Raw genomic sequence first — 285,143 nt, 5'->3', positions numbered from 1 at the left:
GAAAATTTGATTTATTTTTTTTAAATTTTATCTTGGGTTTTTTTTTATTTTATCTTTGGTTTTTTTTTTGTTTTATTTGAATTATAGTGAGATGAATTCGATCTAAAATCTTTAATTGGTGGACTCCATTACCCTCTCCACCTCACACAAAGTCACAAATCTTAAACTCACATAGACACAAAAGGGGTATTCATCCAATCCAATATTATGGAACAAGGATGGGGAACCCCTGAAGTTTCACCTCACTGACATATGAGACAGGAGAAGCATCGATTGAGGTTGCAATCCACCCATCGCCCCGTTATTCTTTCATTCTCTTCGATCTCTCTGGTAGGTATGCACGATGTTCGCGCATCGGTTTAAGGAGACGTGAAATTTTGTGTAATGACACGTGATCCCCCCCCTAAATCTGAACGTAGAAGGATCTCACTCAGTGCATGTTTGGGCGTCCACAGTTCCCATCGTCTCACAAAATTTCGTATCAATCGGTATAGCCGTTTCTGAGAAAAGTGCGTGTGACAGACAGACAGACATAGGGACAGACGGACAGGCAGACAGACAAACATTGAACCGATTTTAATAAGGTTTTGTTTTGCAAACAAAACCTTAGAAAAACTACCAAATGAATCGCAATCATCCTAGTTTGTGGACCGTAGAAATATGTTCTGAATAAGTTGTGAAAATTTCAACGAATGTCGTTAGATAAATTTTTGGCTATGATGGCAGCAGATGTTCAACATGCAGTTTCAAGAAAAACCCATTTAAAAACTAGAATGCGATTTTTACCCATAAAATCTTAACTGACGTTTAATATGATATACCTAGTCTATAAACCTTAGGTTTCTTGAAGAAGCACATGTAAGGCCTTGGCTTCAATTCTTATGATTTTAGCGAAGTCATTCGAACGTCATTCAAACATATAAATACTCGCTTTACAGCGGCGATCGACATAAACCTGGCATGTGACACCTGCTTAACACTGCAATTTCCCAACGTCTTCGAATATCAAAAAATCACTTTGTCCATATATTCTACACTACATCTAGATACAATTGATACCAAAAAAATCGATTCCTCAGACACACGGGATGAGTCGAATAAAATTCGCACAATTGTCATGCTTAGAATTATATAAAAAGAAGCGACTTTCATCTATTGCCACTTTCGGTCACACTGGTCCCAGGACAGAGGTGAGGCAGCGTCTGATGAGTTGCCTCTGCCCTGGACGAAACTGTTAGTCAACTTTCTTTCTACTTTTTTAGAACCCGTATCTTTACTTTGTCTATGTTACTAGTAATGTTTACTCCTTTGGCTCTATATAGATTCATCTGTGGTTTGTATTCTTGTTTCAAATGTATCGCTATTGTGTATGCTTTACGAAAGTCATTCTTTTTCCTACATTCAGTCAATTCGTCGTCTATTGGCAAATACAATGGGCTCCGCCGCTATGGTCAGAGTACAGAATAATTTCATCTGCGCCCCCAATGTTCCACTGATATGTCTGCCTCGGTCAAGGGGATATTTTGAAAGTGTGTTCAAGTTGTTTTTTAATATTCGGGAAGAGGACTTTTCCCTAGTATACCAGTAAAGGAAGTACTGGCATATTTAGAGGAAAAACTAATTAATATTGACGAATCATCGTGGGAATGGAGAAGGAAAGTACGACAATATATGAAGTCAGCTACCCTTTATATGCGTGAAAGCTACTTCATGTTCAGGAATCGATACTTCAACATCCACGCAGAGAACCATCCCAGCAAAATCACAACACTCCTTCTCACAAAAAATGGCACCGTACAACGCAATGCTCCATCGCATGCTAACGCCACATTATTGAAAAAGAACGGGTTCAACAGGAAGACCATAGAAGGAATAATCAATAAAAAAATGACGAAAATGGAAAGGAATAGCCTGATTTTTTACATTTTTTGCACACGCGGGACCATCTAAAAAACGTCGAGTTCCTATCATCCATTCCCAAATTAGCTACCAGGTGAAAAATATTCTAAGTGACATCGTGGTGATATCTACCAGCAGACCACTCAACTGAAGACACGATTAGAAAGCATCAAGGACCCCAAGGAAGATAGCGAGAAAAGTGGAATCTACCAGATACCCTGCGCCGACTGTGAAAAATCATATATAGGACAAAATAGAAGATTAAGAACAACGAGGTTCAACTAACATATAAGGGAAGCAAATCTGGCGAAAGCAAAAAGCAGACCAACACATGCCCTTACATTATTGGTAGCCAGACACATCATCGAAGAGAAACATACAATAACGGAGGATAATCTAAGGGTAATTAAGGAGGTTAATGACTTCCGCAAATTGGACGCATTAGAGAGTTTCATCATCCACAACATCATCATCAACGGCGCAACAACCGGTATCCGGTCTAGACCTGCCTTAATAAGGAACTCCGGACATCCCGGTTTTGTGCCGAGGTCCACCAATTCGATATCCCTAAAAGCTGTCTGGCGTCCTGACCAACGCTATCGCTACATCTCAGGCAGGGTCTGCCTCGTCTTATTTTTCTACCATAGATGTTGCCCTTATAGGCTTTCCGGGCAGGATCATCCTCATCCATACGGATTCAGTGACCCGCGCACCGTAACATATTGAGCCGGATTTTATCCAAAACCAAACGGTCATGGTATCGGTCATAGAGTTCGTCGTTATGTAGGCTACGGAATCGTCCATCCTCATGTAGGGGGCCAAATATTCTTAGGAAGATTCTTCTCTCGAACGCGGTCAAGAGTTCGCAATTTTTCTTGCTAAGGACCCAAGTCTCCGAGGAATACATGAGGCTGGCAAGATCATTGTCTTGTACAGAAGAGCTTTGACCCTATGGTGAGACGTTTCGAGCGAAACAGTTTTTATAAGCCGAAATAAGCTCTGTTGGCAGCCAGCAACTGTGCGCAGATTTCATCATTGTAGCTGTTATCGGTTGTGATTTTTCACCCTAGATAGGAGAAATTTTCAAACGTCTCAAAATTGTAGTCTTCAACCAGTGCGATTCGATGTTGTTCGTTCTTTTGGTTTTGGCGCTATCTTTGCCACCATGTACTTCGTCTTGCCTTCATTAATGTGCAGCCCAAGATCTCGCGCCAATAGCTGCCTACTCGATCTGGATGAAGGTAGACTGTACATCTCGGGTTGTTCTTCCCATGATGTCGATATCGTCAGCGTAAGCCAGTAGGTGGACTTCAAGAGGATGGTGCCTCCCGTATTAACATCGGTATTGCGAATCATTGTCTCCGGACCAGGTTTAGGAAGACGCATGATGGGGTATCCCCTTGTCGTAGACCGTTGTTGATGTTGAATGATCTCGAGAGTGATCCTGCTGCTTTTATCTGGCCTCATACATTGGTCAGGGTCAGCCTAGTCAGTCTTATCAATTTCAATTCTCAATTTTCTCATGGCCGTGTACAGTTTTACCCTGGCTATGCTGTCATAGCCGGCTTTCAAGTCGACGAAAAGATGGTGCAACTGATGTCCATATTCGAACAGTTTTTCCATCGCTTGCCGAAAAGAGAAAATATGATATGTTGCTGATTTGGCTGGAGTGAAGCCTCTTTGATGTGGGCCAATGATGTTCTGGGCCTATGGAGCTATCCACCCTAGCAAGATAAAGGAAAATATCTTATAGATGGTACTCAGCAACGTGATACCTCTATAATTGCTGCACTGCGTGATGTCGTTGCTAGTCGTCAGGCATTTATTCGCTGTCCCATACTTTGAGCATCAGTTGATGGACCGCTTGGTGTAATTGGTCGCCTCCATATTTAACTAATTCGGCTGTAATTCCATCGGCTCCTGGCGACTTATGATTTTTAAGCCGATGAATTGCATGGACTGTTTCTTCTATGCTCGGTGGCAGCAGCATTTGACCGTCGTCTTCAATTGGCGGGACCTCCAACTCGCCGATATTTTGGTTGTTGAGCAGTTCATCAAAATACTGGACCCATCGCTTCAATATGCCCGTTCTGCTGGAGATTAGAGTTCCCTCTTTGTCTCGGCAGGATGAGCATCGAGGTGTATAAGGCTTCATCCTGCTGACTTGTTGGTAAAACTTGCACACCTGGTGCGGTTACTCCCTCTACTTTTCTAGTTCACAGATTTGTGGGTTCTCCCAGGCTTCCTTTTACCGTCTGTGAAGTCGTCTCCGCTCGATGGAGTTCGTGATAAGACTCTGTCCGTGCCCGCGTAGGGGCTGGGGCCCAGTATTTTTGTGGCCGTATCCATGATAACGTTCTTCAGGTGATTGTGAAGATCATTTGTTGATGCTTCATCTCCAGGTCCTCTGTTGACTGCGGTTATTGCGGCATCCATTTCGCCGTCATAGGTATTGCGGAGGGCTGTGTGTAAATGGCTTCGGTATTCACTCTTACCTGATTGTCAGAGGTGATTGTACGTAGTATCGTAATTCGAGCCCAGAGCTCTATGCCAAAGAGATAGTGTTCCGAGTCTATATTGGCCCCCCTATATGTTCTGACATTCATCAAGGTTGAGAAGTGGCGGCGTTCAATCAGCACATGGTCAATTTGGCTGAAAGTGATCCCATCTGGAGGGGCTCACGTATATTTGTGGACCGCTTTCCGTGCAAACCAGGTACTTCCGACAACCATTTCGTGCGATACTGCTAAGTGAATAATGCGCAATTCGGTATCGTTGGTATCCCTATGTAAGCTATGGGAACCGACGTATCGCCTGAATACGGGCTCCGTCTCTACTTGACTGTTGAAATCTCCAAGTATAATTTTGATATCATATTTGGGACAGGCTTCGAGGGTTCGCTCAACTGCCTCGTAGAAGGTATCTATCTCCGACTCTGCAGTCTTCTCTGTAAAGGCGTGAACGTTTATGAGTCTTATATTTCTAAACTTGCCTCGCAAACCCAGATTGCATAGCCTTTCGCTTAGAATTTTAAAGCCGATAAAAGCAGGTTTAATTTTTTGGCTGACTAAGATGGTCGCTATAATATATGGTGTAGCGGCTCTTCTACAGGAAACCGGTCCCTGTCTATCGCATCTCTTCCAACGCTGTTACATCAGCTTCATATTGGGACAGGGTATCGGCTAGCTGCTCAGCAGTACAGGGAGCGCACGTTGCATAAGAAAATGCGCAAATCGTTAATCCGTTGTCGTTGCGGGGTTCGTCGTTGTAAAATCCATCCTGTCCGAGGCTCCTTCCGTGGCTCCGTAACATCGGTTTTCCGTGTAGAGTTGTCAGCCCTACAGAACCCCCAACATGGAGGAGTTGGTACATCGCCCTGGGATCTATACTTCTCTTTGAACGCTCATGATTCACAAGATACAGGAGGAAAAAGAATGAACAATGATTTAGGAAACGTCAACAGTTGGCTTTTTGGATTAATTAGGTAATAAAATTAAATAGCAATTAAGGTCTGGATTCAGGTATTTAAGGACAAGCTGGACCATGGGCAAATTAGACAAAAACACTCAGGAAGAGGACAAGAAGTCCTCGAAATACCTGTATGTGAGGAATAAAAAAGTTCACTATTCGGCATTAAAAAATAAAATTTGTCTTTTTTTTATTATAAAATAAGCCGGAAAAACGTAACACACAACCGAAGAAATTTCCTCCAATGTTAATCCTGTCGAAAAGAAGAAAGATACGAAGGAGTATTGGACGCAGTCTGACTATTGAGTGCCCCGCTTATGAGCGCATTAGATATCAGATTGTAGCACCACATCCGTTCATGGAAATCCTTCGATATATGAACGAATCTGAAATATTCCATTCAACGGTGGCGGAAAATACTATGCACCATTAAGGTCTGAGTGCTCAGGAGCCTCTCTCGCACTCTACATTCGTAAAAGTTAATGTCTGTTATCATATATGTACCCTAATATTATACTATTGCATCTAGAATGAAACTTTGAGATCTTCACATAATGTGCATTATGGGGTTGTGGGGCAAGTACCGGAGGTGACTACTGCTGGGGATCCTAAGCTGTAGAAACTAATTTTCCAGGAAGCTGGTCGCCTGGGTTGATTCAGATTTACGAACCACGACACACTTGGAAAGGAGTTGCAGTTTGTAGCTAATAGGATAGACGAGAATAGATTGGGATGGGACAGGAGCGAGATTTATGCTTTCAGTGCACATATATACATATGCATACAATATAAAGTTTTCTAATCCTATTTGCATTCATAAATCTGAACCAACTCCGTTCTGTTTAACCAACACATGTTTCATTTCATCCTGTTAACTTTCGAGTGTTCCCCACGGTGTCTGCCTAAATGATATGAATGGAGACAGCAAGCATTAAAATCATTTGAATGACTTACCACGAATCCTTTTTGCCTTGCATCCTGCTCCCGTTCACCCAATCTTTAAACTATTGTCTATTTCCGTTGGTTTTTCATTGATTGCTTAGGAAATAGTCCCTCAGAATTTTCCAATTTTCTCCTTAATTAGCAAATTTTCTATTAATTCATTGCCATGACATCGTCTATTGTATGATTTGTGGAAAAGACGGAAAGTGATTTTCAATACTCAGCGTCGGTGTTGAGTGCAACATTTCCATTATTGCCTCATTTAAGGCCCGACTACGATTCATAACTTCACTTTGATATGACGTGATTTCGATCAATATATCCATCTATGTATGTTTCAGTGTACTGTGCAACATAATTGATTTTATTGCAGCCGACCTAGAAAAAAACTCAATTATTATTTTCATTTTCTTCTTGCCAGAGTTCAGTGCACTGGCAGGTTCGCGAAGAATAGAATTGCAGCCGACATAATAGTCGTGATCCAAAAGTAAAATAGACAAGTTTGCATTAAATGCAGGAAGGATTGGGGAAAAGTTTGGAAACCAATTTCAATCTTGAACAGTTCCATCTTCATAATTATCCAAATTTCCACTGCGGTTTGAACACTTCTGCAGCAAATGCTATCCAAATTTTCGATGGTAAACTTTCTTCATATTGGAGTCTTACTCTTCAGTTTGAGGCTTCTGCTAGGCAGTTCCACGCGAGGTGAGGTTTTCACTTCCCTTGTTGAAATGGAGGAACTTTTAAATGCTGAAGCCGTTCTGATCAGAAATCTCGATGGGTATTTAGTCGAGCAAGGACGTAAAATGGAGTATTTGAAGAGGTAAGTAAACTTATCTATTTGAAGACGGCGACGATTTCTAAGATATTTGGTAAAAGTTTATTGGAAGTGTTTATCACGGGACGACAGCTTAGATTTTGGTAGAATTGAAGCGACAAAACAGTTGGGCTCACAGCAAAATCCATCGGGCTAGTAGCGCATATTTTCTCAGGCGAATTAAAGGGACATGGAATACCGCGCTTTTCCATGAGACTGATTCCATTCAAAAGGTGAGAGAAATGGTATCGTATGTCATCGACACTGACTGCTATTGCAACAGCTGAGCCGTCCTGCGATCTGCGAATGAATCCTCAAACGGGACTGCTCGTTTTTCCTTATAACTGTGCCGACATGATCAGGATCTTATGAATCGCAAACGTGGACCAAGATACCGCACGAGTGTTCTAATGACTTGATCGGAAGTGCATCAAGGTGTCCCTTGTTCTGCATTAGTTTTAAGCAAAGGTGCGGAATACGTTTCAGTATTTTGGTGCCGCCAAACTACAACCACGCAATTACGAGTACTTGATTTCGCGTACAGTTATTGGCAGCAAATGCAGGCGATTTATGAGATAAGGCCTTTTTGCCAGAATCGCCAAGCTATTGAATACCAGTAAGATGTGATTGTTGATTTGGAGCCTAAGGCCTCATACAGAGTGGATAGAGTATAAACAAAGGATTTCGTTGGAGTACGCGGAAGGATGTTACGATCTTTTGACCGTCGTCATCCAGAAAGGATCTCTACCAGTTGTCACCAAATGCTGCTATCCCACTAGGCCTTTCAATTTCGAACGTTCTCCTCTTCCGTACAAAGTAACAATACTGGGCCAAAGACAAGCGTGCAACAGTCGCAACATGAGAATGGGTAGAAAACAATTGTAGAGAGGTTAAATCACTTAGCCAAGATCTTCGGGATGCAGACAAACTAGTTTTTCTCAGTGAACTTGCTGCCGACTTCATAAGGCCTGCGTGTGCCACCTGTGTCCTGCGATATACAAGTGAAGTACTGATGAAATAAATATATTCATGAAAGAAGATGACAAACTCCCACAAAGCACCGGTTGTATCATCATCATCATCAACGCTGCAATAACCGTCATCAACGGCGCAACAACCGGTATCCGGTCTAAGCCTGCCTTAATAAGGAACTCCAGACATTCCGGTTTTGCGCCGAGGTCCACCAATTCGATATCCCTAAAAGCTGTCTGGCATCCTGAATTACGCCATTGCTCCATCTCAGGCAGGGTCTGCCTCGTTTTCTTTTTCTACCATAGATATTGCCCTTATAGACTTTCCGGGCTGGATCATCCTCATTCATACGGATTAAGTGACCCGCCCACCGCAACCTATTGAGCCGTACTTTAACCACAACCAAACGGTCATGGTATTGCTTATAGATTTTGTCGTTATGTAGGCTGCGGAATCGTCCATCCTCATGTAGAGGGTCAAAAATTCTTCGGAGGATTCTTCTCTCGAACGCGGCCAAGAGTTCGCAATTTTTCTTCCTAACAACCCAAGTCTCCGAAGAATACATCAGGACTGGCAAGATCATAGTCTTGTACAATAAGAGCTTTGACCTTATTGTGAGGCATTTCGTACGAAACAGTTTTTGTAAACTGAAGTAGGCTCTATTGGCTGCCAACAACCATGCGCGGATTTCATTCGATTTAACGGTTGTGATTTTCGACCCTAGATAGGAGAAATTATCAACGGTCTGAAAGTTGTGGTTTCGTATCTTTATTCTTCCCGTTTGACCAGTGCGGTTTAATGTTGTTGGTTGGTTGGTTTTTGGTGCTGACGATGCCACCATATATTTTGTCTTCTCTTCATTATTGTGCAGCCCAAGATCTTGCGCCAATCGCCGCCAGCTCGATCTGGATGAAGGAAGTTTGTACGTCTCGGGTCGTTCTTCCTATGATGTCGATATCATCAGTATAGGTCAGTAAGATCGTACCTCTTGTATTTACCTCAGCATCACGGATCACTTTCTCGAGGGCCAGGTTAAAGAGGACGCATGATAGGGCATCCCCTTGTCGTAGACTGTTGTTGATGTCAAATGGTCTTGAGATTGATCCTGTTGCTTTTATCTGGCCTCGCACATTGGTCAGGATCAGCCTAGTCAGTCTTATCAATTTCGTCGGGATACCAAATTCTCTCATGACCGTGTACAGTTTTACCCTGGCTATGCTATCATAGGCGGCTTTAAAGTTGATGAAGAAATGGTGCAACTGGTGTCCATATTCCAACAGTTTTTCCATCGCTTCGTGTAACTGGTTGCCTCCATATTTAACCAATTCGGCTGTAATTCCATCGGCCCCTGGCGACTTATGATTTTTTAGCCGTTGAATTGCACGGACTGTTTCTCCTAAACTTGGTGGTGGCAGTATTTGTCCGTCGTCTTGAGTTAGCGGGACCTCCAACTTGCCGATGTTCTGGTTGTTCAGTAGGTCATCAAACTACTCAACCCATCGCTCCAATATGCCCATTCTGTCGGAAATCAGATTTCCCCCTTTGTCTCGCAGGATGAGCATCGAGGTATATAAGGCTTAATCCTGCTGGCTTGTTGGTACAACTTGCACACCTATTCTGGATGCTCCTTCTAATTATCGAGTTCACAGAATTGTTGGTTCTCCTAGGCTTCCTTTTTCTGTCACTAAAGTCGCTTGTCCACTCGACAGAGTTTGTAATAGGCCTCTTCGCGTCCCCGCGTTGTTTGTGAGTGCAGCATTGCCTGGTATGTAGCATTCCCCCGTTCCGTTGCAAGTTTACATTCACCGTGAACCAATCGTTCCGACTTTTTGTGCGACTAGGGCCAAGTATGTTTGTAGCTGTATGAGTGCATGGCTCAGTTTAGTCATACTGGTGGATGCGTGACCTACCTAAATCTCTACCGAACTATGGAGTATGGCACCACGTTCGAGGCCCGTAGGTCTCTGTTCGCTTGAAAATAACCACAACCCCGTGCAACTCCCATTAAGGGGGCCCAACCGAGCTGAATGCGTATGAAATACGAATTTTCCTGGAACATATAAATTCAAGGGCCATTCCGGTTCCAATGGTACCTGTATATTCCAGGTATGGTTTCGTCACCCACTGTCACTTCAGATGAGTCCTCTTGCAGGCTCGGGTCTGATCGCCTTAATAGGTGTGTTCGCCTACTGCATAATGGTCAGCAAATCAAAGTGAAAGTTCTCCTCGGTCACTTGGTTTTGGTTTGGTCGGCATGGTTGTTGCCCCATCTTCCTCACCGCCACCTCTGAGCACCAATGGCGTAGGCGATTTTTGAGTGAGAATCACGAAGTTGTTGAACACCATTTAGAAGTCATTGTTGATCGGGAGGGAGCCGCATACGGAATGGATAGGGTATAAACAAAGGAGTTTTTTGGAGTGTTACGATCTATCGACCGTCGCCATCCAGAAAGATTCCCCGGTTAAGCCTTTAGATTTTGAACGTTCTCCTCTTCCTTACAAAGTAACAATACTGGGACAAAGATGAGTGTGCAATAGCCGCAACATGATCATGGGTACAAGAAAAATTAAGGAGCGGTTGAATCAGTAAGCCAAAATCCTCGGGATACATTCAAACTAGTATCCTTCTTTCTTGCCAGTCAGATGGGGTTCTGCCTTTCTTGCTTCCTCGACTTCAGTGGAAAGTGGAGGATGACCAAATTTCTCAGTTGAAATCTGCTCGAAGTATTCTTGCCATCTATACGTTGCGGCTCGACGGTTGGTAAGCAAAGCACCGTTCTTGTCATTAACGCAACAAAAGTGTTTGATAGCCTGTGTGCCTTCGTGTTGACAAGTCGATACAGATATCTCTCTCTATCCCGAGTGTTCAGCTTATCGTAAAGAACTATGTAATGGTCCGCTCGGGTGACAGCTTTCCGGTTTAAATTCTTATAAATTGTTCAATTGGCCAGCGTTTTATTGTTGAGAAACTTGTGATAGAGGCATTTCCTTTCACGGACCTTCCTTTCAACATCGCCGTTCCAACGTCAAGTCGGTGATGAACCGCTTACCTTGCTTGGTGACCACATTCAATCTGAGGCTTCTTTCGTTGTTTCGTACCATGGGGCTTTCTGTTTGAGGTACGCAACCCCGATCTTGACGACCATTTGGTGCAATTTTCAGTTTGCAGTTTTTCATTAAGGAAGAATTCCCAGCGATAACGGCGCTGAGGTGTCGATAGGGTTTGGTAGTGGAGCTGGTTTGCTGCTCCATGCTTTATAATCCCCGTTGTTGCCCTGGAACCTATAGTACCCTTTGATAAATGGTCACAATTTTTTCGGTGTAGTTAATTTGAAGATGAAGCGTGTGGTTTCCTGAGGAGGCTTCCACTAGACTTTCTTTACAAAGAACAGATGCAAAGAAAGATGGGAACCTTATTGATCGCATCTTGATAGCAATTGATTTAAAAGTGGTACCAAAGGAGGATGGAATCCTTCGTGTATTTTCGTACCCCCTAATTCAATTATATGTCCTTCAACTCCCCCAGGATTTCCTCAGATGCTTACACTCCTTCTCTACTGTTCTACCCCAAGTACCCTTGGGGAACTAATGGATATCAGTTATTCTGGAAGAGTAGATTCCACTGCGTGGTGTAGCCAGCAGTGCAATTGTCGACCCCCTTTAATATGTGACACATCCGATGCCACTTCCGTCTTCCAATCACAATGCAGCAGGTTTGTGTGGCAAACAAATTTTTCATTTGAGATAGTGCCAGCCCAGGGTTCTCCGTTGATGCGATGCAGACAGGTAATGACGAAAACGTGGAGCTTTTGGGTAACAGTTGAGTTCGCAGCACAAAAATAACACAATCACAGAACAGTCTCAACTTGATCTTGGTGTTGATATAACTGTGTTTCCCGATTTTAGACAGGGCAGGAAAAGCGGATCGAGTGCTGTTAATGCGTTGGGAAACATCTATTTCGATGCTGCCGTCGGCAGAAATCACGTTTCCTAAATAAACAAATTAATCGACGCCTTCGGTGCTTTATCCGTTAATGTAGACAGGGAAAGTGCGATGGACCGTTACACTGAGATCCTTGGTTTTATTGATGTTTATCTTCAGCTTAAACAAAAACAAGTAGAGGTTTTAGTTTCCAAATACAAAACCGTTTGGCCAAGGTCTATGCCCCCGTTTGAAAAAGGATGTCGCAGTGCATTAAATTCCTCCCTGTTCTCCGAGCAGAGCATGAAAAACATCACCGATAACAAGAAGAAATAGTAACGATGACAGGATGCAATCCTGGTGGACCCCGCTCTCGACCTCAAAGTCTTTCGAGATTTTACTTCGGTGCAGCACGTTACATTTTGCGCCACATCGATAAAAAGCAGGTGTGGCGAAAATTTAAACTTCGCGCACTGTTGCGGAGGATCCGCAGTACGTGACATTTTGCGCCATTATATGTTGCCCTGAGAATAGCTATTAGTCACTCCGGAATGATTAAATTTTCGAGATGGTTTTTGATGCGTTCCAGGATTATTTTAGCTATTATTTTTGTGACTTACAGGGAGCACGCAGATACCCAATTGACACATTCAAAATGTGTGCACTTTTTGGAATCTTAACGAGCATCCTCTTCTTCCACTTTCTGAGAACTGGAGGCTAGTCATATCATCCACAAGAGGTTAAGGACCCTGGTGAAGTGGTGGGTCGAAAGATTTGCGACCACATGCAAGCTCTTTGGTCATGTGGTATACAGTTCTAACTTTATTGCGATCTGCTACATCTTCCGTTTCCCTGAGCAGCGCAATAGGAAATTTTTTTTTGTCACAACGTGCACTATGCTGAACTTTTTGAGTTTCGCTCGGTATCGGAATTCGAGCACGTCACGCCCGTCATCATTCGTCGTGTTCAGTAGAGCCTTCAACTATTTCGTCCAGCGATCCGCTTCTACGACCCCGCAATCAACCAGATCTGTTGACGCTTTTTCTGGATATGGCCGACGACCTATGTAGTACCCGAGAAAAGAATATTTTTGATGGCGGCCCAATGCTCAATGGTATTCTCATCGCGTTACTCACTTCCAGAAGTCAACTCCTAAATCTACTGTCGATCGCGAAGAGCTAATTGCTCGAACGGCGTCTGTCTGTTGAAACCCAACTGACCTTACCTCTGTGCTCGAACAGTATGCCATCAATGACGAGGCAGTGGAAGTTACAGACATCCGTTACGGTTGTCAAAACCGTGTTTCTGCATCACATGTGCGAGGAAGGTGTTGTCGAATCCCATCTTGATATTCAGATCACCCATCACGATCACATCACCTTTAGGAAGCTTCCCGTGAACCGCGTTTAATTGCTCATAGAAAGCATCTTTCTCCACTATATCGGAAGTCTTCGTTGGTGTGTAGCATTGTACAACTGTGATGATCCTTAACTAACCGCTCAAGTTGGATAAAGCGACCATGCTGAGCACCGACGCTACCGTTGTCGAGGTGCGCATATTCCAGAAGCCTATCATAGTCCAAAGTCGTTGCCGTGAGGTCAGTTCCTATCCGAGGCGTTGTTGACGTTTCGGTAGCAGTAGAGTTTTAAAATTTGCAGGTTACTGGCCCAACAATTTTTAACCCTTTTAGTAGCCATTTACGAAAAGCAGGGAGCATTTTGAGTGTATTCTTAAGCCCCAGCTCACAGAGCACAGTTCCATTAGCTTGAAATTATTTACAGATATAAAGGCTTTCTTTCAGCCAAGTTTCTGTTTTTGCTTTTTTGTAGAAAATTGGATGAATACCAAAGGCAACACAAAACAGCATCAGCCAACATTTCATGGTATTTGTCAAATCCAGTGAATGCTTTTCTAATCACAAAACGTCTGACATCAGAGTGGAAAAGGATAAAATATATTATGATTTTCGATGTCGCAACAGGTAAGTTAAATCTTCATCAAGCTATTAGGTTTGCTATTTAACTTGAACTTTAGTATTTCCGATATACCGCGTAAAGGTAAATTTTGAGTTCGCTTCCATAATTCTCCCTAGAATTCCTGGAAAACATTACAAATTCCAGTAAATTTCTAAAATTTCCAACCGATGAAGATCTGACAGGAGCGGTTGCAGCTCTAATCCGAATACAAGACACCTACAAACTGAATGTATCCAGCTTTGCTCGGGGAATACTTAACAAGGTCAAATACAAGTGCGTTAATGGTAGTCCTGATTGAGACAATAATGGCATGGCTAATGTAAACCATTTCAATCCTTTTCCAGCACTCAAATGACAGCCAACGATTGTTTCGAGGTTGGCCTTCACACTTACAATAATGGAGATTATTACCACACGGTATTATGGATGGAAGAGGCTTTAGAGCGCTGGGACGAGAGGAGCCAAACATATTACCGAGATATCAACAAAGTAGACATTTTGGACTTTTTAGCATATTCGCTCTATAGCCTGGGTGAGTGGTTGTTAGATGCCTTGTGTCTTGGAAACGGTATTCATTAAATGGGTTTTTAGCATTGCCCGTCCTTATCTAAATGGTGGAAATTCCAAGTAGCGTTTGCCTTATTCTGTCTTACCCCTCTATCTGCTCTTAAGAGTCCATTCACCCCAATCCTTTTTATTGATTCATTTAGTCTATTAACTTTTTTCTGTTTTGACATCCACCGAGTTGGCGTCATTAAGGCTATTTGTTTATCTTTTATTCATAATTTATTTGTAATTGACAGGTGATATTGTTGCTGCATTAAATAAAACCAACGAACTTTTACAACTCATGCCAGATCATCAAGGAGCTTTAGAAAACAGAGAAATCTTTGAAACGGAGATTGGCAATCTCCAACGAGACTGGGAATCTGTAAGCTGAACTTAAGTTGATCAAATCCTCAGTACGCTCAAGGAGTATTACTCTTTATTCAGGACATTCCTTTGGTAAACAAACCCGTGGTTTATGAAGACAGTCCGAAAGAAGTCTATGAAATGCTGTGTCGTGGAGAACTCGAGAAAACACCTGCCCAACAACGTCCTTTACGTTGTCGGTATATTTCGTATAGCAACCTATACCTGAAAATAGGTCCATTCAAACTAGAGGAGGCTAACTTGGATCCTTACATTGTTATGTTCCATGAGGTACTTTTCGATGACGAAATCCAACATATTAAGATATCGGCAAAACCACGACTCAGTCGTGCGAAAGTTATAGGGAATCAAGAGGGTGGTGATGAATCGTCTTACCGAATTAGCAAGGTTGCATGGTTAGGTGAAACTGAGCATCGGATTCTTGGGAGGGTCGTCAGACGAGCAGCCGATTTGACGAACTTGGATATGGAAACATCGGAAGAGTTACAAGTTTTGAACTACGGAATCGGAGGACAATATGAACCTCATTGCGACTATTTTGATGTACGTACGATGCATGAACTGCCATCTAAATTTGTTATTAGCATTCGATGTATACTTCCCTAGAGATTTCCTGATTTTAATTATAGGATTCCTACAATAATGGGCCCGCAGGCAATCGCATTGCAACACTCCTTTTCTATGTAAGTTTATTTGAAAAAGTCTTAATGATCGAGTAGGCTTCAATTTAAAGCTACTGTTGTAGATGAATGACGTTGAACAAGGTGGTGCTACCGTATTCCCTATAGCCCGAACTGCGGTGTGGCCTCAGAAGGGATCGGCGGTATTCTGGTATAATCTGCATTCTTCAGGCGAAACAGATTACCGAACAAGGCATGCATCTTGTCCGGTGCTTACAGGAACCAAATGGGGTGAGCAACTGCTTCCTTATCTATGCAAATCATTAACGTACTGTCTAGCTTTTGTCTGGATAAGGATACTAGACTTCCTCCTTTGGCGAAACTGTCATTAAAGATACATCAAATTGATATTCCTGAACTTAAAATTTTAATTTAATTTTAACATACGAAATACTTTCGGCCATAATATTAGGAAAATTTGACGAAGTTCCTATAAAATAGTGAACTAAGTGCAGCAAGTCAAAACCCAGTTTTGAAAATAATAGAAAAGTAATATATATGTCATACTATATTTAAGGGACACTACTCAAAGTAACCACATTCATGAAGGTACTCATTTGTAATTCTTTTCAATCGTGACAGTTTCGAATAAATGGGTTCGGGAACGGGGACAGGAATTCCGCAGACCATGTGGTTTGCAACCAGATGACTGAGAGTGGAATGAACGTGATGTGGATGTGATATGAATTGGAGAGCGACCTACGTGAACTACAGAAAGCCATTATAAAAGGATGATTATATTAAAAATTTAATTTTACGTCCAATTGACTAAATGGATAAAAGTTAATAAATTTTATTTTGTAATTAATTTCTCTAAAGTAAATTTCAAGTATCCATTCGTATGGAATGAATATTTTAGAAAGGATTATTGCATCACATTTGAGTTTGGAATAAAAAACATGCGCCCTATGAGTTAAGGTTTCAAAATACACAAGTATCCCCTGGTTATTGCAAGAGGTTTTGGACTACGGGCTGATCTTGCGGCTACAGCTTTTGACTATCGAGAGCCCTGGGAATATCCCAGTAATGTAAGTTTAAGTGAAGTGAAATGGTTGGACTCTGGAGAGTATTTTTTTTTTGGTCCGATGTGGTACTGCTGCTGACGACCACAGCAAAGTGCACCCTCTTCACCCGAGAGTTTCAGGTAGGATCTTGACTTCGTTATTTCAGTTCAGGTTAGGGAGATCCGGTGGGCCTAACATGAGTACCCGCGGTACAGACATAATCCCACGGTCTTCTTCGGACACGGATTGGTTTAAAGATTACAATGAGTGCTCCGCCTTGACTGGCACAGCTATACTGATTTCTACTGAGTTCAGGCTCATAACACATCTATCGCAACTAAGGGAGGTCCGAGTTCTATAGCATAACTCCACGTTTTAGTGCGCGCAGAGTCGTAGTCCTGATATGGGCCAACAACAAACCACCATAAAACTCCCACAAGGCGCCAACCTCAAATAATCGGGCCGAAAACAGACCCCCGGGAATTCTCAGGAATGTATATTCCCAGAGATCCTTCCGGTTCCCTTTTCCGATTTAGTGAAGAAGGATACTACTTCCTATGTCCAACTACACGTAGTTCAGGAGAGGCCTTTTTAAGGTCCCATTGAGATCATTATGGGTGATCTGAATGGCAAGGTGAGCTCTGACAACCCTTTGCTAGGAGAATTTGGTGGATTTGATGAGGAGACATACTCTGGATATCTATACAACAGCGGATAAAAGTTTGTAATTTCTGCAATTTTCATCGCCTTGTCATCGACCGCACCATACTATTCGAGTAGAGGATCTGCCACAAAGACAATTGGATTTCGATTGACCGCGATCAGCCATAGTTTGAGATGTTTTCTGAATGTGCTGACTTTGCCTCAAAAGGTTTCATCATCTGATGGTCGGCTACCTTCACTTGAGTGTGACTACTGTATTTGATTCCAGGTGATGAGAGCATCGGCCTCCCGAAATTCAACAGATACCGTCTCTCTCAGCTGCCCTGTAATTTCCTTGGCGCATAGCGACATAAACTATGAACAATTAACATTAATGAAGATCTGGCTCAGAGAAAGTTATCAGCAGATCCCCTCCAAAGGACGTTACTAGACTTGGCTGTTTTCGCAAAAAGTACCGATTTCGCCACCGTAAACGCATCACAAAAGAGGTTATACAGTGTGGAGACGTTCAGGATAGGCTTTTCATCCACGATGACGAGTAGTTGAAGAGATGGTAGAAGCATTCCACTACGATTCTGAATCGTATAACATCGTTTCCACTTCTTACGGATGATATGATAAACTAGCGTTACGTGTGAGCACGGACGTGATCAAATGGACTAAAGCCGTTTGCTTTGACCGTTCCTTCGCAGAACTTATGCTGAGAATCTGAGATCCTAGAAGGGTAGTAGATTCTGAAAGGGGTGTCCGTTTTGAGTGTGATAATTGCTGGGCTAGCTAAAGACGTCAAAGACTATCTGAAAGGATTGGTTATTGGACAGCTGGCTGGTTTCTGCTCTGTGTCGATCACTTGTAAATCATTACTGCGTCTCCTCTTGATTAATTGCGAGAAAGGGAGGCAAATGAGCTAGACTGGAAATAAGTACCAACCAAATCAAGGTTTCCTGTCTGGCTTAGATAGTCGCCTTTGTAGGTTCCACGGCTGATTATTATCTCTTTTGATGTTTGTAAGAGTACCGGTAGCTTCGTGCCCCGATTCTTCATCACAGTTCTCAGGAGAAGAACGGCATTCCAGTTGATTTTGTACAAGTATAATATTAGTAGTAACCAGAAATGTTATGGAGTCAAAGACTGATTCATAATCGATCCAGGCTGCCAAAATATTTCCTTTCAGATAGACGGACTGCCTACGGCTACTTTAACGATTATCAACTGTTTTTAACAGTCCTTGGAGCTTCTTGCGCATCCCCTTTGCTCCTCAACTATCAGTTTGCGAGCATCAAAGTGTTTTCAGAGAGAAAACTAAAGTAAGAACTTTGTAGATGGTTGGAGGGCGAAGGGCGTCCTGTTCCTTCGTTTTGAGATTGATTATCCACCTGGTGAGAAATGGTAGAGCTAATTTTTGATCTGTAATCATCGGATTGAGAGGATTTGCCAATAAGCTATAAATGTTCTTGAACCGCTTTAATCAGGAGTTGTGAATCTTATCAACTACCACCGTCTTCCTATTATATCAGTTATGATTACTTCGGGAAGAGCCTTGCGTGAACCCATAAGGTGTAGGAACTACGGTGCTTTTTAATTGCAACAGGTGAGTTCGCTCCATAGACTTCTCCAGAAGTCTGCTGCTTCATCCAGGTGGGTTTTGAAAGAAAACAAGTTGGCGGTTCTTCGCTGAAAGCTTTTTGATATCAGCGGATAGGATTGGAACATAACTCAAGTTGTTACTTTCGCACTTCGAGGATTTTAGTGACTGGCATATCAATGGAGAAACAGTAGTTTCCAATTATACTCACAACACATGATGATGGGTAAGTAGGTAGATATCAGTGGCCACTCCGGGAAGCCAAATTAGCCCGGTGGAGCGCCGTTTTGATGCCACAAACTCCTAAGACCGTGACTGCTGTTATGAGAGCAGTGAGGCAGAGTCCAGCCGGCTTGGATCTTCAGAGCCAACCCATAGCATTCAGCAGTTCTCGCATCCTGCAGCTAGAAATCTCTCTGAGGTCCCCGAAGAATGGTTTGCGCAGTGTTCGTAGCCTGACTGTAGCTAGAACTGGGCAATCGCAGAGGAAGTGTTTGTGGGTTTCTCCCCTTCTTCTCAACTTCGGTAATGAGAATTGTTGAGAATTATGGGCCATTGCTCCGTCATAATCTTGAATGCATTTGCACGCGTCTGGCACAGGAGCACTTGTAATGGGGCTATATTATGAGCGGGCCAAATTCTCCTTTACTTGGCACGGGTGGTAAGTCTTCGCCGTCTAAGGCCAGCGGCTACTAAATAGCGTGAGTAGATTTCGCCCTTGACAGCTGCCAGCGAGACACGGACTGTACCCGCCGAAGGGCTGCCAAGAGCAGAGCAACACATGATGATACGCACTTGCTACCTTTGCTATTCCTTCCAAGATATCGCTCTAACCTCGCTAGTCAAATGATTAGAAAAAAATTTGTCAACGGCAACAATGATGTTATTAGTTGCAGAAGTAAACTTGGATTTTGGGATCTTTGGTTTGCATCTGGGAGAAATATACCACAGCACAGTGACTTGGAATGCGGTCACGACCTCATCTCGACCACATCCAAATATACCAGCCTTCTTCTGACTACTGGGCTTATGGAATGCTTGCTCCTTTGGTCAGTACGTCAAATTGACGGCTCCACACTGAGCTCTAGTAAAACCTCGTTAGGGCCTTCCATTATTATTCACTATCACCCAGTATTGACTGGTAACGTCCTGTTCCGAAAAGCCAAAGCCACTAAGCCACCTCAATGCTGAGGTACTATCAATCATGTGGGGTACTGCCTTCATGCCCCTGGGGTCTCATCAAAAAAATAATTTTCCAAATTTTATTCCGATGAGTAATAGGGAATCGACCTGCTTGGCAGGTTAGTGATTTGACCATTTACTCAACCTTTTGAAGCTTAAGGTCACTTTGTTCTTGACTAGATAAGCATTGCGTTGTTTACTGAAATTGTCAGAAACAATTCGAAAGCTGGATACTTCAAGTAAGAAAGGTTTACTGGACTTCTTATGTAACAATATTTGGGAATTCGACTCATCATAACTTTGTAAAAATTTTCTAGCACTACGCTTCGTATTATGACTTACATTTCTATATCTGTGTTTATGATTGCGGGGAGAACTTAAGGGTGGTTTCAAGTAAACTTACAAAATATAGTTACATGATATTATTAACTTCATTTTAGCAGATATCAGTAGTTGATTTTGAAAATATTTTAACGATTTGGGTCTGCATTCGAACCACCTAGACTTCCCTAATTTACAATTGACATCAAAAGGAGGAGCTGCTTCAGAAAAATCGTAACTAACTAAACTATACATAGACCAAAATGGAAAGGATAAACTTACGGCGAGAGGAAGAAAAAACTTACAATGCGGGAGCTCGAAATGTAGTTCTGAAGTACTACTTTGGTGGTGGGTAGGTTGGTTTAGAAAAGGAGGTGTCTAAGTGAAATGCAACACTACTAAGAATGTCAAAAATGAAATCGAGGAATCGAGTTAAAGCGAGATTGAAGGCAGATGAAGACTCTTTCGGAAGCTACCAAATCTACCCAAGAGAGGTGACAGAGGACGTATTCCGGCAAAATAAAATGCGCTTTCATTAAGGAGTAGCTCGTCAATTTTAAGATCCTTCACGATACCCAAAATGACAAAATGCAGACCTCGTAGAAGCACAATGAATACACTGAAAAATAAATGAAATTGCAAAGAAGCTGTAATCCCGAGCGAATTACCCTTCATGGAGCTGAGAGTCCGAGTTTATCAAAGAAGGTACACCCAGCCATAAGAAACTGGTGAGAGCCATTAGGGTCCATGATTACAAGTTGTAAGCGGAGGAAAGGGCAAAATCTGCTACTCTAATAATACCAAAGGTGATCCAAGTAAAGGCCACAGCACGGCCAACGACCTACGGCTAAACAAAGGAGTGCGAAAAAGAGAGAGGATCCTTTAGGGTAGCAGGCGTCTAAAAGACAGACATACTGGCAGTTTTGAGAGACGGAACTGAAGATACGAAACAGGAAAATCTGCTGTGTCATGTGCGAATGTCGGCAAGCGAAGTAAAGCTCAAAGCAAGGTTATATGCAAAAACGCGAAGAAAAAACAATTAGCCCTAAAGTAACTGTCACCTTTAATAAGGTCAATGTGAACGTGAAGATACTCAAAAAGGCCAAAGATGTTCCCGCCCTTAAAAAACTGGGAAGAAATCTTAACATGATCCAAAGAAGCCAGAAAAGGGATCCTATGTTCGAGATTATCAATATTGCAGTATCTGCTTAGGATCTATATACAGTCCAAAGATTGATCCATTCGTTCGTTGTTTAGGGTTTGGCGACATGATGTGGGACCGGACCTAATAAAGAGCAATTTACTCGTACTCTTTTGGTCCAGGGATTCCTATTTTTAGGCTTACCACCTAAGGTTCAAAAATCAAAAGGGGACGAAGACAGGTTATCGTTTCGCACCTGAGCAGAGACCTGCCTCACCTCTGCCCCGGGAGCAGCGTAGCCGAAGGGGAGCGATCTTCCATAACTGACTCGCCAGTGAAGATTATTAAATTATGAGAAACTCATGGTCATTTGTAGACCATTCTTCTCTTGTGGTGGTTACGACAGTGAATTTCTTTACAAAGACAACTGGAAACCATTTGATCGGTAGGTATCAAAGCCACTTGATATTAGCCATGATTGGTCGATAGCAGTAGCTTATCGCTGTTCCACCTGGTGATTATAGTGAAAATAACTAGTCCTGCTTGTACAAATACCTTGGTGTCCTCCAGAACCCATAGCTATGTTTTCATTACCAGGAGCCACAGCAGAGGAGAGGAGACCCCTGCTGACTAATAAACCTGTCTCCATTTCGACAATGAAGAAGCCAACCGCAGACCAATTCTATGCTGTCTTGCAATATTGCAAATCACTACGAATAAGACCTTCTGAAGTCCATAAATATGCTTAAGGCATCATCACTCTCCGTGTAAAATCTACAGACAGTATCTCCACCTTCACCAAGTGGTGGTTTAGTTTACGCGTTATTGATAGCTCTATTCATTATAGTTCGCCAAGTCTAGTTCCTTCGATAAGCGTTTTGGTGTGTGAATGAAGAGAAACCGCTGTCTAGTAGTAAGTTGATTATCGTATCATTTTGTCTCATGTAGCCTTAAGTTGGAGGAAAGCGCTACATGCCTTATGTAACGCATATAAACTGAATGCCACATACAGAAGGACAATGGCGGCTTTTACCTTCAGGACCGTCTTATATGGTGCAACAATCAGCCAATGGAGAACTGCGTTAAGAAATTGCTTTACGTATTAATACAATCTGGATGAAGTGGCGTTCCACAACTGGTGTTCTTTGCGATCGACATATCAACGAACATCTCAAATCGAAAATTTACTGCAATGTCGTCTGCCTTTTTGCTCTCTATGGTTCTGAGTGTTGGCTGACTATAAAAGACAATGAATGGCGTCTTGCGGTAATGCAGAGGAAGATGTTGCGTTGGACTGGTGGCGTGACACTTTTTGATGACATCCGAAATGAGTATATCCGCGATCGATATGGAGTTGCACCAATCGTGGAAAAACTGCGTGAGAGGCGTCTTCGATGGTATGGTCACGTAATTCGGGCTAACGAAATTTCACTTGCCGAGGTTGGTTGGAACACCGAGGTCGATGATAAGCCGGCCGAAACAACGGTGGCTTGATACGCTGGATGAGGATTGAAGAGCCTCGTGATTGTATCCAGATGAAGCATTTGATACAAACAAATGGCAAATCCAATCACGACGGACCGGCCCTGCTAAATAGAAGAAAAAGAAGAAGGTGCTGGCATTCTGGGAAATAAGATGACGAACATAAAATATAAGGAAAACTCTTATCAGAGACGAACGACTACGAGGAGGGTTCAAAAAGGGGTTGGTGCGCACATAGACTCCTACCGGGGAGTGGCTAGATTCAAAACATGAGAAGAACAATTATAACACTGTGTGGCACTGTAAGGTTCCGCTAGTATCTCTGCTGGTTTAAATAGGACACTTAACTTTCCAAACTAAAGACAGATGCGATGAAATGCTGATACCAAAAAATGAAGTGCAGAGAATTATCTCATACTAGGGTGATTACGATGTAATCAACTCTATTATCGAATCTATCCTGAAAACTCAGAAGACCGGAGAAGACCAAAAACGCACAGAACGGAGCGAGGTGGAGGAAGGCAATCTATCTAGAGTGAGCTGACTGAACTTCATGGTGTAATACCCACGCGACAAATGGGATTCTGGGATGATTCTAATAAAAAAAAATCCTACTTTAGAACTCTAACTCTGTGCATAAATTTTGAACTTTGGATAGAAATTGTGTCACTGCCTGCTAAGAATACGTAGAGATGATAAAACAAGCTAACTCAGAGTTAAGTCATATCTTCTTTGGATCCCATCGGATTTACATCAATGTTATACTACCACCAAAATTATTCTTCGAAATTCCAGAGATTTTCGTCCTATTCCAACTTCTGGAACCAACTTCTGCTATTCCCTTCAGCCTATTATAATTTCGGCTTGTTTCCTCGCTGTCTGCCCACATCAACCACCTTCTCAAGGATCAAAATTTCATTCATTCTTTAAAATAAATTCCCAAAAGATTTCGCAAGGAATGGAATAAAAGGTATTCGAAATCCAACCGCTTTAATGGATTTCGCTGAGTCCGTCTTAAATCAAAGATAAATGTAAAAGTAAGAAAAGAACGTAGTAAAATTTAATTGATTCACTATGAATCGTATAATATTTTGAGGATACAAAATCATTCCAGAGACATCTGCTCTGAATAATCTTCTTTCCGAGGACTCACAGCCGAGAGCCTTTTTCAAATCTTGTACAACATGACAACGTTGAATTTATTTCTCAAAACCCCTCGAAAATTAAACAAGCTTTTGAGCGTGAATGGAAGATGGACAATGGAGGACCCACTTTATATTTTTCCGCTGGCCAGGATAAAAGGCAGCGTGTTTGAGGGCGAAGTTTTTATCCCTGTTAATATGAAGGATTCAGTGTGAAATTGCGACATATGTGCGAAACTTTAAGGTAAATCTGAACAACAAGATAGCTTTCAGCAGAGACATTCAAGGACCCTTTTAGGACGATTCGTTTCCGTCCGACAGTTGTCCTATTTTCCTCGTATATTTCATGGAAGCTAAATCCGTTGCCGTCACTGTTTACGATGGATGAAATCGCAAGGCCAATTAGGATGCTGCCCTTCATTTCGAATCAGATAGCATTTTTCGATTGGCGTATCCGATTAAGCAAAAGGAAAGCGTTGAGAGCTTTTATCGACTTTTATACATCACCTGACCCAAATGTAACAGATTTCCATCATGTAAAACGCGATAAAGCGGTTCAGTAAGCAATGGATGTGATTTCATTGGATTGAATTGAATTCAGCGATGCTTGTAAATTTGAGTGGGATCCAATCTTAATTATTCCCCGTAACAAGGCGTGCAGATACCACCTAGCATACAGCTCGCTATCATCATTATTTGATTTCATTTCAAAACCCTCCCAATTGATATTATCATAAAGAGGGGTTGCTACGGTAAAAGGGAAGTATGTACTCACTTTTTTACTTTTTTGATTGAAAATCTTTTAGGAGGAAATGTGATATAATTGCACCTCAGGAGTATTGATTTTTCCTTTGAAATTGTGTTAACATGCTGAGAAGTGACTATCGAAGAGGGACTCTAAAGTTGGGAAGGATAGAAACTTGAGGATAATTACGGATACGTAGATAGTCCTTGGTGGTAAAATTTATATACATTGAAGCCATGGCATGAAAAAAAAAATTGAAAACGGAACATAGTCTTATGCTATGAGATACCATTTTCGTGAGGGTTCCTGATTTGGCTCAAAAAACTTCTTATCAGATCGTGCAATAAAGATTGTTGGGCAAGGAAGTGCTCTTTGACGAAACTTGCTTTTGGCTGCAGAGGGATTGTATCAAATGGTATCGAGGGAGGCAGCACTGCGTGTTATAATAACTGTTGTACCCCCATGAAGTTTCCTTAAAGGTTAAAGCAAGTGCGACTGGTTCAAAGGACGTTTTTTTTTAAACCAATGTCCCCTGCACCAGATTCTTTTGCTGTGAGGGCCCTGTCAGTGGACTAGGTAATCAGTTGATAGTTTTGGCCGTAGACCACTGCCTTGCCCTAACAGTCCACCCTATCACTACATCCATTCATCTTATCGAAATGGCAATGTTGTCATGCCTCGGTTTGATGTCAGTAATTTGCGATACCGCATAAAACAAGCTTAAACAGTTCTCTGCCTTACTCATATCGCCGGCCGGTACCAGTGGTTAATAATAATCATTGGCGTTGGCGTTGAAGGATGTTAAAGCACTTCATTCAAAACGCTGCCGGTTGACTATAGGGTTAAAGTACCTTGTAGGAGGCAATATGTTCCGAATTATACTCGTTTGAGATTATTACCCTGATTTGACTCCGGTACTCATTCTCAGTTGAGTCGACTGGTATCAGATACCAGCCACCATACAAAACCGCTCTGACAGCAGTGAGATTAGAGCCCCGGCATTCCGATACGACAGTCCAGCCCTCTAACCACTGAGATATCGGAACATCTCCACTGAACTTTTTCACATAAAGTGTCTTCATATGTACTTACCCTTATTGATTAATATCATATGATATAGGTGATCAACGGGTAGTATAGGTCCCAGAACGATACGTGGATTGGTACTCACGATGGTGCATAAAACCTGGAAAATGTCTGGTAAACCAACAGCAACAATTTTACTACCAAACCCTATCTCCGTCTCCACGAGATGACCGCTGGGAACTCTTCCTTAACGAAAAATTGCAGACGGAGAAGGATGAACGCGAGTCCCCCGCGCCTAAAAACTGATAACCTTACATGGGAAACAACAACAGAAGAAGCCTCGGACTGGACTGACAACACAACGACGAACCCGGCAACGAAAACGGAATAGCGATTTGAGCATTTTCTCATGGAACATGCGCTCCCTCTGCGAAGAAGCTTCCCAGCCGCTAGCCGATACCGAGTCTCAATATAGGGCTGATTTAACAGAGTTGCAGGAGTGGTTGTGTGGTTTGCGCGGAAAGCGGTCCAAAAGCAAACGTGGCCCTCTCCAGACGGGATCACTTTCAACCAAATTGACCGAGTTGATCGAGCGCCACCACCTCTTTACCTTCGTGAATGTCACAATATCTAGCGGGCCAATATAGACTCGGATCTCTTTGGCACGGTGCTCCGAGCTTGAATAACAACACCGCCTAGAAGTCCCTCTAACATCAGGTGATAGTTAACACTGAAGCCATCCACACCACAGCCCTCTGTAACAACTATAAGGGGAAATGGTTACCGCAATAACCGAAATAAACCGAGATCCTGGAGATGAAGCTTTAACAAATGATCTTCACAACTGAAGAACGTTATCATTGACACGCCACAAAAATACTTGGTCCCCGTGGCAAAAAAATTCGGAAAAATTGGTTCGACGATGAAGGTAAGCTAGCGACGGACCGCGTAGAGAAGCGACTTTGCAAACGGAAAAACGAAGCCTGGGAGAACCAACAGATCTGTGAACTCCCCACTCCCTACTCCAACAACCCCACCAGACGCGGAATAAGTCAGCAAATAAAGCCTTATACACCTCGATGCTCATCCTGCCGAGACACCTCGATGTTCATCCTGTGGAAGCGAAGGGGAAAATCTGACTTCCGACCGAATGGACATGCTAGAGCGATGGGTTGAGCACTTTAATGAACTGCTCAACAAGTTGGAGGTCCCGCCTACTATAGACCACGGGTAAATGCTGCCACCACCAAGCATAGAAGAAGCGTCCGTGCAATCCATTGAATTAAAACTCATAAGTCGTTAGGAGCCGAGATGGAATAATAGCCGAACTCGTTAAGTATGGAGGTGACCAACTATACCAAGCGGTTTATCAATTAATGCACAAGGTGTGGAGCAGCGAATCACTGCCTGACGACTGGCAACGAGGCGTTATCAGTGCAATACATAAAAAGGGGGATAGCACGCAGTGCAGCAATTATGGAGCTACCACGTTCCTCAGTACCATCTATAAGATATTCTCCTCTATCTTGCTAGGTCGGATAGACCTATACCCTCACTACATCATTGGCCCATATCTAGGCAAATCAGCAATAGATCGGGTTTTCGCTCGGCGGCAAGCGATGAGAAAACTGTTGGAATATGGACATCAGTTGTACCATCTTTTTATCGACTTTAAGGTCGCCTATTATACCATAGCTAGGGTAGGTTTACGACAATGAAAGAACTCGGTATCCCAACGAAATTTATAAGACTGGCTAGGCTGACCCTGACCAATGTGCGAGGCCAGATAAAAGCGACAGGATCACTCTCGAGACCATTCAATATCAACAACGGTTTAGGGAAAGGCTCTGGTGAAAGTGATTCGCAGTGCAGATGTAAACGCGTAAATGTAAATGAGACACCATCCTCTTCAAGTCCACCCAACTCTGAGCTATGCTAACGATGAGGACATCATGGGAAGAACGACCCGAGACGTACGAACTGTCTTCATCCAGATCGAGCAGACGGTACGAGATCTTGGGCTGGACATGATGAGGATAATCCACCCCGAAAAGTCTATAAGGGCAATATCTATGGTAAAAAAGGAGACGAAGCAGACATTGTGTGAGATGGAGCGATGCCGTAGGCTAGGACGCCAGATAGCTTTTAGGGATATCGAATTGGTGGACCTCGGCGCCAAACCGGGATGTCTGGAGTTCCTTATTAAGGCAGGCCTAAACCGGATATCAATTGTTGCGCCGTTGACGATGATGATGATGATGATTAATATCATATCGGCAGAGGAAAGTAGACCCATTTTCGAGCACTTGGTAATTCTCTCAAGAGGTTGTGAATTACAAATTCGCGTGTACTATTTGATAAACAAGGTAGTTTGCCTACCGTCGGACGACGGTAACCGAATGCCCTTGAACTTCGGGGAGCTGAAGTTCTCCACACTTGCGAGAAGATGCGGAAGCGATATGTTCGATGTGAAGGCAGCGGACCATCAGGTGATGTTTTCGTAACAGAGGAGTCGGAGGGGATCACGACATTCTTCTGCAAATGATGCGTTGTTGAAAGTGCTTTCGACATTCAAAAAACAGAAAGAGCTGTTAACTATTTTATCGCGTAACATGTCAGCTGATGGGCCAGTTTCGTTTGATCATTCCGCCTTATAAGCATATTACTTCCATATCGATGGGAATTGCACAATGATCCTTCTAAGTCAGGTATTCAAGACGTTCTCCAATTCTTTGATAATCCTATATTTGAATGAGCTGAGGATACTAAGAAAAGATGGGAATCTCAATGGGCGCCTCTCATCAAGATCTGAGGTGAGAGAAGCATCGGCTGAAGATATGCTCCGCTCTGGATATTCACCTTCGATTGCGGCACTTGGGTCCCGAGACCGACGCGCGCGGTTGAGCCGGTATTGACGGATTCACGCGATATACAGATGTTTGTCAGGTTTCACACATTTAAGATCACATGAAGCCTCGGTATATGACGTGTAAAGGACTGGAGTGTCCAAAAAGAACCCGCAACATTTCTGAGCCTAGCTAAGACTGAGGCGGGCAAGGACGTGTTGATGGGACGCTTCAATATAGCGTCAGTATTAGCGGGCAGACCTTTACGAACAACTTTTTAGGTTTTTTTTGGTAGAACTCTCCTCTTCAGGCCGACTCCGCCAACTCTGATGGTCTTTTGGCCGTCGCTTGATCACAGTAGTTATTGCTGTTCTTAAAATTTCGTGGTAATCCGAAGGGCGTTGATTTGATCAGCTCAGAAAGATGTATTGCGCAAACCATCTGACCCTTTTCGATGTGTTTTTTGATGCGTTTCAGGAAAATTTTATCTGTTGTCTTTGTGGCGGTAGAGGCGAGCAAATGTGACGAATTGTTCTACGGGGAGATTGTCACACCAAGCGGCTTTACTCCGACTGAATGCATTGATAGTGGATGTGATTTCACCAATATTTGAGGAAGCAATCCATATCTAATGGTGGCTTCCCATTTCAGCCACAAGAGATGGGACTCCAACGAATGTCACATGACCCAGAATTATATGCTAATGTGGCTACCAACTCGTCACATTTTGGCTGCCTTGGATTTGAAAAGAGAGACACTGAAGGTATATCATTGCCATTTACCGCGTGGTGGGGTATAGTGCGTCAACCACACTTACGCGCCATTGCCAGTGGTTATTTGAACTACGCTTCAGTTCCCCTCTCGACTTCTCAAGAAACCTGGATCCCTTCTCTACTGTTTTGCGTCCAGTGCCCCTGGGGCGACCCACTTGCTGGCTATCTTGGAAGAGTGGGCTCCACTGTATGCATAATTAAAAATGCAATTTTCGCCCCTCCGCAATGTGTGACCTATCCACTGCTACCTTCGTCTTCCAATAACATCGCATATGCATGACTGGCTTGTGCGCCGACCAAGTTCTTCATTTGAGTTAGTACTGATACAACGCAGGAAGGTGTTCACGAAGATTTGGAGCTTTTTATTAGCGGTAATGGACACTTTCCATCTGTTACTCTCGTATAGCAACACAGAAAGGACATTAGCACAGAACAGACTCAACTTAGTATTCAGAAAACTGCCTTTCCAAATTTTATACAGGCAACGAAAGCGAATCTAGCGCTGTTAATGGGTTCGATGACATTCAGTTTGGACAGCACGCTTCCTCGATATATTATGCGAATGGATCCTGGTTCAGTGTCGGTAATTTGACACTCAACTGGCTTTATGCCAGGCTTTGTGCTATGCAAGCTGCAGGAATCCACAAACTGCCCACCATTATCGTTACGCTTGCAAATACATGCTTCCATATCACATGTCCAAGCAAGGTGTAGTCAGAGCCCATCTTGGCATCACAATATCACCTTTAGAAGCCTTCCTTGAACTGCATGTAATTGTTCGTAGAAAGAGTCTCCGTTGGTACATAGCAGTGCACAATTATGGTGCTTCTTAACCCGGAGTCTTGCAATCAGAAGACAGTTAGAAATCAGCCCCCAGGTGCAAAAAAGTGCGCCTTGCAGTAGCCGTCCGAAACAACCCGACATCGGATTCGCCACTTAGCATTGTAGAGAACAAAACACATTGCCGTGCCATTAGTGTGGTAAGAGGGAGAGGAGTACTCTTCAGAATCGCATCAACTTACTTTGCTTAGGCCCAGAATGTCGGGCTTATATCGTTGGAATTTCCATTCGAGTTGGAAAAAACGAGCATTCTGATGATCCTTGATTCCATTGTCGAGTTGTGTGCGCACATACTGGCAACTAATCGGAATATGATTAGTTTTTTGATAGTAAAAGTTTTAAAAATTTCACAATTTTAAACGATGAACAACGTCGGTAAATAGGGCGGGCACCTTATTGCTGTAGAACCAACTCTGCCAAAATGGCCGATGAGTTGGCGGTCCCAGGAGCACATGGCGGAGAGGAGTGGAGGAGGAGTGCAAGTGCCTTAGGAAGTCCTCGAGGCAATTGAAACACATTTCAGCGAAATTGTTGGTTCTCTCAGACTTCCTTTTTCTGCATATGCATGAATTCGCTTCTCCGCTCGACAAAGTTCACGGTAATTCCCTGCGTGTGCCCGCGTTCTTCGAGATTGCTGAACTGCCCAATAAGCAGCATCCTTTCCTTGCGTTGTTAGCTTGCGACTGGGGCCATATGGTTGAAAAGATCATTTGTCGACACTTCATGTCCATGACCCGTATTAGCTGCCGTTATTGCGGCATCCATTTTTCCCTCATAGGTATTAAGGAGAGCTTTGTTGCGGATGGGTTCATTGTTTTCTCTTGCCTGATCATCACATGGGAGTCGAAGTAGTGTTGCTATTCGAACTCGGAGCACCATGTCAACGGGATACTAATCCGAGCCCTTCTGATATTCCATCAAGGCTGAGAGGTGGTGGTGTTCGATTGACACGCAGTCAGTCCGGTTGAAAGTAGGTCCGTCCGGTCAACATTTTCTTGTGGATCATTTTCCGTGCAAACTAGTTACTTTGAAGGAGCATTTCAAGTTACAAGGCTATCTGAATAATCCGTAGTCCATTGTCATAGGTATTTTCATGTAAACTATGGGAACCGACGTATCGCCTGAAAAGAGGTTTCGTGCCTACTTGACTGTTGAAATCTGAATTTGATATCACACCTAGGATAGACTTCGAAGGTTTGTTCCACTTCATTGTAGAAGATATCATTTGCCGACCCTGCAGTATCTTCTTTAGCGATGCGAACGTTAATGAGGCTTGTATTTCCAAATATCCTTCGCTAGCACAGAGGGTGTCGTTCCATCGCTCGTATTTTGCATTTTCAAATACGATAATAGCTGGCTTCTTTGGGTTGACTAGGATACCCACTTCGAGCACATGGTTTACTAGATGGTCGCAATATCTGGTGTAGCGGCTTTCCCCCAGAAGATGGGTCCCTGCCCAGCAAATCTCTTGTAACGCAGTAATGTTAGTTTTATATTGGAACAGGGTACCAGGACGCTGCTTAGTAGTTCCCATTCTGTAGGGAGAGCGCAGTTACATGAGGAAAAGTCCGTTTTCGTTGCCGGGTCCGTCGTTTGCTTGTTTGTTTCGTTTTTAGTACCGCCAGACTCGCCTTCATCCTCCTCCGTCTGAAGTTTTTCATTGAGAGTGGTAGGAGGCAAAGTTTGGTGGTAAATTTGGTGTTGGTTTAGCAAACGCTTCGCAGGTTGTGTCTTCCATCCTGGATTTCAACCCTCGTTTTCGCCCCCCACCATCCCTATCTCTTTTAGTCGCCCGTTATCAAGCGAGGGATATTCGGATTGAATTTTCAACCTCCAACTTTGAGAGGAGGTACTCAGCGCTGAATAGTAAATACTGTTTCTTCAGGGTAGTTTAGCCCACCAATAACCTCAGATTCCTTGAAACCACATGGCCATTGGGCGCGGCCATGGTGGACGTTAACGCAGGAACAGATTCAGCATGGGCTGCATCTGACTTTTGGTCACCCATATTTCATTGCCCTTATTCGTGCAGTTATGTGAATTCATCTTGACTTGGCTGATTTTTTACTTTTCAGATCTTCATTATGGATAAATACCTGAAATGATTCTAAAAGTATGTACTGCGTCGTCCGGTAATAATGATGTTTGGTATGGAATAGTTTTTGCAGTTTATCACCGCAAAGAATCTTATTTAGGATCCATACAACTTCTAGATAGTTTGTATATCCAGGCAATTTGCAAAATCAATTTCCTAAAAGTTACTCAAAAGTTATCAAAATTTAATTTCCTTGACACAGAATTGGTGGTTGAATGTATTGTAAAGCTTGTTTTACACTTATCAACTATCATGTCTAGACGTTAACAACCTTATTTAGGCATTTGTTGATAGTGGGAATGCCACACTATAAATATTGCTTTCTCAGTTCCAAGAATCAATCAAAGTTTTATCTGAACCATGAAAGGTAATCATAGTTTTTAAATATTTCCAGAAGATCCTATTAAAGTTTATGCTCTTTATTTTTTATTTTTATAGTTTTACCTTTTCTAGGACTCTAATTTATTATCTTTTCTTAGTGATTTTAGTTACGCTTATTATTTGCTTGGCCCGATGCAGGGCGTTTGATGTGGCGAATTGTTCTCCAGGAGACCAGGGGGCTACTTCCAATCCGTTATACTATTATCAGTGTTTGGCCCCAGGGGTGGCAGTTCAGCTGAAATGCCCTCCAGGGCAATATTTCGACGACACTGAAGGATCATGTATTGCAGGAGTCCCTCCAAGTACCAATTCGCCTTCTACTCCAACTTCTACCACAACACCATCTAATACAACAGCTTCTTCTCCGACAACGCCGACCGAAACCAACTCTACGGTAACAGTCCCTACAGAGAAACCAACCAGCACTGAGAGCACGAATGAAACTGAATCCTCGACGGTGTCTACTGATAGTCCAACTGAGTCTTCAACTGAATCTTCAACTGAACCTTCGACTGAAAGTTCAACTGAATCTGAAATATCAACTGAATCTTCAACCAGTTCTTCATCAAGTGGTGGTGCACCGACTCCTGCTACTCAACCTCCTACTCCTGGAAATGGAGGCTCCGGATCTGATACGACATCTGCATCTGGTGCTCCTACTCCTGCAACACAACCACCAACACCTCCGCCTGGTGCATAAGGCTCTACATGCTGCGGCAATAACGAATACTTAAAATATAATGAACGTTGAATAAATTATAGTCTAATAGTGTCGGTTTGACTTTTGAATCTTTACTGGGGTAGACCCCACCCAGACTCCAGAAAGAAATAGATCCTGGAAATAGCGCCATAAACAGGTCTCACATTTTTTGAGCACCAGCTCCATGTCAATGCTCTGGCACCCAGGCTCGGTGGAAAGCATTCTCCATATAATCTTTGTGTCGGAATCGCTGGTACTATCGGTGGAGGGGTGGCGAGTTCTGGCAGACTTCTCGGCAGTCGACCATCAATATATCACACTATCTTGGGGGATACTCCAGACTAGTACCCTGCGCATGGAAAATGAAGCGAGTGAACATTTTAAAATTCGTTGAAGCTTTCTGGGTGGAGAGGGGGAACTGTGACTTATATTCAGATATGAATCTGATATCGGCGTCTGTGCGACTTGTATACTCCAGTGGACACCCAACCCTGACATATTTTCTGAGGATTGGTGAGCGGTGAAAATTCTGGAACTGCAGAAGGGACCCATAAACCCCGCTGTTTGGCGTTCCGTTCAAACAGCCAGGGGTGAGGTGTGTCCAGGGCAGCAGAGTACAGATCAGCTAAAATGAGTTTCCGCAGCGTAATAAACAAAACGAAAACGTGTTGCTGCTATTCGATGAAGTTGCTAAGGACCCATGGGGACTTGGTTATTATCTGGGTACAAAAAACCAGGTTATGCGGAAACTCTGTTCCAAACAGATGGATCGCATTGTACAGCCATTATTCCTTGCGTATCCTGGAGAGGGTTATCCTTTCTTGGATTGAGCGATCATTTGAGAGATCGGTTCCGGCTATACAAAAGGGTGGTGGAATTAGAGAGGGCGAAGATCACATCGAGATTTGGATAGAGATTTATTCTAGGCATGAATACCTGGAAAGCTTCCTATGAAAGTACGTTAAGATTCAACATGGCAAAAGAGTCGCGGTTGGTCGAAACTTGTTGTAACAACCGCAAAACCTACCTGGCATATTGAACGCTCATAGTTTCTGCCTTTCGCTGAAATAAAAGCTAAACTACTCACCTGAACTAAAAGGAGAATCCCTACTTTTCATCATGGGGTGATCAGCGAAATAATTATAATATCAAAGCTAGTGGTTAGATACCATAGGTGGAGGCTCGACAAGAAGTTAAAGCAGCAAATTAAAGCTACAGTAGAAGTTTGCGACTTAAAACGACTAATGGCAAACGTTGGTGGCTATAGCTCCAGTTGGGATCAACTTCTCCTACTCTATTTCGCTCTATGGCGGGGAGGTATTGGCAGTTGTTTTAAGCAAGGACGTGTATTGTAAATGCCGTGCACAAGTGTTGAGCAGGTGAATCGTCCAGCATATGTCTGCCTATCTCTCAGAGCAGGCTGTAATGATGATCGCGGGGATGACTTTTGTCAACCCACTTGCCAAGGAATACAAGACCATTTATAAGTCCAAGGAAGAGAGACCAAGAGAGGTGGTCATTCATCAGGAAAGGCGGAATGCACTGGATGAGTGGCAACTGTTTGAAAAATGAGTCAAGAAGCAATTGGACTAGGTTGAATTCGAAGTCGTAGCCGTTTTATGCATCAGGAATTTTTGTTTAAGAACTCTTGGTACTAGCTACGTGCCTCTATAAAGTCAGTCAGTGATAAAAAGGTCTAGTTGGAAATGCATCGCAGCTGAGGTGCAGCCGTTTGAAAGAATGCCCTGCGTATCGTCACAGTCTTTTAGGACGAAGATGATCGCTCTAAATTAACGCTTACTGAAATATTAGCTTATAAAAATGTAATTCATACAATATTGTTGTTACAATCGAATTAACCTAAAGTTCAAACTACGTTTAGAATAGACATCTTATCTGTATATCTGAATCATGTGCTGTAGCGAATCAGGAATATGAGGACGTCATTTTCCACACCTACGCTAGTAATAGGGCAAAATAAGCCAAGCAGAGTTAGCTTCATTTGAATATCAACAGTACTTTCTTGTAGTGGCTACTGGGAAGTATCTTCTCACAGATCAAGAACATGCTGACGCGCGCTGAGAGAAGGCTCTTCTAGTCGGAGAGGATTCAATTGGCTGATGGTCACAATTTATGGGCCAGTCGAATTGGCGGACAGATAAACTACAACAACAGCTGGGCAGGGCTATCCTCCTTGCAACGTGGGGGTATGCCGTAAGGTCCCCAAACCACCATCTGCTGAAGCTTAAATAGTAAAGGAGAAGTTTGTCTGACTATTCGGATTCCAGATATCCTGAGCGCCTTTGGGCCTTTACTTTGGTCACCCAGTTAGCTTGGCGGAACCATAGATTCTACTCTATAAAAGATAAAAAAAAGAAAAACACGCAGAGGACGTGATGCCCAGTACCAGTTCTTTAAAGAAAAGACAGCGGCTGTTGATCACGATACTGTCGGCACCAGCTTGAGCACACTTGTGCTAAATCAGTGAGAGCTGGGGCTCCGATAGTGAAATGGAAAGACTACTGCCGGCTTGGAGCTTAAAAACCTCTGTAGTCGAAATGCACATAGTGAATACCAGGTGCAGTCAATCTAATCCGAAACGTTGGGGATTCCAAGTGGAACAAATGTAGGAAAGGACGCTAGTTTTCATGAGGGGAGAAAGTGTAGGTCTATATTCTGCGCATGATTGCCAAAAATGTGGAGGGCCATCAATAAATGAGACGAAAAAAAACATAAGTGGCCAAATACTGGTACCGCAGGTGGATAGTAACCCCGTTAATGGCAGACTGACGCTTGACCCAAAGTAAAATGTAAACTATATTCTACAGTACCTGTGTTTTTCTAGAAGGTGCTTGCATGTCTTTCTGTGCTCTGAGCTAGGTTCAGGCATTCCGAGGTCATAGGTAGCAGAAGGCTTTGTACATCCTATCAGTTTATATGGCTTACCACCTGCCGGCTTTGCTGGAAGAACTACAGAGACTAAAACCGCCGACCTGTTAATTGGCTGCGGTGCTAATGCCGAGCATACACTTTGGAGTAACTCAGAAATGAGCAAATGAGATGAATCTCTTTTTAATTTTGTTTTTAGTCTTAACTAATTGGGGCATAAGAGCAATGTGCTTTTGTACTTTGAGAAGGCGAGTGGTAGCAGATGCGAATCCGGTATCGGTGTCTTTGACGTTTACAGAAAGGCGCATTCTTTTGACCTGAGAGCCATTTTCTGACAGATTTCTGACTGTAAGATTTCAGTCCAGTTTAAAGAGAATCACAATTGTGAAGTGCTACGCCCCAACAGAAAAGATATAGTGGAGAAGGAAGGCAATTACATGCCGTTCAGAGGAGGCTTTCTTAAGTCTGCCCTCTGACTGGGTTATGGACCATCGCTAAATGGTTTTGTATCTAGCAAGAGATACAGGTAGTGTTGGACTGAAGATATCGTCACGAAAACCAAGGTTATCTGACGGGTCATCGCATTCTCCCTATCCACATTAATGGACAGAGCATCCAAGGCATCCAATAATTTGTATACCTAGGAAACAATAACAGCACCACTTTCGCCGTCTTACAGGTATTCTCATACCAACATTTCGTGACATGTGTCGTGATTCGTCGTTGGACATCGTCTCAGCTGTGAATGAGTACATGGGTCAAATCAGGGTAATAATCTCGGGCGAGCACAATGTTGACCATATTGCCTCCTATAATGTACTGTATTCCTGTAGTGTACCGTTACGGTCTTAAATGAAGTTTTCTAACACACTTCAAGGCCCCGATCCCCGATTATTATTATTATATTCGCACCATACTCCCAACCTATATATCAGTTTGGAGGTCAATAAGCGCAGTCAACCCTGTACTTCTTTTATTGTCGCCATTGTCAACTTGGTGTTTGTTTCATTTCTGCTTTGCATGATATCCTTTTTTGCGGTTCAAGTTGAGTCAATCCAGTTAACCTTGAGGCAGGCTTTGCTTACGAACGATGCCCTTGCAATGGCGTGCCGATGAAGGTTTTTCAAATTTCTCGCTATTATAGTTGTGGTTACCATTGCTGTGTTTCCCCAGCACATGTCCGAAACAAAGTGTTGACAGAGCACACTTTGGCATTAAGGTTACTATGCCACCTCATCTGCATTCCCTTCAGTCAGAAAGCTTCGTTCTCTATATCAGAAATCCTGGTTGCTACATAGCACTGCACTATCGAAATGCTCCTTATTTTCAACCGGAGTTAATAAAGGCGGATTCACGTTTACTTCCGTCAGGCTTTGTGGAGTATAATAGTGCAGTGTCGTTCTGCTGTTCAGAGTTTGATAATTTAGCCCTGTTTAGCTCTAGAATGGCAGTTCTTAGCGGTGCAACTCTCCTCTCATTGAAAAAAGTTTGAATTCTGGAGGCTATCCATGCCGTTATCAAGGACCGTACTTTCCGAATACTTATTCTTGTCCGCGTACAATAGCGATTATCACAATGGATAAGCCCGCCCTTATCCGAAGAGTGAATAACATTTTATGCTACGGGACATATTTCGAAATTTGCAGGTTGCTGCCACACAAATTTCTCCTTTAGTCGCCTTTAGCAATAAGCAGAGAGTACTTTCAGCGAATTATTAATCCTTGACAGGAAAGTTACTATCTCAGGGAGGTTTAAGATGCATGAAATTAAGAGTAGATATTATCGGCATGACGCTTGGCTCATGCATTGCCATTCAGTCTATAGAGCCTCATCCCTTTCCTCCTTTCAAGTCTTGTAGCACTGGTAAAGAGAACAAGTGGTTCCCGAAATATCGGTATTTGCAGGTCTTGTAGCACTCATGAAGGGAACAAGTGGTTCCCGAAATATAGGAATTTGCAAAGTTAATAAATATTACTGGCGAAAAGAAAAGGCAAGTCCTAATTATATCAAAAAAATTTAATCACTAGAAACACCACGAGATTATATTTAGATACATACACTGATTCCACTGCAGGTGTGTTTCTGAATTTCGAAGTCAATTTCGCATCTAATTAACTTTGGTTTACAGGAGATAAGTTCGTCTTTAGCTTTTTATTTGTCACTCTTATCACAAGATGACGGGGCGCAATTTAAATCTAAACTGAGTACTGAATACCCATCATTTACAAAGAGAATGAGTCCCTCCCAAGCTGTGAGTATTTAGACAAAAATTTCGTTTTTACTTTTGTTTTTATCGGCAGCTACTCTACAATATACTTCACAACATACTTTATGTGAATCGTGTTCTACGGGCTTGTACCCAGTTCTAATTTTAGCGTTATTCACTACGACTGATTAGGTACTGTAATTCCAATTTCAACAGGTAAGGGCTTATCTATTATAATTTTTTCGACTACATCTCATACGAATAATTAAAGGTGAAATGTGTGTTTCGATTCAACTCTAAGTGTACATATAATACATCTACTAAGAAGGAGGGGAAGAACTCCCTCTTCAAACCCTTTAAAAATTATGGTTTAAATTTTCAACCTTGCCACGTGAGGGGAAGAGGGTGGGAAGGATATGTTGAAGAAAGAGCCTTTCTCCCCCTTTCTAATCCCGTTAAAAAATTGCGACGGTCGCTCCTTCTTAAAACGCCATGGTTCCTCCATGGGGTTCCTTTCCTGTCAAAACGTTAGGATTTAATTTCGAATCCTATCTCCGCAGGGAGTTTGTAGTGACCGCGGCTTTACGACGGGAGCGGAATCTCATTTGTCTCTTTTTGAATTAATTTGCTCAAATAATGCATTTCATAATGTGCAATCTCCTTAATTACCGGGCGAATTAATCTCGAAAGAGGGATTTGCAGCATCCGTAGGCGCACGCGCTTGTTGCTGCAATATGAACTCAACAGAGTTCAAGGCGGCGTGGGGAGCGGTTTTCTTAGGGAACAGCTGGACTGGCGGGTGACAAGAGCAGAAGTTTGGATTGAGACGAAAAAACAGCTGGACTGGCGGGTGGAGAAGAAGGAGATCGTTCTTGCCTTGGAAGAAAGCGATGCATCTGGCGGTAAGGAGCAGCCCCTGTCTGGACTCTGGAAGAGGTTCTTTTTCCGGCATCGACGGAGACAGGAGGGTAAAAAGGCGCCGATGGAGTTGTTACCCCAGCGGGCGTGCCACGTAAACCTGGAAGGACTTGAAGTGATTGGTTCACCACCAATGCTGTTATCGTTCGCGTTCACCTTGTAATGTTTAAAATTTTTTTTTTAGCCGCTAACAGCATCAGCATCATCATATCTAAACACAAAACCTTATTAAAATCGGTTTATCGTCTGTCTGTCTCTCTGCCTGTTTTTTTTTTCCGATGGAAGGTGAAAAGCTTCAAAAGCTACCGCAGGCTCCTGCAACATGGTTATTTGGGACTTTTACCCGCTAAAACCACCTCCTTCTCCTTCCACTCTCCCCGCGGGACTCCCATTTGGTATTACGTCGCGGGGCTGGATCAGAATTTATTCTGCGCTCATGTGAACATTCGTGTTCCTCTCGCGTTCATTCTTTCGGATGACTTCCTCCTGCCTAAGCTTCTTTCCGGTGGCTGTATTCACTTTTTCAACTTCGGTCCATATCCTCTTGGTTTTCACCATAAGCTCCATGATATTTTCGGGTGTAAAGTGCTCCCCGGTTGTAGCTTCTAATGTAGCCCTTTGGGCCACAAATCTGGGGCAATGAAAAAAGACGTGTTCTGCGTCCTCTGGAATGTTTGCACACTGTGGGCAATATGGCGAATCATCACGCCCAAATCGATACAGATATGCTCGATAGTCTCCGTGTCCGCTCAAGAATTGAGTTAGGTCGAAACCTACTTCGCCCTGAGGTCGCTCGATCTATTTCCAGATATCCCATATGATTTTGTGAGTCCAACGGCCTTTTTCTGACTCGTCCCTTGCCATTCCGCGACAGTTTCAGTTCGTGCGAACTGTTGTATTTCTTTCGCCAGAATCTCAACCGGGATCATTCCTACTATCACGCAAGCTGCTTCATTAGAAATTGTTCTGTAAGCGCAACATGTTCGGAGTACACTTATGCGATACGCAGCTCCAATCTTTTTCTTATTTATTATATTTTCCAGTGCATCTGCCCATACTGGGACCGCATACAGTAGGATCGAACTGACCACCCTTGAAATAAGGAGTCGACGGCTCGGCCTTGGGCCACCTATATTTGGTAGCATTCTCGCAACCAGCGCTCCGATGTTATATGCCTTGGTTGCTGCACCCTCCACATGCAATCTGAAATTCAACCTCTAGTCAATCATTACACCTAAGTACTTAAGTGCAGGCTTGGAATAAATTTTTTGCGTTCCAACTTTGATCTTCATGGAAGTGCACTTTCTCCGCTTGGTCTGTCTGTCCGTCACAAGCATTTTTCTCGGAGACGGTTTTAGCGACTGACACCAAATTTGGTAGAAAGGTGGGAACTCTGAACGTCCTTTTACAATGAATTTAAGGGGGGGTCCAGATACATGCAAAAGGGGGGTGAACATTTTTTTTCATCAAATGTAGTTATGTGGGGTATCAAATTAAAAGTCTCGGTTAGTACTTTTTGAAGCCGGTCTTAGTTTTGACATTTGTTGAAAAGGTGGGGAGTGCGGGGGGTTGAAAGTGGAAATTTTTTTAACGAACCCATTCTCAGGAACTACCAAACCGAAAAATCTGGAAAAAATCAAAGGGTTGCCACTATATGGTGCCTAGGCTCCGAAATACCCTCCATATCGACACCTGTTCCAATAAAGTTAATAATAGTATATTACTATAATTTTTAGTAATTGACAAGAAAACCCCCCTTAAGTTCACCCTAGAATCGCAAAATCGCAATGTAGGCTACAGTATGGAGCATGATCCTGCCAAATTTGGTGAAAATCTCACTATTACTAACAAAGTTATACTAGGTCAAATGTGTCGCTCCTCTGCAAATTCAAGACTATGAATCCCAATATCACTTGAAAGTGTCTATTTTCACATAATATATGCATATTTTACGTGCTACATGCTAATGGGACAAATGCACACCCAAATCTCTTTATAAAAGAAATACACGAAAACTTTCATACCTGAAGCGTCTTTTCTATTTCTTTGATTTCATTTGGTTTCTTTTCATTAGTATATATTATTATTTTCAATTTTTCTTCTATTTTTTTATATTTGTCTTTTTTTTCTGTATATATTATACAATATACAATGAATTTTTTAAAATAATTTTGACTGATTTGAGGATTTCCTACCTCTATCTTCCTCCTTGATCCCGCAAAACCTTTAATAGGGACATCTTCTGAAATAATGGCCTGAGGATGTCAATAAAGGGAGGGAATCTCAGGGGGCGCGCCTCAATCATGATCTGAGGCAGAAGAAACGATGATCGAGATAGTCACGGCGGTCAGGCGGTGATTCCCTTTAAAAAGTTGTGGCAAATGAGGGTTATTTTGATATCATCTCCAGAAAGGGAGAGGGTAAAGAGAATATATAGGAGAAAGAAAAAGGTCCTGTCTTTCTATTACTGCAAAAAGCTAATAGCGGGCACCACTCGCTTAAAAGTCACGGTGCCATGAAAAGGGGTTATTTTCGTATCACTGATAACCATACTGGTATGGTAATCATCGTAGCAATGCGGAGGAGTATAGGAGTAAGAAGGCAGCTGTAACTCCCTTGGAACAATGCGATTATTACCTTACTCATATGCTTATTGTTGTCCGGATAGCAGAGTGGTTAGAGCGCAAGGCTGTCGTACGGAAGGTCGCGGTTCAAATCTCGCTGGTGGCAGTGGGATTTGTATCGTGATTTGGCGTCGGATACCAGTCGACTCAGCTGTGAATGAGTACCTGAGTCAAATCAGGGTAATAATCTCGGTCGAGCGCAATGCTGACCACATTGCCTCCTAGTGTACCGTTACGGTCTTGAATGAAGTGCTCTAACACACTTCAAGGCCCTGATCCAACATGGATTGTTGCGCCAACGATTATTATTATATGCTTATTAATTATATGGAAATATCTCCTTTTCGGGGCGACAAAAAAGCATGTTTTTAAAGGGGTTAGAAATGAGGGACCTTTCTCTCTCTTCTACATATCCTCCTAACCGTGTCTCACGAAGAAGGGTTTAAAACTGTGAGGAGCCATTAATTTTTCAAGGGGGCAGCGTGATCGGCACGAGTTTTCACAGGGTTTGAAGAAGGGGTACCTCCCTCCCCCCTTCGGAGATGGTGTTGAAAATTCAACTTTTACCGAAATATCTTTTGCAACAGAAAATAGTAACCATGCAATCCAGCCTTTTTCGTATATTAAACACAAAAACAATCTTATCTTCCCTAAATGAACTGAAATCGTCGTTATGTCTGGTATCCTAAAAATGATATTCAGCTCGTCTTCGCCGCTAGAACTGCGTATTAGGACAATTACATGCAAACAATATGTAAAACTAGTTGTCTCGTAACTGCAAGAAAGTCAACCAAATTTCATTCGCTCAGTATAACGTTTGTCGTCAAATATTTTTTTTTAGGCGCGATAACATCCATGTTGAACACTTATCAAATACCATGTAATCAGTGTTAACGGCGTAATTAGACACCTTTCTATAGCGGAGTTTATGGCGCTATAAATATTGCATTCCCAACTCCGTGAATCAGTTGCCATTTTTTCTGTATCATGGAAGGTAATGAACGTAATTAGCATTTTTATTTTTGAAAGTATTTTTGAGTCCTTTGTATTTTGAAATCCATTTAGGATGACTCCATCAATTTAAGTTTTGACCTACAATCTCATGTTGTTTTGCCATTTTTCGTTAGCGATCCTACTTGCACTTATTATTTGTTTCGCGCAAAGCGGAGCAGTTAATGTCGCCACCTGTGCAGCGGGAGAAGTGTGGGCTACCACAGATCCATTGTACTATTATCAATGTTTGGCTCCAGGAGTGGCAGTTCAACTGAAATGTCCTGAAGATACATACTTCGATGGCGATGGATGCGTGGATGGAGTTCCTCCAGGTTCGTCCGAAGAGGATACTACAACAACCACTTCCACAACAACAACCCCCACAGCCCCTTCTACCACAACAACTTCTAGCACAACGACTTCTACTACAACATCTACCACTACAACTACCACAACACCTCCTCCTACAACGACGACTACCACTGAAACCACCACTACAACTAAAGTTCCGATTCCTCCTACTGAACCTCCTACCTCTGCAAGTGGAGCGGATTCAACATCTTCCTCTGCTGCTACCAATGCTGCAACAGAACCGCCAACACCCCCTAGCACATAAGCCTTTGGTTGCAGAAAAAATAATGATAAATAGGTACCTCCTGGAATGGCTTTTCCATGAATCTAAGTAAAGGTGAAATTTATCAGTGTGAACGGGATATCTTTATTCTTTTCTCCTTAGACCAGTCTGGAACTTCAGATCAGGTTATCCTTCTCTTGGCTATGCACAACTCTTTGGCAAGAACCCAACATTACAAAGGTGAGGGGTGGGGCATCCATAAGGTGGGAGATAGAGTAACCTCTGAGCACGCAAACTGGAGTAGTTCATTTTTCAAATGTCGCACTAACAGAAGTCCTTTGTTAGTTAATATATTGTTGCTTCAGAACCTTGCTCGGTTTTTGAGTTATCGGTAGAGAAGACCCCAGTACAACCTAATATGCGCCATTTGATTTAATCCCAGAAGCTTTTACGATTGGGTCTTATTATAGGAAGACCAAACCCTCATCGAATCAGCGCAAGTGGTGAACATTGCCATCTGTAGTCAGCGGTGTTAAGTAGTATGGTAGGTTTCATTTCTGATAGTCGACCACCGACGTTTACCGTTTATCCACTCAGGTCTCAGGAGGGTGACTGTAAGCGTGTCAGCTCAGATTACTGAGCGCATCCCTGCACTGCACCACCAGTTAGCAAGACATCTACACTGAATACAATACTTTAATGGCCACTTGGGTATCGATCACACTTGGAGCTCCATTAAGTGTATATTGAGACGTTCCACCAGGTAGAACTGCAGAACCCCATTATCATTTGCACACATGCATGATTTGAACTCTATTAACCTTGCTTCTATACTTCTTACTCAGGACCTGTTAAGAAGGACCGTATGTTAGAATAGGGTTTCGCAGACTTCTTGTTAATAGATGGAAGTAGAAATCTTAAAAAGACGCTGCTACGCCTGCATTGTGTGGGATTCTTATCCACTAAAAGCACCCTACTTTCCTGTCAATATCCCCGCAAGTCCACCGTGAAGGGCTACTTAGCGGAGAGAGCTCTGGTATACACTAGGATGATCAAATTACTTGTTCATTGCGCTTTGCGGGTTCGATCCAGTTCCTTGAGCTTTCCATGTATCGCTATTATTGTTGCCTATACTGCGCTCTCTTTTGCTTTGAACCTCGGCATCTCCTCCACGGGATGATATCTACATTGAAGGCGTCGTTTAACCTCCCTCTTTAATCTGGGAATCTCAGACAGGGAGCTCTCGAGTGTACCGGTGTATTCGAGACAGTTCGGGGGCCCATCCACTCGCAAGTACTTTCTCTATCCACCTCATCCTGTAAGGAATTGTATAAGGTGGTAATTCTCAATACACAGGATCAATGTGAGTGCAGCGGCTGAAATTATCCCACCCTTGTTGCCATCTCCTTCCCTGTTTTTTCCCAGTAGTTTTTCGCAAGTTCGGAGTCATATTGGCCCCCCTACTTGGTTCATTGACTAGAAAATTCAGGGTTTTCATTACAGCCTCTGTCTTATCAGTCGCTAGCTGTTTGTAACTATGCTTCGATTGTATGAATGGTTTCACTTTCGTGAAGTTCGTCTGCAAAACCAATTAACATCGCTGCGGCGTAAAGACCAATCACTTCATCATAGATTATGTTCCGCAGTAGAGACCTAAATACGGAAAAAAAACCTCTGCGAGAGGTACATTTTAACTCATCCGAGGTCAGTAAACAGGGTAGTCGAAGCGTAGTATAGGTCCCAGGGCGAAACGTGGATTGGTACCCAGGATGGAGCATAAAACCTGGGAAACGCCTGCTGAATCAACTCCAACAGCTCTACTACCAAACCCTATCTCCACCTCCACTTGGTGACCACTGCGAACTCCTTCTTAACGAAAAGCTGCAGACGGAGAAGGATGAAGGCGAGTCTCCCGCGCTTAAAAACGGGACAAATTTTACCAACCGGTCCTCCAGGTGGTGGGGTTCGGTAGGGCTGACAACCCAACACGCCAAATCGATATTGCGAAGTCACAGAAAGAGCCTCAGGCATTATGGTCTTTAAAACGATAAAACCGGCAACGAAAACGGAATAATGATTTGCGCATATGTGCAGACCGAATGCTGTTCAGCAGCTAGCCGATACCCTACCCCACGATAAGGCTGATTTAATAGCGTTGCGAAAGATGCATTGGATATGGTCCGGTTGCCTGGAGAAGAGCCAAGACATCATATATTAAAGCGGCCATCTAGTAAATCATGTACTCGGAGTAGGTTTCTTAGTTAGCCAAAAAATGAAACCTGCTATTATCGGTTTTGATAATAAAGCGAACGGCTATGCATTCTGCGCTTGCGAGCCAAATTTACAAATATAAGCCTCATAAACGTTCACGCCCTTACAGAGGAGACTGCGGAGTCGGAGAAGATACTTTCTACGAGGCAGTTGAGCGGACCCTCGAAACCTGTCCCAAGTATGATATCAAAATCGTACTTTTTAACAGTTAATTATGTAAGGAGCCCGTATTCTGTCGATACGTTGGCTCCCATAGCTTACATAGTGATACCAATGATAACGGACTGCGGATGATTCAGTTAGCAGGTAGCCCGAAATGGTTGTTGGAAGTATCTGCTTTGCGCGGAAAGCGGTTCACAAGCATACATGGGGCTTTCCAGACGGATCACTTTCAAACAAATTGACCAGGTGTTGATCAAACGCCACCACCTCTCATCCTTGATTAATGTCAGAACATATAGGGGGGTCAATATAGACTCGGATCACTACCTCGTTGGCCTACAATCCCCTCTGACAATCAGGTGAGAGTGCATACTGAAGCCATTTACAACACGGCCCTCCGTAACACCTATAAAGGCTAAGCTAACAGAAGTTCTGGAGATGAAGAATCAATAAATTATGTTCACAACAACAACCAACTAGTCAGCAGAATGAAGCCCTACATATCTCGATGCTCATCCTACCGCGACAAAAAGGGAAACGGACAAAAACTGCCACCACCAGATAAAGAAGAAACAGCCCGTGCAATCCACCTGCTAAAAAACCATGAGTCGCCAGGAGCCGATGAAATTACAGCCGAATTGGCTAAATATGGAGGCGACCAACTGCACGGGTTCATCAACTAATGCTCAAGGTGTGGGACAGTGAAGCAATGCTTGATGAGTGGCAACGAGGCATTATCTGTCTCAAACATAAAAAGGGGCATATCCCGCAGTGCAGCAATTATAGAGATATCACGTTGCTGAGTACTATCTATAAAATATTCTCCGTTATCTTGTTAGGCCGGACAGCCCCGTATGCCCAGGACATCATTGGCCCATACCAAAGAAGCTTCGCTCCAGGAAAAATCAGCAAGAGATCAGATTTTCTTTCTGCGGCAAGCGATGGAAAACTGTTCGAATATGAACATCAGTTGCACCATCTCTTCATCGACTTTAAAGCCGCCTATGGTAGCATAGCCAGGGTAAAACTGTACACGGCCATGAGAGAATTCGGTATTACGACGAAATTGATAAGACTGACTAGGTTGATCCTGACGAATGGGCGATACCAGATAAAAGCACAAAGATCAATCTCGAGACCATTCGACATCAACAACGTTCTGAGACAAGAGGATGTCATGTATCGTCTTTAACATGGCCCCGGAGAAAATAATTCACGATTCCGGTGTCAATGCAAGAGGCATCATCCTATTCAAGTCTACCCAACTACTGGCCTATACTGACGATATTAACATTATGGGAAGAACAACCCGAGATGCCCTGAGCCGCAAAGGAGTAGGAAACACCCTGGCATTCTGGATGAGCAAAATGCTAGAAAGCAGGCAAATAGAAGTACTGATAGGTACAAATTCTATTGTCATGAATACCACTCAAGGCTGTCCACAGGGTGGGGTACTATCACCGCTGATGCGGAGTATGGTAGTGGACGAACTCCTAGACGTGCTAACAAATACTGGAATACAAGTCCAGCTTTACGCGGACGACTGCGGATCAACCCAGCCAAAACCACCATAGTACCATTCACTAGGAGGCGTAAGCTTGATCACCTGAAAGACATTACATGATATGGAGGTGAAACGAGAAACGTCAAATATTTGGGAATTATGCTAGACCAAAAATTACTCTGGAAGACACATATGGGAAGCACTTGTCGGAAAGCCATGAGGGCTCTGATGACTTGCAGATTCATAGCAGGAAAAAATTACTTTGTATATATACTGCAATAGTAGGGCCAATAATTACCTATGGAGCGGTAATCTGGGCAGAAAGAACCTACTCAGCACACATGCCAGGGAATTACATGAGCTCCAAAGGCTGGCTTGCGTGTGTATCAGTGGGGCAATGAGGACATTCCCAACTGCAAACCTGGAGGTCCTTCTGGGATTAACCTCTCTCCATCTGCACATACAGATGCAGGCAAGGAGGGCAATATTCAGGTTGGCCGGTAGTATGAGTGAAGCGGAGAGCTGCCTAAATCGAAGGAAGATTGGTATTCTTTGTAGGCGGTATCCCGAATTACTGATACCAGGAAATAACATGACAACGAGGTTTCACTTCAATAAGAAGTTTGAAACACGTTGGACTAACAAGGCAAACTGGGAGAGCTGCGACATACGACTTAAACCAGCAACTGATTACTTGGTACACTGGCGGATCCCTCACAGCAAAGGGAGCGGGTGCCGGTGTCATTGGTCCAAGGAAAATTTACTTTGAGCCAATGGGCAGGTACACTAGCATATTCCAGGTGGAAATATACTCCATAGACAAATGTGCCTCCTTTAGTCTGCAAAGGAACTATAAGGGGCAGAGCATAGCTATTCTCACCGATAGCCAAGCAGCGATCAAGGCACTTCAGTCCAACCAGGTGAACTCTAAACTGGTATGGGAACGCCTTGAGAGACTGAATGCACTCGGCTCGTCCAACAAGGTCTGGATAATTTGGGTTCCAGGCCATGCTGGGTTGAAAGGCAACGAAGCAGCGGATGAATTAGCCAAGAAGGGAGCAGGGACGCCTTTACACGGGCCAGAACCTTTCTGTGGAATTGGAAACGGTTTCATGGCTATGAATCTAAGAAATGAAGAGGAACAATTGAGGGAACTATACTGGACGGGCCTACCAGGGATGGGGCAGTCCAACGTTCTTATTGGGGGATACGGACCCATACGCACAAAGTATTGCTTAAACCTCACCAAAAAGAACCTCCGAATCATAGGGAAGCTAGGGATATCTACGGACACTGCCTGCAGGTTTTGTGGGGAGGATGACGAACCCTCAATACACGTCCTGGGGCAGTGTCCGGCACTTGTGCAAAGTAGGTCGAGGCATCTGGGAGAACATTTAATAACAGATGCAAAGCTGAAAGATCTGGAAGTAGGGAACATACTAGAGTTCCTAACGGTTGTAGGCCTGCTTGAGATAGGTACACTATAACCAGTAAAAAGGGCGTAATGGTTCTGCAAGGACGCGGTGCGACTTTCCCTTAACAGAATAATAATAATAAGGAGTACTTTCAGCTAATTTTTGGTTAATAAATATTACTAGTGAAAAGAAAAGTCTTAATTATTTCAAATAATTTAATCGCTAGTTCCCATGCGGAAGTGTTTCTGTATCGACAGTAACTCCACAATAGACACCACAACATACATTACCTGGACCGTCTTCAATTTTGTACCCAATTCTAATTCTAGCGCTATTCACTGCGACTAATTAGGAACTGTAATTCAAATTTCAACAGGTGATAACTTATCCATTAAGATTTTTTAAATTACATTTCATACCAATAATTACCTTCAAATCCGATGAAAACTGAACCCTTAAAAGTTATGGCCCCTCAAAGCATTTTTTTATCATTGCAGTGAAGTTTGAATTTTCAACCGTGCTCTATGATGGGGAGAGAGAAGGATCCCGTTAAAAAATTGCAGCGGTGACTTCTCCATGGCTCCTCTAAATGGGATTTAATTTTGAACCCTATCACCGCAGGAGAGAAGGAGACTATGGAAGGAGAAGCGGGAGGCCCTCTCTCTCAAATTCTGCTGAAAACTCATGGCAGTTAGGCGGTCATCCCTTTAAAGCGTCGCGGCGCTTCAAATGAGGGTTATGTTGATATCACCCCCAGGGAGAGAGAGGGCGAAAAGGATATATAGGTGAAAGAAAAAGGTCCTGTCTTTCCATTTCTGCAAAAAACTAATGCGGTCACTACTCGCTCAAAAGGTACGGCGCCCTGAAAAGGGGCGATTTTCATAATATTAATAAAAGTACTGGTATGGTAACCATCGTCGCGATGTGCACGCCCATATGGCACGCACGCGGGTGAGGAGGAGTGGAGGGACAAGGGGGGGGGGCGCCCTCCTGCAATACCCTTTGGATATCCCGTTTGTTTATCTCGGTTATTCCCCTACAAATAAGCTTATGATGATATGGAAGCATAAAACTTCAGGGTTAGAAAAGGGCGACCTTTACCTCCCTTCTATTCGGTTGTTGCAAATGAAATGACCGTTTTGGTACTAACATTTGAAACGAATGTAAAGCTTACAAAAATTTATTTATTTAATCAAAATAGGTGCCAGTCGAATCAAAACACTTCAAGAGCATGTACGCCAGTTTCGTAGAAGTCCAACTGTCGGGTGTTGATAAATTCGTCAAAGGTAATTTTGACAGCCTCTTCTTTCCTAAATTGTTTTTCCGCCATAAAATGATCCAAATGCTGTGGTAGTGTCGGTTGGCGAAAGGTCCGGTAAATATGGTGGATGACGCAGAGTCTCATACTGCAATTCCTTCATCTTTTGAACCTTTGTTCTGGATACATGAGGCCGTGCATTGTCGTGAACGAGTATCACACATCTCCATTGACCAATCTCGATCGTTGAATACTCAATTTTTGGAGCATTTCCTTGAGTGGGGGCACAGAATTTCTGTGTATTTATCGTTTCTCCAGGTGCCAAAAAGAATAGTGGATAACTCCAGCTGTAGAACACCAAACAGTCACCATTACCTTCTTCGGATGGAGGCTTGATTTTGGCATATGCTTCGGTGTCTCATCAGCATCTAGCCATTGTGCTGATCGACAACGACGCGACGGTCCTATAATATCCACTTTTCATCACATGTCACTATTCTGTGCAAAAAGGGATCGCTTCTGTTGCGGGAGAGTAAAGAACCGCAAATTTCTACTCGAAGTGTCATGTTTTGCTCCGTTAGGGCATGCGGAACCCATTTGTCGAGCTTTTCCACCTTGCGAAGTTGTTGCAATGTCCCTCACAGACTGACGTGTGTCGGATTCGACTTACAAACGCAGCTCGTCGTTATTAATCGATGGTCCTGGATGTCCACGCGGCTCATTTTGAAGGTTTACGTTGCCTGACTGGAATTTTTCGAACCACCGACGTGTGGTTCGTTCGCTTGCCGTATCAGTGCCAAATGCGCTGCTAAAGTTCCTGGTCGCCTCCGCTGGTTTATGACCGAGTTTGAACTCATACAGAAAAAGTATACGTTCTTGACTGTTTTCCATCCTTTTTATCTTTCTGAACTGAAACTGAGATGACTCCTTTTTTTCTTAACACATTCAATTTATTTCTTATTGTTTGGATTACAAATAGCTTTTGACTAAAATTAATACTAGGCTTATCTCTAACAGCTTAACTTTACCTAGAAATTAACATTTTGCTTAATACTAGACTTAATTTACGGTAGTTCTAATTTGTCCTAGGACTAATGCTATAGAGGGGAAAGTCAGAAAAAACCCCTCTTGTATTGTTGTTTAATCGTCGGGATAGCTGTGGTACATGGGTGGATGGGGGAAGGATACATATAGGGGATGGCGGTGTTATTGGACGAGGGAGTAGACGAGGCCAGGGCGATGTCTATCATGTGGGCGGTTGAATAAGATCAGCTTACCGTCGCGATAACTGCTATTTTGGGAGGAGAGGGTTAGGAGGTCAGAAGGGAGGGGATGGTGGCAGTATGATGGGTCCGTGGTGTGGCTGCGTGTGTGGGAGTAGAATTGGATGAGGTTATTTTCGTGGGTTAGGCATTTGGTGAGGAATTTGGTCAGCGAGGTAAGGAGGATCTGGTCTATGCGGGAGCACTTTATCTCGTCATAGACGGCTTGGTTTGGGTCGAGCCTGGATTGGGACAGGGACAGGCGGAAGAACCCCCTTTCCCGTACCCTAGACGTTCCATCTGGGCTGAGGAGATGTCACACCATGCGACGAATCCATACGTGATTATCGGTCGGATCAACAGCTTATAGCAGAAGAGTTTGACTTTTGGGAGGATGGCGGAGTCTCTCTTGACAGGGCCATAGGGTTTTTAGGCTTGTTAGGGTCTTTGAAAGGATGGAGTTTACCTGGGGCACGGGTGACAGGCGAGAGTTCATGGTTATTCCCAGGTATTTAGTAGATTGGACGGCGGGAATGGTGGATGGTCCGATCTTGATCGTAAGGTTGCGGGTGTCGGCCAGCATCTTGCGGGTAAAGGTGGCTCTATCGCGGAAGACGATGGCTTTGCATTTGCAGGGGTTAAGTAGGAGTTTCCAGGATTGGAGGAATTTGTTGAGGGTTCGGATTGTGTTATTGATGCGGTTTTGGGCGGATTGTATGCTCCGGGAAGAGGTGTAGAGGATCAAATCGTCGGCGTATTGAATGGTTTTGACTGCTTGGGGGGAGTTGGTACGGTGTTGGAGTGGGATATCGGCGGTGTATATGGAGAAGAGGGTTGCTAACAGAACTGAGCCTTGGGGGATGCCTGCGGGAGGACTGTAAAGGTCGGATAGGGTATCGTGGATACGGACTAAGGATTGGCGATCAGACAGGTAGTTAAGGATGAGTTTGCATAATTATGGGTGGAATTTGAAAGTGTGGGAGAGTTTGTAGGTGAGGCCTTCGTGCCAGACCGCGTCGTAGGCTTTCTGGATATCGAGGAGGCAAGCTGTGGTGGGGATGTTGTTATTTAGTTGGGATAGGATGTCAGTTTTGAGGACTAGGAGGGCATGTGAGGTGCCGTGGCCGCTCCTGTTGGAAAACTGGAAGGGCGGGATAATGTCGTGGTCGGTGATGTGTTGGAGCATGATATCGTGGATGACGTGTTCCAAAATTTTCGATGTCACGTTGAGGAGGGAGATGGGGCGGTAGCTGCCCGGAGAAGCTGAAGGCTGGTCCTTTTTTAGGATTGGGATGATGTGGGATCGTTTCCATGGGGTGGGAAAGTGTGCAGAGAGGAGGCATAGATTGAAGAGTTGGGCGAGGAAGGGGCTTAGAGTTTTGGCCCATTTTTTTAGGATGATGATGGGGATGGGGTCGGGCCCGGTTGATTTTTTATTATTTCTGGAGAGGATGATGGATTCAACTGTTTGGGGTGTGAGGGCTTGTATTGGTAAGCAGTGGGGTGTTGTAGGTTCGGGTGGCGGGATCGGGAATTGGGTGTGGATGCTGGCGTGGTAGTGAGGTTGTGGATGTGTTGGCGTACCGCAGTTTCTGTGGGTGGGTCGGATAAATGTGGGGTGGCGTGATGGGCGGCCAGAAAGCTGTTAGAAATCAGGTCGGCGTGAGCTTTGGGTGAGGTGTTGTGTGGGAGGACGCCGGCTGAGCGGGGTTTGGCTAGTCGGGGGCAGGTACCCCGGAGTTTATTGGATGTTTGCTGATTAAGCGAGATGTTTGCATGCTTTACCGCATAGTGATCAGCGTATAGCGTCAGGATCTGGGATTGGATGCGCTGTGTGAGGGAGTGGATTTGTGACTTGAGGAAGTTAAATTGAGGAGCGTATCTGTGTCTGTGGAGTTGGCGTCGTATGGTTGCTTTCTGTTTGATAAGGTCTAGGATGTGCGGTGGCAGGGTGTGAAATGACTCCTTGATTAAATGTAGGAGTATTTATATTTCCTTATCCAACACCAACAGCGCCAACTGGTGGTGGTTTGCTGTATCAAAATCGTAACTGACTTCACTTGATTGCCAAATCGGCCATTTCATGTGCAACAACCTAATACAGTCAGGAAGTATGGTTTAACATTCAACTTAACCCGGATGATACACAAAAACCCTCACTGGGAGGGACTATAACTTTTTAAGGGGAGAGAGTAATCGATACAAGTTTTCACTGAGTTTGCAGAGGCTGTACTTCCCTCTAGGGTTTAGAATTCAACTTTTACCGAAACATCTTTTGCAAGAATAGAAAATAATAACCTTGAAATCCAGCCTTTTTCGTTCATTAAAAATAAAAACAATCTTATCTTCCCTGAATGAACTGAAATCGTCGTTATGTCTGGTATCCTAAAAATCATATCAGCTCATTTTCGCCGCAAGAACTGCGTATTAGTACAATTACATGCAAATACTATGTAAAACTAGTTGTCTCGTAAATGCAAGAAAGCCAAGCAAATTTCATTTCCTCAACATATCATTTTGTTGTCAGATATTTTTTTTAGGCACGAGAACATCCATGTTGAACACTTATCAAATACCATGTAATCAGCGTTAACAGCGTCATTAGACACCTTTTTACAGTAGAGAATATGGCACTATAAATATTGCATCCCCAATTCCGTGAATCAGTCACCATTTTCTCTGTACCATGGAAGGTAATGAACGTAATTAGCATTTTTATTTTTGAACGAGTTTTCGACTCCTTTGTATTTAGGATGACTGGATCAGTACTGACCGTTTTAACCTTTGACCTATGATCTCATGCTTTTTGTCATTTTCCGTTAGCGATCCTACTTGCACTAATTGTTTGTTTCGCGCAAAGCGGAGCGGTTGATGTCGACACCTGTACAGCAGGAGAAGTGTGGGCTACCACAGATGCATTGTACTATTATGAATGTTTGGCTCCAGGAGTGGCAGTTCAACTGAAATGTCCTGAAGATACATACTTCGATGGCGATGGATGCGTGGATGGAGTTCCTCCAGATTCGTCCGAAGAGGATACTACAACAACCACTTCCACAACAACAACCACCACAACCCCTTCTACCACAACAACTTCTAGCACAACGACTTCTACTACCACGACTACTACAACTACAACACCTTCCACAACAACGACAACTACCACGGAATCCACCACTACAACTGAAGCGACTCCTGCTACTGAAGCTCCTACCCCTGCAAGTGGAAGCTCAACGAATTCAACAACTACTTCTGCTGCTACCAATGCTGCAACGGAATCGCCAACACCCCCTAGCACATGAGGCTTTGGTTGCAGAGAAAATAATGATAAATAGGTACCTCCTGGAATGGTTTTCCACGAATCTAAGTAAAGGTGATGTTTATCAGTGTCAATGGGATATTTTTATTGTTTTCCCCTTAGACTAGCCCGAACTTCAGATCAGGTTATCCATTTCTTGGTTATGCATAACTCTCTGGTAAGAAACTAAAATTTCCAACATTCCAATTCTGAGTAGTAGTTTATGGAAGGTAGAGTCTGAGATATAGGGCATCAATAAACACACGCATGATCATAGGCGTGTCAAAAGGGCGGGAGATAGACTAACCTCTGAGCACGCAGACTGGAGTAGTCCATTGTCCCGCACACAAAATTAGGAAGTGTTCGTCAGACGTATTATCCTTTAAAATTTCTATTTTGAGCATATGTCCAACTGGTGAGTTGCAGCCAATCAGACGTCCACAATATTTTTCCATGTCTTCCTACTTTTTGGCCGGAACAACTTCTCAGTGTATTTGTTTGGTTCCGATTGGAAAAGTTTGGTACAATTATCGCTTTTAGTCAAGAGCGTAACCCATCTGGACAGCCAGTCGACCGGTTCAGGACTTAGTAGGGTGACGTAGAACGTGTCGACCCAAATGATTGAGTGCATTCCTGCACTGCACCATCTGTAGCTACTGAGTGCACTGTCTTAATGCCGCTTGGCTTTCGGTTAAGGTTGGAGCTCGAATCATATCCCAGTCAGCTAGAGGCTTCTAGTATAGCCAGCACCTCCGCCTAGAATATACTGGTCATTCCTGCCCGGCGACACTATATGCATCTATAAAAAAACCCGAGCAAACTATCTTTGTTCCTTCTGTGGATATTAATGTCACATAACCTTGTAACACATCGTCTTTCACTCCCGCTTCGTTTGGAAAACCTACATCGAAAGACCCCTTGAAGCTTTCCTAAGATTTCCCGAGGTATTTGGTCTAAGATGATTCTGTGGCCGTAAGGTTTTGCAGTCCGACATGTAGTCTGACAGCACCGCGCAATAAAGCGTATTTAATGTGGTGGTCCTTGGGAAGGGGGGCAGAGTAGGAGTATATTGAGATGTTCTGCCAGGCAGAACCCCAGTAGCATCTGCACGCATGGTTCTTTCAATCCCGTTGAGGTTGCTTCTATACTTCTTATCCAACGCCTGCCTCGACGCCACTGGGTCGTATATAAGAATGGGGCGAAGGATTTTCGGCTGAAGGCAATATACAATTTTTATTAATGGATGGAGGTAGAAATCTTAAAAGACCAGGTTGCACACTGTGTAAGATTCTCATCCACCCATATCCCCGCGGGTTCACCGTGAAGTTTTACTTAGCTGGGAGGGCTCTGGTATACAGTAGGACCAACAAATTAAGCGTACGTTGCACTTTCCGGACTCGATCCAGTTTCATGTATTGCAGTTATTGTTGCCTACACTGCGGTCTAAGTGATTTTCGACCTGAGCATCTCCTCCATGAGATGATATCTGCGCTGAGGGTGTGGTTTAACTTCCTTCTTTCATATGCGAATCTCAGGCAACAGAACATAACATAATATGCTCTGATTTCTCGAGTGCAGCGGTGCATTGGAGACAGTTCGGGTGGGTCGTCCATTTCGAAGAGACGCAAGTACTTTCTCGATCCATCCATTAAAGCATTTCTGACAATTAGCGTCAGCATCGCGCACTACTTGTCCCGGGACCCTTTCTATTACATCAATAGTAGAAAGGGTTTGCCAAAACTGATACTGCCGCTCTGACAGACCACCCGTTAGCTTGACGAAAGGACGAAGTTTGTTGTATATCACCTTCTGCAATATCTTCTCCATATCTGAGCATAATTAGGCAGCATTTCTAGCCATTAAATTATTTGAAATAATTAAAACTTCCGTTTTCTATTCCCTAGTGTTTATTGGTCTTGCAAATACCGGTATTCCGGGAACCTCTTCATCAGTGCTAACAAGTCCACATTGATGATATGTTGGTATTCGCAAGACCAATAAATAACACTAGGGAATAGAAAAAAGCAAGTTTTAATTATTTAATTTTCTCCACAGTGCTTGAAAAACAGATAGGGCAATATAAACGGGGGGACCCAGGTGGTATTTGTAGTTTCGGTAGCAGAGTCAATCTTTACCCCTTCCACTGGGCAGGAAACACAGTCGACATCAGGGCCTTGTTCTGAATCTCGTCCAATTCCGGAACCTTATCATTTCCAATCCATCCACGTTTTTTGTAGTTCTGGTACTTTTTGATACTCTTGTAGTTCTTGTGGTTCTGGTAGTTTTTGTAATCCTTGTAGTCCTTGAAGTCCTTGTAGTCCTTGTAGTCTTTGAAGTTTTTGTAGTTCTCGCAGTTCTTATAGTTCGTGTAGTTATTGTAGTTATTATTGCTCCTCCTCAGCCAGTCCGGGGATCGAGAGGACGTCCTTTTGAACCCTTGGCTGAGTTGTACTTTCTTCGTGTTGTGGAAACAGGAGTCGCCAGCACGCCACTAGCTGTGATTTTTTCCCACGAATCCTGTTCATTACAACTTTGTAGGTAATGCTCCACGGGTTCATACTTGCCTTAAGGCGCAGTTGCCAGTATCAATTTTGTGTACTTTCCGGCATTTGGCTCGCTCGTAGGCTGATAAGCCAATAGTTTGGTTTCTTTCAGTGGTGAAAACAATGTTGCGGGATTATAGAGTCGCCTGCCTCAGTTACCCACTAGCATAGCTGACCCACCATTTCCATCCCCACTTCTTTTGGGTCGTAATCTCTTTTTAAAGCCATCAAAAATGTCTCCTACTCAAAAGCTCCAGTAGACCAGGCAACTATCTGGGTTTTCTCACTTTCCTTGCATATTCGGCTGTCGCCTTCTCCGTTTTTAAAATTGAGGAAGATGACCTGGTGGTCACTGTGAAGTGTAGCAGATGGTGATAACCGTTAAGATTCCAATGAAGGCCACCCGTTTAGAGTTTGACAATTGGAGGAGTATCTGCATACTCACTCCGTCGGTCGCAAAGAGAGTAGCTCAAATTATCCTGGAACTTACCAAAGAACATTTTCAAATCTCGACCGACAGAGAACAGGATACCTTCCACTCCGGATCCTCCTGCACCGACCACATCTACACCCTACGGATTATTTTGGAACAGCACAATTTAGATCTTTTCATTAGTTTTCCCTTCATCGATTTGGACAAAGCGTTCGATAGCGTGAATAGAGAGTACATCTGGAGTGCTTCACGCAGGAGGGGCATTCCGAAAAAACTAATAGCTATTATCAGGAGGTGCCAAGTTATGCACTGAACTAAAATCTGGGAGGATTTTGAGAGCCAAAGCAGAGTCTGTCCAGTTTGCATCTTGTCACCGATATTATTTCTGCTTGTCAGTGGGCAGGATCTTTGTGCTGCCTTGTCAGGATTGCTTGGAGGAGTTTAATAGACGATGACATTTCTTCTCAAATACCTCGACTGCGGTAATGACACCTGTTTGCTGCCTCACCGGGCCATGAACCTTGGTCGGCCCACAGGTTTGACACCCGTACGCATCATGATCGGAGGGAGGAAGTGGCAGTGGGTAGGCAACACACTGAGGAGGGCTATAATTGCATTGTTGGCTACGACATACAGTGGAATCCACTCTCTCAGTGGCCGACAGGTGACAGTAGAGAAAGACTGCAGGTTTCTCAGGCAATCGTGGGGGAGCTGAATCACAATTCAGGTAACGGCCAACAATGGCGCGTATGTGTTGTTGACGCGCTATACCCCAGCGAAGGGTGAACACCAACCACACATATATTCCTCACTCCAAGGCCTCTTGTATGGGTTTCTTTCCGCATAGCTGTTGCGTCCACATTCTACTATCGAATGGTTTGCGAGAGTAGGGCGGAGGTGGTTGATTTGTATGCTCTACGACGCATCTCTCTTCTATATGCCGAACACTTGTCACCACCTGCAACATGCCGGTCGTCTACTCTCTCTTTCGGTTTACATAACATGGATCGTGGATCATTGAATCACAGATTGTATTCAATGGTTCTCTTTTCCACGCTACCTGCATCTTTTCGACCGTCGTGCTGACTAGTGCCGCTTGATTCTGCCACATGATGTTTGTTTTCTTTACTGTCGTAATATAGACCAATATAATGCATCGTATCAGAGCCTTGGTATATGGTAGATCCTCCTCGCAGAGCTCATTTGAGTGTTCTCTTAGTGAAAGAAATGCTGTTGATTTCTGGGTGTCATTTTCATAATAGTAGTTATTGTAGACGCAACAATCCAATTGGATCTGGGCCTTCAAGTGTGTTAGAGCACATTATTCAATACCGTAACTGTACATTACAGTACAGTAGGAGATAATGTGTTCAGTATTGCGCTCATCGTTATCATTAACGGCGCAACAACCGATATCCGGTCTAGGCCTGCCCTAATAAGGAACTCCAGACACCCTGGTTTTGCGCCGAGGTCCACTAATTCAATATCCCTAAAAGCTGTCTGACGTGCTGACCTACGCTATCGCTCCATCTCAGGGAGGGTCTGCCTCGGATGAATCCCTTCAGCCGGATTTTATACACAACCTGACGGTCATGGTATCGCTCACAGCTTTCGTCGTTATGTAGGCTACGGAATCGTCCATCCTTATGTAGGAGGTCAAAAATTCTTCGGAGGGTTATTATCTGGAACGCGGCCAAGAGTTCGCAATTTTTTCAATAAAAACCCAGGTCTCCGAGGAATACATGAGGACTGGCAAGATCATAGTCTTGTACAGTAAGAGCTTTGACCCTATGGTGAGACGTTTCGAGCGGAACAGTTTTTGTAGGCTGAACTAGTCTTTGTTGGCAGCCAAAAACCGTGCGCTGATTTCATCGTCATTGCTGTTATCGGTTGTGATTTTCGGCCCTAAATAGGAGAAATTTCCAACGGTCTTAAAGTTGTATTCTCCTATTTTTATTGTTTTGGATTGACCAGTGAGATTCGATGCTATTCGTGCTTTGGTTTTTATCGCTGACATTGCCACCATGTACTTCGTCTCGCCTTCATTAATATGCAGCCCTAGATCTCGGGCCGCCTGCTCGATCTGGATGAAGGTCTGGATGTCACTATCGTCAGTGTAGGCCAGTAGTTGGGTGGACTAGGATGGTGCCTCTTGCATTGACATCTGAATCGTGAATTATTTTCTCCAGGGCCATGTTAAAGAAGATGCATGACAGGGCATCCCTTTGTCGTAGACCGTTGTTGATGTCAAATGGTCTCGACAGTGATTCTGTTGCTTTTGCCTGGCCTCGCACATTCGTCAAGGTTAACCTAGTTAGTCTTATCAATTTCGTCTTCATACTGAATTCTCTCATGGCCGTCTACAGTTTTACCCTGGCTATGCTATCATAGATGGCTTTGAAGTGGATGAAAAGATGGTGCAACTGATATCCATATTCCAGCGGGTTTTCCATCGCTTGCAACAGGGAGAAAAATCTGACCTGCTACTGATTTGCCTAGATTGAGGCTTCTTTGGTATGGGCCGATGATATTCTAGGCGTATGGGGCTATCCGACCTAGCAAGATAGCGGAGAATATCATATAGATGGTACTCACCAACGTGATACCTTTATAATTGCTGCATTGCGTGATATTTCCCCTTTTATGGGACAGATAATGCCTCGTTGTCAGTCGTCAGACATTGGTTTGCTGTCTCGCACTTTCAGCATCAGTTGATGAACCTTTTGGAGTAATTTTTTTATTTAACCAATTCGGCTATAATTCGATCAGCCCTTGGCGATTTATGGTTTTTAAGCCGGTGGATTGCACGGACTGTTTCTTCTATGCTTGGTGGTGGCAGTATTTGTCCGTCAGTTGGCGAGACGTCCAACTTACCGCTATTTTGGTATTGGGCTCGCCTGTGATTATTACCTATATTTGACTTAGGTACTGATCCACAGCTGAGTCGACTGGTACTCGACAACCGTACGACAGTCTAATGCTCTAACCATTGAGCCATTCGGATACTATTCCAATAGCCAAATTTTATCCGTAGGTGGTCATTTACTCCCACCTACCAGGCCTATGGATGGGCCTTTCCAGTAGCGCATATCTCCTGATACGTACATGTACATGTCTATAACGAATCTGGCGAGCGCTCCCTTATCCGGAGGGAGGGACTCATTGATGTAAACCTTAGTTCTATGTTCAGTCTCAAAATTTAACTTAGAATTGAAGATCACACCCAAATGCTTTACATTGAAGAAGTGAACCAATCTTTGTTCATTTAACGGCAGAAGATTGCATTGCCCTTGGCTTGGTGATTAATATCACTAGGTCTGTTTCGGTTGGATTTGTGCGGAGTTCGCTTTATGTAGCCCAGACGGATACATTTTTCAACTTCCATAACGGTATCCTTGGCTTTGATCTTTGTCAAAATGCCTCTTTCGGGGTTCTGTTAATTTCAAGACTTTTTCAGCTCCACCATGAGATGGTTCTTCCGGATCCTACTGACCTTTCCCTCCAGATCAGGATCCGCCCTCACATTTCTTAGTACGTTTGTATAGTGCATACCAGCAGTGCTAGAGATGATGATCGCCTCGGTGGATTCTCATTTTCTTCTCCCTCCTTTTTATCATTTTTGGTCTCTGGTGGCAGTGATAACATATTAGGCACTGTCTTATTAGTTACCAACATGTTAGCCGGTTCTTAAAAGTGGGAGATATGCCGTTTTGTTTCTTGGGAACCGACTGTTTGCTTAGATGTTCTTCCAGCTTTTCTTAAAACATCTTTTCAGCTAGATATCACCTGCGTTAACTGCGTTACTGATGAAGGAGAATTTTAGGGCTTTCTTTGATTGTTTCGCATTTTTCCACGATTTATTATACAGGGCCCTGATTAGCGCTTTTACTATGGGTGTCCTAGGGAGCAACGGACTGGGTTTACAGACCTTCTTTTAAAATCTTATTAAAATCGGTTTACTGTCTGTCATTCTGCCTGTCTGTCACACCTGTTACCTCAGAAAGGGGTGTGGGGTGTGTAATTTTTTTTCACCCAGTATAGTCGTGTAGGGTATCAAATGATTAGTTTATATTAGTTTTGACATTAGTTGCAAAGGGGAGTAATGTGGTGTTCCGAAAAGGGTCAGCTACTGGTCCACGCACGTAGTATCTAGGCCTCAAAATACCCTCCATACTGGTACTTGTTTAAATTAACTTAATAATAGTATATTACCATATTCACTATAAATATATTTTCTTAGAAATTGACCGGGAACCAGCCTTAAGTTTATCCCAGAATCAGCAAGTTTTGAAGTGGTAAAGGCTTATACTATAGAGCATGATAATAGTCTACTAAGTTTGGTATGAAACGCACTATTACGAAGAGAGTTATAATAGGTGAATAGTTCGACAAACTAAATGCATCTTTAAGCCTCTTGTAGTATTACATGCCACGGCGGTAAAGTTATCCAACACCGAAGCACTGCAGTCGAGGGATATCGGGAGCCTGCTTGCCTACTTCCAAAAACCGCCAGTACTTGGTTCCAAAGTCCCTGCACTGTAAATTGGCACTTTCTATCTTCGTCCATGTTGGTTTATTGTTTTGGGTGTCTTTCTCATAGCCATTTGTATCCACGGGTGGGTGTTTTACTCCCACCTACCCGACCTGCGCTTAACTGTACCCATTGGCGTCCCTGCAGTGGTTATCACTGACCAGGGAATGCAATTTGAGTCCACCCTTTTCTCGGAGTTAGGCAAACTCCTGGGTTTTAAACGCCAGCGGACTACGGCATACCACCCGCAATCCAATGGGATGCTGGAACGTTGGCACCGGACGCTGAAAGCCGCCATTATGGCACGCGACGACCCGTCCTGGACTCAAGTCTTGCCTCTCGTCCTACTCGGCCTTCGTACAACCCGCCGAGAGGAATTTGCTGCCAGCCCCGCGGAGTTGGTATACGGGGAGAACCCAAGACTCCCAAGCGATCTGGTCTTCGACAAGAGATCGGGTCTCACGGAGTCGGGGTTGGTGCGTCTGCTGAGGGACAATCTCCGACGCATCAAAGCGCCACCACCCACTCGACACTCGTCCATACCTGCTTGTTCGCCCAAGGAACTGGACACATGCACGCACGTGCTGATCAGGACGGATGCCGTCCGGAAGCCGCTGCAGCCTCCATATGAAGGCCCGTACCGCGTTCTCGAGAGGGGAGATCATTTCTTCCAGCTCGAGATCGGTGGACGCAAAAAGGCGGTCTCTTTGTCCAGGCTGAAACCCGTGTGCGCCCCGAAGCAGCGTCGTGTCCGCTTTGTAGATTAACGGCGAACGAAGTTCCGGGATCCGTCGCCGAAACCCCTAGGTTTCGTCTGGGGGCGGAGTGATGTGGCGCGGCAGGATCTGCGGCATTCGAAATTTATTTCGAATGTTGCGGATGCGGACGGGTAGATGGCGCGGAACTCTCCACTCACTCATTTTCTGAACGCACCAGGGGAGTGGAGAGTTAACGGTGGAAAAATGCCGTTGGCTGGGACAGTAAGGACCGCATGGAAATAAGTCGGTCTCTTCTGTTCCCAACCGCGAACTGATCGTTGTCTATTTCGCTTTCAATTTGATCGTTGTCTATTTCGCTATTAAATAAATTTAATTTAAAAATTATCTTCAGAATATAATTCCAAAATATAATTGCAGTCAAAGATTCCAACGACAATTAGCACAACCCCATCAAATGCTTATAAGCGCATGTTCATAAACATCCGCCGAGCATATACTTATTTGCAGTAGGGGCTGTGGTTGGTGGGAGATCAGGCAACTAGCACAGGAGACAACTTACACCTGTCTGTCCGTCATACGCACTTCTATTAGAAACCTATTGACGCGGAAACAGCTGGAAATATGAACCGCCAGGCATTCGGTGAATTATATTGTTCTAGATTGAATTTAGGGGAGAGACAACCATAGGTGCGAAGGGTGTGTAAATTGTTTCCTTAAATATAGCCATGTGAGGTATGAAATAATAGGTCTTGATAAATGCTTGCCGAAGTAGGAGGTAAATATGCGAGTGTAGAAAGGGTTTAGAAAATGGTTGCTAATTTTGAAAACTCATTTCCAAAAGTTTTCCAACCGAAAAAACTGAAATAATTTATGCACTTTATTGTTTCTTACCATTTTAAGTCCTTGACTCCTCCGAGTGTAGGTAGGGGGCAGGTGCATCTGCTTCTCTGGTGCACGGAGATGGTTTCGGCGTTGAAATATTTGATCCATCGATTTTTTGCCAGCTCTATATCTCCAGTGAGGTTTTTCACTGCGTTTCTGTAAAATATAGTTTTAGATTGGGCCCTCCATGTCATTCTTTTCCTCAAGTTGTATCTGAAATTATGCCTTGCTTAATCTAATGGTGTCGCCATTATCGAAGCTGTAAACCTGCAAATCTGGAGTTGCCAAATCTTCTATCAGGCACGTCCGTTTCGTGCGGATAAAGGAATACTCGGCGGATGGGCAAGAGCATATATATACACGCACCCGGAGATGCGCGACTATGGGCATGGTCATGCGCAGGCCAAGAAGGCGACAACAAAAAGCACACCCAAGGATAAAAATTGGCTATGGGAAAGATACCTATAAATAAAATCAAACATGGAGGACTAGAAAGGGAATAAAGTTACGGTACAGGGCTTCGGAGACGCAGTACCAGCAGGTTTTAGCCGTCGATATCCAACAACCGCAATGCCTTAGTAGTGGGAACCCCAGTTACTGTGTCATCATCATGTGTTACAAGCGCACAGGGGGGACTACCACTGGCTCCATCGACGGACCCGTTCAGAAAAAACTCGATTCTTCGCAGATTCCCACCCAATTCTCCTGGAGCATATGCTCTCAGAGGGCCATCCCGGTTCCCATGGTACCAGATAACCTCCGGTGAGGCTTCGTCGCAGAGCCACTTCATATGAGTGCCTTGCAGACTCGGGTTTGATCGCCCTCCTCGAGTACGTGGGGACGGTACTCCTCAACGGGTTACCCATAAGGGCACAGGCCTTCGCGATCCAAAACATTACCGCTAGTGGGAAGTGTGTAGCGAGAGTATACGATGAGAAAGAAACCTTAACGCCAAATTGTCAGAGCGATGTTGGAGGCTTCAACCAATCCGAAGCTGCCTTTATCGCATTGGGTAAATAAATCATGAAACTTTGTGAATTCATCCAGAAGTGCCGCAATATTCACCACAATATAAGAGAAGATGAATCAGGCGATTCAAGTAACCCCTGTTCAAAACACAAACAAGTCGGAATACCGGAAGCTCGCGCTTCGGATATAAAGGTTTTGTGTTCATCTTATCTAAGAAATTTCAACTAACATTTTTCTATCCGTATAGAGCTACAAAACTACGAGACATACGTACATATTACAGCCGTAGATGTTACGTTCACCCTAAACAAACCAACTGTCTATTTTCGAATACCGTACACATATAGGCACGTATATAGATTGATCGTACCCATATTTCCGATTTACTTCTTATATCTATCTGAATTAGGCACTACCCGCGAAGTCCATTAGCACGCATATATTATATACCTACACGTCACGTTGGAATAATTGATATTCACATACAAATGACTTAAAATCTAAAACAAAATAATCCTTTTCCACCCAATTCATTCGTGGTGGTATTGACGAATTGATATATGATGATGACGTCATGCAGGTTGTAGAGTGCACGAAATTCACAAAAAATTGTAAAGTTTTACCCCCTATAACTTTGTTAACAATTGTTTGATTTTCTTCAAACTTCACCAAATTGTGCATTATGTTCTTCTTTATACGCATGCCAAATTTTATACTTCTGGGATGAAGATAAGGGGGGTGTCGGGTAAATTTCTAAAATGTGGAAATATACTATTATTAACTTTATTTGTGCAGATATCGGAACCGGATATATTTTGAGGCCTAGATTTCGTAGAGATGCACTACTGCGATTTTTTTCAGATTTTTCGGTTGGATAGGTTCTGAGAACGAGACCTGTTACACTTTTTGGGGGTCATATTTTGAGCCGTCACTCCCCTATGTTTCACCCAACATCAAATATTGAACCAGTTTCGAAAAGTACTAATTAAGACCTTTCATTTGATACCCCACATGGCTACATTCTGTGAAAAAAAATTTTGCACCCTCCTTTCACATGTATGAGAAGCCCCCCCTTAAACTTAACACAAAATGGCGTCAGTTACTGCATGTAAAGGGAACGGCAGATTACATACTCCTACCAATTTTCGTGACGATTGGTCCAGCCGTTTCCGAATAAATCGGCTGTGACAGACAGACAGACAGACAGACAGACGGACAGACAGACATCGAATCGATTCTAATAAGGTTTTGTTTCACACAAAACCTTAAAAAGGAGAAATTGGGAAAAGGGCTGCGGGAACGGTTCAACAACGTAGAGCACGTGATGAGGGTGGCTGAAGTTGCCGGTGAATCTCACGTAGCTGCCACTTCGGTAAAAGAATCTTTTATGGCCGGCCTGGAAGGCTGGCGATAAAACAAAGCACCTTGAAAAAGATCAGAGAAAGATTAGATCGGAAGTGATCAACATTTCCAATCGTAAATCGTGATTTCCAAGTGAAGGATCGTACCTTGAGATTCTTAGGAGAGTGAAGAAAAGCCCGAACTCACCAATTTGAGAGACAATTTCATTCGTATTAGACGGTCCCAGTAATCGCGGACAAAGTGTTAGGTCAAATCGGAAAGTCGTTCGGGCAGGAAGCCAACATGAGGGCTAGCAAGCCATGGATCGCTATCATTTGCATAGATATGGAGGAAATAACCACGAAGGAGCAGTTTCGCAATGCCATGGATGAGCAATTCAATCTTATCGGACTACAAACCGTCATTATCAGTCTGCCAGTTAAGGAAGACTCAAACTGTTTGTAGCAGGGAGAGTAAGACAGGCTGGGTTGTGTGTCGATTTAGGGAGCAGGTGCCCCTAAAGCGATGTTTGCCTTGCTTTTGGCCATATTGCAAAAGCATGCACCGGTTCGAATGGTAGGTTGAAGCAATGCAGGGGATGCAGAACAAAGGGCCCTATTTGCAAGGATTGTGAAGTCGCCATAAATTGCTTACTCTGCAAAGGAAAGGAAGGCGTGCACAACCAGCACATTGTACACAGCAGTTGCCTGGGATACAGGAGAGTATTCAACACAAATCGCAAATGAGGTTGATACAAATCAACCTCTGCCAAGCGACGCAAAATTTACTCTCATAAACAAGAAAAAAAAAACCAGAAGAGGAAAACCTCGATGTGGCTATAATTAGTGAACCATATTGAAATCGCCGTTTTTTAGCATTTGAATAAAAGACTAAAGGGGCCAAACAGTGCGATGGGCTTCCGGAGAACAAGCCTTCCAAGAAATAATGGAGCACCCAGAAGAAGTAGTTTTCAACAGAGCAAAGGTGAAAGGAGTTCACATGTACAGCTGTTATGCCCCACCGAGTGCTACACGAGTATGAGTAGATACTGAGCGCTCTGATTTTAGACGTAAGAGGACGTTGGCCGACAATAATATTTGAAATAATTTAATCGTGAGAAACATCGCAAGATTGCATCCAGGCTTGCAGGGCTGAAGGGCTAAAGCTTTCGAGGGGAACGTGTTTTCTATGGTTTTCAAGGCCGACACATCTCTGGATGGTACGACTAGAGAAAAAGCCATCCCAATTGCTCGATGGGTGACGGAAGCATGCGATGCTACTAAGACCAGAACCAAACTACTGGTGGAATAACGAAGTCGCAAGTACGCCAGCCGCATGTTTGGACAAGGGTGATTTACTAGAACCTTAGGGGAAAACTTGGTAGCGACGACCAACGGGAGATGCACAGACAACTGTGTGGTCGCTTGAAAAAAGTGATTTGGAGGAGTAAAAAGAACTGCCCCAAACAATTCTGTGACCATGCCGATATAAACCCTTGGGGTAAGTAACTGCGGAGACGCTTCGAAAAATATGTGGTAGGATCAGCGACAACAAAGCAGATTTGGATGGCATTTCTAACCACTGATAATGAAGACCAGGCCCAATCTTTTCGCTAACACCTTCGAGGCGTAACTTAAAGGAGCAAAAATTGGCATTGGATTCAACTCCGGGAACTGGAATTGGATTAAAGGGGCAGTGGCCGACATAGATGCTCGCGGGTAGTCTGGTTGAAAATTACACCACAGAAAGGATCCTCTCCTACGGGGCGTATGACGACCCCAAAGAGTACTATCATGGCCGGGGTACCACAGGACTCAGTGCTGGGTCCCCTCTTGTGGAATGTCGTGTGTAATAGGATGTTTGCTGTTCCCGTCCCAGAGGGGACTACGATTGTCGACTTTGTGGCGAATCCAACTGTGTTTGTTACAACAAAGCACCCAAGGGATATGGAGGTCTACGTGATGGAAATGGTGAGAGCAGCAAACTCCTGGCTAGAAAGAGCCGAACTGAAATTAGCAGACGAGAAAACGGAAGCGGTCTTAATAACAAACCGTAGAAAGGAAAACACTGTGAAAGTATATTATCGGGGGATATACGGTTGTTTCAGAGGCGGCTATCAAATCTTTTGGGGTTATAAATGACGCCAAAATGAGCTTCAGGGAACATCTACAGGACGCAAGAAGGTTACTTCTAGTCGGAGTGCTGTGATCCATTCTACTTAATTCGTCGCTTGTGTAGGCAGAGGCGCTGGCAAGTTCTCAAAGACGGAAATAGGTAAATTTTGTTGACAGGCTAATGGCTTTGAGGGTTTGCAGTACTTTTAGAACCACATCACTGATGTAGTGTTGGTAGTGGCGGGCATAATCCCTGTCAAAATTCTGGCGAAAGAAATGAGTATACTGTATCATGCAAGACATGCGGAAGGGCATACAGAACACAAAAATGCGGCAACGCCAAAGTCAAAAGATCTCTAGTAACGCTGATGAGATGAGTCAATGACGGTGGACAGTTGGATGATTCACCGAATTGTCATACTGGAGGGTCCAAAAGATGTTATGTTTCACTGCGCAAGGCTTACAGTTTCCTCTGCAATCGTAAAATACAGTAGGAGTTGCTGAAGGAGGAGGAGGAGAAGAGCAGAAACGAGCAAAGGATGTATATCCAAAGGCAAACTAACCCCAATACCTAATGGGTGATCCCGTGTGACTGGACAAACTGGAAGTGGGGTTTAATGGGTGCTAATCCGACTTGCGGCCGCTCGACTTTCGACGTCTGTGAGGCAGAGCTGAAGCGGACTTGTTTTTTAAGATTTTTCACCTTCGCGGACGAACGAACAAAGACCATGTTACGCGGTGGTTGTATGTCATTCTAATTCAACCGTGATTCAATAGGCATATTTCAGGACTGTTCCTCCATTTTTAAGAGGTGATGGCAAATCTGTTAAAAATTGAAAATTGCATTTTATTAATTATTGGTAGAACACCAGAAAGTATTATGGTTTTCCCAGTTTTAAGTTTGTCTATTTTTGTGTATTAATAGGTACAAACATTCTTATCTTCTTTCGAATGAATTGAACTAATCGTGAAGCCTGATATCCTCGAAAACACTAGACAGTCTGCTTTCATACATAATAAGAGTCTATAAAACCAGTTTTTTCTGACTGCAATTCAGTCGAGCAAATTTCATTTCCTCAACACAGCATTTGTCGTTAATTATTTTTTTTAAGCCCAAGAACATCCATGTTGCACACTTATCGAATATCATGTAAATAGCGTTAACAGCTTCATTAGACACCTTTCTATCCCACTATAAATATTGCACTTGCAACTGGGAGGATCAGTCAAAACTTTCTCTGCATCATGGAAGGTAGTCAATATAAGTACCATTTTTATTTCTGATTATATTCTCTGTTCATTCGTGATTTTTCAATTTAATTTTTGATCCACGATTACTTTTTTTTCATTTATTTGTTAGTGATCCTACTTGCACTATTTGTTTGCTTGGCACAAACCGGGGCGGAAAATGCTGCGTCCTGTAAAGCAGGAGATGTATGGGCTACTTCAAATCCATTGTACTATTATAAATGTTTGGCTCCAGGAGTGGCAGTTCAGCTGAAGTGTCCTGAAGGGACATACTTCGGTGGCGCTGGATGCGTTGAAGGGGTTCCTCCTGGTACCACTTCACCCTCTAGTACAGAGGATACTACGACGACAACCTCTTCCACAACGACGACGACGACCACCACCACATCACCTGCTACCATACCAACTTGTCCTACAGTTGAGTCTACGACACCATCTACTACTAAAAGTACCACAACCCCTTCAACTACAACGACAACTTCCACTGAAAGCACGACTACATCTTCAACCACAACCACAACTACGGCTTCAACTCCCGGCGTACCATCTCCTGGTACTGAACCTCCTACTCCTGGAAGTGGAGATTCAGCAGCGGATACTTCTTCATCTGGTGCTGTCACCCCTGCAACAGAGCCGCCAACACCACCCAACCTATAATGTTTTGTTTGCAAAGAGAATAATGAACGATTTAACGCACTTACCGGAGTAATTATCCGATGAATCCAAGGCGAATAAATCAATGTTTGTCCCTATAAAACGGATGTTTCAATCCTCTCCCTCTTTGGGTAGGCTGGTTAAGGTGAGTCAATTGGCTATGGTTTTTCGGCGATTAGCATGGATTCATGTCTTACTTATGCATCATCCTCAAATTAAGGGAGGTACAGGCGGTCAAAGGGTATTATGGATCCACACAACGTAAATTGCCTGGGAAGCGTCTGCTGAGCTAACACCAAAGGCTCTACTACCAAACCCCATCTCTACCTCAACGTGGTGATCGCTAGGATTTCTTTCTTAATGAAAACTTACAGACGGAGAAGGATGAAGGCAAGTCTCCCGTGCCTAAAAACGGGACAAATTGTATCAACTGGTCCTCCAAGTTAGGTGTTGGGTAGGGCTGACAACCCTACTTGGAAAACCGATGTTACTTAGCCACGAAGGGAGCCTCGGGAAAGCTGGATTTTACAACGACGAACCAGGCAACGAAAATGAAATAACGATTTACGCATTTTCTCATGGAACGTACGCTTCCTGTACAGAGCGAATACTGCTCAGCAGTTAGACGATACCTGAGTAGGTTTCCTAGTCAGCCAGAAAATGAAAACTGTTATTATCGGCTTTGAAAGCATCCGCGAAAGGCTACGCACTCTGCGCTTGCAAGGCAAATTAAGAAATATATGCCTCGTTAACATTCACGCCTCTACAGAGGAAACTGAAGAGTTGGAGAATGATACTTTCCACGAGGCAGTTGAGCGAACCCCCGAAGCCTGTCCCAAAATCATACTTCGACGACAAGCACCTCGATTGATACAGATTTATGTTCGCTACTCTTGGCATGATCTGCGTGACTGGTGGGGTTCGTTAGTCTCCGTCGGGTCGTCGATGCTCATCTCCCCCAACACCTCGTTGACGGGGTTGACTGGATCTACGTCCTATCCTGTCGTTCATGGGAATCCTGAGGTTTATAAGGCGCAGGTATTGGACGAGCTTGTCCTTATCCATGCGGATCTTCAGCAGCCAGATGGGAGCGATCGGTTTCCGGGGAATCTCATCATAACTTTTGTTGACGTTAGCCACGCACAGCTTAACGTGGAACCTACGGACCACCTGAGGGATAAATGGCAAAAATATATTTTAAAAATTCGAAAATATTTTCGACACCGTGGGGAACACATTCCTTGAAGCTATGGTCTGTAATAGTGCACTAACTCGGAGTCTTGGAAAGAAAGTAATTCTAGGCTACTGATAAGGCTGATTGTCTACTATATCAACCGAATTTTCCTGCTGAAAATTATTAAAAAGATGAAGAGACCCGTTCATTACGAATCGACTTTAAGATTAGCAGACAACTAGCTAACAAATGGTACCGTCAAAGCGGTGTTATTTGGAAAGGGAATACCTCCCTCATTAACGAAATATGCAAATAAGAACTCCAAAAGTATCTACCAAAGAGGGGTCCCTCGACGATTACCTACCTTGTCGTGGTGAGGGAGCTCAGTAAGGAAGATCCTCCAGGAAACGGGAGGTGACACCTGAAGCCAAGCGGTAATGAAAATCCCAAGCCAAGGTGTGACTACCGTGCCGAGGGCTGAATGGTCACAGGGGTTAAGATGTGGCCGTAAACGGTGAACTCTGGGTACCAGGCGACCCCCAGTTTCAACTAGCCTTGTCTCGGCAAAAAGGGGCTCTGCCGAGATCGACTTATTTTCCCCGGAAAAATTGAGGCCATGGCAGCCGACTATGAAAAAAAAAAAACAAAAACATAAATCTATTAAACAAACACAGTTAAACTTCGATCGTGACGATCCAACCCCGAGTGAAGGGGCAACCCTGAGCTCATCGATGGAGAACCTGAGTCTAGACTCAGATTCCCCACTTATTCAAGTGGGAACCAATTTAATTGGGACTCAGTCCTTAACGGACGAGCCGAAGCAGGCCCCTTCTGCCAGTACTCCTGACCCCAGGCTCCAATCGGCGCCACCTGCTGAGGCTAAAGTCTTGCCCATGGGTAAGCACCTGTCCATAGCAAACTGCCTTCGGCAAACAGCCTCCGGGCAAACTGCCTTCGGGCAAACCGCTAAGGGGAAACCGAAGCGGCAGCGGTCCTCGGACAATCCCAACTCTTCGACACAAAAGGCAGCAAAGAGGGCTTGGCCGGCAACGGCTAGGCCTTCATTTGCAGTCAAGGCTATCGAAGCCGATGGGTGGGTCCTGTATGACGACTCTAATCCATCCGGCTACGATACTGAGCAGTGCGAACAACTTAGGAGGAAACTCCTCCTAGCTATAAGGACTGCGTCCGCGCAAGACATTAAGCTTTGCTTTGAGTCGGTAGGTGTATACCGTAAAATGTTACGGCTGAACTTTGCCGACGAAGACACGAACGAGTGGCTCAGGCAGTGCTGCTCCTCCCTTAACGATGTGTGGGAGGGTGCGCGACTAGCCTTGAAAAGTGTCTCTGAGATTCCATCGATCAAAATTGCTTTCTCTGGTTTCCAGAAGAAGAGCGAAATGGTGTTGGGGTTCTGGAAAAACTTGGTGTACAGAACAACCTTAACACTTCCACCTGGTTGCTGCTAGGCAGCAAAACAGGAGAGAGAACCGATAGGCCGGGAACTTTTCTCACTATCGGCGTTCCCGAACCCGATGTTAAGAAGGTTCGGGAAAAATCGGGTTGCCGGCTCTACTATGGGCTGGGGACCGTCACGTTACAAGTGTCGGCTCCTAAAACCATTGATAGGGAAATGCAGCCCCCGGCATCTACATCTGAAACGTAGATGAGGTGTCACATTTCCCAAGTAAATTTGCAGCATTGTAAAGCTGCAAGACATTTATATACATTTATATACCTCATACAAGAACCGTGGGTTATTGGTGGTGCAGCCAGGGGCCTAAACTTCCAACATACTGACCTATTGTATGCCAACGGAAGCGATCGACCTCGCACCTGCATGGTAGTCTCCAAAGACTTCCAGGCTAACCTGGTTAACGACCTATGTGATGGCGACACCACATCGGCTAAGCTAACCATAAAAAGTCAACAGGGAGATAATGGGATACTATCGTGCTCTGCATATTTGCCCTACGACGCAGAAGACGTTCCCAGCGGAACATTCATCAGAGCTATCCAATATGCCAAAAGTAGAGGCATGGGGGTAATACCAGGATGTGATGTCAACCCTCACCACATATGCTGGGGAAGTTTGAACATCAATGCAAGAGGATCGAGACTACTGGAGTATCTAGTAGGAACCGATTTGCAGATCCTAAAAGTGGGTAGAAGACGTTCCCAGCGGAACATTCATCAGAGCTATCCAATATGCCAAAAGTAGAGGCATGGGGGTAATACCAGGATGTGATGTCAACCCTCACCACATATGCTGGGGAAGTTTGAACATCAATGCAAGAGGATCGAGACTACTGGAGTATCTAGTAGGAACCGATTTGCAGATCCTAAAAGTGGGTAATGAACCCACTTTCTTCAACGTGGTCAGGCGAGAGGTTATCGACATCACGGTGGCATCTTCTGACATCGCGACTCTGATCGGAAAGTGGAGAGTAACAAACGATATCACACTCTCGGATCACAGACGCATTGATTTCGTTATGGGCATGGATCCACCTCCACCCACTCCATTTCGGAATCCGAGGAAGACAGATTGGGTGATGTATCAAATAGAATTGAGCGCCCGAGTCACGATCCCTGGGAAGCGCATCAAATCCATCGCTAGAATTGAGAAGACAACCCAGATGATCACAACTAGCATGAGAGAAGCTTTCGAAGAAAGCTGTCCACTCAAGATGCCAAAGAAGGGTAAAACACCGTGGTGGAACTCGAATTTGCAAAACAGAGGAGAGCGACAAGGATGCTCCTTAATCGTGCTCTGAAGGGCGAATCAAGCACTAGCTGGAATCGCTATAAAGATGCACAGAAGGCTGTAAAGAAGTACATAAGATCGGCTAAACGATCATCTTGGAGATGCTTTTGCAAAGAGACTAACTCTCTTGAGGCAACCTCAAAGCTGAAGCGGATTCTGGTCAAAGAACGTAGCCAGAAAGTGGGTTATTTATGTTTACAGAATGGGAAGTACACAGAAAGCGATGAAGAAACGGCAAATCATTTGCTTGAAGTACACTTCCCAGCCAGCATCCAAAATCTAATCTCGGGGCCAACAGGTGCATACAGCCCTCAACCGAGAGACTGGAATCTGGCATGCAAAGTAGTATCACTGGAGCGCGTGAAATGGGCATTTAACTCGTTCCATAGATACAAGTCTGCAGGTCCGGATGGCATCATCCCTGCGCTAGTAATAGAGGGAATGGATGCCCGGGGTCTACACATTCGGAATATATATCGTGCATGCCTAGCACACGCTTATATTACAATTAAATGGCGGAATGTGAAGGTGTTGTTCATTCCCAAACCAGGAAAACCCACCTACACAGACGTAAAAAGCTTTCGACCGATTAGCCTAACGTCCTCTCTGCTAAAAGGACTAGAAAGACTAGTAGATCGGTTCATAAGGGATACACACATTCCTAAGTGGCCAATTCACCATAGGCAACACGCCTACCAGAAAGGCAAATCCTTAGGCGCATTCATGGACAGCGAAGGTGCCTTCAATTATGCCTCATTCGCGGCAATTTGTGATGCGGCAAGACAGCATGGAATCGAACCGCTGCTAATCAGGTGGATCCTTCACATGCTAGAGTGGAGAAAAATCCACATATCGGTCGGCTAGAAGTCTATTGAAGCAGGATGTCTAAGGGGCTGCCGACAGGGAGGGGTTCTCTTTCCACTGTTATGGCTCTTGGTGATGGATACCCTGCTGTGGCTCCTGGAGGACAAAAAAGTCTTCGCGCAAACATTTGCGGACGACCTAGCCGTAGTAATTACCGGCAAGTTTGCGGGCACAGTATGTGACCGCTTGAATGCAACTCTGCCTGTAATCCACAGCTGGTGCCTCCGCAATGGACTCACGGTGAACGCTAGAAAGACTGAACTAGTTATGTTCACTAGGAACGTCAGGTGGGGCAACTTTACGCTACCCACCTTAGCAGGTGCGGAAATCCAGCTGGCACAAACAGTCAAGTACTTAGGAGTGCATTTGGACTCCAGGTTAACGTGGAAGCATCATATCCAGGAACAATATCAGACATCCTGCAGATTGCTCTGGTGCTGTAGGAATGCGATAGGTAAGACCTGGGACTTTCACCTAAACGGATATATTGGATGTATACATCCATAATAAAACCCATTTTGATGTATGCATGCATCGTCTGGTGGCCAAGACTGAACTTTGCTAACAGCAGGAAGCTGCTAACGCAGTTTCAGAAGCTTGGTTGCCTAAGTATTACTGGAGCAATGAGTACTACGCCGACTGCGGCACTTGAAGCTATCCTAAATTTACCCCCCCATTCACTTGGAGGTGAAACGGAAAGCGGCCAACGACGCATATAGGCTCGATACTATTGAGGCGTGGAAAGGCGGCCAATCAAACGGTCATGCGTCTATCTGGAAATTCCTTGAAAAACATCCGGTAGCCCTGATGCCGACCGACCATATGGTTTCCAGATTCGTCTTTGAAAAGACATACACTGTCGTAATCACCGAAAGAGAAGAATGTCGACAAGTGGCCATGAGTCTTTTCAGATTACAGACCTATTAACCTTCACCGATGGGTCAGCCGCGGAAGATGGATCGGGCGCAGGGGTGTTCTCGGGAATCCGATTATAGAACTGGCCCGATCCCTCGGAAAAATTACGACCATATTCCAGGCGGAGATATATGCCATTCGAATCTGTTCCGGCAGTCGGGCGGCATTATCAGCACTAAACGTCAACAACATATCAAGCCAGTTGGTGTGGAGTTGTCATCAGGTGCTGCTGAAACTTGGCCGACTGAACGAAACATTCCTGATGTGCGTGCCGGGGCACTCTAACATCGTCGGTAATGAGGAGGCTGACAGACTGGCTCGCCGAGGGTCCGGATCCACAATGTTGGGGCCAGAACTAGCTCTTGGAATCCGACCATCTACTGTCAAGTCTACTCTTAAGGGTGAAATTGCAAAGATTCACGCAGCCGGGTGGAGAAATTTGGACTCTTGCCGGCAAACAAAAATCCTTGTGAAAGAGCCTAGGGCCACTAGAGCGGCATTTTTGATGTCCCTTAAGAAGTGGGACATGAAAACCCTAGTAGGGCTTTTGACGGGACACTGCCCTTTAAACTACCATATGGAAAAGATTGGGGTAGTGGTTTCGGCCGTGTGCAGCCAACGTGAGGAGGAGGAGGAGACGGCCCTGCACTTTTTATGCAGCTGCCCGGCATCCTCAGATCTCAGACGAAGACACCTTGGCAAGGTTTTCTTCAATGAAGAATCTGCACACTCTCTGCCTCTGGAGAATGTTCTAAGATTCGCTAAAGCCTGCGAACACCATTGAATAGGCAACTTACGGGGATAGTACAATGGGCCTAACAATGGCTGCGGCTCCCCCCAGTTAACTAAACTAAACTAAATCTACCAAGGAAATGGACTGCAAATGTTTTAGGGCACTAGAACGTCAGCACGCAAAATATTGAAGGATTTTTCCAGAATCACTGTAATTCACGTGACTCACATATTCAACGCAATTCTATGACTAAGGCTTGAAAGATTTTAGAGATTACAATGATTCCTAAATATAAGAAGGATCTGATCCAGATTGCATCTTACGGCTCACAATTCTGCTACCCCTTTTTCGTCAAAGGCTTTCGATACACTATTAACTTTGAAAGCCACATCATATATCTAGTGGAATAGAAGTGATTTCTCTGCAAAAGGTTAACTTGAAAGATCTCGTCCGGGAAGGAGATAAGGTTACTGAAGTTGTGGAAGCGTGTTGGTACGAATTCGTCACATACTATCCGAATTGCCTCACTGCACTATCAATGGGCTTATTAGAAGCTTTCTGATTCATAGGGGGTTGGTTTATGAGCCGGCAGTTGGCATTCCTGAAGTTCGGAGCTGTTAGCCGCGGTGGGCGAGTGGCCCGATCGGAGAGTTGGATCTCATGGATGATAGCATCGTGGTCACTGATGCCAGGAACTGTTTAAAGGAAAGGAACAATGTTTGGGTTGGACTTATGCTGATATTGCTGCTTATCAGTAAGTGGTTGAGGTATGAGTGGCTGTTCCTTACATTGTATGTAAGGAGTGCCAGACAGGAGATATTTAGAACCGCGATACGGTTTGTGACCATTTTTATTGGTGTTGAAGTCCGACTACGAGATGTGTCTGACGTTTAAGTCGCCTCCTAAAATCAGAGACCATGATTTGCAAGTTTGGCGGCAAAAGGGTTTGATAGTGGATAGATCGTTCGGATCGAAGAGTTGATTGGGACTGTAGAAAGAAACGACGTATACAAAGCCGAAGTTTCTTTCAATTGAGGTGACGGTAACTTCTAGAGGTTTAAGGGCATCGGAATTTGGCGGAGACGGGTATTGCGGTACCTCTGGCAAAGTATGAGGGGATTTAACTAGGCTGATGACTGTCTTTTGCTGCCTTTTTTGGTGTACAGTCCAAGTGATTCTTGAAGCTCAACTTGGTATCTATCATTATCCCCCAGTATCTAATGATCGATTTTAAAACGACCTCATGATTGCTACAATTAGTAATAAATATCGCCTCCGCCTTTTCATCCACCAGATCCTGTTTAATCATTTGTAACCATGCTCTGGTGGCATGACTGGTTTCATTTCCACAAAGCTCTTCGCACGCGTGGTGATTCGTCACTAAGACCACCAGGTCGTCTGCAAGACCAATCAGCGTTGTCTTCGTTAATACTTCGTCATATATTATGTTCCGCAGCAGGCCTTTAATGCAGAGCCTTCCGGACCTGATTTCAGCAGCCACATTCGGGACTCATTATACACAATTCATCTACAGATCTCCTGTAGTTCCTTCTTGTTTGCACCCAATATCAAGAAGACATGCTGTGGAACCGTAGCCTGAGGTTACTTTCTTTTCTTTTGTGGGAAAACAATCGCGATAATTTTGAACGAGGGGCACGGCACTTGGGAAGATTTTTGCTCACAAATCTTGTTCATTAAAACCTTCCAAGCAGTGTCCCAGCGGTTCAAATTTGACACAGTTGCTTAGTAGCAATTACGCTTACTTTCTTCAATGGCATTTTTAGAGCTACTTTGAAGATCGCGGTGCTCTTTCTTCACCTGCCGATGTTTTGGCTTCTCTCTTTTCCTTTAGCATAGCCCCCTCTTTTGCAGACAAACTGATCTCAACAGCGAGAGTTCCTGGTTCCACCAGTAGTTTGGTTTCCTACTGTGGTGGAAATGGCGTCGAAGCATCGTAGAGTCGTATACATCGGTTATTCGCTAACATCGCTGCCTCAACTTTTCCAGCGCCGTTTCCACCGGGTTGTGAAATCTTTCTAGTACCGCTAGGAATGGCTCCCTCTCAAAAATTCCACGGGACCAGTCAGACACTGGGTTCTTCCACGTTTGCTGCGCTTTTTTTTCTAATATCGAGAAAGATGACCTGGTGCTGAAGTTTTTACTCCTTCGCTAAATCATTCTTCTCGCCAACGAGGCACTAAGGTAAGGCAGATCCACGATCGAGTTTAGCCCTCTGCCTCGGAAGGGCACCTGTGCAACGTTATCTATCACGATGTTCAGCTCCGCGAAGGTTTCAAGCAGGATTTGGTTTCTGGTGTTCGTCACTTGGCTTCTCCATTCTAAAGCCTATGCGTTGAAATTGCCGGAAATAATTTTCTCATATTGCGCTAATGCTGCACTTGGAGGGGAGTGCAGCTGTAGATATGGACGCAGTTACCTTTGGGAGGGAATCTGAAGCATATCTGGAGAGATACTTCCTTCCGCGTTAATCAGTTTAATCCTTGATTTCACCGGCAAGCCATCTTCTTTATTGTACTCTTTTATATTCCACTAAATTTAAATTGTTCCCTTAGCGCAACGCAGATATCCTCCGCAATGTAACTTCATTTAAGTCTTTACAGTCGATTACTATCTCTTAGTTTCGAGCTTTCAATTCTGCTTGCGCACGTAGCACCTTTTTCACCCAGCCGCGAAAACTATAACCTTTCATCGTAAGCCTGATACGATTCACACTTCCGCCTAGGTCTGCCAATTCCGGATCGTCTTTGACGTTGCGAAGGATATCAGCATAAGACATATTTCCTTCCTTGGAAATAATGATTATTTCCGGGCGAATCTTTTTAAGGTTCTGTGTAAAACAAAACTTTATTAAAATCTGTTTACTGTCTGTCTGTCCTTTTTTTTGTTTTTTTTTAAAGGAGGTGGAAATCTTCAAAATACTCTGGCCTGGGCATGCCCGATTGTGGGATTTTTACCCACTAAAGCAACCCCCCTCCCCCCATATTCCCCAGCTACCCCGTGCAACCACCCTTAGATATTAAATCACGGGGTGGAGTTAGCTTACTTTAACTAGGTCTCCTTCCATCTACCCGCGGGGTTCATAACCGCGCCTTCCTCACTTGTTCTGCTTTTCGCAGTTTATCTTGGATTATTGCAATCATGGAATTGATCGCATCCCAATCCTCCTAACAAGCTACCATTCTCCGGACAAAATTTTCTGAGTTTCCTGCACGTTCCTCTTTTCTTCCACAAACCTAGGACATTTGAAGAATACGTGCGGTTGGTCTTCTGGGACCCCGTCGCAGTTTGAACAATTAGGTGAGTTGTCCAATTTAAACCTGTACAGGTATTGACGGTGGCCTCCATGGCAACTTGGTTAGATTATAATTGATCTCGCCATGCTTTCTCTCCAGCCACTCCTCGGTGGAAGGCATCAACCTGTAAGTCCAACGACCCTTTTGGAACCGGTCCTGTCGCTGCTGCGATTCACTTATCGATCTCCCTTTCGGCTTTTATCATTATTATCAACGGGGCAACAACCGGTATCCGCTAACCCGGTTTTGCGCTGAGGTCCACCAATTCGATATCCCTAAAAGCGGCCTGCCGTCCTGACCTACGCCATCGCTCCATCTCAGGCAGGGTCTGGCTCGTCAAATTTTTCTACCATAGATATTGCCTTTATAAACTTTCCGGCCTGGATCATCCTCATCCATACGGATTAAGTGATCCGCCCACCGTAACCTATTGAGCCGGATTTTATCCACAAATTGACGGTCATGGTATCGCTCATAGATTTCGTCATTTTGTAGGCTACGGAATCGTCCATCCTCATATAGGGGGCCAAAAATTCTTCGGAGGATTCTTCTCTCGAACGCGGCCAAGAGTTCGCAATTTTTCTTGCTAAGACCCCAAGTTTCCGAGGAATACATGAGGACTGGCAAGATCATAGTCTTATACAGTAAGAGCTTTGACCCTATGGTGAGACGTTTCCGGCGGAACAGTTTTTGTAAGCTGAAATAGGCTGACAACAACCGTGAGGTTGTGATTTTCGACCCTAGGTAGGAGAAATTATCAACGGTCTCAAAGTTGTATTCTCTTATCCTTATTCTTCTTCGTGTTTGCCCAGTGTGGTTTCATGTTGTTGGTTGGTTCGTCTTCCGTGCTAACGTTGCCACCATATACTTTGTCTTGCCTTCATTGATGTACAGCCCAAGATCTCGCGCCAATCGCCGCCTGCTCGATCTGGATGAAGGCAGTTTGTATGTCTTGGGTGGTTCTTCCCATGATGTCGATATCGTCAGTATAGGCTAGTAGTTAGGTGGACTTAAAGAGGAGCGTTCCTCTTGCATTTACATCATCATCACGGATCACTTTCGCGAGAGCCAGGTGAAAGAGGACGCATGATAGAGCATCCGCTTGTCGTAGACCGTTGTTAATGTCGAATGGTCTTGAGAGTGATCCTGCTGCTTTTATCTGGCCTCGCACATTGGCCAGGATCACACTGGTCAGTCTTATTAATTCCGTCGGGATACCGAATTTTCTCATGGCCGTGTACAGTTTCACCCTGGCTATGCTATCATAGGAGGCTTTAAAGTCGATGAAAAGATGGTGCAACTGGTGTCCATATTCCAACAGTCTTTCCATCGTTTGCCGCAGAGAGAAAATCTGATCTGTTGCTGATTTGGCTGGAGTGAAGCCTTTTTGGTATGGGTCAATGATGTTCTGGGCGTATGGGGCTATCCGGCCTAGCAAGATAGAGGAGAATATCTTATAGATGGTACTCAGCAACGTGATACCTCTATAATTGCTGCACTGTGTGATATCTCCATTTTTATGTATGAGACAGATAAGAACTCGTTACCAATCGTCAGGCATTGTCGCTGTCCCATACCTTGAGCACAAGTTGATGAACCACTTGGCGTAACTGGTCGCCTCCATATTTAACCAATTCGGCTGTAGTTCCGTCGGCTCCTGGCGACTTATGTGATGAATTGCACTGACTGTTTCTCCTAAACTTTGTCGGTCGCCTTCAGTTACCGGGACCTCCAACTCGCCGATGTTCTGGCTGTTCAGTAGTTCATCAAAGTACTCAACCCATCGCTCCAATATGCCCATTCTGTCGGAAATCAGATTTCCCTCTTTGTCTCGGCAGGATGAGCATCGAGGTGTATAAGGCTTCTTCCTCCTGACTTGTTGGTAAAACTTCCGCGCCTGGTACGGTTGCTCCCTGTACCTTTCGAGTTCACAGACTTGTTGGTTCTCCCAGGCTTCCTTTTTCCGTCTGTGACGTCGCTGATAAAGTGATAAGTCTCTGCGCGTGCCAGCATTCTTTGAGAATGCAACATTACTCGGTATGCGGCATTCTTCCGTTCCATTGCTAGCTTACATTCATAGTCAAACCAGTCGTTCCGATTCCTTTTGCTGCTGGGGCCAAGTATCTTTGTGGCCATATCCATGATAACGGTCTTCAGGTTGTTGTGAAAATCATTTGTTGATGCTTCATCTCCAGGACCTCTGTTGACTGCGGTTATTGCGGCATCAATTTCCCTCTTATAGGTGTCGCGGAGTGCTGTGTTATGGATGGCTTCAGTGTTAACTCCCACCTGATTGTCAGAGGGGACTCTAAAATTATAAAAGGTCAAATTTGTCGCTTCACTGCAAATTCAAGATTTTAAATGTCAATATCAAGCGATGAGACAGATGCACACTCAAATGTCTGCATAAAAGAACTGCACAAAACCTTTCATACCTTGTGCAGTTTGTGGTTGCTCGACTTGTTTCTTCTTGGCCGCTTGCTGGGTATCAATGGATTTACTAGTTCTGTCCCTATTTCTTGCTTTAATTGATATTCCGCCTCTCTCTCACATGGAAAGAAATGCTGTTCCAGTTTGCTGCCTTCTACCCCCTCTTTTATAACCACAACATACATGTGGATTCGGAAAATATCCGTATTCCTTTTCAAGTCGCATAGCGAATATGGACAGAGGTGGGGTAACGACGGCTTCGGTGGTGAAGTTGGAGGCTCTTACGAAAGGGATCCGGTGTGGACATTCCTACTCCACTATTATCTTTTATGCTACAAAATGATGATGATGAAGAAGCCAAGTTTCCCACCACTAAAATCCGTTTGCCTACTCCCAAAAACCTCCGGTACTGGGTTTCCGAAGCCCTGTACCATTAAAAAAAACATCCTCTCTCGTCCCTTATATGGTATTTAATTTTATTTCTAGCCAATTTTTATCCACCTATCCGGTTAGCGCATATGCATGCCCATAACGCATCTGCCAAGCATTCTCTTATCCGCACGAAGGGACGTAATTGATGAGAGATTAGGCGACTGCACACAAGAAGTTCAAGCATTCTAGCCTTTATTGGGGAAATATGGCCATAATAGGCGTATCTCAAAGGATTCAAAGTACAAGGCATCACATTGCTTGTATCCAATGCAACGGGATTCATCTTTCGCTGCTCGCTCTTTAACGTAATACTAAAAGTACTACCACGAAAGGCATAACAGATAGCAGATGTGGACCTTGTAGTGGCCGTTTCCACTCTGTCTAGGTATTCATTTGACATAAATAACATCTTTCTAAATTTAGCGCTGAAACGCATAATATTAGTGAAATGAGTGCCATAAAAATTGATTTGATTTTTCTAACAATGTAGGCAAATGTCGCTACTAGAATCTGTAATTAACTTATCTTTTCTCCCCTGAAAATTCCATTTCTTACAACATCTTTTCAAAGTGCTTACAATTCTCTGAAACATCGTTGATCAGAACTTATCAAAAAATATCGATTGTAATATTTATAAGATAGAAGGAAATACAAACAAATTTGACATGTAACCTTACTGCCAGATAGGACTGCATGCGCATCCGGGAATTTTGTATAAATAACGCGTCTAGACAATACGGTAGTCAGTGAAAGTGTCAATTGAAGGCAGCAACATGGCAGGTGAAGAACATTTCTGACCTCATTATTTTAATATTTTCTGGTGTTAAGGAGATTCAGTGGATTGACTGGTTCTTTGCATTTATAATCTTTCCAGTGATCCTTGTTGCTTTAGTAGTTTGCCTAGTGCAAAGCAGTGTTGCGGACGAACCATGTGAAACAGGAACGATGTGGCCTCACCCATCGAATCCAATATATTATTACAAATGCTTAGCTCCGGGTGTGGAAGTTCAACTAAAATGCCCGCCAGGAGAATACTTTGGTGTAACGGATAAAAAATGTATCCCTGGAACCCCACCGGTAACTCCGCCTGAAGGCACTACCGAGACACCAACTGTACCAGGTGGGGAAACAGAATCAACTACAACAGCAACTGAGGAAACTGTCCCACCTGAAACAACTGCAACAACAGTTGAACCACCTGAGTCCAGTAAGCCACCTGAGGCGACTGAATCGACTAAGCCGACTGAATCGACTGAGAAGACCGAATCGGCTGAGTCGACACCAAGTTCTACTATTACAGAAACTGAATCGACTGTTAAACCTGGTGGTCCGGGAGTTCCTACGGAGCCACCTACTCCGCCAACTGATGACTCGGGCTCAGGAGGTGGATCAGGTGGTGGATCAGGTGGTGGATCAGGTGGTGGATCAGGAGGTGGAACTGAACCACCTACTCCACCAACTGATGACTCGGGATCAGGGAGTGGATCAGGAGGTGGATCAGGAGTTGCAACGGAGCCACCAGCACCTCTAAGTCCATAAAGTTCCGATGGAAGACGCAGGATTAATAACAGCCGCGAATGGAAATAATAATTATGAGAAACTGGTGGAAATAATTATAAGTGCACATTGCTTCCTTCTGCGTCAATAAATTTGTTCAACAACTTAACTCCTGAGTTTTAACTAATGGAATGCATGGCCGCCGATTGAATCACCATGTGTCGAATGATCATCAGCTTCATTCTAGGACGTACTTTCTTAAACCTTTGGATAATACTAACTAATATGGCTTCAGCCTTCATCAACATTGAACAGGGCGGTCTTGTTCGCGATAGATTACACAGGAGTAGAATGCATCATTGAAGTTGATGCGTGTTTATATGGTTGCCATTTACCCCCCATTGACAGCCGAAGTCTTCCCTGTTTGCCGTAAAAGCGGACTAAAAGGGGTAAAAATTTGTCGATTAGTAACCTGCAAACCTCGAAACTTTACTGCTCCCCAAACGTCAACAACGCTTCGTATAGGGACTGACTTCTTTCTGGAATGTACGCACGCTGCTTAACAACAGCGTCGACGCTCCTCAGAATGCTCGCTTTTTCCAATTCGAACGAGATTTCCAACGATATAAGCTGGACATCCTGGGCCTAAGCGAAGTAAAATGGTGGGACTCTTCAAAGTACACCCTTCGCTGCTCCCACATTAATGGTAATGTGCTTTTGTAGTCTGGAAAGCCAAGTGGTAACAGACGTCAAGGCAAGGCGCCCCGATTTCTAGTAGACTTCTGACTGTAACATTCCGGTCCAGTTTAGCGGGCGTCATAATTGTACAGTGCTATGCACAAATGGAGATTTCCGATATGCTTTCTATGAGTAATTAAATGCAGATTAGTAGAGCCCTCCCCCGTAACGGGTGACTTGAATGCGAAGGTGAACCACCACCTGATCATTGGTGCCATTGGTTTATGATAAGTAGTAGAGGTAGTAGTTGTCACCGGAATACGCGTAACAAAACATAGATAAGGATCGCCATCTTTTGATCGCTTACGTTCGCTTGCGTGTTGTGTCTGCTACTTCTTGCAGGGTATCCGAGCTATGACCTCCCAACCTCAACATCGAACTTTTCTATCATCCAACCGTCGCTCAACAGTGGGAGAGTTATCTTGCTCATCGGACGGCAGCCACCCTGAACAGGTCGTCTGAGAATATAGATGAGCATGGGGCCACCGTGAAAAATGTTTTCTTCTCCAGTTCTACACAGGTTGTCTGCCACATCCCAAAGGGGCGTCATAAGAACTGCTTAACTGCATAATCGTGCAAACGGGTCAATGAATGGTAGGGTTTGAAAGCTCTGATGACCGCTGCGAGTGATGGGGGGTGTGATGTCCTCGAACTGCGATCACAAGAGGGAATTCGTTATTGCGTTGGTCAGGAAAACGGAAGATGCCGCTGAAGACAATGATTTCAGAAGTATATACCACATCACGAAACGTCTTGCATATGGTTGCAAACTTTTGGATGGTTTTATGGGGAATTTTGGGGAACCACGAAGATGAGCAGCTGAAAAGGTGTAAGTAACACTTCACCACGGTTCTTAAATATATCGCATATGGTGAAGTTCCGCCTGTTATGGATCAGCTGGCTAGTCACCATAATATGCGGATACTTGCTGTTCCTCCAAACAGGGGAGAAATTATGTCGGCTATCAATGCACTCAAATGGAGGAAAGTCGCTTGGCTTGACTGCATCACGGTAGAGGTATATATCGCTGTACGTGCTGTTTATGCAGATCGACATCTTCCACTCGTGTGAAAATCTTAGGAATTCGAGACCTTTCACAGAGCCTAGAAGGGACCGTTTGAACAATTGAAGGAATATCTGCGTGCTCTTTACCGACGCAAAGATAGCAGCTAAAATTATCCTGGAAAGAGCACCGTTTGGTCGATAGAGACCGGGCTGATTTCTGTTCTGAATCCTCCTGCATTGACCACACCATCATTCTATGGATCATTTTGAAATAGTGTGTGCAGTTTAGAGCTCTCGACAGCATGAACAGGAAATGTACCTGGCGTGCTCTAATCAGAAGGGGCATTTCGCGGAAATTATAGTTATTATCAGAGTAACATATTATGGCGCAAAATGTCATGTGCTGCACCGAGGTAAAATCTGGGAAGAATTTGAGGTCCAACCCAGTCGCAACGTCAGTGATATCTGTTCCTTTTGTTATCACTGAATATTATTTTTTATGCTGCCTTGTCCAGAGGACGATGGCATCTTTCCTCAAAGACCTCGATTAGGCTGACAACTATCTGCTCTCCCACGGGGTCACAGAACTTAGTCAAATGGCTCTGGGTTAGGAAAGAGGGGGCAAGTAGAGCCAGACTGAAGATAAAGAACAACCAAACCGAGATTCTCAGTCTGGCGAGTTATCGTACTCTCACTATCTGGATTAATAGGCAGAGCATTGAAGACGTGCGTGGTTGCTGCCGATAGTGGCTCCGAATTGGATGTCGCCCGGCGCATTAACAGCACTAGATTCGCTACCGCGGCCTTGTCTCAAAATGTAGTTATCTCAACAACAACATCAGATCGAGATTGTTCTGTGCTAGTGTTCTTTCTGCCTTTTTGTTTGGGAGTAGCACATGGAAAGTGACCGCTACCGCCAATCAATAGCTCCAAATCTTCGTCAACACCTTTGTGTGAGGTATCATCGAAGTACGCCGAAATATTTCAAACGAAGAACTAGCTCTGCGCGCAGGCCAGTCACCCATATGCAATGTTATTGGAAGGCGGACTTAAAAGTGCCAGCTATGTCAGTCAGTGGAAAGCACTTTCCCAAGGTAGCCGACGAGTGGTTCACCAAAAGCGTGCTTGCCGCAGAACCGTAGAGGGATAGTGAGGGCATCTTCGTAGTTACTCAGGGGAGGTGAAGCGAACGATAGCGCGTAGGTGTGATTGACACCCTATATCCCACCAAGAGTGAACGGCAACCGTATATTGGTGGTTTTAAGTTAGGCACGAGTTAAGTTTGAGTTTAGATTTATTCGCTGGTATTGATTGTTATCATGGGAGAAGAACTGAGGGCCTTTTTGATTTTTGCGTGTACGCGTCGTGTTGAAGCTCCACTACCGTCACAAAGTATGAGAAATACAACCCAACATGTGGCACGGCAAAAGGAATTCCATCGCTGAGTTTGGCAGGGAAACCGGAGTTTCTACAAATAATAATGGTTACAGAGCCGTATAATGCATCACGAAAGAACTTGCAGTTGGTCATAAACCCTTCAATGGTCAGTACTATAGCTATGCTAGTTCTACGTCAAAAACCCATATATTTTCAAATAAGATTTCAATTTTACGTTTTCCGCCATTTTGGATTTTTGAATAGCGTCAAAAGCTTACCGAGTACCGAATTGCATAACATGTGGAGCGGTGGTGTAAGTGAATAAACAGTTCACGGCAGAATGTTGCGTTAACTGCGAAATATTTTTGTTAGATCACTGTTCAGTATAAGCATTCTTAATGATTTGATATGTCACTGGATGGCTACCTAACGTCCAAAAATCAATAAAAAGTTTTTAATTTACACCGTTTTTGGGGACTTATTTTTGAGAATTTATTACAAAGACCCTGAGTTCAAAGGGGGGGAGGAATCCACATGCATGGAAAAAGGTGGATGTACATTTTTTTAAAACGAACATAGCCAAAGTGAGTATCAAATGAAACGTCTCGTTTAGTACTTTTCAAGTTCCATTTGATGCAAAAGGAGGAAATGCGAAAAAAAGACACTAAGCTGCCCCATATGGGGTCTAGACTGCGAAATACCCTCCTGTTAAAATTGTTATCTCCTGTTCAGCCCTTTGCGGTATATAGAGGGCCCCATAGTCAAATTACGCTTCAATTTAATGATCATCGCATTTATTGCTCTGCTAGTGATAAGGGCACAGTAAGACAAAATGAACGTTCACGACGACTGTGGTTCGAACCCAAGGCGACGAGATCGAGAGGCCAGGGCTCTAATCCCCCAATGGAGGTCATACAGTTATTTGCAGTGAGGTTCGTTTATGGTGGAATTCCTTTTGTTCCTTAAGCCACTACATTACGGATGTATAGGCGGACATTGGCCTATATATTTACATTACTACATGACTCCTAAGACCATATATCGCAGCAAGAGCCCGCCTTCACCGCCCATAAACTCTGGAATCTTGTTTCATTTCCATCTCCGCTCTAAAGACAGTTCTTATCGAGGGTAGCTCCCAGATATTTCACTTCTGTGGAGAATTCAAAGTGATCGCCTGCAGGACCAACAATCGACAACTCATTAAATGATCATTAACTACAAATTTCAAGTATTATCATAGTGTCACCGCCGTTAAAAATTTCATCGATACCATGCTCTCTGGCAGCATCACAAAAGTCCACGAACACCTCAGTCATGTGCTCGCCTTTCAGAGTTGAAATTAAAGAATGAAGAGACTATTAGGATTTCCACACTCGTCAGAGCGAATGTGACGCTTGGCTAATCTTACAAAACATTTCAGAGAGAATAATGTTGAGCTAGTCAGCTCCGCCATGCTATTAACATAGCATGCTGGTCCTGAGCCAAGGTAAAGGACAAGGGTTTGTGGCAACGTACTTTGTACTATCCTCAGCAAAACAAAAATAAAATGCTGAGATCAGGGAAAGAGATAAATAAAGTTTAGTTGGAGTTATTCCACTATGCTAAATCCTACCTAATCTCTCTCTACCCGGCAGGTCGAAAAATGGTTCTTGACGGATGGACGGCGTTAGGACGTAAGTAAGTTAGCCCAAGCAAAACAAATTCGCCTTCAAGCAACTTCTAGATGAAAAGGCTTATAAGATGTCGGCTGATGACTATATCATCATTGCCGGCGACCTTAATGGTCATGTGGAGGAAAGGGGTTTCGAGCGTATAATGAGGGGGCGAGCGTATAATCGATTTTGCGGGCACTCTTGACCTCCACAAAGCGGCTTTTTCCGTCGGGATCACCTAGTCACGTAAGCGACATATCGACCGAGGTGCTTGCCTTTGAAATAACGATGTCAAAATGAAGGTCCGTCAAAAGGAACGCCTCTATCACAAGTATCGCGACAATAAAACCTTCGCCAATTGGCAAATTTATAAGAATGCCAACCGGGAAGCAAAGAAAACGATCGTTGTCATCAGAGTGGCTCATTACAAAGATCTTTACGATAAACTGGACATTCGGAATGGCGAGAAAGGTCTTTATCAACTTGCCAAAAGCCGACACGAACGCACACAGAATATCGAACACTTCTGACAAGAACGGCATTTTTTTTACCGACCTTCGAACCGCGAAGGTAGATCGCGAAATCGTTGAAATAACCGTGAATCAAGCCGGATGTCCCACGAAATGCGAAACTGCTTGCGTAATACACGCTGAGGGGTCGCTCATAGAGAAACACTGTGAGAAGCATCGCCCTCTTTGCATTGCATTTTTGAATCTAGAGAAAACGTTTGACCATGTGCCACACGAACCCACCTGGTATGCTCTACGGAAACACTTAGTGCCAGAGGAACTCATGCGCTGGGTTTAATTGGCCTATCACGATCTGAAAGGTAACATTCGAAGTGCGGCGGGTTTATAAAACCGCTTCGTCTCTGTTGATGTTCGTCGACCCCAATGAAACAGGCACAATCACTGCCAGCGGCAGTGATCTGTTCAGAACTGAGCGATTTAAATATCTCGGATCAATACTATCAGCCAATGGAGAACTGCGTTATGAAATTGATTCACGCCTTAACCCAAGCTGGATAAAGTGGCGTTCTACAAGAGGTGTTCTTTATGATCGACGTATCAACGAACGTCTCAAATCTAAAATTAACCGCAATGTCCAGTCGCTCTCTGTGGCTCTGAGTGTTGGCCGGCTATAAAAGACAATGAACGCCGCCTCGCGGTAAATGAGACAAATATGTTACTTTAGACCAGTGGCGTAACACGACGATATGGTGTGCATTCATTGTGAAAAAATTGCGTGAGAAGCGTCCTCAATGGTATGGACATGAGGCATGCGTTGACGAAAAATCACTTGCCAAGACTGATGTAAACATCAAAGTCGACGGGAAACTATCAAACAACGATGGCTTAGTTCTCTATGTGGTCATTAGAAAGCGTTGCGACTCCACTCAGGTCAGGCCTATGACTGGGGAAATTGGTGTAACGGACCCATTTGAGCCGACCAGGATTCAAAGACGGACTAACGCTGAAGAAGAAGAATCGCGATGCGGAAGTGATCTAGCTGTTTCCGTTCAACTTTGTAATTATCGTTTAGCGCGTTTGACCAAGGCAACAGGTCAAGACTCTTCAAAGCCGCAGGACTATTTATCTATCGGTAGACGAGTCTTAGTCGACAAAGGAGCTACAATTTACTACCAACAAGTCTTTTTAACATCAATTAATCTATGTTTGTTGTATGTTACATACAAGGTAGATTTTGGATACAGGAGAGAAGGAGACTTTCTATAAGCAAGTCAATATAGTCCAGGAAAGGCTTCCTCAATATGAAAATGTAATCATTATGCGTGAATGGGCTCCGATAACATCGTGCTCTGGCATTTAATAGAGAAACACAAATGTGATGATCGCAACGATAATGGTTTGTAAATTTTTGCAGTTTCCCCTACCTCGCCATCAAGGGGACACTAACCGAGTACAAAGGCTGCCAAATGGTCAATTTCCTTCGGCAGTAAATTTAGGAATTCTCTTCTCTTTTGGATTCACGTAACGAGAAGGGCCCTGACATTGACCTCAAAAGGATCATCACGTTATGGTTGCTTGCCGTCTTTTGGGTATTGCATCCCCTGCTCGCAAGGGGTTGGAGAGTTTGCATTCCCAAGTTCACCATTCGCATGATCATGAACAATAATGGCTGCCATTGTTCTTTTTTCAGGGTACTGCTCAGTATATAGGGCAGTGCCACTGGGGCGTTGATTGACTGAGGAATCATAGAAACGGATCGAAGCACATGATCCCTGCAAGTCGTTACGAACGTGACGTGCTCGGGCTTTGATACCGTGGATAAATCTTCGGAAGCTCATTGTGGAACGCATCAAAACATGCCTCGAAAGTTGTGAATCATTCTGTACTGGCCATGTGAATCCCGCGGTTTCATGGTGAGGCAGGGCACAGAGTTCAGATCTACACTACCCCTAATTTCCATCGGTTTCGAGAGGACTTTCGAAAGTATGAGCAGAATATAGATAACGAATTCTATAGGTAGGAAACATTTCTTAAAAACTAATAGCTAGTACCAGAACGAGGTTCAAATTATGAGGCATTTCAAATACAAAATGCAGTGGGCAGGACTCTATTTGGCCACGGATACTATTCCCTTCCGTCGTTGATCACGGTACTAAAACATGGAGGACCTTAATGAACCATGATATATTTCCTTAATCACTTGGACTACCCTGATGACATCTGTTTACTTTACCACCGATTGCTTGACCTTGGCCAAATGGCTCTGGATTGAGGAAATGGTCCTCTGTTCATCATCGGTCATCACTCTTTCTATCCCACTTATTTGTTTTGTCCAAAATTTCGAAATGCTTGAAAGGTTTCTCGAAAGCTCCAGACATTCGTTAACACCTGCCTCCGCAGTATCATCGTGCTACTCTGGCCCGACACATTTTCGAAAGAAGAACTATTTCCCCCTACGAGTAGATGCGTTGATTAAAAGGGACAAATGACCGTGCAAAGGACTTATTTAAAGAGAATTCGGCTGCTCCATTGCTAGCTATGCTATGCAATAGAATCCACTATTCAAGGGATAACGACGATTGGATCATCCTAGAAACACGCAGCGTCAAATAATAGACCCCACCCAATAGAACCCATGTCTTCATTGCTTAAATTTGTTGGCGCATTTGGAGGGCTTTAATTTCTTAGCATTTAGTTAGATAATTTTATTGTAAAGAGCCGCAATTCAGAGCACTCAGGCGTGTTGTTAGGTCAATGATACTGTTCCCTAAAACAGCCTATGTATTCATTAGTTTCTGGAGACAGAGAGTTCGTAGATTCTTCATTCAAGGGACCCTTTGCGATCTGAGGAGACAGAGTCAATTTGAGAAAAACAAGTGACATAAAAAATGACGCTCTAGTGGCAGAATTTGAAATTTTTCTCTTTAGAGTAGACTTGATAGTGGAGGGTCTTAGGTCCATCATTGTCAACCCAGACCATTGGCGAACCAGTCTGTCAACTTTAACATTTCAAGCTATGTTCGAGTGCTCTTGAGAAGTGTTTGGTTCGGACGACAAAGTTTGTTGCAGCAATGGGTGGCAACTCTACACCAACTGTCGTGAAACGTTGTTGCTCTTCAGTACTGATGACGTTGACCGACTGTTAGAAGAGATTCGAATGGGGCGACCCTGCCATTTTTGAATGAAACGTTCTTCTAGCTGCAATAAAATGATATATATCTCCACGAGGGATTTTTTTTTTTCGAGAGGTTAGGATTCCCGAAAACACTCCTCCAGCCTATCCGTCTTTTCTGATTGACACGTCGGTGAAGATTATTACTGTTCGCCTTTCCAAGTGCTAATAGTATTGATGGGTCCGGTGGTCGAGATGATGGAGCACCAGTCTCTCGTTCTCGTTACCCACGGTTTGAATTGTGGTTGTTGTGGATGTTGTGGTCGTCTGCGTGCTCTCCTGTGACTGCAGGCCAATCACTTGCACAGGATTAAATGTGATGATAATGAAACTCAAACAGTTTCATTGAAAACTGATACTGTGCGAATACTCTATACTCCCAGAGCAACGGAAGGGAGACAACAATGGTTTCAAACCAATATGGGTCGTTTCACCTCCAAATGAATGGAGCTATGTTTAGAATAGCCTCGGGTAAGGCAATGACCTTCAGTAATATTAAGCCACATGAGTCTTTGAGTCTGCACAAGCAACTTCCCGTTGTTAACAGAGTGCAGTCTCGGCCACCATATTCTTCCTGGATGCTTCCCTGCTAGCTTGTAGTCAAACTGTACTCGTGCTACTGCTAGATATCCGCTCCTGATGAAGTGGGTAGCGTGTAGATGACCCACTTAACGTTCATAGTGAACATCACTTGTCCAGTCTTCCTGGCGTTCACCGTGAGTCCGTTACGGAGGCCTCAATTGGAGGCTACTTGCAGAGTTGCATTCAACCGATCACATACTGTGCCCGCAAGTTTTTCGGTAAGATTGTGCGCGAATGCTTGTGTGACGACTTTTGTGTCCTCCAGAACCTATTGCATTGTCCTTTTCAAAAAACCATAACAGGGGGTAGAGAACCCCCACTCCCTTGTGGGCGGTCACTAGGATATCCTGCCTCAGAAAGCTTCTTTCTCCACTCGAGCATGTGAAAGATCCAACCGATTAACAGCGGGTCGTTTCCGTGCTGTCTTGAGAATCCATGCGCAGTGCGAAACAAATGCGTCCGTGATTCAAGCGCGCGATACTGTTTAGTATTTTTCATATTCCGGCAGGAGTCGCCATTTTAGGGGATGCCACCGTGATGTCGATTACCTCTCGCGTGAGAACATTGCAGAAAGTGGGTTCTTCGTCAAGTTGAGGATCTGCAGTTTGGTTCCTATCAGATGCTGTAATAATTTCGATCCTCACGCGTTAATGTTGGAGGATAGCTCAAATGAATGTTCCATTGGCAGCTTCGTCCACGTCGAAGGGACAATAAGCAGATCCCCTAAGGATGTGCCTGTTGGTTAGTGAGGCTGTTCTGGTGTGCTATCACATAGATCTTCGATTTTGGTTTGGTATACCCAAAGATGTTTTGCTTCGAGGCGGCTTACCCGGTCGCCGTTTACCTCAAATCGGATTGCCCGGAGGCGTGGTTTGATATGATTCTGTTTCTCTGCTCTACTGCTACCTACCTACTTTAGCTTCAGCGGGAGCCAATTAAATGAGTGGACACTCTGACCCTAGACTCATATTCTCCATCGATGAGCTCAGAGTTGTTTCCTCCCGAGTCATGGTACCGAGATTCACTGTTCTTGGCCAAGCAATACCTTTGTGACCATTCAGCCTTCGGCAAGCTAATCACACCTTGTCTTAGGGTTTTGTTTACCGTTTAGCTTCAGATGACCCTGCTGGTTCCCTAAAGGAACTTCCTTGGTGAATTCTCCCACCACGAGAAGGTAGGCAACCAACGAGGAAGTTCTCTCCATTAGAGTCCATATTTTTAGTTTCGATACTTATATTTTGGATACTGAACTAACGAACTATAGACTACCCCACCAGGACAAGGTGGGGTCCGAGGGGAAGGACACAACTTGCTGGTTAATTATTCTGCTTTACGTATTACTCAGGATACTGTATCGAAGAGTGCCAGGATACCTTACAATTTGTAATTTTTTTGTGAACTTAATGCTCAAATCTGGACAGGATGTCACGACAAATGTATTTTTTTTCAGTGTAAGCAAGTTTCTTCATTTATCTTATCTTCTTATTAATCGCAATTCCAAAGAATTCTATTTTCTCCCAACATCTGTTCTATTTTGTTCGAAATGCTTTCAATACATCGAAAATTGACAACGCAATGTTTCATTGGTTGGCGCATTCAGAAATTTGGTATAAATAATGTATTTTACCAATTCAGGAGGCAGTCAAGGTGTGAACTTAAGGACGCATCATGGCAGGTAAAGAACTAAATCGATTTCTGGTTCGAAGGAAATCCAGAGTGACGATTGCCTCTTTGCTTTTGTTGTCTTTCTAGTAATCTTCGCTGTTATAGCAATTTGCTTAGTGCAAAGCAGTGTTGCGGACGAACTATGTAAAACAGGAACGATGTGGCCTCACCCAACGAATCCAATATATTATTACAAATGCTTAGCTCCAGGTGTTGAAGTTCAATTGAAATGTCCACCAGGGGAATATTTCGCTAATGACCAAGAAAAATGTATGGTTGGAACCCCACCGGTTACTCCGCCTGTAATAACTACCGAGAAACCGTCTTCCGGAGAAAGTGGAGAATCTGGGCAGATCGATCCAAATGCATCCGGGTCTGACGAAGAAAGCAAAGAGAAACCAGGAAGTAATGAATCAGGTGAAGGGGAACCTGAGTCAGGTGACTCAAGTGAAGAAAAATCTGAGGGGTCAGGAAGTGGTGAAACAGGTGGAGAAGGATCTGAGCCAGGTAAATCTAGTGAAGAAAAACCTGGGGAGTCAGGAAGTAGTGAACAAGGTGGAGAAGGAACTGCGCCGGGTGAATCAAGTGAAGAAAAACCTGGGCCATCAGGTAGTGGCGAAACAGGTGGAGGAGGTGGTATCCCTACAGAGCCACCTAGACCACCAACTGACGAATCGGGAAATGGATCAGGCAGTGGATCAGGAGGCGAAGGAGGTGGTATCCCTACGGAACCACCAAAACCACCAATTGACGATTGACCCTTAATTAAATCCTAACAAGGACTCCTTTATTACTTTTAAAAATTGATATGATTTACTTTATCACAATCATCAATAAATTTCTCGAAAATCATTGAAGTGCTAAATTTTATGTAGTTTCTGCCGTGGTCCACGGAATACTTAAGAGACAATCGTATGAATTATTACTATTAGTTATATTCCAGAAACTTTTTAATTAATTAGTTTCGACTCCGCAATAGGCTTGCGTTCACACTCAAATATTTTTAGTGATCGCAATGGTTAATACAAAAGTGGGGAATGTTTGGAAACTGATCCCACTACCCATCCTAAATATAATACCCAAATGCGTACTGGATTTTTTTGACTTCCCACGGGAATCTTGACAAAAAATTACATCCCCGTGATGGCTCATTTACTATTAGGTCTTCTGTAATGATTAGGCTATCATTATTCCCGCAGCAGCAGAGCATCGCGCCTTAACCCCAACAGCATGCCCCCCTCCATACTCCATGTCTACCCAAGGAGGTTGCATTCATACTAAAGTGTATTGTGCTATGCCTTGCTAGGGTGAACTACTCACTTAGTTACTCTGGCATAATGGATATGGCGTGGCATGAAAAAGAATGAAGCTGCCGCGCCTTCCTAAAGTGTGATCTATTTACTGCCACATCTGCTTTCTACAAAAGTTTGGACCCTCCGGATAAAGTACATTAGCAGCACAGAATGTTCATGTAGAAGAAACTCAACTTCATGTTGATATTGAAGCATCTGTACTTCTAAATTTTAGACAAAGCAGCGAAGCTGGATCTAACGCTGCTAATGCGTCCAGCGATATCTACTTTATTGTAACTCTTCACAGAAAGAAGGCTACCAAGATGGATATGAATCGTTTTGAACGCTGGCTGCGATTATTTGAAATACGGAGAAGTATGGTTTTGTTGGTATTTATTTTCAGCGCGACTTTCCATGGTCAAGATGGCTTCATTTCCGTTTTGGGAAGCAGTCCGTTTCCGTATACACCGGTGACCAGCCATTTGATCTACGAGAGGTAGAATTTCATCATACCAACGGCGCAACAACCGGTATCCGGTCTAGGCCTGCCTTAATAAGGAACTCCAGATATCCTGGTTTTGCGCCGAAGCCCACCAAGTTGATATCCCTCGAAGCTGCCTGGCGTCCTGGCCTACGCCATCGCTCCATCTCAGGCAGGTTTTGCCACGCCTTCTTTTCCTACTATAGCTATTGTCCTCATAGACTAGATCATCCCCATCCATCCGGAATAAGTAACCTGCCCACGGCAACCTATTGAGCCGGATTTTATCTACAACCAGACAGTCATCGTATCACTCATCTTCGTTACGTAGGCTACGCAATTGTCCATACTCCTGTAGATGGCCAAATATTTCTCGGAGGATTCTTCTCCCAAACGCGGCTGATAGTTCGAAATTTTTCTTGCTAAGAACCCAAGTCTCCGAGGAGTCCATGAGGACTGACCGGGGCCCTAAGGTGATGTTTCGAGTGAAACAGTTTTAGTAAGCTGTAGTAGAGTCTTTTGACAGTCAAAAACCAACAGTTGTTATTTTCGACCCTAAATAGGAGAAAGTTGCAACGGTCTCAGAGTTGTAGTCTCCTATCTTAATTGTTCTGTCTGGTGCTGACGTTCCCACCAAATTTTTCGTCTTGCGTTCATTAATCTGCAGCCTAAGATCTCACGTCGCCTTTGCATCTGGATGAAGGCAGTTTCTACATCTTGTTGTTCATCCGATGATGTAGACATCGAAAGCAAAAGCCAGTAGTTAGGCGGACTTAAAAAGGATGGTGCCTTTTCATTTACCTCAGCATCCGAGGTCAATTTTTTAGGACCAGTTTAAAAAGGGTGCGCGATAGTGCATCTCCTTTTCTTGGACCGTTATTGATGTTTTATGGGCACGGAAGTGACCCTGTTAAAATATCTGGACCTGCATATTGGCCAGGATTATCCTAGTCCGCCTTATCAGTTTCGTTGTGATACCGAATTTTCTCACGACCGCCTACAGTTTTGCACTGGCTATGTTGTCATAGCCGACCTTGGCGTCGATGCAAATATGGTTCAACTTACGTCCATATTCCAACAGTTTTCCCATCGATTGCAGCAGAGAGAAAACCTGATCTGTTGTTAATGGGCCAGTGATAGCGGAAAATATCTTATAGATGGTACTGAGTAACGTGATACCTCTATAATTGCTGCACTGCTATATGTGGGGCAGATAATACCTCGTTGCTGTTCCACACCTTAAGCATCAATTAATGAACCATTTGGTGTAATTGGTCACCTTCATATTTAACCCATTCGGCTGTAATTCCGCCGATATTCTGGTTGTTAAGAAGTTGATCAAAATACTCAACCCATCGTTCCACTAGATGGCGAAAGTGGGATTTCATCAGATGTTGTATGGTTAAACATTTCTTCTTCTACTTCCGCCTTTTAAGTTTTTTGTCCGCGTAGATGAGCTTCATTAAGACACCACATTGACCGGTGGGGTACCTCGGCGACTTAAGGTGTAGATAAGGGCCAACCCAAACCCGCTGAGGTAGTGAAGCTGCAGGATGGTAGAATTCACTGGAAGTGTTCCCCGCGTGCCGAAAAAGAGGACTAAGAGCTTTGTGAGGTAACAATTTACAAATCCCGAAATCAATTAGCATTGAAAACGGCTGCGACCTGGATTATGATCGGATTTTCGAATGTGTGGTGTGGTATCAAGGTTTATCAGAATGCTTGTATGCTCCAACAATTTCAGAGATACTGTCTGCGCAATCTGCACTTATGCAAAGTAAAGCTGTGGAACTCTGAACAACACTCCTCTCCCTCCTGCGACGCTGTGCTGTTGCATTCTGGGAAACCTCCGGAAAGTTTGCGGAGATCCAGTATCATCTGCCCTAAAATCAGTTGAGAGTTATCTGACCGGCAACATAGCTCTTATCAGATTGACCACATTGCGCTCAGTATTTAATTTAGGAGATTTCTTCTGGACTTGCGAAATAAAAGAAGCGCGGGCATCGGCCTGGAGCGAGACCATCATTTGATAATGGGCTACCTTTGTTAGCGTCTGCATTTTCTCACTAGAGCGGGGAGCTTCGACCCTCGAAGCTCAATATGGTTCGCTTAAGAGAGCCGGCTGTTGTTTGATAGTAAGAAAACTATTCTGCTGTCCAACTGACAGTATTACTTCGGTGCCTCTAAACTTTAATTAAATGTAAATAAGGAGATGTCCGCCATTAACTGGATGCAGACTCAGGACTCCCCGCATCTTCAAAAAAGAAAACCACTTCGACCTAGTTTAGGTCTGAACATACGACGGATTTCACTTCAGTATAATTCGCACTCATGCCGTATTTGCGATTATATACGGCCGAAGTGAGGCAGCGTCTGATGAGTTGCCCCTGCCCTAGGCGAAACCGTCAGTTAACTTTTTTTTTGAAAAACTTGAGTGTTTAACCCAAAAAGGAGGGGTCCGTGGACCACAAGAAAGGAAGTAGGTTGTCATCAACTGGATGCCTTGAACATCTCACCCAAGAATATTGATGAGTATTGCCCGGCGTTTCTCCCCGACGCTCACGAGATTGTTGGTCACGTCTCGAAGGGGCTCTGTAAGATCTGGCTGACTGCTGGGACATGCAGATTGATCGAACAACATAGAGAATTGAAAAGTCTTATTGCCGTTGCGAGTAAGTGCGAACGTGATGCATTTGAGCTGTGGTCCTTCGAAAACTCCCGGAAAGTGAACCGTAGCGTGCTCTATGAGAAAAGAGAATTCATTAATGTGCTGATCAGGGAAGGAGAAGTTGCCGCAAACAACTATGATTTCGCTATAGTATACCGCAACACATAACAGTTTGCTCTCAGTCACAAATGTTTTCATAGTCCTGTGAGGGATGTCAACAGTAACCTCCACACACATGACGACGCCCACATCAAGAGATAAAGGTAGCATTTCACCAAGCTTCTCAATCGCATGACCTCGCTAGTCATCGCAAACAAGAATGGAACCTTTCTTGAGTGGAATGTATTAAAAAACATCTCGAAAGATTAACCTCGCCAGTGTCTTGCTCCCCTAATGGCCAATTTCTCTGAGTGTTGCCGCATTTGGAAGTGCATGTGAACTCCTACACCTTCAAATCCATAAAGGGCCTCGTCTCTTCACGTAAAGCATTTTTCTGTTTTCTATGTGATACCTTGACTGGTTCACGGTGCCCGGTTTGTAAAGATCCGATTCCACGAACTGGCATCGAACCAGTTTCGTTAACATCTCCACCTTCCCTTTCTCCGGCTTATTCCGTTAATGACCTAGGATAAGTAGCTAACAGGTAGCAGTACCCTAGAGTCCCTTCACCAGTACAAGCCCCATGCTGCGACTGCGGCCACTGGATACGCACTCTGCGCCTGCGAATCCATTGAGGAAAGGTGCCTTGATGACGCTAAAGTTGGATCTACATATTTTTTATGAGTCGGAGAAAATCATTGTTTTTCACTCTCAAAATAAACATGATATTCTGCGGTTGCCCAATATGATTGAATGAAATAGGCGCATGTGCTCTTACGCTTCTGGTGCTCATTACCGGCGACTGCATAGCCTCCTGGAACTAATCTGGGTATCACCGGGGTTACCACTTTGTCCCTTACGCCAAAGATCACGCTTACTTGCGTCTGATTTCTGGGGCCATTATCACACCTAGTTGTGCAGCCGCGTCCTCGTTTCCAAGGAGCTTCACCTTCTTCTGCAGCATGCATCTCTCCCGTCGACCAGGAGAATTTCTAAGTTCGCAGAGTCCGCTTGGCGCCATTTTCGCATACAGGCGTTCAACCTGTAGCATCCGCATGAATGTGGTGACACCTTCAAAATCCTTGCCTCAGCCCCGAGATTGCTCGCAATTGCGAGTCGATTCACAGTGTGTGACTTCTTACCAGTTCGAAAGTTCAAATCCACGGATTCCATTTTCCTATTTTGGACCACAGGCTCCTCCATGACAAGCACCTGCCCACATATTAGTATTCCTATTGGCGAAATTAGATTGAGATTTTTGTAGCTAATTTGGTCATCCTTATACACAAGGCTAACCTCTGCAGAAACCGCGGAAGCAGACCCTAGTGGTTTCGCTTGTCATTACGTCTTTTGCGTAGAGCTGACCGAAGAATATTCTGCATTTAGAGTGGGTTTCCCCTGTCGCTACCTTCGATGAAAGTTCTGCTTCCTTGGGTCCGACTTCACTGTCTATTGCGACACTTAGTTGTCTAACAACACCCGTCCAGTGATTCCCAAGGAACTTCGCCTTTTTTTGCAGTGTTTTCTTTCGCCGTCGCTTTGAGCCCTCCCAGTATCCAGTCCGTAAAATACGTTCGGATTCAGACCATCAGTGTCACATCACCAGCTTTCCTTTGTTGCGCTTTGATTGTTAAAAGAGGAGGTGTAGATTATGACAGGCAGGGTGAGCCTGAAGTTCTCCTTTTCCCCTAGTGGGTGAAGTTCCATTCAGTGGTGCCATCCTATACCGTTTCCGGGCTACTTAGAGCAAGGTACCAGATTTGATTAAGGGTCGTTTGACGTGTTACCTAGGATATTGTTTGGAAGGGTACCCTTTTCACAGCGGTTTATTTTTTTTTGTGAATTTGATGTTTAAACCAGGAAAGGATGTTTAAACCTTTCTCTGTAAGCAAAATTCTCCGTTTATCTTATCTTCTTATCAATCGCGATTCCAAAGAATTCTATTTTCATACAACATCTGTTTTTTCAAAATGTATTCCATGCTTTACAATATCATTGGCATAATATCGAAAATTAATTGTGAGGTTTTCATTGCACATGCAGAAATTCAGTATAAATATTGCATTTTACCAACTCAGGAAGCAGCCAAGGTGTGAACTTAAGGAAGCATCATGGCAGGTAAAGAACTAAATCTATTTTCAATAGCTTTTGGTTCGAAGAACATCCAGTGTGACGATTGATTCTTTGCATTTGTTGTCTTTCCAGTAATCCTGGCTGTTCTAGTAGTTTGCTTAGTGCAAAGCATTGTTGCGGGAGATGATTGTGTACCAGGAACCATGTGGGCGGACCCAAACAATCCAATATATTACTACAGATGCTTTGCTCCAGGCGTAGAAGTTCAACTTAAATGTCCACCGGGGGAATATTTCAGTAATGACTAACAAAAGTGTATCGCTGGAACAGCACCGCCAGTAGGATCTGAAGAAAGTGGAGAATCTGGGGAGACCGATCCGAATGAATCCGAGTCTAGCGAGGGGAGTGGAGGTGGTGAATCAGGTGGAGAAAACCCTGGGCCGGGAGGAAGTGGCGAATCAGGTGGAGAAAACCCTGGGCCGGGAGGAGGTGGTGAATCAAACGGAGAAAACCCTGGGCCAGGAGGAAGTGCTGAATCAGGTGGAGAAAACCCTGGGCCGGGAGGAAGTGGTGAATCAAGCGGAGAAAACCCTGAGCCAGGAGGAAGTGGTGAATCAAGTGGAGAAAACCCTGGGCCGGGAGGAAGTGGTGAATCAAGCGGAGAAAACCCTGGGCCAGGAGGAAGTGGTGAATCAAGTGGAGAAAACCCTGGGCCATCAGGAAGTAATGAATCAGGCGAAGGAGGCGGTCCCCTGACCCCTCCTACAGAGCCACCTAAACCACCAACTGGCCCCTCAGGAAGTGGTTCCGGTGAATCAGGCGGTGGAGAAGGTGTTCCAACTCCGGGTACGGAGCCACCTAAACCACCAACTAGCCCCCCAGGAAGTGGTACCGGTGAAACAGGCGGTGGGGAAGAAGTTCCAACTCCAGGAACGGAGCCACCAAAACCCCCCGTAAAGCCTTAGCAAGGGGTATTTTAGTACTCTTTTAATTTGATATGATTTACTTCGTTACAATCATCAATAAATTTGCTGAGAGTCAACAAAATTCTGCATTTGATGTTATTTCTGCCGCAGTCAAGGAAGTGTAAGATCTTATGCATTTTCACTGAATTTGATTCAAACCACCATAATTTCTATTCCAGAATTTATTAGATGAGTTAGCTTCAATTCTACAATGAGGATTTGCTTTAGAATATTTCATTGGTCTTTAATACGGGCGCGGTGGTCTAAATTTTTGAGCGTCAGCCTGTCAATTTCTCACCCCGTATTTGAAACCCGTTCACCTTGGATGTTTCTATTGACATTCGTATTGTCCATTAAGTGCGATGATAATAAAACCTGAGAGTGTGTCAATACGTGTGATGTTGGGTAGGTTCAGCTGCTCATTTAAAACATAAAACCGAAATGTTTGCCAGTGTTTTCTTGCTTTTCTTTGGAAATCATAGCAGAAAATTTTTGGGCTATCATATGGCTGTCACTCTTTAAATGGAGCATCGCGCATTAACCACAACAATATGGCATGGCCCCTTTTTCCAAATCCACCCTAAGAGCTGGTACTTGTCTTCAGTTGTTTTGCGCCATGTGTTATCACTCTTCGGTCACTCTGAGGTTGTGGATATGGCACGGTATGGACAACAATGATAGTGTCGGACCTTTTTAAGGTGTGATCTATCTACTTCCATTTCCATGTTCGAATCAACCCTGGCACGCCAGCTCATGGTTCAAAGTTGAGTGGGGCCAAAGTACCCAGATGATGTGGCAGAGATTGGTGTTGATGCAGGCTTGGGTCTTCCGTGTAACATACCATATAAAAGCAGCACAGAAATAACACAAACACAGTGCCACTTGGCGAATATCTTAGACTAGGGTGAGAACAAGTAAACGTTACCAACGTAGCCGAATTGTTAGAAGAGAGATAAAAAGTATCCTACTGCCGAAAAATTCCGCTTCTCTTTAGAATCCGTATCAACATACTACGGTAACGGTCCATTTCATCCACGAGAGGTGGGACTTAAGCCGTCCACCCACGTGGATAAGTTGAGCAAATCATTGAAGGATTCGATCAATTCATCTATTCTGGTGGCGTTGTTTCTGTTGGTGATGGTGCTTAAGTTGACGTTATCTGAGGTACTAACAACGCCAAGTACCTGCAGGCATGTTGGTTGAAAGGTACGAGTAGCATCATAAGAAGGAGAGACAGCTCCATTGCTGGCTATGTCAAGCAATGGAATTGACTACAGTAAAGACATTTAGAAATACATGCTGCAGAACAGTAGAGAAGTTCTGGCTTCTCGAAAACTCCAGGAGAAAGAAGCGCGCCATTGCTCCAACCATTTAATTTGACTGTTGTAACCTCAGGACCGTAACAGTAGAAAATGAAGATCCTTTAATTGCTGCCACTTTCGAGTTCTTGTGAGTATATATGTATTTTGTTTTTTTTCGCTGTAACTTATGCTTATGTAACTATTTTTATTTTATTTTTAATTAACAAACTATTCCTCAGACTCTTTTACTTCGAATCTCAACTTCAACTAAATTGACCTTAAAACACAAATTTTCAAGTGGCTTTCGAAAAATTCCTTTTCAAAGTTATGGTCGACTCTTTCCAAAACGTTAACAATGACGTGCGTTTATCACCCAAATTGCTCGCTCCGTCATATCCTCCTTACTGGTGGCATATTGTTCCAATACAGAACATTCTAGAAAGCCAACGGGATTTCTATTGATTTTCAAATATTTTTCGAACGGGACTACCATTAACGATTGATTAAAGAGTCCTTTCGTATATGTGCAATGAAACCGGCTGTCGCACTACTGAAGTTATCTGTAATGTGCTAGTACGGTAACCTTATCTATAAGAACAGACGTAAGTTGTCCAAGGTCCGAGTGGCGAAATTCCGGCCCCTATAGCTCCTTTCGAGATTGAAGGATGCATATCTATTTGTGACGTATATTTCCGCCTGATATATAGTACGATGGTGTGTTTACTCGTTAGTTCATAGTACGTTTCAGCCAATGACGGCTACGCCCGCTCACTCAGCCCTCCCGTCAATATACTAGATAATTTGCTCCTGGTAGCAACCATAGGTCGCTGACGCGCTCTCCCAGTTTGGCCTATTACGCCATCGTGTATCAAATTTCTTGCTGAAATGGGACCTCATTGTCATACTATCCCTTGCTATGAACAATTCGCGATATAATATAATTGTTCTTTCGATTTAAGCAGCTGGCACCCTCTCACGTTTTGAAAATTACCCTCGTTGTGAAGATGAAGACGAATAATCTCAGAAGGACCTTCAGGGATGCAGTTTGGCACTTCAGAATTGCTCAGCTAGACACACAAAAAACCAGTCTTTGGAATTTGTGTTAGTCCCTCGCTGTTGTGTTGAATTTGTTTCTATCTTCTCAAATTGCGGCCCCATAGGGAATCGTTGGCCTTCCAATTGCAGTGTGTATCCAAGATAGTATTTTCTTTTGCTTCTCGTTTAATCTCCATATTATGTAGTCTAATGGGGTTCTCAGGTGATCAAACTCGCGCTTCCTAGTGAATAGATCCATAGTGGCCTTGGTTGGATTAACGTGCAGCACTGCTCTACTAAACCAGGTACTATTATTTCTCAATTCGATTTGGATTCTTTCACATACGTTGTTCTTACATAGATTAATACAATGTCGTCAGCGTAAACATGTACCTGTAGTTCACTATTTGTTACTGCTATCAAAGGGTAGTATAGGTCCCAGGGCGAACAATGGATTGGTACACGCGATGAAGCATAAAACCTGGGAATGGGTTGCTGAACCAACACCAACAGCTCTACTACAAAACATTATCTCCACCTCTACGTGGTGATCGCAGGGAGTTCTTTCTTAAAGAAAATTTGCAGACGGAGAAGGATGAAGGCGAGTCTCCTGCGCCAGGTTGGGGTTTGTGTAGGGCTGACAACCGGAACACGGAAAACCGCTGTTACGAAGCCACAGAAGGACCCTCGGATAGGATGAAATTTAAAACGACGACCTGGCCAACAACGGAATAACGATTTGCACATTTTCTCATGAAACGTGCACTCCCTATACAGACCGAATGCTGCTCAGTAGCTAGCCGATACCCTGTCCCAATATAAGGCTGATGTCGCAGCGCTACAAGAGATGCGTTGGACAGGGACCGGGTAATGTTACATTCTCAAAGAACGCAAGCACGCGTAGAGACTTATCAAGAACTCGAGCGGAGAAGCGATTTCAGAGAACCGCTCAACAACGAAAATATCGGCGAGCTGGAGGTCCCGCCAATTGAAGACGAGGGGCAAATGCTGCCACAACCAAGCATAGAAGAAACAGTCTGTGCAATTCATCGGCTTAAAAACCATAAGTCGCGAGAAACCCATGGAATTACAGCCGAATAGGTTAAATATGGAGGCGATCAATTACACCAAGCGGTTCATCAACTGATGCTCAAAGTGTGGGGCAGTGAATCAATGCCTGATGACTGCCAAAGAGGCATTATCTGTCCCATACATAAAAAGGGAGATATCACGCAGTGCAACAATTATAGAGGTATCACGTTGCTGAGTGCTAATTATAAGATCTTCTCCTCTATCTTGCTAGGCCGAATAACCTCACACGATCAGAACATCATTGGTTCATACTAAAGAGGGTTCACTGCAGGCAAATCAGCAGCAGATCAAATTTTCTCTCTGCTACAAGCGATGGAAAAACTCTTAGAATATGGACATCAATTGCACCAACTTCTCATCGACTTTAAAGCCGCCTATGACAGGTAAGGTAAAATAAGGGTAAAACTGTACACGGCCATGAGAGAATTCGGTATCCCGACGAGATCGATAAGAGTGACTAAGCTGATCCTGACCAATGTGCGGGACCATATAAAAGCAGCAGGATCACTCTTGAGACCATTTAATATCAACAACGGTCTAAGACATTTAATATCAACAACGGTCTAAGATGCCCGTTCGTGCATCCTCCTTAACCTGATGTGCAGATGTAAATGCGAGAAATACCATCCTCTTCAAGTCCACCCAACTACTGGCCTACACTGACAATATTGACATTAGGTGAAGAAGAACCCGAGATGTACAGTCTATCTTCAGTCAGATCGAGCAGATGGCACGAGATCTTGGGCTGCACATTAATGAAAGTTTAGCGACATGGAAAATCCGACATTCCAGTTAAAGGCGATTTCGCTAAAACACACGAAAATCGTTAAATCAACCCACATTGAATAGGAATCCTAATTTGAAACGGAAGACGGAAAAATATGTTTATTCAATTTCTATTACAATATTCTCTAGAAGAAAAATTTAAGCTTTATAATGGCAAACGATTACAGCAAAATTTATGGCAAAAACATAAATTAAGATACATTTCATTGAAGCGCAAAAACTGTTGGCGAAATTTAAACACTTTTCGTTGTTCACTGAAAACTGTCATTTTTATTCGCCCCAGTCTCATGTCAGACCGTCAGCTGTTTCTGCGGCCATGGAATGCAGCGGTGGAGGCGAATTCATCCGATGTGCCGCCACAAAGGCACGACGAAGTACATAGTGGTAACGTCAACGCTAAAAACTAAAGAACGAACAATATCGAATAGCACTGGTCAAAAGAAAACAATAAAGATAGAAGACTACTACTTTGAGACCGTTGAAAATTTCTCCTATCTAGAGTCGAAAATCAAAGCAATGACGATGAAATCCGCGCAAGGTTGTTGGCAGCCAATAGAGCCTATTTCAGCTTACAAAAACTGTTTCACTCGAAAGGTTTCACCCTATTGTCACAGCTCTTGCTGTACAAGACAATAACCTTGCCAGTCCTCATGTATTCCTTGGAGACCTGGGTTGCGAACTTTTGGCGCGTTCGAGAGAAGAATCGGCGTGGGAGACTCTACCTGAGATGGAGCTATGGCGTAGGTCATGACGTTAGACAGCTTTTTGGGATATCGAATTGGTGGCACCTCGGGGCACAACCGGGGTGTCTGGAGTTCCTTATTTAAGCAGGCCTAGACCAGATACCGGTTGTTGCACCGTTTATGATAATGATGACTATTATGCTATATCTATTATTATACTATCATACAAATACTTTTATACTGCATTCCATCTTAGCGTGAAAGTATCCCACCCTGTGGAAAAACTTAAATGATATCCATTGTGTAAAGCAAAATCTTACACCATTTTAGTCAGTCTGTCCTTTTTTTTTTGTTTTTTAAGGAGGTGAAAATCCTGAAAACTCTCTGGCCTCGACATGCCAGAGTGTGGAATTTTTACCGACTAAAACGGGCTCTGAATTATCCTCCCTTGCGTTAGTCTCATTGCTGCACCACTCGATGGGCCGCGCATTAAAGTCACCGGCTATCACGTTTATACCTAGCGTCGTGACAGGTAACAGGTTTCATTCTTCTTTGCCCAGAGAAAACCACTAGGCGTCTGACCTATGGTATATTGTATGACGTGACTGCAGGTAACAAATTTACCACTTCCGGCAATATACTGGCTATCCCGTCCCTCCTTTCCCTCGCACAAAATGCATTTGTGGTCACTATTGCACTCCTTGGCAATATGCCCTTTCTCCCCACACCTTCTACGTTGCCTCCACTGGCAGTCGCATTGTGGCTGTTTAAGTGCCGAGCTCTAGCTTTTCTTGGGCTTACGATAGATTCTTCGCCGAATTTGTCGAACTTGAATTGTTGTTTCAAGACAGTGCAGATGTCTTCTCTGGTTGTTACCTCGAAATCCTTGCACTGTATGTAGATCCTATGTTTTTGGGAAAGTACCACGCCATTCTCCCCAAGTGAATTTTTAGCTTGCTTATGAAAGCCGTCAGTTTTCCCCGTGCTGAATTTTTCAGCTCAAACATCTGGTCCCCTTTTTGAGCCGTCCGGATTTGGCTGACATTTCCTCCTAGGTTTCTCAGGTCGGGGTTAGATTTACTTTTTCTGTATCTCCGCATACGAAAGATTTGCTTTGCTGGAAATTGCAATTGCCTCTGGGCGAATTCGCACGTTCGGTTTCTTGTTCTTTCATCTGTTGACGACCTTAGTCCATCCACCGTTTTTATTTTCCATTGCTCCTTTTGGCACATGTTTTCTCCCTTCTGAACTTTTACTCCTGTTTGTTGCACTCGCTACCTATTTCCTTGGGAATAAATCCTGTTGTAGCACTTTCCCTGCTATGTCAAGCATACACAGCTGTTTCCTTTCTCTTAGCTCATCACTTTCCAAAGACAAAGAAAAAATATGTTCTCCTTCTGGAAAGCGTTGAAAGCGCAAAGCAATAATTTTGTTCGCTGGGGAACACCAATTTGTATACATATTTCTATTGAGATATCACCTGGATCTGACGCCTTCGTATTTTTCATCTGGTCGGTAGTAGGTCCTGACCAAATTAATAAGGCTGACTACGCTGACCCTGACCAATGTGCAAGATCAGCTAAAAGCACCAGGATCACTTTCAAGACCATTCAACATCAACAACGGCTTAAAACAAGGGGATTTCTTCTCATGCATCCTTTTTAACCTAATTCCGAAAAAAAGTGGCTCATGATGTTGATATAAATACGAGAGGCATCATCCTCTTCAAGTTCACCCATTGGAGTGAACAACCCGAGATACACAAACTGCCTTCATCCAAATCAAGCAGGAGGCGTGAGATCTTGGACTTCATATCAATGAAGGCAAAAGGAAATGTATGGTGGCGACTTCAAAAACATGGCAAATGGCACTGGTCAACTAAGAATGGCAACGTGAGGGAAACCTAGCGTGGGTCTTACCAAGGTTCCCACCTTCCACCGTAGATTCCGCTTCCTAGCATACGATTTCTTTGGATGTTATTGCAGCTGCTGATGCAGGCCCTCATCTCCAAGCAGCTTCACCTTTTCGCCGCAGTGCCCTCCTCTGCCGTTGGTCTGATGCCTTTCCAGGTTTACAGAGTTTGTTTGATGCCATTTTCACATATCAGCGACGTGCCTGTAACATCCATAGTACCAACTTCCTTTTCTTCGGTATTTTTTTATGGTAAAGGTAATGGGAGTAGTATGGGGAAAATATGCCTTCCGCAGATTTGAAATCGCCTGTGATTTCTTACCACTTAGAGAGTTCAAATCCATGGGTTCGATCCGCATGTTTTGGACCCTCTTAAAGTAGTGGTGATGCATGCCTTCATTCCCAAGCAGCTCCACCGTTTCGGCGCAATGCCCTCCGCTGCCGCTAGTTTGATGCCTTCCCAGGTTTACAGAGTTTGTTTGACGCCATTTTCACATACCAGCGACGTGCCTGTAACATCTATAGTGCCAACTTCCTTTTCTTCGGTTTTTTTTATGGTAAAGCTGATAGGAGTAGTATGGGGAAAGTATACCTTCCGCCCGCAGATTTGAAATCGCCTGTGACTTCTTACCACTTAGAGAGTTCAAATCCATGGGTTCGATTTTCATGTTTTGGACCCCCTTACCACCGGTAGTGTCTAAGAAATCGAGGCTACGTGCCACTTGCGCTCCCTTCACTTTAGCGTTCCTCACGAAAAGCAAAGCTCCTAAGAAATCCTTCGCCAGGTTTATCAATTTGTTCCCCCTTTCGAGCGAAGTTCTGTTTGCTTGCGTCCGATCTCTCTGTCTACTGCAACACCTAGTAGTGTAGCAATAACCATGTTCTGATTACCAAAAAACTTCACCTTCTTTCGCAGTGCTTTCTTCTACCGCCGTTTAGGGGCTTCCCAGATTCTCAGTACCTGGTTCGTAAGGTACTGCGCCCACCTCACATCACCATCTTTCCTATGTTTCACTTTTCCTATTACAGGAGGAAAAGCAGATTATGACAGGCAGGTTGAGCCTGTAGCTATCCTCCTCCCTTAGTGGCTGAAGTTGCGTTCTCCCGTCCCTTCCTCTTCCGTTTCCAAGCTAGTTAGGGTGATGGCATCACTCACCCATTGGCCATACATAGTCAGGGTGAGAATTTCCTCACTTATATGCGTCTACCGGGTTTACTTAAATTTGCTGGTAGAGTCTTACAGAGTTCTTATCACTTAGAGGGTTTATATCTGTAGCCTCCATATTCATGTTTTGCGCACTCTTAATAAAGTAATGAACTACAGACAGCCCCACCAAGATGATGTTATGTTCGAGGGGAAGTATATACGATTGGTGGCACTTTTTGCAGTGACATCGAAATAAAAGACTCTCCTCCTACTTCGAAATTGTTTGGTACCTATGCCCCATAAATCAGATAGTTCTGCGCATGTATGATCATTTCTCAGTTCAATCAAATGTGGTACCTCCATTTGATTAGTGGCCGCTTGACGTATTATCCGAGGTATTGCATCCACAGGTATCAAAGTATCCCTTTGAGGGCAGTAATTTTTTTTGCTTCAATCCGAAATGGGTGTCACGAAAAAAGTAATTTTTCTTTCCGTGTAAGAAAGCAAGTTTTTCGGTTTATCTTATCTTCTTATTACCGTAATTACAATTCCGAACAATTCCATTTCCTCGGAACATCTGTTTTGTTTTTTTTTTAAAATGCTTTTAATACTTTAGAACATAGTTAAGAAAAGCTTATCGAAAATTAAGAATGTAATGTTTTCATTGGTTTGCGCATCCAGAAATTTAGTATAAATAATGCATTTCACCAACTCAGGAAGCAGTCAAGGCGTGAACTGAAGGAGGCATCATGGCAGGTAAAGAACTAAATCTATTTTCAATATTTTTTGGCTTGGAGAACATCCTGTGTGACGATTGATTCTTTCCAGTAATTCTGGCTGTTCTAGTAGTTTGCTTAGTGCAAAGCAGTCTGGCAGATGATTGTATACCGGGGACCATGTGGGCCGACCCAGACAATCCAATATACTATTACAGATGCTTTGCTCCAGGCGTGGAAGTTCAACTTAAATGTCCACCAGAGGAATATTTTTCTAATGCCCAACAAAAATGTGTCAGTGGAACCCCCCTGCCAGAAACGACGACGACTGAGGAGCCAACGACTGAGGAGCCAACGACTGAGGTGTCGACTACTGAGGAGCCGGAAACTGAGGAGCCGTCGACTGAGAAGACGACAACGGTGACGACTGAGGTGACGGAAACTGAGTCGACGACAATTGAGGGAAGTGGTGGATCTGGTGGAGAGGCGACGGAACCTGGAGGATCTGAGACGACCACGACTGAAAAAGAACCTGATGAACCTGAAACAACTACTGTGGGCGGTGGTCCCCCCACTCCTGGGACAGAGCCACCTAAGCCACCAACTGAAGACCCGGGAACTGGATCGGGTGGTGAAACAGGAGGTGGAGAAGGTATTCCCTCTCCTGGGACGGAGCCACCTAAACCATCAACTGAATCTCCTGGAAGTGGATCAGGTAGTGGATCAGAAGGTGGAGAAGGAATTCCAACTCCGGGAACGGAGCCACCAAAACCACCAACTGGTGCATCGGGATCGGAAAGTGGATCAGAAAGTGGTGCAGGAATTCCAACTCCAGGAACGGAGCCACCAAAACCGTCAGTAAAGCCTTAACAATGGCTCTTTTAACACTCTTATGCTGATTGATATGATTCAGTTTGTCACAAATATCAATAAATTCCTTCAAAATCAAGAATATCTGCATTTGTTTGCCTTGGTCATAGCATGCTTAAGAGACAATCTTGTGAATTATTAACATTAGTTACCATTCGTTATATTCCGGAACCTTTCTCATGAATTAGTTTCAATTCCACAATTGGCTTTCGTTTTAAAATTTTCAGTGATCGCAATGGCTAATACACTGATTTTCCATGGAAATCATAGCTTTTGCTATGTCGCTCCATCTTGAACTGTGATCTATCTGCTGCCATTTCCGCCATTTAATCAAGAGCTACGTATCTGATATTGCAAAGGCCGGTGTTGAGCAAGACTAGAATCGTTCGAGTCACGCACATCAACAGCACAGAAAGAATGTTGATGCAGAAGAAACTCAACTTTATGTTGGTGTTGAAGTATCTGAAGCGCTGCTAACGCGTCTAGTAAAATCTAGTCCGTTCTTACCGTTGGGAAAACAACGCTTAGAAAATGGATTGCACTGGCCATTAATTCAGAAACGACGACTGCGACTGAGAAACACTGTTTTGCTGGCATTTGTCTTTATTTTCTCAAGTCTATGACTCGAAGCCGACGCCATCGACATAGTGAAGTTGGGAGATGCCATGATCCAGGAGTACAATTGGTGGTCACGACGGCTCCACTTTAGTTTTAGGGAGCAATCCATATACGCATACTACGGTAACTAGTCATTTCATCCACGAGAAATGGGACTTGAAGTTACACGGTTGAAAATCGCGGCAAAGTTCTTCTTCCTCTTCTTCTGCTGTTCTTCCATGAGGATGAGCTTCATTAGGATAGCTAGTTCGTTACTACAATAAAAGTATCTAAAACATGAATATAAGATATAAAAGTATAGACTGTCTAAATGGTAAAATGTTAGCGACTTCGAATCCACCCACGAATTTGAGCATTCAAATCAGGGCCAAGTTGCCAATCTTAGAAGGCCTAGTCAATTCACTCAATTCTCCCATAGACTACAGTCTGAACCAGTATCGCTTTGACGCCTCAAGAAAAAAATGTATCGCGGCTTCCCATAATTCTCTCTCTCCCCAACTGAATGCGTTCAAGCGGGTTAGGGACGGTGAGCTCGACAGTCTCCTTCGACGCTGTTCTTCGCAGCTCCGTTTGCCTCCGCAGAGATGCTTCTTCCATTCAGCCGAAAATCCTGGGAGATGTTAGGATCTTTCCCACCGAGTGTGAAAAGGAGATAATCTTCATGAATCCGAACTGACTGACTGGAACATACTAAAGAAAGCTGACTTCCGCTCACATTGCACATCAACACCATTCGGATCAGTTTAGAGCAATATTCAGATTTTTACTTTACCTGATCTTCGGCAGCATAAACAGGGAGTGTATCCGGAACACTTTAAGTAGGAAGAGTACTCTGAAGAAGGTAACAGCTATTAGATCTAATGGTTGCATTGAGACAACGTTACGATATATTGCGACGCTTGATGCGTTTTGCTATTATGTCTAAAATTGGTAGCGCAGATTCCTCAACGCCAACATCAACTTGAGGTTGTTCTAAGCTATGGTCTGTTCTATTATATGGGAGCAGTACGTGGTAAGTGCTGGTCAAAAGGAAGTATAGGTCCCAGGACGAAACGTGGATTGGTATTCACGATGCAGCATAAAACCTGGAAACGTCTGCTGAACCAACACCAACAGTTCCACTACCAAACCCTATCTCCAACTCCCCGTGGCGACCGCTGGGAGTTTTTTCTTAACGAAAACCTGCAGACGGAGAAGGATGAAGCCGAGTCTTCCGCGCCAAGAAACGAGACAAATTTTACGAACTAGAGCCTCGGGCTGGGTGGAGTTTAGAACGACGAATCGGGAGATGAAAACGGAATAACGATTTGCGCATTTTCTCGTCGAACGTGCGTTCCCTACACAGACCAAATGCTGCAGCAACTAGCCGATACCCTATTCCAATATAAGGCTAATGTAACGGCGTTACGAGAGACCCGGTGAGCAGGGACTGGTTTCCTGGAGAAGAGCCACTACACCATATAATATGGTGGCTATCCAGATAACTTGTGCCCCGCATAGGTTTCTTACTAGGACAAAAAATGAAGCTGACATTATCGGTTTTGAAAACATAAGCGAAAGGCTGTACACTCTGCGCTTGCAAGGCAAATTTAGAAATATAAGACTCATAAACGTTCATCCCCCTACAGAGGAGACTGCAGAGTCGGAGAAGGATATCTTCTGCGAGGCAGTTGAGCGGACCCTCGAAACCTGTCCCAAGTATGATATCAAAATCATACTTGGAGATTTCAACAGTCAAGTAGGGACGGAGCCCTTATTCAGGCGATACGTCGGCTCCTATAGCTTACATAGGGATACCAATGATAACGGATTGCGCATTATACAGTTAGCAGTATCACACGAAATTGATGTTGGAAGTACCTGGTTTGCACAGAAAGCGGTTCGTGGGACTCTCCGGACGGGATCACTTTCAACCAAATTGACAACGTGCTGATTGAACGTCGCCACCTCTCAGCCTTGATGAATATCAAAACGTACAGGCGGGCCAATATAAACTCGGACCACTATCTCGTTGGCATGGTACTCCGAGCTAGAATTACGACACCACCTACAATCCCTCCTGACAATCAGGTGAGAGTGAATACTGAAGCCTTCCACAACATAGCCCTCTGCAACACCTATAAGTGAGAAATGATTGCCACAATAACCGCAGTCAACAGAGGTCCTGGAGATGAAGCATCAACAAATGATCTTCACAACCACCTGAACAACGTTATCATTGATACGGCCAAAAAGATACTTGGCCCCAACCCAAAAAAGGTCGGAACGGCTGGTTTGACGATGAATGTAAGCTTGTAACGGAACGGAAAAATGCTGCATACCGAGTAATGTTGCATTCTCAAAGAATGCGGGCACGCGCAGAGACTTATCACGAACTCCGTTGAGCGGAGAAGCGACTTCACAGACGGTAAAAGGAAGCCAGGGAGAACCAACAGATCTGTGAACTCGAAAAGGTAGGGAGTAACAGCACCAGGCGCGGAAGTTTTACCAACAAGTCAGCAGGATGAAGCCTTATAAACCTCGACGCTCATCCTGCCCAGACAAAGACGGAAATCTGATTTTCGACAGAATGGACATATTGCAGCGATAGGTTGAGTACTTTGACGAACTACTGAATAACCAGAACATCGGCGAGCTGGAGGTCCCGCCAACTGAAGACGACGGACAAATACTGCCACCACCCTGTATAGGAGAAACAGTCCATGCTATTCATCGGCTTAAAAATCATAAGTCGACAGGAGCCGTTGGAATTACAGCCGAATTAGTTAAATATGGAGGCGACCAGTTACTTCAAGTGGTTCATCAACTGTGCTCAAGGTATAGGACAGTGAATCAATGCCTGAAGATTGGCAACGAGGCATTATCTGTGTCACACATAAAAAGGGAGCAATTATAGAGGTATCACGTTGCTGAGTACCATCTGTAAGATATTCTCCTCTATCTTGCTAGGCCGGATAGCCCCATACGCCCAGAACGTCATTGGCCCATACCAAAGAGGCTACACTCCAGGCAAATCAGCAACAGATCAGATTTTCTCTCCGCGGCAAACGATGGAAAAACTGGAGGGATATGGACAACAGTTGTACCATCTATTCATCGACTTCAATCTGCCTATGATAGCATAGCCAGGGTAAAACTGTACACGGCCATGAGAGAATTCAGTCTCCTGACGAACTTGATAAGACTGACTAGGCTGACCCTGACCAATGTGCGAGGCCAGATAAAAGCAGCAGGATCACTCTCAAGACCATTCGACATCAACAACGGTATACGACAAAGGGATGCCCTATCATGCGTCCTCTTTAACCTGGCCCTCGAGAAAGTGATCCGTGATGCTCACGTAAATGCAAGACAAACTGCCTTCATTCAGATCGAGCAGGCGGCGCGAGATCTTGGGCTGCACATCAATGAAGGCAAGACAAAGTATATGGTCCCGACGTCAGCACCGACAACATCAAACCGCACTGGTCAGACAGGAAGAATAACGATAGGAGAATACAACTTTGAGACCATTTATAATTTCTCCTATCTAGGGTCAAAAATCACAACCGATAACAGCTACGATGATGGAATCCGCGCACGGTTGTTGACAGCCAACAGAGCCTATTTCAGCTTATAGAAACTATTCTTCTCGAAACGTCTCACCATAGGGTCAAAGCTCTTAGTGTACACGACTATGATCTTGCCAGTCCTCATGCATTCCTCAGAGATTTGGGTTCTTAGCAAGAAGAATTGCGAACTCTTGGCCGCGTTCGAGAGAAGAATCCTCCAAAGAATTTTTGGTCCCCTACATGAGGATGGACGATTCCGTAGCCTACATAACGATGAAATCTATAAGCGATACCATGACCGTCCGGTTGTGGATAAAATCCGGCGCACTAGATTACGGTGGGCGGGTCACTTAATCCGTAGGGATGAGGATGATCCCACCCGGAAAGTCTATAAGGGCAATATCTATGGTAGAAAAAGAGGACTAGGCAGACCCTGCCTAAGATGGAGCGATGGCGTAGGCCAGAACGCCAGACAGCTTTTAGGGATATCGAATTGGTGCACCTCGGCGCAAAACCGGGATGTCTGGAGTTTCTTATTAAGCAGGCCTAGACTGGATATCGGTTATTGCGCCGTTGATGATGATGATGATTATGCCAAACCTCAGGGGATGCTCTTTGATGCTATAAAGCTATAGCACAGTTTTGGCAAGGAGGAAGGATGGTAGGGATTGGAGTGAGGAGGGGGTTGCGCGTGCCTTAACGTTTGTATGATGTAGTCAGACAGGTAGGCATTCGTATAGTTCGAGATAAGAAGAGTTCGTGATATTTCACGGTGTGACAAGCACTCGGCCTTAGAGTATGGGGATGGGAGCGGCTAATTAGTCGGGTGTTGGGAGTGCCTCTTGCCAATCGTCAGGCATTGATTCGCTGTCCCACACTTTGAACACAAGTAGATGAACCACTTGGTGTAAGTGGTCGCCTCCATATTTAAGCAATTCAGCTGTAATTCTATTGATGGTGCAACTGTTGTCCATATTCCACCAGTTTTTCCATCGCTTGCCGCAAAGAGAAAATCTGATCTGTTACTGATTCGCCTGGAGTGAAGCCTCTTTGGTATGGGCCAATGATGTTCTGGGTGTATGGAGCTATCCGGCCTAGCAAGATAGCGGAGAATATCTTATAGATGGTACTCAGCAACGTGATACCTCTATAATTGCTGCACTGTGTGATATCTCCCTTTTTATGTATGAGACAGATAATGCCTCGTTGCCAATCGACAGGCATTGACTCGCTGTCCCATACCTTCAGCACAAGTTGATGAACCACTTGGTGTAACTGGTCGCCTCTATATATAACCAAATCGGCTGTAATTCCATCGGCGCCTGGTGACTTATGGTTTCCAAGTCGATGAATTGCACGGACTATTTCTTCAATGCTTGGTGATAGCAGCATTTGTCCGTCGTCTTCAGTTGACGGGACCTCCAACTCGCCGATGTTTTGGCTGTTGAGCAGTTCATCAAAATACTCAATCCACCGCTCCAATATGCCAATTCTGTTGGAAATCAGATTTCCCTCTTTATCTCGGCAGAATGAGCATCGAGATGTTTAAGGCTTCATCCTGCTGGCTTGTTGGTAAAACTTCCGCGGCTGGTGCGGTTTCTCCTTGTACTTTTCTACTTAACAGACTTGTTGGCGAGGTGGCGGCGTTCAATCAGTACGCGGTCAATTTAGTTGAAGATGGTTCCATCTGGAGAGGCCCACGTATGTTTGTGGACCGCTTTCCGCGCAAACCAGATATCACCGAATAACCATTTCGTCGATTCTGCAAACTGCTATCATTGGTATTCCTATGTAAGCTATGGGAGCCGACGTATCGCCTGAATACGGGCTTCGTCCCTACTTGACTGTTGAAATCTCCAAGTATGATTTTGATATCATACTTGGGACAGGTTTCAAAGGTCCGCTCAACTGCCTCGTAGAAGGTATCCTTCTCCGACGGGGCGTGAACGTTTATGTGGCTTATATTTTTAAACTTGCATCACAAACGCAGAGCGCACGGCCTTTCACTTATATTTTCAAAGCCTATAACAGCAGGTTTCTGCCTCTGCCGTCCGCTTGTGAACCTCGCAGGTGGGAAACCGTTGAATAATCGATTTACGAGGATAGTGCGATACCCCTCCCCACTAGACTAAACTATCCCTTGATAAGGTATAACACGTCAACCATACCTACGCTAACGGCTCGCTGAAATGCGTTTCGGTTCCCATCACAAGTTACCGAGTTGTCCGCATTCCTCCTCTGCTATTCTGCATCAAGTGCTCTTGGGGCATCTCGCAAGTCGGCCATCTTGCGACTGGAGGCTCCACTGAAAGGCGTAGTCAGGAACGAAATGTTCATCCCTCGTTAATGTGTGACGTATCCACTACCATTTCCGCCGTTTGATCACATCGCTCATGGGAGGCTGGCCTGTGTGGCGACCCTGCCTCAGATAGATCGTTGGAATAAACCAGGACCCCAGACGGCGGTTAGGAATATCAAATTGGTGGACTTCGACGCGAAGTCGCGATATCTTTTACTAAGGTAGACCTAGTACTGATACTGATCGTTGGGGCGATGATGATGATCCCTTGCCTTGGACATTTTTGTTTCTTATCAGTAACAGAAAATAGACAATCAGCAGTAATATATCTTCTAAGCCGCAGACATGCGCAGATGGTAGATGGCTTACTCACACCAAATCACAAAACTCATCAAAATAGCACCTGAACTGAATAACAATGGACACATGGCAGAAGGACCTAGAGAATTACTGACTCCGAGAATTTAGCTACGGATTGAGCCTTTCCATTCTTCTTTTTCTTTCCTTTTCTCATCAAGCATTTTCCTGTATTTAATTTCTCACGGACATTATCGGTTAATTGCAAGCTGATAAGGCTTCATTCCAACTATCCACATGGGAAGATCTAAATAATAAATGAAACCAAAATTAGTTTGTCTGCAGAGAATTACATTTAAGACCGATGAGACGATCATGGAATGGAATTTGATTTAAATTACATCCATCTATGTTCACAAAGACCCTTTGTTTTCATCATGGGACCGATGGGGGCGTTGGAGGCTCTGTTCCAATTCCTAATCCAGATCCACCTCCTACTGCAGATCCACCTCCAACTGCAGATTCACTTCCTGTTCCAGATCCTCCTTCCATTGTAGGTGCATCTCCAATTCCTGCTTCAGGAATGTCAGGAATTCCAGGAACCGTATCAGGCTTAACAGTCGTAGTTTGAGGATAGGGTGCTGTTCCTGGAACACAAGCCTTTTTGTCGTTATTAAAATATTCTCCTCGAGGACATTTTAGCTGAACTTGAACTCCATCGGCCAAGCAATTGTAGTAATATAATGGATTCGATTCAACGGCCCATAATTGACCATGTTCGCATGGTTTACCATCGACATTGATTTGCACTAAAGAAACTACTAAAGCGACGGTGATCACTAAAATCGAACGAATACAGAAAAACGATTATCAGACTGTGTTTTCCAGGGCACAAAATATTCAAAGATGTTGACTTACATAATCCTCTAGCCGCCATGATGCTACGTCCGAAATGAAACTTTCACTGACTCTTGGGGTCCGTTTATTCGTTATTTATACTCACCTTCTGCACACCCCTGCATGTGATCCATCCAGGCGATAATACCCTCTGTCAATTTGCAATTCCTTCTATCTTAAAAGAAATTCATTTGCTATAATCGTAATTTTTAGTATAGAAATTATAGCAACATTCTGTTTGATAGAACTGGAATTATGAAAAGACATTTTCCTTAGAAAATAGATAAGATTATCTAGAATTGGAGATTTTACCATCGTCGTGGCTCTGCTAGTGACACTATCAATCTTGCCGAGAAGTAATGTATTGGCATATTAGGAATTTAATTCAGATTTATCATTGACAAGAAGAACAGAGGTATGAGGTTTATCAAAATGGTGGGGGACTACTAACACAAACAAATGAAAGCCGTAATTTTTTAGTTTTTCAAAAAGATAAAGATCTATTTAAATTGATTGATCACGTCTCGTGTTTTACTGGGAAAAAGCTGGGAAGACACAGGCATATCTATTGAAGATAAGGGTCGAAGAACTCTTGGTAGAGCAAGTAAGTAAGCAAAGCAATGCAGACTTAACCCGAGTCCTTGGCATCATGCAGTACCTAATGGGAAACTGGCGACTAAACAAAGCTTTCTCCGTTTCCAACATAAACTCTTTTCTCTCAACCCGTCAGGCCTGTCATTTGTGCACACCTTAAATGTGCGGGGAGCCCACGACGTCGTCAGTAGCTCTCTGCCGACGTCGATGGGGTGATGTGACCCTAGCTCTGTGAAGGTGGAAGTTTCGACGTGTGCCAGTTCCTTCTGGACCCAGGTCGGGTAATGTGCATTGAACAGGTGTTAGTAGACTGCGTTGCCACGATCGAGTGCTAATTCGGTCGTGAATTCCGGGATCAGCTAAGCGTAGGTCAGGTCCCAGAAAACTGGGGCAGGGGCAATGTTCCCACGGGTACACCCGCTCCTAACTGTTGTGGTCCGCGCCCTTGCACACAATGTGCTGACAAAATTCCCATGAAAAAAAAGACAAAAAAAAAAGTAAAAAAAAAATGACAAAACAGCAGGGAAGAGCGAAGATCTGACTGCGTTTGAACGCAGCACAAAAATGCGTCGCTCATTGCATTGCCTAATAAAGGAGACAGCGAGGACTAAAACATCGGACGGTACCCTGGGACACCTAATTAAGGACGAGGCATTGCAAAGTGAAGCTAGGGACGGCAACTAAAATATCCCCAAAGTTCCTGTTCCAAAGAAAAGGCTGGACAAAATCAATAAATCTGAGCAGGTGGATTCAGACACCAACCGAGCGTAAACGCAGTCAATTGTCCTTACTAGAGCCGAAACGAAAGGCTTATCAGGAAATGGACCACAGTGGTGAAACGCATGCAGTCAACAACGTAATTCTTGAAGAATATCAGAAAAGGCGTGAAAAATCGGCTGATGGAACTGGAAGAACTACTGGATCGCATTTCGTTCTACAGGCAAACATGGAGAGTAGCAGAAGACACACGGAAAACAAAAACATTCATGCTTCCGGCTGACAACACTGTAAGCACTACAAGGATCGCAGACAGTCCACAGCAAAGCAAACTGGGGGGAAAGTGGAAAGAGAAAGGAGCCTCTTAAGGGAACTCTATCCAGATAGTCTCCAGACCCCAAAAAAAGAAGGCAAAGAAGGGCAAAAGGAAACAACATGCAGTCAGAAAATCATCTGCCCAAAACCAAGAAAGTTACGAATGGTCAATCACTAACGGAATGGTAAATCACTAGCAGAAAAGACCTCCACTTGGACACCACCTCGCTGTGGTGGGGGCGCTCACTACTACACTAATGGGGTCCAAAAACACATGAACACGGAAGCAATGAATTGTATCTCTACAAATGGTAAGAAGTCACAGAGTTTGAATTCACCCGCGGCTGAGAAAAATTAGATTGCGCTCAAGGTACGGATTCTGGCGGTTTCACCAAATTCATGCTTCCCACGGACAAATCTGTGAAAGCCAGATTTCCATTTCAGTGGAAAATCTGCACCCAGTGTCTACGGCGCGGTCAGCCAGAAAGGAGAGTACTACAACTCCCTTAATGAGGGATACTGGAAACCTGACTATGTCTTACCTAACATTATTACCTAACATTTCCAAAAAAAAAAAAAACGGGAGAGGAAAGCTCAGCAAAACGAAACTTCAGTCGCAAAGGAGAAGGGATTACAGTCTTGCCTGTCAGAAACTCCTCTTCGACTTCTCCCAGGAATGTGGAATGTGTACCCAACTGGTCTAATTCCTGTATGTGGAACCAGCTCGGACACAGTGGACCTGGGAAGGCATCCAGAAAACGACAACGGATAGCACTGCGAAGCTTCTTGAGGTCATGGATATTGCTACATCACAAAGTGCGGCGACAGAAGGACAAACTGGTAATCCCGGTGAGATTCACACTGGACGCAGCCGACTTTTCAGTTAATGGTGGCTACATATGTTTACAAAATTAAAAGGTTTGTCAAGTTAACCTGCATCAAGCCGAGCCTCTTCCTATCCACTGGCAGCAAAGCTGACAAAATTGCAGTGTAGCGGTGCTAATTACTTAGAGACACTTATCTGGAATTATAATTGTTCATTACCTTTCTTTTCTACCGAAGTGATCGACTCCTCCAAAGTTAACTGACTGCTACAGGGTTAAGTAGAACACTCACTCGATATAACAACCGGTATCCGGCGCAAAACCGGTATCCGGCCTAGGCCTGCCTTAATAAGGAACTCCAGACATCCCGGTTTTGCGCCGAGATCCACCAATTCGATATCCCTAAAAGCTGTCTGGCGTCCTGACCTACGCCATCGCTTCATCTCAGGCAGGTTCTGCCTCGTCTTCTTTTTCTACCATAGATACTGCCATTATAGACTTTCCGGGCTGGATCATCCTCATCCATACGGATTAAGTAACCCACCCACCGTAACCTCATTCACACGGATTAAGTGACCCGCCGAGCGTAACCTATTGAGCCGGATTTTATTCACAACGAGACGATCGTGGTATCGCTCATAGATTTTGTCATTATGTTATGTAGGCTCCGGAATCATCCATCCTCATGTAGGGGGCCAAAACTTCTTCGGAGGAAGGAGGACTCTTCTCTCGGCTAAGAGTTCGCAGTTTTTCTGCTAAGAACCCAAGTCTGCGTGGAATACATGAGGACTGGCAAGATCATTGTCTTGTACAGTAAGAGCTTTGACCCTATGGTGGGATCTTTCGAGTGAAATAGGTTTTGTAAGTTGAAATAGGCTCTGTTGGCTGCCAAGAACCGTGCACCGATTTCATCGTCGTAGCTGTTATTAGTTGTGATTTTCGACCCTAGATAGGAGAAATTATCAACGGTCTCAAAGTTGTAGTCTATCTTTTTTTCTTCCCGTTTGACCAGTGCGAGTCGATGTGGTTCATGCTTTGGTTTTTTTGGTTTTTTGCCTTCATAAATGTGCAGCCCGAAATCTCGCCCCATCTGTTCGAGCTGGATGAAGATAGACTGTAAATCTCGGGTTGTTCATCCCATAATATGAATATCGCCAATCAATATCGTAGGTCAGTAGTTGGGTGGACTTGAAGATAATGGAGCCTCTCGCATTTACGTCAGCATCACGAACCACTTTCCCCAGGGCCGGGTTAACTAGGACGCATGATAGGGTATCCCCTTGTCTTAGACCGTTGTTGATGTTGTTGGTCTTGAGAGTGATCCTGCTGCTTTTCTCTGGCCTCGCATAGTGGCCAGGGTTTGCCTAGTAAGTTTTATTAATTTCGTCGGGATACCGAATTCTCTCATGGCCGTGTACAGTTTAAACCTGGTTATGCTGTCATAGGCGGCTTTAAAGTCGATGATGTCCATATTCCAAAAGTTTTTCCATCGCTTGCTGCAGAGAAGAATGAAGCCTCTTTGGTGTGGACCAATGATGTTCTGAGTGTATGGAGCTATCCGACCTAGCAAAATAGCGGAGAATATCTTATAGATTGTACTCAGCAAGTGATATCTCTACAATTGCTGCAGTACATGACATCTTCCTTTTTATGTATGAGACAAATAATGCTTTTTTGCCAGTCGTCAGGCATTGATTCGCTGTCAGTAGATGAATCACTTTGGGTAGTTGACCGCCTCCATATTTAACCAATTCGGTTGTAATTCCATGGGTTTCTGGCGACTTATGGTTTTCAAGCCGGTGGACTGCACGGACTGTTTTTCGGCTTTTCATCACGGGGCAGTATCAGTTACAAACTGCGGCCTTTATTGGTACTTATTATCTTTCTTCGAAGTTCCACTTTCCTTAACGTGAACGCCGGCGCACTTTCCACATCCTCCCTCTATGCGGTAAATCACGGACAGTTAAAAACTGTGTGTCCCAATCCTCCTGATTCAAACCACATCTCGGGCAATATGGAGAGTCGTCACGCCAAAAGCGGTAAAGTTATCTCTGCCCTTTCTTTTCTCTTGAGGAAGTGAAAACCTTCAAAAGACACTGTCTCGACACGCGAAAATGTAGGATTTATACCCACTAAAACCACTCTCGGCTTCCCCATGCTCCGTGGTATCACCATCAAGTATTTTATCACAAGGCAGGGTCAGATTCCTCTAGCTTTGTCACCTTTGTTCTCTACGTGGCATTTTTAACCCCACTTTTCTCGTCTCCTCTTTGGTTCGCAGTTTGTCCTGAAAAAATGTGATCATGTGTCAATCCTTCAGCATTTTCTGGTACCAGTACATATCATGGAGTCTGCTCTAGGTTTTTCATTTCTACCACAAACCCTTAACAGTAGAAAAATACGTGCTCTGGCTCCTCTGGGACTCCATAGCAGTTTCGACAACCGAATAAGGCATCCAGTTTTATAGGTACTAGCGATATCCTCCGTACCTCGTGAGAAACTGGGTAAGACTATAATTAATCTCAACGATCCCCAGGAAAAAGGCACAATCACTGTCAATGGCAGCGACTTGGCCTAGAACTGAGCCGTTTAAGTATTTCGAGTCAATTCTATTAGCCAATGGAGAATTGCATTGGGAAATTGCTTGACGCAGAAGCGTAACCTGGATGAAGTGGTTTTCCACATGCAACTGGTATTCTTTGTGATTAACGGATCAACGAACGTCTCAAATTGAAAATTTAGCCGTCCACCCTAGCGTCCTTTATGGTTCTGAATGTTGGCCGACTATAAAAGACAATTAACGGCGTCTTGCGAAAAAGGAGACGAAAATGTTGCGTTGCATTTACGCGTGACACGTTTTGATCACATCCGAAATGAGGATATCTGCGATCGATTGTGGAAAAATTGCGAGAGAGGCGTCTTCGATGGTATGGTCAGGTAATTCGCGCTAACGAGAATTCACTGGCGAAGATTGGTCCGACCATCGAAGCCAATGTAAACAACTAAAAGACCGACCGAAACAACGGTCGCTTGGCACACTAAATGGGGATTTCAAAGCATCGCGATTGCACCCGGGTTAGGCTTTTTATAAAACAAATTGGTGAAACCGATCATGACGAATCGACCCCACTTGTGAACGGGACAAAAGCTGATGAGAAAGAAGAAGAGAAATCTCTCCGTTACGTCTTTCCAACTGCTCCTTGATGGGCTGTGCCTCCACCTTTTGTCTTCTATTTACAGATCACTTTCCCATCCGTCTGCGATAGCGATAAAGCAGAGAAAGATTTCTCATTGCACATGTTCGTTATCTTATCTGCCAAGATGCCAATCCACATGACTCTCGACATGACGAATGGTTTATCATCTAAGACAGTCCTAAAGGCAGAGCACACCCTAATGGCTGTTCTTCTGTAGACTGCAATGCCTTTCGCCAAACTAGGGTTTCATAGAGTAAGATTGAACTCGCCACACTGGCTGTAAGCAACTTAGGAGTATACCATGTCCCTCTTAGGTTTAGCAGGGTTGTTGCAAATATTGCTTATAACTGAGCTTCGCGTACGAGTGATGGTAAATATTTGACGGTTGGTTTGGAATTGAAAATATAATTCATCTTTCTACAGCAGCACTCTGGTGGCTATCACACTCGAACGTGGGGTTATTGGTAATATTTAAAAATAGGGAAGTGCAATGCATCTGAACCACTCTGTAACGACCGCCCTCCACGGGCTTAAGCCTGCCTTCAAACAGTGGTTTTGAAAAGATTCCCTTTTGCTTCGCTGGATGGCCAATTTGAAGTTTTTGCCGGTTTCCTTACAGGCATCCGGTTTTTGCCCTCGATCGATTATGCCTACCGCCCGCTGAGCTGTTCATCTGGCTCGGTGACAAGTCGATCGGTGGCTGCCCAATTCATTATTCCCCCAGTAGCTAGGTCTTCTACTGAGAAATGGGCATCTTCTAGGCATAGATGCGCCTCATGCTTTGGCGAAGCCGTGAAGGTACTTGCATATTAGCCAGGCTTAGTTACATCTCCATGAACATTTAGTCATCGACCATCCTGACGTTGCTTTAGATTTTGGCTTTGGATGTGCGTATCTCATACCCTGTGGCTCCCTCCGTAGTTCGAAAGTGATTGTCTGGCGGTCGCTCTACGTAAAGTACTTGCTAACTTGACAACGAAAAGCTGACCTCAATTGAAGCATACCACCCTTTGCGTTAGGTGTTTAAATCAGTTTCGTTGGTTAGTATAGTCAATGACACCTATTGGAAAAGGAACAAACGTTTTGAATAAACTTCGCCTCCTTGCGTTTGTCCCCTTGCTTTCCTTCTTGAGGGCCCAAAGATGTGAGACTTGGTGAGTTACCTTCACCGAAATGGACACTTCTATAGATTTGAAATTCGATGGAAAAGTGGGAACTGTGCCGGTGAGTTTAAAGGAGTCCCCATATATTGGACAAGAGTGTGCACACTTTTTTTCAACGAATACAGTCATGTAGGATATAAAGTGAAAGGTTGCCGCTAGTACGCTCCAGAGCTGGCCTCAGGTTCCATCTTCGATGCACAACTGAGAAAATTTTAATAAGTGACTGTCAGTATCAGGCTCAAGCTTATTACGAAATGTAGAAAGACTAAATAAACAATAATTGGAAACTCGTTCGTTTTGCTTTATATAGTGGCGAAATCGTTCCTATTTGCAGGAGCCTCTGTTTCTTCACTAACATATTTGTGGAGTTCCTTTTTCAGAGCGCATGCTTTGCTATGCTTCTTGTACATTTTCATGCTAATCAGTGTCCAGAGTGTCGGGTTCACCGCCGGTCGGACCCAACAACAAAGCTCTCAGCTCATTACCTTGATCCCTCCGCATTCAACTTTCCATAATTAGCCAGGCCTTGTAACGTCCTTTTGGGGCATGACCGACAGCTTCATCCGCACCGGAGACAAAGATATTCCCGGTGGTGGCTCAGTGCTCGTCAAAATTAAGGAATAGGTGGGTGTAATATGGAAAATTCTTTCACTATTGAACGACAGTTGGATCGCGGAGATTGTCCCTATTAAATTTGGGACCCAACGCCCATTCCACAAACCAATCTCAACGTCTCAGATAACCAAAGGTCGTACCCGTGTCTTCACTCCCTATCCGAAGCGTTGCCTTTTAATCGCCCACAACAAACACCAGCACTATGAGATGAGGGAGGCCGTTATTAAAAAGATAAACAATAGAGGACCTAGAATAGAGCCCTGAGGAACACCTGAGGCGAGATGAGGTACCATTAAAAGGTACCCTGCAGGATCGGCTAGTTAAATTGTGGGTAACCATGTGGTAATTGATGGCAGAGGGAGAAATGGGAATAAGTCCATTGGCACTAGGTCAAATATTGGTTCAAGTTTATTAATGGCGGATTCTACTAGGGAAGGAATAAGTGGAGCGACTTAGAACAGTTTATATCTAGAAAAGGAATTGAAGAAGCATCGAGAGTGGAGGTAAACACAGAAGAGTAATAAGAACAAAGTACATAAGTTAGGAGTCCTGCAACTTGGGTGATAGTAAAATAGTGGTTCGAAATCTAAAGGACTCTTGAAACAGACATGAGCAAATTGAGTTCAGCACCCCAATGTACAGTGAATACAAGACTGTCGCAAACAAATGATGGAAGATATTGAACCAAAGCTTCCAACGCCAGAAAAGAGTAAATGCTCCTAAGAGGCAACATCGTGGCAGTACGATATTTGAAACTTAATCGCAAATGAGGTCCTAGAAAATGGAATCAAAAACAAGCAATTTTGAGGCGAAAGAAACAAGTCAGATCAAAGAACTCCCGCCTACTCGCGATTACCACTAATATCATGGATGATTCTATTGCATTTAGATTGTTTGGAAGGTCAAAGTATATTTGGTGGCAGGACACAGGGCAAAAGGAGACTGAACTATTAGAACCGGTAACTTGATCCTTAAAAAGCGCTGTTATGTGAAGTCAATCTTGGGCTGCTGTATGACCAAATAAATTGTTGGTAGCTGGCAAAGGCAAGATCGGGTGGTTCCTTTATAGAATTCGAGAGTGTCTTCAAGTATCTTCAGGTATCTGCATTATATTTGGAGTTCTATAAGGACGATGTGACGCAAATAACTAACAAGAAACTAAGAAGAAGATCCCAAAAGCATACTCTACAATGATAGAGGATTTGATCAGACCCTTGCTTTGTAATAAAGATGTAAAAGGCAAAGAGCAAGTGAGCTTTCATCAATTAAGCTGCAGCCACTGTGAGGCTATACATGTCCTCATGGGTCAGTTACACAGTCAAGAGCTTGATGTAGACGTGAGAATTATTACCAAGCTATACAGAGAGGCGGAGTGAGTCGAGGGTGCCCAATTCGGACCACTGAGGGACACCTAGTTGAAGAAATAACTTCAACGCCTGGGAATGAATTTGTAAGAACCAAACAATACTAAGGTTCACGTCCATAGTTGCTAGGCTCCACCATGCGCAAGAAGGGTGGAATATGAGTGATTGTTGTTTCCATTCGTGTTAGATGGAAGCTTACGATTTCCTGTTATCATTGCAGAAGAGTTTCACCCATGATGTAACGAGTTGGTAAATAGATATTGCAAGAAACGTGTTCCTCGCTGAACATTGTGCTTGTTTATATCGGAAGTACCTTTAATTTTCGCAAGGCTTGTGTATTGATGAGGCAAATCAGCTGATGAATTATTAAACCCTGACGGTGACAATCACACTGTTGAGTGTAATGGAGTGCAGGAGTATGGTATATCCAGGAACAATAAGGTCGTTTCGAACCAAGCAGTTGAATTCAACTCTGCTTGTACGTACAAATGTTCAGTGACATTGTGTCTCTAGGGACGACGAGAGAAAAGGGAAGAAGCTCCGCCAGACGATCCTTAAGAAGGAAATTAGCTTCAGGATAACACAGCAGCATCTGGGCTGGATGGTGTATCTTACATTCTTTTAATACTAACCTTCAGGAATCATTGGAATAAACATCTATTGCTCCTGCTGGCAAAAATGCTAAATTACCTGGTGTATTATTCGCGTGCTGCTTCCATGACGACCAGGATTCAAACCGGGAACAACGAGAACGAGAGGCTAACGCGCCACTCACTCAACTATCGTGCCGTCAGTTCGATGTACCCACGTATATTCTCCAAATTATCTAGGACTATTTGGCGGACAGTCAGCTCCTCTATAATACTGATGTAGGCGCATTTGAATATTTGTTAATTGGTAGAGTTCCTCAAGGATCGTTACTGGGTCCATCATTCGAAAATGTGATTTACGACAAAACTCTCATGCCAAGTTTCACTCATCTGCGAGGTCAATGACGTCGACATTGTAGCAGTAGACAAATCTATTATTGATACAGTTTGATTCCTAATATTCAGTTTATGATTATACCCCACAAAAAAAGCCCATTATTATCAGCTTGAACTATTCTTGAAAAGACCCTTACGAGTAAAGACGGTAAATTATCAAATGCTTGACTCCCAAGGAGTATGGACTGTCAACACAAGCGATATTCAAGAAATACACACAGATAGAGAGGCAGACAAAGATGCAGGCAGACAAAGGTGGACGAGTAGGCAGAAAGATATTGAATTAATTGGTTGTTTTACTTAAAACTAACCCAAATCTTCTCTTCAAATCATGAACTATCGCCACCGGGTTTCGAACCCGGGGCCACGAAATCGCGTGGCTAACGCTCAACCGCCTTGTCTGCCATACCGTTCAAAAGTTAAGAAAAGCAAAAATTAAGCTAAGAAAGTAATTTATCGGCCATGATACTAGACTCATTTAAGGGGAGAGACAAAAGGAAATAAAGATCTGAAATTAGTAATAATAAGTTTAATAGCGAGTTTTACAATGAACAATCTGTCATTTTAAGGTTAGAACCATCATTATTAAGGATTGCTATAAGTCACGTTTCATGCGGAGGGGTGGGACGCTGCGTTGCGGGAGTCGGCACCGCTGATCCCGATCCTGATCCTGATTCAGATCCGGTTGATGGAGTTGGTAGTGCAGTAGAAGGAGTGAGTGGCCCGGGGGGTTTAGTTGCTGATCCAGATTCAGCTCCAGAACCACTTGGTGGAGTAGGTGGTGCATTGGGAGGAGTAGGTGGCCCTCCGTTGGTTGAATTTGAGGATTCAGGAGGTTTATCTACTGAACCAGATTCTGATCCGGAGTCATTTGGTGAAGTAGGTGATGGATCCGTTTCCGGTGAGCCCGCAGTTTTGTTTGCAGATTCAGTTTCTGATCCAGAGCTGACTGGTGCAGTAGGTGGTACAATAGGAGCAGTAGGTGGGCCGTCTTCAGGTAAACTGGTGGAGTTGGTAGATTCAGGGGAACCGGCGGAATTAGTTTCATTCCCGGAAGGTTTTGTAGGTTGAGTAGTAACAGTTCCAGAAGCATTTGCCGGGTTTCCTGTAACACATGCCCCGGCCACGTTATTAAAATATTGTCCTGGAGGACATTTCAGTTGAACTTGAACCCCGTCGACTAAGCAGTTGTAATAATAAATGGGATTTCCCTCGTTCGCCCACTTATCCCCCCCTTTACATTCTTTCGCCGCAACAGCATTTTGAACTGAGCAAACTTCGAAAGCAACAAAGATAACTAAAAGCAAAAGTAAGATATTTAGGAAATAAGTTATTTAAATAAATGCTTTATTAAGCAAAATAGGAACGATTGGCTTACTCAATATTTTACCAACCATGATATTGCTTTCGAACTAAAACTTTCACTGACTTTGGGATCTCGTGAGTGCAATATTTATACTGGTCCCTCGCACCCATAACCGCTTTCCAATCAGGTGATAAAACTCATTGCCACCTCTCAATTCCCTCTTTATTATCTTAAAGGCTCCCCTTTTGATGTTATTGTGATAGACTTCCAATCAAGAAAATTTCATTTCGTATGAAAAGAGATAAGACTTTTACAAATGGATACAAATTCTGCTACAACACTTGCCAATCCGACAAAGGAATTATATTTTGGAATTGTTCTGTTTCTTGGCCCTTGGTTTTTAGAATAGTTTACCTCCAGCCTTTTTGGTGCAACGAGAGGGTTCTTCAGCTGGATATTTCGCAGACATGGAGGGTACTTTTTGGAAATGGATCTTTAAGGCAAGCGATCCTTCCTGCTTCAAATAGAGGGTTCTTAATGGTGGCGAAAAGAGTTCTCAAGAACCATCCATGACCTCGAGCACATTTACAGAATGGTGTACTGTTGCGAGGAAGTGTGAGGGCGTCTAGGGAAGCCGTAAGGATTTTTTTTTTGGGTGGTGATGGAAATCTTAAAAAGACGCTACTGCGCCCGGTTGTGGCAGTGTGTGGGATTCTCACCCCACTTCTGCGCCCACACTCTCGCGGGACCACCGCGAAGTATTGCTTCACGGGGATTGCTCTGGTTTACACCAGCGCAAGTAAGTCACGTGCCCGTAGCGCTTTTTGAGCTCGTTCCAGTTCCTTCAGTTTCTCCTGTATCGCAGTTACTGTTCCGCTTATCACACTCCAGTTTGCTGCGGACCTCAGCATCTCCTCCACGAAATTATGGGGTCCGATAACTGAGGGCATCCTTTAACCTCCTTCTTTCATTCGCAAATTTCGGACAGTCCGAAGCGATGCACTGGATAACAACCAACCAGAATCGCCTCCGCCCTGTCTTCCGCCAGGTCCAATTCCACTATTTGGAGCCATGCTTCAATAGCATGAGTGGTTTCACTTGCATACAGTTCCACGTCCTGGTGGTCTTTCGCAACTACCGCCACTGCTAAGTCGTCTGCAAAAACAATCCATGTTGCCTTCCTTGGCACGCGAACGCCGAGCACTCCGTCATACATTACGTTCCATAGCAGAGGCCCCAGTACGGAGCCTTGGGGAACACCCGCTGTCACAAACTATTCCTTGAATCCATCGTCCGTCTCGTACCAAAGAAGTCTCTCCGAAAGGTAACTCTCGATTATCCGCGCTAAGTAACCAGAAACAACGAGTTTAGCCAGGATGCCCTTAATCCAACCCCAGTTGGCTGAGTTAAAGGCATTCCTGACATCCAGTGTTACTACCGCGCAGAACTTATCAGCGGCCGATACCTCCCGGGCCAGATTCGCGAATGTTGCAATGGCATCAACCGTGGGCCGCGCTCTACGAAACCCATACTGCCGCTCCGATAGCCCACCCGCTAGCTCGACGAACGGAAGCAGCCTGTTGTATATCACCCTCTCCAATATCTTTCCGATAGTATCTGACAGCCAGATAGGCTATTTAGATTTAGATGAATACCAAGTAAGTAGATAGCAATAGATATTTTCTGCTAGATCCTTCAAACGGCGAGAACTCCCGTCTGGGACTTTTCATGTTTGCATCCATTCTCTCCAAAAACCTTTCGTCGAAACTTTTTCGAGTGCCACCTAACTCTTGAGTCTATGTGTTAGCCCTCCATGACCTTGTTCGATAGAAAGGGTCTGCGTGTTTCGCTACGGTAATTAAGCAACCATATGAGGTACAAATGGAGACTCTCGATTAGTATTTTTTGAAATAGGTATTACTTCTGTGGTTAGTTGTAAAGGAAACGAGAGGCAGATAAGTGGGGTTTAACACTAAGCGCAAAACCCTATCATTGACCTAGGAAGATGTCATCTACTATTCATTCTAGCAACGTGGTGAACCTATATTAGAAGAGCGTAGACTACCACAGGAAGTTTTTGAATATTCATGAGAAATAGAGTCCCTTACAGACCAGGCATAAAGCCTTTGCATGATAAGGCGAAGTCCAGTTATTCGCAAAAGTACTAACATAATAATAGGACTTTGCGCTTATTAAATAAGGTTAATAGCTCAAAGAGCTAGGCAAACCAGGATGTCATAAAGTTGGAAAAATAACTCAGTACATCATCCGGGGCCCGCCCGTTTTAGGCTACAACTGAGGTAAATGCCACTCTTACTAACCGTAATTACTATTAAGCCGGGAAGCCCATACTCTACTGAGATAGTGACTTACGACCTCGGGATTACTTTTGATGGCACGTTGCTTGAACATACTATGGCCAGGACGGTTTTAGTGACCGTTATGGAAGGCCTATGGCTTTGACCGCTTCTTTATTGGCATATTGTATTGCTATAATGTAAACTAAGCTTCCACTGCTAATCACATTGATACTTGGGGATCCGGAGTAGATTTACTAGCAGTCTCCTGGGCATATACAATAAAGCGGAAAACTCGACCCAAAAGAGTTCGACATCGTTCTCAGCCTCCTCTTGTGTAATAATATGAATCTTTTCACTGGGGGAGGAGCTTTGTCATTCAAAGTTAAACATCCTCTGTTCTTGTAATCCGGTTGTAGGTGAGCAGTGGGACATTTACCTTTTCTACAGGCCGACTGATATTTTCAACAGCTTGCCAGAAGTTCCACTACTTGAAGATGAAATGCCTAATGGTGATAAAATGCAGGTATTGTCTGCTCCTCAAAAAGAGGTGAATTAATCGCAATCTTTGATGCGTTCCAGGCTTCCTTTAGCAGTTATCATTGCAACGGCAAGAACCATACAAACACCCTTTCACTTGTCGCACTTCTATGGAATCTTAGCAATTATCAAAAACTTCAGATTCCTAGAATTTACTTATAAATGGAAACAGCAGATCTGTGGAGACATCAGACAGGAGCAACGATCAACAGCCTTGTGGGGGGACCGTCAAACCCAATCGCTTTACTCCGTTTGAGTGGATTCATGGCAGAGATGATTTCTCTTCTTTCTGGATGCTCAGTTCGTGTCCGCATGCTACTGTGACTAGCCATTTCATCCGCAGTTCTGAAATAATTTATCATAGCATATTTGCGCAGGCTTCCGCTCCCTTGAGCAGCTCAACAATAAATTCCCTTTTGTCATATTGCCCACAACGTTAAACTTTCTGGGATTTTACATGGTCAATAAAGCCTTGAATCTCCTCTTATTATCGATCCGCCTCCATGATTCGGCAATCAGCTTGATCTTATGACGTCGATTAGCATAGCACTCGAAAAAAAAGCATTTCGAATGGCACCCCAATGTTCATCAATAATGTCGAGCAGGTTACCGAAGGTACCTGCCGTCCGATCAGCAACATAGCTCTTCCAGTGATGAGTGTAAGCTGAATTCATTATATAACTGGTCAATGTTGAACTTGAGTAGTCGCAACCCTCTAACCCTGCGAAAACCCTTTCTAGGCCGTGCCAGAGCCTCTCTCTGGTTACGTACATCCATAAAACAACTCCTAAATTTACTGCTGATTAGATAGTGGTCAATATGATTGCTAGTGCGGTATCGGCCAGTTGAAACTCAACTGATTCTATGGCAAGCTCTACGCTCGAACCTATCAATGGCTAGGCTACAAAAATGCATGAAGTAACACCATCATCGATACAGTAGCCAAAACCGTCTTTCTCCATCACTTGCCCAGGGAAGTGTTTTTAGAGTCCCTTTTGTTTTCTGGTCATTTATCAGGAACACTTTGCCACCCTTAGGAAGCTTTTTGTAAATTGAGTTTAATTGCGGATAGAATTAACCTTTCTGCACTATACCAAAAATCTCCGTTAGTGCAGAGGACTGTATAACTGTGATGCTCCTTACCCTAAACAGAAAGCGGTTCCCAGGTCAGGAAAGCGGGCCTTATGGTAGCCATCAGTAACAATCCGACATTAGATTTGAGTCTGCTATCACTTGGCTTTCCAGAGTGGAAAAGCATAGTGCGACAAGAGGAACCTGTTCTCGTTGTTATAATTGCCAAAGGACTTCGGCGTCAGATCAGTTCTTAAACCAGGTGCGGTTCATGTTTTGATAGTATTAAAGTTTGATAAATGTCAAGTTGCTAGCCCACATATTTCATGCCTTTTGTTCGCCTCTTACCGCAACCAGGGCATCGTATATTCTCAAACCCCTGTTCTAAAATTGGAGTAAAGAATTCACTCAAAATATTCGCTACTTAGCGTCAACTAGAAAGGGAAGCGATTGGTGACGAGTAATCTGGCTGAGGAAAACTTCTGAAAGGTGACATTGCAATCGAGGTAGTCAATCTGAACGCTAGGGTTGGCTATGATTAGACCTCACTTGGAAATATGGTTGGAAAATATGGCCTTGGGGGCTGTAATGCAATGGTCAAGGTTTTTGGCTTTCTGAAGCTCGCATCGCTCATCATTGCGCATACTCCGAGCACAGAGTCTGCCACAAGGTCAGTTCGATTTAGACTAGCCAGTAACGTACATCTAATCATATGTACTACATTCCAATATAGATCATCAGTTCATGGTTTCCTGCTTTCCCGGTTACGTATGTGTCTGGTAGCAGGAGCATAGGCGCTTGATCGCATATATTCAACACCGTCTGCTTTCGAATCTTACAATCGAATCAAATCCTTTCGACAGGGAGAGCATCACCTTCATGACTGGACGACGAAAATTGTATTTACTCTTCCGTGAGTCAGGTTATCGTTTACGTCCTGGAGGTCACCATAAAATCTGGCTGATTGCTGAAACTTAGAAATGAATTGGTGTCCTTAAAGAAACGAAGCCCCTTAGCGCTGCCACGAATTGGAGCGGCTGACAGAGCTGAGGAAGTGGAGTGTAGCGTGTGCCGTGACAAAAGGCGCTTTTTCATTGCTTGCGTTGGTCAAGGAAGCATAAACAATAATTTCGTTACTGCATAATCACATCACTTGAAAACACGCAGATATTTGTAAAACCTTGGATGGTCAACGAAGTTAATGGTAGATTTATCATCCACTTCGACGAGCAGAATAAGGAGGATGAAGTAACACTTGACTACGGCTCTCATTTGTATAACATCAGGTGAAGTTCTACCCTCTGCATATGAAATGGCTGCCTCAAATATCTTCTGCATCTGGAGCTTCTGATAGCTCGCTTTGATAATCAAAACTACTTATGATAGCACAAAATTTCACAGGCTACATAAAGGCAAAATTTCAGAGGTACTTGTAGTCAAACGTGAGGTCCGCCAGAATGTATCCGATAATTGATATTATTTCTTCATATTCATGTGTTCGTGGCCAGAGGACGTGTCCAGCGAACCTCAAAGACTTCAACTACGCTGGAGATACCTGCATGCTTGCATGCCGAATCTTGGCCCGCAAGTTTTACTCAAATGTTCCAGTAAAGTCCAGTAGAGGTGGAATGTGGACTTCTCAGAAAAACCTTGATGGAGCTAAGCCACCTCTCCAGTGACGGGCAACAATGAGGCGTAAATTTAGTTAACGCACTTTACAGGATAAAAGTAGCATTATTAATAATTAAAAGTTCGAGCATTTGATACATGACAACTTAATGTTCATGTCCTATTCTAATGCTGCACTATATTTGATATACATATGTAGATACTATGTATGAGTAGTTCAATAACAACAAAATGTTTAGTACAGTGAAACAGTGATGAGGATAGGTTTCGAACGGCGAACCAGCTTCTGTGGAGATCAGAGTGCCAATATCATTAACTACACGACTCAAAAAAAAGCAAGATGGGTTCAATATTTGCATAACCTCTTGAATCCAACGACAACACATTTCCGTACCTCTGTCATTCCGGATGACCTTCACCCCCGACTTTGTACGAAGTAGAGGCAGCATTGTTTAAATTCAAATCACATAAAGCTCCCAAAATCGATGATCTCCTAGCCGAGCTCACCAGTCGAATCTACAAACTAATCAGCAGAATCTGGACAACCGAACAAATGCCTAACGACTGGAGGAAAAAGTGTAATTTGTCAAGTGGATCTCATTGCTGTGCACGTGCTATAAGGTGCTAACGAATATTATCAAACGACGACTGAGAGAATATACAGACAGATATCATCGGGGAATAACAAGGTAGCTTTAACTATACAAACGCAAGGGAGAAGCCAACGAGGTGGTCGCTCAGGAAGAACGGCAACGTACACGACATGAGTGGCAACTCTCTTGGCAAAATGATACTAGAGATACTGGACTGCGCGGCTCATTGACAAATTTGGTGCGTGGCTCAATGGGAAGCATGGTGAGGCTGACTATTTCCTTACCCAACTCCTAAGTGGGCAAGGAAGTTTTCAATTTTACGTGCACAAGATTGGAAAGACACGAACTCCTAATTATGTGTTTTTACAAAAGAGTTGTGGATGACGTCCATCACACCTTGGAAAGTGGGATGGGTTTCGGTAGCAGCTTTATTTAAATACCTCTCTACAGACAGCATTGCCGAGGAGATGCTGAGGAGCGCTCACAGGTGGAGCCGTGTTACGCATTACGTCCTGGTTCTCCTCATTGCAACCGGCGGGGAGGCCGAATGGGAGGGGGTTCCTTGAACTAACAATTCCCTTCCTCCTCTCCCTACGAATTGGTGAAAGGAATTCCCTGATTTGAAGGTCCGTAAAGCGGGAGAGTTCGGGAGTTAGCCCAAAGTAATGTGACAAACAGTTCCAGGCTAACTTTCGGACGATGGTGTTTAGTTGTTAGTCCGACTTCATAATCTTGCAAGAATCCAACACTCTGTGCTTAAAGGCATTCACCAACCCTCCCCTAAAAAAATGCTCTGTACAGAATAATGATCGAGCTAAAAATCTCACCCAAGCTAGTCCCACTAGTGAAAGCCACAAAGATCAACAATGGGGGCCAGGTAAAAATCCAAAATGAACTGACACAAAGCTTTCCTATAGTGTCAGGACTTGAGGGTATGGTCTCGCCCCCACTCTCTTTAACTTGGTGCTCGAATACGTCGTCAGGAGGGTAGTCTCTGTTGATACCAGAGGTACGTTACTGGTAAACCCCGCGCAACTGGTAGCATACGCAGCCGATGTGGATATCCTTGCCCGATCGAGAATCGTGCGGAGAAAGTGTTTGAGCAGTTCAAGTCAGCGAGTGAAGTGGGGCTCAGGATCAATGAATCCAAACGAAATACAAGACCTAAACTCGAAAGGCGGTTGCTAGTACTCAGAACATCGCAATGGGGGACCCTAATTTGGAACAGGTGAACCAATTCGTCTATAGGAGCCGAAGGACGGAAACGAAAAACACGAAATCCAAAGGCGGATTACTACTGCTCATAAAGCATTTTATGTAGCCCTGCCCATAATGATATCGAGAAAAGTGCACAGACGCAATAAAATGCGCATCTACAAGACATAAATTGGAGGCGATACATCCGGGAGACCAAGGCTCGATTCGGGCTGTATAAAATCGCTATATGCTGGTCCCTTAGGGTAAGAATCTTCCTGATGCAATGCCGATGCGTTACTATTCCTGCTATGAGGCATTAAAATTATTGCAGTGAGTCCAAGGACCTTTCGCTCCTTATTTCAGAAAAGAAACGAATCTTATTAATTGAAGTCGATACGTTGGCGTTATTTGCTGTGACTGGCTTATCACATCAACCATGTTCTGTTAAAAGCTGACAATTCTTACCAGTCAAGTCTACTAACTCACCTTGCACCATCCAGGTTGTTTTGGATTTTTCCAAAATTCCCATCACTTTCCCCAAAACACTAGTAATCTGTGCACATGCCTTATTTTTCCCGGTAATCACTGCGGAACAGTGATTTCGCTACAATTTCTTGGAAATGCTCATCGATTCTTGTCGACTTTTCCCCCAATGTACGGCAAATTGAAAAACGCTTTCGGTTGTAAAACATTCAGATAACGTCTTATCGGAAATTTCGTTAAGCTTGTAAGACAGCAATTAGCGCATTCCGACAACGATTCCAATTCCTATCGCTCATTGTAATCTCAATTCCAAACCGGAGGGTTCGTTATAAATAAGTTTGAAAAAACCTAGCGCCACCATTGTGCTTATTTGGGAGCGGAGGCAACACAGATGGGAGGTAATAGGAGACAGGTGATTTGAATAGTCATTTCTTCCTATTATAATAGGATGTTGTTGACGACGAAATAGGTTAGATAGTATTTTAATCTGAATTTTAAATAGTCAAACATTTTTTCTATTATTTCAAGTTAAGGGAAAATGGCGTTCCCGATTGATTCTGATTCCTACATACAGCTAGGGTGCAAGAGAACCCACATTGAATGCAAACTGGCCAAAGGATTCTTGACGCTGATGATCCAAGGTATTATTACAAAAATTCACATCCTGAAACTTCAAATTATGAGTTCAGGAAGATACAATCTGTATATGAATCGTTGTATAATTGCGGTGTCGCCTAGGGTAGAGGCAGCTCATCAGACGCTCCAACTTATGCGTTGGGAGCAGCGTGACTAAAGTGGCCACTGAGTGTTCATTTATTTTTTTTTCGTTTATGTATCTATTTACGACAAAAAGAAAACAAGTCGGGAAACCGGAAGCTGGACGCTTCAGTTACGAAAGGTTTTGTGCATTTCTTTGTACGTAGCATGTAATATATGCATATACAATATTATGTGAGAATATCCACTTTCGGATGATATTGACATTTATAGCCTTGAATTTGCAAAGAAGCGACAACTTTGACGTATTATAACTTTGTTAGCAATAGTGCGATTTCCACCAAACTTGGTAACATCATGCCCTATGTTACACCCTATATTGTTGCGAAATTTCGTCGTCCTAGCATGAACTTAAGGCGGGTTTTGCAGCGAATTACTAAAAATTATAGTAATATACTATTATTAACTTTATTTGTGCAGATATCAGTGTGGAAGGTATTTCGGAGCCTAGGCACCATATAGTGGCAGCCTCTTGATTTTTTTCAGATTTTTCGGTTGGGTAGTTTCTGAGAATGGCCCCCGTAAAGGAATGGTCACTTTCAACCCCCCGCACTCCCCACCTTTCTAACAAATGTCAAAACTAAGCCTGTTTTCGAAAAGTACTAACCGAGACCTTTAATTTGATACCCCACACGACTATATTTGATGAAAAAAAAAATTACACCCCCCTTTTGCATGTATGGGGACCCCCCCCTTAAATTCAACGTAAAAGGATATAACTCACTGTATGCGTGAGTGTTCACAGTTCCCACCTTTCTACCAAATTTGGTGTCAATCGCTGTAACCGTTTCCGAGAAAAATGCGTGTGACGGACAGACAGACAGACAGACAGACAGACAGACAGACGGACAGACAGAGGAGTGGCCAGATCTCCCATCAGGCGCGAACCCAGGTGGCGGATAGGGGCATACCTATTGATGTGTAAATATGTGTTCATGCACTTTTCTTTTCTGACTGTGCATGGGCTAGTGTTTGCTCATCTCTGGTGCGTGGACCAAAATGGCTATGGGAAGGACACCCAGAAAATAAAACCAACATGGACGAATTGAGAAGGAGTAAAGTTACGGTGCAGGGGCTCGGAACCCCAGTACCGGCGGCTTTTGGGAGTGAGCAAGCGGGCTCCCGGCCGTCGATATCCCTCGACCGCAGTGCTTCGGTGGTGGACAACTTGGCCACCGTTGCATCTAATACTACAAGTGTTTTAGATTTGGAGAAGGAGGTGTTCAAACGAAGCACAACTCTGCCAAGAACACCAATTGCGAAGGCAAAGAATGATGGGCTAAAAGGAGATAGCTGGCCAAAAAAGGCGATTTCGACACCCATCGGATCTGATCAAGAGGTACTCCAGCAGCAGCAAATAGATCCATTCAGGAGAAGCTCATCAATTTTACGATCTCCTCCAATATCAAAGCCGGCAAAAGAGAATGCTCATGGGAGCTCAGCAACTGAAAAAGGTGAAGGAGTCAGTAAAAGGAGTAGTCTGGCCAGGACTCACCGAGAACAGAGCCCTGACCCAGAAGAACTACCTTTTATGCAGCTTGGGACTAAAATAGTTGAGCTGTCCGAATTCATCAAGGACAAGCACAACGTGCACCAAGCCATTAAGAACATGGTGAGAGCCATCAGGGTGCTTTATAATAGGTCACAGGAAGAAATAAGAAAGCCTAAGGAAAAGCCGGACATCCCAGCCTCAACAGTGTCACAGGCGACCCAAGTGACACCCACGCACAAAGTCGCCGACCTTCGCTCAAGTAAAAGAGTGAGAGACAAGGAGGGGGAAGCTTTGGCGAATCAACAGGCCCCAAAAAGGAAAAAAGGGTTCTTGACCAGTCCAGCAAAGGGAACTAAAAGTTCAGAAGGGCCCAAAGTACCAAAAGTAGGAAAGTCGGCTAGCGAACCGAAACCGAAAGAAAATAAGAACGATGGTTGGACTAAGGTCGTGAAGAAAAAAAGAAATAAGAAACCAAAGGTGCGAATTCGCCCGGAGGCAATTGTAATCTCCAGCAGAGGACATCTAACATATGCGGAGATACTGAAGAAGGTGAAATCTGACCCCGACCTAAAAGACCTAGGCGGAAATGTTAGCAAAATCCGGAGGACCCAGAAAGGTGATCTCATGTTTGAGCTGAAAAAATCCAGCGTGGGTAAAACTGACGACTTTCGTAACCAAGTTTTAAACTCACTTGGGGAGAATGTCGCGGTTCGTTCCCAAAAACATGAGATCTATATTCAGTGCAAGGATCTCGATGAGGTAACATCCAGAGAAGAGATCTGCACTGCCTTGAAGGAACAATTCAAGTTGGAGGATTTCAGGGAAGAATCCATCGTGAGCCTAAGAAAGGCTTATGGCGGTACTCAAACGGCCACAATGCGACTGCCAGTGGAGTCAGCGCAGAAGTTGTTGGCCGTGGGGAAGGTTCGGATTGGATGGGTTGTTTGCCGACTAAGGGAACAGATCTCCTTAAAAAGGTGCTTCAAATGCCTAATGTTTGGACACTTCGCGAAGGCATGCACTAGCGGCATCGATCGGTCCGATCGATGTCGAAGATGTGGGGAAAAAGGACATATTGCCAAGGAGTGCAATAGAGACCCCAAATGCATTTTGTGCGAAGAAAAGGAGGGACGGGATAACCGGCATATTGCCGGAAGTGGGAAATGCCCAGAATTTAGGAAGGCGTTAACTGCAGTGAAAAAATGAGGTTAATACAAATAAACCTTAATCATTGCAGGGTCGCACAGGATTTGCTTGCGCAGACCACTTACGAATCCGCAATGGAGATTGCTATCATTAGTGAACCGTACAGAAATCTTGACGGTGCTGTATGGGTCACAGATTCGACTGGTGGAGCGGCGATATGGGCGTGCGGTCGTCAAGCCATACAGTATAGCATGGGTCAGGCGGCTAGAGGCTTTGTGTGGGCAAAAATAAGCGGCATATTCATATATAGCTGTTACGCCCCACCGAGCCTCACACTGCCCGAGTTTGAAGAACTGTTAGACGATCTTGTTCACGATGCAAAGGGACGGAGTCCAAAGGTGATAGCCGGTGACTTTAATGCGTGGGCTATCGAGTGGGGCAGCAAAGAGACTAACGCAAGGGGGCGGTGCTTATTAGAAGCATTCGCCCAGTTGGATGTGGTTCTGGCCAACGAAGGCGATATAAACACTTATCGGAAAGGGGGAACTGGGTCAATTGTAGATCTGACTTTTATCAGCCCTGCGTTAGCACGTGACATGTCCTGGCAAGTTAGTGAGGACTTCACGTACAGCGACCACCAGGCAATCACCTTTGAACTAAGGATGGAGCCACAAGGGAGGAGACCCGCACCCCGGAAGCCGAAATCCAGAGGAATACCAGGATGGTCTGCCAAAGCGATGGATGAGCAGACATTCATGGAGGTGTGGCTAGACTTGCCTAGCAAAGCAGGCACCTCCACGGATAGAGCTCTCCATGTCACACAGAGCATCTCTAAAGCATGTGACGCGTCGATGCCTAGGAGATGTTCATTCCCCACTAGAAGACCCAATTATTGGTGGAATAGTGAACTTGCCAATCTTCGATCGATTTGCCACAGAGTCAGACGAACGGCTCAGAGGGCAATAGGTAGGATCGATCAGGGGCAAAAGGAGCATGCTTATAGGGAAGCTCGCAAGAACCTGAAGCTCGCCATCCAGCGGAGTAAGAGGGAATGTTTTAAGGGGCTCTGTTCGGAAGCGGACATAAATCCGTGGGGTAGCGCCTATAAAATCGTGACAGGACGATTCAAAGGCCGATCGTCTCCGCAGATCACGTGCCCTATGCTCTTGTTGAAAATAATCCAGGGGTTATTTCCCCAGCAAGAGGGGGGTGCTGACACCTTCCAGCGCCCCCTGAATGTGACGCCGATTCTACCAGTCACCAGGGACGAGCTGCTAGAGATCTGCAGTCGAATAGGCGACAGTAAAGCCCCGGGTCTTGACGGCATACCGAATAAGGCTCTCAAACTTGCCGTCAAAAGTAGACCGGATATGTTCGCGGAGCTGTTTGAAACGTGCATGTCGGAGGGTATTTTTCCTGCACCATGGAAGCGGCAGAAGCTAGTACTGCTGCCTAAGGCTGGCAAACCTCCAGGTGAACCGTCCTCCTATAGACCCATATGTCTTCTAGACACTATGGGGAAAATGTTGGAGCGGGCCATTTATAATAGATTACTTCCAGTCGTCGAGAGCCAAGGGGGCCTTTCAGATAGGCAGTATGGGTTCCGTAAAGCCAGATCAACCATCGATGCCATCAAAATGGTTACTGGCTTGGCCGAAAATGCAATTCACGGAAGGGGTTGTACCAGCAAATATTGCGTGGTGGTGACCCTAGATGTGAGGAATGCATTTAACTCGGCCAATTGGAACCTTATACGAAAGTCTCTGGCGACGATTGGTGTTCCCACCTACCTCGCCGCTATTATCGATAGCTACTTGAAAGAGCGGACACTCTGGTATGATACCGATGACGGATCCAAAGAGTACGTTGTCTCCGCGGGTGTCCCCCAGGGCTCTGTACTGGGCCCACTACTGTGGAACATCATGTATAATGATGTGCTCAACCTTCCGGTTCCGGAGGAGGCTACGGTGGTGGGTTACGCCGATGATATAGCACTGGTTGTGGTTGCAAAGCATCTCGAGGATGCTGAGTTGTACTCAAGCGAAGCAATCAGTGTTATTAAGGCTTGGTTAGAGAGTGCTGGACTGGCACTCGCGGAGGAAAAGACGGAAGCGGTCCTCATCACTAAGCGCCGCAAAAGAAATTACGCCTGCATTAGAATCGGGAATCGTATCATCACTTCCAAGCCGGCCATCAAATACTTGGGGGTGATGATAGACGGAGGACTTAATTTTAAGCAGCACATTGAGCATACTTGTAAACGAGCATCCACCACGAGTATTTCTCTGGCAAGGATGATGCCGAACGTAGGAGGCCCGCGGCATACTTGCAGGCTGCTCATAGCCAGGGTGGTGAGCTCTATCATGATGTATGCAGTCCCAGTTTGGGGAAAAGCACTGCAGGTTTTAGGCAATACACATAAACTGAGTGCGGTCTACAGAAGAACATCCTTAAGGGTGTGTTCTGCCTTCAGAACCGTCTCAGACGATGCAACGTTCGTCATCTCGGGAATGATGCCGATTGACATCCTGGCAACCGAAATGATGAACATTTATAACACCAGGTCCATCTCTCCCTTATCTCAGGTGAAAAAAGCTGAAAGGGAGAGATCCATAAGCAGGTGGCAACAGCGATGGGACCAGTCAGAAAAGGGTCGTTGGACTTACAGGTTGATCCCTTCCATCGGGGAGTGGCTGGAGAGAAAGCATGGGGAGATCAATTATAATCTCACCCAGTTTCTCACCGGCCATGGAGGATACCGTCAATACCTGTACAGGTTTAAATTGGACACCTCGCCTAATTGTCCAAATTGCGGGGTCCCAGAGGACCCGGCGCACGTTTTCTTCCAGTGTCCTAGGTTCGTGGAAGAAAGGAGGAACCTGGAGGAAACTCTAGGTGAAGTGCTATCACCGGAAAATTTTGTCCGAAGAATGGTAGCCTGTCAGGAAGACTGGAATGCGATCAATTCCATGATCGCTGTAATCCAGGAAAAACTGCAAAAAACAGAAGAAGAGAGGAAGACGCGGTTACGAACCCCGCGGGTGGACGAAAGGAGACCTAGCTAAAGTAAGCTAACTCCGCCCCGTGATGTAATACCTAAAGGTGGTCCCACGGGGTAGGGGGGGAGTCGGGGGTGGTTTTAGTGGGTAAAAATCCCACACTCTGGCGTGCCCAGGCCAGAGTCTTTTGAAGATTTCCACCTCCTCAAAAAAAAAAAAAAAAAAAAAAGACGGACAGACAGACAGACAGACAGACGGTAAACCGATTTTAATAAGGTTTTGTGTTTACACAAAACCTTAAAAAACAGAGTAAACTCTAGTTACTTGTTGCCCTCAGAAGGGAGGGAAAGCAAGAACCTTAACTTATGCTTAAATGTACTGAAAGAAGAAAAAAATAAAGTCTAGGAATCGGGGAACGTTCAAAATATCTGCGTTGCATGTATTGACGTAAGAGAAGAATCCAGATACATAGGTTCTACGATGATATACGAAGGGAAGGTTCAGAGAACGGAGGCGAGAGGGGTAATCCAAACGAGGAAAGTTGTTTAAAGACCTTTTGAAGCCCAAGACGATGACTGCAATGAATATGCGATCAGATCACGGAGGAGTACCCGAGGATACTCCTCACGAGGGAGTTGAAGAGACGAAGGTTAAATGGAGTCAAAATCAGAGGAGGGGTGAAGCATAAAGCCTGCAATTTGTCTGTTCGATTGGTGACTTCGAGGCAGCGACACTTTCTATCGTTTATCACTAAACCATTAACAGAGCACCATCGAACCTGAGTGTCTAGGTTTGCTTGAAGGGAAACCCAGTCCATAAGCGACGATATAGCGGAAAACAGCTTAAGGTCGTTGGCATAGAGCAAACAAGGACAAATAAGGAGAAGGGAAAGGTCTTTGATTAAGATTAAAAATAATAAAGCGATCAGGATAGAGTCCTGTGAGACACCAGAGGAGGAGAAAAAGAACATATATGCAGTCATTAAACGAGACGCGACAGAATCGGTTGGAAAGGTAGGAGACATGCAGTGGTGCAAGTGATATGCGAACCCTAAGAACCCGCGAAGCAGTGGACCTACGCTGAAAAAGCCATGTTGCTCTTCCACTATGAGGGGGCCAAATGAATCAGTCGCTGATATATCTTTTCGCGATTTTAGAACAGAAGCTGGGCAAGAGTGTGATTGCCACTTTTATGAATCGGAATGATGAGAACCTTTTACCACAGGCTAGAAAAAAGGTTCTCTTCAAGGCCCTTGCTAAAAATAATGGAGACGAAAAGGTAAATAGACTGATCAGTTTTAAGCAAAATAAGTCAGGAAACCGGAAGCTGAATGCTTCAGGTATAAAAGGTTTTATGCATAATAATTTCAAATTCAACTGCGTCAACAGCTATTTACACAAATAATTTGCTTTGCAAAGTACTCTAACGAGTATAGCTAATTCCATGCGCTTCACACTAGGAGTCGAATATTATTATCAAATGTGAAGAAGTTCCCCAAAAACAGAAATCGGAAACTGGACGCTTCAAATATGAAAGGTTTTCTTTTATCAAAACATTTCAGTGTCCATTCCGTTCCATTTGTACTTAGCAGATAATATATGCATATATTATGTGAGAATATCCACTTTCGGGTGATATTGACATTCCAAGCCTTGAATTTGAGAAAAAGCGACAACTTTGACCTTTTATAACTTTATTAGTAATAGTGTGATTTGCACCAAATTTAGTAGAATCATGCTCTAGCCTATATTGCTTCGTAATGCAATGATAAACGTAAGGGGGATTTTGCAGTCAATTACTAAAAACTATAGTTATATACCATTACTAACTTTATTTGAGCAGATATCGGTATGGAGGGTATTTCAGAGGCTAGGCACCATATAGTGGCAGCCCCCTGATTTTTGTCAGATTTTTCGGTTGCTTAGTTTCTGAGAATGGGTCCGTTAAAGAAGTGATCACTTTCGACCCCTCGCACTCCTCAGCAGAAAAGCACTAATTGAAACCTTTCATTTGATACCAAACATAACTATATTTGGTGAAGAAAAATTCACACACTATTCCACCAAATTTGGTGACAGTCGCTATAACTGTCTCCGAGAAAAATGCGTGTGACAGACGGAGACAAAACCTTAAAAATCGTTCACCAGCAGAAAGTGGTAAAAGGGTTAAAGAGAAATAACTTTTTCGTTATATGCGACTTTAATATTTCACTCGAATGTCAATTATTCTCGTTAATAAAAAGGTCAGTATCTTATTTGCATGGCTTCAGATGCAGTAAATTCGTGAGAAATCGATAAGTTTTATCTTTTATAACATTGGCGTTAATGGCCGGTTTTTCCATAAAACTTGGCATGCGTATGCGAGACAGTGTCCTCTATGGTACTACTGAAGGATAGACTTAAGGGATATTTTCAGTGAACTACTAAAATTTGCTAATACCGGCATGGGACATATTTTGAGGCCTAGATTTCGTATAAGGGCACCATCCTGATTTTTTTCAGATTTTTGATTTGAATAGTTTCCGAAAATGAGTCCTGTCTCAATTTAAGTGTGCACTTTACAATCCATGTCAAAACTAATAACAGATTCATCATCATCAGCGGCGTAGCAACCGGTATCGGGCCTAGGCTTGCCTTAGTAAGGAGCACCAGATTCCCCGGTTTTGCGCCGAGGTCCATAAATTGGAAGCTGACCTACGCCATTGCTCCATCTCAGGCTAGGTCTTCCTTGTCTTCTTTTCTACCATAGATATTGCCCTTTCCGGGCTGGATCATCCTCATCCATACGAATTAGGTGACCCTTTAACACTGGCCACGTATTTCTTTCTGTATTAAAATATTAAGCTTTGACCGGGCAACGCAGAACTTTGAAAAAAAACGACAGCATATGTGAACTTTTCCCTAGGAGTAAATGTCGGATAAAGTTGTTTGTTGACTTCAGTGGTGACCTAGACAGGGTAAGAGTGCAGTGACCTAGGATAGGAGGACCAGTAACAGGGAAGAAGATCTGAAAAGTGTAAAGAAGGTGCTGAATTCTTGGTCGTACGTTAATGGGGAGAGAGAAGGAGCCCAGCTTATTGTCATCAGGACTGAGTTCACATGCTCGAAATTTTGGCAGGCGACAGGGAAGTGTAGCCGAGTGATTTAAACATCGAACTCAAGAGCAGGATGATGTTCGTTCAGCAGCAAAATAAGAAGGAGCACGTTAAATTGGAGAGTGGCGCAAGGTATCATGAAAGTGGATAAAAGGAGGGAAAGGAGGGATCAGCCATTGGAAGGGAAGAAAAGCTGGTTAAAGGTTAAAGCCACCACAGAGGATGAAAAAAAACTCCCCTCGGTTAGGTAATCTATCAAATAAATCGTCGTACAGAAAAAAGAGGCTGAGGCAGGAAAAATATACACAGAATATGACAAAGAGGCATAGGTTAGGCGGAATGACTCGCACGGTGACAGAATCGTAGGTGGAAAATAAGGAGCTTGGTTGTTTGAGGTAGTTTGGCTTGGAGTCACCGTCGGGCTGTTGCGATCTTTTAACGCTGCATTGGAATAATGCATGTTAGATAAAGGCTGCGGATTTGCCGACCGGGATGGCTTAGGTGTGGCACCAGTATTGTTCCCCGCAGTCGCTGGCAGACTATATGCAGAGCGTGGTAAGGACTTTTCGGAAGCCGAGACTACGCTGGTGCTCGATGAAACAGCAACTTGAGGCAGCAGATTGGATAGCAACGTTGGGACTGCATATTGAATCGAAGCTAAAGTAGCCGTGTGTTGCGGCAGCAGTTGAATCACATTAGAGAACGTGGTATCACAACATCAACAACATCATAACAAGAGAAAATTTTACTTGCATGTGTAGGAACGCCCAGATATTTGGTTTGGAAAGTCATTCCGCAGTACTCACCGCAGTGTGCCATAGATCGGCAAGGATTTTCCAATAATAAATATGATGACAAATAAGATTACACCTAGCCACGGGAGGCTAATGATGGAAAATGTTACACAGTCATAGTCATAGTTTAGTCACTATAGCCAATGGTCGGCAGAAGAAAATGAAATGGCGCCGAAACAGATGTGTCACGATCGAAGTCAGTACCTAAAGAACACTGCGCAAATTCAAAGTCCAGAAACCACGGGAATTTACAATAATTTCACTCATTCACTTTGGGATTATGGAAAAGGAATACGGTAACCATACAGTTGAATGAAAATATTGCTGACCGCACTAAAGTTGATGAATCTGGTTAAGGAAAATTAAGGCACACAAGAAGCGTAAAAATTAATAGTTTTACTTGCGTCAAAGCATCGCCTTTATCGATAAAAGTCTCGAAGACCAAGATGAAAAGAAATTAAAGAAAAATTGGGATAAAAGTGCTCTTACACGCTAATAAATTCAGACATAGGTCGGCCAAAGCAAAACTTAATTTTTTGTTTGAGAGCTGGGGTAGTCCTAAGCCCCCTTCCACTTGATGGCGAACCGCACCAATGGGGGAGGAACTTACTCCCACTGTTATGCAGTCTATTGATTTCACTGATTTGAGCTAGTAAACAATTTTTCAAATGAGACGCCTTGCGAAACCGGGGCACTGCAAAATTACCGTATTAGTATTCATGCTATCAAATGAGCCTCCAACTCCACTGAAATAATTTCTAATTTCTACGGCCACTAGGCTACTGGCACCGCAAATGTGGATTACCAACTGAAGCGCCAATTACACACTCTCTTCGAAACGCGGAACTGAATTATCCATATGCACTGAAGAAAATACTCTAATTCCACCAACTACTCTATCGATATCTCCAGCAGGAACTAGTAATAAAACTGGAGAAGATTTTCGTCTTGACCATGTGTAAACCTACTAATAGCTGCAGGAAACACAACTTTAACTACAATACACCTTGCTGTTCCACCTAATGAATCACCAATCTACTATCTACGATACTCTTTCTGAATGGGGTCGGGATCAAAGTTGATACGAGCTCCACTTCCCATCACTACAGTGAAAGTCAACAGAACCGCTTAATGGGTAGTAGAAGGTAGTGAGGATTCCCTAATGAAACCACCACCTTTAAAGCGAATTCGGCGATCTGGACCAAAAAACTTCCTGCCTCGAAAGTCATCAGATGGTTATTCCCAAATATTTAAGTGACTTTTGGGAGTAAGTTGTTTGTTCACCAACTTAAATTTTCACGGTTGTGTTCTTCCTTCTTTTGGTGATTAGCGCTAGTTCCATTTTATGTTCAGCAAGTGATAGACCGGACTTTCTCAATCAGAAATTGATTACCCATATCGCTTCATTTTCGTAGATTTCGATCTCGTCTAAGCGTTTTACAACTACTGTTACCACGATATCGTCCGCAAAGCTAATGGTTGTCACGCCGTTAGGAAGGCATAGCATCAATACTCCATCGTACATAGTTAACCACAGTAAGGGACCTAAGACAGACCCATGTGGTACGCCGTACATCATCGGGAATAATTTCCATCGTCCAACGTCCGAGTCGCAATATAATTTTCTTCCTAGAAGAAATACAACAACGATGCGTGCAATGTACTTCGAAGCCTGTAGTTTGGTTAGAGCCTCTACGATTTTCGTCCACTTTGCAGTGTTAAATGCATTTTTTACATCGAGTGTCACGACTGCGCAGCATTTGTCATCTTGTATTGCAACGCGAGCTAGGTCAATCACCATGTTGATTGCATCGACGGTTGATCTCCCCTTACGATGCTCGAATTGCTTGCCGGATAGGCCTTTTCTGCAACAGCGAGCAGCCTGTTGTATAAAACACATTCAAATAGTTAACCAACGGTATTGACCAAACATATCGGTCGATATGAGGAGTGGTCACCCAATGGTTTACCTGGCTTCGGAATAAGTACCAGCTCCAGTTCCTTCTCTAAGGCATGCCATAAAAACTTGGGCAAACAAGCTGCCAATTGCAGGGCGATATTCGGTATTCCATCTAGCTGTGGGGTCTTATTTTCAGGCAATTTCCTTGCTGCATCTAAAATTTCCTCTTCCACCATTGGAGGAATTTCGTCGGGGTTTACATGGACTTTGTCCGTCTGTCCGTCCGTCACACCCATTTTCCGGATACCGTTATAGCGCTTGTCACCAAATTTGGTGGAAAGGTAGGAATTGTGAACGCTCGCGCATACAATGAGTTACATCCTTTTATGTCGAATTTAAGGGGGTTCTCCATTTATGCAAAAGGGGATTGTAAATTTTTGTTCATCAAATACAGTCAGGTGGGGTATCAAATGACCGGTCTCGGTTAGTACTTTCCGAAGCCGGTGTTAGTTTTGACATTTGCTGGAAAGGGGGGCATTGCGCAGGGTTTAAAGTTGTCATTTCTTTAACAGAACCATTCTCCGAAATTATATAACCGAAAAATCTGAAAAAAAAAAATCAAGAGGCTGCCACTATATAGTGCCTAGGCTCCGAAATGATACATACAGATATCTGTTCAAATAAAATTAATAATAGTACATTTCTATAATTTTTAGTAATTCGCAGGAAACCCCCCCTAAAATTCATTCTGGCTAGCACAGAGGCATGCAAAAGGGCGTCAACCGAGCACTTTGATGAAGCTTCAGTATCTGCGGCCAAACCTTCACGATCAATTTTGCCAACATTTTAGGTTTCTGGGATAGCTCTTCTCTCTTGGTCGTCTTCGGCCACTCATGGTCGTTTGATCATTCTATATTCCTTAAGTTCATTACAACACCTCGGATTGTCATTGACAGAATGGTTGGAGCTGGTACACTGCGAATGGCGATGTTCAGCTCTTCCTCTCTACTGCAGATGTTATTCTGATCTTCAACTGACTCTAAGAGTCTTATCTGCTCTCATGTCATGTCAAGATACGTTAAGGCCCTTACCGTGGTGGGTTTCAAAAATGTGTAATAACTAAATGTGATTTGCCGATGGAATTACAGCTGAATTGGTTAAATATGGAGGTGACCAATTACACCAAGTGGTTCATCGACTTGCGCTCAAAGTATGGGACAGCGAATCAATGCCTGACGGTTGGAAACGAGGCATTATCTGTCCCATACATAAAAAGGGAGATATCACACAGTGCAGCAATTATAGAGGTATCACATTGCTGAGCACCATTTATAAGATATTCTCCGCTATCTTCCTAGGCCGGATAGCCCCATACGCCCAGAACATCATTGGCCCATACCAAAGAGGCTTCACTTCATCGACTTTAAAGCCGCCTATGACAGCATAGCCTGGGTAAAACTGTACACAGCCATGAGAGAATTCGCTATCCCGACGAAATTGATAAGATTGACTAGGCTGACCCCGACCAATGTGCGAGGTCAGATAAATGCGGCAGGATCACTCTCAAGACCATTTGACATCAACAACGCTCTACGAGAAGGCGATGCCCTATCATGCGTCCTCTTTAACCTGCAAATGGTTGGGGTACGATCCTTTTTAAGTCCACCCAACTACCGACCTATGCTGACGATATCGACATCATGAGAAGAACAATCCGAGATGTACAAATTACCTTTACCCAGATCGAGCAGGCAGCGCTAAACGCGAGATCTTGGGCTGAGATCAATGAAGGCAAGACAAAGTATATGGTGGCAACGTCAGCACCGAAAACCATCCAACCAACAACACCAAACTGCACTGATCAAACGGAAAGAATAAGGATAGGAGAATACAACTTTGAGACCGTTGATAATTTCTCCTGTCTCAACCGATAACAGCTACGATTATGAAATCCGCGCACGGTTGTTGTTAGCCAACAGAGCCTATTTCAGGTTACAAAAACTGTTCCGTTCGAAACGTCTCACCATAGGGTCAAAGCTCTTACTGTACAAGACTATGATCTTGCCAGTCCTCATGTATTCCTCGGAAATGGGTTCTTAGCAAGAAGAATTGCGAACTCTTGGTCGCTTTCGAGAGTAGAATCATCCGAAGAATTTTTGGCCCCCTACATGAGGATGGACGATTCCGTAGCCTACATAACGAGGAAATCTATGAGCGATACCATGACCATCAAGTTGTGGATAAAATCCGGCTCAATAGGTTACGGTGGGCGGATCCGTATGGATGAGGATGATCCAGCCCGGAAATTCTATAAGGGCAATATCTATGGTAGAAAAAGAAGACGAGGCAGACCCTGCCTAAGATGGAGCGGTGACGTAAGTCAGGACGCCAGACAGGTTTTAGGGATATCGAATTGGTAGACCTCGTTCCTTATTAAGGCAGACCTAAACCGGATACCGGTTGTTGCGCCGTTGATGACGGTGATGATTTGCCTTGAGATTGCAGGAATTCCCATCTTTTTAAGCTTACTTGGGTTGGGTTTTGAAGAGCGAACTTGTACCACCTCTGGGGTATTCACAGCTTTTGCACCAAACTTGTTCTTTCTAGGTAATTAAAAGAAATTGATGCATTGCGTGTACTACGTGTCCTTCGGTATCTTCCAGCGCAAAGATAGTATGCCATTAGATAGGAGTCCTATGCAGTATGGTACACTAATGAGATATTACACCCTGTTAAAACCCAACCGGCAAACATGAGAACATAACATGAATACGTAGTTCGAGCCGACAAAATTTTAAAAGTGGGGAGTTTCCATTCCAGTAATAGTAAATAACTTTTGTAAAAGCTTTCTGAGCCAGCCTATAGTATTTTGAATGATTCCTTTTCGAATTTAATCACTACATCGTACCAAAAGTCTGTGAAATAAATTTAATAATTTCTCCATAAGTCCTTGAAAAAGCTGAAGTAATAACAAAGAAGCGACTTTGATGGCATGTTGATGGGTTTGATACGCTATGCATTCTTAATGAATGGACTGAATGGGTTTAATTTCAAAGGGACTTAAAAATAAGGAGAATTTTATTGGTGAGTGATCTTTCCCAATTGAAACCTTTTTGAGGTCTTTTTCCCCATATTAACTATGGAAGTGTCTGCAACCTTTTAAACTGCTTTCAGGTTGCTACCTTCAGTAGATTTACTTTATATCACATCTGGTGATCCTTTTGTTTAATTTCCTTTTAATAATGGAGCTTTCACAATTTGCGGACTTCATTTATCCGCAAAACTGCGAACAAAGGACATGATAATATTCTCTGTATCATTTTATTAAATGCCAATACCAATCCAGCCTTGGTTCTTCTCTGAGATATATCATTAGCTTGATATGTACCAGTTGTAGGTCTTCAACATTCTCCTGTTGCAAGGAAATACATTGTGTTTCATAAACAAGCTTCATTCCAGTCATTCTACATATGATGCCTTCAATATTTTGCTGGGTGGAAGCATTTAAGGACTTCAAAACTTGACGAGATCTCAATGAGGATATGTGAATCCCTGGCAGTGACGATAGAACGGAAGATATCGAATAACAATACAAATCGATATTGCTTTGTAACGCAAGAGCGCTCTTGTGCCATGTAACCTCCATCCACATACATATATACTTGTGGAACGCTCCAGACTAGTTTGTCTTTTGGTTCGAAATGGCGAAGGATATTCGTTTGGAAAACATTGTAGTGTTTGAATCCTTAATTGGATCGTAGTATACTTCGGAAGTAATTGATGTCAAGAGAGGGTCGAAATGTAAACATAACACCACCGTGGTGTGTTGCATAATATAACTGTACACATAGGTAGACATGGCCAACGCCACCAGTTGGGTTTTAATGGTAATATGAATAGTCGGCGCTAGAACTCGATGACCGAAGGGCGGTTTAGCCCCATTCGTTGGAGATACAAAGGAAAATGCAAAGGTGGACAAGTGATACTCAGTAATTTTGTTTGCTGATGACTTTTTTATCAACATGTTTGTATCATATGAAACCGGGTCAAATGAAAATGGTTAGACACTCTGGGAGCTTACAGAACCGGCCCACCACCCCATGGATGTTATATTATCCACAAGGACACATGCATGTGGTGCAAATGTGTGATTATCTGCAGATGTGTACATGGCTTCCAAGCAATCAATCAATTCAATTTAGACTTAGTGGTTTGAATAAAATGACATAGAATGGTAAACGAAATTATAAATAGATACGAAAATTGATATTTATAAACCGAAGCGGACATTATTTGATGAAATTTATAACTCCAACAGAATGAGGGGAACCGTTCTTAGGTGCTGAAGTGGCCTCTGCTCCCACGACTCACGGGGAATTCTCCTGTTCAGGGGTTTGCCCCGGAATGGAACCCAAAATTTATCTATCCTCAACATGGAATTTTTTACCATTACTGTATTCCAAATTTCGGTTTTCTCTTCTCCTTTACCGAATTCCTTTTTATAACAAGTCGGAATAGTGGATGCTGGACGCTTCGAGTATTAAGGTTTTGTGTTCATCTTGTGTGAGAACTTTCCTAAGCACGTTTTTCAATTCGTACATACCTAAAACTTCAAAATATTCCTTCATATTTCCGAATTCAATATTCATATGAAATCACTTTATATGATGACGACGTCATACACGTCTTAATTTTCGATAAATTCACACAAATTTTGAGCCTTCACTCCCCAACATTTCACCCAACAGGAAATAAGATCAACTTTGGAAAGTATTAATCAACCCTTTCATTTCATACCCCACACGACTCTATTCTGTAAAAAAAAAGTACATTCCCCTGTCACATGTATGGGGGGCTTCCCTTAAACAGAACAATGGCACCAGTTGCTATATGTAAAGCGATTTACAATCCAAATTTCATGACAATAGACTCAACCCGAATTTCGCTTCCCTTGGCTAAATGAACAAATACTTGTTCTTTCTTTCAATGTAAAGTAGTGTTTGTTGTGAACCTCCCAACCAGGGTAGAGTGGAAGGCCGACAACGTTTTTCAAGGTTCTTATTCTTCTCCGACCGACGGCCCGTGGGTAGCTGTAGCATAATCCGAGCCCTATATTTAACACAGTTATTCTGACCGCAGTCAAATTCCCATTGAAATTATGTACTCAGTAGTTATATTCTCCAGGCTGGTGGGGAAGTACCGAAGTTACCCTTCTCTGGGTTTCCGGTCAGGTGAACATAGAGGCGAATGAGCATGCTGACGAACTGGCTAGGCAAGGTTCTGCTCTTTGTCGTCCTTCGACGGTCACAGTAGGCGTCTCATTGGTTAAAATCACGCTACTTGACAATTGTCGACTTTAAACGGTAAAGGCTCACCACCTGGGCTACATCGAGGACGATCTGGTACTGCCATTACAGAATCTCATTCATCATCATCATCAACGGCGCAACAACCGGTATCCGGTCTAGGCCTGTCTTAATAAGGAACTCCGGACATCCCGGTTTTGCGCCGAGATCCGCCAATTCGATATCTCTAAAAGCTGTCTGGCATCCGACCTACGCCATCGTTCCAACTCAGGCAGGGTCTGCCTCGTTTTCTTTTTCTACCATAGATATTGCCTTTATAGACTTTCCTGGTTGGATCATCCTCATCCATACGGATTAAGTAACACCCACCGTAACTTATTGAGCCGGATTTTATCCACACCACTCATAAATTTCGTCGTTATGTAGGTTACGGAATTGTCCATCCTCATATATGGGGCGCCAAAAATTCTTCAGTGGTTTCTTCTTTCAAACACGGCCAAGAGTTCGCAATTTTTCTTGCTGAGAACCCAACTCTCCGCGGAATACATAGGGATTGGCAAGATCATTGCCTTGTAGAGTAAGAGCTTTGACCCTATGGTGAGCAGTTTTTCTAAGCTGAAATAGGCTCTGTTGGCTGCCAACAACCGTGCGCGGATTTCATCATCGTAGCTGTTATCGGTTATGATTTTCGACCCTAGATAGGAGAAATTATCAACGGTCTCAAAGTTGTAGTCTCCTATCTTTATTCTTTCCGTTTGACCAATGCAGTTTGATGTCGTTGGTCGGTTGGTTTTTGGGGCTAACATTACCCTTATGTGTTTTGTCTTATCTTCATTGATGTGTAGCCGCCTGCTCGATCTGGATGAGGGTACTTTGCGCGCCAGGTAAAAGAGGACGCATGATAGGGTATCCGCTTGTCGTAGACCGTTGTTGATGTCGAATGGTCTTGACAGTGATCCTGGTGCTTTTATCTAGCCTCGCATATTGGTCAGGGTCAGCCTGGTTTGTGTTATTAATTTCGTCCGGATACTGGATAAGCTATGCTATCATAGGCGGCTTTAAAGTCGATGAAAAGATGGTGCGACTGATGCCCATATTCCAACAGTTTTTCCATCGCTTGCCGCCGACAAAAAATTTGATCTGTTGCTAATTTGCCTGTAGGGAAGCCTGTTTGGTATAGGTCAATTATGTTGTGGGCGTACGGGGCTATCCGACCTAGAAGATATAGGAGAACATCCTATAGAGGGTACTCAGGAATGTTATACCTCTATAATTGCTGCACTGTGTGATATCCCCCGTTTTATATATGGGGCAGATAATGCCTCTTTGACAGTCATCAGGCATTGATTCGCTGTCCCACAACTTGAGCATTAGTTGATGAGCCACTTGGTGTAGTCAATCGCCTCCATATGTAACCAATTCGGCTGTAATTCCATCGGCTCCTGGCGACTTATGATTTTTAAGCCGATGAATTGCACGGACTGTTTCTTCTACACTTGGTGGTGGCAGTATTTAGCCGTCGTCTTCAGTTGGCGGGACCTTCAACTCGTCGATGTTCTGGTTGTACCCAACCCATCGCTCCAATATACCTATTCTGTCGGAAATCAGATTACCCTCTTTGTCTCGGCAGGATGAGCATCGAGGTATGTATATTCATCCTGCTGACTTGTTGGTGAAACTTGCGCGCCTGGTGCGGTTGCTGCCTGTACTTTTCGAGTTCACAGACCTGTTTGTTCTCCCAGGCTTCCTTTTTCCGCCTGCGAAGTCGTTTCTCCGCTCGACGGAGTTAGTGAGAAGTCTCCGCGCGTGCCCGTGTCCTTTGAGAATGCAACATTACTCGGTATGTGGGACTCTTCCGTTCCGGTGCAAGCTTACATTCATTGTCAAACTAGTCGTTCTGGCTCTTTTTTGGCGGCTGGGGCCAAGTATTTTTGTGGCCGTATTTATGATAACGTTCTTCGGGTGATTGTGGAGATCATTTGTTGATGGATAATCTGCAGGATTTCTGTTGCCTATGATTATTGCGGCATCCATTGCCCTCTTATAGGTGTTACGGAGGGCTCTGTTGTGGATGGCTTCAGTGTCAGCTCTCACCTGATTGTCAGAGATGATTCTCGGTGGTGTTGTTAATCGAGCTCGGAGCACCATGCCAACCACATAGTGATCTGAGTCTATATTGACCCTCTATATGTTCTGACATTCATCATGGCTGAGAAGTGGCGGCGTTCGATCAACATGTGGTCAATTTGATTGAAAGTGCTCCCGTCTGGAGATGCCCACGTTTGTTTGTGGACTGCTTTCCGCACAAACCAAGTACTTTCAACAACCATTCCGTGCGATACTGCTAATTGATAACAGCATGTTTCATTTTTTGGCGGAATAAGAAACCTATTCCGAGCACAAACCCGTCCCTGTCCAACGAATCTCCTGAAATGCTGTTACATCAGCCCCATATTGGGACAGGGTATAGACTAGCTGCTTTGCAGTTCCATCTCTATACAGGGAGCGCACGTTCCATAAGAAAATGCGCAAATCGTTATTCCGTTGTCGTTGCCAGGTTCGTCGTTGAGTAGTAAATCCAGCCCGAGGTTCCTTTTGTGGTTTCGTAACAAGTTGTTTTGCATGTAGGGTTGTCAGCCCTACGCAACCCCTAACCTGGAGGACCAGTTGATACAATTTGTTCCGTTTTCAGGGGCGGCAGACTCGCGTTCATCCTTGTCCGTCTGCAGCTTTTTGTTAACAAAGAGCTCCCAGCAGTCACCAAGTGGAGGTGGCGATAAAGTTTGGTAGTAAAGCAGTTGGTGTTGGTTCAGCAGGCGTTTCCCCGGTTTTATGTTGGTGGGTCCAATCCATGTTCCGCCCTAGGACCTATACTACGCTCCGACCACCGTTTATTGAATGCCCGCTATAATATATGGTATTGTCACTTTTCTCCAAGAAACCATTCTCGAAACAGCGCCACTCTTTGAACACAATGGCGTCAGACTCTTATTGTATCAGGGTATCGACTAACTAATCTTAAACTTTGAGTCTGTACAAAGAAAGCATGTTCCATGAGAAAACCTTGCCCCGTGTTATCAATACAGGTCGAGGTTGCTTCCGCGGCCTCCTTCCAGGTTGTTTTTCGTGCAGGACTATAATCCCTGCTAACCCCCAACTTGGAAGATTAATTACTAGAATTTGGCCAGTTTAACAAAAATATTGAAATAATTCTGGATTTTAAATGGAAAATTTAGATTTTGAAAAAAAACCAGAGCGGGTTCATAAAATTCTCAACCAGCTTTCGAAATCGAAAATTCTAAAGTTGGTTTTGAATAATTCAGGAAAATGATGTTGGAATTCAATATTAGTTTGGAAAATCCTGAATTTGGCTTGCAAAACTTACATAATTTGTGTACTAATTCGTGGTATGTTAGTATCCAAATATGCGAAATGATGCCTGGATTATCATCGAGTGCGAAGAAGAAAATAAAACGCACATTTAGACGGTTGGATAGAAATAGAGATCTCTTTATTTTATATAATCATCTTCACCCAACATTGTACGATAGTTTGGTACATTGATAATAATTGTATTGTTTATCACACAAAAATATTTCACATCAACGATATTTATTTTACTCTAATTCATGTTAATCATCAACATATTGACTAAGTTTTTACTTGTCCTATTTTGATGCTTTCAATGTTGATTATAAACTCATAAAAATTGTGCATTATCCACAAAATTCTTTTTTCCTTAAATACATCTTCAATTTTTTTTTAATTATTTTACTTTAAAATATCGTTTATTTATGCATATATATTGACTTTTTTGGAACAACAACATTAAAACAGCGATTTTTATGGTTACCATAATATAAATGAATATATAATATTTTCTCCATCAACTTTCATTGTTTCATGATCGTTTGTCTAAAAGTTTTTTTTCTAATTTTTTTTTTCAAGGCGTATTTACGAATTGGTTGTTTCTCCGCCGTTAAAATACGCTTTATTTAATGCAAAAGGTGTGTTAAACGCTGTTAGAAGCGGGTTCGTGTCTTGCTCCAAATTTGTTTTTATGTTTTTTTTTTGTTTTTGCGTGAAAGTGTATTATTTGTGTGATTTTAATTATTCACGAAATAAAGATTTGCTGCAGAATAGATTTTCATAGATGATATATCGTAGCTTCGCATACACATGGGGAAACAGGGGATTGTCTTGGTCTCTATATTTTCTTATTTAATTTCATAAAATCCAATATGCTTGTAAATGTATTTTATATAAATCACATTAAAAAATATTTTATTTTTTCAAATCCATTCATCTCTTAACAATAAATACTTATCGCCTACTTATAGGTAACAATTAATAGTTTCTTTTTAAAAATAAAACTCTCGTTTCGATCTCAGCTGAAATTACAGTTTCTTAATTTTTCTTTTTTGCACGTAATATTAGAATACACATATTTAGTTTTTAAAGATATTGACACATGAATTTAACGACAATCTATACGATTTTCATCTGTTTATTTTTGAATATTTATTTATTTCAAATAACTTTGTAAACGTAACACTCAATACTTACATTTATAATGAATAAAGTTCCACACAGAAGTAATACAGTTTATAATTGTAGATTTGAGTTTTATATATTATATTTTTAATATTTCTCCAGTATTTTTTCCCATAAAATAAGTCTTGCAGACGTTTTCTCGCACTTTTCCATCTCGTATATGATGTATAGATTACAATAAATATTTCTAGTAAATTCTTCATGGTTCCATCTTCTCGAAAAATTGGTTCAGTTTGTGTGGTAAAGTAACAATCACAAAAATATTAAATTCATAGAAAGATATAGCTTCATGATTCCTTTTCTCCAAAGAAGTTCAATATTTTCAGTGCTTTCAGGTATACAATATAAATTCCAGCAAATCCTGTTCCAAAGCTCACTTCGTTTCCAAAGGGACACATAATTATATATGTATATTCGAGTATATTAGAAAACAGTTAAGAAGAAAACGCTTCTAAAGATACATTGACTAAAACAGAAACTAATATTGGTAACAATTTCCAAAAATAAAATGTGATCTGGAAGTATGAGCGTCATATTTTGACACTTGAATTTATTTTATTTTTGTTTTAGATTTCATAATTACGGAATTTATTAGCAACGTCGGAATTCTCGGTGCCCCATTCTCCCTTGCGGCTGCCGTAGTAGAGAGCCGCACCTCCTTCTGAAGCCCGACGAAGTGATGGGTTGGGTGGTCCAGCGGAGAGACCACTTGGAGCTCCAGTCTCCGGGAGCATCCGATCTTTGGTTTTCGGGGTGGCCCAGTGCATAGACTGTAAGGAAAGAAAATATTCAAACCGAAAGATTAGAAAAGAATGAAAGATAGCATCTAGGTTGTGAAATAAAATCTTAACATTTCACCACTTTTCCGGAGATCTGATTGATTTCAGCAGGATTGCTTGTACAATCGTAATAGGATTAGACTTCAGTTCACCCACCCCTTATTGTAATAAAAGTCCAACGAATCTTCTATCCATTCCACTCGCTCTACTTCCAAGTGATAAATTTCCAAAAGGTATACTTTAATATTGAACAATATTCTAGGAACGTCCGGTTTATACCCCTACATTTTTCCGCTTGTAATAAAATATCCTTTCCTTGCGTTGAATAAAAGATAACAAAAGAAACTGTGAGAATAAACGTTTGAAATATAAGTACACATACGAGTATAGCCGGGACAGCTATTCAATTAGGAGTCCCCTTATAGAATTAATATCCTCATAATCCATTCATATCCTTTTGTGAAGTGTCTTCCGCATAGAAAGGCTATATTTTATAGAAAGGTCATTAAATTTATTATGGAACAAAGACAAATGATTGGCTATAAACGAAGCTTTCAATTTACTCTCCTGTTATCTAGACTTTTATTGAGCTAAGATTTATCTGTTGCTCTTCTATGGATGAAACGTATTGCGAAATGTAATATGTCCTGAACCAGAGAACCAGGGACATATTGCTAAGAAGTAAGAATGTTCGCAACTTCAAAGCTAACTGTAAAGGGCTTTTAAGATCTTCCGGAATTGAATTTAATGTTAGTGACTGGTACATAATTAAATATTATGTACTCTGTTCAATTTGAAGCATAGAAAGGATGTCAAATAAAAGTATCTTTATATGTCCGACCAAACAAACAGATTCCTTTTTGTCAATTATTTTCGTCTATTTTCCGAATACGTGCCTATTTGTGGTATCACTGAATACAGATATGAAGGCGTGTTACCCATATCTGTATTTATCCGGTACCCCTGGAGGCTCTTTTCCAATGAAGAAACTCTTTCAGCACCGTTACCCCCTCCATTTTATGATCATGTTCTACAATATGCCATGACACTGTAGAATTGATATGTGCCTTTCCATCATCATCATCATCAACGGCGCAACAACCCGTATCCGGTCTAGGCCTGCCTTAATAAGCAACTCCAGATATTCCGGTTTTGTGTCGAGGTCCACCAATTCGATATCCCCAAAAGCTGTCTGGCGTCCTGGCCTACGCCATCGCCCCATCTCAGGCTGGGTTTGCCTCGTCTTCTTTTCCCACCATAGATAGACTTTCCGGGCTGGATCATCCTCATCCATACGGATTAACTGACCCGCCCACCGTAACCTATTGAGCCGGATTTTATCTACAACCTGACGGTCATGGTATCGCCTATAGATTTTGTCGTTAGGTAGGCTACGGAATCGTCCATCCTCATGTAGGAGAGCAAAAATTCTTCGGAGGATTCTTCTCTTGAACGCGGCCAAGAATTCGCAATTCTTCTTGCTAAGAACCCAAGTTTCCGAGGAATACATGGGGACTGGCAAGATCATAGTCTTGTACAGTAAGAGCTTTGACCTTATACTGAGACGTTTCGAACGGAACAGTCTTTGTAAGCTGAAATAGGCTCTGTAGGCTGACAACAACCATGCGCGGATTTCAACATCGTAGTTGCTATTGGTTGTGATTTTCGACCCTAGATAGGAGAAATTATCAACGGTCCCGCTTGACCAGTGCGGTTTGATGTTGTTGGTTGGATGGTTGCTGACGTTGCCATCATATACTTTGTCTTGCCTTCATTGATGGGTAGCCCAAGATCTCGCGGCAGTTTGTACGTATCGGGTCGTTCTTCCCATGATGTCAATATCGTCAGCATAGGCCAGTAGTTGGGTGGACTTAAAGAGGATCGTACCTCTTGCATTTATCTCAGCATCACGGATCACTTTCTCGAGGGCCAGGTTAAAGAGGACGCCTGATAGGGCATCCCCTTGTCGTAGACCGTTGTTGATGTCGAATTGTCTTGAGAGTGATCCTGCTGCTTTTATCTGGCCTCGCTTATTGGTCAGGGTCAGCTTAGTCAGTCTTATCAATTTCGTCGGGATACCGAATTCTCTCATGGCCGTGTACAGCTTTACCCTGGCTACGCTATCATAGGCGGCTTTAAAGTCGATGAATAGATGGTGCAACTGGTGTCCAAATTCCAACAGTTTTGCCATCGCTTGCTGCAAAGAGAAAGTCTGATCTGTAGCTGATTTGGCTGGAGTGACGCCTCTTTGGTATGGGCAATGATCTTCTGGGCGTATGGGACTATTCGGCCTAGCAAGATAGCGGAGAAAATCTTATGGATGGTACTCAGCAACGTGATACCTCTATAATTGCTGCACTGTGTGATATCTCCCTTTTTATATATGAGACAGATAGTGCCTCTTTGCCAGTCCCACCCCTTGAGCACAAGTTGATGAACCACTTGGTGTAATTGGTCGCCTCCATATTTAACCAATTCCATCGGCTGATTGTCAGAGGGTATTCTGGGTGGTGTTGTTATTCGAGCTCGGAGCACCATGCTAACGAGATAGTGATCGGAGACTATATTGGTCCCCTATATGTTCTGACATTTATCAAGGCTGAGAGATGGCGGCGTTCATGTTTGTGGACCGCTTTTAGCGCAAACCAGGTACTTCCAACAACCATTTGCAGCAATACTGCTAACTGAATAATCCGCAGTCCGTTACCATTGGTATCCCCTACTTGACTGTTGAAATCTCCAAGTATGATTTTGATATCATACTTGGGACAGGCTTGGAGGGTCCGCTCAACGACCTCGTAGAAGGTATCCTTCTCCAACTCTGCAGTCTCCTCTGTAGGGGCGTGAACGTTTATGAGGTCTATATTTCTAAACTTGCCTCGCAAACGCAGAGTGCATAGCCATATCCCGCTTATATTTTCAAAGCCGAGAACAGCAGGTTTCATTTTTTGGCTGACCTGCTCCGAGCACAGCGTTTACTGGATGGCCGCTATAATATATGGAAACCGGTCCCTGTCCATCGCATCTCTTGCAACTCTGTTACATCAGCCTTATATTGGGACAGGGTATCGGTTAGCTGCTCAGCAGCAGTTGGTCTGTACAGGGAACGCACGTTCCATGAGAAAATACCCTGGGACCTATACTACCCTTTGACCTTTTGCGCAAGATATCTCATAGATGTCGCTTTTTTTCTCATCCTTTTTCAAGTCTTTTTCATTGCCTAATTGCGCTTTGAACGTGTGAATCCTGCTTGATCCTACTGCTTTGATGCTTTCTTTGGCCAATATTCGTCGCAAAGCTGGGAACATTTCCGTTGAGTATGTTATGCTGGCTCGTTGTGACTCCATCTTCCTCCTCTCTTGTTCCAACAAAGTTGTTAGGCGATTTCGTTCCTCCATACCTTTCATCTTCTTAATTATCCTATGGATTCGAGTTGGCCGAAATCCATTTTTCGTTGCTCTATGCACAATGTATGAGTTTTGTCTTTCAAACTGTTCATTAGTAAGAGATATAGACAAAAGTCAGGCGGTGGACCGGTAGGCGGCCACTTTATGCGGGTGTGAGCGGTTTGACGTTATATACTCGATGGCTTCCTATATATGTCGAATTCGAAGCCGTTATTCCTCTTTAGTATTTTGATGCCGAGGAAGGGAAAACCACCGTTTGATTCCTCTTCCATCGTGAATTATATATTAGGGTGCCACTTGTTGATTTGGTCAAGTATATCATGCTTATCGCCCTCTTTTACAATGGCCAGAATGTCATCCATATACCGTAACCAAGCTCAAGGTTTGATCATCTGTCGCTCCATTTTCTTTTCTAGGTCTGCCATGAAAATTTCACTTAATAGTGGAGATAATGGGTTATTTTTTCAGTCAAAAACAAAAAAAAATTTCTATTGATTTACATAAACGCACCGCTGCGAGTGGGTGTGACGCGCTCGAATTCTGGTACCAAGCGAAATCCCGGTGATTTAAGTGTAGTTTGTGCCCTGACAAAAAGGGAATTTGTTATTGCGCTGGTCAGGAAAGCGGAAGATGCCAGTTTCAGAAGTGTATACCGCATCATGAAAGAGCTTTTACGAGGTCGTAAATTTTTTCGATGGTGCTGTGAAGGAAGGAAGACTGGCCACCTCATCCACAGGAGGCGGAACCCGGATGAGGTGGCCAGTCACCGTAACATTCGGATACGGGCTGTTCCAACGAATAAAAGAGAAATCTTTTCGGACATCATTGCACCCAGACAGAGTGAAACCGTTAGGCATGCCTGCAAAATTATTTATCGCTGCACCTTCAGTTAATGCAGATCTGTACTCGAAAGGAAATCATGGGAATACGAGACATTTCCCAAAGAGTGGAAGAAGGGGATGAACGCTAAAATTCCAAAGAAAGGCACTCGTCCTGAGGGTGACAATTGGAGGGGTTTCTACGTCCTCCGTGCCTCAATAAAATATAATAAATAAAATAACCCTGAAATGCATGAAGGAACACCTCGAAAGCTTGAACGTTTTCCGCTCGGGAATCCTCTGTATTGATCACATCAGCATCCTGCAGATCTGGTACTTTCACCTGTACGTAATCCTGCAAGACGTCAAAGAATATCTCCAGGATTCTCCTGCATTAACCGGATCAAGTACCTTCGGATCGCGTTGGGACAATGCGTGGAATTTAGATATCCGTTTCACCTGCTCTTTGTCGATTTCAAAAGAACTTTCGATAGCGTGAAGAGGAAGTGTACTTGGCGTGGTCTATCCAGGACGGGCATTCCGGAGAAATTTATAGCTATTACCAGAGCAATATATGATGTCACTTGCTGCATCGAGGTAAAATCCCAGATGATTTTGAGGTACAAAGCGGTCCGCTAGGACTGCATATTACCAACAATATTATTTCTTCTTGTCATCTGCGACGTCTTTCCCTCGGGCACCACCTTTTCGTGGTGGGGGAGCCTGTAATAGTTTGCTACTATACTAAGGGTGTCCAAAACATGAATATGGAAACAATGGATTTAAACTCTCCAAGTGGTAAGAAATTACAGACTTCGAATCCACCCGCGGACATAAGCAATCACGTCGCGGCCGAGGGGCGAATTTTGGAGGCCTCACCACATTCAAACTTTCACGCTTCCCGACTCAGTAGAAAGCCTGCACCTAGTGCTGTACCATTAGGTGTGGTAATGTTGAGAGAAATCGGATCCAGGGAAGTGGAATCTTCGGCGGAAGGTGGGGATAAACTGGTAACCCTGTGAGATCCACACCAGACACACCCGACTCTTCTCTCAGCGGTAACTGTGCTCCGCACCAGGAATACGGACACAGAGGCAGGAGGGAAGAGGGCGTATATGCAAGCAGCAGCCTCAGTTCTGACCGTTGCCGTGGGAGAGTCCTCCCTGAGCTGAGAGCTGAGCTGAGATTTTACACAGAGGATAATAACGAAACCTGATATCGACGATTAGGAGGAGATATACAGGCAATCTTAAGGCAGCACAAAAGAAACTGCTTAAAACAACTCGAGAATGTCAACATAAACTTTTAGAGTGAGGGCTAAGTGAAGAAGGCTAAACGTGCAAAGATCATCGCAGGTGAGCTGACCACACCTTCCCAAACAAATTTTTCTCACTCTATTCCCTCTTCAGGCCTTTATTTTTAACCCACTATTCGCCAACACCTTTAAGACATGCCTAAAAGAGAGATATAGCCTACTGAATAGGAAAAAGTAAAAAGTGGGGTTGCGATCTACTTGTTGGATATGATGGGAGCTGAAGTGTCGGTATGGGTCTCGGGGCGTCCACTATGGATACAATAAACATGATGGTGAATCTAACAAAAGACGCGATGAATTTGCGCGGGCTCTGTGACATGTTCGCTCCGCGCGTCAAGTCCATATTGACCATCGTCAACTGAAACCCAAAGGCGCGTTGGCTAAAATCAATGTTTCTAAAAAAAATAGGGGAATTCAGAATTATCTCGTGGAGAAAGTTCTGCCTGTGCTTCCCGATTGCATGCTTCGCGATTGCCTTAGCTATGATTATTATAGCAGAGTATTCACACGATCTGAGAACGATGTAGTCCTGGCAGGAAAGGGCCAGATTGGCCTTAGTTGATGCGAAAATGGAAAGCTTCTTGATAACTTACCGGAGAGAGAAAAATATTGTCAAAATAGAACTCAGTGGACACAAGGTCAACTTTACACCGGCGCCGCTTACAAAGTCTCAGAGAAGAAGGGGACCCGACCTGAGTGCGGCAGTTGGAGAGGTATCTGCATGGTTCCTGCCGTCGCAAAAACAGTAACTAAAATAAACCTGGAACGAACGAAAGAGCATCTTGAACGCTTGATCGACAGAGAGCAAGCAGGTTTCCACTCCGGATCCTCCGAAAGTAGAGTCCATCAGGATTGCATCTTGTCACTGATATTCATGGGGGCTTGCCCGAAGGACATGCAAGAATTTATTGGACGATGATATCTTTCCTCGAACACCTCGACTACACTGTTTACTCTCTCATCGGAAAGAAAAGGCGTGCTTTCTGCCGTCGGTCACACCGGACTGGATGTTTCTGCCATGTCTAAAATCTGGAAATATAGTTATCTCAGCACCAAGATAAAGTTGAGACTGTCTTCGGTCTGTGTTGCTATATGGGAGTAGCATAGGTAAAGTGAACTTCATTGCTACCCAAAAGCTCCATGCTTTCGTCAATACCTGTCTGCGTTATCTGATTACGCTGGTCTGACATAATCTCAAATAAAAAATTTGGTCAGCACATAAGGCTGGTACTCGTACGCATTGTGATCGGAAGACGAAAGTGGCAGTGGATAGGTCACAAATTAAGGCGGCGAAATTCACGAGCTAAGTGACGAGACGCTGAAGACGAACGTGAGACCGGAGAGTAAAATTGGTAATATACTTAAATCGAAGGAGAACTACATTGCAATTCCCTCCGCAGTACTAAAAATACAAACTGAACTGTTGAGTAAGACAAGGGGGAGGAAACTCTGAATAATCAAAATATGAGGGCCTGAGGGGAAGCCCACCCATAGAATGATATTTAAATAGTAGTCCTGTGTGATAAGACTCGGAGGAATAGGGTGGCTTTTCGTAAGTGGGAATTTAGTTTCGTTGTCCCCACACTGCTTTTTGATGGCTGATATCAGATCCTAAGGTAATATTATCGCAAGCCCCTGCTATGTCTATTAGGGCTACTAAAATAATTAAGGGTCTGATCTAGAACTTGAGAGAGTTACCACTAACCAAGGTTCAACACAATTACCAAGTTCAAACAAAGATTTAGCCGGAGTTATTCAAATTCATCTTATAATTAGCTTCTGAAGTAAATATTTTGAAGGAATATTCAAAATAATTAACTACGCAGCGGAGGCCACAGCAACCCAATCTGACTTCATTTAAGCTCCAACTAAGCAGAGATACTCCCACATAAATGCGGTTAACAGGACAAATTTTGCAAGTCAAATGGTCATCATGAAAGCAGAAGAGTCTTTCATTCTCTCAGGTAGCAGAATAAACGGGACCTTTTTCGTAATTTATCACGCTCCCTTAAAGATAAATAAATGTCCTTAACATTATTTCACCAAAGTCGGGCTGTAATGTAATCCATTAACAAAGTTGAATGGCAGGATGGGAAATACTACACATTTCACCTTTTACAACTCCATGTGGACTATAGAAACTTGTATCTTGTTATCATTCTCCCTCTCGCATACTGAGCCGGTTACGGTTATCCATCGTGGCTTCCAGAACATACATTATAGATTAATATGGATAGGGACGTTGGAAAAGAAGCTCAAAATAGAATGGGTGAAGCACTCCTCCAGGACATCCACGTCTCCTACAAGATGGACGCAATGAGCAAGAAAATCGAGCGTAGGCTGATAATCAATATTGAACATTTCGTAACGAGTGTCCAGGGACACTTCACTAGTTTTCTGTAAAGTTTTACGTTCCTGATGATTTTTCGTGTCAACACATCTTGGATGCAAGGATACATATCGGTACACAGGAAGAGAAGTCATTAATTTTCTGAACGTGAGAGAATATATCGATAACATATATGGGTCTTTCACAGGATAGACACTAGTTATTGATGAAGGGTTGGGAATCGTTGTCTACTCACCTGGTGCACGTGCTCTTTCATTCCAACCCAGTTCTTGTAGCTGATGCTGATTCCACTGTGGCGCCATTTATCATAATTAGCGCGCTTTTCAGGATCGCAGAGAATCTCCTTGGCTTCCTGGAATAGAATACGAAAAAATAAATTCTTCTAAATGTTCTCACTGGGTCGCTATTTTTAATCAATCGATTTAACCAGGGACATGTATTTTCAGAGTAAGCTTCTGATAAGGGTATTTTTACTTCAACCTATTCAGACTTGACATTTTCTTATAGATGAGCTTGACATAATGTTAATGGCGATGTTATGTGTCGAGAAAAGAATTCCCTTCTCATACATGGGCAATTAATGAGAGGGAAGCAGAAAGTCCAAGAACATCTTGTGTGATCGAGGGGGGGGGGGCGCTGTATAGCAGACATATAGCTGGAAGAAGCAAGTGTCCCAAATTTAAAAAGGTTTTACCAGCAGTAGGAAAATAGTGTGGATTCAAATCAAGTTTACTTTGAGCCGGCCATAACCCGGCTACTAGAGGGAATATCTTTACGTCTACAGTTACTACATTCCTCCAAGCTCCACACCGGCCCCGAGCTTTATTTTGCTGTATTCTTGCATTCTACTTTCTAATGCATAGTCTTGTTTATATATGGTTGCGATTTACTACTTAGTGGGGTATAGCGTCAACCACACCTACACGCCACGTTTGTAGTAAAGTGTCCTTCAGCTTCCCCCACGGTTTCTCGAGACGCTCACACTCATTCTCTACTGTTCTGCACCAAGTGCCCTTGGGGCGACCCACCCGTTCGCGATCTTGGGATGGCATAGCCCGAAATGCAGTTGTCGCTCTACCTTAATGTGTGACCTATTCACTGCGAATTTCGGCGACATACGGAACAGGCTCGCAAGGTATCCTGGAATATCTGCGAATACTACACATGCGATATAGGTAATCGTTTTTGATGTAAGAAGTCAAATTGTTCAAAGTCTGTACTCCTAAAAACTGGGAAAACGTCAGTCTATTCTACGAAATCAATGGACCAAAAAACTTTTTAGCTATGAAGAAAACTCAAATATCTGGTAGAGAATTCCGCTTGAATACATCACCTAAACGATAGATTGGAGGTAAACATTTTCAAGTGGGAAATTAACTAAAAATCTTCCCGCACGGAAAAAACGAGGATTGATTACCGGCAGCTGACGGTATCCTTATAGGCTACGTTTCTTTTAGGAACGAAGCGCTCAAGGAGGCAGACCTGCAAGCGTGATATTGCTTAGTACTGAGTGGGTATTGTACTCCCCTCGATATTCCAGATCTTGAGAGTACGTACGTTGTTTGCTCATCACATGCACTACAAGGCTGCTGGCTAGTTGTAATTCAACGAAAAAAACTGCAACAAACGTGTGTTGCCTGTGACCCTACTTCCTCCAATTTTCTTATCGTTGATCTTCAGGCGACAGCTAACGAACGTAGAGAACTGTTTTACCTTCTTACCATACCCGCGATATCTCTGCTGCCATAAGGAAGACATCCAACATTTCTATCTCGAAGAGCATTTTATCCTCTCTAACCCTCCCGAATAGTGCTCGGAAGGGAACTGGTATTCTAAGATCTCAAGTCTTATTCCCCTCATCCAGAATTACGATGAGTTCAACCTTTAAATTTATCCCGATAAGCCAGTAGGATTATATATTCGATGCTAATTAACAATCCTTCGATTTTCATATAAAACTCCGCGAAGTTCTGTTGAGCAATAACTCCTCTTATTACTTCATTATCCTTTTGATCTGCCCTCGAATATTATAAGATCGGTGAGGTTAAAGGCTAAGGTAAGAATTTTTGACCAATGACCCTTGACATTGCTTCTAAATCTCTCGGCAGCACAGGTACCATATTGCGCCTTTTATCGAAATACTTTGAAGATTCACAAGAAACTGCGGCCAGTCCAAATAGGACCCTTTGAAGCCGCTAAAATTTGTATAATACTGTGAACTCACTGATAACACCAGTGGTTTACGTATCAACCGGCGTTTTCAAATAATCAGAATAAGCTTGAATTTCTATTTTAATTTGGAGCATACAAATCTTGGTAAATATTTCCAATTGTCAGGAAACGAGCTCCAGATCCAATGTGAAATTCACAAAGGTAGATGTGGTGATAAAATACTTTTATTTAGGAGGACCCAATATCGACTGCTTTTAGTTTTAAAACTTGATCCACTGACACAGCATCCAACCAGGTGAAAAGCAGGTAGATCTATAACGACATTTCAAAATGAGTCAACGCCGCATTGTGGCTCTACTTCGCATTCGAGGCAGAGAAGTTTGCTTCTTATTTTGAAAGAGAAGAAAAACCAGCTGATGCGTGGCCTGATGGACGGATGTTTTCACCTTTACTTGAAGAACAGGGTTGGTGCTCGCATGATACCCCAACTCAAAGGACTACCTTTCTTTATGCTCGTAAAGTCCTTGAATTCTTCCATTTGTAACGTATTTTTAAACACGATTCCAGGCATGCCATCAAAAATAGCCCTTCCTATAACAAAGTGCATTGCAACGGCATGCAACTTACTAATGCTTCTTCTCTTGAAGATTGTCCAGGAGTTATTCCCTTTGAAAAGGTATAGGGGTGGGTACGTATGGGGACTTCCTAAAGAAACACTTGGATGCGGCATTAAGACCTTCAGTAACTAGGGAAAAACTTGTGGGGACCTGCGGCAGAATTGGAGACGAAGGATGGAAATCCCAAAGGGCACCCATCCTGAAAATGTCAGGTATCTCTTGATGGCAGCACTTGGGTCCATGCCGGTATTTCTTTATTTTCACTTTTCAGCTTCACTTTCGCATTACTGCTGTCACATTTTGTATTTCATGAGCTGATGCTGTCACATGCACCGGATTAAAGGGCACGAGAAATTTCTGTCGATAACGACGGGACAGGGACTGAAGTGCCCAAAAAGGATACTCAGAACATAAAATCAACACGCAAGACGTCAAGAGAAGCAAGATTACGAAGCAAGATTTCGAAATACCTGTTACCAGCGGTTTGTTTTTAGTGAGCAAACAGGCTGACATAGCATCCAATGCTGCAAGGTTTGGAGAAGGAGGACCAAGGACACTAATAACAAAAGCGGAGAAAGATGAGCTGGAAGCAGATTGCTGAACCGCAAAAACAGTAACAACCCCCACCACAGTTATTCAAGAGGGCGAAGAGAAGGAGGATTCAATTCTGAGATACCGCCAATGCCAAAAATTGTAACAGATGAAGCACAGGGAAGATCAATGAATGCCAAAACTGAAGGAATATATAAAAGGAGAAATTCGGTCGGGACTCAGGAACAGGGCCCAAATCCGGAGGAATTATCCTCCACACAACTTGGTGCAAAAATAATGAAATTGTTCGAGTTTATCATGCAGGTCAAGGAGAAGGAGAAACATTTCGCGGCCAATGCTACAGGAAACCTTTTCATATTGTCATAAACCTACCGCCAAACAAAAGAGTGCGGGGGGGATAGGGATCCTCTCCTCTAGAAATCATCTGGCACCTAAGAGGAAAAATAGAAACCCCGAAAAACAGAATTGAAAGTATGAAATAGAGAAAGCGTATTTCTACAGCAAAATCTAAGTGGAATGAAAATAATGAATGGACCAAAGGCATAAACAACAAAAAGGTTAAAAAGGAGGCCAGGTGAGAATTCGATCATAGCCGTTTATAATCTCCAGCAAATTCAATCTGCCATGCGCGGAGATATTGAAAAAGGTCAAACCTGATCCCAACTTAAAAGATCTAGACGAAAATGCCGGTAAAAATTGAAGGACCCAGAAGAAGTGCTGACTTGCATAACGAAGTCATAAACTCGCCCGGGGAGTACAAAAATCTCGATGAGGTGACATCCAAAGAAGAAACCTGCACTGCCTTGAAACAACAATTTAAGTTGGAGTATCAAGAAGGATCCATCGCGAACCCCACAATGCAACTGCTAGTGGTGGCAACGCAGAAGTTGTTGACTGTAGGACAAGTTTCAACTGGATAGGCTGTTTGCCACCAAAGAGTACATTAAAAAGTTGTTTCAAATGCTTCATATTTGAGCGATCCGATCAATGCAGGTGAAAAAGGACAGATTACCAACAACTCCAATCATCATCAAAGGCATAACAACCGGTGTCCGGTCTAGGTTAATAAGGAACTGCAGACACCCCGGCTTTGCGTCGAGGTCCACCAATATGCCCATTCTGTCGGAAATCAGATTTGCCTCTGTGTCTTGGCAGGATGAACATCGAGATGTGTAAGGTTTCATCCTGCTGACTTGTTGGTAAAACTTGCTCCCTGTACTTTTCTAGTTCACAGACTTGTTGGTTCTCCCGTCTGCAGAGGCCCATGTATGTTTGTGGACCGCTTTCCGCGCAAACCAGGTACTTCCAGCAACCATTTCGTGCGACCCTGCTAATTGAATGATCCGCAGTCCGTTATCATTTGTATTTTCGTGTAAGCTATGGGAGCCAACGTATCGCCTGAATACGGACTCCTTCCCTACTTGGCTGTTAAAGTCCCCAAGTATGATTTGGATATCGTATCTTGGACAGGCTTCGAGGGTTCGTTCTACTGCCTCGTAGAAGGTATCCTTCTCCGACTCTGCAGTCTCCTCTGTAGGAGCGTGAACGTTAATGAGGCTTATATTTCTAAACTTGCCTCGCAAGCGCAGAGTGCATAGCCGTTTGCTTATGTTTTCAAAGCCGATAGCAGCAAGTTTCATTTTTTGGCTGACTAAGAAACCTACCGACGATTCCGTAGCCTACACAATGACGAAATCTATGAGCGATACCATGACCGTCCGGTTGTGGATAAAATCCGGCTCAATAGGTTACGGTGGGCGGGTCACTTAATCCGTATGGATGAGGATGATCCCACCCGGTAAGTCTATAAGGGCAATATCAATGGTAGAAAAAAAAAAAGACGAGGCAGACCCTGCCTAAGATGGAGTGATGGCGTAGGTCAGGACGCCAGACAGCTTTTAGGGATATCGAATTTGTGGACCTCGGCGCAAAACCGGGATGTCTGGAGTTCCTTATTAAGGCAGGCCTAGACTGGATACCGGTTGTTGCGCCGTTGATGATGATGAAGAAACCTACTCCGGGCACATGATTTACTGGATGGCCACCATAATATATGGTGTAGCGGCTCTTCTCCAGAAAACCGGTTGCTGTCCGACGCAACTCCTGTAACGCTGTTACATCAGCCCTATATTGGGACAGGGTATCGGCTAGCCGCTCAGAAGCTTCATCTCTGTACAGGGAGCGCACGTTCTATGAGAAAATGCGCAAATCGTTATTCCGTTGTCGTTGACGGGTTCTTCGTTGTATAATCCGTCCAGTCCGAGGCTCCTGTTGTGGCGTCGTAACAAGTTGTTTTCCGTGTAGGGTTGTCAGCCCTACCCAACCCCCAACCGGGAGGACCAGTTGGTACAATTTGTCCTGTTTTTAGAACTCGCCTTCATCCTTCTCCGTCTGCAGCTTTTCGTTAAGAAAAAGCTCCTAGCGTACACTACGTGGAGGTGGAGATAGGGTTTGGTAGAGCAGTTGGTGTTGGTTCAGCAGGCGTTTCCCATGTTTTATGCTCCATCGTGGGTATCAATTCCAGTTTCGCCCTGGGACCTGTACTACCCTTTGACCACCCATAGATATTATCCTCACCCTAAGCAAACAAACTGCCTATTACCGAATACTGTACATACACAGGATGATGCCGAACGTGGGAGGGCCACGGCATACCTCTAGGTTGCTTATGGCCAGGGTGGTGACCAGAATCATGCTCTATGCGACCCCAGGCTGGAGGGAGGCGTTGCGGATGTTAGTTAACACTAACAAACTGGGTGAAGTTTACAGGAGGACAGCCCTGAGCGTATGTTTTGCCGTCAGGACTATCTCAGATGATGCAGTATTCGTCATCTCTGGAATGATGCTGATTGGCATCTTGGCAGATTAGATGACGAATATATACAATGCGAAGCAAATCTCTCCCTTATCGCACACGAGGAACACTGAGAGGGAGAGATCCATAAAAAAATGGCAAGAGCGGTGGAAGACTCGGGAAAGGGTCGGTGGACTCACAGATTCATTCCTGCCATCAAGGAGTGGTTGGAGAAACGACACGGTGAGATTAATTATAATCCTACTCAGTTTCTCACGGGACTTGGAGGATATCTCCAATACCTTCACAGGTTTAAATTAGAGACCTCACCCGACTGTCCCAATTGTGAGGGAGTCCCAGAGGACCCAGAGCATGTATTCTTCCACTGTCCGAGATTTGTGGAAGAAAGAAGAAATCTAGAGGAGACTCTAGAAGAGGTGCTGGTACCAGAAATTCTGGTGCCGAAAATGCTAGCACATCAAGAGAATTGGGATGCGGTAAACTCCATGATCGCATCTATTCAAGATAAATTGCAGAAGGCAGAGGAAAGGAGAAAAGCGCGGTCACGTGCGCCGCGTATAGAAGAAATGCGATTAAGCTAGAGTGAGCTGACTCTGCCCCGTGATGTAATACCTTATGGTGGTTCCGCGGGGCAGGGAGGGACTCGGGGGTGGTTTTAGTGGGTAAAAATCCCACACGCTGGTCTGTCCAGACCAGTGTCTTTTGAAGATTTTCACCTCCTCAAAAAAAAAAAAAAGACAGACAGACATTGAACGGATGTTAATAAGGTTTTGTTTGTTTTACAAACAAAACCTTAAAAAAACACCCATTTTTTCTCACAATTTAATTTTCCAATTTAATATAAATTAACTAAAAAAATAATGTCAAAAAAGAAAAAATAGCGTGGGATTATATATTTATATTTTTCTTTAGTTTTAAGAGTTCGCATTTGTTTAAAGTTTTTATCTATGATTGGAATCAAATAAAAAATGCTAATTAAAAAAGAATGCCTTCTCTGGTAGCAAACACATGTCTGCAAAGTTTTAGCAAAGTGTACTTAAAAATCTCACAAATGAGACTTTAATCTGTGAATCTGTGATTACTGTGGACTTTTTATTTTAAGAAGTTCTCCATTTAAAATAACATTTTCATAATCAACACTTCTATATCTTCATTTAAAATTAATTTAATGTAGAACGAAATAAATACAGGAAAATAGTCAAACCATAGTAAATCCCGTTCTTTCTGAGCTATTTCTACTGAATCAGAATAAATGAATATAATTGCACATTAATCCTCAAAAAAAAATCGATATTCTCTTGCTCTGCGTTTCACCAGATTGTAATCTGCCATTGAATAAGGCATGATTATACTCATTGCACCCCTACATGGACCTGGAGGGATGATGAAAGATGACTCAATATGGATACATGATTTGTATAGTTTCTGGCTCGTTGGGTTGGAATATTTTTCACTGAATGCAAATGCAAAAGTTTTAATTAATGCACTTGGTCGTAACTCGGCTTCCGTGTACTTAGCATGGAAAATATCCAGCTAACAAGGAAAACAATTAAACCACTGAAACTACTATTTTCATTAGTTCACTAGTTGGGGGTTGAAATCTAATAAACTACGTAGAATTTTGTATGGAATATTTACGAAGTGATGGAGGAGCTGACGCTAATTTGCTGTTCAGGTTAACTCCAGGTTCATGTTTGAATGAGCAAATGAACAGGTAGCAGGAAAAAGGCAAGAGAAAATCAATAAATCCCTAGATAAAGTTTTGAGCTCAAATTCGAAATGATATCAAGTAATAAAAGCAGTTTTTTATGCCGTATACAGCCCAGATGCTGCTTGTTAGTTGAATTTAGTTGTGCTTAGTAGCTTCCATGTGATGCATAGAATATTTTTTATTCTCTTTTCATCGGGGTCGACTTGTCTAGATCGGGTTCACCACTCCTACCGGTTTCATGCTTTATATTAGCGAAATCAAAAGCTTTTTTTAAATCTTTGTTTAACGAGTTATCATCAGCGCGAATGAAATAACTGCAACTCGTAGCTCCCTGGCGAGGAAGACGGGTCAGCAACCCTATCCGCTGGACCAAAACCGAGAGGCTGAGGAGAACCCATGTGGTAGCACCGGGACACGGTGCACCAAGGCTTAAAAAGGGCCATCAGACCCGAGTCTGCCCGGGGACTCATCTTAAATGGCAATAGGTCACGAAACCTTACCAGGGGTATGCTGATACCATAGGAACCGGGATAGCCACTGAATTCACATATCTCAGGAGAATTCCTGGTTCATGTGCGTTCAGCTTGGTTATAGCGGTTGGCCCCCTAGTCGGAGGTTGTGATTACGTTCTGACATCGGGCCTCAAACGTGGTGTTGCATTTCAACACGGGTGCCGTATTCCTTAGTTCGGTAGAGATTGGGCAGATCATGCATCCACTAGTATGAATGCTGAACCGTGCACTCAGTATAGATTGGTATCGTTGTACTTGTCCTAGCTGGACTCTGATTGTGGCCATAAAATCAATCTGTCTCTTAAGAAGAACGTGGGGTAAAGCCAACTTGACAGGTACTCACGCTAAATCTCCCAAGGACGTAACTCGTGCCTTCTTGATGATATACGCGACGCCACATGTTATTTATTTATTTAACGGACAATAAATAGAAAAAATTCCAATTGCAAAAAAATCGTAGTTTACACCTAAAACTAAAGTGCGAAAAAAAGCCCATGGGACCAAGCTGTAGTGCATTATAGCTCTGACATAGTCTCGGAATCGGGAAATGAAAATAAACTTCGAGCTTCGCAAAGGGCACACCGACAATGTCAGCGTTATGTGTACACTGCGATATCAGCAGAGGCGGAGCAGTTCATTAGGGTGATAGAGGGTTTGAAGAGGGTGCAAAAATTGAGGAAGATTTTACGTTCTTGGAGGTAAGGGTGACGAAAGGTACGGAAGCGGGCGGGATAGTCAACACGGGGAGGTTCATCTAGAAGAAGAACGAGTTCTCCATGACAATCATAATACCAAAAGGGGGACCATATCACGGAACAATACTCAAGGGTACTTCTCAAGAGAGACTTAAAAAGCATTATGGAGGGTTGGACCGAGATGAAATCAGCACAGGAATGCAGTATGAAACCTGACATTTTTGATAGCGTTCAGATAGGACAGAAAGCAACCATGAAGAGAGTAGGAGAAAGGGGTAGGAATGGTTTTGGCGAGTAACACATCGAGTAACTGATATTAGGAACCAACTTATTAACTGTGCACCAATGGGCCAAAGTATCCAGGTTTGCCTGGAGGGTACCATCGGGGACGAAACAGAGGAGAACATCGTGAGGTCATCAGCGTATAACAAGTAAGGACAAGTGAGGATAAAGGGGAGGTCGTTAATAAAAAAATGAAAAAAAAAGATTCCTATGGCACGCCAGAGGAGGGGAAAAAGGACTAAAAGAGCAACCATCAAAGGAAATGCTACAGGATCGGAAGGATAGGTAGCAGGCAAGCCATGTAATAAGTGATGGAGGGATGTTGAGAGAGGCAAGTTTGGATAATCGTACCCTACCTAAGAAAAGTCCGTGTAAATGATGTGGACTTCCTGCCGAGAGTTGAAGCATTTAGCCGCAAAGTCCAAAGGATTGGTAGCAGTGAATCGGTGCTTAATGAAGCCGTGCTGCTCCTTAGCTGGCCTCTTGAGGATCTTGGAGCTGAATTAGAGGATAGAAATAGGGCGGTAATTCTCAGCAAGAGTATGGTCACGGCGGGAGATTTAATCAGGAGCAGGTTGGGAGGACCATGAGGGCCGGGTCCGTCGTTGGCATCAAGGTTGTCAATGAGGTAATCCACCAAAGAGGGAGTAAGGAGGGGACCGTGAGGGGATTTGGAGGAAGCTGTATTCAGAAGGGAGAGAGGAGTTATACATCGAGGAAAAGTAATTGCACACATCACAGGATAGCTGAGGAGAAGAAGCAGTGGAGCCAGAGAATTTGGTGAAAGTGGGAGGGAACTGGGAGGCATTAAGCGCGTTACGGATATGAGACCAGAAAGGCTTCAAGTTACCACGCGCCCATTCGACTTCAACACTGCCCACATAATCCTTCCTAGACTTAACTAACAACGACTTAACTGAAGAACGCAGAACGCTGAAATGAACAAAGCCTGCACGGACGAAGTTTTTTATGGATTTCAGTGGTGAACCATAATGAGTAGGAGCTCAGTGAATTGGGGGGAAAATAAATCCTTGAATTCATTCAGAAAATTTAAAAATCCAAGAATACTCATGAAAACCGATATTATCCCCTTCAAAGTAATCCCCACCAATCGCAACGTAATCCCCACCGTCGATGTTTGGTGTGATCATCAGAGCGATCTTTTTTTCATTGCTCCTATGCTGCTCAAATTTTTTTGACTCGATTGAACAGGACAAAATTGCGGTAGCTATTGGATAGTATGTGTTGTGTCATGCAAAATACGCGAGTTTTTCTCCTACAAATCCTTTCGTTCTTGACTAATTGCCTAACACAAATGTCTCTTGGCGCCCAATTAATAGTTTACACTCAATCCCGAGAATACGTGATGCATGACACCATTGGAATCGATTAAAACCATGAGCATTGCATTTTTTTACGACTGGCTCTCGGTCTGGCGGTCTCGGCTCATCCGTAACACGTAACACATTCACCTGAATAAGCCAACGTTTTGCCCCAGCAAGGACTCAATTGATGCTAGTTAACCATCAGACAGAATGGAATAACAGGAGAGGAGAGCTTGGTCGCAGGTTAATGGTGAGAGAATGGGAGCTCAGTTGATTGGCGCCAGGGTCAAGTTCAAACCCTCAAAGTTGCCCTTACGAAAGTTGAACTTAGAGGGCTTGCGCATAGTATGAGAATTGAGACGTGGCAATTGTACCTCGAACTCAAAAGCAGGATGATGGGCATCAGCAGCAAGATAGGGAAAAGCCGGTCTGGCATGTTGGGGGAGGACTGAATCGAGAGTGCAATTTAGATGATTTGTGGTGTAGTTGAATTGAAGAGTACCACAGGTGCTCATGAAAGTGAATAGAAGGAGAGACGGATGAGAGGAACAATTTGGAAGTTTTGGCGGGCCGGAAATATTATGCCAGGAGAACAAAGGGAAGTTAGTTACAGTAAGGACTTCTGAAAGATTGTCGAAGAATTCATCGTACAGATAGAAGGGACTGAGGCAAGAGAAGTATACGCAGCATATAATAAAAGGGCTGGCGTTGGGAGGGAAAACACGTAAGGTAATACAATCATAGGGGGTAGAAGATGAAGAAAAGATGGATTCGGCCCGTAGGGGAGGCTTAACCGCAATCACGGCACCTCCACCAGCTGACTTACCTGAAGCTATATGATCTCTGTCGCAGCGAAAGACAGAGAACCCCTCAAGGAGCTCAGAGCTTAAAATCCTATCATCCAACCACGTTTCAGTGATACAGATGAGATGGTGTTGGAAAGCCAGGGCAGCAAGATTGAAGCATGAAAGCTTGGTACGTAGGCCTCTCATATTTTGATAATAAAGACTTATGCTACTTGAGAAGTTTTTTAAGCCGGTCGGCGAGGCAGGCGGGCGACACGAAAATTTGTTCATAAATTATTCCGCCGGTAAAGCTTAATGAATACTCCTTGCGACCAATAGGAGGGTTGGACAACTATGCGTTGAATGTCATTTCGGGCATGTTTGTGTCCCACCTACCTAGCGCAACATTTTCGTCGTCCTTGCCGGCAGGAGACTTTTGTCATTCAGCACTCCGAACTAGTCTGCACTTCCTCTTGGATTGAAAACTTTTATGCTTGGAGCGGTCCATAATCCACACGCAGTGTTACTCGAAATCAACCTTGTTGTGAGGTTGCACTAAAACCTGCTTGGGGCGGTGTGATAGGGTGCCGAACGAGGAGGGTTTTTGAGGGGCACAGATAGGTTTTGATGTACCTGCCATATTTTGAAATTTTTCCGTAGAATCGTTTCATCTAGTGAAGGAGATCCTGTGGAACTAAATATTTTCGCAGTCTATCTGGTTAATGGTTTCTCTAGATTGGGAGAGAAAATGTTGAGTAGGCAATATCTTCTCATGAACAGTTGCAGGTCGCGTATCGTGCGGTAAGTAGCATAGCTCTTGACCAAATTGGCATCTTCGACCAATTGTGCATGAGAAAATTCGCTTAAAGTACTTCATCAAGACGTAAACACGTTTCCAATATTGTTACTAACAAAGGGAAAATGCTTGACATACTGGCCATGCTGGTATTGACTCTGATATATACGTCCCTCTACAGCTTAATCCATGGCTTCTAATATAATATTTTATAATTGGACAACGTTATATTGTCAGGACGCTTTTGACAAAGGCAACTTATGGGGCGTGATTACCGTTCTAGAGGGAAGTACATCGGTCGATGAAACGCTTCTCAGGTTGGACGTTTCCAACACGCAACCTTTTCGGTTCGATTCCATATTTTTGGTGGCTTTCGGTGTCTGTAGGCATGTCAGCAAAATAATCTCAATTGCTTTCTTAGCAAATCTCTCCCGTTGCCAAATTAGTCCAGTTACCTAACATTTTGTGCTTCTGAGCCCGCCATCTACGGGCCATACTAATTTTTATAAGTAACTAACCCCTTTCTTAGTAACCGTCCAAGACCCCCTCAGACAACACCTTTCCGTGTTGGGGTAGCCTATAGTACACTAAGGAAATACATCAAGGTAGAAGTAGTGGATTGTAACTCTCCAAGTTATAAGGAGTCACAGACTTCTAATCCACCTGTGAATTTGATAAATTAGGACGTCCCCGAAGCACGAATTTCGGAGGATTCACCAGATTTATGTACCCCCATAGAGAAATTCCCATGGAAAGGCTACACCAACTGTCTACACCACGATCAACCAAAAAGGATAGTACAGCAACTTCCTTAATGGAAGGAACTGGAGACTCGATAACGGCCGGCCTGCCGGTGGCACTATAGCCTAGTTCATCCAGAAAACGGTAGAGAAGGCTCGGCAGAAGGAAACTTTAGCCGAAAAGGAGAGGGGCTACAGGCTTGCATATCAGAGCTTTGCTTTCTGCCTCTACCAGGCGAACCGGAAGAAAGGGAAGCTGGAGATTTGGACGCAACTGGTCTAATTCCGGTATGTGGAGACAGATCGATGCAGCCTGGACACCGTGAACCTGGGTTTCTAGTTGACAACAACGGAAGGCACTGCAAAACAAGGCAAAGTTTCTTAACAACAATGATATGGGTGTTAGTTGATATCCAGAGACTGGCGAGTGATAGATGAAGTCTCACTCTCAGATCATCGTTACTTAGGATTTAGTTTGACTATTGCAGACGTACAGTTTGTAATACAAGGACGGAATCCTAAAAAAACGGCGATAGAAAATCAATTCTGGAGTACTTTGAAGGAGCTTGCCCGGATGCCAACGCGTTAAAATGGTTACATGATGGAACCGAGAACTGCAAAGGCTCAGGAAATCAACCAGATAACTTCCAGATCATGCTTGCAAAAGCAATAAAAACGAAGGGTGGTTAAACTTCCGAAACTAACAACGTGCACACAGGAGGCTCGTAAACCGTTCGAAACGCGACTCCTTTAGAGCACACTGTGAGGAACCGTAAGGTTGAAGGGAGACTTCCAGGCAACGTAAAGCCCTTAATAAGGATGAGTCGCCAAGTTGGACTCTCTTTGAAAATTTGATGGTACTTTCACGAACTCCAGAGTTGAGTCTATACAGACTCTCTTGGAAGTACATCACCCGGGAGAACAGGTCTCAGAAGCGGAAGGGAGAATATTGGCTGATTTGTGGAAAGACGAAGGTGTTGCAAGCGGAGTTGGGATATTGCGAAAGCGGTTGTTGCCAATGAAAAAACGAGAGCTGCTGTACTATCCTTTCAATACTTCAAAGCACCTGGCATGGGTGGCATCTATCCAGCGATACTAAAGAAAGGTATAAAGCATTTAGAACGACTTCTAAGAAGTAATTCTGGTGGATGTACGTGGATGGCTACGTGCCTTCCTTTTGACAGAAGGTTAATGTCGTCTTCATCTAAGCCTGGGAAACATGACTATTCAAATCCAAAGAACTTCAGGGAAATCAGCTTAACATCATTTTCGCTGAAATGGCTGGGGGGACTGGTTGAGCATCACATTCGGAAGAAGGCACTAAGGTCGCTCCCACTAAATGAAAACCAACATGCCTACCAACGTGGCAAGTCCTGTGAGTGTACTCTTCGTTCTTTGGTTTCAAAGATAGAGGATGCAACTCTAAAGGGTGAGTACGCAATGGAGGCGTTCGTGGACATTGAAGCGGCTTTCGACTGTGCGCCCTTCCAAAAACTCTGTGTTACCGCCAGAGAGCATGGTGTTGACGAAACTCTAATAAAGTGAATCTACGCTATGGGAACCCAGAGATTGTTTTGTGCTGAAGTGGGTGTGGATCGCTACTTAACAACGGAAGCGACGAAAGGCTGCCTTCAAGGAGGTGTGCTATCACCACTTTTGTGGAATATATTGATCGACCCACTACTATGCGAACTGAAAAGTCTAACATACTCGCTCAAGCTTGTGCAGATGACCTGAATGTGCCCATTGTTGGTCGGGATTTCCGAACGGTGTGTAGAAATACATTACGCGCCATTGATTTGAGTGACAGTTGGTGCCTCTGGCATGGACTTTCAGTAAATTCAAATGAAACCATAATGGCATTATTTACAAAACGGAGAAAACTGAATTGTCTTTGGCTTCCAGAAATGAAGGGTACAACCCTTCAACTCTCTGAAGAACTGAAATATCTGGGAGTTATTCAAGACAAGAAGCTTCCTTGGAACAAACATATAGAAGTAAAGATGAATCGAGCTCGCGCAGCTTATGGACTATGTAGGCGGACCTTTGCCTCCACATGAGGGCTTAGGCCTCAGATAGTAATGTAGATATATGTTGCTATCATTAGGCTTATGTTCGCTTATGGATCCGTAGTGTGGTGGGTTAACGTTAAACGAAAGAGAGTCTGCGTATCACCGGTGTCATGAGCACGAGATACAGTGCAGCTCTGAATGCATTACTCAATTTGCAGCCCTTGCATTTGTTTATTCAGGACACTGCAATGAGAGCAGTTCACAGATCGAATCGAACTATGGGAAAACAATGGACATGGGGGCACAGAGCATTGGAAGAATTATTCTGATATCTGAATCCAGTTTACGCAATGCCTTTTGTTTTCGGATCCCCATACATTTGTTTGGTAGAAGATATGAAGTTATCTTGAAACGAACAGAAAACTAGGACGTACCAAAAAAATTGCGTGTCAGGATGTACTGATGTCTTCTACACCGATGGGTTAAGAACAGAGTTCTGGCGCAGGAGTCCGCCTCTCGATAAATACAAGAAGTGGGCTTTTCTCTTCGGACAATATGCAACGATCTTTCAAGCAATCTGGATGATTGACGAACGGTCGAAGGGCAGGCGCATCGCAATCTTCAGCGATAGTCGAGCTGCATCGAGTTAGCAGTCCTTTGATTGCTTCAAAAATCGTTCAGGAATGTAGAAATCGATTGAACTCGGTTTATAGATTGAATACAATGAAACTACCCTGGGTACCCGGTCATTTTGATGTAGAGGGAAATGAAATTTCGGATGCTTTAGCAAAATCAGCTTCAACTTTCACCCAATCCCGGCCCTGAAGCAGAAATTGGGGTGTCAGTAGCATTGACTAATGCTGCTATCAAAGACTAGGAACTAGCTTCTCATAATGATAGGGGGCTGAGCCTTAATGCTGCTAAACAAACCAAACTTTTCTTGTCAGAACCTAACAAACATACTGGAAAGTTTATCCTGCCAAAAAGCAGGGAGACTTGCAGAAGCATTGGGGGCATTCATAATAATTCACTAGCTGAACATATATTCAGAATAAGAATTCTCCAAGATGATACGTGTCCATCCTGTAATGAGGAAGCGAAATCCACGGAACATTTTCTATGTGAGAGCCCCGCCTATGGACGCATCAGACATCAGATTTTTGATGCTGATCTGCTGCAACTGCAACCCGGTAGCATCATATCCACAAACGGAAGTCCTGCGATACATAAACGAACCGACGGGGGAAGGTCTACGTGCTCAGAGACTTTGCCTCTTCCCAACCTCAAACACACACACCCGCTGCGCTGGTGGAATTGCCTCGTTGCTAAATGAAGAAAAGGAGGAGACGGCTCCACACTTTAGAAATCCATCTCGCGAGACGCGCCATTAGGAGACCCCCTTAGAATCACAAAACCCTACGACCGTCGTAAGTGGCAAACTATCTGAATAGATAATGGGTTCGGGAAAAAGAAATGTCGTATTTTGTCAATAGATGGCGACACTTCAAGATATCTTGCGTTGTCGGGTCATACTATACGGCGATTTAAAGACGACAATCGGTGCTACAAGTCTTTCTTTGACAGTGTTGTGATCGTACGTTTCAGTCTCAAGTTATAGCGCGTCAAAGATGGAGTCCACCAAGCAAGAAATTCGTCATATTTCACATTTTTACTACCTGAGAGGTAAAAATCCAACGAAAGCGGCCGAAAAAATTTGTGAAGTTTATGGGCCCGATATTGTAACGATTCGAATAGCATAGCGTTGGTTCAATTGATTTCGTTCTGATGTACTGGATGTCGAAGATACACCCAGTACTGGTAGTCCAATTGTCGTAGAAACCGATAAAATCGTTGAAATCATGCAAGTAGACCGGCATGTGAGCATTTGCTCGATTAACCAAGAACTGGGTAAGGACCATAAAACCGTTTGGAACCATTTGCAGATTCCAAAAAAAGCTGGATGTTTGGGTGCCACACGAGTTGACACAAAAAAAATCTCTTGGACCGAATCAACGCCTGCGATGCACTGCTGAAACCGAACGAATTCGACCCATTTTTGTAGCGGATGGTGACTGGTGATGAAAAGTGGATCACGTAGGACAACCTCAAGCGAAAAAGATCGTGGTCGAAGCGAGGCGAGCCAGCCCAGATCATCGCCAAGGCCGTATTGATGGCCAGGAAGGTTTTGCTGTGTGTTTGGTGGGATTGGAAAGGAATCATCCACTATAAGCTGCTCAACTATGGCCAGACCCTTAATTCGGTCCCCTACTATGAGTAACTCGACCGTTTGAAGCAGGCGATTGACCAGAAGCGGTCAATAAGGATGGTGTTGTGTTCCATCAGAACAACGCTCGGCCTCACACACCTTTGATGCCCCGCCAGAAGCTACGGGTGCTCGGATGAGATGTCCCATCGCACCCACCGTATAGTCCGGACCTGACACCAAGTGATTACCATCTCTTCCGGTCCATGCAGAACGCTCTTGGTGGTACTAAGTGGGCCTCAAAAGAGGATTGCGAAAACTGGTTGTCTGAGTTTTTTGCAAATAAGGACGGGGGGAGAGGGTTTATAAGGGGAGGGGGGGAGTAATGAAATTGCCTCCTAAATGGCAACAAGTTTGGTTGCTTCAAGCTATGGCTCTCCCATTTCCCCATCCCAATATAATCTAAGATACAAGTACAGACCGCTTTGTTTTTGAAAATTAGCATTTCTTGGTGGCTGCTATTTACGACAATATTCATTTTCCCTGTACTCAGTATTTATTCTCATTTTGAAATTGTTCGTTTACTTCCAGGCAAACGAGGATATTCAATGATTAAAATTATTTCAGAAATGTTGTTTCGTTTTAATGTATCATCTTCGAATTATACTCGAATTCATTTTGCAGACATTCATTATGCATTCCACGATATTTTTTGCAGAGGAAGGAACCCACCTCTGATACTCTATTTAATAGGTTTTTCATGTAATTCCTAGAATATTTCTGGTCTTATCGTCTTTGAATCCGGCCAGAGTGATTTCAGGAATCAGAAACATTTCTCATTTCCCATACACTTCCCACTTAAGAAATTCAACCCAATTATGTGAAATATGAAAACGTCTTACATGTATTAGATCCGCGCGTGTTCCAGAACGAGTTCTGGTACGAAGTGGTCTTTCATCTAAGGATACAATAAATAGCACATCATCTTGCCATTCTTACCTTTTAAATCCGCCGTACCAATTGTTTGCGGCTCCTCCAGTAAAAAGCCATAAGAGTAATGGAAAAGTGAAGCGATAAGGATTCGTGGGCATTCTCGAAATTTTCCAACCCAAGTGGTATTAGAAAAAGGATACAATGCATTACGTATTGTGAATATTGGAACGGTACATTTTAATCGCGACCTTTTGATATTGTACTAAACAATTCATTTGGGTGCAATATAAAGGACGAAAAAGGGTAAATGACTGTTTCTCGATACAATGAACGTTCCTAGAATATTGAAGCCACTCTCTGGAAGCTCGGTCCTGATTCAAAAGCTGGAAGTAGTGAAATGAATTGATTTTTGACAGGATTATGTCTAGGTTGTGAACATTGAGAAAAGGATTGTGCAAAAAGGGTCATATTAGGACGAAAAGGCAAAAAATTGGATATTGATTTCATTAAATAAATGAAGGCTTAACGAAAGGAGATTTTCTTTTCAAAAGGTATTTTTGTATAGACCGGAAAGAATCTCTAATTTCTCCTACGAGAAAATATGTGAACAACTGCACGTAGCCCATAACCCGTAGTGGAGTTATACCCTGAATAGAAATTTCAGTGGATTTCAAGTAGCGTATCCTTGAGCATCATTCAACTGCTCCATTCAATTAGACAAAAGCTCTTTCTAATTGACATGATGTCACGCCAATTCCATCGATTGAGAGTAGAATTGAGCACTTCATTCCATCGATAAATTTCCCCTAACATATCAAACGATGTCCCTGGGCAAATCACCAAAATTTAGGACCAATAACTGTGTTATTGTCAGTTTAATTTCTGTTACTTCTGTTGATCTACTTTTCTAATCCGGCATTGTTTCAGTCACCGTCATTCGCGACCTTTGCCATGTCCTTACTGTTTATTATCTTTATACTTATTTCTTGTGCTTCTCGTCTACTAATTTAATTAAAAATAAGGGCAAACAATAAACCACTCGCGATACTCCCTTGTTCGCCTTTTTTGCCGCAAACGAACCAGTTTTAATTAAGTTAAATTAAGCTCGCAATGGGGACAGAGACGAAACGAGAACGAACTGCCAGGCAAATATAATTTTTATCCTAAGGGATTGTTCCCCCACCACTCTGCCCCGAATTCTTCAACCGTTTCATCTCTGTCAGAGTATTTTACGTTATTTTGCGTAATTTAAGAAGAAATTGAGTAAAACTTGTTCAAATTACACGTTGGGTGCCTGCAAACCCTTTGCTTACCTTGGCTTATGAGGACCCAAGTTAAAGGGTATGTCAAATACTATGTAAGTCAAGTTATGAAATGGACCATGATTATTTTTTCTCCCGTCAACCTTTGGAAGATTGATATAAAATTTCCTTCAAAAGAAGTTGGAAAGGACCAATTCTGAATACCCGGGATATCGAATTTAATCTTTTCAGTTCAAGACACAGAATGGCGATTTAAGCCCTACCAATGTTCATATCGATTATTATACTTAAAAAAGTGATTAAACTTTCGGTCGCGGGGAAGTTCGTGATTGGAGTTTCAATGGACTTTCCCGTCTACGCTCTTATTTAGAGCTTCCATTTGCCCTTTTATATCTAATTGCTGTCAATATGCCTAATTTTTATTTTTCGTTCCCGAAAGAAGATACTTTCGACGATACTACCGTTGGGCTTAAAAGAATTCCAGGTCTTTGCTTTCTGACGGTGGAATCTTTATACGTGACTTATATTCATGTAATCTCGTTTGTGTCCGCATAGCTCAGTGATAAGAGCACAAGGCGTTCGTACGGAAGGTCGCCGTTGAAATCTCACTGATGGCAGTGGAATTTGTATTGTGATTTGACGTCGGATACCAGTCGACCTGAGTCAAATCAAGGTAATAATCTCGGGCGAGCGCAGTGCTGACCACATTGCCTCCTACAGTGTACTGTAGTGTACCGTTACGGTCTTGAATGAAGTGCTCTTACACACTTCAAGGTCCTGATCCAGTATGGATTGTTACGCCAACGATTATTATTTCCGAGTTGTCACAATCTTGGCAGATGTCGGATTTTACCTAATACTAGCACTAAGTGCCAAGCATTTAAACTCGGACGATCCTATCTACCCCAAAAAATTAAGGGGCGCTGGTCGTAGTGGCCGGTGGTAAGTCAATGGGAGAATCCGTCGAGAACTCGCCGCAGCATCAAGCACATATGCAGAATTGTATATTTCTCCATGGTTTGAACCAAACTATGCGGAAGTCCCAGGACATCAAGGGAAGCCGTGAGGGATTTAGGTACAATACCTGTAGCGGACAATATTATGGAACTACAAGCACCGGCTCGAGATGCCAATTTCTTTGATTTCCCGAGCCAGTGGCTCATAGTTCACCTTCTTCTCCACGTATTTCCGTTCGACGTTGCTATTATGGAGGATAGCAACATCAATAATAGCGACCCGTCTTGTCAACTAACGATACGTCAGGCTTGCTGTGTGGAATGTCCGATCAGTTAGAACTTGCCGGTCCCAATACATGCTGTAAGCAGAACTATCAAGTACTGCTTGTGGTTCACATCGGTAAACCGGACATCAGCCGATGGTTTTATGCAAGGTTTTGATGGATCACCTTACGCACAACTTTATCCCTGGTGATGTATTGCACTGGTGCCATAGCCGTGCAGCCAGAAATGAGATGATCCAAAATCTCTAACGCCAAACCACCATTCTGCACTGGTCGTTCTCCACCCACTCCTTCAAGATGAGTTTTTTATTACCTCGTGTGGCAACCACGCCGCCGTTCTGAAAGGCACAAATGAAACCCTCCGTTTCAACAAAGAGCTCTGCAGCACACAGCCATCTGCTCGACAAATGCAAATCAGCAAATGGCTGCCAAAGACAGTTCACGTGTTTACCGTGAATTGCCTTCGATTTCCATGAATAGATCCGCTCTTGCTCCGACTTCACCCAACTCAGAGGATTGAAAGACCAATCCTTCAAGTTAAGTGGAGTCAGCCCACAGTCTGCCTTACAGGCAGCCGCTTGCAGGGGACTCGCCTGCTCTTTGCAGTAAAAATAAGTCCACAGCGAGTCGGCTTGCCGATGATGTTGTGCCGTCACGCCAACCACAACCCTAACTCCGATGTCACGAGGCAGGTTCATCCGTTCACCGACAGAGTTTGGGTGATGCATTCGGAATTCGGACATAGTTGTCCGTATCCGCCGCTGGACGTTTGCCAGATTGATCTTCGTCCGCGGAAATATTCCGAATGCAAAAGCCACTGAACGGATAGGGAATATATTCAATGCGCTTACTTTATTCTTCTCCGAGAAATGCGATTTCAGTACCGGGAAAAGTTCGGCTTTGCCTCGATACACGTAAAGTAAACAGTGTAACCGTGAAGGACGCTCATCCGTTACCTCTCATCGAAGGGATTTTTAGTCGTCTCTCGAAGGCTAGATTCATCACGAGTCTAATCTGAAAGTTGCATTCTTGAAAATTCAACTGAATGAGAAGTCCAAGGAGAATACTGCCTACACAATTCCAGGGCGAGCACTCAATCAGTCCGTGACCATATCGTTTCGGCGATGCAATGCATCTCAAACCATGCAACGACTGATAGATAAAGTCATCCATACTAGCTTGTGCTATCAAGTATTTGTACACTTAGATGACTTGCTGCTGAGTACAGAGATCTTCGACCAGTACTTGCTGCTCTTGAGCGAAGTGACTCTCTGTATGAGATGCGCTATCTGAAATTGAACATCCAGAAGAGTAAATTTGTTATGAAGAAGGTTGGATACTTGGGACGACAAGGCGCGCGCAATCAACAACTTTCCGCCGGCGGAAAACGTCAAACAAACGTGGAATATACGGATGCTATCAGCGGTTTGTCCCAAATTACGTTTCGCTAACTGCGCCGTTGACAGACATGCTTCAGAAGAAGCGCCAGTTTTGGTGGGCTGAGGAAGCCATCTCGCCCTTCGACGCTCTGAAAACGAGTCTCTCTTTTACTCCGGTCTTGCACAGCCCCGACTTCTTAAAACATTGTGACGTAAGCCAACATGGCATAGGTGCGGTGGTGATGCAGAAGGCAGAGGAAGGAGATGAAGTTCCGATAGCGTGTACGTTAAAGAAGCTTAGTCAGTCTCAACGAAATTACACCGTCACTGAGCAGGAATGTCTGGTAGCGGTGGAGGCAGTGCGCAAATTCGGGGCATATATTTAGGGTACAACATTCGAAGTGGTTACTGACCACGCTTCGCTTAAACGGCTGATGAATCAGTCAAGCCTTCAGACTGTCCAGATGGACATTGAAGCTTTAAGGATTTTCGTTCATCATTAAACACAGGAAGGGATCACAACATCTGGTTCCAGATTCTATATTTCGCATGTATTCACCAGCGGAGGTGGATTCTTTGGAGAGATATGGGAATGACGCAGATTTGGATTTAAATTTCCCACATTTTCGGTCTGCGGAATATTTGCGACTGACCGAGCGTGTTAGGGAGATTTCCAACAAACTCCCTCATTTGCAGTTATGCGATGGATTGGTTTACAAGTGAACTAATAATGCTACAGGAGGTGAACTGCAAGAACAACAGGCTTGGAAACTTTGGATTCCGGAGGAGCTGACAACTGAGGTGATCACCCGTGCCCATGATCATTTTTTGAGTGTACATAGGGGAATCCGCAAAACCTTAGGTAGGCTGTGGTTGTGGTTTTATTGGCCTAAAATGATTTCCCAGGTCGAGGACTATATCCGCAATTGTAAAATTTGCCAGACGTCAAAAGCGTCCAACCAAACGCTCCGGCCTCTAATGGGAAAAGTACTCATCTCCGATCGGATGTTTCAACGCTTGTATATCGATTTTACCGGCCCATACTCCAGATCTCGCGCCGGAAATATAGTCGTTCTCGATTCTCTCTCGAAGTTTTCATTTGTGGAGCCGATTAAACGGTTTACCGCGAACGTGCTCACTTGTACACTAACAAGTATTTGGAGAAGAAAATCTTTCATGAGCTTGGAATCCCTAAGTCGATCACGTCTGATAATGGAGTACAGTTCAAATCCGTGGCTTGCAACGATGTTTTCAACCAGTATGCCATTCAGCACAATTTACAATGCTTTATACTTCCCGCAGGTAAATGCTTCGGAGAAAGGAAATCGTTCACTCTTGGCTGCTATACGCGCTTATATTGGTTCTTATCAAAAATTTTGAGATAACAAGCTGTCATCCATCAACTGTGCCTTGCGTTCAGCAAAACACCTCTCGATAGGGACTTCCCCCTATCACATGGTTTTTGGGGAGAGCATGGTCACACATGGGAGTACCTATGTCCTTTTCCGATGACTGAACGCCTTGCATGATCCGACCTTGGCGGCCTGTTCTCAGTATAAACTTACTATTCTGAGAGCAGAGGTGCAGAGGTTCCTAGCAAGAGTGACACAGGAAAGGGAACTTGCGATCCCGAGTTCGTGAATTTCAGGTTGGAGATATCTTGTATAAGCGACTCTTCAACTTAGCCGTGCAGCAAAGCAAAGATCATCGGTAGAGTCGGAAGAGTTCAATACGAGTTGGAGTACATGGAGGGTCGTAATCTGGGCGACCACAAGGCCTAACTCACTGTCTGGATCTTTGGCTGCCTTTCCTCGTGGGTCACGCAGATACTCAGCCGCTTACCAGCAGTAATTGTCTCACTGATCTTCAGCTGCCTATCCTCGAGCGGGTCTCGGAAACCCGCAGCTTCGCGACGGAAGCGGAATCTCATTCGCCTTTTTCTGACTTATTTTGCTTAAATAATGCATTCCATAATGTGCAATTACTTTAATTTTCGCCTCAGATTGCACATTATTGAATACGGAATTCGAGCGAATTGATCTTGACAGAAGGGAATGATTTGCCGCATCCGTAGGCTGCAACATGAACTCTCGGAGTTCAATCGAATTCAAGGCAAGTGTAGCGGCATAGGGATAACAAGCTGTCAACCATGAATTCTGTACATCGGTCGACGAAACTGGTCTCAATAGGGACATCCTCCAAGATAATGGCCGGTGGGTGTCAAGAAAGGAAGGGAACCTCAGAGGCCGAGGCAAAAGATAGAAGGATTGAGGCTGTGATCCGTCGTGGATCTTCCTCCTCGATCGAGGCACTCCGATGTCATTACAATGGCATACCAAAAACTCACTCTCACCAATTCGAAATTTGAGTTACTTTTCGGATGACATTCTCCAGATCAAATACCTGAGTAAAATTCAAACGGTTCATTATAGGAGGGGCCAACAACAGAACGTAAGCAACCCACAAGGTTATTTCAAGGCTCTACTCTTTGCATAGCTGCTGAGTCTCGAAACAATGACAACTTTGTACTAGCTCAATCAGTTGGTGTAGACAATTCTTTCACAGTAAGTTACCTTCGTAACAACGAACTCCTTTTCAAACATTTTAGTTCGTTACCCTCCTCCCTTTTCTACTACAGACACAGAAGATCTCTTGTTGTTTTATTTACCTTTTGGACTCTACTTTTAAAACTGACAATAAACCCCAAGGTTTGGGTTGTAATACTGCATCCCTGTATGCCTGAAGACACAGACAGTCATATATAGGAGCAAATTTGATATAATTTCATTACAGCAAAAACAAATCATGTTGCGGCCATTTATATTCCAGTCCTTTTTATGTTCGAACTGCTAAATATAGTCCGTTCTCCACATAATAAACGTTTAATCCTGTTCTTGTGTATCTCATCTCATTTTCCCAGAATGCTTGTGTAAAATAATTTCATTAAGTTTTTTCTTTCTCAATCAGAACTAGTGAATCTTTTCTTGTTAAAAATTCTGCTTAGCCAGATGTATTGTTTCCTAAAATAGAAAGTCCTTACGGTTGTTAAATGCGATGCTCCCTCTCTTCACTGTTTAATATATTCCTTGGTTCAACCGTATACGTTCCCTATGTTTTGACTGCAAACCCACACAAAAAGTTGGTTTCTCCTCCGTCCAAAGTATCCTTGCGAATAATTTGCATTACAAAAGAGAAAAGGAAACAACTTTGTGCTGAAGTGAAGCAGACAAGAGAGCAGGGAAAACTTTTTTTTCATCTAACTTGCAAAAAATGTGGTGAAAATGATTTTAGATAAACGAAGCAGAGGTGGAATCTCCGCAACTTCTACCGTGTTCCGTCGAAAGCAAGGGGACCAAAATGTCAATATAAGTGAGTGTCAGGCGATGATGATGACACGAGAAACGATAATCGATTTCAGATTGTTCGATGAAACAAAAAACACAGCTCACCTTCAATCAAGATCCTTATTTTGTCACTGTCCCTGAACACACTCTTCACTTCCACGGAGAGAAAGAACATTTGGTCTGACAAAATCAGAACAAAGTGAATTTTTGGTTAAGCTAAGCGGAAAAAGGGAAATTATGGCTGAAGGGATGCCGGCACCGAGTGAAGCGTTTGTGCTTTTGGATCCTTTTTTGAAGAACCCTCCTTTCCTTCGTCTCCAGGATAATTCACATTCGGAAGTGAGTGTTTATTGTGTAGTCTGTGCGTGTGACTGTTGCGAAAGGCGGAAGGTAGGACCAGGTGGGTGGATGTATGTAGGTCGAGGATGTATTATATATGTCATTGATGAAGTTGTGCCTGATGTGATGCTTATGAAATTCTGAAAGAAAAGTCAAGGAAACATGTTTGCAGCCCATTCCACAAGGAAAATTGGATGGAAAAGTGACAAAGACAATTATAATGAGAGATTAATTGGACACTTGGGGAAACGTTAATTGTTTGAGGGATGAACTGATGCGTGTGTTGATATGTTTAAGGTCAAGGAGGTTGGGTTCAGTTTGAGTTGTGGAAAAGTACACCTTCACGGATGAAATGACTTGAATTATTGGATGAGCATTAGCACCGAAATTAGGTAATAGTGGAAAGCGGTGTACCCCTATTAATCTTGGTAATTCAGGGCACTTACCCCAATATCAAGCCACCTCGTTTTATCACGTGTGTCCACATGTCGTTATACATAATAAAATCCTCAATAAAATTTATTGCTATCGCAGGTGGTCTAATAAATCACCACAGACCACTTCGATTGATAGGAATGCTTTGAAACAGAATTCACTAGGACATTAATATTATATTGACCATTTCCTTGCACCCTTTCAAGCAAATTGTGTGGTATTCATGAATAGATTGGTAGTACCTATCGCATAATGTGGTTCCACACAGCCAACTACTGAATCGATAACAACTAATTAAATGCAGGCTCTGATTCTAGGATAATGAAAATGCGTTCCACCTTGATTATCCTCTGCATCATGAATGTGGCACGCCATTCATTTGGAAACCAATAAACCATATTCGTACTGAATTACTAATAGAAACCGCTCTGTAGCTAATTTATTAGGTTTGAGAGCTGAATTGACTCCGATGTCCTGCACACGAATTGAAATATTCATTACTAATTTGATGACCAATGGACCGTGCAACTATTAACAGGACCACGTATTCTGTGGTTTTATTATCTACTGTGTGTATCATGACTACCTTTAATTTCTGGAACTTGGCTTCAGCTTCCTTGTCGCCGCTGTTTTTATCAGGATGGTGCTGCAGAGCCAAGACCTTATACTCGGCCTGGATTTGCTCAATCTGGAAAATAATATAACAAAACAAAAATTAATTCTTGTTTAACATTTTTAGATTTGAGTATAGAATTTATGCAAAACTAATTCCGACAAAACTTTTTATTATTTTATTTAAATTATTTTGAGATACTTAAAAAAATATATATATATGGCCGTTGTGCCCACTTTCTTCTTTTAAAACTCAAAGCCAACTAGGCTAAAAAATTAACAACTCGGAAAACCGGAGCCGGGCGCTTCAGATATTTTATTTATTTATTTATTTTATTTATTTTATAAAAAACATACTCCCAACCCTAGCAGGTAATGTATACGCATATATTATATTAAAATATCCACTTTTTTCAAAGTTTAGAATTTACAGTGAAACGGAACGAACTTTGACGTATAATAACTTTGTTAGTAATAGTGCGATCTCCACCAAACTTTGTAGGATCACGCTCTATATCATAGCCTCTATTGGCAAAGGATCGACTTAAGGGAGGGAGGGGCTGTGCAGTCATTTACTAAAATATTATAGTAATATACTATGTATTATTAAATTTATTTGGAAAGATATCACTATATAGGCACCATAAAGTGGCAAAGAAATTGCCCCGCACTCCCCCCATGTGAATTGTCAGTTACTGTCAAGTACTAATCCAGACCTTTCATTTGATACCCCACATGACTATATTTGGTGAAAAAAAATTATACACCATCTTATATCTTTTCCATGTATGGGGACCCTCCCCCTTAAATTCCACATTAACAATGTAATTCATTGTATGTGTGAGCGTTTACAGTTCCCCCCTCACCACCAAATTTGGCGTCAATAGGTGTAACCGTTTCCGAGAAAAATGCATGTGACAAACAGACAGACAGATGTATAAACAGACAGATTCGAAATCAATCAACTTACTAAAATAAATTGATTCCGGAAGACAGTGTAAACTGAGTAGTCAGCAGGTTTGACGAGGAAACTTTCAAAGAGATCCGGCCGCAAAACACAACGCTAGAAGGAAACGCAAATAATAAGCCTTCTCAGATTAGCTAAAAGTCACGAAGAGCATGCAATATGTCCATGCCAAGGAGTACTGGTTCCCAGAAACGAGCACCGAACTTCTGGTGGAACTCTGAAATCGAGGAATGTCGCAAGGTCTGCCTCAAAGCCAAAAGACGCAGTCAACGAAACAGAAACCCTCCCAATGGTAAGCACAGAAGAAGTCTTCGAAGCTGAAAAAAAATGCATAAAAAAAGGCTCCTGCCTTGGATAGTATCCTCAACAAAACTCTTAAGACAGCAGTGAATATGGTGCCAAATATGTTTGCCGAAGTATTCACCGCCAAGGAAGGGCCATTACCGACAGAGTGGAAAACATAGAGGCCGATTCTCATACTCTTTCCCGACAAACCGATGAGTGAATCTTCATCATACAGACCGAACGTATTATCTGTGATAGAATGCTTCCAACAGCCGAAAAGGGAGGCGGGCTCTTTGTGAATCAGTTTGGTTTTCGAAAGGGGAGGTCTACGACGGATGCAGTTAGCCTGGTTGCTAACAGAGCTATGACCGCACTTCACGAGAACAAATGCTGTGCAGTGATCACTCCCGATGTGAAGAACGCCTTCAATTCCCCGAGATGGAGCAAAATTTATGAGTCCCTAATCAAATTAGGCGGGTCAAGGTACCTGCTGGGTATCCGCGCTGACTTCTGTGCCGCGAATCAGACGAAGGAATCAAATTATATCAAACGACATGTGGAGTTCCACAAGGGTCCGTCCTGGGACCACTCTTGTGAATTATTATGTATAACGGAGTACTGACGCTAGACCTTTCTATTGATGTGGCCTCCATTGGTTCGCAGACAACATTGATGTGACGTTTGTTGTACGCCTCATAGAAGTCGAACTTTATGCTAATGAAGCAGTCTATGCCATTAAGTCCTGGCTAGAGAACAAAAACCATTCATTCCAAGCCTGCGATCAAATACTTAGGCATAATGATGGGGAGGCTAAACTTCAAATCATGTGGAGTATGCAGCAACCAAGGCATATGCCATTGGAGCACTGGTTGCGACAATGCTGCCACATATATGTACCCCAACACCAAGTCGTCAACTCATTATTTCGAGGGTGGTCAGTTCGATTCTACTGTATGCAGCCCCTGTATAGGAAGATGCAGTGAAAAATACAAGAAATAAGATTAAGATTGGAGTTGCATATCGCATAAGTGCACTCCGAACATGCTGGGCTTATAGAACAATATCCGATGAAGCAGCCTGCGTGATAGCAGGAATGATCCCCATTAAGATTCTGGCGAAAGAAAGAAAACGACTTTACTATCGAGCACATCCCACCGGAGACTCTCCTGCCCGTCGGTGGCAGTTCGTACGAAGTGAAGCTATCACGGAATGGTAGGAGAAGTTGGACGCATCAAAAAAAGGCCGCAGGACCCACAGAATCATATGGGAAATGGATCGAGCGACCCCACGGCGACTTAGGTTTCGACATTACCCTGTTCTTGAGCGCACACTGAGTTTGTCGAGCATATCTCTATTGGTTTGGGCATGATGATTCGCCATATTGCCCAAAGTGCCCAAATATTGAAACGGACGCCTTGTCCGAGATTCGCAGTCCATAGGGCTGCATTAGAAGCTAAAACCGGGCAGTACTTTAAACCCGAAAATCAAATGGAACGTATATTTAAATCGAGGAAATATGAACCGAAAGGTGCTGCCAGCCACCCATAAGAAGTTTCGCGGGAAAGTGGAAGGACAAGGAGAAGGTTTTAGTGGGTAAGAGTCCCACATAACCGTCCGGCAGGGCAGCGGTAGCTTTTGAAGCTTCCCACCTTCCATTGACAAAAAAAAAGACATGCAGATAGACAGACAGTAAGCCGATTTGAATAAGGTTTTGCTTTACAGAAAACCTTAAAAATTTAAAAATAACAGACCTGCAGTCGAAGCTAAGCATCCAACTGAAAACAAAGCGTTTCCCCGAAAAACGCGTGTCGTGTATACTCAGCCGTAGAGGTTAACCGACGGACGTCAAAACGGATGCGGTGCTCACTCTTCCTTCTAGTAGCATCTGCCTTATGAAAAGAAGGTCTGTCTTCCCAACACTCGAGGACCATATAGGAGCCACTGTATGGTGGCTGTAGCGGCCCCCGGCTGGTATCAGTCCTCACCAAAATGTAAGTGCGGACTTCGGAGCCTCTAAGGATGTTGGAAGGTGGAAGCGGCTTCAATTTGTCAACGGACTCTCTTTTCAGGCGCAACAATCCAGTGTCTTCGAAACCCTCTCTCTTGTCGAGGGCCATCCCGTCAAGGAGTTGTAGGTTCTCAGGCTAACAGGGCTGGCAGAAAACTCTTAACAGGCAGCTATACGAAAACCTATCAAAATGAAAAGCATAACCAGAACGGACCGTCAAGTGTCACAAAAACGACTTTTACCGTCCAATGCCAACGTTCCAGCATCCCATTGGAGGATGGTATGTAGTTCTCCGAAAATATTTAAAATCGAGAAGCTTTCCGAGCTCCAAAAACGGAGCAGATTCGTACTCCCTCGCCTGGTCCGTTATTATTACGGCTAGAACACCAAAGCGGAGAATCCGTAAAGGATCCACAATGTCGAGATGTATGATGTGGAAATGTTTTTTGACCTAAGAAATAAATCTACCTCCTTTTTGGCATGCCTAGTGAAACTATACTTCTGGCACTGGAGACCGTTGTTGTCCCGTTGAAGTCCACTTTTCTTTTTTGTTTGAGAGGTGGCTCCTCCGAAACCCTGTTCTGTTTTCGAACCATCTGTGTAAAAGACATCAGTATATCCTGACACGCATTCTTGTTATTCGTCCCGGTCTTCTCTTTGTTTCAAGATAACTTCATATCATCTGCCAAGCAGATGTAGAGGACATTGCGGAAACTGGATTTAATTCTCACAGCCACTTTACCAATGCTCTATGTTGGAACATCAATCCTACATACCATATACCCTACTTAAGCAGTTGGTGAAGCTCCTTCCGTGAAAAAGCAAGCTTTTAGGGTGGTAAAGGCCGGATCTTAGAAAAGATTGGAGAGCCAATAGCGTTGATGTGGTGCTCAACATTATGCTTAACTGGGTAACTAATATCAGCTGCTGTGGAAATAATTTGTTGGATGTGATGAGTGGAAGGACCGAGACTTCCGCGCACGTAGCTAGTAGAAAATTGTGCCTGCTAAGGGAGTCGTACACAGTCAGTTGACGTATTGCTGCACTTCGGGCAGATATCGCCGTGCATGGGCAGATACATTTTGCGACTCTGTCTGCAAATCTGTGATGGTATCACAACACACCAGAGTACGATGCGGATCGCGGCGCGCAACTATTCAGCCACCTATTCCGTGAGGTGGATGTCGAGCGTAGTCTAGTCCGCCCTCTCACAGCCATAGCATTCAACGACACTGTCGGAGTGACATACTGACAAGCGCCGAGTTACGTGACACACACTTGTCGAGAAAAAACATTGATGAACTCGGCAACCAGACGGAATCGTAAGTAGTCTCACCAGAGAGGACAGACAGGGGGAACAAACAGGTGACGAGGGGAAAACTACGTGGATCTACTACCAAGGTCGAAGCAAGAAGAATTATGGGGGGCAAGCTGCATCTAAAAAGGCGAAAAATTAACAACAGCAACATAAGTTGAATAGCAACGACAGTGACTCCACGTAGGTCAACTACGATGACAACATCGACGCCAAAGAAAAAGACAATTGCAACCGGAAGTAAAAGGAAAAGTAACTGGCCCGGTTGTCAAGAGAATGGAGTAATGCAAGAATGATCTAAAGTTATGTTATCAGACTTGAGATGACCAACTTTTTGTCGGAATCGACATTCACCAATGTGGTGAGGAAAATGTATTATAGAACGCAAGCTGTTTATATAGCACTTGTTACGCGAAAGGCAGGTTTATTCTGACACTCCCTTGCAGAACCTTGCTTCCAACATTGCTTCTAATGTTGTACTCAGTGAGCCAATGCTACTTTGGCGAATTCTGTGATGACGGATGACATTTCTGTCAACCACCAAAAGACTGCCAAAGTTGTTATTACTAATCCTTGTGAAATCTCTGTACTTCCCTCTCCACTTTCGAAATCTGTTCTCCAAACTTGGCTCCCCAAAATTCGGTGGACTAGGTTCCTACTAGTTGAAAGAAATAAGACTGCAGAAACTACTCCTCTTAACTTAAACTTACTGCAGCTACATCATGAAATCAAACTGCTTAATATTCAGAATCGGTTTCACTCTGCACAGGCCAGTTGGAGGAGCGTGAAACTCCCTTTCAAGGCTCCTGTTAGTGGTGATAAACTGGTCCGGGATGGTCGTTTGACCTTCTCCCTGGGCTTCAGAGCCTTTATTCCTTTCAGATGTGCCTACAGATATGGGTTGACCAGAAACATCTCCCTCCGTTATCGCATGCAGACGATAAATGATAAATGGTGAATTTTCGGCAAAAAATGTTAATGCTGAGAGACTTACTTGTAGAAGTCGTGAGTCGGGTGGTGATAGAGTGCCTTCGACAACTGTGAGGGTAAAATTCCTGTGAAACGACTCACCTGATCATATATTTTTCGCATACACGAAAATGGAGGTCCCCTACTTCGTCACAGTGTTTTAAACGGGATAGACTGAGCCACGTCAACAAATTTTGCAAGGCCCGTATCTCTATAAGTCTTGATTGTTCTCCAGAAAATCGTTCAGCGACCTGTGAGGTGGGAAGGAACTTTAGGGATAGGAGATGAATGGGTAGAATATATCAAAAATGTCGAAATCGCTTCGATTAGAAACATAACTGTTACAGGAGCTTCTCGTGAGTGAAACAATTATTATAGCCCGCTGCAAGGTTTGGATAGCTATGATAGCTCTTTCCCCTCTCATGCCAGTAAAGGGATCTCCAGTGCCAAAGGTACCACTCTGGACTCTAATAGAAAGAAAGGGTCAGCCAAGTTTAGTAATATTGTAAAGAAGAGAAGTCCGGGCTTGACGCAACAGAAAGTCCCAGCAACAACACTTTCCAATGTTTTCAAACCGACGCCCTGTCTATGAGAATTCTTTGTACGTTGTAGTAACGAAGTACCAGAGAGAAATTAGCACATTATTGCAAATGCTCAATGGAACTGTTATAAGGTCAAATGATCAGGAACTTAAGAGTAAGCTCTATGACATTGTGAAGACACTTAATCAAACTGACTTGGAAAGTGATCACCTAATTTCCCTTCGTAGCATTAGTGAACATAACAACAGTATAATATTCAAAGCCTAAGGGCAAAAAAATCAAATACAGAATATTATGCTAATGGAAGCAGCTTCAGGTATTCTTGCCCTGCAAGAGACTTATGCTATTAACCATTCTCCCCTCTCAAAGTTTATTTCGGGTTTTAACCTGTAGCAAAGTTTAGGGATGACAGCTGTGGCGTTATTTTCGCATTCCGCAAGTCCAAGTCATCTATGTTTCAGATTATGATATTGCCATAGCTGAAACACTCCACCTCACTGTCAGTCTACCTCCCTTCCAATATCTCTAACCAGGAGTTAAACACGGCCTTTGGTAGGCTCCTTACTTTTGTCGGAAATAAAACAATGTACTCGTCACTGAGAATCTTAACGCTGGATCCAAAAATCTGGGCACCTCAGTAATAATAAAGGGATGGGATTTTAGGCTGCTGTCCTCAACTCCTCATTTAATTTTCTTAATAATGGGGTGCCCACTTTCTTCAACCCATCGTCTAGGCCTAATCTACTGGGCTCGCTTCTAGACATAGTTCTTGCTCATTCTGCTAGTCATTGTTGGAAGTGGAATCCAATTATGGATAAAACATCTAATGGTTACCACACTCCCGTTTGCATCTCGATGCAGGTGCTAAATATTTAGTCTAAATTCAAGATTGATTCAAATAGGTTAAATGCACAGATCAGCAAATTATCGCTTCAAATAGATATTTTTACTCTTACTAGCACTTTGAAAAGGGAAATTGCTGATGCAACTAGACCTTGCACTAACCACATGGGCCAACCGAAGACGTGGTGGGCCCCGGAGCTTAAATTGTACTTTAAAAGGAAACAAATTACGTATAGGCGATTCAGGAGTAGATTAGGACCGCAAATTTTCCCCTATTTAAGGGAGCCAAACGTCTGCGGAGGATTGTTGTTGCTGACGTGAAGCGTAAGCATTGTGCCTGAAATTTGGTGTGACTGACTAACAAGATATGTCGATCCATAAAGAGTTTTGGTGGTTACCTTAGTGACAAGTCCTCATGTTGGGATCCTAAGAACAATCTTGAATCTTGAATCTTGAATATCTTGATTTTGTGGCTGGATATCCTTAGGTATCCCACTGTTTCTCAACCCTTCTCTCTAAAAGAGCTGACTGCTACTTTGACTAGGCACAAACACGCCTCCGCCCCTGGTATGCATAATATCACTTAACAACATGTATGCTGGTTGACGCTAGAAACATTTTCTCCGAGGCTTAACCTCATCTGGTGCAAGCTGAGTTCTTCTGAGGACAGGTCTACTATTCGGGTGGTATCCATCCCAAAAACACTTAAGGACCCAGAACTTTTGACCAGATACCGTCCTATTGCTGTCATTAATGTGTTTGCCAAACTGCTTAATTCTATAATCAAGGTTCGTATCAACAATTTCATTGATGAATACAAAGTGCTGCCTGCTAACTGTTATGCCTATTCAGCAGGCAACTCTAAGTCTGCTTGCATCAATGATATCATTTTTTTTACATTTCGATAGCAAAAGGTAAAGGTCAGCAGTTGGCTGTGGTGCGTGGGTAGTATCAGGTCCCAGGGGAAAAAAGGAGCAACAACAACAACGTTGTGCGATATCAGGTAAATAATTCGGACGTCTGGTAGTCTATTATCCGTTTCATTTCCGCAAGATTTCGGAAGATATTCGCTCATGTTAGGAATACCCCAAGCTGTACATTTGAAAATCACACATTATCCTTCGTTAGGCAAAATCCTTCTTTAACGAACACTTCGCAACACCCTGACAAGGAATTGATGCCGTCTTCTCACATTACGTGTAAAAAATTGATTGCTTCAGCTCAAGCATCCTCAATGTAGGTTGCACCACACATTATTGCGTGCAACATTTAGTGCTTTCTGTGTACGAAGAGCTTGACCTAGTTTGTGAAAATTGAAACTTTGCTCTAACGCTTCCCGTAATTATGCCTTATGTCCTTATAGCTATCGTTTCGGCTGTTTCCATTCAATAACAGTGGCATGCCATGCATGTGCACATACATGCGGGTCCTGCAGGCGGACCACAGCCTTTGGCAAGCACTTATGCATTCTACAAATCTTCGCCTGCATATTGCACTGAAATTTGAAAATGCCACATGCATACCAAGTACTACATACAAGCGGCGGTTTCACGCAAAATTTTTCCATTTAGTCCTCAAAAGGATTGCAATTCGGAGAAGTGAAATATTTAATTAAAGTTGGATGAAATTGTAATATTTCGAACGGATAAGGTCAAGTGGTGGCTAGGATATGGCGGAAAGGGTACTGTTTGTGAGTAATTGAGGCAGTTTCGCGGAATGTCCTGTTTGAAATGGGTTTCAAACATGCATGTACGGCAATTTACATATACAGCTTATTGAGTGAATATCAACATCAATCATTTTTGAGAAAATACTGCAAGGTTTCCAGTTCATCTCGATTGAATTCAATTTGAAATACACGAGTGGGCATCCTAGATTTATTTGAGCCATCGAGAAAATTTATGAAGTATTGAAGAGCAAATCGTGCTGTCATCTTAAGACTGCATGAAAGTATTCTGCCGAAGAGCTCGACGAAATCTTAAAATCTAAGAATACTGACACCATAAACATAAAAAGTTAAATAGTCATCCCCAAACAATCCTAGATTAATAATAAAATTCAGCGAACAAAATGAGATCCTTTGGAAGGATACCATTGTCAAGCGTCTAATCTTTCTTATTGTTTTCCCCTAGTTGTGCTCCATTTTCATTATCATCATAATTAATATTGTGCAAATAACTAACCTACAGCAGCGAGACAACTATAAAGACTAATATAAACATCAATGACAACTGGAATTGGAGTCCGAGGCAACGATGTCAAGAAGCTCAATTAACTCAGCCATCGCGCCTTTGTGGGAATTATACCTGAGGTGAAATGAAATCGATTCGATTTTAAAAGACATGATACAAAGTGGTCAGCCTTGGGAGAGAGAAAAAATGAGTTAAAGTTAAACGACAATAATAGAAGAGAATCCCATCGTAGTTAGTGATAAAGGATTGACGCTTCTACTATCGATATATAAAACGGTTGAAAACAGTTACTAAAATAAGGATTGATAAACAGAATCGAGTAACAAAATATGTAAGTGGTATACCCGATTATGACACTACTAGACAAAACCTATTCGAATTACCTAGGCAGACCCCCAAGCTTTGCCTAAAAACTGTGATGCAGCACAACATTTTAAATCATTTTCGACTGAGAACTGGCGGCCCGGTCAGATTAAGGTCGCATAATTCAGCAAGCCCCCCCCTTAACCGCTGAAAACCCTTTTCGGATGGCCAAGGGTGTTGGTTATTTTTTTTTTTTGGAGCAAGTGGACCTGGCGGAGGAAAAACTAAAGCAACAGCCTGCAAAAGGTGTCATCGGGACCGCAAACCGCGGTGGAACAGTATAGACCGAAAGCTGCGTGGCCAGTGAGGAACTAGAAACTAGAACTAGAGAGAATGCCTGAGACACTTTGAGTTTCAAGTAAAGCCCTTACCTTGACGACCGGGTCAGCCTGGGTAGACATTCTTCCCGGATTACTTGTGCCCCAAGACATGCAGTCAAACCTTATAAAATAAAAAGCATAAGGATTGGGTAAATACAAAGCGATTGCCGGGGAATACAACAACAAACGCCTAGGAATCCAACAGAGGACGAAATTTAGCGCAATCAATCACAGAATGAGATCGAACAACAAAACAAGAGCACAGTGTTCAAGGGCTCGGACGCCAAGCAACCTTTGCAAGCAGCAAAGCAAGTTCCAGCTGACGAAGCACTCACTGCGAAACCTTTCAGCGATGTGGCTAGGAATCACTTGCGGGTGTCGCTATGGTAGCTAATTTCCCTAGCGGCAAACTGGCACAGAAATTTGAACCAGCGTTGGGGCCAAGCTGTTGGAGATGGTCATTGATCATCTGCCGGATAATAATGGGGAACAGGAGGATCCTCTGCCTTGATTCCTCCTATGTGGGACTTTCTCGGTTCGTATGAGACTTAAACAAACAACACCTTAAGATTGACTCCAACGGCTCCCAGGAGCGCATTAGCCCGTATCAGGTTGCCAAAGGTCCGCATGGGTGAAGACAAGCTCGTCTAATTCCACCTTTTTCCAAACCCCAGAACCTCCATGCCTGGCTGGGTAGTATTCAAGGAAGAGGAATCCCAAGTGAGCAGCCAACCTTTCCTGTTTCACATAAATGCAGTACCAGGAGGCACTGGAAAGACGAACTTCAAAGTTGAAAAACCGGACGGCGACCTGAATGCAATCGACGCCGCCAAGGAGTTGCTGGTGGATATTAAAGTCTGCACGCCTGCCACCAGAAAAACTACAGCATCCATCGTTCATCATCGCAGAAAAGAAGGCCATCCTGTTGCTTGGCTGCGACGGTAATAAGGCACCGAACAACCGTGGGTACAAATTAATTCGGTCCGGTTTTAAGAGATGGCTCTAGTGGCCATTAATGTTTGTAATATAATGTATTGGCAGCTCGTTGCAATTATGCAGAGAGAGTAGATATCCGTCAATAATATACAGTGGATATTGCTTTAAGTTTTATGCAAAATACCGGGTTTTTTATGTGAAGAACGTCGAATTTTTTGGTAACTAGCCAGCATTTACTTTTCTACTTCAATTGGAAAAAAAGTGCAGCTGAAATTTATAGAATTGTGGTGCAGCGGGGTTAACAACATTCGAAATTTATTTCGAATTTTATTTCGAATGTTGTTAATACGATTGACAGTTGCCACCACCGGTGTTCTCTGTGGCAGAGTAGGCCTAGATTTGGTCACAAAAAAAATTATGGAAGTTAGGAAATTAATATTGACATTTTGACATTCAAAGAAGAGAGCAGATGATAAAAAGTTGTGAAGTTTTTCGTTAACTTTATATTAATAAAATTACTTAAGCTGTGCTTTCTACGTTTATTTTAAAATGACCACCGTGACTTCAAAAGGTTCAGTTATCTTGAGAGTAAAATTTGACGATATTGGAAAACATTTCTTCGAAACAGTCTAGGCTCAGTATTTCTCGACCCGTAGTCTTAGCCCAGTAAATCGTCAAGAAAGTTTCTTTGCTGGCGTCCAGGGTCAGTGACTAAATGCCCAAAACGGATTACATAAAAGCGGATCAACAAGAAGCCCCCATGCGGTAGTGCTGCCCTCAAGCATTGAGTGATAGAAGTCCCTAGGTTCCGAATAGAAAGAATCTTACAATCAAGTCATATCAAGACTAAAGAATGATTGTAGAAGTGTATGGTGACAATGATACACGTGATAAATCATGTCGGGAATGGTTTCGATGATTCAAGGATGGTGATTTTAGCGTTGATGACAAGCCTCGTCCTGGACAACCAAAAAAATTCGAAGACGAGGGAATTAGATGCATTACTCGATGAAAATGTGATTCAAACGCAGGATGAGCTTGAAAAGTCACTAGGAATAACACAGAAAGCAATTTCAGTACGATTAAAATCCATGGGATTGTACCACATGCAGGGACACAGGGTACCTTATCAACTTAAACCGAAAGATGTGGAAAGGCGATTAGGTATTTGCGAGCAGCTGCTTTAAAGGCAAAAAAGAACTGGATATTTTATGATAATTCCAAGAATAAAAATACTACGCTAAGCCCAGTTAACGGTTACCATCGACCTCAACATCAACAAAAAGCCCAACATCCATGGTTCGAAGATCATGTTGTAATCTGGTGGGACCAAAAGGTAATTGTGTATTATGAACTCCTGAAACCTGGACATTATTCCATTACGGACAATCGGTATAGACTACAACTGATTCGTTTGAGTCGAGCGTTACGAGAAAAAAGGCCAAAATATGAGGAAAAGCACGAAAAAATCATTCCTTTGCATGATAACGCTCGGCCTCATGTCGCAAACGTCGTGAAAAGTTATTTGCAAACACTCAAAAGGGATATTTTAACGCACCCACCGTATTCACCAGATATTGCTTCCTCCGATTACTGGCTGTTCCGATAGAAGCAGCACTATTCAATTCTTTCGAAGAAGTTGAAAATTGGCTTCAAATTTGAATCGCCCCCCAAACCCTTAAATTATTTTTGCGATGGATTTTGAAAACTACTTGAGAGATGGGAAAATGTTGCAGCCAACGATAGGCAATATTTAGATTAATCCGTTGGTTTATCTTGTTTCGAAATAAATGCATTGTTAACACTAAACAAGTCGGGAAACCGGAAGCTGGACGCTTCAGGTACGAAAGGTTTTGTGTATTTCTTAGTATGTAGCACGTAATATATGCATATATTATGTGAGAATGAGATTCATAGTCTTGAATTTGCAAAGAAGCAACAACTTTGACGTATTATAACTTTGTTAGTAATAGTGCGGTTTCCACCAAACTTGGTGAGATCCTGCTCTATGTTATACCCTATATTGTCGTGGTGCTAGGATGAACTTAAGGGGGGTTTTGCAGTCAATTACTAAAAATTATAGTAATATACTATTATTAACTTTATTTGTACAGATATCAGTATGTAAGGTATTTCGGAGCCCAGGCACCATATAGTGGCAGCCTCCTGTTTTTTTTTCAGATTTTTCGGTTTGGTAGTTTCTGAGAATGGCCCCCTTAAAGGAATGATCAATTTCAACCCCCCGCACTCCCCACCTTTCCAACAAATGTCAAAACTAAGACCGGCTTCGAAAAGTACTAACGGAGACCTGTAATTTGATACCCCACACGACTATATTTGATGAAAAAAAATTACACCCCTCTTTTGCATGTATGGGGACCACCCCCCCTTAAATTCATCACAAAAGGATGTAACTCGCTGTATGCGTGAGCGTTCACAGTTCCCACCCTTCTACCGAATTTGGTGTCAATCGCTGCAACCATTTCCGAGAAAAATGCGTGTGACGGACAAACAGACAGACAGACCGACAGACAGACAGACAGTAAACCGATTTTAATAAGGTTTTGTGTTTACACAAAACCTTAAAAATGGACCAAACGGACACACTTATCGGTGTATAACAGAGGCAGTACGCTGACATTTCATTTGCCCAGCTCGGAGGATTGTGGTGGTTGGATGGAGGTCGTTGATATCACACGACTCGCCAACCATGGGGCTTCCAGGGTGGACACTTGGAGAGTCTCTGAAATGAGATCTTTCTCAGATCACAGTTGGACACTTCTATGTCTAAATTTCACTTTAGAAGTCTCTTTCAAAGACCTCAGGAGCATCGACTGGAGCAAGTTTGGTCAAGTTGCAAAAACAAACTTTCCGATGCACGCAATGATAACATTTTCATGACAAGCGTACTACTGAAACAGCAAGAAAGGGTTGTGTCTTGGCTTTATTACCGGAACAGTATTTCGTTTGGATATGTACCGTACCCATGGAGACACGTGCATCTAGGTTTTATACCGAAAGTGCGGGCATGATTCCGTAAAGGAGTTTCGGCGAATCAGCTCCACCTCAATCGGGTTGAAGATCCTAGAGCGTATTCTGAACATTCCCATAAGAGAATTCATAGAGAGGCCGACCTCCTCCATTCCTCAAAGATAAACCCACAGAAACCACTCCCCACGAGGTAATCAGCATGGTTGAGCGGGCCTTACACTACAAGCAATATACCTTAGCTAGCTTACTAGATATAGAGGGAACATTGACTAAAGTTAGTACCAAGGCCATCGAAGAAGTTCTGACCAGAATAGAATTGGACGGGTGCGTAATACGTAAGACACGCATTGGATAGCATTCGCACGAGGAACCAGGATAATCCAATCTGGTTTAGAAGGTCACCACTTGACCAGAGCTATGAACAGAGGGACACCCCAGAACGGCGCCATTTCGCCGTTGCTCCAGTTGATACCCAAACCCAAACGCAGCTCATGCTATGTACCACGAAGACGAAGATACTCGAAGATTTCCCGCAGCTAAATGGACAAAGATTAGCACTATTCTACCATGAGAAGCATCTCGGTGTGGTTCTGGATCCTAAGTTAAATTTGGGGCTGAAAGGGGCCCTACAAGAGGGCCTTTATAAGGAAATAGGATCTTCGGCCGAGGATAATTATTAAGATGTAATCAGTCATGGTTTATTTCTTCCGAACGCGCGGTCATATTGTGTGAAGGTAGGGGCTGCGCAAGACGACAATCGAACAAAGTGTGAAACCAATGCTAATAGTGGTTGGTGTTATGAAAATAATAGGATGTGGCAGACACCGCTATCATCAAGATACCAGTTGAGATAGTACTCAGACTGTTGAGAGCAATGAAAGTATGAGTATACTGGGCTATAAGTCGGCTTAAGAAGCAACTGACATTGAAGCGTTACTTCAGATGCCTCGGCTTCGGCCTTATAGTGGAGGAATATACTTGCGTAAGTAGAATATCCAGGCAAGGTGGAATAAGCAAAGCTATATCCGTCAGAATTGTAGGATCGACCCCAATTTCACGGAATAGAAGGCCATATCAGTGAAGATTGCACAATCGACAAAATTTTCACGTTATGCAAAAACAAAGGGGGTGGACCATCAACACATTGCAAGCCGCAGGTAATACCCAGAATACAGGAGAGCCCTTAAAGCCAATCGCAGGTCAAGCAGATATAAATCAACCTCAATAACTGGACGACGCCCCAGGACCTCGTTTTGAAAACCATCTGCGGGAAGGCCAACTATGTGGCTGTGACTACTGGAATAGATTGAAACCGTAGTTACGGGTAAGAGACAAACAGACCAACCAGCAGTATGAAATTGAGAGGCTAAATCTTGCAGGAAATAATGGAATCCCAAGATTGATTTATGAAGGCGGAAGTGAAAAAATCCGTACATAGAACTGCTATGCTTCACCTCGCGCCAGACTTGCTAAATACAAGCAAATACATCTAAGTTTGCACGCGATAGGACGTGGCGCGAAAATCGTGAAAATCATAGTCCACGATTATAAGGCATGAGTGGTGTAGTATAATATTGAATATTCGGGAAAATGTCCTGTTTGAAGCACTCACGAAGCTGGACATGGTGCTTGAGAATTATGGGAGGTCATATTCTTTCAGCGGACTATAGGGAACCTGCCGTTAACCAAAAAAGGCGCTTAGCAGTATAGTGAGAACTATATTCACTGTGACCAACAGTTGGGCAAGCAGGGGAAGGGTTACTCGAATGGGCGGTGAGGGCTTTTGAGGAGGACCCCCCTCTTTCCCTGGCGCTTAAAATGTATCTATTAACGCTACAGCAGAAATGATAATCCAAATTAACAATTGGATTGCAAAAAAAATCAATACTATTTTGCGAAAGAGGCGACTACTTCCTAGTAGGCAATTCATCTGCTGGGGTAAGAAATAGATCGCATCATTTCTAGCTCCATATTTTCAAACAAGCAAATTTGCTAGAATCTCGGCCCACCCCATCTCCATTGGTGATCCTTTCTTTGGGCGTCAGCTTCTCAATCTCGTTGCACGGGTTTAAGTCTGCTCGTCGTAGATCTTTGTGTTCATCTATTGTGTTGTCTCGCTGTTGTAGGCTTATCACTTTGACAGCATTAAATAAGACGATAAGCATTAAGCGGACGAAGCACAGTCGCGTTGAAAATAAATGGAAAAGAAAATAATAATAAGAAGGAAGAGAGACTGCACTTCCTAAAGGGTGCCGGGAAACCTGCATCGATGGTCAAGAGGTGATTTACAGGAGATGCGAGGTAGCCTAAAAGAGGCCGTTCAAAAGAACAAACGGAATAATTCAAGCATCCGTACCCCGCACCCTTCCACAACACAGATCATCATAGGCCTGCCGCTTCTTAGAAAACAATATTATCGACCTGTTTTCTTTTCACAAAAACATTGCGAGACAAACGACGATCCAATTTTCCAAGTACGTGGTACCTTCAGCTACCGACGATGAACAGAGAAAAATATGCGTGCATGGGCAACACTAAGATCTCTAGTTTTAATGGAATTCTCAACAAAGTTTTGCAGACAGTAGTGAGTAGCAGTCCGACGTATTTGTCAACACCTTCAAGGGGAGCCAAAAGAAAGAATAGTCCCTGTCCAGTGGAAAATCAACAGCAGAAATTGCTGGTTTCTGAATATTTAGTCGTTGTGCCGATAATTAATTAGACTGATTAGTCTGGAGAGGATAAGGACCCCTGAGAAAACATCGCTAAAGTGAGAGTATTATAAAGCTCGGTACTGGGCTCTCTGCCATAAAATATGGTGCATAATTGAGTGCTTAGCCTTTGCCTCTAAGGGAAGACCATGGCTATTGGGTGTCAATGAAGTGGTTGCGATTATTACAGCAAAGTCTCCAAAGGATGTGGATGTCTACGCAACGATGAACTCCTGGCTGGAAGGGCCAGACTAACCCTAGCTGATGAGAAAACAGTGACCATTTCAATAACGAACATCAGCAACAGTTGAGAGAGCCTGAAAGACGAAAACGTAAAAATACCGCGAAGTAACACCTGAATGGCAGTTCCATGAGTTCAGGGTTGGAAACACCAAATGCGATTTTTAGTGGGTGGAAATCCCACACGCGTCGATTCTGGTTCCGGTGCTCACGTGTCTGAGTTGGGGTGGACGTGCTGTTTTATGAATACGGGACAGCTGACGAATATATGTAAATCCTTTTTTGGTCGTAATTGGTCTAGATTTGCAAGACGTGCAAGCATTGAGCATCCTGGTGAGAATGACTACGTTCCTGGGAATGCAGGTAAATCTTTATATATAACGGTTTGGCCATCGGTGGCAGGGTCGGAAAACCAGATTATGAGTCTGACCTGGCCAAATGGTAATCATATTTCAGGCTACAAATACCATTTTATTAGTAGCAGAAATGTGATTGTGGCAGAAAGTCAAAGCCAGGTAACCTGATCAGCACTAAATTAAGGCAGTCGTTTAAGATGCAGGTGGCTGCATGGCTGTTCATTAGGAAACTCTACAACGGTGGTGCTATGGCGTTAAGTCCCAACTGTTCAATCTACTCTAAGGGGGGAAGTTTCAAGGGTTCATTCTCAAAATTGAGAACTAGGATGCAATCTTTGATGTGAAAAGGATCGACGACACAAGAGTATGGGTTTATCACTTGCTTCCGTTACTGAATATAATGCTATAATCATCAATAAATCTTAAAAATGGTAGCGTTCTGAGACCCTTCATTGCCCTCATCAACCAGCAATAGAAATCTTTTCCGTCCGCTGTACAACCCCCACTTCGCACCATTTCATTTGATTTAGGTTAAAACTTCACGAACTTGTCAGTTAACTTAATATATGTACATATTCCGTGTAAATGGCCTTAGAGCGGTAATTTTAAATTTGCAAATTGTTCACTTAGGTCTCACTCGTTCGTCATATGCAAACAATGTATTCGTATTTCACTCATCCACGGTAAAAGTGCGCTGGGTCGTGAAAAGCTCACAAAAGTAAACTCTCCTTGGAACACTCCGTCAAGTAGTAGTCCATGAATTATTTACCATTGCCTACCTTTTTCATATACGGCGTGTCCTTTATCATCCTATCAAGCAAAAAGCAGATCTTTGCGCAAGAATTCATGTGAATATTCTCTCGTTTTATTTTTTAATGTTCATCAGTTTTCCCATTGCAAGTCTGTCTGTGAAAATGAAATTTGGAGAAATTTCACGATCTCCATCCTCTTGGGTAAGTTGTGAACAATTGTTGAATTATGTGTGAAAAAAATATGAGGGTTGGTTTATGAGACGAGACTGTGCCTATTTATATTGCATCCCCATCAAGGCATTTGTGTTCCCTACTTCTTTCTTTGAGCTTTAAAGGAAAAAGTTTTTACTGTGCCGTGTTTGCCTGTGTCCCCGGGGAATAACTAGGAATAGGGAACGAAATAGAACCCAGAAGTAGATACTATTTAAACGGTTTGATATTACTAACAAGATTAGTACAGGCATGAGATAGAGATAAACGTGATTCCGAAAAATACCTTCGGATTATTAAAAAAAATCGTGCGTGGAAGATCTTCATCTAAATATATCTTTAATTTGCATTTGCTACGAAGCTTTTAGATGATAATAATAATAATAATAATCGTTGGCGCAACAATCCATATTGGATCTAGGCCTTGAAGTGTGTTAGAGCACTTCATTCAAGACCGTAACGGTACACCACAGTACACTGTGGGAGGCAATGTGGTCAGCATTGCGCTCGCCCGAGATTATTACCCTGATTTGACTCAGGTACTCATTCACAGCTGAGTCGACTGGTGTCCGACATCCAATCACGATAACAAATTCCTCTGCCCCCAGCGAGATTTGAACCGCGCCCTTCCGCTACGATAGCCCAGCGCTCTAACCACTTGAGCCATCCGGACACTTTTTAAGGTTTTGTGTGAAACAAAACCTTATTAGAATCGAGACGGTGTCTGTCTGTCCGTCTGTCCGTCTGTCTGTCTGTCTGTCTGTCTGTCTGTCTGTCTGTCTGTCTGTCTGTCTGTCACACCCGATTTATTCGGAAACGGCTAGACCGATTGTCACGAAAATTGGTGAGAGTATGTAATCTGGTGATCCCTTTACATGCAGTAAGTGGCGCCATCTTGTGTTAAGTTTAAGGGGGGGCTCCCCGTACATGTGAATGGAGGGTGCAAATTTTTTTTTCACAGAATGTAGCCATGTAGGGTATTAAATGAAAGGTCTCAATTAGTACTTTTCGAATCTGGTTCAATATTTGAAATTAGATGAAACGTAGGGGAGTGAGGGTTCAAAATATGACTCACAAAAAGTGTAACAGGTCTCGTTCTCAGAACCTATCCAACCGAAAAATCTGAAAAAAATCACGGTGGTGCATCTCTGCGAAATCTAGGCCTCAAAATATATCCGGTTCCGATATCTGCACAAATAAAGTTAATAATAGTATATTTCCACATTTTAGAAATTCACCCGGCACCCCCCTTATGTTCATCCCAGAAGTACAAAATTTGGCATGCGTGTAATGAAGAATACAATGCACAGTTTGGTCAAGTTTGAAGAAAATCCAACTATTATTAACAAAGTTGTAGGGGGTGAAACTTTACAATTTTTTGTGAATTTCGTGCACTCTACAACCTGCATGACATCATCATCACATATCAATTCGTCAATACCACAACGAAATGAATTCTTATGAATTGGGTCCCAGACAATTATTTTGTTTTAGTTTTTTAGTTATTTGTCAACCAGACATGTGTGTATGTAGGTATATAATATATGCGTGCTAATGAACTTTGCGGGTAGTGCCCAATTCAGATAGATATAAGGCGTAAATCGGAAATATGGGTACGATAAATGTAGATACTTGCATATAAGTATGTGTACACTAGGTAATAGGCAGTTTGTTTGTTTAGGGTGAGCGTGATATCTATGGCTCTAATATGTACGTATGTCTCGTAGTTTGGAAAAATATGAAGGATTATGTTGGATTTGTAGCTATATACGGACAGAAAAATGTGCGTCTCTTACATAAGATGAACACAAAACCTTTATACCCGAAGCGCGAGCTTCCGGTATTCCGACTTGTTTTTAGATGATATCGCTATCAAAGTCTTTCTTCAATAAAACCTGCCTATGTACTATCGAGGACAACGTAATTACATAGTTTAAGCAACAAATTCTGGGATTTATTTTATAACGACATTTTCAAGAATTCCTATTATTTTTTCATCCCTGAGTAATAGGGTGGAATGCGATTTAAGGATTCTTTTCATTTTATGGGAAGACACGCCGTGATAAGTACCTAGAGTGCAAAAAGGGAACGAATTTTTCCCGGATATTTATATCCAATAAAAAGTTCGTTGGAAAGAATGGCTCATATAGAATATAAGTATGTAAGACATGAGATATATTCGAGTGTAAGCAGGTGGACAGTGACAAATGTTGGTTATACATTTTATCACACGGAAACTTCGTTCGTTTTGAATGCGAGTCCCAATTGTAATTCATAACATTGAGAAACGAATTTCTATTAATAATATAAGGAAAGCACTGACTGTCGTCCTCTATGGTTCCGAATTCTTGCTGACCATCAAAGACAATGAACGCTGCCGCGCAATTTCGGATACGGTGTTTTTGCTGTGCACCAACGGCGTAACGCGCCATGATCACACTTGCTGACCTACTAAGATTAATCTAAGCACTGAAGTCGATGGAAAAAGATCAAATGCCCGACTCAAACCAAAATGGCCTGATACGCTAGAGGGCGATTTGAGAGCCTCTCGAACCCATTAAGATCAGACCTAAAAACTATAGAAGAAGATAGAAAAAAATAGAAAGCTACAAAAAGCAAAAAAAAAAAACAAGGTAGAGAAATAAGTGCTAGCGTAACTGGAAATAGCGTTAAGCGGCATATTCGTAATGATCTGGCTGACACAAAATTGTAGAAAGGAATGAGGCGAAAAGGACATAAATCAAGTGCGAAAAAATAGAAAGCTACCGTCCCGTGAAGAGTTTTGAATAAAGCCCAGACTAATTACTTTAGGTACGCTCTAAAAAGTGAAAAAGCGCAAACTTTCCTGCTCAAGGAATTGAATGCAGAGAAAGGGCCGGAGAAGATGCTGCAGATAACGAGAGCATTTGCCATCACAGTGACCTTTTCAAAGGTTATACTACTTAGCACCAAGAAATCAGTGCTTGGAAAAAGAGCACTGCCGAACTTGTTGTTGCGTTTAATACCAGAAAGTCGAGCTAGAGATCTGAGGGGCATCAACTCCACAAAGAGGGAAAATCCAAGCACGGGGAAAAATTATGTGGAAAAACCGGGACCGGGTTGACAATTATGACGATTCCTTTGCTTTCTCTACTTTTCCTTGAAATTTCTATTCGGGCCCTAGAAATAACGCGTTCGGTATCCGTTGGTTTCCTATCTGCAGATATTATGTCTTCCGTTTCCCTTTCAATAACAGGCGTAAGAATGGTAGTTGTCCTTGGTTTTGCATCTCGAAGTAGACGAAGTAGATATTTGGATGTAGTTTGTTAAGAAAGGTGAGATATTGTCTACATCGTCTCCGCATACCTCCTAGCATAAGACCATATTCTTTTTCTTCAGCTTTTGTCCCATTCACAAGCAGGGTCGGCTCCTTGTGATCGGTTTCGCTATTTGGTTCTATCAAATGCCTGATCTGGATACAATCACGAGGCTTTCAAATCCCGATCCAGCGTATCAAGCCACCGTTGTTTCAGTCAGCCTTTTGGTCGCTTACCATCGACTTTGATATTCAATCTTATCGAGTGAATTCTCGTTAGCGCGAACTACGTGACCATACCATCGAAGACGCCTCTCTCGCAATGTTCCACGATCGATATAGCCCCATATTGATCGCGGATATCCTCACTTCGGATCTGACCAAAACGTGTCACACAAGACGCCGTTCATTGGTATAAGACTGGCTGAAGTTAACTCCATTTCGCCAAAAATAGACGACTTTGGTCCCAAGGCATAGGTGAGATACCGTCTGATGAGTTTCTTCTGCCCTGGGTGAAATCGCAAAGGAACTACAGGGGGCAGAACATCGATATTCTGATTGACAGCCAAGCGGTGATCAAGGCACTTAGGTCTAGCCAAGTGAACTCTAAACTGGTATGAGAATCCCTTGAGAGACTGAATACTCTCATCCAACAATGTCTGGATACTCTGAGTTCCAGGCCATGTTGGGTTGGAAGGCAATGAGGCAGCGGACGAACTAGTCAAGAAGAGAGCAGGAACGCCTTTACACAAGCCAACGGTTTCATGGCTATGACATTGAAAAATGAAGAGGAACGGTCAAGGGAACTATACTGGGCGGGCGGACCTACCAGGAATGGAACAGTGCAGGGTGCTTATTGGGGGATATGAACCCATGCGCACAAAGGATTGCTTAAACCCCACCAGAAACAACCTCCGAATCATAGTGGGAATTCTCACTGGGATATCTACGGCCACTGCCTGCAGGTTTTGTGCATTTATAGACTTGCTTGAGATACTATGGTTAATAGGAACACTATAATCGGCAAAAGGGGCACAATAGTTCTTTCACGGTACGACTTTCCCTTAACAGAATAATAATAACCCTTTTTATTTTGTGGATAATTATAAAATAGACTCACATATAGTGAGTAACAAACATTCTGATTAAGGCCGATAGTGCGTATAACAAACAAATAGGAGATGATCTCAATTGCTATTGTAGTGAGAGGAGGACAACGCCTTTATGATCAAGCCGTTGGCGACATTTCACACAGAATGAGACTATCACCGAGTGGCAAGAAAAGTGAAACGAGTCGGACAAAGGCCGATGGGCCCAAAGTATCATATGGGATATTCGGAGGTGAATCCAGCGACCTCACCGCGAACCTAACAAAAGTTTTGAGCGGACAAGGAGGTTATCGAGCATACCGCTATCGATTTAGGTATGATAATTCGTCATATTGTCGAAAGTGCTCGAACATTTTAGAGAGTGCTCTACATACTCTTGAAATGTTTGCTTATTTCAAAGCCCTAGGTTCAAAGTGCCGTAATAGCAGCTACAACTGGACAGAATATGATGAAGCATATGGTATGGTTAAATCGAAGGGGATATGGGCTGTAGTCGAAAAAGTGATCATAGTTACCCATAACAAGCTTAGACAGGCATAAATTCACCCGGAAGACGTAAACACGACTTCTGATCGAATTTCGCAGGGAGAGCGGAAAGAAAATGAGGTGGTTCTATCGGGTGTGTATTTCGAGAAAAATGCGTGTGGCGGACAGATAGTAAACCAATTTTAATAAGGTTTTATTTTACACAAAATCTTAAGAAGGAGCGAGAGTTGCATTAAATCGAGAGTCTGAAACTTTCAAGCTAAGCTAGCTCATAGCTTCTCGTTATCGCACGGAAATTCATAGAAGCAATTGAAGCCCATTACCAGGAATCAATCCATGGTGTGATTGAGGCATTGTGCTCCTCATAGCAGTTTATAGCCTAAATTTGGTTCCTTTTTTATTTTTAGTCCCTTTTTTGTTGATTTCTTCTTCCGTCGAAGCCTTTGACGACGCTGTATCGTACCAAGGAGCTTTAGAGCTGAGTGGATGGCTCCAGGTTTACTGAATCTAACTCAGGAATATATAATAAGGAAACTACCTATTGACAAAAAAGATGCGTTGCAACACAAGTCTAAACATAGACGACATTACTCTCATCACTCCATTCGCTCGTATCTGCTAAGAAGTGGTAGGGTTACAAATCAGCGGGAATGCGCAGCATTGGCAAAAGATGGCAACAGAACTGCAGAAATATGACGAATACATAGTTTGCTTATAAGACTTTTTACTAAGTTCTAACTATCCAGAAGAGCAAAGCTGTAGTGTGCGGACATCAGATGGGGCTTCTCACCTAAGCAGCCGCAAACGTTTTGAATCCTTCTCAAACGCGGGCTCTTAGAGGAATTATTGAATCCAGATACGAATAATTGCAGTATAACCAGGATCGGATATCCGATTTGTCTCGATGATTGTTCAACCGCGAAGGCTACAATGGACAAACCATGTACTATACAAACTACAAAGATGTTCATTAGAATGACTGAGAGATGAAGGCCACTGGAAAAACGCTGGAAGTTCTGGGTTAATTCCAACAATGAAAATGGTATATCACTCCTTGGATATCACAAATAGAGCAGATTGGACTTAGACACCTTGAATCCATGCCTACAGGAAACCAAACCCCCCCGGCTGCAACAAAGACAACAAGCTAGGTGACAATGAATCTAGATAATTATTCCTAGCCAACTTTTCCATTTAATTTTCAAGAGACTTCTCAATAGTTAGATTCATTATATTATATTATACTTTGTCTTTCGCCAACCCCAAATCCGACTTCGAGACTAATTTAAGGTTCATTTTCCACTACTCTAATCAACAGCAAATCAAAAACCATTTATGCAATGGGATCGTTCTCAGTTAGTCTAGGGCACAAAATACCACTCTGGAAAGTTTGGTGGAAATCCCATTATTTTCAATAAAGTGATAATGAGCCAAAGTTGCCAGTTTCATGTAAAGTTATTGCCATAAGATGTCAGTAAAACATGAAGTGAATAGCCGGATATACTCAATGCATATCCACTACAAGTTGTGTAAAGATGGATTCGTAAATATTCGTAAATATTCGTACATTTGAAATATACAAAACTTTTATACCTGAAAACTCGAAGATCCGATTTTCAATTTCTTTTTAGGTCCGCTCATAATTTATTCATTTAACCTACAAGTTTAGCAGTCCTTACTAGAAGGACTAGACAGGTGAAGTCTTATTGTAAACAACAGTCAACCATGAATCCTTTTCTGGGAGCTACGATTCAAGGTATGCAAACCTTGAAAATCACTCGAGGTATTTATATTACCTTTTCCTAGAAAATATTTCACTACTCCTACTTTCAGATGTCTGCTCTTTCATTTTCTATTGAAAAGGATGCTGCTTGACAAGGAACTTGTGTACCTTTGTGTTCCTATGTACACACATCAGAGATTTTCCAAGTTGGGAAGGATCTGCTGTTCATGATATGCATATTCATATTCCTCCATGATAATGGACGTGTGCTATATACACTTCAGATTTTTGCCAGAGTATTTGTACTAGTCTGGGAATAGTTCAATCCCTAACGTGAATATTCCACATTTGCAAGACTAGGAAAGAACATAATATCCCTACTGCATGTAACTCCTTCATTAATCCCTATCTTTCCATATGAAGCGAAAATATGAAGATAAACTTCACAGTCGAGGCGTGTGTTTGAAGGATAATTTAGTCGAACGTATTCATCTAAGCAGATTCACCTGAGACATTGTCAACGTCCAATTTCAAGTTTTCGAATGACAAATTTCAAGCCGTTCCATCCCAACAGGAAGGTAGAATATTGTCTCCCTGTATCTGTGTGTAAGGACTCAGATATTCTTCACAGGTGTACTTTGATCCTCCTTCTGTTCACTTTCAGGGACTGTTCATAATCTCCCCGAACTTGTTATACCATATTCCCTTACGTTACGTTATAAATTGTCTTTACCCCGGAAATGTGTTTTGAACAATATCGAGGGTAAGTAAGCTTTGTTCACTGAATAATGAAGATTAAATTACGCATCTTGAACATGTTCATACCTCGGAGCTAGCGACTATGTACATAAGTGGGTAGTGGTAAAGATGACGAGTTTAGTAATTTCTGGAAAATGTGATATAGCCTCCAGCCTTGAAGGGCTTTTAATTCATGGCAAGTTCACATGAAATTTATAATCCAACCCTTTTACTAATGATTGAGGGTTAAATGTTGAAGATGGCTCAGATTATTTGTTAGGGCTAACGAGCTTAAGATATTTCATAGGGAGAATTACATTTACATTCAAGGAGCTTTTAGTTAACAAAGCCATCAGAATCACAACTATTAAAATGGAGGAACTAATTTAATGGCCAGGCAAACAAGGTGGAAGAACAGCAAAATAGAATTAGTATCGGTTTGAAACTGCCTTGCCCCCTAGAAATACAAACTAGCTAAATTCGCAAAAATATTTACTCTTAAAAAACTGGACGTAGCCAGTTCTGCAAAAGTCCTATCTGAAATCCTGATTCATACAGCTGCCCTTACTTTTCCACCACCAGCTTGAAAGAGAAGAAGTGAGGAACAAAGAAAAACTGGGAAAATTCACGTTCTGATGCCAGGAAGGAGCGTGGTAAGAAGTATCTCTCGTGGTTTGATCAGAAAGCATGGACCCAGTTGGTCAACAATTAAACGAAGATACGAACGGCTTTAAAGTTTTGTTGAAAGAAAACCTTAATACGACTATACCGAAGCTAAACGCACAAATACGATGAATTACTTTTTTAAGGTTTTGTATAAAACAAAACCTTATCAAAATCGGTTTATCTGTCTGTCTGTCCGTCACACGCATTTTTCTCGGAGAAGTTTTGCAGCAATGTTATAGCATAGAGCATGATCCTACCAAATTTGGTGAAAATTGCACTATTAATAACAAAGTTATACTAGGTCAAAGCTGCTGCATCTTTGCAAATTTAAGACTTGTCAATATCAATTGAAAGTGGATATTTTCACATAACCTATGCGTATATTACGTGCTACATACTAGCGGGACAAATACACACTCAAATCTCTTTATAAAAGAAATACACAAAACCTTTCATACCTGAAGCATCTAGCTTCCGGTTTCCCGACTTGTTGCACGTTCAACTTAAGGGAGAAAGATAAGAGAGGAGTTCAAAATTATCTTTTCCTCGAACATAGCAACGTAGGATATTAAATAAAAGGCCTCAATTAGTACCTTTCGATGCAGATATCAATTTAGACATTGGTTCCAAAAGGAAGGAGGACGGGAAGAAGAAGAAGTAAATTACTTCCCAAAAACCACTTAAACGAAATATCTGAAAAAAACGAAAAATCTGAAAAAAATATGGTGATCCATGTGCATGGTTTCTAGGCTCTGAAATACTCTCTGCTCGATACCAAACAAAGTGGTTAATAAGATGTTATCATATTAGTTGATAGTTAAGTTCATCCAGGATCCATAAAAATGCAGCAGTACATGCTCTAACACGAGACAGCATTCTAGAAAGTAAATTCTACTATTATTGACAAAATTATGGAGCGTCAAGCTCCGGGTTTACGATTTTTTATTCAATTGCCTACACGTTATCGTTCGTGGTTACCTGAAATGCCCTTCAGTTCCCTCCACACTTTGTAGAGACTCATGCACCTCTCCTCTACTGTTTTGCCCCAAGTGCTCTTGGAACGGCCCACCCGTCTGTCATCTTGGGAGAATGGATTCCACTGCATTGCGTTGCTAGCGAGAGCGAATCTAGCGCTGAAAATGCGTCGGGCATGATCCAGTTCGGTGCTACAGTCAGCAGAACCCTTGCTTCGATGTTCAAATTTGATGCAGATATTGAGAGTACCATGATCCGTTAGATTGAGAACCTTGGTTTTGCTGGTGTTTATCTTCAGTTCAAATTTACTTGCCTGTCTTTCCAAATCCAGAGTCATTTAGCCAAGGTCCATGATCCGGGGCGAGAGCAACCAGATCAACCATTGACTCCGAACAAGACAGCATTAAGAACATCACCGATGACAAGTAGAAGTAATATCTGTGAGAGGATACATCCCTGACGACTCCGCTTTAGGCCTTAAAATCCTCCGAGGTTTTGCCTCGGTGCAGCACGTAACATTTTGCGCCATCATATGGCGCCCCGAAGTATACCAGATACACTCCCTGCTCACGTTATCGAAAGCTTTCTCCAAATCGAAGGAAAGCAAGTGCAACCCTCCAATTGTCACCCTCAAAACTGATCCCCGTGTTTGGAATTCACGGCCATACCCTTTTTCCAGCCTCTGGGAGAGGTCTCGGATTCCCAAGATTTCCGTATGCGTGGAAATACCAGATCTACAGCAGGTTTAAGTGCAGCAATGAAAAACTCTGCGGGGAGATTACCAAGCCGCGTATCCGCATTTCACGGTGACTGATCATTTCATCCACAAGAGGAGGAACTTCATCGGATATGATACGGTTAACAAACGCGATGAAGTGTTCTTTTCGCCTCTTCAATTGTTCGTCATCCTTGATGGGAAGTCGACCGGTAACGTCCACCACAGGACCATCTAAAGATTTGCTACTATATGCAAGTTCTTTCGTAATGTGATATACACTTCTGAAATCATTGCATCATACGGTATCATCCGCTTCCCTGACCAGCGCAATAGGAAATTCCTTCTCACTATATTCAATTGCATATTACATTTTGTTAGGTATAGACTTTGGACTAATATTTGTCGCATCAGAGCGTACCGTGAAATCCAGATAATACGGATTTTAACGTGATTATGTCATCATCGACTCCCCCGTATAGCGAAATATCCTAGGCGAATTTATTTATCGCACTATTTTCCTTAATGGATATGATGCTATTTATTGCAACTTGAGCACATAACCACCAAAGATCTGATGTCTAATGCGTCCATATGCTGGGCATTCACATACTAAAATGCTCCGTGGATTTCGCTTGAACTTATGTCCAGCTAGTATATGATGACCAGTCAGAATGCTAACAATACTTCTCCAAATCTTAGGTTCTGACAGGAAATGTTTGGTGTATCTAGTAGCATTTAGGGTCATTCCCAGTTTATGAAGACCGCCTTAGCCAATGCTACTGATATTCCAATTGCTGTTTCCGGTCCAGACATGGGGGAGATTGAACCCTCTTTTGCCAAGGCATCTTTGATTTCTTTTGACTTTGCACCACAGCGACCAGGCACCCAGAGTAGTTGCACCGTATTGAATATAGAGGTAGACTTCAAACTGTTTTTGCATTCCTGAACGATATTCGAGATGATCAAAGGACTACTCGATGCCCTCCTTGCAGCCTGGCTATCAACCGCACCTCCATCATCCAGTTTGCACTCCTTATATTGCATATATGTTATTTCAGCTTGAAAAACCGTTGCAGATTGTCCCAAAGTCCAATTCCAATTATTCGAGAGGCAGACTCCGGCTCCAGAACTCCCTTCTGTTTTTGAGCCATCGGTGTAGAAGACTTCCGTATATCCCGCCACGCATTCCTTTGGGACTTCCCAGTTCTCTCTATGCTTCAGGGTAACTTCATATCTTCTATCAAACATATGTATGGGGACACGAAAATCGGAAGGAATGTTAAGAACTGGATTCAGTACTCCCAGTAACTATTCCAATGATATGCGCCCTCCACATCCGTTGTTTCCCCATAGATCTAATCAAACTAGTCTATGAGCTGTTCTCATTGGAGTGCTTTGAATAAATATATCCAGGGGCTGAAAATTGAGTAGTGCATTTAGAGCTGCGCCGGATGTCGTACTCATGGCACCAGTGATACCCAGACACACAGTTCTTTGCACTGCGACTAGTTTACGGTGAAAACCTTTTTGTCTCACCTTGACCCAAAACACTACGGATGCATAAACGAACATTGGCCTAATGATAGCAACGTATATCCACATTATCACATGAGGAGTGAGTCCCCATTTCGAGGTAAAGGCTCGTCTGTACAACCCATTAACTGTAAGAGCTCGTTTCATCTCTACCTCTACATGTTTGTTCCAAAGAAGTTTTTTATCTAGAGTGACTCCCAGATATTTCACTTCTTCGAAGAGTTGAAGGGTAGTACCGCTCAGCTCAGAGAGGCAAAGACCATCCAGTTTTCTCCTTTTTGTGAATAATACCACTGTGTTTTTATTTGGGTTAATTGAAAGGCCATGTCTGAGGCACCAACTGTCTATCAAATCGGCACCAACTGTCTATCAATCGGCACGTTGTATATTTCTACACACCGTTCCAAGATCCCTATCAACAGCAAGTAAAGCCACGTCATCAGCATAGTGAGTCGATCAGCATACTCTACAAAAATGGCGAAAGCATACCTCCTTGGGGGCAGCCTTTCGTTGCTTCTGCAGTCAGATACCGATCGACACCCACCTCAGCGCACAGTATCTCTGCGTTAGCATAACATGGATCCACCTAATTAAAGCATCATCAACACCATGCGCTCTGGCGGCATCACAAAGTTTTTGAAAAGGCGCACAGTCAAACCCCCGTTCAATGTCCACGAACATCCCCGTCGCGTACTCACCATTCAAAGTTGCATCCTTTATCTTTGGAACCAAAGAATGAAGAGCAGACTCACAGGAGTTTCCACGCTGGTAAGCATGTTGGGTCTTCACTAAGTGGGTGCGACCTAAGTGCGTTTCCATGAATGTGACACCCCACCAGTCTCTCCAAACCTTTCAGCAAGAATGAAGTCAAGTTGATCTGTCTGAAGTTCTTTGGATTAGAATAGTAATCTTTCCCAGATTTCGGTATAAAGACTATGTTAACCTTTTGCCAGGAGGAAGGCACATAACCCAGAGGAAGACATCCTCCAAAAATATTTCTTGGAGGTTGCTCTAAGTGCTCCATACCCTCCTTTAACATTGCCAGATAGCTGCCATCCATGCCAGGTGCTTTGAAATGTTCAAAGGACAGTATGGCAACTCTCACCTTTTCATTGACAACAACCGCTTTCGCAGTGTTCCAGTTTACTTTGCAAAACTTCCGTGTTGAAAAAGTTACGTGAACCAGCAACTACTACCATTTCTCTCACGGATGGCCTACTTCCAGGAGGGTTTGTACTGATTCCTGTCTGCAGTTCTTGAAAGTACCATTAGGTTTTCTAAGAGAGTCCAACTTGGCCAACTCATCCATTTTAAGGACTCTGCACAGCCTTGAAGTCTCTCTTTCGCCTAAAGCAATTTCGTATCGGACACTTCACTTTACGAGCCTCTTGTATTCACGCTATGAGCTACTAAAGTTCAACTAGTCTTCATTCTTATTGCTTTTACAAGCACGGTTCAGAAGTCGTCTGGTTGATTTCCTGAGGTTTTGCTGTTCGCGGTTCCACCAAGAAACCGCTTTATCGCTTTGGCTGCGGGAAACAGGATAAGCCTCTTCGTAGCACTCTAAGATTGTGCGATTGAGAGTTTTCAGTCCATCTTCAAGTGCCAAAGGAGTTCTTAATCGCCTAGGGAGCTGCACTTTATTGACAAGAAATTCAAAGAAGAATTCATAGAACTGTGTGTTTTCTTAGGATTCTGTATTTTTATTACAGACTGTTCGTCCGCAATAGTCAGATTGAATTCTAGGTATCGATGATCTGATAGTGAAACTTCGTCTAACACCCGCCAGTCTGTAATCAACTCTAACACCTCTGAAGTACAGATTATTGATCTCGGTCTTACGAACGTACAGCCGCATCCTATGTTTGCGGTCATGAGGCCAGTTGAAGTTATGAAATCAAATAGCTTCTCTCAGCTAGAATTGCATTTCTTACTGCCCCAACAGGTATGTTGAGCGTTCGCATCGTAATCTATTAAGAGTGTCCTTTCGCCATTAATCTGGGTAAGATGACCGGACTCAGTCTTGAGATCAAAACTGTCTCAGCATTGTTGTCTCTGACCGTCTAGGCATCAGAATGCAAACTCTGGGTCTAAAGAATCATTCATCGTCAAAGATCCTAGCCCCTCTAATGATCCAATGCCTCAGATTCTCAGATATAGAACCCATGACCCTTGCACCAGAAAAATTAGTCTTGAAGCTTCGCCAACCTTGCTGGCAGCAAATAGAAGGAAGCTTTGGCATGCTGTAGGCTAATTTCACAAGTATTTTTGCTTTCCGACAGAAACTTAGTCTAATGTCTAATGCATACGCCTGTGATCAGATTTCTAGATCAGATCCATAAAGCCAGAAACTCTTTTGGAACAGTACGGATACCAAGCTGAAATCGTCCGCATTTGTAGATTGATCCTTCCTGTCATTCATGAATTTTACTCTCCAGTGTCCGAAACCCATACTCGGATTCTGTTCACCCGAAATGCAGATAATGCTCCCTACCTTCTTCGGGGGCCAGATATCCAACATCCGACACGTTCTGTTGTGCGTAGCTCAGTATTCACTATAGTTAACTTGGGGCGAAAGCCACAACTTAAAGCCTGGATGGCTGCTAGAGCCACTTTACAGCAGCCTCATCGGTGCAGTCCAAATGGAGGAGTCTATCGCAAAAACCTTGATTGTTAAATCTTGGCTTCATTTTAGGCTTTCTCCGCAGGCACTCACGGAAGATGATAAATAGTCCCTCTGACATATTACCATTTTTGGGGAAAACTCCCACGCCAGCGGTCAAAAATAAGGGAGTAGCTTGCGCATACGTACCTTGGACATTCGTCCCAGTATTCCTATGGAAGGGACCATTGAGATCTCTCTCGCTGATTTAATCCCATCTTGCACGTCGGTGGTAATTACCGTACTGACTACAGGTGTGCTGGTCTTCGACTTTGCACGTGCATTAACGCTGACAGAAGAGTTTGGTGTATCCAGTACGGATCTCAGCCGAGTTATTAATTTGTCCCTACCTTCGTCGAATATTCTGCTTCCTTGCATCTGATTTCTCTGGAGATTACCGCTCCTAGTAGTGCAGCCTAGCCCATGTCTTCATCCCTAAAGTGGGTCTTCCGGAGAGCCCTCCTCTGCCACCACCCGCTTGGGTCCATTTTCACATACCGGCGTAAGACTAGTAGCACTCACCAGCTCCCAATTCAACCTATAGTCCCCCTCCTTAGTGGCTAAAGCTAGATAGTAGTAGATTTAGGCTGTGGTACCACATACGGGCCGGCCTAAGTCGGATTTCTAGTTTCTCCAAAGCTGAGAGTAACTGTACTTCTGGCATCGCCGTAGGCACTAAATGCGAGCTTTCCATTGAATCGGAAAGCATACCTTCTACAGATTTCTCTGTAGCCTCCAAAATCCGCGCTTCGATCACGACCTGATTCGTCATAATCGCGGGTGGATTCGAAGTCTGTGGTTTCTTACCATGCGCAGAATTAAAATCTTTAATTGAAATAATAAAACTTGTTGTTTCTTTTTCGTTGGTGTGGGTATTTATTCTTGCAAATACCGATATTTCGGGAACCACTTGTTCCCTTCATCAGTGCAAACAATTCGGTATTTGCAAGAATAAATACCCACACCAATGAAAAAGAAACAACAAGTTTTATTATTTCAATTAATTAATCGTTGGAAACACCGCATAATTTCACTCTGATTAAAATCTTTAGCTTCTATATTCATGTTTTTGAATACCTAAACTAATACAGGCTGCCCCATCACGACAAGGAGGTGTCCCAGGGGGAGCAATGAATGTGTAATGCCGGCTAATATTGCGTGGTGGTGATTGAAACCTGATTCGGAAATTCTGGTGTTTCCAACTATCTCACTATTGATGTCGATAGCTATTTGTGATGACTGCGATGTCTCCACATGTGTCCCACAGGGCTCCGCACCAGCCTGCGAAGTTCATATATCCGTTATTGCACATGACGAGCGCGGAAAGAGAGATATCTCAAAATAGACGGCAAGGGCGTTGGGCACAAGCTGATCCCTTACCATCAAGTAGTGATTTTACAGATAGCTAAATAATATCAATTATAATCTCATCCAGCCATAAACTGCGTGTTCGGATCTATTCAGTGTGATCTGCGATAAACAGAGGAAAGTCCGCTTAAGAACATCGCAAACAAAAGAAAGGAGATAAAGTTCTAGCAAGCTGACTATGCTCCGTGATAGAATATTTTATGGTGGTCCCAGGGAGCAGGCGGAGAGGGCGGGTGTGGTTAATTTTAGTGCGTAAAAATCCCAAATACTAGCGTGTTCAGGCCAGTGTCTTTTGAATGTTGAACCGATTCTAATAAGACAGAGAGGAAAGAGAAATCAAAACCTTACAAACAGTCCTTATTCGACGACTGAAGTTAAGCACCATTGGAACTCGCTGTAACTTGTAAGGGGGACCACTTGCGAGGAGTCAGGCACTAATGGAAGTGCATTTTGTAGGTGATATAGGGGCTATTTTTCGCATGAAGGGGTTATGAAAAGTAGTACTCAATTCAAAAGACAAGTGTTCACCCAAAAATTCCTCTATAACAATATCACATATTTTAAGCGTCGGTTTGAGGTTGATTTTTGTTTTAGGCTTGGTTCTGCTCTTATGATTGACAACACTAAATCGCCGAGGATCCTTCGCCCTAAGTTCTGAGAACTGAAAGTTCACTTTTGCATTATCCAGAATATGAATTCAGTGATAAAATAATGTATCCAAACCTATAAAATTATGATAGCATTGAGTCATATTTCAGGCGGGCTTCGTTCGTCAATCAATAGACTTAGGACTTCGTTGTATTTATTGAGCCCTTAAATTGATTAGAATGACACATCAAGATCCAGGATGCAATCAATTCGAAACTGCTTCGTAATAGAAATCCAGTTTTATTGGGTGTTAATAATACATTTACCACACGCTGGGCGGTTGGAACACTCAATATTGGAGACTGTTGACAAAACGACACACTATCGACAAATATTTTCCCGAAAGAAAATGTTTGTTAATAGCTACATTTCGTACAAAGGTTGTATTGATGGTTGGTGATTCAATCCCGACCTCAATTCTTGTCATTGGCCATTTCTAAATTATATATGTCTCCAAAGGTTGCAGATTTTTCACAGAATATCGCTATTGTGTATGTGTGGAGAAATCAATACAAAAGAAAATCTCCAGATGAAAATTCGTCCGAATAATAAACGAATCATAAAATGTTTTCTTCTTTCGAATATCAGCAGATCCTTGGGAAGGATTCCTTCAGCTACGAAACAGTCATATCGGTACGCGGAATATTAGAGCTGAATATGAGTCTAGATATATCTTCTTTAGGGAATCTCCTCCTTCTCCTTGTGAACAAAAGCTAAGGGACGTGAAATGGCACGACTGAGAAAAATAAAAGGAATCAGAAAATAGGATGAGCGACAACAGACAAGGGTTTGAAGAAGGCTTGATGGCGATGCCAATAAATGGAATCTTCGAACATTCGAAAAATGCCATACAATCGTAATGGAATCTGGTGAATGGCATTCATTATAATAATCTCGACAACGTGTATACACGTCGTTGCTCCCGAATAGGATAAAAGTATAAAAGCCAATTACGAGGCTTTCGACTTTAATTGGTTTTCTCCGATCCTAGATCCCAAATAGCGATTAGAAGTGCTCGAACTGCCGACAAATAATATTGAAATTATGTTAAGGATTTCCAATTTACTCAACCATGTTAACCTTTCAATCTTCGTTATTGTAATGGGCGGACTTGTTATTAGCGGAATTGGGGGTTTCGCGCAGAATAGGACATTTTCCTTATTGACGTGCCTCAGGGCAAATTAGAAATTCTGGCAGAATTATCATCTCCATGCCACTGTTCACGGGGAGGATGGATCGACCTAATGAAGGCCTTTCTGTGTAAATTATCCGCATTTTCCTCACTAATAACCTTTAATCAAAGATATGCCGCTATTCCTTGGGGCTCCTACCTCTCCGTGAGTTTCATATGCAAAAAAATTTAATAAAGTCTCAAAGCATAAGGAGCTGCCATAAAACCTTAAGTATCCCCCCCCCCTCCCCCACACTTGAAGCTTAGAAAAACATCACGGGCAAAGTTCAATAAATCCAATTACAAGCTGTTGGCAATTTTCCCACCCCCTCCCACATCGAAAGGGGCATGGTGCGGTGCGAATCCTTGCCAACATCAAGGACCTAAAAGTAAGAACCAAATGAATTCTTCCCTCTTTACTCTTTGTACACTTTTTAATTAGTTAGGCGGCATGTCGTGTGAAAATATATTATTAATTAGAGCAAACATACGCTTGAATTGACGGAAAAGTTCGAGTGGTGGCCATGACAAGCTGGTATCCAGCTGGTATCCAGGATTCGTCGTAATCTGCGCCGCTAATGACACGACCGTCAAAACACCCATCTCTTTGATGGCGAGCGAGGATAATTAATTATAAAACTTATAATTGCATGTGGAGCTGTGGAAGTTTTAGTAATCATTGGAGAGCAAATACATTAATCTTGTTTTCGGAACTTTATTACAATTGGATGCGTTGTTTGTGAAGAGGGTACTTTTCGACTTGTATTTATTGTCCTTGTTTTCAGAAATGTTGTTATGAATATTGGTCAGAAATAACCCGGGCCAAGCTTCTCAATACTTGAAGGAAAATACGAGATAGAATTCAAAAAGATTTACATCACCAGAAGATAGTATCCTTGTTGCATTCAAACTGAATAATGCAGTTTGTGGTTAGTTGAAATCCTTACAAAGAGCAGCCAATTAAGACTTTTGCACAATACCAGATCATGAATGTAGTTGAAATAAGTCTTGAAAGTAATCCAAATTTCATGATGAATTCTTGGATATTTAGAATAAAGCAGTAGACTGGAAACTGGGCATTTCAGACATGAGAGGCTCTCCGGTTTTCTTTTGTGTTAAATTCTCAATGAATTGACCTCGGATTTGCATATAATCAAGAGTGGTGGTGGTGCTCACCACAATAAAACATTGCATATCCTTGGCAGTTTAGAGTGAAGGGCAAAGTTTTGTCATGATTATTGCCATTATAGTCACTAGGGCTATGTTGACCCTTATCGCCAGATGGGCTCGGACAGACAGGGCAATGTAACTTGATGACAACGGCCCTTGCTTATTTCCGTGCGAGTCGACTCACATCTGTCAACCTGGTGGTGAACTAATGTGAGCGGCGATGACGATGATCTGGCATGACGCGACCTTATGATTTAGCAAACGATTTGAAAGAGGTTATTTAAGACAAAAGAGTGGCATTTTTTCGCTGGCTGGAAGGAAACGGAACTGTCAAAATGTGCTGGGGGTGACATACCGGATGCACACATGTTGGTAATCTACGCTCTCAAAGCCCCAGCGATTGAGGCGGGGAATCTTTTACGCCTTCTCATCACTCAAAACATGGATCTCTACACGCATTTATCTATCTATCTATCGAGAGTTTTTAAAATCAAGGAGGAAGGGGGAAAGTAAACTCATCACTACGGGGTAGATGACTGACCCTTGGAGGTAATTAAAAGCACTAACCGCCTTAACAACTAAAGATTTGGAAGCATATCTGTGCGCTAACACAGATAGAAACCAAGGAAGGATACTTCGAAGAAAGCACCGGGTGGAAGGTTATAGAAACTGAAAGAGCAAGGAAGTGCACCTGCTCTTAACAGAAAAGGGGAAGCTGAACCACCTAGACTGCTGGTAAGTGCCATGTCAGAGAGGGACATGGTAAAAGAGTCAATGGCCAGCACTCAAGCAGCCCCATGAATAGTGCTGGCTCAAGAACCCTGGATATACCCCGGGGACAGATTCGCGGTCTGCAAAAAAGAAAGCATGCAGTTAATTTGGAATTCTCCATGTGAGAAACCAAAAGCTTGCATCATCCTCAAAAGAAACTTAAAATAAATGTCTTTCTGAATTTCTAACTGTCGACCTCGTGACTGTCCAAATTTTACTGAAAGCCGGAGGAAGGACTCGAGAGGCAGTCGTGGCATCATAATACTTCCAGGAGACCATACCCAGATTCAACTGGAATTAGTCGTTCGACTGGCGAATTTCTGCGACATGAAGGCACTACCACTTCTGCCCTCCATGAAATCCGCAGCGACACCAACTGAAGAGAGAAGTGTCCTCTTCAATTCATCCTCAACAATAAGTAAGAAATTCGTAAGGTAGGGAAAACGCCAGCATTCGTGACCACCACCACTAAAGGTACTAGATCTATCTCTAGGAAAAAATTAGAGGCTGCCGGATGAGCCTTCTATGTCTGATCACAGAATGATTAGATTCGACTTTGGCAGCAACTCGGAAGTATACAGAAAAAAAAAAATCCCCGGAGAACAGACTGGAACCCCTACACAAGGCATCTGAATGGCAACATGACTCATCTTCAAGTGAGCGACGGCATCAGGAGGTAGAAGCAGTGGTCCAAGACCTCAATAAGGTCGTCAATGGTGCACGTAAGGCCCGGTGGTGGAACCTAGCCAGCATGAGAACGGAGGTGCAAAAACTCTTCAACCGGGCAAAACAAGCTGGGAACTGGCGGGGTACAAAAATGCACTAACAATCTGTAACAACGCATTCAGGGAACCAAATCGAAACAGCATTCTGTAAAGATATAGAACAAACCACGAAAGCATCCAGGCTATACACAGCTGTAGCGAATGACAAGGCAATATCTTATATCTGCCTGAAGAAGGAAGATGGGATATTTACCGAGAATGAGGAGCACAGAGTACATCAACTTGTCAGCACTATCTGACACCCCAGTAACAACTAAACGCGAAAAAAAGGTGATGTCAAAACCAGCAAGAGAGGAATGAAGGGAAGCCTTTGAACCACTGAAATCACATAGAGTAGATGGCATTTTCCCAACACTAATCTAGAGAAGCCTATAAATTAGCTTAGGATAGTCATAAGGGTGGTAATGAGCAGCGTAGCCTTGGGATATATACCAAGTGCATGGAGGCAGGTAAAAAGGATCCCTTTGATCCTAAATGTATCAGATCAATCAGCTGACATCGTCCGTGCTTAAAATGGTGGAGAAGTTCGTAGACAACTATATTAGAACTAACATTCTAATGCGTAATCCACTACATCCATGTCAACACACTTACCAGATGAAATTGCCCTGGATTTTCGTTCGCATACATCGCACACAAAGGTACAAGATGCCCTGATTTGAAAGGGGGTAGGGAGTGGGAAACACCTTCGCCTTTTGGGTTGACAAAATGTGAGAGAGTAGGCAAGTAGGAGTGCCGACAGATACAAATTTGATCGTCATAAATACTATTAAAGTCTGTTCACAGGGTGGGATATTCTTACTATCAGTATGGAGCATGATATTTGATGAATTGCTCGAAGAGCTATGAAACACTGGAACACAGGTCCAGGAATACGCTGATAATATTGTTTTAATCTGTTGGACAAATATAAGGATCTCCTATGCAACAGTATCCATACTGAAATACGAATCACTAGTAACAGGGGCAGGTGGTGCTGCGCATCAATCCAGTCAAGACCAATATAGTATCATTGACTAGATCACCTTAATCACCGGATAGCCATTAGATTACATGAAATGGAGATGAAATGATTAACAGAGGTCAACTATTTAGGAATCACACTAGCCCAAAAACTACTCTGGAAGACACATGTTGAAAACATATGTTTTTCCAACAACAAGGGCTTTGATGACTTGTAGGTACATAGCAATAGTAAGGCCAATGAAAGAGGGGTAATCTGGGCAGCAAGAAATGTGTGTGCTGGGGCTCGACAGCCAGAAAGGAAAAGAAAAGACTGGCTTCCGTGTGTATTAGTGAAGCGATAAAGACATGTCACACGGCGTTCCTAGAGGTCCTTTCGGGATTGACTCCCTTCCATCTGGACATAACAGGGCAACTTGGGAGAGCGGGGCTGTGGCACACTGATTACCAGGACCTCTGACGGATCCACTAAAGCAGAGGGAGTACGCGTCGGCTGATTGGTTTTTGGAAGACATACTGTAAACCAACGGTTAAGCATACTAGTATATTCTAGTGGGAAATATATGTCAAATATGTGCCTCCTTCATTCACAAAAATAACTATAGTAAGAAGAACATTGCTATTCTAACCGACAGCCAAACGGCTATTAAGGCATTTAGGTCATGATTTCCACACTAGTATGGAAATTCGATCGGCTCACTCAATAAAGTGTGGATACTCTAGGTGCCAGGCCACATCGGGATAGACTGAGGCAGCGAACGAGTTGGCCAGAAAAAACAGGGACGTTGCTACACGAGCCAGAGCAATTATATGGAGGGGGTCATAGCTACTATACTAAAAAGCAACAAGTAACGATTCCTTCAGCCGTTATTCTTTGTTTCTCAGTGTAGTAGCCTTGAATTCACTTCTGACTCCTGGCGAACTTACCAAAAATGGTGCAATCCAGGGTACCCTTGGGGGATATGAACCCATGCGCTTGAAAGATAGTTTAAACCTTGCCAAGAAGAGTCTCGAGTCATATTGAGAATACTCACTGAAAGCTGAAAGCTAAATTATCACCTGGAAAAGTTAGGAATATCTGCGAGCACTATCTGTATGTGTAGATTCTGTGATGAGAGTGATGAAACCATAATAGATGCTCTGAGAGAGTGCCCTGCACTTGTGCAAAGTAGATTGAGTCACCTGGGAGAATACTTAATACCAAATTCGGGGTTGAATCCCTCAGAAGTACGAAAAATAGTGAAGTTTCTGTTGGTTATAGGATTGGATATTATATCATACCATAACCAGGAACAAAATAGTTCTTTCAGGACGCAGTGCGATTTCCCTTAACAATATTATTGACACCCGACTCTCAGGCTAATGTTACAGGTGATCCCATTCCGGTAATAATCTTAGCACAGCTGCGAGTACGTTTAAGTATATGCCACTGATATGTTTGCAGTCAAATCCCGGCTCAGAACGCAAACCATGGTCTTCCTGCCTGCATGGGCAATGACAAGGATAATTTGACGCTACTTTACTTTCTAGCGGAAATAGCAGCTTTCAATTTGGACCCATAATACAATGGCAAAACAAACAACACGAGCAGCAAAAATTACCATGACATAAGAGTTCACCGAATCTTCCGTCACAGTGCCTTTTTGGAAGAAAAGACGACGAACTTGCCGCCAGGCAAAGACGCAAGCCGTAAGATAAGGGCTGAGATAGAAAACCTACTCAAGAAATGCGCGCCGGTCTTACGGAAAATGGAAGCTGCTGTCACCGACCAGCGAAAAATCTTTATAAATGTTAAAAATGACATAAAGAACTCCTGGACCTTATCACACATAAGTGAGACTTTTGAAAAATCGCGAAAGAGGAATTAGGAAAAAAGCCAATCGCCAGAGGGAAAGCAGGCAACTGATAAAAGCCGACAAGGTGAACATAGCGTTAGTCTACCGGAAATGACGCATCACGAGGTAGTCACCATAGGCGCCAAGCTGGGCTAAAAAAGGACAAAAATACGACAACGACATCGTAAGTTGGTAAAGACTGTAGTAAAGCCGACGCCAGCTATGGCAATAACATCAGAGGTCGTTCTCATTAACATGAACAAAGGACAATCTTCCGCGGAATATCTTCGAGAAATCCACAACAACGTCAAAACATAATATGCTGGGGTAGACTATGCCGCGAATTCGAACCAGCGGTACACTTGTCGAATTTGGTTCCAAGACTGGCAAGAAGAGACATGCCAGTGCATTCTAGATAGTGGTTTGTACCCAATAACCCATGTGTACCCTCGAAATAAGGGGTTTGGATTATGTCACGAGCAAAGAAGAGGTGGAGGAAGCTATAAAATCCTGCCAACGTACGTCCAGAGGAGTGCAACCACTCATCTAGTGGAGCTTATGGTGCAAGAAAAATGAGTTCGCTTGCTGCTCCTCAGTAAGCAGTTCACTATGGTGATATTCCGATGTGCCTATATATCTGACACTGCTGTCGTTTGGGTTCATTGTGTGGAAGTGATTTTTCCAGCCTCATATCGAACAAATCTGTGCTCGATTTTCGCAATAGCTTCGGCATCTTGAAGGACGAAATTCGAAACACGGCTGCGTGAGTCCTCACTGGAGGACACTTTAACGCTAGCACTCTCGAATGAAGCATGGCTCAACAAAATTCTTGGGGCACAGAGACTCTAGAGCTGACTACCAGGATGGGGTCCATTGTCTTAAATATCGGTGGCTCTCGGACATTCCGTGAGGGCACTATCCTTGTCATAACCCTTGCTACGAGGCCCTTAATGTAACGATTGATGGTTTCACGGTCATTGATCACCAGTACATTTGCTTCGAAATAAGAAACAGCTTTTTCCCCTATGATGCCCACCCACCCGATGGGACAACGGAAAAATCGACGTTGGCAAATATACTGAAACTCCCTCAAGAGAAGTAAACGAACCACAATAACCCGCCCTGGATAGAAGAACTGCAACTGAATCGTTAGAGAATTCAATAACGAGACTTAGTACCTCAGCTGGCGATGAATAACCACCCAAAAGGAGATTCCGTCACGGAAAGTCACTTATGAACTGGCGGTTGAAATTGCTATTGTACGCAGAAACTGCCTCAGAACTGAGCGGATTGATTAGAGCGAAAAAGACCAAGATGAGATAACCCTTAAAAGAGAAAAGAGCGAAAAAGGAACTCCGTCACGAAATTAACAGGGAAGAAGCATGCTGCTAGCAAGCACTAGTCAAACTTGGTGCTCATCAGTCAACCTGTTCCAAGAAATCGTCTAGGTACTTTTTCCTGCCCACCCCATCTAAGCCAACATTGTTGATGAGATAACGAATATTGAGGAATATCCCCTCTTTACTGTAAAGGAACTAGAAGAGGCGATATTGTCGATGAAGGACAAAAAAGCACCCGTTCGATGTCCCAGCGAAGTATTGAAACTTTGTATTCATGTATAAGCCGGACATGCTCAGTGCGTTGAAAGCATGTTTGACCGACGATATTCTTTCCTCTCGTACTGATAATGAAAGGGGGGACGATCCCGTCAAAGTACCGCCCTTTCAGTGATTTACGTAAAGTTGGGAAACTGCTTATGAAGCTAATCAAGCTAAGATAGACTGGCACAAAAGGCGTTGCGGGAGACTTCTCTCCAGAACGATGCGGTTTTAGAGCGGAGAGATCTAAAATTGATGCGATAGAGGAAATAGTCCAAGCGATGAGACGGCTGACGCACACAGTCGCCATTAGCATCGTGGGCGAGACAGGAATGAATAACTGATCCGGATCGTCGGAACGCCTCATACTATAGTTTGCTACAACTCGATATGCCTGATGAATCAGATCTGGTTAGATGCGTCAATAATTTTGTGACACTGGTCGCCGAACGCACGGTCGAACAAGCCCAGCGCATGGTAATGGTGATGCGGCGAGTCAGCAGATTGATGACTGAGCATGGCTTCTCCCTAACTCAGAAAAAAGTGCTGGTTCTAATTTTAGGGGAGGGTTCCCACAGTAATTCATATTCATTTGGTAAATTCACGGCTTTGCCGAAACCAACGGTGAAATACCGCATCATCATAGACACGAAGGATAATATTTGCACCGGGAAAGTGGCAATTAGAATGTTGTGATTTCACAGCTAACAGCTGCTGCCCTCCTTCCGAACTATAGAAATCTATCGCAAGCGCCTCACAGAAGCACAATATCGGCGGAGCGATGCCTCCGCCTATCCTAGCGTTTGGAGATAAGAAGGAAGGAGAACGAAATAACGAAGCCGTCGCTTATGAAAAAAGAGGTCGCACTTTCAGCACACGGCAGCAATCCTGGAAAAGAGAATCGATGGTTGGCCTAAGCGCGCATCTCATGAAAAACTTGTGGTCGTGATTCAGCGAGAGCACGGTGAGATTGATTATTACCGGACAAAGACGTGACAGATAATGCCTGCCACGCCTTTTCTTCTATAGAAGATGGGAGTGCTATCGCCATCGCCTGTCGGCGGGAGGCCATGTAGTAAAGGAAAAGGGTAGAAGGGACAGTGGAGCAGCTGTGGGGCCGAAAACTACGGAGTGTATGCTTTTACAATGAATAATTCTGATCTGAGGTAATGTATCACACGATTCCGGGTTAGTGTCCTAAATGCTACAGGAATTTGTTTTAACTGGTAGGGTATCTGAGACGCCATCGCCATCGGTATGCGGCAATGTGGGATTTTACGATAAGCTGGCACTTGGTGTTTATCTTCAGTCTCACTCTACTTGCCTTTTAACAATAGATTCCTCCAGGACTTCAGAGCCATGCTAGTGCTGTATGCTTTGTCGCAAGCATACTAAAGGTGTTGTTTAAAACTGAGGTTTACATTCCTTAAAGATATTCCATGGCTAGCCTAGAAGAAATGATATAATTCATCTGGAAGTTTACTAGCTTCTGCCGGGATTATGATAAACGAGATAACACGACCAACATGCAAACGAAGAACAATTCATTAAAGATATCTAGTTTTTAATCTAGACACACAAGATTAAAAGTCTTTTTTGACATACTTTACAGGACTGGAGCTTAATCAACCACTATTCTACGGTAGATTTCCAACAGGCTCTCTTTGGTTAATGCAGGTATTACCATCACTACCAATGATATTAGCAGGCCCTCCTGCGCTAAGAGTCAAAATCCCTAGGTAGTTTTAAGCAATATATTAGGGCGGAGTTTGTGGAAGTAAATAACATAGCAGTTGCCCCATCATAACTTTACAAGAAATATGCCTTCAATCCTTCCTAAACAGAGTTCTTCAAAGTATTCCTCTTGCTTCGAGGCACACCCAGCTTGAGGTTACTGCGAGCTTCCTTGTAGACCAACTCTTTTCGCTCCTAATCAGTGTCTGTCTCAGTGGTAAGTGTATCAATGGTTAACCAATTCCACTGAAAGATAGGTTTCCTATTGGATGTAAATTTATCTCGCTTTCGTCACTGCAAAAGTACTGATTCACATCTCCATAAAATTTGATCATCCATTTATATCGTAAACCAACTCATCCTTCTTTATTTTGAGCGTGTGGGTCTACTGTTCTATAACCCCCATCAAACTTCGACATCAATAACCTAGTGACCGAGTGATATAGGTGAAATCTTCGCTGACGTGTCATGCCATGCTATGCGCCAGTAAAGCATTGTCAAAGGTCGAATCAACCACTGAGTTAAACTATGCTTTGCGATAGGTATTCACATGAAGCTGGAGAAAACTTTCCGATGAAAGATTAAGGTGATTTTGGATTATATTCATTTTCTCATTGCAGAACTCGTTTTAAGTTTAGGGAGGCTCTCCATCATGCGGAATATAGTCATGTGCGGCATCAAATGAAAGGCACCGATTTTTGACACAGACCTTAAATCTGACATTTCTTCTCTATATAGGTAGGATGTTGATGTACGAAGCTTATTTTGTTTAGTTTGCTACTGGCACATGTCCGATATTGCTAGGGCTTTTATAGCACCAACGCGACTCAGCCACTCAAATATAAGATTTCTGCACTTTTACAAAAGGGAGGGTTCCTGGACCAGTGTCCTTCCTGTTTTGTTAAGTGGAGGGGTTATGGATAACGTCAACCACTACTGCTGCTCATTGAAGTACCCCCTGCGTTTGGTTATTCCTCTCTGCAATATTTCATGTAGATGATAGGCCAGAAATAATTTCTTGTAAAGAATTTTGCTTCCGCTTAGGTGGTATAGCAAGAGGCGAACTGTTTTATAGGCAAATATGGCAGTGAACAGGTCATACAATAAGAAAGAACACAGCTATTATCTTGCCGTGGTGAATCCAATGCCTTCATTGGATCCGAGACTTAGGTGAAACAAAAACCAACAAATCCTTAAGAAGACGATAACTCAGGGAGCATAAAGAGGGAGAGACAGAGGTAAGTTTTGCAATACACTAAAGAAAGTTTCGCAATTATGACGAACCGCGAGGATCTATAGCTATAAAGTAAGAGAATAGATTCGTCACGTCAAGCTGTTGGTTTTCCATATTTGTGGCACCGACTCTTGGCAAGAAACTTTTTAATTATATACGTTCTCCTCAGTTATCTTTCTTGAAAGATTGTAGAAAGCAAATTAACATTGTGTGGCGCGACATGAAAAAAGAAATAAAATGTTGTTTCAAACATTGCATAACGCTTCATCGATATGCTCCTTGCCTTGCCTACTTTTTCCCAACTTTGCTCCTTGAATTATGAAACAGAAAGTACAGAACAGATTATGTTAGTTCATCCAACACAACGAATAAAAGATGAAAGATTCAAAGAACGAGCGTTCGAAGCGCAAAGTTATGCTCTGTCAGAAAGTTCCTCGGTGAAAGTCGAGTTTCTCCAAGCTGTTTTTGATGTTGCAAATCAACTTTCTCAGTCATAATTGTTGTTGCCACCGTGATACCTTGCACTAATGTACGAGTATATTATGCCTCGACGATGAGAGCCTTCAAGTTTTCTGCCTCTCCTTAGTTGACCTTTTGCCCACTTTGCTTTCTTTTTGTTTTATATCTTGACATGAAACCTTCAAGGAATACTCATTTATTTCACTTGAAGGGTATTATTATTTGAGAGAGGAGCTTGGCTGCCTTTGCTCGTCCGTGATTATATTTGAGTTGTGGACTATGAAGTGCTTCTCTGGCGGAAAAAAGATTAATTGCACAATGAACGGGAAAAATGTGCTCCAGGCCTAAGTTCGTTGGAACTTTTAAAATGTTCAAAGCTGGTGAAAGGAAAATTTTCAGAAAGTGGAAATGGAGAACGCACATTGTTTCTTGAGTGAAGCGTTGAAATTAAATTATCTGGGTGAGAAAGTTTACTTTTAAGATGGCGAACAGTTCATATTGTGTTTTCGGAAAGATTTGTAAAATGTCTGGATTTTTTACACGATTTACGAGTCACTAGACAATCGGACGATTTATTTCCTTCAAAAACTGTTTGGTATGGTAAAAACTAGAAGCAGATGAAAATAATGATCCGATCTAGCTTTTCCATATTACGTCAATAGTATAAACCACTTCATTCGTAAAATTTAAAGTGAACGTTACAATTAAAATATTTCTCTTGAAAATCAACAACGAAACGTTTTGTTACTGGTACTAGCTTGTCATGAATGAGAAAAATGCGGAGTCCTTATATCCCTATCGCGATGTGAAGACTCTCGTACGAATCTAGTCTCCTAACGTCGTTCACTTCCTTCAAAATATTGGCGTTGTCCAACGACAATTGGTGTCCCTGCTCTATTATATGTTTGGCAACCGCGGACTTTATGTGTGGGCTTTTCTTATTTTTAGAAGATTCGACCTCCTTTAAGTGTTTCAACACCCTGGTCTGGGCTAAAGAGGCTAGCCCTTGATTGATTGTAACCGGGTCCTAAGTAAGTATCATCTGCTGCTCGAGGTAACCCGGAATCCACGTTTATGAAACCGTCTTTTGATGTTCTGCGTCCGACTCGAGTAGCTTAATGTTATCCATTGCCCAGGTTCTGTGTTCACTTCCTGGAAGAGTGTTGAAATTTGCTGTCTTAAGGTCTGGCGTAGTTTCTTTTTGATCCGATTTTCGATGAGGTTCCTGTTCCATCCGCTTTTCTTGGCAGTTTCCAGGATGAAGTTAATTTCTTTCTTTTATCTGTCCTCATTGAAAAAGTTATATGCCGCCATCTTATAGTAGAAATCGCGTTTTGAGGTGTACCTACTGGCTCCTTGTGTCTAGGTCGGTTTCCAACAGATGTCGAATTCAAAATCCCCTCTTTCCCGGATTATTTTTAAGTCCAGGATACGGTATCGCCCCTTCCTTTTCGATCTCCATGGTTAAATCGATGTTCCTGTGTGCCCGGTTGAGTTTCTCGAGGACGGTTCTTGCTTCTTCCTGTTTGATAATTGCTAATACATCATCCACGTAGCTGGTCCAGAATCTTGGGTGTGCCCCAGCTTCCTCGAGTTCATTCCCCAGGTTCACCGCATAGCAGCGGTGAGACGGGGTTTCCCATTGCTGCCCCAGAGATTGTTTTATAAAATTTATTCCTGAATGTGAAATAGGATTCACTCATGCACGTGAAGGCCAGTTTCTTATACAATTTAGCCATTCGGATGAGTTTCCTTCATCGGTACGCTTGGGACCAGCGTTTTTATGTCGGAGGATACTAATAATTCATCACTTTGTAACCCTCGGCCTCCTTGAGTCTGGCAATGGCTTCTCTGCCGTTGTACACTGTCCATTTTCCTATTTTTATGGCCTAAACTTTTGACTTCTTCCAAGAGCCACTTCGCAATATTTTGGGTCAGTGAAGTCGTTGCTATGATTATCTCTCTGACCTCGTTGCCTTCTTTATGTATTTTGGGGAGGCATTTGATTCTGGGCAGAGATGGGTTAGGTATTCTCAATTCGCCTGCTTTCTTAATAATGTGTTTGTATTAAAGCAGAGCCTTTTCCACTCTTCTAACGGGGTCTGGCAGAGGGTCCTTCCTGATGACATGAAACTTACCTTCTTGTAATGCTCAATTCTTTAATGGTTTTGTGGTGGTTGGACGATGCAAAAGTATATATTGTCAGTATTAGTAAGTAAGGGAATGGCAGCAATTATTCCGTATTCCGAACCGTCTCCGAAAAAAGTAGAATTGTGCTCATAACTCCTTACTGGATAATCTGAAATCGAAAAATCAAAGTTCTTTCATTAAATGATCTCTTTTCCCAGGTAACGCTGGGAATATTTTTCGAAACTTCCATTTTTCACTTTGTAGGAATACTTTGAAGTGAAAACGCAACGCGCGAAAAATAAAAATATTAACAAATTTCAAAATAAAACTCTCCAGCTTCTTCTTTTTCGTTAGCCTCTGTCCTGTTCACAAGAGGGTCGGCTCGTCGTGATCGGAAATGCCTGATCTGGATGCAATCTCGAGGCTTTTAAATCCCCATCCAGCGTATCAAGCCGCCGTAGTTTTGGCCGGCCTTTTGGTCGTTTACCATGGAGTTCGATGTTCAGACCAATCTTGGCAAGTTAATTCTCGTTAGCGCGAATTACGTGACTATACCATCGAAGAAGCCTCTCTTGCAGTTTTTCCATGATCGGTGAAAATCCATATCGATGGCAGATGTCCTCATTTGGGATGTGAGCAAAACGTCTCCATTACCACAAGACGCCGTTCATTGTCTCCTATAGTCGGCCAACACTTAGAACCATAGAGAACGGCAGGCTGGACGACATTGCAGCCAATTTTAGATTTGAGACGTTCGTTGATACGTCGATCACAAAGAACACCAGTTGGGGAACGCCACTTCATCCAGGTTGCGTTAATGCGTGAAGCAATTTCATAACGCAGTTCTCCATTGGCTGATAGCGTTGATCCGAGGTATTTAAATCGCTCAGTTCTGGGCAGGTCACTTCCGCTGATAGTGATTGTGCCTGCTTCATGGGGATCGGTCGTCAAAAATTCAGTTTTATTCAGATTTAACCAGAGACCGTGTTGCATGAGACGATCATTTGATTTCTGGACAAGTTTCTTGAGATCATTTGCAATGCTAGAAAAACATCATCTGCATGAAGCAGTGTATAGAGCGCTGAACGTTGAGTGTCTCGTGTGACGGTGTCTCGTGTGACGGTGTCTCGTGTGACGGTGTCCGTAATAAGAACAAAGAGGAGTGGTGAGAGTGCGCTTCCTTGATGAACGCCAATACGAAGCGGTTTTCATATACCCGCCACACTGCGAACTCGATCGTGGTAGAGCAATTGAACCCAGCGCATGAGCTCTTCTGACACTAAGTTTACCTAGAGCATACCAAATGAGTTCATGTGGCAGAGTCATACGGGATGCTTCTCACGGTGTTTCTCTATGAGCAACCGCGCAACGTGTATTGCGTCAGTAGTTCAACGGTTCTTAACAAATCCGGCTTGATTCACGGTTATTTCAACGATTTCGCGAATACGGTTGTCAGGAATGCGTTCAAAAATCTTCATGGTATGGGATAGTAACTAGATCGGACACTAGATTGACCATTCTGCTGGACGACCTTCGCAAAACTCTCCAGCGTAACCTTGTATAATATATACCGAAATAGTGCTCAAAATTCGAGAAGGACCGGCACAGTAATTTTGAAGTTATGAAGGGCACCGATTTTAAAAACGGCAATTCTGAGAAAAACGCTTTGAAGTTTTAAACACTAAAAAAAATTGGAGTAAGACGTTTATAAGTGAATTTTATCGACTTAGATCATATTGAATCATCGATGCTAGCTCCGTAAAGGATGTTGCTGTCATCCATGATGTATAAGCACTTTTTTTGCTCCTGTCTACGAGGTATCTAGTCTTCTTTAGACTATTTTTCAACTCCTGGTCTGCCCGGCTTATCATGCCCATTCATTGGTAAACTACTCGACTACACACACGAGATAGTACCAACGATGACAGAGGTTACACTCAAGTGCTTTGGTGAGATTTTCCAAATAAGTTGCCTCGAACTCTCATTGATGTTCTGCGTAAAACCTACGACACATCCCTCCAGGTGGGCAACTTCTCAAATCTGGATAGATTGGCTTGATGGCATCCAAAATATCCTTGGGAAGAGCACTATACGTGTGGATCCTTAAACCGCTACGCCTTGCTTAGTTTTGTTCCTTGCTATTCTTAAAAGATTTTCAGAAAATTAAATAAAAAAAATGCAAAAGAAAAAAATAAAAACGTTACTACCCTCCCCCCTTAAGGAGGAAACCACATTAGGAGGTTTACAAAATCAATTTTTTCAAGAGCTACAAAATTTCTGATTTTGATTATTTTCAGCCGAATTGAGGTTCACATTCTAACCAACTAAACCATTAATTATTATTATTAAAAGCTTTTTGGTTTCAGATAAAATTTGGAGTCGCTACAGATCCCACAATTGGAGAACTCCAGTCCCACCTTCAACGGGATATTGTCGCGTAACTCTTTTATTTTTACCTTAAACTTTTCAACAAAATTCTCAAAAGTTGTTGGGAATATGACTAATAGTCCAAATTTGATTGAATTCATTCAAATTCAAATTGTTTAGCTATCTGCAGAAAAGCGCAATTGTCCTTACCTGGAACGCCAACTGGTGGTTTAAGTAGCATTAATACTATCTTTAGTGGAGCTGTAGTCAGATAAGCTGTTAAAGTTGAAGATCGGTCGAGAACTCTAGCACAATCCCTACTGACCGGTCCTAAAGATATCACTTCATGTTATAAACACAGGTTATTCCATGCCAATGTTCCCTCTCTGCTTATGTGGAAGTAGCCTATGGAAAGTGTCCGCCACTATTACACAAGAACTCAAAGCCTTCATCAATTGATATCTACGTGCTGTCATCGAGGTACTCTGACTTAAGAAAACTTTGAATACCTGTGGGTCATATATTGAGAAAGAGGGGGAAAGGATAGGCGACTAGCGTCCCGCCCAAAAGTTCGATGGCGTAGAATACAAAAGAAACAAAAGTACAAATTGCTGAGAAAGTCCTGGGGAAGGGGGCTAGAACTGAAATAGTTTGCCGAAAACCGACGAAGATGGCGCACTACGACTTAGATGAGGATTTATGACAACACTCTCTCAACAGAAAAGTTCAGCCGCTTCCTTCCAAACAGTGGCTAAGTTAATCATCTGTCAAAGGAATCAGAAGACGTATTTAGACCATTACTTCCGAGGTTGCATCAAAAGCATTGAAATAATTTTCAATTTCAAACCAGATTTATTTTTGCTTGTTGGCCCACCGAATATGGAAGGAAGAAATTATCGATCAACTTAAATTTCCTTCATTCATAGCAATTCCAATCAAAAAACTTTTGTAATTGAATAGATCCTGTTCCAGCTTTACCATCAAGAGCTGAATTTAGGCTTGCTTCCAAGAATTATGTTTAAGAAGTTTCATCAACCTTCCATCAAAATCATCACAATTTCCGCTATTGATGGGTATCGAATAAGAATCGCCTGTTTTACTTCCTATTTAAGGATTTCCTTTCCTCACAACGTTATCACTATATAGCCTTGGGGTTATTGGTTGCCCCCCACAACAGTCATGTAGATACATACATCAAGCAATTTTCTAATATTTCTTAACAAATTGACAAAATTTCTAGGAAAAGTTACACGAGTTGATTATGACATTTATGTGTTTTCCGGAAAGAAATTACTTCCAGCGATTCCGACAATGCTTTGAACACCTAAACATTATCAACATTCCGTATCTTAAAGCTAAAGTAGGATATCGGATTTGCTGCCTACGGAGCTTAACTTGCTCGTGCTGAATTAAATTTAAACAAGTGGAAACAACTAATGAAAATTTATTATACAAATGTAAACCTTTCCCAAGATTCTGCACTCAACTATATTTATAATATCTAGTTTATCGATTGTGGAAGGTAAAATCATTTATCGCTATAACCAACTTAGATATTCGCATCGAGATACAATTTTTTTGAGCACCGATGAAAAAGTTGGACATGAATATTTTCCGCCCCCGTGGTTGTACACTTAAAACCACCGGGGCGAAAAAACGGCCCAAAAATTATTCTATACCTTTCATGTAGAAGGTAGAAACAGCAAAGTTCTACAGATATCAACCAGATATACCACTCGACGCTTTAAGTGCATGCTCGGCAGCAGATATGGTACCCATTCTTCGAATGATTCCCTGCGAGTTATCGTCTTGCTTCATTAACTATTATAAAAGGAACAATACATACTCCCGTAGATATGCCTGATGTCCGTATATTAGGACTTTATGGTAATTCGAAACACGAAGTATAAGGAACCCCCAAATGTACGAGATCCTTGAATACCTCATATGATGCATTGCTGCAGTGAGAACGCAATCGGAATGAACCCCGCTTGGTAGGGTACACGGAAGATATCTAGATAATAGTCGCCACGCACTCCAGGCCAGGAGATAAAATACAAATGTATCTAGAAGAGTAAAGCAAGTAATCGTGAATGGGAGGATTAGTTAAATTACGCTAACTAGGAAGGAAGACCTTATCCCTGCAGAAGTTTCAAAGGCAACTTCTTTCAAGGATCCTATAGAAATTTTTAGTGAGACGCGGCAGCAAAAAAAAACTCCCAAATAGTGGACTGATTCCTAATGTTGAAGATTTAAGTTTTACAAACAAAACGTTTAATGTCTTTCAGTCTGTCTGGCTATCTGTCTGCCATACGCACTCAGAAACGAAATTTGGTGAAAGTGGGGATTATGAACGCTCATACATGTAGTAAATTGCATCCTTCTACGTTCCATACATGCAAAAGAGAAGTGTACAATTTTTTTTCACCGAATATAGTGATGTTGGGTATTAAATGAAAGGTCTCGATTTGTACCTTTTGAAATCAAGTTAGGAGCCAATTGCGTATGAACAACTGCAGTCCTCCATAACCTTCGAATCGTCGAATCTTCCTTAAGTGGGCAGAACGATTGAAACTCGTAGGGCGATAGATCCAGGCTGAAAGAATAATCAATTGCAGAACAATGGATTTCACTTTAAGTCTGTTTCTGCTACAGTATAGGGCTGGTATTGCCATGAAGGAGAATGGTATCTCGTATCGGTTGATATCATCTCAGACAGATGCAATAACCTTTCCAACTCCATATTCACAAAATCGATATTTTGACTGCTTGAATGTTTTGGCTGGTGATCGAATTTCTAATTATCTGTTCGTGACCATCCTTCCTTGAACGATTCGTACCGGGCAAACACACGAGCCGTTAAGAGTTTTTAATCAATAAACTGGGATCATGCGTCACAGAGCAGATACTGGTACAGAAGACTGTAAAATGGGCTGAAAGTATGAAACTACATATCGACGTCACATACTCCTACCGACTCCACCCAATCCGGTCTGACGTGCAGGCTATGTGTACTCTACCTAATGCTCTGAGATGGTGGCGAAGAAAACGGAGCAGCAACCCTGCTGACCAGATTAAAACCAAGTGGCCCAGTAGAACTTCCACGTAGTGACACCGGAAAACGATGTACTCCCTTTGGCTTACTGGTCGTGATGTAGTAGGCGAATGCTCCAAGGCTTAATAAGGGCCATCGGACCCGAGTTTGCATAGGGACTCATCTGAAGCAGCTTCGGTCATGAAACTAGTACCATGAGAACCATTTCCATTCCTCAGAAGAATTCCTGGTTCATATACTTCCAGCTCAGTTGTAGCGATTGACCCCTTAGTGGGAGATTGGGGATTGTGATTACGTCCAAGTAGGCAGAGAGACCTTCGGGTCCAAACGTGGCATTGCGTTTCAATTTAGGTGCCGTTCAGTAAAGGTTTAGATATGTCTGGTATCCTCCAGTAAGAATACTGAGTCATACACTCAATATAGACTGGTGCCATTGTTGCTTGTCACAGCGAGGTTCTGATTGTGGTCACAAAACCAATCCGTGTCTTAAGAAGGCCGTTATGTTCGTACCTGTATATCCTACCTTGATTGCTCTGGAGCAAAAGTCATATATATTTTTAAGGGGAACATTACATTGGATTACTTCTCATTACGCTATAATCCATAAAATAACCCAAAAGCCGTTTTCGTAAAAATGCGTCCCTCTTTGGAATTCATAATCTACGTAGGGATGAGTCAGTGTATGAATGGCACTGCATTAGCCACCTACGCCCATATTTCCAATACTGGTCAGGATGTATCCAGTTCTTCATTTCGTTAAAGGAGAAAGACACTTCATAAACCAAACATTTAACACTAAAGAAAGGAAGGATGCTTCTTTGCTCCTAGTGCGGAGATGAGATGTGATTCACTCTCAATACTGTAACAGTACTTCTACACATTAGCTCTAGAGAGCCCTCCACTCCCTCTTGCAGCAATTTGATTTGGCACTTTGGAAAGTCAAGTCATAGCAGACGCGAATCTGGTGTCGGGTTGTTTCTGAAGACTACTGCAAGGCGCGCTCTGTCGACCTGCAAGCCAGTTTCTGTAAGACCTCTGACTGCAAGATTTCGATCCAAGTTAAGGAGCATTCCAATGCACCGATGGAGATTTCCGATATAGTGAAGATGAATGCTTTCTACAAACAATTGCACGCAGTTCAGGAGAGTCTTACTAAAGATTGCATGGTGATCGTGTAGGATGATCTGAACTCCAAAGTGGGAGCTAACAATACTCTGCTTGAACATAAGATGGGAAACACGGTCTTGGCAACTGTAACTATAATGGTGAGAGGCTTATGGATCTCTTCAGCTTCCACCGCTTCATTATTGGCGGCACCCTGTTCGAGCACAGAGCCCGCCTTAAGGTCAGTTGGATTTCAAATGAGACGAAATCGCACGAGCAATTAGCTTGACCACTTCGTGGTTTGCAGTAGATTCAGAAGTTGTCTCCTGGATGTGCGTAACGAGAGAGGGACCAACAGTGACAGCACTATCTGATGGTTGCTTACCTTCGCTTGTTGCATCCGCCACTTCTCTCGGAGAGCTACGACCCCGCTAAGTTCAGCTTCGACCTCTTGTATGATTAGGCTGTCACTCAACAATAGGAGAGCTGTCTTGCTGATCGAGTAGCAGATACATTGGGTAACTTGCCTGAGAATATCAATAAGCATTGGGCCGCCTTTTCTGGCTGACTGCGGAATCGTGCAAGCCGATTGATGAACGAAAAGAATCAAAGGCTTCATTGACACGTTTAAACTAAGATACCGAGCGTTATCGTGGAAATCATAACGTGTTCCGTGGCAAAAGGGAATTTACTATTGTGCTGGATAGGGAGACGCAATAGAGGGAAAACACAATGATTTCAGCAGTGTATACTACATTCCAGAGAAACTAATAGCTATTACCAGAGCGATATATGATAGCTCCAAATGTACCGAGCTGCACCGAGGTAAAATCTCAGAACCCGGAGGACGTGGAGAAATTCATTGAACGATGGCATCTTTCTTCAAACACCTTGACAACTCTAATGACATCTGTTTGCTCGCTCACGGGGTCATGAACCTTTGCCTCAATTCGAAAAGAGATGCAAATAGAGTTGGGCTGAAGAAAAACATCAAGAAGACCAAGGTTCTCAGTCTGACGGATCGTACTCTTCCTATCTGCAATAATGGTCAGAGCATCGAAAGCATCGATCAATTTGTATATCGCCTGGTAGCATTTTAGATATGAAAGGGTTTGTGTTTTCCTGTGTGAGGAATGATGAGTGCATGACAGTTCGGTGTGTACATAGTTAAAACTTCATTCAGCAGTCAACCTCATACGCTTCACACATATTATTAGCAAATGGAAAGAAACTGACCTACAACAAATACAAACAAGTGGGGAAACCGGAAGCTCAGCGCTTCAGGTATGAAAGGTTTGTTTGTTTTTTCTGTGAGTATGAGTGCAGAATTATACCATTTGCACGTAGCCCGTAATGTATACGCCTTTAGCTTGTCAGACTCCTCACTTTAAGGTGATATTGATATTTAGTTGCAGTGTATTTAAAGTCAACTTTCAACTACTGAAACTTTGTTACTAATAGTATGATTTTTATCAAACTTGAAGATAACATGCTCCATACTATCATCTATATGACTATAACTCTAAGATGAACCCGCTAAAGAAATCATCACTTTCGACCCCTCCCACTCTCCGCCTTTCCAACAAATGTCAAAACTAAAACCGGCATCAAAAAGTACTAATCAAGATATATCATTTGATACCCAACATAACTATGTTCGGTGAGAAAAAATGTACACTCCTCTTTTGGATGTATGTAAGAGGACCCCCTCCCCCCTTAATCTGAACGTAGAAAGATGTTACTCACTAATGTCTGGGCGTTCATAGCTCCCACCTTCTCACCAAATTTCGTGTCATTCGATATAACCGTTTCTGAGCAACGTGCGTGTGACAGACAGACAGATAGAATGCCTTCATTACTACAAAATGGAACCAAATAATTGGGGGTTTAGCCAGATTGGGCGCTTCCAAACACTTGCACCTAGTCATAGAATTCTTCCGGGAGAGACAATTCGGACAATGGACCTAAAATATACAGAACAACCTGCGGGTTTCTACAAGGATCAGTCCTCGGTCCTCTCCTGTGGATAATAATGTATGATGGATTTAAATATGCAACTGCCCAAAGGAGTGATAATCTTTGGCTTCGCAGACGACATCGGAGTGACTGTCGTGGTACAAGATATTGAGGAGACTGAGGTGCACACGAACGAGGCAATTTTTGAAATGAAGTCTTGGCTAGAAGACGCTGGTCTGACCCTCGCAGAGCTTAAAACCGAAGTAGTTTTGATCAACAAGCGAAGGAAGCAAATGTCGACAAAGATCATAATTGACGAACGCATAATACATTCGCAACCAACGCTCAAATATCTAGGAGTCATGGTTGATCAAAGGCTGAATTTCAAGCCTCATCTTGAGAATTTCGCAACCAAGGCTTCCGGGGTTGCTACATTGTTGGCAAGAATGTTACCAAACGTAGGTGGTCTAAGGCAAAACCGTTGACTCCCTATCTCGAGAGTTGTCAGCTATATCTTGCTTTATGCAACTCCAGTCTGGGCATCGACACAAAGGCTAGAAGCAAATAAAAGGAAAATCGAGTGCATTGCGAACGAAGCAGCATGTGTGCATGGTCCTCATCGACATCTTGGCGAACGAGGGTCGATGCCTCTATGACCCATCATATGCAATCGGCGAGTCCTGTACCTATCGTCGGGGATTAGCACGAAATTAAGCTATTTTTGGGGTGGCAAAAAAGAAAGGATGATTCAAATAAAGGACGCTGGACACATAGGATTATTCTAGATGTCTCAAAATGGATCACTCAAAGACACGATGAAGTTGGGTACGACCTAACTCAATTCCTAAGCGGAAACGGTTATCGCTTCGGGTGTGACGACTCCCCACATTGTCCGACATGCGAGATGATTCCGGAGGATGCGGAGCATGTTGTTTTTTACTACCCGAGGTTTGCCACATATAGAGCCGAGGCGGAAATTGAAGCCGGGACGCTGTTGCCACCCAAGAATATCGTGGATGAAATGTTAGCTCCTGAAAAAACTTGGAGGGTGGTGGAAAAATTCATGAAGGCGATCCACAATCTACTGAGGAAGGAGGAGCTTCGGAGGAAAGTAGCAAGCGACACGAGTCGCAGTTCGTACCTGATCCTGCCCCGCGACGTAATACCAAAATGGTAGTCCCGCGGGGTAAGTCAAGGAGAAGAAGGTGGTTTCAGTGAGTAAAAGTGGCACATAACCGTATGACAGGAGCCAGCGGTAGGTTTTGAACCAATCCACATTGCAACGTCAAAAAAAAGACAGACAGACAGACAGCCATTGAACCGACTTTAATAAGGTTTTGTTTTGCAAAACAAAGAGGGCTGGGGAGAAATGGATTCTTCATGAATGGAATTTTAATATTTCACTCGAATGTCAATTATTCTCGTTAATTATGACAACAGATCTTATTTGAATAGCTTATGATGCAGTACATTGGCGCGATACTGTCCCCTACGCTGGTGCAAAACATAGTACTCCTAGAATAAACTCAACGAGGGTTTTCTAGTCAATTTCTAAAAATTGGTAATGAACTATTAGTAAGTTTATTTAAGCAAATATCGGAACGGGATATATTTTGGGGCCTAGATTGCATATACGCGCACCTTCCTGATTTTTCCAGATTTTGGGAGTGAGCAGTTGCCGAAAATGGGTCTTTTCTCACTTGAAGTGTGCAGATTTTGACCCCTTACTCGCGCACTTGACATTTCACGTCAAAACTAATAAATTAATTTCCGAAAGTACTAGTTGGAACCTTCCATTTGATACTGCACATGACTATATATAAGTCCCTGTATGCGTGGGATTTCATCTGTCCACCAAATTTCGTTCGATTCGGTTTAGCCGTTTTGGAGAAAAGTGAATGTGTCAGTCAGACAGACAGACAGGCAGACAGCGAATCGATTTTAATAAGGTTTTGTTCTACATAAAGCCTTAAAAATGGTGTCCTAGGTGCTGTAGGATGGGAATATTTTGTATATCAAAGAAGATTCAACAAATTTCAACATCGATGTGTATTTAATATCTCAAAAAGTATCTCTCGCTCTAGACAGTAAATATTTTTGTTCTGCTCTAAAGGTATAAACTCGAACTACATATTCCGGGAAGGAAAACTTTCTGTAACTCTTAAGGTTATTTTTTCTTTCCTGTTCGTAACAAACTTCCAACTTTCTTTCGTAGCTTTCGTAGCAAATGTTAACCTCCAATCTCACTCTACATTCATCAACGTTATATGAAACATTCTCTGGCAGAAAATTCTAATTACTTAACCTTTTGCATCGATTTTGCTCGTATATAATTTAGAACTCCTAAGGGTGTTATGCAAAAATTACTTTAGGCAAATACCGGAGGAAAATAGAGTAATGAAATATTAAACATACAAGGCTCCGACGATAAATTCAGCACTACATTCACCGCAAAGTATTTTCTAATATAGGCTTTCCGCTCTACTTGTTCTCCCCGGGTACCCCTGATATGCCAACGTATGTAAACGTTTGTACCTGCCTAGAAACGCGTACATCCTTTAATAATAACGTCGTTTAATTGAGGACGAGAGGGTGCGTGCCTTTTCATATTAGCAAGAGACTGTAAAAGATACTAATTTCCTTTCATCAAGTTCGTAACCTAATTCTGTGTGCGCTTTCTTGCCATCTTGGACTTTAATCTAACTGTCAACTACTTTGTAATTAATTTGTGAATTGGGTGTTCGTTCAAATGCAGTTGGTTGGTCTTCATTCAGCAGTCCTTAAACGTAAGACTGGAATTTTAAATTGTAAATCATTATTTATTCAACCCCTAGGGACGACGCCAATCTTCTACGTGCCTCCACATTTTATACTATGCTGGAAATTTCACTGGAAATGAGATTAATTTTTTCCCCATTGTCTGCATACATATTTTATTTTTAATTAAGGAGAACTAAAGAAATGAAAAACAGGAGTTTGACAATGTTTAATAAAGAATCAAAAAGTTGTTCTGTACTCTCTGTTCGATTAGAACATGACATAAACTTATACCTTAACATCAAAGCGCTCTTTAACAGAAAAAAAGATGTAACTTCTACGACGAAGATGTATTTTCCTTTGGTTAGATTGACAAGAATTTCTCCCTTGCTTTGAAGTTGTTACTGAACCAAAAGAAAAACAACAAATACCCTGAAGATGGAATAATTTTCCATGAAGGTATCTTTTAGTTGCAGAATGTCTCAAACATTGCTTGTAATACTATGGAAACAGTACATTTATCGAAAGTGAGTCCTTATTTCCTTGGTCACATAAATTTCAATAGAAGCAGAGAAACAGTTATTTCTTTTCTTTGAAATTTTCAGGAATGGTGTAGTCTTGCTTTGGACATTAATGATTTTCTCTACCTTTTACCAATCAACATGTATATTTACAACTCGTGGCATATTTAACATGCTCCATGCTTTGGTTTGCATCTAGAACTACACACAACTAGTGTCCATGTCCTCTTTTTACCCCACAACATAACATTTTCATGGTCCCTTTGTCCTAAATTCCCAGTTTCCCTTCTCCCTACCTGAATCCACAATTATCAGAATTTACATCCTTTCACATTTCAGTCTACTACCGTCCTAAGTCCATTAACTCTCAGACTTCTTAAAAAATATATTAATTAACTTGTGAATGTTATGCCGCACACCTATTGGCAATTAGATGGAGAATGGGTAATTATGGCCGATGATTTTGGCGGGTGCAATTAGTTACGATGGGAAATCAGCAATAGCTGATGAAAACCGCAATTAAAGGTTTCACTGCTATAATACAGTGAAATTTTGGTATTCGTCGGAATTGCATTTTTACTTCCGTGGGTTTTGAAGTGGCCAATATTGTTTGATAAAATCACTGCACTGGTCGTTCTCCACCCGTTCTCTCAAGATGAGCTTTTTATATGCCTGGGTGATGACCACACATGGCACACATAAACCCCTCCGTCTCAGCAAAGAGTTCAATCCTTCAAGTTAAGTGGAATCAGATCACAGTCTGCCTTACAGACAGCCGCATGAAAGGGACTCGCCTGCTTTTTGCTGTAAAAATAAGCGCGCAGCGAGTCTACTTGGCGACCTCCGATGTCACGAGGAGGTTCATCCGTTCCATGGCAGACTTTGGATAATGCATTCGGAATTTCGACATAGTTGACCGTATCCGCCGCTGGACGTTTTCCATATCGGTCTTCACGGCAATATTCGGAATGCATAAGCCAGTGAAGGGATAGCGAATACGTTCAATGCGCTTATTTTACTCTTCCCCGAGGGTTGCGATTTTAGTACCAGCTTTACACGTCGCAAAAATTCGGACAGCAGAGCATCCTTCAAATTACCAACTCGAGCGTGGGTTCCTTTCAGAATTTCTAGGTACTTTTAGAAGTCTGTCTCGATCATAGTCTGGATGTAGAGGTCACCAATGCTATGTCCGGCATGCGACTCGTGATGACCTTTGCGGATGGCTTGTATTCGACACTTGTCTAATCCAAACTCCACCCGAATATCACGGCTGTACATGTCTACCACTCGCAACAGACTTCTAATTATGGTCGTCATACCTTCATACTTTACTGCGAAACCATGCCCTCTAGCATCATTGAGTAGCCATGAAAGTGGGTTTAGTGCCATACAAAACCAAAAGGAACTCAAAGAATCCGCCTGGAAGATGCCCCTCCATATATGGATAGACTCTGGGGTTTTGGCACCCTTAGAGAAGGCACTGATAAAGTGGTGTCCCACCCTTCCATTACTGTCGCCAAAAACTTGATTAGTTGGTGATGAAACCGTCACTATATAGTGAATGGGATTACTCCAGCTATGAACCGGTAAAAGCTTGTCGTTTATTACTAATTTACTGCAACACTGGACTCTGGATATCCTGGACATCAGATTTCATCCTACATACCCGTTCTTTTTATATTCCTTTAAACTACGATACGAGGCGGATAAAACACATGCTGTCCATGTTTACTAAGTGCATCGCACCATACTAGAAGAAGTTCCGACAAAATGTGTGCACGACCCCTTGGATGTGCCAAGAAGCGATAGAAAGCTCAGTTAACCAAAGAGACTGAAGAACTACGCAAATATAAGCATACTTGCACCTTATAAAATAGTAAGATATAAGAAAATATAGAAGATGAAAACTGGGTACATACATATGTATATATAACTCGTCCATTCGTGCGAATAAGGGAATGCTCGGCGAATGTGTTATTGACATCCACATGCACGCATCCGGGGATATGCATGGATTCTCATGCGCAGGTCGGGCAGGTGGGGCCAAAATGACTGTTCGTGGATAAAAACTGGTTAAGAGAAGGATACCCAGAAATATAATCAAACATGGAAGAGCAGAAGGGGAGCAAAGTTACGGCGTAGGGCTTCAGAAGTCCAGTACCCAGGATTTTGGGAGTTGGCAAGCGAACTTCCGGCCGTCGATATCTAACGAATGTAATGCCTCAGTAGTGGGAGCCATCGCTACTGTGGCATCCAGCGTAACAAGAATAGCGTAGCTATAACTGGCTTCATCAACGGAATCGTTCAGAAGGAACTCTTCGCAGATCCCCACTCATACGGGCGCAAGCCCCGTCATGGAAAGCGCTTCCCGCAGGGTGAAGTGCATAAAGGGAAGAATGAGGAAGAAGCCCCGACATCGACATGGGTACGACCATCGCTACATGTCAGACAGCAACAGGTACCTAGAATATAGAAGATCTCTCACCACAAATCGCAGATTAGGTTGATACAAATTAACCTCGACGTTGGTCTGGGGTCTGCCTTTAGCCAGTAGAGTCGCTTGGCAAGTCAGTGAAGACTATGCTTACAGTGACCACTAGGCAATCTGCATGGAAATCAAAATCGAAACGAGTTCGAAAGAAAGCGCTCCCATAATGCCGGTTTGCTCTACTTGACGGTGAAAGATTTTGAAGGATACACGTTTTCCGTGGCAATCAAGCCCGACATATCTCTGGATGGTACGGCCATAGAAAAAATCACCCAAATCACCCCATGGGTTAAGAAAGTATGCGGTCCTACTATGCTCAGAAAGCAATTGCTCCACAGTAAGCAACCGAACTACTGGTGAAGCAACGAAATCGGAAATTTGCGAGCTCTATGTTTCCGGGGGTAAAGGCTTTACGAAAAACTCAAGGGAAACCACAAAAGCAGCGGCCAAGGGGAAACACACAGGCAACTGCATAACCGCTTAAATGAAGGCATTCAAAGGAGTAAAAAACACTGCTTCATTCAGTTGTGCGGCTATGCCAATATAAACCTGTGTGGCGAGGATTACATGGTGATAATGAAAAGGCTGCGGAGGTCATCCCAGTTCAACGAGGGCACCTCCAATAACTGAGCAGTAGCTGCGAAAAATATGTGGAAGGATTGGCTAAAAAGCAGAAGTTGGTGTTGCTTCCCGAACGCAACAAGGTCCCTGGAGGTCCAGCATCATATCGCCCTATCTGCCTGCTGGATACAATGTGGAAAAAGATGGAGAGAATCATCTACGACAGACTCCTACCCATAGTCGAAAGCAGCAATGGCTTGTCGGAGCACCAGTTTGATTTCCAGCGTGCCTCCACCACGGTGAATGCAATAAGCATGACCGTGAGTCTTGCAGAAGGCGCACAGCTTTTGGAGGCTACTTTTCCATGTTAGCATTGGATGTCAAAAACGCATTCAACTCGGCCTACTGAAACAGAATTAAAAGGGCTCACATAGATATTGCCAGATATTTAGCGAATTTAGTTGAAAGCTAAGTCTCAGCGAGGACTTTCTGATACAGGGCGGATGAAGACCCCGAAGTGTAAATTGCCACAGTGGGGGTACCATAAGGATGGGTACTGGGTCGTAGGTTGTGAAATATCATGTATAATGGGGTGCTTGCTCTACCCATCCCAGAGGGAACGGCGATTGTCCGCTTTGCAGAAATTTAGCTGTGGTTGTTGTCTCAAAGCACACAGTGCCTGTGGAGGTCTACGCGACGGAAATTATGAGAGGAGTAAATTCCTGGCTAGAAAGAGCCGGTTAGGGACTAGAAAACGGAAGCGGTCTGTAGGAAAAAGAACACTGTGAAAGTGGAAGCCAGTGAATATCTAGTCGTGACTATCAAATACCTGGGAGTGAACACCTAGAATATACATATTAAAAGGGAACTAGTATCACCGCGGCACATGCAAAAATGTTGTCGAATATTGGCGGGCCGAAACACTCGGGGGTTTCGGAGGTTGCTTTTAAGTGGAGTGATCTATTTTCATTTCCTCGTCACCTGTGTGGGCAGTGAAGCTTCTAAACTTTCAGAGACGGAAGCAGGTGAATTCGGTTTATTGGCTGATACCTTGAGGGTTGGCAGTGCTTTTAGAACCACTTTCAGCTGGAGAAAGTCAAGAAAAAAGAGGAAGTCCGGTGGAAAAAAGAGGAAGTCCGGTGAAATCAGTGCCAGAAGGCTATTCATATTGTGAACAACAATAAGAAGCCTCATAATGTCGATGTATCCACTAACAGGTAGCGCTCGCAGATGGATCAACGTTTAGGCAAATCTGTCGGAACTGCTCACCGAGCATTTACCGGATAGCAAGGGGGAACAGAGAGGACATATTCTCTGCAGATTCCTCCCAGGTGGCCCATGAGAAATACATCATCTCACACCAGTTCCCCAGGGGGTTTACCAGTTATGTGCTGCTAAAATCAGCGAAGCCCAAGAGGACATAAAACTCAAGGCTGTGCCATGCAATTAGATATCCAGAAGGCCTGTTACTCGCATTTGGTTGATTCAATTTCTACGACTTCAAAACTCCAATACCTTCTTGGATAATTGGATGGTGATCAAGAAAAAGAGCCACGGACGAACAAACAAACTTTCTAACTCCACATAAATGGAACGTGCTTAAGGGCACTGTAAAAGACAAACTAGAAAGTGTGGTCCGGAATCAGGAATGCAAATTACTTCGCGCTCCAAAACCGGATAACTTGGATCCAATCGGCGCCACCCACGAGCTCCCAAAGGAGGGGAATATCGGTGACGGTGATCAACGCTTCCGCAACGTTAGTAGACTGCATTGAAGATAATGCAGATAAATACGCAGTACTCAAGTACTCCCGGCTAGCCTAACGGTCTCCTTTCTGATGCTTCCAGTAGTAACATCTGCACGACAAGCGCGATAAAATTAAAGGTAGGAGCTCCAGACAAGGCTTTTGAAATTGCTATTGGAGTCCCCTATTCGACAAAATACATAAGACACCATGGTGGAACGAAGACTTGTTCACTCCCAGGGAAGCAACCAAGGTGCCTTTCGCATCAGTTACAAGCATAAAAGTTGGCATCCATACAAAGACCTAGCCGAAAAGGTATAAGTCGGTCATCAGGACTGTCAAAAAGTGATCCTGGCTGAAGTATTTTCGGAATATCCAGAGCATCAGGGAGTGCTCGAGGCTTAGAAAGATGCTGGTTAGAGAACATAGGAGTCTAAACTTTAAAAAAAAATTGAACAGTGGACAGTCGTGAACCAGAAACAGCAAGAAAGGGTTGTCCTGTGGCTTGTAGAAATCTGTTGCAACTGTATTTCGTTCCAACATGAATAGCGATCCTAGAAACGCGACCACATGGTTTTCATATCAAATATTGACAAGCGCGGGCATAACTGTACCGAAGGCTTTTGACTAACCAGTTGGAGTGTGTCCTCTAAAGACCTTCTCCAAATCTCGGCACCTCTACCTCAAACAAAATCCTCAGAGATCGCTCTGTTGAACGGTCGGTATACTGCAAATAACATAAGTTAGCTACCTTCCTGGATATAAAGGAAACATTTAACAATATGAGTACCAAAGGTGCCAAGAAGTTTCTAACCAGAACAGGATTGGAGGAATATCCTAAGCAATGCAAGTTGATTTGAGAGATAATCCCTTAACCAAGCTGTGAATAAAGTGATACCCCAAGGCGGTGCTATATCAACGGTATTCTGGTTAATAGTAATAGATGAATCTGTGCGGATATTGGACTGGGGCGGGTTGAAGGTGATATTTGACGACAACTTGGGGATAGTTATGTCATGGATGTTTCCTTCCGATGATGATGAACTGATGTTATGTAGCACCGAGACATGAGCACTTTCAAAGGATAATGCGAAACGCAAGTCGAACCTCAAGAACAATTTCGCGGTGGGTTTCTCAAGCAGGGCTGAGTGGAAAACTGGAGATAAATTGCGAAGTTAGGACACTTTTTTCTTAACCGACAGGTTAAAGATGGGCAGCGGAGTCGGAACGGTTGTATTATTAGATACAAACAGAGTAGGCGAATCGCCCAGTCACAGGGTACGCCAATTATTCCAAGCAGAAGCAAAACAATACAGGAGCGTTGTCGATGGCTGGGACATGATCCGACCCTAAGCGTAACATAGTCGCTTTGACCAGCAGCCAAACGGTCATCCAGGCCTTGTACTCGGTGGCCAACTCCTCCAAGCTGATAGGGCACTATGGAGATGCCCTGGAAAGGCAAAATTTTTCAGCATTTTCTCAGAAATATATTTAATAGTTAAGTACAGGTTGTAAATGAGATTTCGGAGGTTCAATGTGAAATGGATATTATATGGTTCATATTATATTCTACATCAAAACGCGTACGCGTAAGAAAAATCAAGTGCAACTTCCAGAACAAACTTTTAAAAATCAGATTATTACCGCGATGGTACAAAGTCTGCTGAACTACAGTAAAACAAAATGTATTTGTTTTCTATGTTGTTTAAAACAATTTTCTCATTTGCCGAATTGTCTCAAATGAGGGCCATCTACATCCATCTAATGATAGATGGACACAAGAGAGAGCTAAGTAATGAATAAATCGTATTGCTCTGAAATTGTCAATTTAAAACAATTGCATTAAACTTCTAACGTTGTTAGATGTTCTGAGCAGAAGCGTAAGTATTTGGGGATAATAATATAAAATCTTCAAAACAATCACTTAAGAAATTTGGTACCATGACGATTTTTGTAATCATAGCTCATCAAAGAAATTCTTGGGCTACAATTTAAAACTTAAAAGAAAGGGGCCAAAAAGTAGGGATTATATAACGAGATATTAGCATGTGCTATTCTTCGGAAAACTGTCCTGATTTCGAAGAGTATGTTATGTTACTATAGCTTGGATGCCTTACAAATGTCTAGGTGTCTTAAAAGGGAATACAAGATGGGTTCACTAAAATTCATAGTTCAGTGAGTGACTTTTCCTTCCTAACGCTCCGCAACTGGTAGTAAGCATCGAGCTGCCAACAGGAGGCAGCTTCCTGCATTTTCTTAGTGGACGATGGGCATATATTGTGTAACATAGCCCGCAATGTACTGCCATTTTCGCCTTCATCATGGATGTCCGACCCTTACGCCGAGACCGTTCTCTATTTGTAATTCTCTTTGTCCATATTACCTCGATGTATGATGGCAATTTTTCATGTGCTACTCCCATACCGCAATGTAGATTAAGATTGGTACGGAGCAGCCTGAACTCCACGTTGGTGTTGAAATAGCTGCTTTTCTAATCTAAGCAAAATGTAGCAGGAGGACTTCGCGCTATTATTGTCTCAGGTGACATCAAGCTCCTTAAAATAAATAAGAAAAGTGCGATGGACCACCAGACTGGAAAGCTCATGGTAGTTTCGTTGGTATTTATCTCTAGTCCGGATTCCTTTGATCCCTCAAAATTTAGAGCCATCTGACCAAGAACCCTGGTTAAGTTCTATTTCAACAAATTTCTACCGCCACTGGCATGAGGTCTACCCCCAACGACAGTTGTCGAAGAGTTCTCAACCCATTAAAGTATAGAAGTGAGTCAAAAACGTCTACTTCTCCTTTATGATTTTTAACTTGATCACAGCACATTGCAGGCAACCAGAAACATTTGCAAAGCATTTAGAGTAGACACCGTAAATAATTCACAGTCCGCAGTGGGTTAAAAAAAAATTCAATCAGATGAGATGACCCTTCAAATTGGGACAATTAGAACCATCGATTGACAACGACGAGGTGAAGTTGCTGGTAGATTCTGACACATAGCATAGCACTTGAAATGGTCATCTTCAGTTCTCCGCTCTTCTGCAACGGAAAGGATCCTTTTATGCACTGAATAATGACATTTGATGAAAAGTGGGTATTGCACGACAATCTTAGATCAGCAGAATGGCTAGATGCGGATGAGGTTCCAAAACATATGCCAAAATCGTGACTGTTTGATTGCTCAACTGAAATGGGCTGCTTTGCTTCATAAGAAGAGAAGCAACCTCGAAGTTAAAGCTAATTCTTGCCTAGGAAGTGCAGCATCCAAAATCACAACTTAGAACCGACTTCCGTATACAGCTTTCAACCCAGATATTGGAATTAGATATGCAACCTTGCGGACCTATGTGACGTCATTCCTGCTCTAGTAACAATGCGTTTATATATTCACTACTGGGGGTGCGTGGCATATACCTAAATTGAAATTATCTAGCGTGATGTGAAGGCGATATTTATTCCAGAACCTGGGGAATCCCATCTAGGTGAACACAAAAGCTGGCCGAATAGTCTGACATCCTTTCTACAAATAAGACACGGAAGACTAGTTGATCGGTTCTAAGAGATAGCAGGGTGTTTCTAGAGAATGAAATTTTACATTGCCTTTAGTTGACCGATAGTTTTATGGCATTAATTAATATGGTTTCAATCATGTGGCCACTGAATGGCGTAATTTGAAGCTTAAATTTGCTCACCTCTTTCCCCAGTTCCCAGGTTAATTATTGAAACAATGAAGAATTGGCATATTTTGATCATCAATGTTAATGGTGATCCTGTACATCATTAATCCCTTGTGGTATGCCGATTATACCATATCTTATATCGTTTAAAGAAAAAGTATTGCAAAAACCATCCATAGTTCGAATTAATTGCTTTGATGGACGATTATAAGCACTATAAACGCACGTAATACCTACCTAATTTGTTGAATAGAACGATGCGTTTCAAAAAAAACTTCAACAATTCAATTGAATTGTCAAGCTACATTAACTTCAAAACAACCAAGAACTGTCAAATTATCTGTCAGAGAAAATAGAAGTTCTCCGCCTCTAAAAAGGACACCATGTACATTCCCGGGTAGACGGTTCAGTGCAGACACCATACTTATCAGAAAGGCAAGTAATCAGATCTACATAGTTATTGGACTTAAGTCTATTGACGCAGGATGTTTTACGGCGAGGGGTTGTCTCTCGGTTATGACACGTTGTTTTGAATCCTAAAGGACACAAAGGTTTTCCTACAAGCATCTGCGGACGATCAACAAACTTGTGGAGAGCGTATATTGCCGCTTGAATGCAGTTTTGCAGATAATCCACAGTTGGTGCCTCCATAGCGACTCATGGTAAAAGAAGACTGCACTAGTTATGTTCACTAAGAACGCTAGTTGGAACACGTATTCGTTACCCACTTTATCAGAGACGAAAATACCGCTGGTACAAACAGTAAAATATTTTGGAATGCATCTCGACCAACTTGGATGCGTCATATTCAAGAATTTTATCAGAAATTCTGTCGAGTATGTTGGGGTTGTAAGATTGATATAGGCCAGACCTGGTGACTTTCACCACAACGGTAAAACTATTTTGTATTTACATTAAATACAATTGGCGGACGAGGCTGAACTTTGTTAACAGCAGGAAGCAAGTCAAAGACTTGTTTGCCTAAGTATTACTCAATAATGGCGACAACTATACTGAAAGTGGCACTCGAATCTATTCAAAATCACCTCTCTCGCCACTTGTTTGCAAGCTGAAATGATAAATATCAAATGAAGCAACATCACTCGCTACCATTGGCACGCGGAAAAACATTCCACCATTAATTAATATGGTTTCATCTGGAAATCCCTGAGCCAACAAAGGTGGCTTGGATGCCTGCGTATCACATTGTTTCCAGGACATAGTGGACATAGTCTCCTCTAATTACAAAAAAAATAATAGTCGACAAATGGACCGATTTTTTTGCCTTTACAGACTTCTTAGCGGAAGGGTCAGTCATGGCAGTGGATCGAACTCAGGAGTGGTACGAAAAATTCACATTCAAAAGATGGCTACGTTAATTCTAGACGGATATGTACCATATGATCAAATAGTACCAGTAACTTTAAATTAACGCCAATGCATCATTAGTATCTGCCTGGTGTCTCCTTCCATCAGTCAACTTTTGACTTTTTGTCGTATTATAATATGAATATTTTTGTTGCGCAGAGAGCTTGTTTGAAATTGCATTGAAAATGAACCAAAAAGCCTTTGGGGAGTCTGCTCTGTTGAAAACCCAGACATACGATTGCATAAAGACTTTCAAGCGGATGTACGGTGGTAGAAGACTTCGTTCCGAATGCGTATCCTAGTCAAACATGGACGAAAACGTAAAACGAGTCGGAATATCGGAAGCTGGACGCTTCAGGTATAGAGGTTTTGTATTCAACTTGTGTGAAAAATTCCCTATTCACGTTTTTCCCTTCATACATAGTTTAAATTTCAAAATATTCCTTCATATGTCCAACTCCCCCGGTCATATGAGTTCACTTTATAGTGGTGACATCATACACGCCTTAGAGTGCAATAAATTTATGTAAATTTTTATGTATTTATGTAATGTAAAATAAGATTAGCTTCGAAAAGTACTAATCGAGCCCGTTCATTTGATTTCCAACATGACCATATTTTGTGGAAAAAAAGGGCGTGTGGTTGTGTTATGGACACGGCCGTTTATTGTACGTGAATAACGTCTCGTAAAGGGTAAAGTTTCTATAGAAAAAAATATTGTTTACAGTCGTACAAGGATCTTTTGACGCGTGGGCGACGTGTGGGTGACAGAAACAGTGCCTTACAGTTTGCCTTACCTGTAAGCAACAAACGGCCGTGTCTATAACACAGCCACACCTCCTTTTTATATTATATTTTTTCTTAATTTAACACATATTATATTCACAGTCACAATATGTTACTAATAATAATAAGAGCTGACGATTAAAACTTAAATGGACGTCGTAGCTTCACCGAATCGAAAGTTATACTAAATGGAAATCTCGATACGCATCAAAATGGCGGGGCTGTCCCCTCCTCCGCGCGCTATGTGTCACAGTCCTTACCTATCGCAATGAATTCTTTGATTCTTTAGTTATCCAGTGGTATAATTGAATTTCGTGTGGGGATGATAGATATATAGCTACAACACGAAACTGTATCGCCCGATTTTGTTATCATTCTTTTTTTGGATTGCGTCCCTATGGAAATAAATTTAAAGATGCCATTCACGTCAAAAAATTAAAGCCCCCTTTCGTATGTATGGAGAGCCCTTCCTTAAAGTCAACAAAAAATGCACCACTATGCTATATGTAAAGGGATTCACAGAACACATGTTCTCCCCAAGTTTTGCAACAATAACTTGAACCGTTTCTGAATAAATTGGGTGTGATAGACAGACAAACATCGAATCGATTCTAATAAGGTTTTGTTTCACACAAAACCTTAAAAAGTGAAAGAAAATCAAAATCAAAAATCGCCAGGCAAGGCCAAAGACAATTTGCTAGAGAACTTAACAAAGCATATGGAATTGCTCAGCAGTTTTACAAATGAGGCGGCTCGTCACAGCAAACCTGAATTCCGTGCGAAAGCGACACCGAAAAACGGTTGCTGAGGATATGATTTTCGACTTTCAACTTTCATTCATTTTGAACTTAAGAAGTGCCATGTTATTAATAATAATAATACTCGTTGGCGCAACAATCCATATTGGATCAAGGCCTTGAAGTGTGTTAGAGCACTTCATTCAAGACCGTAACGGTACACCACAGTACACTGTGGGAGGCAATGTGGTCAGCATTGCGCTCGCCCGAGATTATTACCCTGATTTGACTCAGGTACTCATTCACAGCTGAGTCGACTGGTGTCCGACATCCAATCACGATAACAAATTCCTCTGCCCCCAGCGAGATTTGAACCGCGACCTTCCGCTACGACAGCCCAGCGCTCTAACCACTTGAGCCATCCGGACACTCACCATGTTATTGACAAGAGAAAAAGTTTCTTTTTAGGGATTGAGAAGTGCTAAGTCCGCATCCATTTAATGTTGGGCCGGACTAAATGGAAAGCAACTTGCTCCCACTCTTTATGGTCCCTTATGGATCCCTAAAAAGAAATTATCTAGCTCAGGCCAAATTTTAGTCCGAACTATGGGCGGATCTACGCTGAATATAATTTGCACCCTTCTTGTGTTTTACGAATTATAGAAGGGAGCGTACAGTACCTGCGAGCCGCTTCGGTTTTACTGCTCCCAGAGATGAGGCAGCATGTGAGAAGTTGACTCTGCCCTGGGAACAAACCGTAGTCGTCTTCATCCCTCTTTTCAGGAGAAAAATGTTTACAAAAAAAATTACATGGTCATACCAATCGAATCTATAAAATAGCAGCAGCACCTCCAGTTAATATGAGGCTGCCACCAATGGTTGCTGAAGCTTTACCAGCCGTGAAGCAGCACGATATTTTGATTGCCCCTTAAGAGGAGGGATGCGAAAACCCTAATAGAGCCTTTAACGAGAAAGTACTCCTGAAACTATCTTCAACGGCGTAACAACCGGTATCCGTATCTACAACCGGTATCCGGTGCCTCAATAAGGAACTTCAGACACCCCAGTTTTGCGCCGAGGTCCACCAATTTTCCTAAAAACTGTCTGGGGTCCTGACCGACGCCATCGCTACATGTCAGTCAGGGTTTGCCTCGCCTTCTTTTTCTACCTATGCTTATAGACTTTTCTAGGGCTGGTTTTTCCTCATCCATATGGATTAGGCGAACCGCCCATCGCAACCTGTTGAGCCGGATTTTATCCACAACCAGACGATCGTGGAATCGCCCACAGATTTCGTCGATATGTAGGCTATGGAATCGTCCATCCTTATGTAGAGGGCCAAAAATTCTTCGGAGGATTCTTCTCTCAAACCTAAGAACCTAGGTCTCCAAGGAATACATAAGGACTGACAAGATCATTATCTTGTACAGTAAGAGCTTTGACCCTATGGTGAGACGTTTCGAACGGAACAGATTTTGTAAGCTGAGATAGGCTCTGTTGGGGCCAACAACTGTCCGCGGATTTCATCGTTATAGCTGTTATCGGTTGTATCAACGGTTCAACGTTGTAGTCTCCTATATTTATTATTTTCGTTTGACCAGTGTGATTCGATGTTTTTTGTTTTTTGGTTTTTGGCGCTGACATTGCCATCATGTAGTTCATCTTGTCTTCATTAATGTGCACCCCGAGATTTCACACCACCTGCTCGATCTGGATGAAGGTAGACTGTACATTTCGGGTTGTTCTTGCATTGACATTTGCATCACGAATCACTTCCTCCAGAGCATGGTTAAAGAGGACGCATGATAGGGCATTCCCTTGTCTTAGACCGTTGTTGATGTTGAATGGTCTGGAGAGTGATCCTCCTGTTCTTGTCTGGTCTCGCTAGTTGCGAGAAACAATCACATGGAGAAAATTGGGCAGAAGGGTCCCAAATTTATGTAACCAATTCAAAGAAGACAAGGTCCTCCATTCCATGTACAGCTGCTCGGCCTGCTCCTCCTTCCTCAAAAGAATCTGCACACTTAGATTCATAAAAGTCGGCAAACACCGCAGGCGGGAGGCGATTTTAGGGTACAGTGGGCTTAATAAAAGTTTTGAGCGCAAAGTTGGCTCCTGACTGCGCCAGCTTTGTTTTCGCTGAGGTTATTACGCGGTTGAGGGCATAGAGGTAGTACTGAGATTATTTCGAGAGGCAATAATCTCGAATAAAATTCTGTCCCGTGATGTTGTCACTGGTGTTCATTAGCTAAGACGAGTATCTCTGCAACCCAACTCCAACCTAAAAATACTAAGGGTTACGAAAATTATCGATTACATCTCAGGATTATTCTCCCTCTTATCATGGATTTTGTAGCGCAATAATAGTGATAGATTTGGTGATAGCAAATTATCGCTAACCTAAATGGACCACCAGATAGTTCCTGTTCTCGCATGATGGGCAACTACGGAGTCTATGCTCCTGAAAAGTACAAATATCCCACAGTGGATCGCCGAAAGTTTTCAGTAAAACTCCACACAAAATTGCAAATCTTTAGACAATTATTTAAAACCCTTTGCGGAAACTTGAAGGAACAAACACGCAAACAGTATTGTGTTCACTACGACGGGCTCTGAAAATGCTAACCAATTAGCAATCTTAACCGCAGCCATGTAGATATTTTATTGTCTTATTAGCTACTGGCAAACAACGCCAATAACAATCTAATTTTAAATAACTTTCATTGTGTATACACTACAAAGCGGCGCTTTTAAAGCCAATGTAAATGTACACATTCAAGTCCCGTCAAGTTGATCAAAAAAAGATCATCTGATTTGAACAGATAATTTTGAAAACACATTCTAGAACGTAATTGTTAGAAATTTCCTGCCCCATAATAAACAGTAGCAAAGAAGAGGCTATCCGTTGTCATTTGCTTTTAGCTCCAATAATTCGATTCCCAATCTGCGTCACAGAATAATAGCGGAATAATGTTCCAGATTAAGAAAGATAAAGCAATCTCTGTGGCTGTAACTATCTTGCGGAGACAGAAATGCTGATAAAGGAGTGTCGCAAGGGATATTCTGGTCACGTCCCGCGAACGAGGAAAGTAGATTAAGAAAGTTTCAGTGGAAGGGAGATGTTCTTGTAAGCACTTAGTCCTTCCTTACTGCAGTGCATTAGCAATAAAGCAACCTCATCTGTAGTCATAAGAACACAAATCAGTAACAACTTGCTAGAACTGGTCGTGTACATATGTATGTATGCAGCTGGTCCAGTTTCACTGGGGATTTTATGTTCACCTTGTTTATAGGTAGACAGATGAGCTCTAGACTCCAGTCATAAATCTGTGAATTACACAAATAAGAACCTACAACAGTTGGGAAAGTACCAACTATCAGCGGTTCGTTTTATGGAAGCTTGGATGAGCATGCAACTATCGTGTAAAGATTTAACTAAGTGGAAAACCCCCATGAGCTACATATTTAGCAATTCCAGTTTAACGCACATTGCAATCGGCCATGAAATCAACAGATTCAGATTACTCATATCTCAGACGTAACAAATAGCAACGAATAGCAACGTTCTCGTAAGCAAAGCAGAAAGAACGGGTTAGACAGATCGGTCAATGTGAACCACCAGTCCGCAAACCACCTTGAGATTAGAAACTTTTTGCGAGTCATATGTATCTTGAATAGAAGCCAAGAGCGTGTCGTGGTCTTCGCTCAGGTGATAGTAGTGCACGCAGACAAGATACATTAATTCCGAGAAAGTCATGGTGACGCTGACCACCCATGGGTTCCTACCCAATTATATCGATTTCCAGGGCAGTCTGTACTTACCGTCGAGTTTTCGTCGCAATTAAGCATTCCATAGTAATCCTCGTCGGGATTGCGCTTGTAACTAATGATCTCGTCGACGGCACTCATTCTGACGCACTCACTTAACCAGATCTCACCAACTGGAACCACTGAGCTCGTACGGAAAACCACTTGCACTGAGCTTCTCACCTGTTCACACCTAGTCCGCAGACAGACCAACCGACAGACTGCACTTGCAATTTTCACTCCAAGAATGAGACGATTGTTATTGTTATTACCGTAGCTGCGACGACTCTCACCTGGGAATTACGCGTGCAAAGTGATTAGGAAAAGCTGTAGATGATGTCTGGCACGAGAACAGGTTTCCCACTGAGATCTTCTACGTTTGCGCTAATTCTTCGGATAAGCAACACTTAAGATATTGGTTCGGCGGCGAGTTACTCGCAGCAAGAACCAATTGACGGGGACCGAAATCTGAAGACAACTGGAAGGCTACAGCCTCAACAGCAAGCTGGGAGCAGGAAGTGGGAAGCTGGTCGCGGTAACTCTTATCTGTTTGGAAGCTGAAAGCTGGCTGGGTCAACCACCAACAATAGTAGATAGCGAGCGTTTTAGCAACATCAACACGGTGCCGAACATTGAAAGATTCTGGGCCAACGAAAAAAGCACCTTCTGAAGGTCTTCGCTCGAGATAGAAAGTATCTATCGCCGAAGCGATAACCCACTCCCCCTGGGTACGAAGTGTGGAAAAGCTTGCGTGTGTAGCTTTTCCAGTTGAGATACGAGCAAGCGTGTATGAAATGAAAAGCTCCAAAACTCCAGCGGGGAAAAGTTATAAAAATTTGGTCTAAAGTTGAATTTTCAGAAAATGGGGTGGTTCTGTTTTGTACAATTGTATGTTTGATTGTCCATTACAAAACCTTTTGGAATAAGATAAATATCTTAAAACATAGGAACCAGGAACTCACAATATGATCTTAGGCCCAAAAATTACTTCAGAATAGAGGGAGATTAAATGAATTATTCAAAAGGATTATTATCTGGAGCGTGTTTTTAACATTTCTGTTAAGTACTCAATTATTATTAATTGTTTATTGGGCCTAAAGCAATTAAAATTGAAATTATAATGCATAGAACTCAGTATCCGCTTGGTTTATGTCAAATTGATTTTGGAATGCAGCCATTAGATATTTTTATGTAAACTTTGGTAAGCATCATTAGAAAAGGCTAACCCTTCTATTAAAATATTTGTCACATACGTTTGAAATCCACTACCGGGTTGTTTATACTACCCTTATGATCAAAGGGGGGTGGTCAAAGAGTAGTATAGGTTCCAGAGCGAAACGTGGATTGGTACTCACGATGGAGTATAAAACCTGGGAAACGCCTTCTGAACCAACAGCTCTACTACCCAACTCTATCTCCGCCTCTACGTGGTGACCGCTGGGAAATCTTTCTTAACGAAAAGCTGCAAACGGAGAAGGATAAAGGCGAATCTCCTGCGCCTAAAAACGGGACAAATTGTACCTCCAGGTTGGGGGTTGGGTAGGGCTGACAACCCTACACGGAAAAGAACTTGTTACGAAGCCAGAACAGGAGCCTTGGACTGGACTGATAATACAACGACGAACCCAGCAACGACAACGGAATAACGATTTGCGCATTTTCTCATGGAACGTGCGCTTCCCTGTACAGAGATGGAGTTGCCAAGCAGCTAGCCGATACCCTGTCCCAATATAGGGCTGGTGTAACGGCGATGAAGGAGATGCGTTGGACAGGGACCGGTTTCCTGGAGAAGAGTCGCTACACCATATATTATAATAGCCATCCAGTAAACCATGTGCTCGGAGTAGGTTTCTTAGTCAGCCAAAAAATTAAACCTGCTGTTATCGGCTTTCGAAAAATAAGCGAACGGCTATAGACTCTGCGCTTGCGAGGCAAATTTACAAATATAAGCCTCATTAACGTTCACGCCCCTACAGAGGAGACTGCAGAGTTGGAGAAGGATACCTTCTACGAGGCAGTAGAACGAACCCTCGAAGCCTGCCCCAGATATGATATCAAAATCATACAGGTGATACGTTGGCTCCCATAGCTTACATCAAAATACAAATGATAACGGACTGCGGATTACTCAATTAGCAGGGTCACACGAAATGGTTGTTGGAAGTACCTGGTTTGCGTGGAAAGCGGTCCAAGCACATACATGGGCTTCTCCAGACGGGACCACTTTCAACGAAATTGACCACGTGTTAATCGAATCGCCACCTCTCAGCCTTGATGAATGTCGAACATATAGGGGGGCCAATATAGACTGGGATCACTATCTTGTTGGCATGGTACTCCAAGCACGAATAACAACACCACGCAGAATCCCCTCTGGCAATCAGGTGAGAATTAACACTGAAGCCATCCACAACATAGCCCTCCGCGACACCTATAAGAGGGAAATGGATGCCGAAATAAACGCAGTCAATAGAGGTCCTGGAGATGAAGCATCAACAAATGATCTGCACAACCACCTGAAGAACGTTATCATTGATACGGCCAAAAAGATATTTGGCCCCCGGCCGAAAAAAAAATCGCAACGGGCGGTTTGACAATGAATGTAAGCTACCTACGGAACGGAAGAATGCCGCATACCGAGTAATTTTGCATTCTCAAAGAACGCGGGCACGTGCAGAGACTTATCACGAACTCCGTCGAGCGGAGAAGCGACTTCACACACGGAAAAAGTAAGCCTGGCAAAACCAACAAGTCTGTGAACTAGAAAAATACAGGGAGGAACCGGACCAGACGCGGAAGTTTCACCAGCAAGTCAAGTCAAGCTCATCCTGCCGAGACAAAGAGGGAAATCTGATTTCCGACAGAATGGACATATTGGAGCGATGGGTTAAGTACTTTGATGAGCTACTGAACAACCAGAACATCGGCGAGTTGGAGGTCAACTCAAGACGACGGATAAATACCGCCACCACCAAGTTTAGAAGGAACAGTCCGTGCAATTCAGCGGCTAAAAAATCATAAGTAGACAGAAAAAAATCGAATTACAGCCGAATTGGTTAAATATGGAGGCAACCAGTTACACCAAGTGGTTCATCAACTTTAGCTCAAGATATGGAACAGCGAATCAACGCCTGACGATTGGCAGTGAGACAATATCTGCGTCGTACATAGCCAGGGTAAAACTGTACACGGTCATGAGAGAATTCGCTATCCCAACGAAACTAATAAGACCGACTAGGCTGACCCTGGCCAATGTGCGAGGCCAGATAAAAGCAGCAGGATCACTCTCAAGACCATTCGACATCAACAACGGTCTACGACAAGGAAATGGTCTATCATGCGTCCTCTTTAACCTGGCCCTCGAGAAAGTGATCCGTGATGCTGAGGTAAATGCAAGAGATACGATTCCCTTTAAGTCCACCCAACTACTGGCCTATGCTGAGGATATTAACATCACCCGAGACGAAAAAACTGTCTTCATCCAGATGGAGCAGGCGGCGCGAGATCTTGGGCTGCATATCAATGAAGGCAAGATAAAGTAAATGGTGGCAACGTCAGCACTGAAGACGAATCAACCAACAACCTCAAACCGCACTGGGCAAACACGAAGAAGAATAAGGATAGGAGAATACAACTTCGAGACCGTTGATAATTTCTTCTGTCTAGGGTCGAAAATCACAACCGATAACAGCTACTATGATGAAATCTACGCAACGTGTTGTTAGCCATCAGAGTCTATTTCAGCTTACAAAAACTGTTAAGCTCGAAATGTCTCACGATAGGGTCAGCTCTTACTGTACAAGACTATGATCTTGCCAGTCATCATGTATTCCTCGGAGACTTGGATTCTTAACAAGAAGAATTGCGAACTTTTGGCCGCGTTCGAGAGAAGAATCTTCCGAAGAATTGTTGCCCCCCTACATGAGGATGGACGATTCCGTACACTATATAACGAGGAAATCTATGAGCGATACCATGACCGTCCGGTTGTGGATAAAATCCGGCTCAATAGGTTACGGTGGGCGGGTCATTTAATCCGTATGGATGAGGATGATCCAGCCCGAAAAGTCTATAAGGGCAATATCTATAGAAGAAAGAGAAGACATGACAGACCCTGCCTAAGATGGAACGATGGCGTAGGTCAGGACGCTAGACAGCTTTTTGGGATATCGAATTGGTGGACGTCGGCGCAAAACCGAGATGTCTGGAGTTTCTTATTAAGGCAGGCCTAGACCGGATACCGGTTGTTGCGCCGTTGATAATGATGAATGAAAAATCACGCTTTTGGTGTAAGAGCCCGTTTAATTCTACAATATAGTATGTTAACCTCAATACCTGTTTCGAGCGATTCACTATTTTATGGCTTAATTTTTTCGAAAGAACCCTCTATGGCTGAAATTTCTTGATTATTAATAAAGAAAGGCTTTCCATTCAGAAATCTGTAAAGATGAATCGATGGAAGTTAAGGGGACTCAGATGTGGTCAATAGGATAGATGGTCCAATAATTTCTTAGCTTAGAGGCTTTGAGGACGCGCAATGTCTTCTAAACCAGACTTGATATCGAGCTGGTTCGGAATGTCTCCTGTTATAGTTCAGTCAGTTAAAAAAATAATGATCACTCGTTTTCTGGCGTTGTCTAAAGTATTTTTAGTATCATCCAGACCAAAGTCATGCTGGCATTGGACTCCTCAAAACGAATGTATTATAGATTCTGCTTAAAATTTAGCTTAGCAATACAATCCCGACTATGTTGTCGGTTAACCCACTATTGTGGCCTTCTCAGTCACCATACATTCAAAACCTTCCCTGGTTGTCGTAAAAGCGACTAAAAGGGATACAAATTGTGGGCTAACAACCTGCAAATTTTGAGACTTGATTGCTATGGTAACGTCAACAGCGCCTCGGATAGGGACTCACCTCACGGCTACGACCTTTGGCTATCGAAAACAGACCAGATTGGTTTCTGGAACGTGCGCACACTCCTCGATAACGGTAGCGGAAGTCCTCATATGCTCGCTTTTCCAACTTCAGCGGGAATTCCAACGATATAAGCTGGACATTCTGTGCCTAAGCGAAGTAAGATGGTGGACTCTGGGGGGCACTCCTCTCCCTCTTGCGGGGATGTGATTTTGCACGCTGGAAAGCCAAGTGGTAGCAGACGCGAATCTTCTGTTAGGATGCTTTTGACTTCAACCGCAAGGCGCCCTTTTTTTACTTGGGGGCCAGTTTGTGGTAGACTTCTAACTGCAAGATTTCGGTGCAAGTAAGAGAGCATCACAATTGTACAATGCCACTCACCAATGGAGACTTCCGTTATATTGGAGAAGGATGCTTTCTCCGAGCAATTAAAGGTAACATTGTGAACGTGATGAATGATCTAAGTGCCAAGGTACGATCTGACAACATCTTGGTCAGGCATGTCATTGGGAAGCACGGTCTTTGCGACCATAACGGTAATACTGGGAACTTTGTGGATTTCTGCAACTATCACCGCATCGTTATTGGTGGCACATTGTTCGAGCACAGAGCCTACCGTAGGGCCAGGTGCGACTTTTTAGCTAGAATTGACACCCGCCATATCCTCACTATATTTGCAACTCCTTCATGGATGGTGCTCTTGCAAAAGTTCACATAACTCACTCCACATTTAACGTTCAGCGAAATTTTCAATTTTTATTTAACCAACAAAAGTCTTAACACACAATTCCTTAATTCAATTAAAATGTTTAATTCAATTACTAAAGTTCGCAGTCAAAATCAGTACAGAATACGGGAAAACATTACATAGATTAAACACGGCTGTTCTCGGTCAAGGCTGGAGGCAGAAGAGACTGATTGTTTTCTAAGCGGTCCTCTGCCGCCAACCAACGACACTTTTTCACAGCCTGCTCTCCACTCCTGTGGCGAGTTCTAAAATTCGAAAACATTCAAAATAAATTTCGAATGCTGCGAATCCTGCCCCGCCACATCACTCCGGCCCAAATGAAACCGAGGGGTTTCAGCGACCGAATCTGGAACTGCGTTCCCCATTAGCTCGCGAAGCGAATGCCAGGTTGTTTTGGGGCCCACACGGGCTTCAGCCTGGACAGAGAGACCGCCTTTTTGTTTCCAGCGATCTCGAGCTGGAAGAAATGTTCTCCCCGCTCGAGAACGCGGTATGGAGGCTGCAGCGGCTTCCGGACGGCATCCGTCCTGACCAGGACGTGCGTACACCTGTCCAGTTCCTCGGGCGCACAGACAGGTGCGGACGAGTGTTGGGTGGTGGGAGGGGTGGCCTTGATGCGTCGGGGATTGTCTCTCAGCAGACGCACCAGCCCCGACTCTGTGAGACTCAATGTCTTGTCGAAGACCGGATCACTCGGGAGTCTCGGGTTCTCCCCGTATACCAGCTCCACGGGGCAGGCAGCAAATTCCTCTCGGCGTGTTATACGTAGGCCGAGTAGGACGAGAGGCAAGACTTGGATCCGGGACGCATCGTCGCGTGCCATAATGGCGGCTTTCAGCGTCCGGTGCCAACGTTCTAGCATCCCATTGGATTGTGGATGGTATGCAGTAGTCCGCTTGCGTTTAAACCCTAGAAGTTTGCCTAACTCCGAAAAGAGGGTGGACTCAACTTGCATTCCCTGGTCAGTGATGACCACTGCAGGGACGTCAAAGCGAGGTATCCACTCTCGACAGAGGGCTTCGGCACAAGATTGCGCCGTAATGTCTTTCAGAGGTATTGCCTCAGGCCGCCGCGTAAACCTGTCAATGATTGTGAGGCAATACTTGTAACCGTGCGAGTCTCGCAAAGGTTCTACTATGTCGAGGTGTATGGTGTGGAACCGCTTGGTAGTGCGGGGGAATGAGCCCACTTCTTCCCTTACATGCCTGATGACTTTACACTTCTGGCACGCGATGCACTCTCTGGCCCAGAAATTGACATCCTTGTTCATGGAGGGCCAGAAGTATTTCTCGCTGACTAACCGATTTGTTGTCCTGGTGCCTGGACGCTCTAAGTCGTGAACCGGGTGGAACACATGCGAAAGGTGGCCGGAATGTATGGCCGAAGTCCGTTTTTCGAGTTTTCGCAGCAGAGAGAGAGGTTCGAGCCGAAGATGGGCAAATCCCGGCTAGGGGTGCATCTTGCCGAGGAAATGCGAGAGTGTAGCGTCAGCCAGTTGTTGACGGGATTTGTCAAATGCGCGGACAGCCTCTTCAGACCACACGATCTCTCGTGTGTCCTTAGTTTTGAGGCCAGACAAGTACGCGTTCAAAACGGATTGGTGGCCTTGGGCAGGGAATGACGATAGAAGTTTAGCATGCCCAAGAACCTCCTCAACTCCTTCACTGTCTGCGGACGTGGGAAGCTTGTAATCGCTTGCACCTTGTCTGAGTCGGGCTGTATTCAGGGGAGATGGAGTGGCCGAGGAATCTCACCTGTGTTTGAAGGAACTTGCATTTCCCAACGTTGAGGACTAACCCGGCCTGAAGAAGACGTTGAAAAATGCACTCGAGATGGGCTAAATGCTCACACTTTGAGGAAGAAGCGACCAAAACATCATCCAAATATACGAAACAGAAGTCGCAGGACCGAGTGAATTAACCTTTGAAAGGTTTGCGCCGCATTGCACAATCCGAAAGTCATCCGGATGAACTCAAAGAGTCGAAAGGGTGTGCATATTGCCGTCTTTGGAATGTCTTCTGGAGCTACAGGGATTTGATGAAAAACCTTGGTTAAATCCAAGGCCGAAAAGATACGACAATTTGGGAGGTGATGTGCAAAGTCGTGGATGAGTGGAATTGGATATCGGTCAGGAATAGTCTGTGCATTTATCCTTCTGTAATCCCCACATGGGCGCCATTCGCCGTTTGGCTCAGGGTCCGCGGCGCTACACACGACGGGTTTTATCATGAGGTTAAGCGCGTCACTTTCGATCTAGTTGGCGGCTGAATTCTTTGTGACCATTTATCTGCTTCTCTGTTTCATCATTCAGCCACGTCCTGTGACAGCTAGGCTAGACCTGGTCTACAACCTGGGTAGCGCTACAAAAAAGGCAATTTTTAAGATGGCCTAGTGCTCGACATTATTTTCCAGTAGGCTCTTCAGAACTTCTGTCCCCGATCAGCAAAGTAATTTTTCACTATACCCCATCAGTGAACAATGACCGTTGCTTAAAAAGGAGCATGATGGAGTTGAAACTGAATATAAGGAGCGTAGACTGCAAGGGACAGTTGTTTTTATTGCAACCTTCGGTAGACGTGGCATATTTCGAAATCGAAAAGGAAAATACCACCCCAAGTTCATTCCAGCTCTCCCAGTTACCAGTTACTTGAAGCAAAATGTTGTATACGTGGTGAAGCGGTACAATTCTTGAAATAATTAACAAAGCTACAATTGGTTAAATTTGTATTCCCAACGGAAATAACATATATTCAGTAGACAACAACTGGTAGTATAAAAGTTTACCATCGATCTAGAACTACTACTAGCTACCTGTACCCCCCCCCCCCCCTGAGTCAACATTTCATATCAGTTGGATATCAAAGCTTTCTCAGAGGAGCTCCCTCCCCGACGCTTTGATTAGACCATTTAGACCAACCGAGAAGCTTTTCCATTTTCTATTTGTGGAGCTGTGTGGAAGATAATCACGGCCCTGGCGGGCTATCTATCTTTCCTTAATGGACCTTACTCCGGATAATGCCATAATGTTAGGTTAATCGATAATGTAGGCATGTAACGAACTAATAAGTCGCAAATAATTTAGTATCCCGTGTCGCTCCGGCTTCCCATAAATACTGTTCTAATGGTAATGAGGCAGATAAGCCCTGGAACAATAATACATTATTAATTCAATTTATCACCTTTCCGGGCTTTGCTGGGCTTAGCATATGGTCGGGAAAGTTTTTAGTAGGTACTTATGAGGATAACCGTAGAGGTTAGATGATTATCTGTTAGCTTTCAATAGAGTGAGGATTGTAAAGATTAAAAGCCTTTTGTTTTTGGATTGGAGGTCTTGGTATTAAGTGCTTCCTGCAATTTCATTAAATGGGTAAGGTCGATATATTTTTTTTTTTGAGGAGAAAGGTAATAACAGTGGATAAGGAGAGTTATTTTTAACAATGGGGAAAGTATTGTTGGAAAAGCCTAACTCAAACCAAAATTTTTCACATAAACCGTTTGATTGAGGTTGACATTTCGACGTTCCTTAGGATTCTAGGAAGGTCGGATATTTCATAAATAAAATAAAAATTTCCTAAGATATAACGCTTTGTCAGTGAGAATCTTCGCTGCTGTAGCATTCTCCATTATAAAAGGATTAGAAAAGGACTCCATACCGTCCCACTCAAGAGGAGATCAGTACTCTTGAGACCATCTCCACTTCAAGAAGTGTCGTTAAGTAGCTGACTCCATCGGGCATCGTTTACGAAGAAGAAAGCAGGTGGCGTTAAAAATTGGCTTACTGGATGGTTGGGTAGTCGAACTGAGTGACAACATGACAAAGCTGAAAAACATCTGCAGAACATTCATGCTCTAATAAAGACCATAAATACCCGAAATATTATATTCAACCACAAAGCAGAAAATAACGTTCAGGTAATGAGTAACCAGCATAGTGAAGAAGTGAAGGAATATCTCCTGGAAAAAGGGATAAAAAATTTAATAAACCTGTTAATTGTTTGAATTAGCTTTAATCAACCAAGAGAACTGTACTCGAAGTGAAAAACCGGACTATGCTGGACACGCTTGAATGAGTAATGGAGTTTTTGGAGCTTCCACTTTTCGTGCGGGGAACCTTCAAACATTTCAATCTCTCACGTGTGATTATACAAAAATTCACGTGTCCTTTTCCGTGCGTGGGTCCGCACCGAATCCTGAAAAACAAACAAATAAGGGGATTAAGCATACCGAGATAACACATCACCAGCTAAACTGAAATGAAGGAAAAATGGCTTGACAGCGCACATGGAGCCGTAAAACTCCGGACCTGATTGCGCAATCGAAAGAGAGAGATGAATGGTAAAGCGCCTTAGAGTTTTCCACCCTACCTTTGATGATGAACAAGAATCCTGGAAAATTCAATCAGGCCAGTCTACCATGAAAGTTTGACTGGTTAATCAGCCGTTTGAATGAAACGTGCTCAGTTACCACTTCGAACGTTGAGCCTTCTATGTACGAACTACGTACCGCCGCCACCGCCGCCAATCATTCCTATTCAGTGGCGGTATAGTTTGAGTAAACTTTTTCGACATATCATTCCCGCTCCTATGCCATCAGTACTGCTCCTATGCCATATTGAATTGCATTCCAAAGGATGGCGAAAGGTGTGGAGAATTCTGAAGCGTGTCTGTCAACGGTGCAATCAGCGAAGCGTAACTTGGTACAAATAGCTGATACTACCTACACATTCCAAGAAACCATCGTAGGTACTTGATGTGCGGCGCACCTTGTCAAGATCAGTACAAATCGTCCCATTACCAATGATGTGCCCCCAGTATCGAACCTTACGCTGCTTTCGTTCGACAGTGGGAAAACTATCTTTCTGCTGAGATGACAAGAAACTTCAAGGGCCTTTTAGAAAATAATGATGAGAGCGAAGCCGCCATCAAAAATGCTCTTCTCTGCCAAAGGTCGTTTGCGTGACGGCTGGAACCTAGAGGCAGATTTAGGAGCATAGGGAACTGACTGGTAGAAGCAAATGATCGCGGATGCTGCGCTTAGATTTATGATATGTGCATGTTTGATGCTATCTCATAAATCGTAGCTAAATTATCCTGGATTAAAGAAAAATTCGAAGCTTGAATCGAAAGAGAGTAGGCTGGTTTCTTCTCTGGGTTCTGATTTCTGGTTGATGTAGTCAAAGCGGTTACGTTCCTTCGTAGTCAAGATGACTACTTCAGTATTTTTCCGTACAAGATTGAAACTTGGAGAGTCATCCATCAATTTGCTCGCCGTATCTGCCAAATCTGCTTTGCACCTCTTTAGTACGGCACCCGGCAACAAGTGTCTTAATATCATCTGGATAACCAACCAGGCGTGATACTTCAACCAATCAATTTTAACAGACTATCCTAGAAACCATTTCAGAGATACTGTCGTAGGAACCTTGTCAACTTCTAGCGACAAAGCAGAATACGATGGTAAAACACCATGCCTGCGCCGGAGTACCTTCGGGTCGCCTTATCTTTTACAGAACTACATCTTCCTACTTTTCCTCATGATGAAAAGTGAGTAATCCTTCTCGCCTTTTACGCTGTTGACATAAACACAAATGGAATGCACAAGGAATACAATGCGTTCCAGGATTTCCGTGGAACTCCAATTTGATTCGAGTTACCGATGTCTGGATGGCTCGCATGGTTAGAGCACTGAGATGTCATCGCCGAAGGTCATGGTTCAAGTCAGATTTGCATCGTGATTGGATGTCGGACACCAGTCGATTAAGCTGTGAATGATTACCTGACCCAAATTAAGGTGATAATCTCGGGCGAGCGCAGTGCTGACTACATTGCCACCTACAGTGTACTGTAGTGTACCATTACGGTCTTGGATGAAGAGTTCTAGCTCACTTCAAGGCCCTGATCTTATTGGATTGTTGCGCCAAATATTATTATTATTTTTATTACCAATTTACAACTTAATCCCCATTGATATCCTCTGGACTAGCTTCTACCAGCAGTAAACTTTACCTTTACTTAGCACACTGCAGAGTCAACTTTTAGCTGTTCTTCATTTTGTCTTAAATACTACATTTGGGAATCCGGAGGGCCTAATTCTTCGTAATCCAGAATACATGAAAGAGGAAACGTCATTAATTAGAACTTGATTGAGTAGATTTCAAAACTAGCACAAATCGGACCGTGGCGAACATATCCAAAAAACTGGGCGACGGCAAAAGTGGACGTGTTGGTCTAAGCCAAAGTCTGTTTCGCGAAGTAACACTTATGTTGGTCCTGCAAGAATATGAAGAGTAGGAATGCGGTGGAGAGGGAGGGTACTTTTGTGAATCTACACATCACTGCAACGTGGCGTAGCAGTGTCTTTCTAAGATTTCAGTCTGAGGTCTTTTCAAAAAGAATGACTGACGTTTTGGTCCAGAGCAGAGGCAACTCTGACGTCTGTTAGTCGTCTTTTTGAAAAAACCTGGGTTCCTAGTCCAAAAGGAGGGGGGCCAAGCACGTAACGCCAACACCCACCGCATTTGCCCAATAATATACTATTATTAACTTAATTTGAACAGATATCGATATGGAGAGTATTTTGAGGCCTGGGTACCGTATAGAGGCAGCTTCATGATTTTTTCCAGATTTTTCGGTTTGGTAGTTTCTGAGAATGGCTCCGTTGAAGAAATCACCCGTTTGCACCCCTCCCACTCCCCGCTTTTTTAACAAATCCTAAAACTAAGATCGGCTTCGAAAAGTACTAATCGAGACCTTTCGTTTGATACCCCACATAACTATATTTGGTGAAAAAGAATTTTACACTCCCCTTTTACATGTATGGGGACCTCCACTAAATCTCATCGTAGGAGGATATGACTCACTGCATGTCTGGGGGTCCACAGGTCCTACCTTCGCACCAAATTTCGTGTCAATCGGTATAGCCGTTTCTGAGAAAAGTACCTGTGACAGACAGACATTGAACCGATTTTAATAAGGTTTTGTTTTACAAACAAAACCTTAAAAAGGTGAAATGTGACTCGGACGTAAAAGATCTGGGTGGAAATGTCAGCAAGATCTAAAGGACCCAGAAAGGCGATTTCATCCAACTTGGGCAAAACCGAAGGCTTCCGCACCCAAGTGAAGAACTCGTTTGGGGAGAATGTCACAGTTCGGGTCTAAAAACATGAGATCTAAATACAGCGGAAGAATCTTGACGAAGTGACATCCAGAGAAGAAATATGCAGTACAGAACAATTTAAGTTGGAGGAACGGGAAGAAAAATTCATCGTGGACTTCAAAAAAGCCTCAAACAACTACCAGTGGAGGCAACGCAGAGATTATTGTCGGCCGGAAAGGTTCGACTTGGATGGGTTGTCTGCCGCCTGATTAATGAAAGCTGCTCCAAGCGCCTCATGTTTGGACACTTTGTGAAAGCATGCACCAGCTGCATTGATCGATCCGATCGACGCAAAATGTGTGAGGAGAAAGCACATATTGCCAAGAAGTACCCCCAAATACCTATTGACGAAGGAAAGTAAGGAAGGGATCACCGGCATATTGCCAGAAGTGGTAAATGCCTGGAATTCAGGAAGGCGTTGATTGCAATAATAAAAATAGGGTTAATTGAAATAAACCTCCATCATTGCAGGATCGCTCAGGACTTACTTGAGCAGACCATTTATGAATTTCAGATAGAAATTGCCATCAGGAGGACTACATCGGCAGGCTCGTGGAACTGACGACGGAAACAGGATACCTAAAGCCGAGAAGGGCGTCAGGCTGGTCTGCAAAAGCATGGGATGAGGGAAACTTCACGGAAGTGTGGCTTGGCCAACCTACTTAGACAGGCGGTCCCACAGAGATAGCTCTCCATATCACACAATGCATCCCCAAGGCATGTGACGCATCCATGACTAGGAGGTACTCATTCCCCAGTAGAAGGCCCAACTACTGGTGGAATAATGAATTGGCCAGCCTTCGATCAGTTTGCCACAGAGTCAGTCTAACGGCTCAGAGGGTAGTAGGAAGGAGTCATCACGGAAAAAAGGGGCATACTTAGAAGGTAGTCGGCAAAAACCTAAAGCGGGCGGAGCAAGAAGGAATACTTTAAGGAGCTCTGGTCAGAAGCGGATGAAAATCCGTGAGAGAGCGCCTAGAGATAGGACGGTTGAAAGGACGGCCATCCCCACAGATCACATACCCTACCCCTTGTTCAAAATCATCTAGGGGTCATTTCCCCAGCAAGAGAGGAGCACTGACACATTTCAGGGATCTCTGAATGTGACGGCAATAATAAAACTCCGGGCCTGGACGGCATAACGAGCAGAGCCTTTAAGCTCGACGTAAAATCCAGACCGGACATGTTCGTTGACTTATTCGAAGTGTGCATCTCCGAGGGGATCTTCCCTACAGCATGGAAGCAGCAGACGCTGGTACTGCTGCCTAAGACTGGCAAACCTCCAAGTGAACTCCTCCTCTTATAGACTCATATATTTTCTA

At 43.3% G+C, this 285,143-nt stretch overlaps 10 protein-coding genes and 1 pseudogene across 10 annotated transcripts; 8 read left to right on the top strand and 3 right to left on the bottom strand.

Moving 5' to 3' along the window:
- The first annotated feature begins 6,776 nt into the window (after positions 1 to 6,776).
- On the top strand, positions 6,777 to 16,295 carry LOC119657077 (annotated as a pseudogene).
- A 16,448-nt stretch (positions 16,296 to 32,743) lies between these two features.
- On the top strand, positions 32,744 to 33,609 carry LOC119657817 (mucin-2-like). Its single transcript, XM_038064931.1, has 2 exons — positions 32,744 to 32,821; positions 32,934 to 33,609. The coding sequence occupies exons 1-2, from the start codon at positions 32,815 to 32,817 to the stop codon at positions 33,533 to 33,535; spliced, it is 609 nt and encodes a 202-aa protein (XP_037920859.1). The 5' UTR covers positions 32,744 to 32,814; the 3' UTR covers positions 33,536 to 33,609.
- A 9,513-nt stretch (positions 33,610 to 43,122) lies between these two features.
- Positions 43,123 to 43,873, top strand: LOC119657465 (integumentary mucin C.1-like). Its single transcript, XM_038064382.1, has 2 exons — positions 43,123 to 43,166; positions 43,300 to 43,873. The coding sequence occupies exons 1-2, from the start codon at positions 43,160 to 43,162 to the stop codon at positions 43,779 to 43,781; spliced, it is 489 nt and encodes a 162-aa protein (XP_037920310.1). The 5' UTR covers positions 43,123 to 43,159; the 3' UTR covers positions 43,782 to 43,873.
- A 10,319-nt stretch (positions 43,874 to 54,192) lies between these two features.
- Positions 54,193 to 55,004, top strand: LOC119657422 (integumentary mucin C.1-like). Its single transcript, XM_038064324.1, has 2 exons — positions 54,193 to 54,304; positions 54,435 to 55,004. The coding sequence occupies exons 1-2, from the start codon at positions 54,298 to 54,300 to the stop codon at positions 54,911 to 54,913; spliced, it is 486 nt and encodes a 161-aa protein (XP_037920252.1). The 5' UTR covers positions 54,193 to 54,297; the 3' UTR covers positions 54,914 to 55,004.
- A 14,558-nt stretch (positions 55,005 to 69,562) lies between these two features.
- Positions 69,563 to 70,446, top strand: LOC119657369 (integumentary mucin C.1-like). The gene is made up of 2 exons (XM_038064252.1): positions 69,563 to 69,693; positions 69,802 to 70,446. The coding sequence occupies exons 1-2, from the start codon at positions 69,687 to 69,689 to the stop codon at positions 70,344 to 70,346; spliced, it is 552 nt and encodes a 183-aa protein (XP_037920180.1). The 5' UTR covers positions 69,563 to 69,686; the 3' UTR covers positions 70,347 to 70,446.
- Positions 70,447 to 83,638: 13,192 nt separating this feature from the next.
- On the top strand, positions 83,639 to 84,638 carry LOC119657185 (cell surface glycoprotein 1-like). Its single transcript, XM_038063975.1, has 2 exons — positions 83,639 to 83,752; positions 83,847 to 84,638. The coding sequence occupies exons 1-2, from the start codon at positions 83,746 to 83,748 to the stop codon at positions 84,509 to 84,511; spliced, it is 672 nt and encodes a 223-aa protein (XP_037919903.1). The 5' UTR covers positions 83,639 to 83,745; the 3' UTR covers positions 84,512 to 84,638.
- A 10,382-nt stretch (positions 84,639 to 95,020) lies between these two features.
- On the top strand, positions 95,021 to 95,987 carry LOC119657462 (cell wall protein IFF6-like). The gene is made up of 2 exons (XM_038064378.1): positions 95,021 to 95,140; positions 95,218 to 95,987. Exons 1-2 carry the CDS (start codon positions 95,134 to 95,136, stop codon positions 95,886 to 95,888), a joined length of 678 nt encoding a protein of 225 aa, XP_037920306.1. The 5' UTR covers positions 95,021 to 95,133; the 3' UTR covers positions 95,889 to 95,987.
- A 15,344-nt stretch (positions 95,988 to 111,331) lies between these two features.
- LOC119658394 (S-antigen protein-like) lies at positions 111,332 to 112,333 on the top strand. Its single transcript, XM_038065783.1, has 2 exons — positions 111,332 to 111,419; positions 111,492 to 112,333. Exons 1-2 carry the CDS (start codon positions 111,413 to 111,415, stop codon positions 112,247 to 112,249), a joined length of 765 nt encoding a protein of 254 aa, XP_037921711.1. The 5' UTR covers positions 111,332 to 111,412; the 3' UTR covers positions 112,250 to 112,333.
- Positions 112,334 to 119,348: 7,015 nt separating this feature from the next.
- Positions 119,349 to 120,070, bottom strand: LOC119658269. Its single transcript, XM_038065560.1, has 2 exons — positions 119,933 to 120,070; positions 119,349 to 119,853 (listed from the first exon to the last, which is right to left on the bottom strand). Exons 1-2 carry the CDS (start codon positions 119,949 to 119,951, stop codon positions 119,450 to 119,452), a joined length of 423 nt encoding a protein of 140 aa, XP_037921488.1. The 5' UTR covers positions 119,952 to 120,070; the 3' UTR covers positions 119,349 to 119,449.
- Positions 120,071 to 130,195: 10,125 nt separating this feature from the next.
- LOC119658268 (leucine-rich repeat extensin-like protein 5) lies at positions 130,196 to 131,171 on the bottom strand. The gene is made up of 2 exons (XM_038065559.1): positions 131,065 to 131,171; positions 130,196 to 130,983 (listed from the first exon to the last, which is right to left on the bottom strand). The coding sequence occupies exons 1-2, from the start codon at positions 131,081 to 131,083 to the stop codon at positions 130,289 to 130,291; spliced, it is 714 nt and encodes a 237-aa protein (XP_037921487.1). The 5' UTR covers positions 131,084 to 131,171; the 3' UTR covers positions 130,196 to 130,288.
- A 28,619-nt stretch (positions 131,172 to 159,790) lies between these two features.
- On the bottom strand, positions 159,791 to 271,673 carry LOC119657275 (J domain-containing protein). Its single transcript, XM_038064114.1, has 4 exons — positions 271,016 to 271,673; positions 196,269 to 196,370; positions 169,769 to 169,885; positions 159,791 to 161,634 (listed from the first exon to the last, which is right to left on the bottom strand). Exons 1-4 carry the CDS (start codon positions 271,100 to 271,102, stop codon positions 161,431 to 161,433), a joined length of 510 nt encoding a protein of 169 aa, XP_037920042.1. The 5' UTR covers positions 271,103 to 271,673; the 3' UTR covers positions 159,791 to 161,430.
- Positions 271,674 to 285,143: the final 13,470 nt, after the last annotated feature.

Source organism: Hermetia illucens, chromosome 5 (assembly GCF_905115235.1).
Source record: "Hermetia illucens chromosome 5, iHerIll2.2.curated.20191125, whole genome shotgun sequence".
In the NCBI taxonomy this organism is placed as follows: domain Eukaryota; kingdom Metazoa; phylum Arthropoda; class Insecta; order Diptera; family Stratiomyidae; genus Hermetia; species Hermetia illucens.
The sequence above is the reverse complement of the archived record's forward strand: the minus strand, read 5'-3'. Positions and strand labels throughout refer to the sequence as shown.

Coding starts and splice junctions, on each gene's coding strand:
- LOC119657275 (XM_038064114.1), bottom strand. CDS start 271,102: ATGAGTGCCGTCGACGAGATCATTAGTTACAAGCGCAATCCCGACGAG. Junction 196,371..271,015: donor ATTGCGACGAAAACTCGACG/GTAAGTACAGAC, acceptor ATTATTTTCCAG/ATTGAGCAAATCCAGGCCGA. Junction 169,886..196,268: donor CCAAGTTCCAGAAATTAAAG/GTAGTCATGATA, acceptor ATTCTATTCCAG/GAAGCCAAGGAGATTCTCTG.